Genomic DNA, 270,213 nt, shown 5'->3' with positions numbered 1-270,213 from the left:
CAATATACTTGTATGTAGCAAATGACATCACATTTAATTCTTAAAAGAAAAATAGTAAATTCATGGATAAATATTACTCTTTTAGGTACTTTTTCTCTTTTAGACATAGACAAATCTAACAAGAAAATAAGCACAGAAGAATTTAAAGTGATTTTTCCAAAAGTTAAATATGATATATTTCTTATGATATCTGATAGCGTCTAGAAAGAAATATGTGTAAATATATAACAGTCTTACATAAAATGACCCAATTTGAAAAAATTGGTCATTGTTATGGTATTAAAACATTATAAAATATAGAAAAACAAATATTTAACATATTTTATAGTCAATAATTCAATAAAATGATATTCAATAGATGAAAGTAAATTTATTTAGTAGAGAGAGAGAGAAGAAAATCAAACTTTTGAAAATTTGGACATACATCTAAAAATGAAAAAAAAACAATGAAAAAATTACACCTAAAACTAAATTGTAGCATATGAATTCTAAAGATGAAAGGGAAGATTGAGAAAATAAAAGGGAAAATGAACTGATCATCTAGGAAAACTTTTTTATATGAAAAAAATTAACAAATTTTATTTTAAAGAGAGAAAAATTGAACTTCCAGTACCAAAAATGAGAGGACAATTTTCAAAAATATAGTCAGATAAAAATAAATTTAATAAATTATAAATAATCTACCAAAGGTGAGAGACACAGGATTAGATATTTTAAAAATGGAATTATTTCAAACATGAAAAGAATAATTAAATCCAATATTATATAAACTGTTTTTAAAAGATAGCAAGAGGGGCAGCTAGGTGGTGCAGTGGATAGAGCACTGGCCCTGGAGTCAGGCATACCTGAGTTCAAATATGTCCTCAGCAACTTAATAATTATCTAGCTGTGTGGTCTTGGGTAAGCCATTTAACCCCATTGCTTTGCAAAAAATAAAAAAAAGACAAAAAGAGAAGAGATTCTACCAAATTACTTCTTTGTTCCAAAAATGGTCTTGATGGTTAAACCAGGAAAAGTCAAAGAAGACAAAAAAAAGTCACATTAATGTCACATGAAAAATTTTAAGAGGCTTCACCAACATATAGAACTTGATAGATTTACATCATGAAAGTAGAATTGGTTCAATATTAGGAAGACTATAAACAGAAAGGATCATATTAGTAAGAAATCAGAATCATTTGACTATATCAATTTATTCAGGGGGAAAATAAATTAACAAAACACAATATGCACTTTTGCCAAAAAAACCATAAGAAGCATAGGAATAAATGAACTTTTCTTTGATGTGATAAATAATACCTTTCTAATGCCAAGAGCCAGCATGATAGGTAGGGGAGATAAATGAATCTTTTGCAATAATTGAATCAAGACTGTCCATTATCTAAACTATTATTTGACAGCACCAGAAATGCTTTTCTTAGAAATAATATAAGAAAAAGAAATAGACCTAGATATAAAGAAAATAAAATTATCACCCTTTTTCAGAAGAGATAAAAGGAACTTAAGAACCCCAGAGAGTCAATAAGATTCAGGGATGAACTCTCCCATAAAATGGAAGCAGATGGCAGAATGGATTAAAAACCAGAATCCTACAATATATTGTATATAAGTAACACATTTGAAGCAAAGAGGTACAGAGGGTAAAGGTGAAAGGTTGTAGAAAATTATGCTATGCTTCAGCTGAAGTAAAAAAAAAAATTAGTGGCGGCTAGGTGGCAGAGTGGATAAAGCACCGGCCCTGGAGTCAGGAGTACCTGGGTTCAAATCCAGTCTCAGTCACTTAATAATTACCTAGCTGTGTGGCCTTGGGCCAAGCCACTTAACTCTGTTTGCCTTGCAAAAACCTAAAAAAAAATTAGGGGTAGTGGTCCTGATCTCAAATAAATGAAATGCAAAAATCATTCTACTTAAAATGGATAAAGAAGGAAACTACATCTTCTGAAAAGGCACCGTAGACAATGAAGGCATACCACTATTAAACATGTATGCACCTAGAAGTATAGTATCCAAATTCTTAGAAGAAAAGTGGAGTGAATTACAAGGAGATATAGTCAGCAAAAACATTTAATAATGCGGGATCTCAACCTCCCTCTCTCAGAACTAAATAAATCTAACTACAAAATAAACAAGAATAAAGTTAAGAAAGTGAATAAAATTTAAGAAAACTTAGATATGATGGCTTTCTGCAGAAAACTGAATGGCGATAGAAAAGAATATCCCTTTTTCTCAGCAGTACATGGCACCTATACTAAAACTGACTTTGAACTAGGGCATAAACCCCACAATCAAATACAGAAAGGCAGAAATAATGAATTCATCTTTTCAGATCATGATGCAATAAAAATTACATGTAAAAAAGGCCATGGAAAGATAAATCAAAAATTAATTGGAATACAAATAACTTAGTTTTAAAGAACAAGTAGATCAAACAACAAATTATAGAAATAATCAATAATTTCATCGAAGAAAATGATAACAATGATACATCATATCAAAATTTATGGGATATAGCCAAGGCAATTTTGAGGGGAAATTTAATATCTCTAAATGCTTATATGAAGAAAATAAAGAGGAGATTAATGAATTGCATATGCAATTTAAAAAGCTAGAAAAAGAACAAATTAAAGATTTGAAATTAAATACCAAATTAGAAATTCTGAAAATCAAGGGAGAGATTAATAAAATTGAAATCAAGAAAAACATTGACCTAATAAATAAAACTAAGAATTGATTTTATGAAAAAAAGAACAGAAAAACCTTTGATTTATCTGATTTAAAAAAATGAAGATAATCAAATTACCAGTATCAAATATGAAAAGGGTGATCTAACCACTAATGAGGAGGAAATTAAAGAAACAATTTGGAGCTATTTTACATAACTATATGTCAATAAATTTGATTTCTTGAGAGGAATGAATGAATGAATATTTATAAAAATAAAAAACTGTCCATATTAACAAAAGAGGAAAACGTCTCCAGCTCCAGATAGATTTAAAGTGAATTCTACCAAACATTTAAGGAACAATGCATTCCTGTTCTACACAAACAATTTTTAAAAATAGGAGGTAACTAAGTGGCACAATGGATAGAGCACTGGCCCTGGAGTCAGGAGTACCTGAGTTCAAATCTGGCCTCAGATACTTAATAATTACCTAGCTGTGTGGCCTTGGGCAAGCCACTTAACCCCATTGCCTTGAAAAAACTAAAAAACAAACAAAAAAATAGGAATTCAGCCAAATTGCTTTTAAGAAACCAATATTGTGCTGATACTTAAACCAAGAAGAACCAAAACAAAGGAAATTATTGACCAATCTCCCTAATGAAAATTGATGCAAAAATATTAAATAAAATTTTAACAAAAAGATTACAGTAAGTTAATACTAGGCTAATACATCATGATTAGATAGAGTTTATATCAGTTATATAGGGATAGTTCAATATTAGGAAAACATTCACCATAATTGAACATATCCATTATAAAACCAACAGAAAGTATCTAATTATCTCAAGACATGCTGAAAAAAACCTTTGAACAAACCAGCATCTTTTCCTATTAAAAACACTAGAAGGTATAGGAATAAATGGAGTTTTTCTTAAAATAATAAGCAATATTTATCTAAAACCATCAACAAATATTATATGTAATGGAGATAAACTAGGAGTATTTCCAATAAGATCAGGGGTGAAACAAGGATACCCATTATCATCATTACTATTTAACATGGTATTAGAAATGTTAGTTTTAGCAATGAGAGAAGAAAAAGAATTTGAAGGAATTAGACTTGGTAATGAGGAAGAAAAACTTTCACTCTTTGCAGATATGATGGTATACTTAGAGAATCTAAGAAAATCATCTAAAAATCTACTTAAAATAATTAACAAATTCAACAAATTATCAAGATATAAAACAAATCTACAAAATCATCAGTTTTTCTATATATGAACAAGAAACATAAAGAGTAAGAGAGATAGAAAGTGAAATTCCCTTTAAAGTGACTGTAGCCAACATTAAGTTATTGGGACTCTATCTTCCAAGACATATATACAAAAACTGTATTAAGACAGTTATAAATCACTTCTCACTCAAATAAAGTCTAAACAATCTAAACATAAATAAACAGTTTCTAAGCTGTCAAATGCTCATGGTTAGGTTGGACTAAAATATTAAAAATGACAATTCTATCCAAATTAAATTGCTTATTCAGTACCATACTAGACAAATTACCAAGTGACTATTTTACTGGGCTGAAAAAATAGTAACAAAATTCATCCAGAGCAACAAAAAGTCAAGATTATCAGGGGAACTGATGAAAAAATGTAAAGGAAATGGCCTAAAAGAACTAAAACATTACTATAAAGCATCAGTGATCAAAACTGCCTGGTACTGTTTAAGAAATTGAGTGGATCAGTGGATTAGGATAGAGTCAATCAGAACAGTAGTAAATGACTACAGTAATCTACTGTTTGACAAACGTAAAGACATTAGCTACTGGGATAAGAATTCACTATTTGACAAAATTGTTGGGAAAACTGAAAAATAGTATGGCAAAAACTAGGCATAAACCTGGATCTTACATCCTATAAAGTCAAAATGGGTACAAGAAATAGAATACATTAAAAATTGCAAAATGGATGATTTTGACTATATTAAGTTAAAAAGGTTTTGCACTAATAAAATCAATGCTGCAAAAATTAGAAGGAAAACAGAAAGCCGGGAAACAATTTCACAGCTAGGAGTTCTGAAGAAGGTCTTATTTCTAAAATAAAATAATTTCTAAAACAATTACATCAAATTGATAAGGTTACAAGTCAATCCCCAATTGTTAAACAGTCAAAGAATATGAACAGACAAGAGATGCAAATTAAAACATAATACCACTTCCTACCTATCAGATTGGTTAAGATGCCAAAAAAGTGGGAAGCAATCAATGTTGGAGTCATTGTAGAAGAATTGGGGCATTAATGAATTGTGGTGTTCTGAAATGATCCAACCATTTGGGAGAGCAATATGGAATAATGCCCAAAGAGCAATAAAATTTTCCATACCCTTTGACCCAGCAATTCCAATACCAGGTCCTTATCTAGAAGAAATCACAACAAAGGGGAAAAGTCCCACATGTTCCAAAATATTCATAGCAGCTTTTTCTATAATGGCAAAAAATTGGAAATTGATATCCATCAATTAGAGAATGGTTGAGCAAGTTATGGTATATGAATGTTATAGAGTATTAATGTTTTATAAGAACTCATGAATGGTAGACCTCTAGATAAGCATGAAATGAATTTCAGGATCTGATGCTAAGCAAAGGGAAGAGAACCAAGAGAACATTGTACATATTAATAACAACGTTGTGAGTTGATCAACCTTGTTGGAAGTAGCTCCTCTCAGTAGTCTCAGCAAGCTAGGACAACTCTAGGAAACCTGCTATGGACAATGCTATACACATCCAGAGGAACAAAAAACCAAACAAAACCAAACACAAGAAAAATCATCCAAAATCTGAATTAACAGTACATTCACTTTTTAAAAATTGCTATTATATTTTTCATTTCTATCTAATGGTTTTCTTCCTTTTTCCTTAATCCTAATTCCTCATATCAAAAATGACTAATCTGTAAACATGTTAAAACACAAATATATATGTTCAACATTCACTGACTTATTTGCTGCTGAGAGGAGGCCGGGTGGGAAAGGAGGATTGAAGGAAATTATATAACTTAAAAATATGCACATACATGTGGATGAATGTTGAAAAACTTTCATAACATGTAATTAGAAAATTAAAATAAAATACCAATTGAAAAAAGAAAATAAGACTCACGAAATCTTTGGGGTTAAAAATAAACCCATTCAATTATTATTATTATTATTATTAGCTCTTATTTAAGTAATTTTTAAAAATTCAGAAAAAAATTCCTTTCAAAATAACCTCAGCCTATAAAATATTTGGAGTTCTAATACTATATCATGCATAGAAACTATATGAATACAACTATAAAGTATTAACTGACATTAACATAATTGGATATTCTTATGTTTGAGAACAGACCAAAAAAAGAGGAAATTCAATTAATTCAATTTTCTTATTCAGTGTCATGCCAATGAAACTAACAAAATATAATATTATAGATACTGAACAATAATAACAAAATTCATTTGCAGGAAAATATATCAAGAATTTCAAAGAAGAAATTAAAAAAACAAATCAAATATCAAAATATACTCTAAATGTATAATTCCAAAATATTTGGTTAAGACAATTTATGATTGTAGATCCTTTTGCTCAAATTTTCTTGTACTTCATTTTTACAAAGTGGTTTTGTGTACACAGGAGTTAAATGGCTGAACCATTTATCACCAGTTTTATAGAAAGCAGGACTTAGGTACAGAGGGTTTAAGAAATCCAGACAAAATTGAAAAGGAACATTACTAGGGGAAATATAGGAAGTTTTGGTTCAAATGAACCTTAGCTATCATCTTATCAATTCCTGTGTCTTCATTTTATAGTTGAAGAAACTAAGTCTGATGACTTAAGGCAGTTTGCAAAAGGACATACAGTTAGTAAGTAGCCTATTTAGAATTTGAAGTCAAAGAAAATGGTAGGTAGATGGTATAGTGGATAGAGCACTGAATTCAAAACCAACTCAGACACTTATTAATTATGTAACTATGGTCAAATCATTTAACCCTATTTACCTCAGTTTTCTCATCTGCAAAATGAACTGGAGAAGGAAATGACAAACCACTCCAGAATCTCTGCCAAGGAAATCCTAAATGAAGTCATAAAATGTTATTCAAAATGACTGAATAACAACAAAAAATACTGTATTTCCACCATTTTAAAGATGATTACAATGATAAACACATAGAGTAAGAGATTTTTTCCCCTAAGGCCACACCAATTTAAAGTGGTATAATCAGAACTAGAATATAGGACTACTAGATCCCAGAACAATGTTTACTCCTCTTAACTGAATATACCACAGTTGCTATCCTGTTGAATCCAGTGCCCTTGGTCCAACGGCCTCATGTGATGCCCCCTACCACTTCCCATCAACCTATCCTCATAAAAACAAAACCTTCCCTACATGCCTTTATTGCATCCATTATCCAGTAAATAATGTTTAGTGACTTCTAAAGCCATGATAGTTAAGTGGAGATTTGTTGCAAAGGAGCATCACACATTGTTATAGAACATATCAAAGAAAAAATAATATCCAGGCATCTCAGTATGAGAACACTGTATCCCTCTGTCCTGATTTACATAAGAAGATCCCAGGAGAGATTCTTTGGGCACAAAGTATATGATGTTTCAGAAATACTGAAGTAACAGTACTAACTACTATATCCCAGATATTTTCAACTGATGAGAGATAGAGATCCCTACAGATTATCTCCTAAATCCTAATTTTATAGATAACTAAACTGAAGGCCAGAAAGGCAAGGCATCAAAATTTATGTTAGGGTAACATCTATTTAAGTTAGGTTGTTCTCAAAGAAGGCAGTGTTCCCAATTGTGAATACAACCCTGATTCTCTAAAATATGATTACATATAACAAAACTGTGTTTTAATAGTTAGCCTGATATATTATAAGATTGTGGTCCTCTCTCCAGATAACATTGATACAAACGTTTCCTCTATCTTAATGTTGATTGGTGTCAGCTGATTTGACAGTTTGCAGATCCAAGTAAGCTATCTTGAAGACAGTTAATATGAAGATTGGTTTGCTATAATTTTATTACTTAGTCAATTAAGATTTTTGTACAACATTTTATCTGATTTCATTGGTATTTCTGTCTATATGTATTTGTGTGTGTTTATATATAGATGTAACTACAAATAAACACTATACTTAGAAGTTTATTAAATCTTTTTCAAAGGCCTTTTTATTGATTGGAACTTTATTATGAGAAGCTATATTGACAAGTCTGTAGTAACATAACTAATTGGTAGCTTTTATAAGGAAGATTTCTCAGGATAAATGGAAAAGTAATTACTATTTCCTGCAGGGTGTATTAAGAACTTCACAAACGGATCTTAAAGGCATTAGAACCCTTTGATTTGATTTTCTACCATGACCAGCTATCCAGAGCAGTTAATAAATCTTAATCTAAGAGGGGTTCCTGTCTATATAAAATGACATGGTCAAGAGATTAAGGGAAGCTGGGTAAAAATAATAATCATCTTTTCAACTCTTTTAAAGTGAAAGGAATTCTTAGTGTTCAGTATTGGGCAAAGATTTAAGATAATTAAGTTCTTTAAAATAAAGAAATATAGAAATAAGTTCTTACATAGGACCTAGGGAAAATTGTCATGAATCTGTTGAAGTAAACCCTGTGAAAATAGAATGGAGGAAGAATTTCCCGCTTCAAGTGGTATAAGGTTATTTTATCACAACTATTTCACTTATACTCTTGGAAAACATAAAGGCTATCCATTCTCAAAAAAAATATCCATTCCTGAATGGAATTAATGATGGGTCTCAACTCTATGTGATATCATTCAAAAACAAGCACCATAATGTTCAATAATAATTTTAAATGTGGAAAAATTCAGAATATCTCATCAAGCAACTAGCCACTGTAAAGAGTATTTAGTTGGGCACTGCTGGTTACAATGCCAACAGTTTCTAAAATATATTTTTAAATATCTACTTCTTTCCCAACACAGATCAAGATATTTCTCCTTAGTCCCTAGGTTCTGATAGATGACTTCCATACTATTTCTCAGAACTTGGTCTCCACACTATTTGTCATCCATATTCAGAGTAAGGAAGTTTGAAGTCTTTGCATTCCCTACCCCAACACTTTAAATTCTATCTCCATGTATGTTGTTGTCTTTAAGATATAAAATCCTTGAGGGCAGGATTTTTGTTGTCTTTTTACTTATATTCACAGTGCTTGACATATCATGAACACCAAATAAGTACTTTTTCTCCCTTCATTCATTTATGCCTTCATTCATTTCTTTGTTTTATGTCTTAAGACCTCCAGTAGTTGCAACATAGTTAATACATACAACTCCTCTAAGGGTTAAATGCAACATTCAAAAATACTGAAATAAATAGGAAAAAAAATTCAGATAAACCAGACACCCAAGAGCTGCTGGAATACCTCACAGACATCTCACCTAATTCTTCTTGCTCTTCCCCACTTCCTTCTCTTTTTCTTTTTCATCCTCCAATACTTTCAGTTCTCCTACCAAAAAAAGACCAGTTTAAAATCACTGGATAAGACTAACTTGTCCTTTAAAAGCAAAAGAGAAAAAGACCTGGTCCTTTCATCAGGGTTATTGGCATCAGTTTCTCCCTTCTTGTTCTGCAAAATAATTACTCTGGCTTACTAATTAAGAAGTGGCTAAGTAGTGCAGTGGCACTAAGCAAGAAGTTAGAAAGACCTGAGTTCTGATAATAATGTCAATGCTAAAATATTTTAATTGTAGATAGTCTTAATTTGCAATATTTATTCATCTATCAATGAACTGATATTATTTTGGCAGAATTTAATCTTATTCACAATGACACTCAGCATAAATGAAACCAAGATTTAAGGATGGTAGACCATTAAGAAAATGGATGGTTAGTCATATTAAAATTACATTCTAAAATATTATTATATTAATAGATAAATTAAAAATCTTTGATAACATATTACCTGATGCAAAAAACTGACAAAGCTTAACCATAGCCTTAGTACTTTTAATATATATATATATATATATATATATATATATATATACAGAGAGAGAGAGAGAGCAATCATATGAAATAAAAATCCCTAGAAATTATCCTAAATCAAGAATAAGTAAGTATAGCACCTGTTTCATGTTTTTATTTTAATTAGGAAATAATTCTAGAAACATTAATATAGACACTGAGCAATAGGATGGTGAGCATGACTAATGTAATCACTAATATTTGTTCCTTATTTAACATACTACTGGCTTTTGAGCTCTATGGGTTTTCATGGTAATTACTCTTTGGTCTGGAAACTTATACACATAATATTTTATTCTCATTCTACCTTTTTTTCATTTATTTGCATTTCCATTTATAGATTTACTTTTACCTTTAAGGACCTCACTAGAGATGGCATTGTAGCAAAACCCTTTCAGCATTAGTTCTAGTCATCTCTTTTTTCAACAAAACTTTATCAATTGTCTTCTAACTGCACACAGACGTACACACACCTGTACACATACACAAACTGGGGCTTAACATTATTCATAGAGACAAAATAACATTTTCAAAGGTAAATAGATTTTTAATTAAGGGAAGCTTTGAGTTCCTTTTAGGATTCCTAAAAAGAAAAAAGGGGGTAAGGATGTCTGTGGATGAAGTCAAGATGGTAGAGTAGAGAAGCACTCAGCCACATTATCCTATATTCCTCTCTAAAAAACTTTAAAATAATGCCTCAGATCAAATTCTGATGTGTCAGAATAACAAAAAGAGTAAATGAGACTTTACATTTAATGAAAATCTACTTAGGAAGTCAGAAAAAGAGATCTGTGGTAGTGTGGAGAGGCTAACCCATAGCCCATGTAGATGGAATACTAATGGTGGACTAGGGATAGAAACAGCAAAGATTGAGGAGCTCTCAGGCTAGAGAGCTTTCCATTTGGGAAGCATGAAAAACTTCTAAATTCCTAGAACTAGCTCTGAAAACAATGGTGTGAGATAATATGAGCTCACAAGAGAGTACCATTCCCTTCCTTGCCAAGAATAGATTCCAATATTAACCTAAAATTTCAAAGGAAGAAATAGAATGGAAAAATGACCAATCAATAAAAAAATAACATGAGCATAAAAAATTAATATGGCAACAAGAAAGATAAAGACAAACTCAGAAGAAGAAAATGAAGTTAAAACAGCCAGGAGCAAAGTCTCAAAAGGGGAAAAATGTGAAATGTATATAATCTCAACAGTAATTCATAGAAGGGTTAAAAAATATGTTTTGCAAAATCAAAGTATTAAAGGAACAATCAGGTAAAGAAAATGCAAGCAAAGATAGAAAATTATGAAAAAATAGTAGCTAGATAAAAGAGGCACAAAAATATTGAAAAAATATATTCTTAAAAACAGAACAGATCAAATGGAAAAAGGTATAAAAATTCACTCACATGAAGAATTTTAAAAAAGAATTGGTCAAATGGAAAAATAAGTACAAATGCTTACTAAAGAAAATAATTCCTTAAAAATTTGAATTTAACATGTGGATGCTAATGTCAAGAAATAATTAAATGTCAGTAAAACTGACCATCTAGGTGAAATGGATCAATTTTTGCAAAAGATATAAAACTGGACAAAAATAGAAAACTTAAACCACCCTATCTTAGAAATATGAAATTACATAAGTCAATGAACTCAGAAAGACAATTTTCACCAGATGAACTCACAAGTGAAAACTACTGAATGTTTATGGAACAATTAATATAAATGCTCCTTAAACTATATGGAAAAATGGAAAAGAGGGATCCTACCAAATTCCTTTTATCACATAAATATGGTTTTGAAACCTAAATCCAGGGGAGTCAATATAGAGAACAAAATTACAGATCAATTTTCTCAATGAATATTGATGCAAAAATTTTGAATAAAATGCCAGCAAGGAGAATACAGCAATATATCACAAAGATCACATACTATGATCAAATGGAATTTATATCAGGAATTCAGGGCTGGCTCAATATAAGGAAATAATTCATCTTATTAATAACAGTAACCAAAAATAATTTTATATTGATAGAAGCAGGAAAAGAGTAGAAAACATAGAGATCAATGGAGCCTTTCTTAAAAGAATAAGTAGCATTTACCTACAAATTAGAGTAAGTGTTGTCTTTAATGGAGATAAATTAAACCTTTTCAGTAAGAGCAGGAGTGATGCAAAGAATGTGCCTGATACCATTATTATTAAATATTGTGCTACAAATGCTGGCTATAGTGCCAAGACAAGAAAAAAGAAATTGAAAGATAAGGAAACAACTATCACTCTTTGCAGATGATAGGGTGGTATACTTAAAGAACCATAAGGAATCAACTAAAAAACTGATTGAAACAACTAAGAAATTTAACAAAATTTCAGGATACAAAACAAACTCACATAAATCATCAACATTTTTATATACTGACAATAAAACACAACAAGTAAAGACAGAACAAGAAACTTCATATAAAATAATTGTAAACAGTATTCAATACACGTGAGTCTATTTATCAATATAAATTCAGGAGTTATATGAACACAAATACATGTTACATAAAATAATGACAGATCTAGACAATTGGGGAATTATTATTTGCTTATGGATAGACTAAACTTATAAAATTAAAAATGTCAATTTTGCCTAAGTAATTTTCTTAATTAATTCAATACTAATAAAACACCAAAGAGCCATTTTGCAGTGCTAGAAAAGTAGTAACAAAAGTCTTTTAGAAAACAAAATGGGAAGAATATCAAAGGAATTGATGAAAATGATGTGAAGGAAAGCAGCATATCAATCTGAGAATTCAAATTATATTACCAATAGGTAAAATCAAAATAATTTCATATTGGCTCAGAAGTAGAGTAGCATATGAGTGGAATAGATTAGGTATACATTATACAGTAGCATAAGATCATAGACATTTAAATTTTAATAAATCCCCAAATCCAAGTTTTAGAGTTAAGAATTCATCATTTGACAAAACTTGCTGTGAAAACTGAAAAGCAGTTTGGGAGAAACTAGGCACATACCAACAATTCATATTGTATACTATGCTAAGGTCAAAATGGATAAATTATTTAGAAATAAAAGGGGGTAGCATAAATAAATTGAGAGTTCATAGAAAAATATGCCTGTCAGATCTATGGATGAGGAAAGAGTTTATGATCAAAGAAGTGATAGAGGAGGTTCTGGTAAGTAAAATATATAAAAAACTTTTGCACAGTAAAACTAATGCAGCAAAAAAAATTAGTAGGAAAGAAGTCAACTGGAGGGGGATTTTACAGAAGGTTTCTCCAATAAATCCATTATTTCTGAAATATAAAAGAAGCTAAATTAAATTTATAAAAATTAGAATGATTCTCCAAGTTTATAAATGGGGAAGGATATGAACACATAGTTTTTATAAGAAAAATCAGAGCTAGCAATAGCCACAAAAAATCTCTAAATCCCTTGTGATTAAAGAAATGCTATTAAAAACTGAGATGCTACTCCATACCTACATGTTTGACTAATATGCTAGAATAGGAAAATGACAAATACTAGAGGGGATGAAGAAAAATTAGGACCCTAAATGCATTGTTGATGCAGTTGGGTAGTGGTCCAACTATTCTGGAAAATAATTTGGTACTAAATTCAAAGGGCTGTGAAACTGCTCTTACCCTCCAATCTAGCAATAACACTACTAGGTGTCTATCACAAAGAGATTAAAAAAAAGATAAAAGGACCTATTTGTATGGAATATCCATAAAAGTCCTTTTTAAGACGGCAAAGAACTGGAAATTGAGGTTATTTCCTCAGAAATTAGAGAATGGTTGAACAAGTTGTGCTAGCATAGATTAGGATGGAATACTATTGTGCAATAAGAAATAAAATATAGGACGGTTTCAGAAAAATCTGAGAAGACATATATGAACTCACAAAAAGTGAATTGAGCAGAACAAAGAAAATATTGCACACAAAATGTTTCTAATAGTACTTTTTGTAGTAATAAATAATTATGAATGAAACAGATACCCATTGATTTTGTAATGATAAATTGCAGGATAAGAATATAATAAACCATTGATGTTCTTCCAAAAATGATGGAAATAATGATTCTAGAAATATAAAAGAAAAAAATTTTGCACTGCTGCAAAGATTTATAAGTAGATCAAGACAAGTATAGTAATGAAAATAGAAAGTAAAAGAACAATTAAAAACATAATTACATGAATTTATAATGACCAAACATGTTCATGAACAAGAGAAATAATAACATACCTCAGTTCTTTCTTTGAACAGGTGCAGGACTATGGTCATGAATCTTTGTATATAACATCAGGTTTTTCTTTTTTCTTTTTTCTTCTTAAGTATAGAAGATTACTTTCTTTTAACAGGGTGGTAATATATTGGAAAATAAAGGAAATAAAAATAAATACATTTTAGATAAAACCAGAAGGCACAAATGGTTGCGGTTAAGTGGAGTTACATTACATTAGTTCTTAGAAAGGTAAGAAAGGTGAAAATTATTTCATTTGTTTCAAGAAGCAATCAGAAGTATCATTTCATAGAGCACTTTGGCATCTTGATTTTCAGTGCAGAGTTTGCAATTTACAGTCAACAAAAATAAAACCATGAAAATAATCAGAACTTATGATCTAATAAAATATCCTTTTCAAAGATGTAAACATAGATAAATTTTGTAGATATGACAAGATTAACCAAACTAGATCAACATCTTGACAGTAACTTAAATTCAAAGATATACATAAGTAGGGCAGTAAAAAAATATGTTGAAATAAGTAGTTAAAGATGAATAAATTGAAAAAGCCAAAGGTTTGTACCCTATTCAGAAACTTCATGACTTTACATCATAAGTAGAAAAAATAGGACTGCAAACCACTGGTTATGGGAAGCATGAAGCTAAATTCTCACATATGGAAAATGAAATTGGCTACAGTCTAACAAACAATAAATGGCTTGCTACTGCCCTGGAAAACATTTCAGGATCAGCTGTTTATGTGTAGTTATATCATTCACTGATTAGAGCAATGCTCAAAAACAGTACAAATTTAGAAGAAAGGATAAATTTATGAACAGAATATGTGCAATCACAACCTGTCTTATTAAGCTGCTGACTTCCCCAAATAGGAATGGACATAATTAAAGCATTTTTCTATTCCAATTCTAAAGAAAATAGCTGATATAAAATAATTGCAATGATATTAGACTATTCTAATAACTGCCTCAGTCACCAGATATTTAATTTTCTTGATAATCAGGGAGATCTGAAAGCCAGTGGCAGCACCAGCATTAAGGAAAAGCTCATCGACAAAACAGCATAGAGTGATATGTAAGAAAATTATAAGCCGTACATTTCACAAAATAACAGAGACTGAATGAAAATAGGTCCAGGATAATCACAAGAACCTATGCAGTCAGGAAGAGATCATTTGGGGGAAAGAAGGGCAAGAATATATCAAGAAATGTCCAAAAGTTATTTTGGAAATATGTGCTGAACATTGAGATGAAGCCATAGTTCAACTCAGGAAAGCAATGAAAAAAGTTTGAAATGAAAATATAGAAACCATAGTCAAAGAGTAATACATAAATAAATAAAGAGACTGATACTTAGGCAAGGCCCACTTCACACAGGAAAACTTGCATACTCTTAAAATCTCAGGCAATCCTGTCCAACTCCTTAATCCAGTTCAGGAAGCACCTCTTAAAAATATTTATATGGTTTTAAATTTAAATCATAAAACAAATATTTTCATAAACTAGTATAATAAAAAGGATGATTGCATATGAAACTACAAATCATACCCTAGAGAATAATTTGAATATATTTATGCAAAATGTAAATACTTATGTAAAAAAATATATATAGATATATATAGATATATATAGAGATAGATAGATAGGTAGATAGATAGATAGATAGATAGATAGATAGATAGATATTACAAGGCAATGGGATTAATTGGTTTACCCAAGGCCTACACAGCTAGATAATTATTTGTCTGAGGCTGGATTTGAACTCAGGTACTTCTGACTCCAAGGCCAGTGCCATCTAGCTGTCCCTAGTCTGTTAGTCTGAACATTGTTTCCATGGTATACATTAATCTAAATTGAATGTGATGAGAGAAAAATCATATCCTTAAGGAAAAAAAAATAAAGTGAAAGAGATAGCAAAATTACATAATAAGATAATTTTTTTAAATTAAAGATAATAGTCTTTGGTCTTTGTTCAAACTCCACAGAGTTCTTTCTCTGGATACAGTTGGTATTCTACATCGCAGATAGCCCAAAATTGTGCCTGATTATTGCACTGATGGAATGAGCAAGTCCATTAAGGTTGATTAACACCCCCATGTTGCTGTTAGGGTGTACAATGTTTAACTGGTTCTGCTCATCTAACTCAACATCAGTTCATGCAAGTCCTTCCAAGGCTTCTCTGAATACCCACCCCTCCTGGTTTCTAGTAGAATAATAGTGTTCCATGACGTACATATTGAAGGACATTTACTTGATTTCCAATTCTTTGCCACCACAAACAGGACTGCTATGAATATTTTTGTACAAGTGATATTTTTACACTTTTTCATCATCTCTTCAGGGTATAGACCAAGTAGTGGTATTGCTGGATCAAAGGGAATGCATATTTTTGTTGCTCTTTGGGCATAGTTCCAAATTTCTCTCCAGAAAGGCTGGATGAGTTCACAGCTCCACCAACAATGTAATAGTGTCCCAGATTTCCCACAACCCTTCCAACAATGATCATTAATCCTTCTGATCATATTGGCCAGTCTGAGAGGTATGAGGTGATACCTCAGAGAAAGCTTTAATTTGCATTTCTCTAACAAGGAATAATTCAGAGCAAGTTTTCATATGACTATGGATTGCTTCAATCTTTTCATCTGTAAATTGCCTTTTGCATATACTTTGACTTTTTGTCAACTGGGAAATGGCTTTTTTTAAAATATCACTCAGCTCTCTGTATATTTTAGAAATGAGTCCTTTGTCAGAAACATTAGTTGCAAAGATAATTTGACAGTTTACTACATTTCTTTTGACCTTGGTTACAATGGTTTTATCTGTGCAAAAGCTGTTTAATGTAATTGAAATCATCTAGTTTGTTTTTAGTGATGCTCTCCTTCTCTTCCTTAGTCATGCTTCCCTTTCTACAGATCTGACAGGTAAACTAGGCCTTGATCTTCTAGATTGCTTATAGTATTGTTATTTTATGTGTAAATCCATTTGGATCTTATCTTGATATAGGGTGTGAGGTGCTCGTCTAATCTAAGTTTTTTCCACACTAACTTCCAATTTTCCCAGCAGTTTTTATCAAAGAGAGAATTTTTATCGCAATAACTAGACTCTCTGAGATTACTATAATCGCTTCCTGCTATTGCACATAGTCTATTCCACTGGTCCACCACTCCATTTCTTAGCCAATATGAGACAGTTTGATGACTGATGCTTTATAATATAATTTTAGACCTGGTAGGGCTAAGCTGCCTGCTTTTTCACTTTTTTTTAATTGAATCTCTGGAAATTCATGACTTTTTATTTCTCCATATGAATTTACTTGCAACATTTTGTAATTCAATAAAGTAACTTTTTTGGAATTTTGATTGGTAGGGCACTAAAGAGGTAGTCTAGTTTTGATAGAATTGTCATTTTTATTATTTTAGCTCTACCTATCCATGAGCAGTTGGCCCAGTTATTTAAATCTGATTTAATTTGTGTGAGAAGTATTTTATAATTGTTTTCAAAAAGTTTCTGAGTCTGCCTTGGCAAATAGACTTCCAGGTACTTTATACTGTCTGAGGTTACTTTGAATGGAATTTCTCTTTCTAGTTCTTCCTGCTGCATCTTGCTAGCCATATATAGAAAAGTTAAGGATTTATGAGGGTTTATTTTATATCCTGCCACTTTGCTAAAATTGCTAATTGTTTCCAGAATTTTTTTGGATGATTTCTTGGGATTCTCTAGTTGTACCCTCATGTCATCTGCAAAGAGTGAGAGTTTTGTCTCTTCCTTCCCAATTCTAATTCCTTCAACTACTTTTTCTTCTCTAATTTCTGAAGCTAACATTTTTAATATGATATTGAAAATTAGTGGTAATAATGGGTATACTTATTTCACCCCTGCTCTTATTGGGAATGCCTCTAGCCTCTCCCCATTGAATATAATGCTTGTTGATGGTTTCAAATAGATACTGTTTATTATTCTAAGGAATAGTCCACTTATTCCTATACTCTCTAATGTTTTTAGTAGGCATGGGTGCTGTATTTTGTCAAAAAGCTTTTTCAGCATCTATTGATATGATTATAAAATTTCGGCTAGGTTTGTTGTTGAAATAATTGATTATACCAACAGTTTTCCTATTATTGAACCAACCCGGAATTCCTGGGGTGAATCCTACTTGGTCAAAATGTATTATCCTAGTTATAACTTGTAATTGTTTTGCTAAGATTTTATTTAAGATTTTTGCATCTATTTTCAGCAGGGAGATAGGTCTATAATTTTCTTTCATTGTTTTAACTCTTCGTGGTTTAGGTATCAGAACCATATTGGTTTCATAGAAAGAGTAAGGCAGAGCTCCATCTTCCCCAATTTTTCCAAAGAATTGATATAGATTTGGAATCAATTGTTCCTTAAATGTTTGGTAGAATTCACTTGTGAATCCATGGAGATCTGGAGATTTTTTTCTTAGGGAGTTCAATGATGGTTTCTTGAATTACTTTTTCTGAGCTAGGGAAGTTTAGGTATTTAATCTCCTCTTCATTTAACCTGGGAAACTTATATTTTTGTAAATATTCATCCATTTCACTTAGATTGTCAAATTTATTGATAGAGAGTTGGGCAAAATAATTCCTAATTCTTACTTTAATTTCCTGCTCATTGGTGGTGAGTTCATCTTTTTCATTTACAATGCTAGCAATTTGTTTTTTTATTTCTTTTTTTAAATAAATTGACCAGAGGTTAATCAATTTTATTTTTTTTTCATAAAACCAACTCTAGGTTTTACTTACTAGTTCAATAGTTTTCTTGCTTTTGATTTTATTAATTTCTCCTTTAATTTTTAGAATTTCTAATTTGGTATTTAATTGTGTGTTTTAAATTTTTTCTCTAAATTTTTAGTTGCATATTTAGTTCATTGAGTTTCTCTTTCTCTAATTTATTCCTGTAAGCATTTAAAGATATAATATATCCCCTGACAGCCACCTTGAGTGAATTCCATAGGTTTTTGGTATGTTGTTTCATTATTGTCAGTATCTAGAATGAAATAATTAATTCTTTCTCTAATTTGTTGTTTGATCCACTCATTCTTTAAAATGAGGTTATTCAGTTTCCAATTAGTTCTGGGTCTATATCTCCCTGACCCAATATTGCATATGAGTTTTACTGCATTGTAATCTGAGAAAGCTATATTAACTATTTCTGCCTTTCTGCAGTTGATGATTAGGTTTTTATGCCCTAGTGCATGGTCAAATTTTGTGCCATGTACTGCAGGAAAAAAGTATATTCCTTTCTATCCCCATTCAAATTTCTCCAAAGATCTATCATGTCTATGATTTCTAACATTTTATTTACTTTCTTAACTTCCTTATTGTTTATTTGATGATTAGATTTATCTAAATGTGAGAGTGGGAGGCTGAGGTCTCCCACTAATACAGTTTTACTGTCTATGTCTTCATGTAGTTCTTTCAACTTCTCCTATAAGAATTTGGATCCCATACTATTGGGTGCATGCATATATAGTATTGAAATTGCTTTATTTTCTATGATACATTTTAAGAGGATTTACTCTAAATGTATCTCTCTGCTTCAAATTGATTTCATTTCAGCAGCATATTGTAGGATTCTGGTTTTTAATGCACTCTGCTATTCACTTACATTTTAAGGGAGAGTTCATTCCATTCACATTCAAAGTTATTATTACTAACTCTTTATTGCCCTCCAGTCTATTTTCCCTCTATTTATATTTTCCCTTTTGCCACTCTATTCATATTCCCCAGTATTTTATTTCTGAATACTGTCACCTTCAGTGTGTTTTCCCTCTTATATCAACCTCCTCCCCCTTTTTACACCTTTCCCTTTTCTCCTTCTTCCTTCCCTTTCTTTTGTTAGTTCCCCTTTTTTCTCCCCTCTCCATCCCCCCTTCTCTTTTTCCCTTTTTAATATTTGAAATGTAAGATAAGTTTTATAGCTTAACTGAGTGTATGTAAATTGACTTTAAGCCTAGACTGATGAGAAGAAGATTCAGGTAGTTCTCACCTCCTCCCTTCTTCCCCTCTATTGCAATAGGTCTCTTGTACCCCTTAATGTAATGAGATCTACCCTATTCAATCTCCTCCATCCTCCTGTCTCCTTACTATCCCACATTTTAAGGAGATATTTTTTAAATGATTCTATTTGAGTCACAGAAAAGTCATAAGTGTACAACACTTCTGACTAAGTATATTCTCTCTAATAAAGTTACAATTCTTGTGAGTTATTAGTGTCTTTCTCCCAGGTAGGATATAGCCAGTTTCATCTTACTGGATATCAGTCTCATTGATAAATTATGAGTGTCAATCACTTCTGACTAGGTATATTCTCTCTAATAGAGGTACAGTTCTCAAGTTATATGAATCTTTCTCCCAGGTGGGGATATAGCCAGTTCCATCTTATTGGATAGCAATTTTTTTCTTTACCCTTTTATTTATTTACCTATTTATCGATTTATTTATTTGTTTGTTTGTTTATTTGTTTATTTTATAATTTTTTATGTGTCTCTTGATCCTCCTGTTTGGTATCCAAATTTTCCATTTCACTCTGGTCTTTTCATCAGGAAATGTTCAAAGCCTCCCATTTCATTAAATGTCCATCTTTTACCCTGGAAGAGAAGGCTCAGCCTTTCAGGATAGTGGATTCTTGGCTGTATTCCAAATTCCTTTGCTCTTCAGTATATATCACTCCAGGCCCTTCGATATCTTAGTGTTGATGCAGCTAGGTCCAGTGTAATCCTTACTGTGGTTACTTGGTATTTATATTGTTTCTTTCTGGCTGCCAGCAGGATTTTCTCTTTTATCTGATAGTTCTGGAATTTGGCCACAACATTCCTTGGTGTTTTCATTTTAATATCTCTTTCTTGAGGGGATCAATTTATTCTTTCAATAGCAATTTTGCCCTCTGGTTCTGTGATTTACATCACTAAATCCTGTAATATTAAGACCAGACTTTTTTTCTCTTCAGTGTTTTCATAAAGACCTATGATTCTCAGGTTGTCCCTTCTTGATCTATTCTTGAGGTCAGTGGTTTTGCTGATGAGGTATTTTACATTTTCTTATATTTTTTCAATCTTCTGTTTTTCTTTAATGGAATCTTGTTGTCTCATGAAGTCATTAGTTTCTACAGATTCCATTCTTTTTTTTTAGAGAAGACTTTTCTTCATTTACCTTTTGCAACTCCTTTTCCCATTTGTCAATTCTATTTTTGAATAAGTTTTCTATTTGCCCAAATGTAGTTATGAGAGAAATATTTTCTCTTTGTATTTGCCCAATTGTATTTTCTGAGGATAGTTTTCTTATTGAGAGATATTTTTTTTCTAGGTACATGTTAATTTTCTCTTGAGTTTCTTTTACCAATTTTTCCAATTGATTTTTAAACTCCTTCCTAATTTCTTCCAGGAAGTCTTCCTGAGATGGAGACCAATTCATATTCTCCTCAGAAATTCTAGATCTCTCTGGGTTAGAATCTATTTCTTCTAAGACTTTCTCGATGTATCCCCTTTTGCTGGCCTTTCTTCATTTTCCTAGAATCTTGTGTTGGGGGAGGGGATGGCTCTCAGAGCTTTGCTTTTGATAACCCTAGAGGCTTTGTTCATTTAGTTTATTAATTCCAAAGGTGGCCAGTTGGACGTGCTGGTTGCTTTCTCTGGAGTGTTTCAAGCTCTCTAATCCTGGAGGGAGTAAGGATGGTGGGAGGAGGGGCAGCAGGTCTGAATTGTCCTTAAACAATGGGCTGGGCCCATCTCCCTTTCAGCTGAGTAAACTCTTTTGCCTGTACCTGAGCCTGAGGGGGTGGGGGTGGGGGGCAGCAGTTCATTCTGAGAAGAAGGCTCTGTAAAAAAAAATATGGAGTTTAAGTCCTGTGCCCAGCTGGTCATTTTCCAACGATACTCAGAAAATCTCTGTGCTGGAACTAACCCTCCAGGACAACCGGGGCTCACCAGAATTCTGATTCTGTGGCTAAAGCTGGTCCTCAGACCCACCACTGACCAAAGTCTCTGTGGCTAAGCCAGGTCCTCTGACTTTATCCCGCTGCTATCCCTGTGCTCACTCTAAGCTTTCCTTTGCCAGTTCAACCATGGTCCCCTGAGACAGACCTTGTTGGTAGGTATTCTTCTCTTAGTTTCTTTTTCTGGGTTTTGTTGATCAAATTTCTGTTAAGAGGGTTGATCCATGTTATTTTTGAGGGGAACCAGGAACACTTAACACAGTGCCTGTCTTTTCTGTTCCATCTTTAGCTGGAAGTCTATAAAGATTCTACTCATTTTACTCTTCATTATCTTGTGCAAGTTTATTCATGTCCCCCCCAAAAATCACTGAGCTCTTCATTTCTTATAGCACAGTATTGTTCCATTGCAAGTATCTACCACAACCTATTTAGGCAAGCTTAGATTGACAAACATCTTCACAATTTCCATTATGGAAATTATGGACCATAAAGGTTCTTTTCATTTTTCCCTAATCATCTTTGGAAATAGACCTATTAGTGGCATTTATGGGTCAAAGATATAGGCAGCTTAATAACACATTTTTATTTCAGCTTGTTCTCCAAATCAGTTCACAATTCCACTAGCAACAAATTAGTTCCAATTTTTCCACATTCTGTACAACTTTGTCACTTTCCCTTTCAATGAGTTTAGTCAATCTGACAGGTGCAAAATGATTTATGAAGGCTGTTTTAATTTTCATTTCACTAATCAATAAAGATTTACACCATTTCTTCATAGGGCTACAAATTGTTTTGATTTCTTCATTGAAAAATTAAATATTCATATCCTTTGACCATTTTTCAATCAGGGAATGACTCATATTCTTATAGATTTGAGAGAGTTCTTACTTAATATTTGAGATATGAGGCCATCTGAGAAAGTATACATTTCCCCTTAGTTTTCTACTTTTTTCTGTTCTTGTAGTATTTGTTTTATTTGCAAGACCATTTAAATTTATTGTAATCAACATTTATCATTTTATTCCTCACTCTGCTCTTTATAGCTTGTTTATTCATGAATTATTCACTTATCCATAAGTCTGATATGTACCATGTACTTCAAATTTTCTTATAATATCTCTTTAAATGTAGGTCATGTATCCATTTTGATGTTATCTTGATAAATGATGTGGATAATGATTTATGCTTCTATTTTACATACTGTTTTCCAGTTTTCCCAATATTGTTTTCAAATAATGATTTTTATCCCACTATCTTAAGTCCTTGCACTTTTCCAAAAGCAAGATTACCATATTTATTTGCTGATAAAAACTGTATGTCTTCTCTGTTCCATTGGTCAACCTTTCTATTCTTTACTCAATGCCAGATAATATTAATAATTATTATCTGATAGCATAGTTTATGATTTGATACTTTTAAAACTCCTTTCTTTATATTTTTATTAGTTCTTTGATCTGTTTTTACTTTTTTGCTCTTCCAAAAAATTCAGTTATTATTTTTTCTAATTCAGTAAAACTATTTTCATAATTTCATTGAACATATATATACATTTAATTGTCATTTTATTTTATTCACACTATCTACTCATGAACATCTGTTTCTCTTGATATTTAAATATAATTCTACTTCTATAAAAAATTTTTTTAAATATTTTTTTTCATATAATTCCTGGGATTGTTTTGTCATATGTACTCACGGATATTTTATACTATGTAGAGTTACTTTAAGTGGAATGTCTTTTACTATATCTTCTTGTAGGGTTTGTTTGTGATTTATGGGAATGCTGATGATTTAACTGACTTGACATTATATCCTGTTACTTTGCTAAAGTTTTTAATTCTTCCAATTAACTTTTTAATTGTTCTTGGGATTGTATGGTTCTTTTACTCTTTGGGATTTTCCAAGTATATCATATCATCTCCATAAAGAGAAATATTGTTACATCATTCCATATTCTGATTCATTCTATTTCTTTTCTTCTCATTACCATTGCTAGTATTTCCAATGCAATATTGAATAATATTGATGGCAGTGAGTATCCTAGTTCCACACCTGATTTTTGCATCTGTATTCATAAATTAAATTGTATGAAAATTATCTTTCTCTGTTCTTATTCTTCCATGTTTTCATATTAGTATCATATTTCTTTTGAAAAAGAGTTGGTAGGATTCTTTCTTTGCTTATTATTCAAAGTAATTTATATAATATTGGACTTAGTTGATACATCTGCAACTTGTGTGTTTTTCTTAGAAAATTCATTTATGCAGAAAAAAGAAAATTCATTTATGGCCTGTTTAATTTCTTTTTTTCTAAAATTGTTTTGTTTCTTCTACTTATCTAGTAATTGATGTTTTTGTAAATATTTTCCTATTTTACTTAAATTAAATTTATTGACATATAATTGGGTAAAATAACAACTTATAATTGCTTTAATTTCATCTTCAATTGGCAATATGTTCACCCCTTTCACTTTTAATGCCAGGTTATGTTTTTCTTCTTTTTTAAAAAATTAAATTAGTCAGTGGTTTATCTGTGATCTGTGTTACTGTTTTCATAGAAGTAAATTTATTTTATTTTTAATTCAGTATTTTTATGTTCATTTTTATTAATTTCACCTTACATTTTTAGAATTTTCAATTTAGTGTTCTTTTTCTAGTTTTTTAAATTGAGTATTCAATTCATTGGTCTGCTTTTTCTCTATTTTATTGATGTAAGCGTATAATGATCTAAATTTACCTTTGATTGCTAATTTTGTTGTATACTATACATTTTGATATTTGTCTAATTATTGGAATTCTCTTTAATGAAACTATTGAGTTTTTTATGATTTGTTCTTTTACTCACTCATTTTTAAGGTGGTTTTTCATCTATATTTCTCTGGTCCCTTATTAAATTTACTTTTATTGCATTATGGTCTAAAAAACTTACTTTTCATTTGCCTGCTTTTAAATATTAAAAATTTTATGTCCTAATATATGGTTAATTTTTGTAAAGGTACCATACACTGCTGAGAATAAGGTTTATTCCTTTCTATTTTCATTCCATTTTCTCCAGATATCATCTTATCTAGCTTATATAATATTCTGTTCACTCTTATCAAGTTTTTGGTTAAATTTATTCAGTTCTGAGAGGGGAAAATTAAAGCCCCCCACTATTATAATACTGATCTCTAGCTCCACCTGTAATTCATTTGACTTTTCTTTTAAAAATTTGGATGGTATAATACTTTGTACAGTTAGCTTCAGTATTGATATTGCTTTCTCAGTTATCTTTTTTTCAAAATGTAGGTAACTTTTAATTAAATATGTTATTTATAAACCATAAGTTTTTCTTAGATCATAGTTCCTGTCACTGCCTTTTTTTGCATCAGGTAGAGCATTATAAATTCTATTCCTAATCTCCATTTCAACTCTGTATGAAATCTCATTCTTCATTGTGTTTCCTATAAGCAACATGTGGCTGGATTCTGATTTTTATTTCATCCTTCTATTCCTTTCTGTTCATCTCATTCACAATGACAATTTCTGACTTTCTTTCCATCCTATTGTTAAACACTACTGTCCTCAGTCTTTGTTTTTATCTTTATACTTATTAATTTATCCTCCCCACTCACCCTCCCTCTTATTTTTTATTTTGCCCACAACCTCTCCTATGTCATCACACCTCCAACCTCCTAAATCTTAATTTACAAACCCTTTTAAAAGTTCTTCCCTCATCCTTTCCCCTGGTCCTCTTATTTCTTTATAAGTTTAGAAGATTTTTATACTCATTTAGATGGATATGTTATTCCCTCTTTAATTCAGATATGATGTATAATGTTCCAGCTCTACCAGGCCTCCACTCATACTTGCTTCCTCTGTATCAATTCTTCCTTTTTTATGCCATTTGTATGAGATAATTGCTCTTTTTTACCCTTTCCTTTTCAATCTTTTTAAGAATCACCCCTATCCTACTCAACTTAGCTCCAACATTTCGTTCAAACAATCCTAGAAATAATAAGAATCTTAAGAATGTTGGTAACATTTTACTATATATGAAGAAAGTACTTTGAACTTAATGAGTCCCATATAATTAGTCTTTAATGTTTTCCTCATATTTCTTTTAGATTTTATATATCAACCTTTTCAATTGATTATGATCTTTCAAATATCTGAAATTCTTTCAAGTTGGTAATTTTTGGTATTTTTCACTCATACTCTACTGAGTAAGTTATTTTTAGTCACAATTCTAACTCTTTTGCTCTTGGTAATAAAATGTTCCAAGAAGTACAGTCTTTTAGGGTAGGAGCTTCTAAGTCTTGTTAAGTTCTGATTGCATCTCTGGGGTTTAGATTTAATTTTTTCTTGTTGTTTAAACATTTTCTCATTTTTTTGTATTTTGAAACTTGAATATGACTTAAAATTTTGAAACTTGGCTATAAAAAGAAGTCCTTTTAGATTTTCATCCAGTTACTGGAACAACTCCAGTGATATAAACATCCCTAACATGAAGCAGTTCCATTTTTATGTTGGATAGTTCTAATTATTGGCTGTCCTTTCTCTTATTTAGCTGTAATCTCTCTACAACTTTAAACTATTGAGCTTTATTCTGCCCTCTCAAGCAGAACCAGATCAAGTATAATTCCTCATTCACATGACTGTATATCATATATCTGAAGACATCATCTTAGTTGGATATAGGAGGCTTACACTCTTCTGTACATTCATTTGCCATCAATAGATTCTGATATAAACGGAGTCACATTTGGAAGACTGGCAGCAATCTACCATGAAGTAATGCTTCTGTACACTATCCTCTCTCCAAGGTGCTGAAATATTTCAGAAAAATTCATTGAATTGAGGCACATAGAACAATTATTAGTGATTGAAATACCCCTTAAAATCTTTTAAAATGAACGTGAATTTTCTAGTTTCTGTAGCTACTGTATTCAATGTAAGCATTTTTGCATAAAGTTTCACTTGACACAAGTTCAATTGAAAAAAGCACTCACTCAGCTAGAAGCTCTCACTGAGCTAGATTTGTGTTAACATGCACAACAACTATGTGGCTTATTGTATTATCTATTTCAAGTATTCATGGATCATATTGAGGATGACCTATAATATTCTGAATTTTGTACATTGCAAGAAGAAAGGAATATCTGTATAACCCCATAATCATTTGACAACCTGTCTTCCATATGTATCATCATAATAACAATAATGACAAAAACAATAATTTAAAGCCATAGCATTCCAGTTGCTACACTAAGCATTTGACAATTTTCCCATTTGATCCTGAGAGATACATACTATTATTATCCCATTTTAAAGATTAAAAAACTGATACAAACAGAAGTCAAGAGACTTGATGAGAATCACACAAACAGTAAATATGAGATTACATTTGAACTCTGGTCTTCCTGACTCTAGGTACAATACCCTGTCAATCTCTATGATAGTGACAGATACCTCTGTGAATCGTGTTTTATGACTCAGATGATGTTATTCATCAAAGGTTCATTCCATTCAACTATGTGAGGTTGCATTTATTGTAGAATGCTCCATGATATTAACATTTTTATTAGAGATCTTTTAAGTCTGACATTTTTTCCTCTATGACATCAACCCCCTTTCCTCCAATTAACATCTAATAAGCAGAAAAAAATCTTGTATGTTTTCTTTGTTCCTCATGACACTTTAGAGATGTGATTCATTCAGAGAATGCTGTGCAAATTACTACATATATCCTTTTAAAATATTCAACAAGTATGCCAGTGATAGATGTTCTTGAAAAATATTTTATAAACATTTTTAAGGTGAAAGATAATTGCAGCTCTTGAACTATCACAGTCCTCAAAAATCAGAGATGTGGACATCCCCAAAGGACAATCAGAAGACACATGGTAGCCTTTAACATGAGATCAGATGTCACTCATGAAGGAAAAATGGTGAAATATATACTTGGCAAATGAAGTGGGCTAGTCACATGCCATCTGTTTCAATAGCACACACCAGATTTAATGTTATCTAGAGGAAGAGTCATTTTAAAAGGAGGCATACCTTTTGAGGAATTAAGGAAAGACTTAGAAAAGAATATCAAAGGTCTGAATGGGCTGTGATATACAAGGAATGATGATATAACCTTATCATTAAAGTCACAAATCTACTTTAGTATTTCAACTAAGATTATTATCTTGAGCACTAGGGAAACAGTATGTGTGTGTGTGTAAAATATTTGGCTACTCTAATACCATCATGAAAACAGTTATTTGGTCAGTAAGGATAGTATTATTAGAATCCTTCCACTTTAAGGCCATGTTGATGAACTATCTTGTATTTTGCTTATAGGTCATATTGTCTTATGCTGAGTCCTAAGAGACAATCTGTGTATTGAAAATGTTGAAATTATAAAACATAAATGTTGATGCAAATAATAAGCTCATTAACCTTTTCTTGGAAGTATTTTCATATAAGAACATTTTCTTTTTAATAATATTTGTTGTGATGAAATCATGGGTATTTTTAACCTTACTTTTTAGTTCTTCAGATACATTTTTGCATCTTTTCCCTTATCCTAATACTTTGATTAGGAAAATTCAGGGTCCTGTGGCTTCTGACTGCATGATTTCCCACAGGAATATTTAGAGAACAAAGGATACAGCAATCTTTGACCTTGTAACACAGCAAGTATTGCCAAATCCACTGGCATACTATATAATTAAGGGCAGCATATAGAATCCCATAAGGAAGAATATCCCCTCCTTGCAATGACACATAAGACACATAAACACACAAAACAAAGTCAGTTATGTATTCAAATACTTCAAAGTAGTAATAGTCAGAATGATAAGATCTTGCCTTATTCTGCCTTTAAAGAGCTTACAAAATGTTGTCTTGCTCATTCTCATTAGCTACCTTTCTGTTTTCACAATTTAATTGTTCTACCTCTCTGATCACTATAACTAGCAGTGATTTGTAGCTTTATTTTATAGATTAGGTTTGAGTTATTAATAAGGTAAATGGATTACCCCCAAATCATATAACTAGCTAACAATGAAAACCAAGACCCAGTTATGAATCCTAGCTTAGTTTGCTTTTGTAGACTCTTTTGTTGCTCTGATAATGTCTAATTCTGCTACCATCAGATAGACAAAGTTGAATAGTATTATATTCTTTGTTCATAGATAAGATTCCTGGAAAATTCAAATATTGAAAAATATTCATAAATTGATTTGTATCATGTTCTTATCCTTAAACTTCTGAGTGTGAATTGATTTCATAAAATCCATGCATCTTGCTCAACCTCATTTTATCTTTTAATTTTGTGCAAAATTGGAATCAGTAGGATGTATGCAGAAATAAGGAGTCAAGTACATTAACCATTTATTTTATGATATTATATGTTAATTTGTTTTTCAGTGTTTTATAACACTGGGGTAACAAAAAAGGCAAAAACAGTACTTACTTTCTAGAATTTCACATTCTTATGCTAGAAACATTTGAAAAACTATAGTCAGAGTAAACTGGGGGCAACCTCAGAGGGAAGATATTAGTGCCAAGGAGGGCTGGGAAGGGTAGAAGGTAAGATATTAGCTGTGATTTAGCAGAGGCAAGCAAAGTTGGAAGCTAAAGAGGAAAAGAAAATAAATTCTTAGCATTAGAGACACCATGACAATTCAGAGAATCAGAAAATGGATGTTCATCATTAGATGATTAGAAATTAGAAAGATAGGCAAAGGTTACATTATAAAGGGAGATAAAATTAATAGAAACCAGAAGCTTTTATATTTGCTCCCTTAAAAAATAGGAAGCAATAATTTTATTGACTAAGTGGGGGTTTGGGGAGGAATTGGAATGTGGTGATATAGTCACATTGCTTTAGAAAGATATTTTGGCAAATTACCTAAGTGGGTAAAAACTGGCATATTATAATAGTCCAGGTAATGTTGAGGACCTGGACAGGGGTAGTAGCTAGGTCAGAGGAGAGAAGAGGGCAGGTGTGAAAGATGTGAAGGTAGAATTGATAAGACTGTAACATATTGAATATAGTACTGTAAAAGAGAATGATGATGATGCCTAATCTACAATAATGGTGGTACCCTCAAGAGTAATAGAAATGTTATGAAGAGGGTAGGGGTTGAAGGAGAAAAATGAGTTCAGTTTTGAAGATGTTGGGTTTTAGTTATCCACAAGACATCAAGTTCAAATTTCCTAATAGGCAGCTGAGATGTGAAACTACAGGTCAGGAGAGAGGTTAGATTTTAACACATAGAACTGAGAATACCCTTCAGAGTGGTGATATTTGAATCCATAGGAGCTCAAGGTAACTGATGAGCTCATTAAGTGAGGTAATATAGAGGGACAAGAGGGACCAGAACAGAGACAGTGACATCAATGATTAGAGAACATGAAGATCCTGGATGAAGAAACAACAAAGAAGTCAGGGAAGGATGGTCACAAAGGTAGGAAGAGGAAGGAAATGCTGAAAACCTTTGAAAAATAGACAAACAAAACCCAAACAATCTTGGAGTTATTTGGTATATAGGAAAAATTATAACATCCTGGATTATAACAACATAATATGTGGTATTCAGAAAAATAGCTCTTGAACATTAAGAACTAAACAAATTAGATTTAATACAAAATCAAGAGTAGGAATTAGTCTTAGACATCATCATTTTTATAGCTATCAAAATAAGATAGAGATAAACTTAGGATGGTTCAGCACAAAGATTGATGTATTTGAGGGAAATGGGCTCAAATCCCAATTGTTACTTAGCAATGACTTTGAACAAATTTATCAAATTATTTTGGGCGTCTACTTCCTCAACAGTAAAATGAAATGATTTGACTAGATGGTGTCTAAATGCCCTTCTAAAATATTAATAAAAATATTAATTATTTTCCAAGGCACAAATTTTGTTAGTGGTAGAGATAGTAGTAGTTTTTTTAAATTATCTGTCTCCTATATTTTATGTTTTATTCTAGTGCATCATTGACATACTTTAAGAAAGCAGGGGAATATAAAATATATTTCAGAAAGATTCAAAAAATATTTAACCTAAAGCAATAGTGCTAATATTTAAATTAATAGATTCATTTCTGAATAGGATACAAGCTTCATCTATCAGAAATATTTACTTATGTGCAATAAAGTTGAACATTCACTGACATTTTAAGGCAAATGAAGGAACATCATAAAGGCTCTTGTATAAGGGGGTACTGTGTATGTTTTACACAACCCAGAGTCTTACTGTTATTGTCTCCAAAAGTTGTTAGATGTATATTTAAAAGTTATATTGCTCTTACAGTAATGTTTGTAAATTGATTTAATATGTGCCAATTACTTAATTCAAAATAATTGTATATGTAGTAAAATCTCTCTGTGAATCCAGGGAGAAATGCTGCTTCATCTCCCAACTTTAAACATTTTTCATAAGCTTCCTGGAATTCTCTTTTTTTAAAATTTCTCCCTCATAGCTTCCCTGGTTTCCTTCAGTGCCAGCTAAAATCCAACCTTCTGTAAGAAACCTTCCCTTGGAGATTATTTACAATGTATTCTGCATTTATCTTATTTGTACCTAGTTGTTTGGGGAAACTAGGTGGAATAATGGATAAAGTGCTCAGCTTGAAGTCAGGAAGACTCATCTTCCTAAATCGAAAGTCAAACTCAAAGACTTACTAAATGAGAGATTCTAGGTAAGTCACTTAACCCTATTGATCTCAGTTCCTCATCTGTAATATGAGCTGGAGAAGAAAATGGCAAACCACTACAATTTCTTTGCCAGGAAAATCCCAAATGGTGTTAGAAAGAGTCAAGTAAGACTGAATAACAACTACCCCTTTGTTTACATGTTGACTCTCTCATTATACTGTGAAATCCTTAAGAACAAATAATATTTTTTCACCAGCTCTTTCTTTGCATCATCAGCTCTTACAATAAAACCTTTTACATAATAAGTGTTGAATAAATGCATTCTGACACTTAAAAGTATAAGAGATAGATACATAAACATTTGATGATATAACTTTTAATGAATTTTTAAGGTCATTATGTGATGATAATGTACATATGTTTATGATGACAATGTAAGCTTATTAAAGCCATGGAATCTATCCTCATATCATCCATTATCATTCACCCAAAAATCTCTGATGTTTGTACAATTGCCATTAAGTACTTACCACCACTACCACTCCCCTTCTTTATGCATCAGACAAATCTGCATTATGCAGGTTTAACTTAGGAACTGAACAAACACTCTACATGTTTATATACACCACAGAGGAATGCCTCCAAAATGTTGTGACTCCCTAGAGCCATTGTGTTTGGTGAAACTAGCATGGAAGTTGCTATTTATATCCTTAATAAAGCATTTAGATTAATTTTTCCAGTTCAACATAGTTTCATTTTGAAAAATTCTGTCACATTGGCTTTGACAATCAGACTCTGACCCTGATCTTTAGCAACCATAGTACAGAAGATTTCAGTTTTATTGAACAAACTCTGCCATCGGTTCCCCCCCTCTACCCCCCAGAATATTCTGAATACATTATTTATCATCCTGGCCTTAATGTTTCCAAAAAGACAATTGTCACCACTCAAGGGGATGAGAAAGAGGGAATGAAAGAACAGATTTTAAAGAAAAAATTCTGCATCCAAAAACCTTATCTTTGTTAAAGCTAAAGGCACCTTTATGAGCTACATTTAAGAGGCTAAAAGCTTTCAGCTTGGGAGAAAAACAATTCTAACCCTGTGAAGCCAAAGAGCTCTGGAAGCAATGGATCAGTGCCTTTCCCTGGCAGATCTTATTTCCCTTTCTAATATCCTTGTGTCTACAAGTTGGGATGGACACATGTATCTGCTGTTGGTGTCATTATGGTATTAAATTATTGAACATAGGCTGGATTAGGATATTTAATTTCCTTTACTTAGTGCTTTTTAAAGGTGTGTTTGTATGTTTTATCTTTTCAATCCCAATCCAGGCTTCTCAGAGTCTTTCTTTGTAGTTTTGCCAATACCACCACCTTATTATTATTAGATTCAGTCCAGTGTCTTTTGCACAACTCCCCAGCAATATATATATATATATATATATATATATATATATATATATGCATATATATATATACACAAATAACTTACATGCATTAATCAGTTAAAATATCAATGAAAAATAAACATTTGAAAAAGGCCATTGTTTTAATGTGAGTTCCAATGAGCACCAAATGTAATATATGTGCCGGGATTGTATAGAAATAAAAGAGTAAATAAAATGGGTCATTAGAAACAATAGTTTATCCCAAAACAACAAACTCCAAAATAATCCATTAACTTATTAGAAAACTTCACTGATCCAAGCAGTAAATAAACACTATAAATCTTCCTAGGAATTTCAATTATGCTTTCATATCTAACTTTTGAGTTTTGATGAGGCTGGGTAAGTCCCACCCAGCAAATGATTTGCGAATAATCAACATGATCAAAATGCACCTTGTTTTCTTCCCTTTGGAAATGAAGTCAGACAGGCCTGAGCTCAAATTCTACTGTACACATTTAGTAGTTTTGTATCCTTAGTCAAGTCACTTAACACTTCTTAGTCTCAGTCACCTTATCTGTCACCTTAAGGAGTCTTATCTAGTCTGAAACTTATGATCCCTACCATGATCACTACTTAGCTCAGTGCATGGCAAATAAGTGCTTATTAAATGCTTGTTCCTTCCACATCCTCATTCCTAAATTCCCTGTTTCTATTAAGGTACCATCATTCCTAGGTTCATCTAAGTTTACAATCTGAATTATCCTGATTCTTCCCTTTCCCTTGCTACCCAATCAACTGCCAAGTCTTAGTTCTGCTTCCACAGAATCTACCCTTTCTCTATCCTACTCTCCATCCTTATGCTCACTACCCTATTTCAGATCTTCATCATCCCTTGAAAGCTGTTTTTCAATCATTTCAGTTATATCTGACTTTCTGTGGCTCCATTTGGGATTTTCCTGATAAAGATAAAGGAATGGTTTTCTATTTCCTTCTCTAGTTCATTTTAGAGAGGAGAAACTGAGTCAAATAGGGTTAAGGGACTTGCCCAGGGTCACAGAGCTAGTAAGTATCTGAGGTCAGCTTTGAATTCAGAAAGATGATTTCTTCCAAACTCCAGGTCCAGCTCTCCAGTCACTGCTTTACCATTTGCCTGGTCTTACTGCAGTAAACTATAAGATTTTATTTGGTCTCTCTGTTCTAAATCTCTTCTCTTTACAACTCATCCATCATCTAAATTCCATATTAAGATTCCAAAGATACATATTATCCTTCCATGATCAAAAACATCAGTGGATAGATACTGCTCTTATGATAAAATATAAAATTTTTAGTCTGGTACTTATGCCCTCCCAAATATGACTCTCATCTGAAAGCTATTTCCTTCAATGTATTATATATATATACATATCTTTTTCCCAGGATACAACATTCTAATGATCAAAAAATCACAGATTTAGAACTAGAAGATCTACTTCACAGATCCTTGATTCACCTGTCTTTTTTTATACCACTGAGATGAGTTGATTAAAGTCATAGAGATTGGAAGTAGTTTAGCTAGAATTTGAACTCATGTCATCTGGTTACAAATACTGTATCCTGTACTGTGCCACATTTGATTCTCCCACCTCCGTGCTTTTACTTCCCACCTCTGACTCTTAAAATATTGTGCTTCCATAACACTTTGTTCAACTAATACCTTTTAGAGTAAGCAAACATTTTTCTGACCACCTTAATTGTTAGTGCTCTTAGCCTTCAAAATTTCATGAATTTATTTAAATATTTAGGTTTTATCTTGATAAATTGAATTAGATTTCTTTAGAGTAAGAACTGAGACATTTTAGTTTTGACTTTGTATGCTCAGCTAACCCTGTTCTTACATATAGTAGGGTATTAAATAAATGTTTGCAGAACTTAAATAGATTGAATTGATTTAAATTGTCACACCAAGTTGATCTGAGAATTCTTCCTTCTATTTTCCCTCTTGGGTAAATAATCACTCAATGGTTTCTTTGGGGGAGGGGAGGAGGTTATGTGTTCTTTCATAACATGATTGTTATGAAAATGTTTTGCTTGGCTATACATTTATAATCTATATTGAATTGCAATGAGGGATAATGGAGAAGGAGGAAAGCAGAGAAGTTGTAACTCAAAATTTTAAAAACTAACATTAAAAATTGTTTTTTTTTATGTAACTGAGAAAAACAAAATACTAAAAAAATTAAATAAATACAAAAAGAAACATCCATAAAAAATAATGATCACTCAACAAAAGCAGCTCATTATGTTATATAGGCAAATACAGTCTGGGCATATATCAATGATATTTAGTTAATGACATAAGGAACAGTGACATCCCAGTGCTATTGAGTCTATCCTAGGTTCCAAGAAGCAACACCCCTAGTTTGGGAAGATATTGTTGTTCATTCTTTTTTGAAGAGAACAAATGACATCAAGGCTTATGTCTTTATGTGTGAGTGAATTGGATTTCTTTGAGTAAGTTGTACAAGTCTTCAGCCTCACTATTTCTTTAAGCCATCAACATGTAGTGGGATGACAAAAATCAAGATGACTGGTGATGGCAGGAATTGATCCAGAAATAACTTTGCCAGGTTTACATACCAAAGCATGTTCCTAACTTCACTCTGAGCTGTAGTAGCCTAGGGAAATAAAAACGTGAAGATCAGAAATCAAGGTTACCCAGTGAAAGATCATCAATACCCCAGTATGAATTACTTTTAACTTTCCCTCCACATAGTCAATATGCAATTCATCTCAAGTTTCTAAAACCCTTCTTCCCATCACTTCATGATTGAATCAACATCTGTATTCCTGGAAAATATATTTTCCACCGAAATACCACCTCTAGGAAGGGGGAAGCAGACTACCTTTCTCACCTTTCTCCAACCAACATGGTACAGTATTAATATTATTGAATTTTTGAAGTACAATACCTGGATTTGAATCTGTATTCTATGTGATCTCAGGGAAGTTGCTTCTTTCTGACATTAGGTGTATTCATCAATGAAGTCTACCAATTTACTGAATGCCTTTATCCCATAAAGTTCTTTTCTGCCCTTTTATAGTTTTCATCTTCCATAGTAAAATCTGGGAGAAGTTTCATGTTAGGTGAGTGAATCTGCAGCCAGCAATAATTTATTTTGATTATTTCCCAATAAGTTTTTATCATAGAGTGATAGTCCTAGACAAGTTTCTATTTCCTGATTCAGTTGTGCCAACTATCATCATATCTCAACTTTTAACTGTTTTCTCCATTTACCTGGATCTCTGTCTGTAGTTTTCTTTGTGAGCCATGATGGCAATGCTGATTGCCAACAAAATGAACTTCTAGATATGTGTACAGCTACCTTGCTGCAAGGTGTTGGTATGAAAGTGGGAGCATGGTAAAAGATTTTCAATCATGAGATGCATAACTTTTGGGAATACATGCTGATGCATAACAATGGACAACTGCTAAAAGGACATTTGTATTATTTTAAACTTTTCTACTAATCCTAGAGCTACTAATTGCTCCCTTCCCTTGGTTTCATTAATAAAATTGTGATACAATGTCAGCCTCTTAATTGACTCAAAGGAAAATTTAATTGTGAATAAAATCTCTGAGATCATATTTGGGAGTGCTTTTGTAGATCATCTTTATAAAAATTTAAAGAATTAGTATCATAAATTTACCCAAAAGTCAGGAATTAAATCCTTCATATATCCTGGTTTCAATGACCTAGATATACTTTTTTGAAACACTTGAATTCATAAAATACTATTTGTTCATAACCTTTGGAAACTTTTTTTAATTGGGGCATGTTTTTAGTTTTTATAGATTAGTCTCAGTTCCATATAGATCTTCAATGACAGACAGTTATGTGGGATGGTTGATTCAAAACAATCTTCCTTCTTCCCACCCATGGAATAATTGGAATTTCTGTTGAAGACTCAGATATTTCATCAATAGTTTCATTTTTGCTGTAAAGCACCATATTAGTGTTATCTATTTTAAATTGGAATGATATAACCCAATAGGTCTTCCCTACACTTGAAACAGTGATTAGCCTAATTGACTTTCTCTTTGGTGGTTGATTTTCAGTTTTAAGATATTGGAAATCATCATATAAGAAAGGTTTAAAAGGTCACAGGAGTATATGTATGGACCCTTAGAATCAAGGAAAACCCAGAAACCTCCCCATGCCAGTTCATTCCTGCTAGTTATGAAATGGTAGTTCTATTTATTATAGTCTACCATGGGAATCAGCTTCCTGCACTGAGAGGTATGCTGTGAACTCTGCTGATAACAAAATTGCATAATGATTCCGCCCTATACTGAGCCTGCCCATTATCCTTTGCTGCATCCCCCAACAGCTTCTGAGAGACAAGAAGTATTTCCTAGTATAGTATCACTTGTTGGAATGAGGATTGGACAGTATCCCAGAAGCCCAGAGCTGGGCTGAATGTCCCTGTGCTGACTCCACATGAGGTGCTTTCCAACATCTGCAGCAATCTCTAGGCCAATCATCTCCTTCCCACTGTGCTCTGGATAGCCAGAAGCACATATAAATCAACAAATTTTGCTATTACTAATTAGCTGGATGTGAGCTTTATCTAAGAAAGAGAAACAGTGGGTATTGCATCATTTATCATCCCAAACAGGGGTTTATTGACCATGTCATGGCAGGGTATGGGTGCCAATAAATCTGTCCCATCCTGATACTGTGTATTCTTCCTGAGACAGACTAGAGTCAGGATTTTTTTAAAGGATAGTAATGAAGGGAGTTGAGAGAAATGGTACATGATTTCCTTACTTATAAAAGAGTACTGGTAAGAGTTAAGGGAGTTTGCTTCCCAGTGCATACAAATCTGAACATATGGTAGTAATGAATAATAATGATATACACAAATTTATATAAGGGTATACACACTTCATATTTATATATATATATGTATATATTAATACTTTAAATATTACAACTAAAATTTAATATATGGAGCATATGTCTAACACATACCAATCAATTCTAACAACTGCTATAATGTCTGGTACCTAGATTATGTGAATTGTCCAGAGTGATATAACTAGTAATTGCTTAAAGCTGTATTGGAACTCTGGTCTTTCTGTCTCCATATCTAGCACTTGAGTCACAAGGCTACCCAGGAGTTTCTAATTAAAATCAGTACAAGTTTGGAATATTCTGAGCCAATTCTCAGACTAATGCAATCCTCTACTATTGATAATGGAAGCTTCGGGGTCAGCTTCTTCTCCATGACTAATCTATGGCAGGGAATTCTTTTCCTCATGCAGAAAATCTCACATTCTGTGTTCATCAGACAATGTCCAAGCTGTCTCTGAGGAAACCGAGGCAACCTTTAGCTCCTGATATGACACATCTTTTCATGAGTCACGGAGGTATAAGAATCAAGGAATTTGATATGAGGTTTGGAGTTTAGAAAAACAAAATATACTCTGGAGCCATCTATTATTTAGTGATTGGGAGATTTGAATACCCTTACTATTTAGGTCATCAAAGAGGCCTTTCTTGATCCAATATCCCTCATGGATACATTGTGCTGTACTTTAGAACTTGAAGCCAATGCTAACCTGCATGCTACTGGAGGAGTTCAATACCCATGCCAGTTTGTCCTGATGGAGTGCATCTTTGTAGTAAAAATTCTTCTTCTAGAAAGTATTTTTAATAAAATAATTGGAAGAGCAAGTATATTCATTGACATGATCCAGGGAGGCCCCCTTCCTCTTATCTTACAGAAGATTGTGAATAGACTGCTCAAGATTCTTTATATTCTGAGACACTTAAGTCCAATACTCAGTCACCTTGTTGCTTAAATGAGGGGGAAAAGGACACAATGCTCAGGATTCATCTTATTAAGCACAGTAAATCAACCTTTAAGGAACGCTTCCTTGGGCGCACCACTAGGAAAGGTCTGTTTTAAGTGAAAAGCCCTCTGTTTAGTGATGGACTCAATAAGACTCATTTGAATTAGACTTGGAAAAATGTTGCTTTCTGCAGTAACCAGTCTGCCTGAATCACCTCAAAGAGGGGAAAGAGAGATGACATTTGGGGAGCTTATTAGCAGTTAAAGCTTTGGTCTCCAGAAGACTGTGGGAGATTCATACTTCTATAACTTGCCCTCAGCATCATCTCACTTTCAATTTAGATTCAGGGATACATTTTGTTTGGTCACAAGTGGACATGACCAAAAGCAGAGATATTACAAGAAATTCTATGTTCAAGGACAAAAATGTGAATGTGTACATGTATAGTGTACCTCAGGACATTATGGATAAATAGTCCCCCCAAGTGGCTATATTGCAATCTCACTGGTAATAGAAAATAAAGAGGAACTGGGAAAATGGAAGGGGATTTGTAGAGGTATCATACAGTGCAGGACCAGCAGAGTATTTAAACGATACCAAATGAGATTAAATTATATTTTGTGTGAAAATACCATATAAATATCATCATCATAATCATTAATATCAAATCATGGAAGAAAACATGCACCATATATATTGGCACCCTAGCACAAAGTCCTAGTCATCCTGTCTTGGTAACAACTCTGCACAGAAGTCTTTAATTGGTTTTTCCAAAAGAAGAAAAACAATGAATTTCCCTATAAACTGGAAGGGCTTTCAGTATTCCTGACCTCCTACCTGGATGGATAAGATGCTGATTCAGGGAATTTAAGCCTAGATTGCTAAAGAAAGTTTTCATAAAGTGAGGCTTCTTAGAGAAGTTAGATCTGGATCTGTCTTCTGGGATACCAGAAACTTAATAAGCAGCAGAGAGTGCAGGTAGGTATGTGAACCAGCCACTAATTTGCTTTATTTCCTTCCAAATTCTCCTTCCCAAGAGCTCATGCCACCACCTAGCCCTCCTTTTTGATAGGAAAAACACAGGCACACTCACAAAAGGCTTCCCTAAGTAAACATGTGCTCCACGAGGTCTTTTCATTCTGCATTCTTAACACTGATTTATCTCTATAGCAGCTGCTTAACATTTTGCAGGGTGGTAGTTTTTTTTTTTCATATTCCTTGTTTGAAAGAGAGCTCTGTATTTTAAATATTTTAGACTCAGCAGCAGTAAATGTTTTCAGATGGTCTGGATAACACCACCACTTCTGGGAGAGGCATGGTTTCAAACAGCTGTGATGGCAAGCTACTAGAAAAGAAAAAAAAAGAAATTTTAGAAAAAAAGGAGAGAAAGCATTGTTTTCCTGTCATCAAATATTATCACTCAGAATCTGCCACATTTGGATATGAAATATTCCTAGACTTGAACTGATGGAAAAAAAATAGCCATAGAATTTTTAGGAGAAAAATAACTAATCTTCCTAGTTAAGAGCTAGAAGATTTGAACTGACAATGAAAGTAAAATTGCAGGAACATACCAGGTTGGTAGGTATCAGGTGTTAATAAGATTGTTGTAAGTAAAGAGAGGTACTAAGAATTCCTTGATAAGGAATACTTTTCCTACAGTACAATCAGCTTCCTCAACCCTTTTTCCAGAAGTATCACCATATATCAAAATGGGTCAGCATAAAGCAAGGGGCATTCCAAAGAAGCAGCCTGCCTGCCAATGAGCTATAACTCTCCTTTGTTCCTTTCTCCATCTATAAATTGTAGTGGAAGATGAAGGGCAAGGGCAAGGTTGATCCTGACTCATTTTCATTGTCCCCTCCTCTCAATCTGCAAAGCTCTCAGATTCCTTAGCTCTTGTCCTCTTTGACAATCTATAAACAGAAAAAAAAACTGTGATGGAAGCCATACCTGGTGGGAAATCACTCGAGTTGAACTTGTCTCCCTCTTAATCTACTCCAGGTTGATAGAGTGCTGATTTGTGCATCTAATTACTGAAGTCTAATTATTGCTGCACTGAAATCAACGTGTTCACAATCAAATATGTATCACACTCTCAGAACTGCGACCTGCCTTCCCCCCTAATGACCTTATTTACACTCAGGTCCAGCAGCAAGCTATGTCAAAACTTCAAAGTCAACCCTTAGAGGAAGTTGAAACCTTTGGTACCACACATAAAGAAACTCTCTAGTTGTCCATTGAAATTTATGCTTTAGTCAAGAGAACTAATTCCTTGTGATGAATTAATTTTTTTCTTTTGCTTTTGAGTTTTTCTTCTTCTACCTTGATCTATTATCTTCTTGATGCAGGGAATCTTCCATCCTGGGAACGCCAGCTACTAATACAAATTTTAACTCATCTATAATGTAAAAAAAATTGTATTTTTTGGTAATAAGCAATGATTTTAATATGATTTCATTTTCTGAGAGCAATGGCTATGAGAATGTAGTTTAATTGACTCTAGGCTAACTAGGAACATCTCAATGATTTAATAAATCTAAAATGAACTGCTATCTTCATTTTGTTACTTCTCTTTCAGTCAGGTGTTGTATTTAATTTCATGTACATTTTATTCATTGATCTCTTTTGTCCTGTTTTCCATCACTCAGTTTAAGAATGTATATTACTTCAAAGCAATGTGCAAACATTTTACCTCTTAAAGAGCACACTACAATGACTGTTAGATATACTATAACAACTGTTACTGCGGGAGCATCAAACATTTCATAGATCATTAAATTTCATAATAAAGTCTAAATATTAAAATTAAAATACAAAAGAGAGTGTGATTTAAAAAAGAGAAAAAGCAATTAGAATAACTAACAAGCTATTACTACGAAATAGCCTAATTTGTTTAAAAATTAAGGAATGATGTAAAACCTATATCAGATTGAAGGCTGTCTTAGAGAAGGAGGGAATGGAAGGAGGGGAAAAATTTGGAACTTAAAGGTTCTACAAAAATGAATATTGAAAACTATATTTACATGTAACTGGAAAAACACTACTAGGATAGAAATAAATAAAAAGAAAGGAAAAAAATAAGCAATAATCTTCAAAGTCACCTAACAAGAGGAAGAGTTATTATTTATTCCTCTTTAGTACAACATGGAGCAGCTAAATGGTATGGGGGACAGAATGCTGACTCTGGAATCAAAAAGATTCATCTTCCTGAATTCAAAACTGGCCTCAGATACTTGCTGACTATGTGACCCTGAGTAAATCAAGTGATTTAAACCTCATTGAAACTATGGAGGGAGGGGGCAAGGAGCTCTAAAGGACTTGATGTAGTGGCATTAACCTAAAAAGTCTTTGCTGAATTTTATGTGGAGGTTGGTGAATTGCTTAAGTTTAGGAGTCCTGGGCTACATAGGGCTAGAACTTCTGAATTAAATCTGACACTAGTATTTGACAATTTTAGTATCAGTGGACATTACACTGCCTAAGGAGGGACAAATTCCTTTAGGTCAGAAATGCAACAGCTCAAAATTTCTGTGTCACTACATTTCCAGACCGGGGGAGACAGAAAGACAGAAAGACAACAACAGCAACAAGAACAACAACCATCTTTAAGTTAAAATCAAGGATAGACTTGGAAAAGTGGACCGTTTAAAATGTACATTTAATAGCTAGTATGAAAAATTATGTTTTGTGATAAATAATTAAAAAATAAGTGGATCAGTGCTAAATAATATAAAGCAAGTGTTTCCAGGAAAAGAAGGAAATGCTGAATATTAATTTTAATACAAAAGTAATAAGGTCTATTCTATATTAAGATGCTTAATTATTTTACTGTATCCCCAGCAAGTCATAAAAGACACTCTGATCTCAGAAAATAAGTATTTCATGGTTAAACAACTTATATGTATGTCAGGCAAGATCCTGATCCCAAATCTTTCTGAATACAAATCTTAGCTTTAGCTGCTATATATATACTATACCTCATTGCCTCCAATAAGATGTTCCAAAAGCCTTTGGCAAGTTGTTAACCCCTCAAAAGATTTTTTAAGGAAGTTAGCATATTATTTTGGATGTTGGAGTAGAGATGTGGATAACAAATTAATTTCAAGAGAAGAAATAAATAATTGGAATGTAATAACATAATTTGAAAGGAGAAATGCAAAGATTGGTATCCTTCCATAATTTTAACTAAAACATCTCATTTTTAATAATCTTCAAATAGTCTAGGAAAGGATGCATGGCAAAATATGCATTTTAGGTTAATAATGAAATTTAAACAGATGGAGATAGAGATAGGCTATTAAAAACATCTTTAAAATCAATAAGTTAGGAAGAAAAATGGTAGATGAATTTATATAAGTACAAATCAATGTTTTTTTTGAAACTTCAAAATCCAAACTACATACATAAAATGAAAGTCTATACAGTTACTGGTCATGATGCAGAAAAAAAGACTTGAAACTCATGACAAAGTCTTCATGAAGGATGTTGGTTTATTGTATTGCTAGATCTTATAAGAAGCCATTAAAATACTGTGCAAAACTTTACCATGTATTATAATTAAGAAATAAGTTGAAATATTTCCACCACATTTATGGGACATCTGCTTTTGAAATATGTATATGGTTTTATTCACTACTCATAACAATGAGATAATAGAAATTATATAAATATGTATATATTATATATACATAAATTTATATGTATAGGTACATGAACAAATACATTCAGAGAAGACACAGTAAAATTATGAGGCAGGTGGAGGAGGGTATCAACTGAGTATAAGCTAGATTTCTTAGATTAGGAATAAAGAAAAAACTTCAGTCTTAAAGACAAAAATTTAGAGTTAACATGGAATTTTACAAAAGTAAGAATGGCAAAAACAAGGTAAAACCAGGCTTATTCACCAAGTTTGAAGTTATGAATCATTGCATTACATATATTCATCAAGCTTTTATTAAGAAATCTTTCTGAATGGGACCACTATGATAGGCACTGAGGATGCCCAGATTAAAAAAAAATGAAAATTCCTATTCTCAAGAAGTTTACATTATATTTTCAGGTAGAGAAAATTATAAAACAGAAAGGTAAAGATAAAGTAGTCCTATAATTTATTGTGATAGGAAAGGCATTAAAGATGATGACAATGGGGTGAAAATCATGAGATGTTTGTTCTAGGAAGCATCTAGAGTTTAAAGGGTGCTAGGGATTCTTTGATAAGGATGAGACAAGGAACATTCCAGATGTAGGGGGACAACATGAGTAAAAATACAAAGATTGAAAATGAGTAAATGCCCTTTGAAACTTGAACCAAAAGAATTTTTAGGACAAAGAAAGGAAATGATATTTCAGACAAAGGCTTTGAGATTTATAGGGTTCAACCCCCCCCCCCCCCACCTCCCCACCCATCAAGAGGTGAAATATCAAGATGGGAAAAAGATGTTTCAAAAAGGGGGTATGGAAAAACTTACAAATGACAGAACCATAAACAACTGCTAAGGAAAGATAGTATGCAGCTAATCTTTAAGGGAGGACAACCATGCCCTCTTATGGCATGTTGTTTGGAATTTCTGTTGGCAAAAGAACACTGAGCTGGATAGAATATAGATCTGACCCACCAGGACAGTTCCTAACCTGGAATTTTTCAGCAGCTAACAGCTAAGAATGATGAAACATGCTTCTAATTCCTCCAGTAAATCCACATTGGAACTTTAATGACTTTTTAAATAAACTATTTTGATTTTTTTTTCTTCTTCAACCATACTCAAAGCGTTTTCTGCCTCAATAAAATGGTAAGGAATTAGAAAAAATAAAACAGAAAGATATAAGTAGCTAAATAGGTTTCCTTTTTCCCTGTCCTGGGTAGGAGGATTTAAAGGATGATAAAACATTAAAGCATACTCACCTTCCAGATTTCAACCTAAGGAGGAGAGAATATCAAAGTCAGAAAGTGAATTCAATGGTTCCCATGCCCAGAGAATCTGGGAGTCTCCATGTCGGACCCAGAGTCCTTGTGACCATCCATCTCTTATTTTATTCTTCAGCAGACTCATTAGCTTCATTTCTCACTTTATATCATGAGGAGAGAGGTGAGGATGAGTGACAGAGCTATGGGTAAAGGTAGAGTGGTAGAAGGAAGAAGATGAAAATGCTATTCTCAGCTATAATTGAAGACAGCATAGGACAGAGGATAGAGTTGGGCCTGAAAAATAGGGGCTAACATCTTGCTTTGGACATATCCTGTCTAGATAACCTAAGTATATCATTTATTCTTTTAGTACCTTAGGCAATTCCCTAGCACTATGAATTCCACAAAAAGTTGCTTACCTGTAAAGGGAAAGAATGTTCTCCTTTGGGGAATTAAATCACAGTATCACTCCCTAGCCTACAAGCATAGAGAACTTGAAATGACTTCATCATGAATTTTGTTTTCATAATCTTCCTACAGTATTGTTCAAATGGAAAGTAACTAAATGCATCCTTTAGCCTTGGACTGTTATGCATTTGCTGGTGAGAAAAAGTTGTTTAAAAAAGTTCAAATATATTCCCCTAGAAGGATTTGTTTCAGACTGGAAGAAATTGTATGGAATTAAGCCAGAAGATGAATTTGAGTTGAGAAATGACTTGTGAGTGTTAGTTGTCTTTTCAATAAGACAACAAACACCTAGAAAGCAAGGTATAAATCATATACCTTTTAAAAAACATATTTTATGGGAAATGACATTAAACACAAATTTAAAAACAAAAAACCTGAGTCTTAATTTTCTTCTCTTAATTTCAATGGCCAAAGTGCCACAACACTTTCATCACTTCCTCTAAGCACCCATCAGACTTTTATCTATTTATTCTCATTCATCCTTTCTAATATAATTGTAGTTATTGTGCATTCTATTCTGCTCATCCACAATATTTTGAATAAAATCTCTTCAGATTTCTTTGTATATTTTAAACTAGTTGGTCTTAATGGCAAAATTATAGTAGTCTATTATATTAATATACCACAATTAATCTAACCATTCCACTATAGTTGGACTTTGATTCTTTCAGCTCCCTACTTTTTTTGTCTCTGTCTCTTTCTGGTCCTCTGCCTCTGCCTCTGTCTCTCTCTCTCTGACTTTCTCTCCTCCCTGTCTCTCTCTCTGTTTCTTTCTGTTTCTCTGTTTCTATCTCCGTCTCTGTGTGCCTCTCTCTCCCTCACTCCCTTCCTCTTCTCTTCCTTTCTGTCTCTTTCTCTCACCTCTCTCTATATCTCTTAAATATGCTTGAGAAATGAGTTACTAAATTCTTGTTAAATTAGATACAAATGATGAAGTATGAATTAAAAGGTCATTGTAGTAGGGGAATGGATATATCATAAGGTTGAAAACAAATACAATATTTAAAAAACAAGCTTGTACAATGACCAGTTTTAAGAAAAAGTAAAGAAATTTCAGGCCAAAATGTGATTATATTCTAGACCATTTTTCATCAGATGTACACATTTCCTAATGCATAGTAAATATTTTTACACCCTGATGACAGTAGTTGAGAAATGAGTTATTACATAATAAGTATTAATTTTTTTAAAGCTGCCTCTTGCTGGAATTCATCATTGAACCAAAGAAACAAACAATCCATGAATATTTCATCACAGTAATGTTTAAGAAGTAAATTATATTGACATTTAAAATTCCCCCACCTTGATACATGGAGTCAAACAACGGCAATCATCTCAAATCAACCCTGTGTTCTTCCCTATATGTTGCTTCAAGTTTCTAGAAATCACAAATTAAAAAAAAAACAAAAAACAAAAACGAGGTGGGATTGTGGTTCTGATGTGAAAATTGTCGATAGACTTGGGATCCTAATGAATCCAGAGAGGGTTGGGAGGCTGGAATAGAGGAGGGAACTAGAGGGCAATGGGGGATAGAAAAGGCTGTCATCTTTGCTCATTGGGACTACCAAATCAGAGAAGAGAGAGGATCTCATTGGAGGAAAGCTTTCAGTAGCAACTAATCCTATCATATTGAAAGAAAATTGTAAATGTTCTCTCCAGAAATTGCCTGTCCATTGCAGCTAATCGAACACACATTACCCACAAACACACCACACACTCGAGTTTTCCGAATCCTAGTGTACACACACCCACACCCACACACACACACACACACAGTCGAAGAGGTGGGTTGGATATCTTGGCTTTTGCCATTTCTACTAGGAAATACCCAGGGTCACCCCGAAGGAGTGTCTTCTCCCCCAACTGTCAACTCTGCCTCCTTTGGCTTCTCTGGAAAAGAATGCGTCCCGCCCTCCAGATCGCCTGTACTACTCTCTCTATCATGTTTGCCCCTTCGGATCCATCTCAATGGTGAAAAGCAGGTTGGAAAAACAATCCTCTTTTGTTGTGTTTGTGTGGGTTTGTTTTTTGTTTGTTTGTTTGTTTTTTCCTTTCCAGGTCTCAGGTTCTTGGTGCGGAGGGTGGGGGCCAGTCGACTGAGTGGCCACGGGGTCTAGGTTGGAGCTTTGCGGAGTGCCCTGGCTCTAGATGACGCGTGAGAAGCACCTCTATCTTCTAGCCAGGACTAGGGAGCCTCTAGTCGGAGGCTCTCCCGGGCAGTTGCGGCTGCCCTCCCTCTGCTACATCCCAGCCCTCGTCCGCCGCTGTCGCGGGACTAACTAATCTTTCTCTTTTCTCTCGGAAGATCATGGGAGAGAGACAGCAAGCGGCTGACTCCGGACTCTGAGCATTTTGCTGGGGGACCACATGCCCGGGCTTCCAGTTCGGTGGCCCGCTGCTCCCTGCTCCTCCTCGCCTTGGAGAAGCAAATTGCCTGCACCAGGGAGTGTCTGCAACTTCTGCTAAGCCAACATCAGGTAAGGGACTCCCCGTTTTTCCCCCCAAGCCTTTGCCTTACCGGCCTTGATTTGGGCAGTGAGGGCGTCCTTTTTGCGCACTCCCTTTGGATCTCCTATGGTGTGTGTGTGTGGGTAGGCGTGCTTGTGTGTGTATGTGTGCCTTTGTGTGTGCATATATGCGTGTGTGTGTGTGTGTGTGTGTGTGTGTTGCTGGGGTTTTCTCTAACCTGGGGATTCTCATCAAGAAACTTTGGCTTCCAAGATTGGAGGCTTTGGAGCAAAGATTGGCAAAGCTGTGTGTGTGTGTGTGTGTGTGTGTGTGTGTGTGTGTGTGTGTGTGTGTGTACCCTGAGAAGGAGGAAAGGGCAAACCCAGCCCCTCAAAGGGAAAGAGTGTGACCTAGTCCCGGGTGTATTCCAGGAGGACTTGATAAGGGAAGTGAGCAACAGCCGCCCAGACAATCCCCCATAAGCACACTCCTTCCAGTCCTTCGCCCACCAGCCGCAGGCTGAGATTCAGCCCTGGAGAGACAAGTGGCCATCTGACTCGCTCCTCTCCGGAGTCCTCTTGCCAGAGCGGCTCTGCTCTGGCAGGGCTTCCTGCTCACTGTCCCGAAGCAAGATGGGGAGGGGGGCGTCCACTTTTTCCTTAGCTTTCTGAGGGTCTGTCTGCCTCATTGTCCCGGAAGGGTTGTTGATGGGGGGGTGGGGGGGAGAGAGACCATCTTGCGCCCAGGCTAACTGAGGCTGAGGGCGGCTCCAGATGGCTTGTGCCAAGTGAGAACGGGAGTGGTGAAAGCGGGCAGGGGGCGAGGAAAGGAGAGGTAGCATCCGGATGCTTGAGACCACAGCACTAACGCATACACTCACACACACAAACGCCCACATATATAGAAACACACATACACACACACACACACACACACACAGTCTTGCGCTACCTCCAAAGGCTTCCTTCTCTGCCCCTCCCTGATCTCTTAATCAACCGCAGCGTCAGGGCTTAAGGGGGTACCCACAAGGTTTCAGGGTAGACTCGTCCACCTAAACCTTTTCCTCTCTCCGCACCCTGGGACTGGGGGCTGCAGCCTCCCAGGTGTCCCTCAGTCGAAGCTTTGGGGCCCGTGATCGTGTTTGCTGATGGTAGTCGGTTGACATCCTCGAGATCCTGGTAGTGACCTCTAACTTGTAGCTTAGCTTACAAGTAAGAAGCCGAGATCTCACAAGGATCCTGGCTCAGAGAGACTTACTCGGGAGCCTTTAATTGGGTTTCTTGCTTTCTTCAAGATGGAGCAGGTAGGAGAGGATGGGTAGACCAGGGCAGCCTGCAATGACGGGACCTTCAGTGCCACAGGCTAATGAGAGAGCAGCTCTCAGCCAACACCCGCGTTTCAGCCCGCTCCAGGTTTCTGCTCAACACCTCCAACTCTCTCTTTCTCCATTGCCTTACCCAGGGCTTTCCTCTTCCCTCTACGCTGTCAGGAAGCTACCAGACCCCTGCTAGTCCTTATCCAAAAAAAGGCAATTAACTGAATATACCATGGAGGGAAAAACATGTATGTTTGTGTATGTATGCATGTCTACACATGGGTACATGTTTTGTCTATATGCATATGTGTAGGTGCATGTTGCATGTTTGCATTTTCTCTCTTTCTAAAGAGAGAGAGTCAGTCAAGAGTCATCATTCAGGCTGAACAGGTAAGGGGCAGATGTGAACAAGATCAAGGAAGCGACAAGCCTGTAGACCCATGCTTAATCCCCAGACTCCCTTTCATAGTTACACTAGCTATTCTAACTACATACAGATATTCTTATTTCCCTTGCCTCCCATTAGCAAAGGCAGGTAGATAACATTGTCCTTAAACTCAAGGGGAAGATTGCTTTTATCTTCTGTCCTCTGTCCCTGCTTAGCATTTTCAGTAGACTTCAACTCTCCTCTGGGTACCTATCTCTACCACCTAACATTGGCAGAGAAGACTTTCAGACCTCCCCTACACACACACACACACACACACACACAATCAAAGAGTGAACCATGGCTATCAAAATAGAGGATGCAACCCAGACTGGGTAAGCTGCAGAGGGGACTTAGGTGATAGCAGAAAAGCTCATCTTCCATATTAAGCGAAACACTTACAAGCTGGGTTCAAAATTTTGTCAGGGAATCAAAAACAGACATGGGGGAAACTAGTTTAAAGAAGATACCCAGGATGTGGTGGTAGGGGCAGAGGAGTTGAGTAATTAATTTCCAACCTGAAGCAAAACAGACTGCAGAATTAGAATGCATGTGAAACATAAAGGACCAGCATGAGCAGTAACTGCAGAAACATTCTTCCGTTCTTCATCTTGAACCAGCTCCAAAGTGATGTGACCTAGCTCCATAAGCCTTAGTTGCATCTCCCTCCCTCCCTCCACCACCCTTACACTCACATTCCCTCAGCCTCCTTCTCCTATTCCTTTTCCAAAACTGTCTGTACCTACCTGGGGGATAATGGATGAAGAAAGCAAGGAGGGGAGGTTGTTTCCTTTGGAATACTATATTTGGGGTGATAAATAGTGTCTGCATTTCATGTTTTCTGAATATCCTGGCAGATTCTTATTAATTATTTTATTAATAAGTACATAGTACAGTAGTGGTGGGGGCAATGGTGATTGCTATTATATTGATGATGATATATAGAAAACAACTCTAAAGCCTATGAAGAAAAAGACTTGGGTCCCCAAAACAAATGTAGAACTAGAGGAATGGAGAAGTAACATCAACAATATTTCAGGAAACTAAGTTACTGTTTATACATTTTATGGAACTTGAGAATATAACATGTTTTGACTGCAATTCAAAGGACTGTCCACTAGTTTCCTGCTGCCAGGAGATTCCAGTTCCACCAATATCTCACTGCTATCTATTAGGGATCTGAAACTACCATAAGTTCAATCAATATTTTTAAAAAATTCCAGCAAAACTGTGGAATAATAATTAACTTTTTCTATTCCACCCCCCCCCACCGTGAATAAGTTAAACATGTATGCTGCTTAAGACCAAAGAAAAGAAGAATGTGACCTCTGGTAAAGTATAAAATATAGGTCTTTTAGACAATTAGTTTACTGTGGCTGTGACTTGAGATGGGGATAAGGAAAGGGATTATCTGGCACTTACCTGGCTTAAACCTAGGAGAGAGACTGACAATTCATTTTTAGGCAGTTCTGTAACTATGCTTTCTTCCTGCAGCTCCAGAAGAGGTTTCTCTGTGTGTATGCTTGTGTATGTAGGTATATTTGTTTCTGTATTTTTATTTGGAGGAGGAATGTTGTCTGCATACACATGTATGTCTGCAAATAGGCATGTAAATTTGTTTTTTTGTTGCAAATATAGGATTTTAACTTAAGCAATGAACATCAAAATTGTTATAATCCTTGTTACTTTAAACAAAATAAAACACGAGGATAGAAATGCAAAGTTGTATAACTTAAAAATAAACTCTATGTAAAGCTTTTTAAATTTTTTTTAATTTTTTAAATTTATGAAATAAAAAGCATATATATTTTGAGGGAAAATGTTATATTGTTCCCATTTTGTCCGATTTTAATTATGTGCATCTCAGAGCAAAATGGTATGTAGCCATTGACTTCAGAGACAGAATGTATGAGACAAACAAACAAACAAATGCCTATACAAACTTGCTCTTAAGATTGAATATCTCAGGTAGTCAATATGGTTGGGGCTGAGGTGAGCAATGGCAATGTAAATGTGTATAAATTTTCTTTCCTTAAGTAAATTCTTTCTGATTTTTTTTTGCCTAAACATCCTTCTAAAATCACTTAATTTGGATTTGATTTAGCAATATTTAAGCATGATCATTTCTCATCTTCAAGTCAGTTCTTGGACTCCTTCTAATCCTCATACCAATTCTACCTGACTAGTAAAATGAGTATAGTACAGAGTGTTAGAAAAGTTTATGGTTCAGTAAAATGCTACCAACATTGCCAGAAAATATGAAGGTTCTTAGACTAGGCTTTCTTCAAGATCCAAAGATTTCCCTTATGATGAATGATGATGATGATGATGATGATGATGATGATGATGATTTTTTTTTTTTTACACTATGAGTCAATCATTTCTCTTTTTCACTACTATCAATTCAGAACTGCTTACAGGTAGATAAGGAAAAAGAGAAGTAAACAGATAAAAAGATTTAAAAAAGAAAGAATATAGGGGAAGAAATGAAGGGGCAAAGAAAGAGAGGCTTCACTTTATGTAGATGGGAGTTGAGAAAGAGGCAGAAGAGGCAGAGACAGACACAGACATACTGACAGACACACGCACATACACACACACACACACACACAGAGAGAGAGAGAGAGAGAGAGAGAGAGAGAGAGAGAGAGAGAGAGAGAGAGAAACTGTGATCTTATCATATCTTCAGGCATAACCAAAACCTCCTGTTCTTACCTAAACCATATTCACTTAAATCTTCCAGAAAGGTTTAAACTTTCCATTAATTCTCTAAAAGAAAATATTTTCCTAATTTAATTTTTCTAATGGTAGCTCGTATTTATTTAGAATTCTAAGCTTAATAACTCCACAGGGTGAGTAGGAAAAGTATTTATTTCCATTTTTTCACTATAGCAATGTTCCATGTTTTGTACTGTATCCCTTCCCTGCTCTTCTTTTCTTCCCCTCCTCTCTTGCTTCTCTTTTTTCTAATTCTCTTCCCACCACTTTGATCATTGGTGAAATTCATTACTATATTCCTTAAGAGAATTAGGTTCATTTTTTTTTCTTAAGAGCCCACTAGAAATACAGTGTGGTGTGATGTGTTGTGAATACAAAGAGGATACAATGTCAGACCCTATTTTCAAGGAACACATAGTCTAATTTGAGGGAGAGGATAATTATCTATGATTACTATGAAAGAAAGATGAGTGAAAATGAGAGGATCAGAAAAAAGTGAAATGAAATTTGAGGAAGAATAGATCAGGCTCACCTTCTGGAGGAAAAGGAAGATTAGTGTTTAGAACAGTGTGTGATTTTTTCCAGCCATATTCAACTCTTCATGAACTCATCTAGGCTTTTCTAGCAAAGATATAGAAGAGTTTGTCATTTTCCTCTTGATTTCATGAGGAAAATTAGACAAAGAGGGTTAAATGCGTGACCTGAGATCACACAGCTAATAATGTCTGGGGTTAGATGTAGGGAAATGAAGCTTCCTGAGTCCAAAATCAGCACTATAACACATAGCTGCCCTTCATGTTTGACACCCAATAGGCATTTAATAAAGACTTGCTCACTTAACTAGATTAGGGAGGAGAGATTAATTTTAGAATGTTTGAATAAAGGTTTCAGAGTAGAGAGAGAGGGAAAATAGGATTTAAGGACAGAATTTAGTCCAGAATGAGAGACCTATAATGAAAAGATGAAAACAGAGCATGGTAAAACAATATGCTGGAGTATCTTTAATACACATTTAGTTTTAATTTAATTTGGAAAGCAATGGTAAACCAGTAAAGGATTTTAGTATGACAGTATCAGTGTCATGTGATAGGAAAATGAATTCATGTTATGAAAGATAAATCAAAAAGATATAAACTGAAGGAAAGACCAGTTAGAAGGCTATTATCATAATAAAGGTGAGACTGGATGGATATCTGTATAGAGTGGCTATCAAGGGATTTCAGAGGAAGTAGAGCAACTACAAAAATTATTTCAGAAGTATAATGAAAAGGACTTACTAGATAACTAATCAGATTGTGAGGTGATGAAGATAGAAGAATCAAAAATGCATACTAGGTTATAACACTGAGTGACTAAGAACATGGTAATGCTGTCAACAGAATTAGAGAATTCAAAAATGGAACAGTTTTTGGAGAGAAGATAACTTCAATTTAAAGCATATTATTAGAGATGCCAGTGGCTAAGTGCATAGATATGACAAGTGGAGGGAAATATGATGATAAATCTCTGGAGAGAAGATGATAAATTAATATTTGGAAAATATTTAAAATAGAATTGACAAAATCATGGGGGTAGAAGAAATTATGAGGGAAGGCAGTATAGAAAGAAAAAATGACTAATGATATAATTTAGAGGGGAATCCATACTTAAAGAGGAGGAGGATGTGTGCAATCCAAGAAGACAGAGAAGTATTGGTACCCCACAATGCATACATGCACAAATTAGGCATAGGAATTCATCTGGCTTAAAAAAGAACTTGCTTGGAAAGGGGCTAAGAGATAGAGGGAAGGGGTAATAAGAAGGGTAGACTGAGAAAGCCATTAGTTAACATCAAAACAGGCTCTTAAAGAGGGCACAGGATAAATAATAAAAGGAGAACTAGAAGAAAATAAAATGAATTGCAGTTAGCAACCATGACTGAATATAAATGGATGAACTCACTAGGAAGATAATATATTTAGTAAAACAGCAATATTGTAACAATAATTGAAAGACAACCACTTTGATCAATACAATGGTCTATCACAACCGCAAGGGACTCCTGAAGAGCGGATTGCATAATTTGAAGCATATTTTCCCTTCCTTTATCTTTCCTGCTTTAACCCCCCCCTGGAATATGACTAATATATCCATATGTTGTATATGATCACTCATATGATTATCTTATTACTTTCCTTCTCTTTGTTCTGGGGAATGAATGGAAGAAGGAAGAGAATTTGGAACTGAAAATCCAAATGGAATTTATATGCTTCAGTCAGGGAGGGCAGGGTAATGACCAGAGAGGTAATAAAAAAATCATGAAAGTACTTATGTCATGAAATCCAGGGGAAGAAACTGCCCTTTTGAACATCTCAAACTGGTCTTTTACCCAAGGCATCTCTAATTAAATATGTCTTAAATAAAACTATTTACCACCATTCACCACCCCCAATCTTTCCCTCTTCTGAACTTCCTTCTTATTGTTGAAGATACCACTATTCTTTCAATCACTCAGTCTTCCAACTTCAGCATCATTCCTACCACATATAATCCATGCCCAAATCTCATCATTTCTATCTTTTCCTACATACTTCATATGCGACTGCTTTTTTTCCACTCACACAATCACAATTCTAAATCAGGCCCTCATCATCTATTACCTGACCAATTATAATAATTCTCTGGTCTCCCTGTATCCCACTCCAATCTATTCTTTATTCAATTTTCATATACATTTCCTCCCTAAAATGTTGGGGTGAGCACATCACCTCCTTACTTAATGAGCTTTGGCTGTCCATTCCACCCCCTGCCCCCAGGATTAAATATAATCTCATCTGTTCAACATTTAAAGCTCTTTAGAACCTGGCTTTTTGTTGCCTTTCCTATCTTCTTATACTGACTTCCCTCCATGCATTTTATAATCTGGTAACACTGACCTACTTGCATTTCCTTCAACAAGGCACTCTATCTCCTTGCCTTTGTATTGGCTGATTCCTTTAGCATCCCTGTCTTCCTTCAAGACTCAGCTCAAATCCTATACTTTGTAGGGCACTCCAGTTACTAGTGCTTTCTTCTATCATGTATACATAAATATCTCTCTTTCTCTCTCTCTCTCTCTCTCTCTCTCTCTCTCTCTCTCTATATATATATATATATATATATATATATATACATGTAAATGCACATATAAATACACACATGATATCCATGCAATATGTTTATGTATGCATGTAATGTGCATATGTAGATATATATATTTATGTCTAATGTATGTTTGTGTACATGTGTATATAGTGTCCTGTGCAGTAGGTTGTGTATGCATACATACACACTATGTATATGTATTATGTACCTAGTATTTAATTGTTTATTCCATTAGAATATGATCAAGGGATAGCTATGGATAGAGTGGATGGGGCACTGGTCTTGGGGTCAAGAGGATGAGGATTCGAATCCAGCCTCAGACAACTTGACACTAGCTGTGTGATCCTGGTTCAGTCACTTAAATCCTGATAGCCTCACATCCGGGGCCATCTCCAGTCAAACTGATCATATGTGGTCACTGGAACCAGATAGTTTTAGAGGAGAAAGTGAGCCTGGTGATTTAGAATAGCACCCCTTCACTCAAATTCAATTCATGTGCTTGTCATAGTATTACCTCCCTGACATTATTGTCCTCTTTGACAAAAAAAAAGGACAAAAAAAATCAACCTTTCATTACAATGGTCCTTCAAGGGCAGGGATAGTATTTTGGCCTTTCTTTTGATTCCAGCACCTAGCACAGTGCCTAACCCAAGATAAGAACTTTAAAAAATATATTTATTTTTTATTTTCATCAATATGCATATGTATATTTTTAAGTTACAAAATTTCCTTCCACCCTTCCTTCCCAACCCCCTCCTCTCTACAGGAAACAGTCAGCTTAGCATTGTACATATATATTTTGGATAAACATGTTTACACATTAGTCATTTTTGGTATGAGGAATTAGGATTAAGGGAAAGAGATACATAAGAGATAATTTTTTATGAAATGCTCATCAGATTCTGAAGGGTTGGGTTTTGTTTTGTTTCGTTTTGTTTTGTTTTTCTTCCTCTGGATAGGGATAACATTGTTTATAGTAGGTCTAATACAGTTGTCCTAGCGCAAAATAAGAATTTAACAAATGTTTGTTGTCTGACTAGCTCATTCTGATGGATGTCATTTAATCGTTAGAACACTGGAAGATGCAATGTGGAATCTTGGTCCTTCCTTCTTCTGTCCCTCTCTTCCCCCTTTCCTTCATGGCAAATTAAAGAAGGACATAAAAATGGATAAGAGGAGGGAAAAAAACCAAGGATATAGATAGAGATGATCATTAGTAAAGTTGAAGATCAAATGAAATAATTTATCTATATTAAGCATTTAATAAGGATGCCCAAAACATAGTAGGCATTTAAAGAATGAGTATACCATTCCTTTCTTCCTTGGAGGAGATATTTTCAGAAGAATGATCGGGAGAAAAGCAAAACTTCATGAACTGGGAAGTTAGGAGGTGGTAAGGAAGAGGAGGCACTGGCGATAGGCTATCCATGAAAGAAATTTTGTCCAGAATTAGGATAATCTTTAAGGGAAAACCAAAGTCAAATGAAGAAGTTTGTTGTTATTTCTTTGTTTCTATTGTTTTGTTTTGTTTGCTTTTAGTATAAGGAAGATATGTAATTTTTCTTCAGTTGGAGTCCAGAGAAATTTTGAAGGTATATGAGTAAGTAGGAGAATGGAGGAGCCTTATCAGAAAAGTAAGGAACAAATATTTATTAAATAACAATTAGACAGTGTGCTCTTTCACTAATATTAATTGGAAGAGAGGAATATAGTGATAAGGTTAACTGTTTCAAGGAAGAGTGATATTGCAGCTTTGTGAGGCTTCAAAAAAATAAAGGGAGCTTGATTGAGGTCTAGTGAACCTGAATTTTTTCAGTAAAGTAGTAGGTAAAAATGATGTTAACAGTCACTATATGGAATGCAATGGAGCATCAAAAAGAAAAGAACAAAAAATTATGACCAGGTTCATGGTAGATTATATAAATTTGTGGTTATCCATGTCATTCATCAGCTTTTCCTGATTTATTCTTGCAGTATTCAGCAGTTAAAGAGTGGGAGGGAAGGAAGTAGAGACTAGGAATTATTGAGAGTTATATGCTAGCAAGCTGTGATGGTGTATAATCTATATCAACATTCACATTGTCATTATTATTTCACTGTTCCCATGAACATGTCAAGTACTTTGAATTCTTGCTCAACTAAAGGCAAAACTTGATTGTTCTCTTCCATTCATAAATACATATGACAAAGCAAAGTCATGAAGAGGAAATAGTTTTTTTTTTTTAATATTGATGGCATGGCTCCTAATCCAGTTGCCCAAGATATTGCCTGGTTGCATTGATTTTTACTTTCTTCTCTTTCCCATTTCTAATTGGTATTCCTTATACAGTTGCCTGCATATTCCAAGTATGCCTGTTCATTCTGAGGGATGTCATTTATCCATTAGAACACTGGGAGATGCAATGTGGAATCCTAGAACTTCCTTCTTCCCTCCCTCTCTTCCCTCTTTCCTTCATTCTTCTCTCCTTACCTTGCTTCCTTCTTTCTTCCTATCCTCTTTTCTTTTACCTATGTGCTCAAAGTTCTTGTTTTAAACTATGACCTATATATTCAATCATCTTAACTAATGCTGTTTCCATGGTAATATTGCCTGGAAGATAGGGGGACACACTAATAAATCGGTTTCCTTCATTAGCATAAGAAATTCGTCTTATGACACTCAGAGTACAATTAGGTCAAAAATCAGATTCTAAAGCTGAACGATTTCTTAACTTCCTTCCTTGCTTCTTTCCCCTTTCCCTTTATTTTGCCCTTCCTTTTAATTCATCTTTCATTAATTTTCTTTTCCCTGCCTGCTTCTTTCTTTTCTCCTTTCTTTCTCTCCTCCTTCCTTTCCTTTCCCTTCTTTTCCTTTCTTTTCCAAGATTCTCACAGAACAAAATATTGCCCTCTGTTGCTTATTAAAGGTAAAACCTTTGACTTGGAAAGTGATGCATACTGATTAAAATGTTGAAGCTGAGGATGATATCAACTCGATTTGAAAAATAAGTTGATAAGAGCTATATTTAACTAAAGTCTATTCCTTTGGGCCATGTTAAACAGAAAACATATTGTGTCCAGAGATGTGGGATCATTAGAAACATGCATACGAGAGAGATTTAAAGAAGACATTTGATCTCTTTGCTTCTAAGCAGGCTATTTGATTATGGATTTGCTACATTTTGGGGAGATGCTTCTTAGGAAGATAAGGGTACAACACATGTGCATATGTGTATGTGTGTATGCATACATGTATGAATGTATTGCATGTGTATATGCATATATATACACAAATATGTGTATATGGAAAAATCAAATGTACTTCCTCTCCTCAAAAACTATTGACTGACTGATGGTATTAAGGGTAAATCTTTCCTATTTTAGAAATATTCTCAGTATTTTATCCTCTTTAAGGATAAATTTCTTTAAAGCATCAACTTCAAATATGCTGTATGCAAGTGATGACATACCTGGATAGCAATATTTTATCTCCAATAGATAATTTTAGATGTTAATTTGGGGCAAACACCAAATAAATTTGATAAATAAAAATAGGATTGTCTTTGAGCTAAAGAGGAAACACGAACCTGATTTTCCAAATGGCAGAAATGTCAGTTTGATAAATGTTAGTAATATATTCCCCTTTAATTGGTCAACTTTTCCATCTTACAGTGTAATGTGCAGCTTTTTAAATTTACATAGACATCCCAATTAAATCAAGCTCATAAAACCTCAAACCTGTACACATATGAAACAAGAATTATAGTTATATCTTGTACTCTATTTTTTTTGCAAGGCAAATGGGGTTAAGTGGCTTGCCCAAGGCCACACAGCTAGGTAATTATTAAGTGTCTGAGGCTGGATTTGAACCCAGGTACTCCTGACTCCAGGACTGCTGCTTTATCCACTGCACCACCTAGCTGCCCTTACCTTGTACTCTATTAATGCTATGCATGTCAAAATTAATAATGCATCTTTTCAAGACATGTAAGTAAATATTTTGTCTTGTTCATAAGTTATCAAAAATGGTAAAGGACAAAATTAATGGAAATGTATAATTTTAAGCTATTTTTTCAAGCTTTCCTTTCTATTCAATATCAGTGGTATTCTTCATTACCTTTATTGTTTTAGCCCCCAAACTATTGTGTAGTTCAATGGAGAGAACTGTGAATTTGAAATCATAGAACCTGGGTTCTCTGCTCCTTATTACTTGGAATAATTACTTTATAACTCTGGGTGTCAATGGACTTATTTGGAAATTGAAGGCATTGTACTAAGCACTCTCCCAACAGCCCTTTCAGGGAGGTTCCATTATTACTCCCATTTTACATTTAAGGAAACTAAAGCAAAGAAATATTTAGTGACTTGCTCAGGGTCACAGAGCCAGGAAGTGTATAAGGTTAAATTCAAACTCAGTTCTTTTTAACTTCAGACTTACTATCCATTATCCTACCTCTATCCATTATACTACCTAGGTGTACAAAGAATTATCTGAGTAATATAGACCATTTTGGACATGTCTGATAGCCTATGAATCGTTCCTCTCCTCCAGACAATCAAACATCTGCTTAGAGGAAAGAGACATACATCAAAATGGTTATCCTGAGTAAAGGTTGACCCTTACATTCATTGGGTTTTTCAGTGTCAATTTCCTTTACATTATTGTAGTCATCATTATTTTCCTGTTTCTGCTTATTTAACTCGATATCAGTTTACACATCTTCTCAAGATTCTCTAAATGTTTTATATCCATTATTTTGTTGCATAATAATATTACATTACGTTTATATACCACTTTTTCTGTTCTGGTTGATATTACTAATTTAGAATAGTCTTGTTATTATTTTCCTTTTGTACTTTTGACTCCATTATTATTTTTTCTCCATCCTCCCACTCTTCCTTTGTTTTGTAACCTCCATGGATACTTATAAAGAATTTGAGGGGGGGAGAATAGAAGAACATTACATTGGTATTCTAATTAATTTTACTTTTCATGGATGAAAAACATACTCGAAAAATTTTTACAGCTTCTTCTCACTTTCCCATCCTTGCTAATTTTGTGTCACACCCCACCCCCCCAACAAAGGTGATAGGTGGAGCAGGCGATTGTGAATATAAAATCAGGTTTTGTGTGGGGTTATTGATGATCAGGTTGGGGGAAGAATAGGAACATGTCAGGTCCTTTTCTTTATTCCCTCCTCAAGATCTAGATTTTCTCCATAAGTTGGAATATAGTTTATATAAAATTAGAGTTCATTGATGGATCCAAGAACAGTAATAGACTGTTCTGCAGGGATAGGAGAGTTTTCCTGCCTTTTCTTCTAGAACGCAACTATTCAAATTTTGCGGTCCCTTTCACTGCCACCCCCAAGAAAAATAAAGATCTTGAACACTCCTTCCTGCATCACTTACTCACCAAAAAATAAGCCCAAGTATTAGAATAGGTGGCTAACAAAAAGTATCATAGGAAAAGAAACTTGATGCAATCATTCCTAATATCTACTCCTATGACTTGGACATAGAAACTGTGTACAATGAGTAAAATAAAACTTACATTAAATTTCATATTATTGAACAATATTGAAATTTTAAATGAGTACAATGAGTAAAATAAAACTTCCATTAAATTTCATATGGTTGAACAACATTGAAAATTTTAACATCCTAATGCCTTCCTTAGGACTTTTTCAGATATATAATGTTTCTTCCTTCATTTGCAATATGAAAATAAGTGAAATCATAAAGACTATTTATAATGGGGCTCTTCAATGAAGCCAAGGTCTTCATTTCCTCTCCAGGGAGAATGATTATGAAGTCTCAATATCAAAGCCACTGTTTCAAGCCTGGTCAATGTTTGTACCCTGATGCTCCCATTATTTTTCTATCATTTTTCTACCTCTGTAACCTGCAGTCAAAACCTCATGTGAAAAGCCCAAGAGTATCACAATTTACTTGTCTTTTTTTTTTTTTTTGGTTAGTGCAGATGTCTGTTGCTGCTTTTCAAGGGGTGGAGGCAGGGGGAGGGGAAGATGGTGCAGATTTATGCCTCTGACGTCTTTGGTAGCTTGTTGTCATTCAAAGGGAACCATGTGAGGAGTTTGCTTTTACATTCTCATTACAAGGGAGGGATTGGTGAAGGAAGATTCCCCCCACCCTTGGTTTTGACTGCTGGTGCTAACTTCACAAGGTTGGATGCAAAGGTTTTGACATCCATCACAAGAGAAAATACCACTATAATATTCTATGCATAATTGTGAACCAGTAAGTTAAAAAAAAGAATGACTAGAAAAGCACACAGTTCACCCTTGGATTTTGTGTGTTTAGAGAAAGGAAATGCTTTTCTCTTATACAGACAGCAAATCTGAGGGCTAAGAGACAATCTGGTAATTTTTCAGAGAAAAAGGAACCCTGACCTTAGGAGTTGAGACCTTCATTCTATTCCCTTTTCTTCTACTTAGTAGTCATGTGAACGTGGAAAAATAATTTAATATCTCTGAACCTTTTTTGTTTCATTTTTGTTTATTTTGTTTCAAATGGTAATAATACCTGCCTGATATATTTCAGTGTTATGAAAAGGAAATGAGTTAATGATTTTGAAAGTACTCTGAAGATTGCCTGTCATAGACAAAAAGTAGATGTATGGTTCAAGAGTCACTGGGGTTCTGTCTAACTTTCCATAGACATTTTGAAACACTTTCCTCACCAAGTAGGGAAAAATAGTGGTGTAATAGAAGTCAGGAAGTTTGGAATATAATATTGGTTCTGCCACTAATGAGTTGTGTAATATTGAGCAAGTCATATTCCCTCTCTGGCCTCAGTTTCTTCATCCATAAACCTAGGATATCTAACTAGATAAAAGTCCTTTCCAGGTGTAAAACTCCATAATTGCACTCTCTGATGCTATTCAGAGGCAATGAGCAAGGCCCTTCCATAACTCCAGATTTTCCACCCAGGCAATATGCCTCAAAGGTGAAATGTTCCATAGAGCTAAGTATATATAAGTTTAAAAGCCTTAGAAAGCATATAGGGCTGGCCTTCTACAAAGAGATACATTCTTTAAAAAAAAAACAACCTGCTCCTAAATCACTTTCCCCCTTCTCTTCCATGATTCTTTGGATTTAGGCTATCTTATCTCTCAAAAATTCCTTTAAAATGTAAATTATGTTATTAGAGAGGTATCTCATTAAGCATCACAGTGTCTATTATCATGAAAAGTATAACTTGATATTTCAGATTAGTCTAAATCTTAAGGAAGATAAGGTAACTTTTAAGGTAGGAAGGAGGGAAATCAAACATCTAATGCTCCTAGTCCTGATAAAGAAGTTAGTTTGAATATCTAATAGGAGATCCTAGGCAGAAGCTATTGTAAGTAAAGGGATTATAGTGGTGTTAGACATTTAGTGGGTCTGATATGGAGCAAGAAGAAGGGTAAAGACCATTTTCTGTTATCAGATTACATCCTTCACAATTTTATCTAAGTGAAACTTTGGTGATAACAAATTAATTCAAATAAAGGAACATAATTAGCTTATGTGTAAACACATATAGACCCACAGGTTTTTTAATACAAATGCAAATACACACATATATATACTGAACAGCTTAAATTCACTTTACTGAATTCACCTACCTCTCATTCCATGTCAATCTTTCCTGGCTGCTACTCCCCCATCCTCCATTGGAATGCATACCCTAGTAATATCAGATTCCACTGACTTCTCCCCCTTATTAATACTTTCTTCTTTCTCAGATTTAATTTTATTTATTTTCATTTCTATACTCATGTTATGAGTTATCTATGAAATTACCTTTGAATTTCCCTGGTACCCACCAGTACTATCAGGAAAAATTGAGGAAGGATCCCTAGTGCATTAATTGGGGACCCTGTCCTAACTTTATGAAAAGAGATAGGTCAGAATAACACAGGAATTTCAGCTAAGATGGGTTTCACTCTGTATCCTGGGTGGGTGGGAGTGAGAAAGGGATTTTCGTAGTAATGGCATCACAAAACCATTTTAATACTTAAGAACAAGTTCTATTCCACCTTAATATGAGGGCTGTTGTGGTTGTTTTTCACTATTTGTCTTTTTATTCCCTTACTGGCACAGTTCCCTCCACAGAGTAGGGTCTTTATAAATGTTAATTGAATTCAGTGTTGCTACCATTTTATCGAGATTGACTTTTGCCTTAGATTACACAAAATAAAGACCCTGAGTTGGCTACTATGCATTCCTTGGGTTTTCTATTTATGTTTCTACTGTCAAGGCTAATCATCTGTTTATTTGTAGGAAAACCTCTAGCCTTCATTAGAGTCATTAGTGCCTATCAGTCAATAATCCATGTTAATTTTCACAAGTAATTAAAATTTCACACTCACATTTCAATATCAGTCAATATTTTCCCACAATATTTTCCCACACTGACACTTTTAATCAAGGATTATCTTACACAAGGAAGCTACAACAGGACCCTAATTAGGATGTGGTGGTAATTGTTCTTCATCTTTGCAGTTTGGCTTTTAACTGTGACTCATTGGAAAATATGAGATTTTTTTTCCCATTTCAACATGCACCGAATTGCAAGGACTTAGGTTTTGACTCCTCCCTCTGTAACAATTCACCTGTTTAAAAACCTTATAATTTTCCATTCCTAGCCATAATATGGAATAAACGTCATTTTCCCCAGTAAGTTTCCATATTCAAAGGAAATACAATGACACCTTTCTAACATTGGCATACAAGATTGAATCCCAGGGGTGGTTTCATGGAGAAAAAGAGGTTGTCAACTGTCTCCTCTTTGATTCCAGGCTTCTTCTCCTAGAAACAAAATATCACTGGCTTTTTTTAGCCTCACTAACACAAAGAGAGAGTTCATATGGACCATGCAGTCCACAATTCCCCTTGCGTCAATTCTTCCTCTTATATTCCTAAATTCTTGATGTTGCTTAATTACCTTTTCCTCATAGTAGTTTCTTAGGGTCTCCAATTCTTTTGCTAAGCTTTCCCTTCCCCATTTTTAAGAGGTTAGTTTTGAATGCTATCTGTAATTAGCACCCTGATCTCTTATCCCCTTCCTTTAATATAACCTGATAATATTCTGATTTGCTGGCACCTCAAGGCATAACATAAATTTTCAGAAATAATTGGCAGTAGTTTTACATTTGTCAACTGATTGTCTTAAAAGTTAGAGATTTAAAAATTTAAATTCAGGGGAAATTAAAAATTCTGTTGGTCTGAAATACCTGTGGTCTTTTAATGGCTGCACATTCCAGTCTGAAACTTTTCTATTCATCGATTTAAAAAGCAATTCAAGCAGAATTTGGCTAGCTCTTTTCTATTTCTTAAAGTTTCCATCCTGTGGAGATTTACTTTACATTTGCTGAAGAAACTTGGGATGAATTGTTCACTAATATAGTATCCATCACTGATTTCTCAGCTTCTGTCTATGCAATCACAGATTTTTTTACCTTTGTATCTTGATTGCCATTTTTTAAAGGAAAAAACTCCCTTTATTCTTGAAGTTGAGTTATTGGTGAGTGTGTGTGTGTGTGTGTGTGTGTGTGGTGTGTGTGTGTGTGTGTGTGTGTGTGTGTGTAGCTTTATGTGATGTAGTTTTCATGGAAATTTTTTATAAACATACTTCTTGATAATAGGTTAAGACCTGAAAGGAACGAACTTCCTTAATTGAGACTTCATCAGGTGAAGTGATTTTTCCAATTTCACAAGGATAATAAGAAGCAGAATTGGATTTGAACAGAGGTCCTCTGCTTTATTTATTATACCATGCTATTTTCTTTATCTTCCAATCTTTGACTAAATTCTTATTAAACTACTCAATGTTTTGAGTTTCTACCCCAAACTCATCACATCTCACCATTCTTAATGAAATGTATTGTCCCTTTAATCTGAACATCCTGCTGAATATCCCAACTTCTTTCATTTTTCTTCTAAGGTAGCTGCATTTCTCCAATCTCTTATTATAGGCTTCCTAAGATCTGTATGTAGAGTACTTTTTTAATACAAACTAACAACAATAAAACACCAACAGGAAAAAAACAAACCTCAGCTCCCCTCCTATAGCTTCACTTTATTTTTTTATTAGAAAGTATACTAAAACTGTCCAGTTTCAAAATTTGTGTTGTCCAGGAACAGAGGAAGAGTAGTAGCATTACTGACATTATCCTTTTTGAATTGTATTTATTTTCCTACAATTCTGACAAGAATTTGAAAGGCTGATCAGTGAAGAGAAACCTAAATTTTGATTTGACTGCCAATATTCTTTCCATTCAAGAAACATTTAAGTAGTTTCTTTTTATAGGCAAGGAGCTGGATTTGCAAATTTTTTTTTTAAATGAAATCATTATTATCCTCAAAATGCTTGTATTCTATCTGGGGTAAACAATGCATGTATAAAAAATTAAATATAAAAAATTTAGAAAATAAATTTCAGGGAGAAGGCATAAATATCTTATAAAGAAAGGTTGTTTGTTAGGAATAGGAAGAGTTGCAGTAGGCTTTCCAAAGGTACAATAGAATGTAATTGAAAATTGGGAAAGATAACCAAAAAATCTGTAGACCCAACTGCTTATTTCAGGGTGGGACAAGATTGAATTATTCATCTTCCTTTCTTTGGATAAATCAGCTGAGTCAGAGTTCAGATCATTATAGACAGGTTCAAGTTTTGTAAAAAAAATGACTCTCTGATATTGTCATATATATTCAAATTCACACTATTTGAAGTTAGAACTATGTAAAATATGGAAATTTCTTTGAGTCCAATGGAAATTTGTAGTGCAAAATTGAATAGAAAGAACACTTCAGGGGATCATTATTCATACTAATTAAGACATATCTGTGTGTGTGTGAGTGAATGTGTATGTGTGTATACTTGGGGAGGGGGCAGCACAGAAGGGTTTTTGTTCCTCCACTATATTGTGGCTGGTATGTTTAGGGTAGGGTCTTATTCCTGTCTAATGGTCAAGAAAGGGATTTTTAAGAAGATAATTCTGACTCACCAACAATAAAACATGCACATTATTTCTTTGCTGCTATTTAAAGGCAGGGCCAAAATCAAAATGCACTTCTATTTGTCTTATCGCCATGAATATTTTTTAGTTGAAGCTGAAAGAATGAGTGCTGCTTCCTAGAATAATTTGGCAACACACTGCTTTAATCTTGAGCCTTAAGACTGGACAATAAAGTAATATTCTAATTGAACACTGGTTACACATATATTTAGAATTACAAATCGTTAATTAGCTATAATTATACAGTTAATAGAAATTTATACTTATAATGATAATAATCTCTTACATAGTACTTTAAAGTTTTCAAAACACTTTACATATGATCTCATTTGATCCTCACAACACTCTTGGAGTTACTTATTATTATCCCCATTTTATCGACGAGAAAATTAAGTGAGGCTTAGCCTGGATCATCTAGATAGCAAGTGTCTGAGATAGGATTTAAGCTAACTGCTTCCTAATTTCAAGTGCAGAACATTACGTGCTGTATCATCCAGTTGCCCCATGTAATCACTGTGATGAATAATAGCTATAGCAATAACTTTTAGTAGTTACATAATTAGTTAATAGATAATAAGTTACTGTAACAAATAAGTCCTTAATTTCTTTTACAAGTATAATTTTCAAAAGGAACAGCAATGTAGAGAATGTAGGAAAATAAATTTATGAATACGAACATGAAAAGTGTTATTTGTATTATATTTTCTTTGACCCATAACCTCTCATAATCTATTAGTAGATGTCTATATATTTAATAACTCTAAATAAATATTCCTTTTCTCTGGAGCAACTCTTCTAAGCCCCTGAATTGCTAAATGGCTCTAATCTCCTTCTTTAGTTTTCAGAATGGTCAGTTTGATTTGGGGGTGGGGGACATCTTGAAGCAAACTTTTTTTTTTCCAGAGAAAAGCTGCACTTGGGAAGCGAAATATCACCACTATGGGCTTTTTTTTCTGAAGTAGTTTCTCTTCCCTTGAGATTTTGAGCTAAATCCAGGCAGTTTCTGAGAGCTTCTTAGATACCATGGGTCTGTGGTGATGTTCAGTTGCCTCAGCTGAATCCAATTAACCTTCTCTGGCAGATGCAGAGTGAATGATTGAGCATGTGACATTTTAAAGGCACTAGGCTTATTTTTTTAAATACACAACATATGTTCAAAAATGAATTTAACCCAACAAAGAGCACATACTAGCTAAACAAACAGGTTTTTCCACAGTGGGGATGCATTTATACTATACCATCTGCACCTTCTTATCTGGTTCCATTTGCAAGATGGCTGGCCAGAATCAAGAATGCAGTGTTTTCATGGAGCAGAATGATGTCATTTGCAATTGCAAGCAAGCTTGCAGCCCTCATCTCATTAGTGCTGAATAGAACATCCATTCTTCCATTCATCTATCCATTAAACTAGCTGTGTAGCCACTTATTGATCCATTCATTCAACAAATATGTATTAAACATATCCTTTGATTAAGGTAGCTTGCTAAAGCTCCACCTTCTGAGGTCACTTAACTTTTCTTAGCTCTTTCAAAAAACAATACTTATGTCAAGACAGGAAAGGTATGAAAATTTAGCATTATCTAACCCTAGGACCTGACTTAAGCAATTGAATAGAGTGCTATCTTGATATTTGTTTTATACCTAACTGGTATTTTTAAAAACATATATTAAAAACATTAATATTTCCCAGAACATTGAGTGAATGTTGCTGTTACTCTCCTCTTTTTTTCCCTTGTAGTTAATTAATCTGTACTATTTCCACTTCTTTCTGCCCCATATCATTGAGAGCTTCCCTTGGTCCCAAAGATTACCACAGCTCCTGGATCCAGCTTTCCCTCTTTCCATTCCTGGAGTAGCTTAAAGGCTATTCAGAAGTATGATTGAATGGTTGTACAACCAAAGAAATTTGTGGGTTAAGGACCAACAAAAGGACTCTCACCACTCCACTCCTGAAGCTGGAAGAGAAGTTTTCAGAAATACAGCCTTCATAAATAAGTTGAGTCACAATAAAATTAAAAGGCTCTCATACCATTTATCTAAGTGAAAGGATACTTTAGATAGACCTTCAGCAGGGATGGAGAACCTCTAACTTGCTGACCATTATTGATCTAGTGATGTTAAAGCAACTTAGATGGGACTCAAAATTCAATTAATCTAGTTGCTTTTTAGGGGTGAACTAATTGAATGTTTGATCAAATCCAGCCCACACATGATGTTATCAATATTCAAATAACCCTTGTCAGAAAAAAAAATGGTTCATCACTCCTGCTCTATGAGATACTAAACATCCTGCTAAACATAACCAGAAAATCTCAGTAATTGTACAAATTCTAAAACAATTGTCTGTTTTCCAAATTATGAAGAGCATAGAACCATTTCTACAACCTTCACATAATTCCCTTTACCTCTAGTTATATAGTTAGGGAAGATTTTTCCTCTCACTCTTTCAGCCTCATACTGGGTAAAAAATACTCCTAAGTTGTTATGGCAGTAGCATTGCACATATGCTTCCAAGTTTCCTGTCTTCTAGAGTTCTCCATTGTCCTTTAGCTTCTAACAACTCTTGAACTCCAAATAGGATACTGCTGTGATGGAATATTAGGTAATATCTTCTTTCAAACCTTTAGTAGTCTTACAGTGCATGGTAACTAATGAAGTATATAACCTCCCCAATTACCTTTTCCTTTGATTGGAGATTCATGAAACTTAAATAAAAAACTTATGTTAAGTTTGTACACATTTCAAAGCAAGTAAGATTGCATATATATATATATATATATATATATATATATACACACATATATGCATGTATGGATATAAAGCTTTGTAGAAATTGTCTCTATTATTGCTACATTAGCATATTACAAAATTATGCTAATTTTCTATTTCATAGTTGAGCTTTGTTTTTGATTCTTTCAACTTTTTTTCAATTCCCTGGTGGTTCTTCTTGCTTCTTTGAATCTAGTATTTTCATAGAAATTTTCAGAATCTGAATATCTATTACTGTCCATAATTGTTTAAGACATTCAATTCTTTTCCTCTTTCCATTAAGCATTTTCATGTTTACTTACTATCCAGCTAGGGCCTTTCATCAGGGTGTGGTTCAGTAGCATTAGATTTTTGATCTAATTCTTGGAAGACAAGCTTCAAAAGCATATATCTATCATAAAAATCCTTTATTTCTCTATCTCAAAGTGCTATCTTTGACAAGCTAAGATCAAATTTGTCTTTTTTTTCTTCTTTTTAAGTTTTGTTTCTTGAGGTCAGGGACTATCTTGCTTGACTACATTTCCAAGACTCTCTGGCATAGATAAGCACTTGGCAAATGCTTTGTCATCCATTCATCCATTATTTTTCCAGATTCTATATTTCTTTGGAGATTGAACCCCCTATAATGATAGTATTACTAGTTCATTAACCCTTTAGTCATCCCCCTCAGGTCACAGGAGATACTTTAAAAAGAAATCATGGAAGCTAGAACTATAAAATTTTATATAATTAGAAAAAATGAAAATTCCACAAAGAGAATCAATCAATAAATTCAAGAAACATCATTGCTTTCATTTTCCAGATGTACATACCTTTAAAAGGGAACTAGAAAATATATGATCATGATGATGAAATATTTAAGAACAGAAATCTCAAAACTGGGGCTTTCTTTTGCTTAAGCATTTCTTGAGATCATTGGGGAGGCTGCTTAGCCTTTTGCCAAATTGGCTACCATTGTCCCTGCAGTACCATTAACTTCTGAGACTGAGAAAAATTAGAAACCTGCATTTTGATGTAATTCAGTTCACCTTTTGCTAATCATTAGCACAGTATCTTCTAAATAGTAGACTGAGGCTTGCTATAGTAACAGTGAATAAGACTAGCATAGCTAAAATCATTTTATAATAAAAATATATATTGCTCAGACCTAGGATTGGATAACTCCTTGGCAGAAATGTTGTAAAGGATTTGATTCACAAAATCAAACCCTTTATTTCCCATCTAGGACTGATTTCTGTGAGTCAGCTTCAGGGGACCAGGGTAGATGAGATAGTTGTGGCTAGGCTAAAGAACTAGTGTTCTTGGCTACTTGGGTATTTCAAGGTCCAGAGAATGTTACACAGAGGTGATAGAATGCTCTCTCAGGCCACTGTCACTTATCCTGGGAACGTGATGTTCTCTCAGGGAATATTGGAAAAGCACTTGCATTCTATTTCTGGAGGCAGCAGGGGGGCTGAGAGGGGCAAGAAAGTGAAGGAGAAAATATCAGCAACTTCTTTTCCAAGTTTTCTCTTCTGGGGCTACACAGAAACAAAAGGACAAGAATTGAAAGGCTGGTAAGTCAACACAAGCCTTTACAACGCCCCCTCATGAAGAAGCGCCAACATAAAAGCATTGACTTCAAATTAAATGGAAAATTGTTTTCAAGAGAGTTGTTGTTAGGCAGTTTCTTCTTTAGTGACCTGCCAAGGCCCAAATTTAAGACTGAGCCATTCTACTTGCAAGCAGAAGGGCTTCAGAGAACAGAAAACCCATGTTCACAGAGCAATTTGTTGTTGTAAGATGTCGATATGTTTGAAGGTGGAACAGCTAAATAGTACAATAATGAAAAAAATACTGGATGGCTAGAAAGATGGGGGTAGTTTTCTAAAAATAATTCCGAGCAGCTATATAACAATTGTTTTCAAATGAACAAAAAAGGATTTAAAGAATGTTCTAGGGGCGGCTAGGTGGCGCAGTGGGTAGAGAACTGGCCCTGGAGTCAGGAGTACCTGAGTTCAAATCCAACCTCGGACACTTAATAATAATTACCTAGCTGTGTGGTCTTGGGCAAGCCACTTAACCCCTAAAAAACAAAGAAACAGAAAAAGAATGTTCTATTTCTTCTTCCACCCTTTCCCCGAAGATGCTATTAATTATACCCATTTGGAGATGGTGAAACTTGGTCAGTGTGTATACTTACAAAATAAATGAATATACACCCCCATCAGTTAATTATTGGATGCTTATTCTATAATTGTCTTCTCAATCTTGAGTGTCTCTGATTGTGGTTGTAAGATGTCAATATCGTTGAAAGTTGAACAGTTAAATAATGTAAAGAGTTAAAAATGATGATGATGATGATGATAAATTGAATAGGTAGAAAGTGGGTAGTTTTTTTTTTAAAAAAACTTCCATTTTCAAATAAATAAAAAGAATTTCAAAAATTGCTTTATTTATTCTTCTACTTATTTCCTGGAGATGCTATTATTACCATTTGGAAGATGATAAAGCTTAGCCCTTGTCTATAAACTCACAGAATAAACAAATATAAAGAGCAGAGTAAAAAAGAAAAAAAACCAGTCAAATATAAGAGTATTTAGTCTATACTGGTTTTCTTATTCTTGAGCAGACTATGGCATTGTTATTTCCAAAGGGTAATCCTGGCACTCTGCCACAAAGGGAAAAGGATTCAAGGAAGTAGACAGCTCTCACGGAAACCCATACTTGTCATAGGAGAAACAATTCAAAGTTCATATAATTTTGAACCAGTAGTGCCCTTGTATAGCAACAGCAGCCATTATTGTGATTTAAAACTGGCTGCAATCACCACTGCCCAAAATAACCTTATCTTAATATTCTGCACAGACATTCCTTTCTTCCAGTGAGCTCCCTGTAGCCTTTCTTTATCAAAGCAAATTTCTGATCCTCTCCCTCAAGCCATAGGAGTGCTCTGCTCTTGGTTCCCTTCATCTGCAGTGGCGACATGAAAACTGCTGCAGCCATAGGAATAGGGTGACTGAGCAGGTGTCCCATGGTTGGAAGGAATCAGGGTCACCATCATCATCATTGTACTATGCAAAATTAGCAAGGACATAAGCCTACCCGAGCCTATCTCTGAAGCAAATAACAATGACTCCCCAACTTCTCTAGTTCCTTTCCACTCTTCTAAAGACACACATTTTTCTGCATTAGTCCACAGGACCCAAGGTAGGAGTTTCCTTGGTTACAAGCCCCACCTGTCAATCAGGACAGAGCAAATCTCAGTGAAGCATTAACAAGAAAATCAAAAGTTTGGTAATGTATCCTTTTAGGGTTTCAGAGAAATGATCTTTCATTTCTTTAGTACTTGAAGCTTTCTAGTTGCCCGACAGGCATCATTTGTATAGATGTAATACTACAGTATGTTGAATAAAAAAAAGTTTTAAAAAGTTAATGATTTGGTCTATGCTAGGTATTTACAGTTTAAAGTACACATGCTAATATGCCTTTGTTGTTTGCCCCTTTAAAATGCAAGCTCTTTGCAAATAGGGATTATTTAATTTATCATATTTGTGATCATAGAGTCAGGTAAATAATGGTTGCTTAATAAATTTTTGTTGCTAGGTACTAGAGATGGTGTTTTAGATATTTTTGAAAGTAAGTAGATTAATTGTTTCTACCATATTTCCATCTTAATTACTTGAAATAGCATCTAAACAACCATGCAATGGGATAAAAACTGGCTGGCTCTCAGCCATCTGTCTTGAGAAAATTGGTATTTCTGACTTTGTTTATTTTAATGTCTTATAATAATAAACATTTTCATTTACTCTTCATTGATGTTATTTCTCAATAACACCCCCCATCCAATTTAGAGCCCACCCTTATAACAAAAGTATATTTAATAAAATAATTATTATTAGTTCATATATAAAAGCTGTGCCTTTTTCTGAAACTCATCTCTCTGCTGAAAGGTGGGAAGCATGTTTCCACATCTATCTTATGAAGTCAAGGCTAGCCATTGCATCAATTCTGATGTCTTTGCATCACAGAGGTTACTGTCAAATTTGATTTTCTGGTTCTGATAATGTCAATCAACTTTATTTTGTATAAGTCTTTCAAATTTGTTCTGTGTAGTTCATATTCAACATTTTCCTACAATGCAGTAATATTACCTTGTATCCATTTACCATGATTTGATCCATTAATAATCCCCAATCAATTGACATCTACTTTGCTTATAATTATCTGCTGTATCCATTTTGCAATTTAAAAAAAGAGAGAGAAACAAGGGGAGAATAAAATGACCAAAATCGACTTTTTCTTAACAGAATACAAAAATATTTATCCATTGATTCAATGTTATAAAGGGACCTAATAGACTTAAAAATGGAAGGGACCTCAGATGTCTTCTAATTTAGTCTCTTCCCAATTTACAGATGTCACAACTGAGGTCTAGGGAAGTGACATGACTTGTCCATGGTCACCTAGGCTATAAGTATCAGAACTAGAATTTTAAACTTGGCTAGAATTTTAAACTTGACTTTCTAAGGATGTATTTAATGCTTGTTTCCACTATAATATCCTGAATATGATGAATATACTTCAAGAGTTTATGTATTCTCTTCATCTATAGGGCTTCAAAGGGAGTTGGGATTATATGGAAGGGATAATTTAGAAAGAAATACTGTTTAGGTTTGAAATGGCCTGGATAATTTTAGCATTCCCTTCTAGTTGGGTCATTCTCCATATAATCTTGGAGTTTGAAGGGACTTTTAGAGATGAACTTATCTTGTCCCACCCCCTTCTTTTACAGATGATGAAACCCAGAGAAGAAGTAAAATGAAGGGACAATTGATGTTGGGAAACAATATATAGGTAGTATTGGAAAAGATGACAGTCTTGAATGTCATGATAAAGATCTTTGGTAAGACAAGTACAGATCAGTTTAAGAAAGATTAAGTTATTACATCTGAGATAAATCAATCCATTAACTCTAGGCCTAATATTTTCTTTTTTATGTTTTCTTTTTTTTCATTTAAAAAGTTTTTCAATTAGGAAACATTTAGCTTTTTTTCTTCTACCTTCATGAATTAAAGGAAGACAAAATAAAAACAATAACCTTATAACAAATGTGTGTAGTCAAGCAAAACAAATTCCCATGTTGGCCATGTACAAAAATGTACGTCACACTCTGCAGCTAGCATCTTTGTAAGTTGATGAATAGTCCAGCTTATCATCACTTCTCTAGAATCATGTTTAGTCATTTTATTTATCTGAGACCTTAAATCTTCCAAAATTGTTCATCTTTGTTATGTGAGTAATATTAATGTAAATTATTCTGCTCATTTTACATTATATTAGTTCACATAGGTCTTTATAGGTTTTCTGGGAAAACAAACTTTCATCATTTCTTAAGGCAAATGATATTTAATTACATTCATATTCCAAGAACTTTCAAATCTGTCCCTCTAATCTATAAGTTATTGTATCCAATTCTTTATAACTCCATTTGAGGTTTCTTGGCAAGGATACTAAAGTGATTTGCCCTTTCCTTCTCTAGGTCATTTTACTGATGAGGAGAATGAGACAAGGAGAGTTAATTGGGAATACATAGGATCACATAGTTAGTAAGTATCTGAAAACAATTTTAAACTCAGGAAAATGAGGCTTACTGATTTAAGACATGACACTCTATTCTAGCTGCCCTAACCCATCCTTAAGTTGCTATAAAAAAGAAGGCAGAATCACCAAATCATTGATGCTATGTTATAAAATTCAATTGTTTGATATGTGTGTGACAAAAACATTGAAGGTGATTTCTACTTCTCTAGTGGCTTATGTTGGCTTTAGCTTACTGGTCATAGATTTTTAAATGAGATTCGATCAATATAATAGAGGTGAAGATGCAGAAAGCAGGACAGCAGGTTTAGTGGGTCAGAAGACCAGGTATAACTGAATTCTTGGAATATTGGGGATTGTCTCAGAACTGGGTCAACTAAGATAAGCTATGGACTTATTCCAAGACCATGCAATGAACTGGCACATTTTAAAGAAAACAGACAGAAAGAAGGCTGCTAAGATATACTTGGGTATATGAGATTTGATTTCTACTTTGGTGTAGATCATGTCCTTATATATCTAAGAATAAGATGGGTCAAGAACCTGGTGAAGTTAGTGGTTTTGATAGAATCCAACAGTTGGGGTCCTCCTAATCAAATCATTTATGTGTCATATTTCATATGATTTCTTCATTGCCTTCCCATTAGAAATAGTTTTAGGGAGTCATGGAATCTATAGCTCTCTGATCGTTTAGTCAGCATCCAGGCAGCAGCCATAGATAGGATGATTTGGGGATCATAAGACATAATCAAGATCAAAAAAATACTGCATCTTTGAACATATTTTCTCCAAACTAGTTCCTTCCCATAAGGGGATCACTGGTCTCAAGGGTTCAAAAGTTTGGCATTGACAGTGAACATGAGTTCCCCAAAGTATGCTCTTAAATTTTTCCCCTCAAAATTAGACTTTGTTGGGGTGGCTAGGTGGCATAGTGGATAAAGCAGCAGCCCTGGAGCCAGGGTACCTGGGTTCCAATCCAGTTTCAGACACTTAATAATGACCTAGCTGTGTGGCCTTGGGCAAGCCACTTAACCCCGTTTGCCTTGCAAAAACAAAAAACAAAACAAAAAAAAATTAGACTTTGTTGGTCATGGTTGTACTTGTTTATTTCCCTTCCTGGATATACTCATATCTACACTAAATATACATGTATGGCATATATGTAGCACATTTGATCATCTGTGCATGTGAGTGCATATTGTGTTTGTGTGTTTGTGTATGTATGTGTGTGTGTGTGTGTGTGTGTGTGTGTGTGTTCAGAGAATTTTCTGTAAGAAATCAGCTGAATGTGCTCTTTAGGCACAGATTTCTGTAATGGAAGCTTTTAATTTGGAGTTCTATAGCTGAGAGTTTAGTGAGAGAAACTGTTTTCTTTCTACAAATATTCTCCCAATGCTAGAGTGAATACAACTATGATTATTTTGTGGAAATGAGTCTTTTTTTCTACTTTTGGATAAATGCATTTGGGATGGGGTTGAAGGACAAAGGAGTATGAGCTGGGAAGAATTCTTAGACTATTCCCCAGGAGAAGATCAGGATTCTTTGCAGCTCTGCTCATTCATATTCACAAAGAAAGCAAGAACTGAATTTAGGAGGGTCAAGATGGTCACTCTGGATTGTCCTCAGGGAACTTTCAGCTGATAACTAAGTTCTTAAACCCTCCTAGAAACACTAGTATCTTTTGAAGTCTGTATGTGAGAAAACTTTAAAAAAACCTCAAAATTTTAAAAAAACAAAAACTCTAGGTTTGTGTAAGAATGCCTTGATCTCTTCCCTTATTTAAGGACCTGATTTTAAAAATAATTCAAACAATAAGCATTCAATTTTTGTTCCTCATCATTGAAAAGAAAAAAAATTAAAACTTTGTAATACATATTCATAATTAAGTAAAACGATTTCCTGAATTGTCCTCTTCAGCTCATTCTTTACCTTAAATCTATCACTGCTATGGGATAGGTATTACCATGTTTTGTCACAGGTACTTTGGAACTGAGGTTGGTTATCAAGAATTCAAAGTTATTTTTCTTAAAATGTTTTCATTGTGAAAATTATTCTCCTAGATCTCTCATTTCATCCTGAATCATTGTCCACAAATATTTTCAGATTGTTGGGGTTTTTGAACCATTGTGATATCCTTTGCATCCAGTGACTGTGCCATATCTCCCATACCATCATTTGACAACAGATGAGGAATAATGCAGCAAAAAAGAATGATAGCAAGGGCTGAGGTACAAACCAGAGGAATAAGTTAAAAACCACTCTCTAAAAGTTTGGGGAATATAAATAAGTCATTTTATGAACTACCTAACTCTTCCACTACTCTCTCCTCCCTTTCCCAACATTTAAAACATTTGTGGGAAAATGATTTTACTGTGCAATACCAAAAGATTTCTGTCCCTCACACTGAGTGGGGCTGGAGCCCAAAGAGAATTTTCTTTTTCTTTTTCTTTTCTGGAAACAGGGAACCTACAGTTCCTATTCAACTTTTAATGGAAATCTACCTTGTATTTATACATTGCTTTTCTCTGTCAGAGCACAGACTTATTCTTGTATTTATTTCTTCTTGTGAACTTTCACTTTTTATTTTCTATATGGAGAGGTAACCTTAGGATTTCCTTCATTTTTCCTGTCTCCAGAAAACTGACAGAATGATTCCAGGGTAGGAGCTACCTGTCCTCATGTAAATGGTTTTTGGTCTAGCCCTGGTTGCAATATTACTCCACTCCATCCACTGGAATGATGTTTTTAATTCAGTTGTCTACTGTCAGAATTTAACTTGGGCACCAGAGAATATAATTTTTGTCCAGACCTTCAGAGAACTATGGCAAAATTTAAAACCAACATACAAATAAATATAGATATGTACTTGAAATACATCAAAAATATGTAACAATGCACGTTAACTATTGTACAACTTTTATTTCATCACCAAAGATTTTAATAAAAAAAACCCACTAAACTGAAAATTAAGACAAATATCAATAAATGAATAAACAAATGAAGAATTGAATAAAATCCACAAAGATCTTGCATCAATCCATAATAATTTCCTTTGCTGAGTCTCACTTCCTAATTTATGGATCCATGTGCTACTTCAATCTTTTACTACTACCTTAATGACTGAAATCCCCTTTAAAGAGAAACAAATGTGATTTAAAAAAAAAGCATAACAACCCTCTATAACAACCCTCAACAACCTCTGACACTGCCCTTAGTTGTACACATGCTCAATTGAATTTGATTAGTCACATAATTAGGTACTTACCTGAAAGAAAATAAATTCAGACTTGCTAGGGAGATAATACTCTTTCCATTACATCTGCACCATCCAATAGATGTGGACTAGGAATACATCTTTGTTCTTTATTATTCTTTCAATCCCATGATCATGATGTGTTCCATCTTCTTGATGGAAGAATTAGGTCCAGGCTCTTTTGCCACTTTACCACTGGTTTCTGCTATTGATTTAGGTATTTTCCTCCATGCCATTTAAAAAAAAAGAATTAGATGAAAATAAAATGTGGCATTTTGTATGACTAGAATGTGAAGTCTTAATGAAATTCAGAACAGAGATAATTAAAAAGATACAAATGTATCACTTCAATTATATTAAATTAAGTTTTTACATGAATACTTTTTTATTTATTATTTTTTATTTTTGTACAAGTGATTTTTTATACATTACTAAAATGTTCTTATTTAAGAATAAGCATAATAACCCCTCCCCCCCCAAATATAGACTCACATGAGAAATAAAGTAAAAGAAAGAGAAAAAACGTATTTCAGTCTGTGTTCTGATACTATTAACTCTGTCTCGGGTGGATCACATTCTCTACGATAAGTCCATCACAAAAGTTACTTCCTTATTTTTCCACTGTTGCTATTGCTGATTGTAATTCCCTCCATCTATACCTCCCCACTACTATATATTATATTTTCTCTCTCCTTTCACTCTGTCCCTTTTCTAAAATGTGCTGTAGGGTAGCTGGGTGGTGTAGCAGACTGACCACCGGCCCTGGGGCCAAGAGGCCCCTAGCCCACATACCACCCCTGAGACCCAGCAACCACCTGGTCCCATGGTCCTGGACAGGCCACCCAATTGCAGCCCCTTGCAAGAAGTAAAAAAGAAAATATGTTATATCTGACTAGTCTCTCCTATGATTTACCCTGTCTCTATTACCCACATCTCCCCCTTCCCCCTTTCCCCCTTCTCTCCTTTTTTTTTACTCTAGATGTCTATACCCTATCAAGTGTGTATGCTGTTTCTTCTCTGAGCCATTTCTGATGAGAGTGAAGGTTTCCTCATTCTCCTGCACCTTCTCTCCCTTCTAAATCATTGCAATGTCTCATTGCCAAAAGTATATATACCTTTTATACAAAATATCTTAGACTATTCCACCTCTCTTTTCTCTTATTCCCAGTACATTTCCCTTTTAGCCATTGACTCCATTTTTACAATATATTATATCTCAAATTCAGTTCACTCCTGTGCTTCTTCTATAAAAACTCCTTCTACCTGCTCTATTAAATGAGAAGTTTCATATGAGTATTATTAGTATCATTTTTCTGTGCAGGAATACATGCAGTTCATCATCAAGTCCCTCATATTTTACCCTTCTCCTTTACTCTTTATGCATCACCCAAGTCCTGTGTCTGAAGGTCAAACTTTCTGTTCAGCTCTGGTTGTTTCAATGGGAACATTTGCAATTCCCCTGGTTCATTGAAAGTCCATCTTTTCCCCTAGAAGAGGACGTTTAGTTTTGCTGGGTAGTTGATTCTCGGGTTGCATTCCAAGCTCTTTTGCTTTCTGGAATATTATATTCCAAGTCATACAAACCCCTAATGTAGTTGCTATGTCCTGTGTTATCCTGATATCCTGATATTCCATGATATTTGAATTGTGTCCTTCTGACTGCCTTTAATATTTTCTCTTTGACCTGGGAGTTCAGGAACTTGGCTATAATATTCCTGGGGAGGTTTTTTTGGATCTCTTTTGGGGGGGAAATTGGTGGATTCTCTCAATTTCTATTTTGCCCTCTGCTTCCAGGATATCAGGGCAATTTTACTGTAGGAATTCTTTAAAAATGAGGTCAAGGCTATTTTCCTCATCATGACTTTCAGGTATCCCAATAATTTTTAAATCATCTTTCCTGAATCTGTTTTCCAGATCAGTTGTTTTTTCAGTGAGATGTTTCACATTTTCTTCTAATTTTTCATTCTTTTGGTTTTGAAGTATTGTGTCTTGACTTCTTGTAAAATCATCAACTTCCTTTACCTCTACATCTGAAGGATTTGTTTTCTTCAGAGACCTTTCTTATCTCCTTTTCTTTCTGACCAATCATGCTTTTTAAAGCATTCTTCTCCTCAATAACTTTTTGAATTGTTTTATCCATTTGATTTATGCTGGTTTTTAACATGTAATGTTCTTCAGCATTTTTTTGGATCTCCTTGACTAAGCTACTAACTTTATTTTCATGTTTTTCCTGAATCTCTCTCATTTCTTTTCCCAATTTTTCTTCTCTCTCCCTTACTTGATTTTCAAAATCTTTTTTTGAGCTCTACCATAGCCTGAGCCCAACTTCCATTTTTCTTGCAGTCTTTAGATGTATTTCCTCATCCTCAGATTGAGTATTTTGATCCTTCTTGGGATCATAGACAATGTATTTCTAAATGGTGTTCCTCTTTTTTCTCTGTTTATTCATTTCTCTAGCCTGTACCTGGTTTTGGGGTGTTCTTGAGCTTTTGAGTTTTATTGGGACACCCCACCATGAGGATCTCAGTGTGTGAAACTTTGACTGCTGTTCTGGTCTCTGAATGACCACAAGAGCACCCCTCTGCCACAGGGCTGAGGGTGGGTGGGGGTGTTCTAATGGGGGGGGCTAACTGTGATCAGGATCTGAATGTGTTCAGAGCCCCAGAGTCCTGTTCCAGACCTTGGAAGTCTCCCCTACCTTTTGTGGGCTAAGCATTCATGGTTCAGTTGCCTGGAGTTGCCTGCTTGCAGGCTCCATGCCTGTTTCTGTTTCCTGGATCTGGTCTGCCTTGACCACCATCACTATGCTGAGGGCCCTGAGAGCCTGGGCTTTGTGCTTGCTCTGGCAGAGGTCCCCCACTGATCCTCCAAGTTGTGTTGGGTGCTCCCCAGAGTGCAGGTCAGGAAATTTCTTCTGCTGCCAGAGCATGGCTCCCAGATGCCCTGTGGCTCTTTCTGGGTGGCTGAAGTTTCTTTGCTCTGGCTGGGCCACTGCTCTAACCCTTGGGAGCAGAGTTTTTCCACTATATTCTAGGATACCTTGGTCTGGAGGATTGCCTCACTGGATCTTTCTGTGGGTTCTATCTCTTGAAAATTTAGTTAGAGCCATAACTTTAAGAGTTTTGAAATATTATGGAGAGAACACCTAGAAGAGGCTCTTTTTCTGTTGTCATCTTGGCTCTGTCCCCTACAAGAACAAAATTAATGTAAGTAGGATAAGAAGAGTTGCAGGCAACTTAGAAAATTTTAAGCTGAATATATCTGATAAAGGGTTGGTATAGATAACTAAAAGAACTATTTAGTAATTAGAAAAAAAGGCATTCCCAATGGTCAGATGATCCAGAGTTATGAAGAGATTTATCAACAAAAATTGCAAAGTATTAAGAACTGCATTAATGAATATTCCAAATAACTAATACAAACCAACATGTAAATCAAAACAACTTTAACTTTGAGCTACATAACTTGAAAATTGATATAGATGAAAACAGATGGGAATAATTGAAGATGGAGATGTAGAATAACAGGCACACTAATTTACCTATTCTGAAATGTAAATTGCAAATATGGGATAAAAGTTACCAACATGCCTATACCTTGCTTTTGATACTTAGATTTTACTATAAAGCATATATTATGAGAAGATGTAATAAACAATTAATCAAAAAAACCCCAACCCCCCAAAAAACCCTTATATTCACTAATATATTTTTAGCAACAATCTTATTTTTTTGAGGGGAAGGGAGAAGTACAAAGAAATAGGGAGAAAGTAGGTGTCCATCACTTAGGTGTTGACTAAGCAAATTGTGGTACACAATAATGGAATATTAGTGAATATGATGAATGTACAAATTAATGAAACTTCGATGACTCATTGAAAAGTTAACCAAGAAGAATAAGGTAAACTATATACAATGACTACTATGATGCAAGTGGAATATCTTGCTGTTCAGATGTTTTCAGTCATATCCAAATCTTCATGACTATTTAGGGTATGTTTGTCAAAGATACTGAAGTTGTTCATCAGTTCCCTTTCTCACTCATTGCACAAATGAGGAAATTGAGTGATTTGCCCAGAGCCACTAAACTAATAAGTCATTTAATCAAGATTTGAACTCAGGAAGATGGGTCTTCTCAACTCCAGGTCAGAGCACTCTATTTACTGCTCCACATAGCTACCCAAAAGAAACATCACCACCAATCAAATATATAACATTGAATGCTTTGAAATTGTAATGACCAGACTAGGAATCAATGATATGAATATGAATTTGCAATATGAAGATATACCTTCATAACCTTTTTTCAGATCTAGGGGACTATGACTATAGAACACTACAAAGAATTTCAGGTATTATTGATGTATTGGTTAGATTTAATGAACTATTTTTTTTCTTTTTCATTAATGGATAGTTGTCAGGGAGGGAAAGGATAGAAACACATTGGAAAATGTGGACAATGTCAAAATACTACCATTTTAAAAATCAATGTAAAGCAGATTTTTTAAGTCCCTAGATGTATGATTAATTTGTAAAAAGTAGTTTCTTGATTAATAATTACTTCCTTTCCTAATATTTAAATGGATTATAGAAAATAATTGTGCAAAATTAAAATGTTTGAGGCAATAGGAATAGTATATATTTATGTCATATTTCAAAATGAATATACACGGCAAAATCATTTTTGTCTTTGATGGAGGTCTATTGGTGGCTAATGTTCATCTCAATGGGCAATTTCTTTTTCAAGAATTCTCTTGCTGAGTGTATCATGGAAGTAGACTATTAAGGAATAATGAGATAAGAGCCAAGTAAATGTTTCCTTTCCACCTGGAGTCACTGGCAACAATATGGAGTTCCTCCATGAAAACAAAGCCCCTTTGGCTGTAATCCCTTATTCTAAATTGCACTGACACTAGACCTGAAAAAAATAAGAACTTAACTTCAGGAAGGACAACAGATTCAAGCTGAGAAAGTTATTATTACTTGGCATTAGTGACAGGTTTTTACCTTCTTAGGGGGGCTTTATAGTATATTTGATTATTTCTCAAAAGGTTCATGAGCAAGGTTGTTGTTCCCATTCTGCTTATATCTGCTCCCTTCCAAATTCCCACATCAGAAAATTTTCAAATTAAGAAATTGAGGTATAAAGAGGCCAAGTTACACCCTATGCTCAAAGAAACTTAGAGGAGGACAAATGCCACACAGAAAGAGCCACAGGGCATCTTCTATTTCTTGTGAAAATACTAGTGATCAATAAAGTCAATTTGAACAAAATGTCTATTTCACTCCCTTTCTGTGACTACAGGACCTGTAGCTTTGTCCTTTTAACACAAGGAAATGATGTTGAGAATTGTGAATGTAGCAGGAACAATATCTGTATTCTTAAATGCTATTAAATGTTGTTAAATGGGTGGCGGTTCCCTGCTTTTGAGATGTAAATTGACTCCCATTGTTTCATTGCTTAATGTAAAATTTGTATCCTTATCTTAGTCTTCAACCCTCTACCTGATTCCTGTCACATTAAGGGGAAGGGAATTCCTCTTTTGCCTGCAGTGCCCAGATAAGGGGCAAGGCTATAAAACCTGCTTTGAACCTCTTTTCCAGGCCACAGTCCCACTCTCTCTCTCTCTCTCTCTCTCTCTCTCTCTCTCTCTCTCTCTCTGGCCCAGGCAACTCTGCTTGACTGTTCTTTATCTCTGTCTCTTCTTACCTATCTCCCTCTCTCCATCTCTGCCTCACCTTCTGCCTTCTAGGCCTGTATTACTCATTCTGTTTTAATTGCTTCTGACCTTTCTGGAGGAAGTTTTTTAACCTGTTTGCATTGTTATATGAGCAGTTTTAATATCCCAGAGAGTGTGCCAATTCAGTGGTCCCCAAATTCCTGTGCTTATCTCGTTACTCTGATCCCATCAACAATAATCTGAGTTTAAAAGGAGAACCATGTAGATTTTCTTATTCCCTACACATAATGATGAAATCTAGTCCATCCCTTGTGAACATGAAGAAGAGAGTCTAGCCTTTCTTTTAATGATTAGAAACCAATAATCTACTTCATGCTATATGAGCACAGGGCAGAACTCCCCAAATGTTTCTTCATATACTTGTTTTGGACAAAGGGGCAAATATGAGTATTGTCCTGATTTTAAATCATGCTTAATGATTTTAAATCATGCTTATGATGAATGTTTGCCCGTGGCATTTGCGGCTCTGATAAATGACAGAAAACATTTCAGTTTGTTTCAGGAGATGGAGTACATACATGATCAAGTATCACATTTGCAAGGAATACCAATCAACAATTTTCACACTCCATAAGAGCAGGAATTCTCCAGCAGGGGGCAAATTTGTAGAAAGAATCCATTGGAAAGGGAATAACTTGAAACTTTGTGATTCTATGTTCAAATGATTTCCATGCTACTTTTGCTTCTTTATTCCTTTGTTTTATCTACTGTACAAAATCTTGCCTTAAATTATTTCATGAGACTTTAGAAAGAAATCTGTCAATGATGAAATGTCTTTTTTTCATAAGAAAAATGGTAATGTGAACCCTGCTACTACTTCATTATTGAAGAGGTCTACATCAACCAATCAAATGATTGATAGTGTGAGTTGTTCAATTATGTTTATTATAGTGAGGCTATGCAAGGCATTCTTCTCACTTGCCTTTACCAGAATCATTCCATTTCAATGTCCTGATTTATAGGAAACAGGACTGGAGTCTCTTGACTTTGAATTGGTTTTGCTTCTTCCCATATCTGTGAGGCACCCTGGAGCTTTATCAAAGCCAGGCAAGCACCAGTATGTGCTACCTAGCAATAGAACATGACAACCAGGTACAGCCTAACCTGTCTTTTGATGGACTAATCATAAATTTGAGAAAACTTAATATTGATTCCTCTTTCAGAAGAGGTATTTCTATAATCAGGAAACCATAAACAAAAGGCAAGCTTCATTTGTTTCCCCTCAGAATGAGAGTCAGTGAATACACTAAGGAAAAGGGAAAAACACAGGTTATAGGCTTTACTTTATCTAGATTTATTTAGGATGAGTGACTAGTTATTTATTAGGGGATAGTGATAGGGAATGGAGGACTAAATGAATCTACTGCATGCTTCTTTAGAGCTCTGAGGTATGAGAATGTTACTATAGGTCAGAGTCAGGGTATTAAACAAACATACTGGCATATGATTAAAAGTTCCAAACTGCTTAGGGAGGCATGCAATCAACTAACATGAGAAAATAGTCTGGATTTCTCCCACAAGCACAGAATCTCTATGCTTGAAGGGTTGTGAATAATTATTTTTTTCCATCATATAACCGCATGAGAATTCCCTAAACAATGTCAACAAGTATTCAGATAGCTTCCATTGTTAAATATAGAATTATAGGTTATTATTCCCTCTATAATCAGTAAATTTTTGTCATACTTAATTTTAGGAAACATTTTATTCCATTGGCCTAAATCTATCTCTTGGAAAATCCTGTCTATTACATCTTGCAAAGCTAAGACAAAAAAAATCAAATCTTTCTTATAAAAAAAATCTTTCAATCATGATTTCCCATCAAGCCTTCACTTTTCCATGTTAACCGTTTTTGTTTCCTTCAACTCTTCAACTGTTATCTTTGTATGGTCCTTCCACCATTCTGCCCATTTTTAGATGGATGTGTTCCGGTCTTCTAATATCCTTCCTAAAATGTGTTACCCGAAAGAAAACATAGCACTCCAGAATAATTCCACCTCTTCACATATTTTCCGAGTACTTATCTTATGTACCTTTTCTCACTGGACTATACCCAGGCCACACAACCTATCTGTGAAATTGTTTTCTTTGTTCTTAAAAGCAATATCAGGAAACTTTGCTAGCATTAAAGGTTATTGAAAACGATAAACAAAACCAGAGCTGCAATACTCATAATGTTGAATTCTCTTTCCACTCAAGGTCATGCTCTAGGATTAAAGTTTATAGGATGGACTGTGTGTACCTGGGTCATAGCCTGTAGTGCTCTCTGGGAAAAAAAAAACAACCCTGAAAAACATGTGTTGAAGTGGAAACATGGAACACTGACTTATACTGGCCCTGGTAACACCAACCACCTGAGCCTCAGCTTCCCCTAAGTCATTAGTAAAATAGAGATAGCAATATTCTCAACAACTAATTACCAGGGTTATTGTGAGGAAAAACACTACATAAATCTGAGTTGATCATATAATCAACAGGAAAAAAGGAAAGGAAGAAGTGAATTATAGACAGTAGAAAATTCACTTAAATGGTTACCTCTCACTGGATTAGACTTTGACCTTTTTGGTTCAGAGTCTCTCCTAAAGAAATATAAAAACCAGGACTGCAACTCATTCCTCAAGGACTCCCAACATTTTCTTGGTTTTCAAAACTGGGGCCATGATTAAGAGGGACAAACAAGGGTATTTGTATTGTGCTGCTGGAGTGAAATTCTTGGACTGGTGCAAGATGGACCAGAGCAAAAATGTTTGCCAGAAATGTTTTCATTAATCAGGAACAAAAGTCAAAGGTTGAAAATGATCAGATACCATCATAGTTGCAGCCATAAATGAAGCCAACTGGCAATCTGGAAGCATTATTCCAATGACTGGGCAGTTCTCAGGAAACCAAAGTCTTTGGATTCCAGGGGGTCAGTGTCCCCTGGTTAAGGTTAAGAGGAAAGACCATACTGATTATTAACCATCTAAAGAGAGGATAGTATGTATTGTGTTATTGCATTCTATCCTCTTTGATAGTTCACAAGACCAAGATGGAAGGTCTGAGAGGATAGGTTAGGATATATCAGGTTGTCAAATACTGTTGCCAAATGTCATGTGCTAATGCTTGCTTGGCATTGGTGGAATGAGGTGATACCTCCCTGATACAGAAGAGAGAGGAGTAAGGGGAAAAAAAAAACAAGAAAAGTATGAGAGGAAAGGCAATATTTGATGATTAGTCCATTGAGAGACAGGTTGGGATAAATCAGATTCTCAAATTCTATCACCATTTATCACATACTGGTGCTTGCCTGGAGTCAATGATGTACTGAGATATCTCACTGATTACAGGAGGAATCAAAACCATTTAAAGTCATGAGACTCCTGCAGCATCCAGACCACCTCCAATTGTCTTGTTTCTTTTAATGCAGGCCCTGTGATGGACCAATTCTGATAAGGATGTCTTGTCTAGCATACTCTTACTATAATAAACAATATTATACAAATAATACCTCCAATCTTTTGGTTGATGCCATCCTCTTCTATACTAAAAGACTAGTTGTAGTAAATCCTCAACTTCATAACCACATAAGAGAGAATATTGTTAACTCTGACACACTTAGAGGTTGAAGAGATGTAGTTAGATACTAGGGACTTCCACACTACTCAAAAAGGCAAGACTAGTTGGAAACATTCCATTTCCTTAGATGCTTAAAATAATTATCACAGTCTTAAATGAAAAAAATTAAACATTATAAATAACTTATAGAGTTGACAGATCATCAAAGAGAGGTTTTTGCAAGCATTCACACAAAAGTATACAGAACACAAGGGTGTTCAGCAAATAGAAAAGAGAAGTAACTGAGCTTTAAAACACATAAGAAGTCTATTTAAAAGTCAATTAAACTTTTTTTTTTGTTTGGTTTCGCAAGACAATTGGGTTAAGTGACTTGCCCCAGGTCACATAGCTAGGTAATCATTAAGTGTCAGAGGTTAGACTTGAATTCAGGTCTTCCTGGCTCTAGGACTGCTGCTCTATCCACTATGCCACCTAGCTGCCCAAAAGTCATTTAAAATGAACTAAACTGATAAAAATAAAAACATGATAAAGCAAATGAATGAACTAAAGCTTCAAAGAAAACAAAAATGAGAAAAAAATGTAAAATAACATTAAAAGGTTGCATTTGGGAACATATAAGAAAAATTCAAGGCAATTAATCAAGAATTGACCGTGATTAAAAAAGTAAGGCACAAAACCTTATACAATTGTTGGTTGAAGAAAAGATATGATGAAATCAAATTAGAATTAAAAGACATGTAAAAAATAAATATTGAAAAAAAAGACTAAAATAAACAATGAAAAATAAAACAATCTATTATCTCTGTATGTACAGATACACCTATATATATATATATATATAATATGTATATATACATATGTATGTGAATAAATATATGCTATGAATACACATTAAAAAGTAGGTTATTTCAGTCTAAACAAAGAGAAGAACATGAAAGACATTAGAATTCTGAACAAAGTCATAACCAATATTTCCTGTAAAATAGTGATACTTCCCCCTCAGTAGGACTGTTGTTATTTAGCAAGACAGAAGTTTACAGACGTGGCCAATGTGTTCCATTTATTATTTTTTTTGACCCTAGTTCTTTATTATAAGAGAGAGCTTTATTAGAAAAGGACAGATAAAATAATTTTTTAAAGTTTGATATGATTTTTTATTTTAAAGATAATTAAAACATGTTATATATGTATAATTTAGAATCTTTTATTAAAATATTTTAACAGAAAAAATAAGAATCTTAGCAGAATACTTTTTAAAAAGTCAAATCCATATTTTTATAAGCTTTAAAATAGCCTTTACAGTATAACTTTTTCTTTAAACATATTAAAAATGATAGGCTACTCAAATCCTTCTCTGTGAAAAATATAATTTTTAAAATCTAAAGTAATTGAAGGCAAAGCTAAGGAAGAAAATTATAGGCCATTATCATTAATGGGTATTGATGAAAAACTGTGAAGTAAAATATTACAAATAGCATATGGCAGTCCATCAAAAAAAATGATCCATTCAGACCAAGTAGAATTTATTAAATTTAATTACAGAATAGTTCAAAACCAAAGGGAGAAAAATCAATGCCAAAAAGAAGAAAAAAAAATAAAATTATAAGACCATATTAGTTGTAGAGAATGCCTTCAGTAAAATATAGCATTCATTCATATAAGAATATATTTTGAAGTTCAAGAATAGAAGCATATTTCTATAAAATATAATCATGTGTTTGCTTTACATACATTGGAGAAACAGAAATATTTGAATTATAAATAAGGATCACACCAGAATATATACTCCACCCATTTTTAGCAATAAGGCATGAAAGTGAAATCAAAGGGATACAGAATGAGAAAAACAGAATTAGAATATATCTATATATAATTATATATATAGATGTCATGTTTGCATATCAAAAAATACAAGAAAATCAATTAAAAATAATATAATAAATAATTTGTTGTAAAATAGCAAGATACCAAATAAAGCTAGGAAAATCATTCACATTTCTATATTCCAAAAATTTAGAAAAATGATTGAACTATTACAGCTTTTATAATTACTAGAAAACACATTTCTTATTTGGGCACAGATAACTTCAAAATATGATTTTGACAAATATGATTCCATGTGTTTTATAAATATTTATTTTTAATAGTTGGGAAATTTATAACATAATTTTTAAAGTCTAAATCAAGACAATATAATTTTTATGAAAACAATATATTTTACATATCAGTTTGTTATATACTTTTAACAAGGATATTGCAAACTACATGGAAAAGCTCACAAAGTCGTTGTATCGGGGGGGTCTTAGAATGTCTTAATCCATGAGAAAAGGGGGAAGGATTATGTATCATTACATTTCTCTCTTAAAGGCTGAAATAAATGCAGCCCTTCAAAATAGGAGCTAGAAAATTGGATCTGCTCACTATGGACACAGACACATTTCCTTTCCCATCCATTTCCCTGTGATTATTATGATCTCTCTGTAACAAAGATATATCATTCTAAATCTGGGTTAGGTATCCTGAGACAATAATACCAATGTCAAAATCCCAAAGAGAAAAAAGACTTGTGAACAATATGCAGCTTTAGTAAGAATTTTTTTCACAGATTGAAACTGGCTACAACTTGTCATAAATTGTTTACTTGCAGCAGAATAGTTGCTTTCCCCCCCTTTTCCTACTGTTTTCTGTCTTATTCCTTTTTATATGAAGAGTTATTTCAGGTAATTTTATAGTCAAGGAACTTTAGGGTAAAGGAATAAGAATGAAAGTATTTGGAGACAAATTTGAATATAAACCATTTAATAGCATTTGATCTGAACCAATGTGGTGTCATGGCAAGGATGGTGAATTTGGGATGAGAAGACTTGAATTCAGATATTGGCCCAGCTACTTGCTGGCTAGGGCATCTTTGAATGAAAGAGTTAGTGACTTCAAATCATTGACCATATTTTTTCATTTGTAAAAGTGATGGGTTGGACTAAATGATTCCTACTTTACCTTCCAACTTTAAGCTCTGGGAATAATTTCCTTTTCTATACTGAGGAATTATCCAATATCTGAGATAGATTAAAACATAAGAAGAATATATTCTTCGTATACCTAAACCCACAAAATCATGGAATTGAGAACTAGAAGTCTTAGAGATCAAACAGTCCAACTTCTTAATTATACAAATAAGGAAACTGAAGCCTCAGTGATTTGTTGAAGGTCATAAAGGTAAAAAAAGAGGACAGTCAGAATTTGAATTCTACACCCCTACACCACTGCCTTTTCTACTATACTGCACTTTTTCATCCTCCTATAATACTGAAATAATAGCTTTAGGTAATGATTCACATATGCCTCAGAAATTACTTCCCTCACACCAATCCTTCTAATCAGAGGTAGAATTAGAATTCATAGTCGGATCTTCTGCAACATCATTAATTCCCTTGTACAATGTCACCATCAACATGATCCTTATCATCTGGCTTCCCACATAGAACAAATCAGAAAAACCTGGAAAAATGAACTTAGGTAGTTCTCTTTTTCTCATAAGAAAATAATCTAAATCTCAGCAATTTGCTAAAAGAGAATATTGATACTGGATTGATGAGTAAATATTTGAATTGCTGTTTCCAAAACCCTACCTTCAATATTGTGAGGGATTTCATTAAACTGAGACTAATCCTTGGATGAATGGTGGACACTATCAAGTCTTTACTATCAAGTTTCCCCAATTCAAATGGCATTTAATCTTGAAGGAATAAGAAGTTATTTTTTAAAAACAAGGCAGTTGGGGAAAAGAGCTTATGTACTCATACTGAAAAAAGGGCATGGAAGGAAAAAAAGAACCTTGATCTGGGCATCCATTTGTATAGTACACTCCTAGTATTGTCTTGTAATTCCAGCAGAAAAGTTTTCTGCAATTTCTAGTCCCAGAGAGGTTCCTACAGCACTGTGAGTTTAAGTGACTTTTTCAAGATCACATAGATAGTTTGTACCACAGGCAGAACTTTTGGAATATGCAATTTTTTAAAAAGAAATTTTCTGGAGCAGTTAGTTGCTCAGTGGATAGAGCACCAGCCCTGGAGTTGGGAAGACCTGAGTTCAAATCTGAACTTGGACACTTAATAATTGCCTCGCTGTGTGACCTTAGTTAACTGTTGCCTTAAATATTTTTTTTAAAAGAAATTTTCCTTTTGTTACTGAAAATATTACCATTTGGATAAATATTGCTTCATTTCATTTGGGTAAGGTCATTTATGGCCAATGAATTTGAAACATGCATGTGGAATACACTTCAATCTGATTTTTTTAAAAAGTGCTCAGTAATGAGATATTAGGAAAGAAGGAAAGTAATTTTAATCAATACTTTCTTAAACTGAAGTCTAACAAATGGAGAAAGAGTTCTTCCAAAGGAAGCATAGGAAATGAACCTAGGAAATGAAGATAGTTAAATTTAAAATTCACCAAACATTTATGAAACTCTTTACAATAGGTATGTAGAAGCCTGTGTCAGAAGCTTGGAAAAATGAAATCCTTACCCTCACAGTGCATACATTCTAGTAGTTCATACTCTGCATCAGATTATTGCAAGGAACCTAAATCCTCAGTTTAGGACTTTCAATATAAAAGCTTTCCTCCTATGGATTACTTGTCTATCATAGAGGAACTGCCACCTAATTCCAGAATCTGATGATGATGATGATGATGATGATGATGATGATGATGGTGGTGGTGGTAGTGGTGGTATTTGTCCTTTATTCTCAAAGAAGACCATGACATCAAACAAATGAATTAGATTTGAGTGAGTGGGTGTTTTGCTAAGTCAATAGCCTCACTTTCTCCTCTGGAGAAGATAACTAGAGATGATCTTAGATGTGAGGCAATCAGGCCTAAGTGATTTGCCCAAGGTCATACAGCTATTAAGTATCCAGGGTCTGAGGTCAGATTTGAACTCAACCTTCTTACTCCAGGGCTGTTATATTAGTTGACATGATTAAATATAGTGGCTTTGAGAATGGGCTTACTCTTATGATTTCTCTCTTGGTTGTAGCAATTTCCTTTTTAATAGTAATTACAATTCACATTTGTAATCTTCAGTAGTTTATGAAGATTTTTCTCAACCCCTTAAATAGGTAATATTATTTCCATTTTACAGATTGGTATAGTCTTGTCTGTATTTCAAGTCCTATTAATTCTATCTTCATACTACAGAATGTTCCAAAAGTCTTAATGATGTTTTAAACTTTAATAGCATTAACAGGTTTTTAAAACAGCCTGTATTTTCTTACAGTTATAGTTTATATGATCCTGCGCAAGTCATTTAGCCTCTGTCTGCCTCAGTTTTCTCATCTATAAAATGGGGATAGTGATAGCTCACAGGGTTGTGGTGAGGATCAAATGAGATACTAATTGAAAGCACTTAGCATAATAGTTGACATATAAAAGCATTAAATGAATGTTTATTATTATTGCTATTTTTATTATTATTATTTTTATTATTTTTTTTATTTCTTTCAAATCACATTGCTCCATTCAGTATACCATCATATGTCCTTGAGATTTTTATAATTCACTTCCTACTAGTAATCCTGTCTCCAGATTCCTGCCTCAAAATAACTTTCCTCATGTCCTTGTTTGGTCACGTCATGCCTCTATACATCATCAACCCAAACTGTTAGTTGTTTTCTAATTTCATTTTTTTCCATCTTTCCCCACCATCACATCTTTCTTCAGTGATATTATGAATGATACACAGAAAATACTCCTAAAGAAAAACATGTTGAAACAATTTTCTTCCTTCAGTGTCTACTCATTCCCTATTCCTAACTGAAAAAGTTCTTTTCCTTCTCAGATTTTCTTAAGGTATTTTTTCAGAACCTCTCTTTACTCTTATCACATTCTGCTTTGGATTATACTTAATTAAATTCAACAAACATGTATTAATCATATATTATGTAAAACCTCAGACATAGGATATTTAAAGATGAAAACTAACCTATTCCCTATTCTGAATCTACACAATACTATGGCATATATAGAAACTTTAAAAAGTACTAAACTCAAATTTAGAAATTTGATTTCAACCAGTTCTTCCACTTTTTAGCCCCATGACTCTAGGTGAGTCATTTAAACTTTCTGAATTGATTTTCTTATTTGCGAAGTAGATAATGCAAAGAGATAATGGAATACTGATTTCTTATAGTTTTAATGAAAGAAGAGGGAGAATGTATTTTGTAAATCTTGTAAAGCTATATTAATGTGAATTATTATTTTCATCACTATTATTACAATTATAAAGAAAAATACTTTGGTGGTCTAGAGTAAACTAGAGTAAAAGCTGCATCTTTTACCAAAAAGAATGCAATTTACTTTAATGAAAACCCAAACCACAGGGTGATTTCAGGTCAGGTCATCTGTTTTAGCACTTGAACTCAATAGAGTTTACTCAATTACTAAGAAGGAATCCTAGGGTACAAATTGTCTATTACAGAGAAAAATCATAAATTGTTTCAATAATCAATATGATAAAGATTTAAAACATTTAACCTCCTAGCAGCTCATTGTCTTCTCTTCTTTCTGTTCATTGGTCACTTTCTTAGAATTCCAAACATTTGTGTTGCCATTTCCTCTTACTTGTCCAAAGGTATCCAACTCACTACCCAAATCATATTGAAATGTAATTGAGAAATGTCTAACAGAATAAGTATAAATAAAACATAGATAATATTAATTTATGAGTTTTTTTAAAGTCAAAATGCAGCTCACAGGAAAAAAGGGTTCTATTTGACTTTGACACCAGTGAACTACATCTGTTTCCAGGAAGAGAGTGAACTCTCTTTTCCAGCTCTTCCAGATCCTTAGAGCTGTAAATCATTTCCCAGCCTCAACACCAGAACAAAGCTCCCATTACTAATCATTAATAGAGTTTGTGACTCTCAACTTAATTCAATTTAATTCATTTCATCTCAAGCACTTATTAAAAAGCTAATATGTGGGGGGCAGCTAGGTGGCACTGTGGATAGAGCACTGGCCCTAGAGTCAGAAAGTTCTGAATTCAAATTCATCCTCCTTTTAAACAGCCTACACTTCTAAAGGATATTGTACTAATTAGAATTCAGATTTTTCACATTCTAGCTTGGCAAAATTTCTGCTATCTTGTTCCTCTTCTTTGCATGCTTTCACAAGTAAAGATTTTGTCCGCACCACTCATCATTTGGACAATTGAAATAGGCTTTATAAAGGGTATTCTTTGCCTCTAGCCTCTTGCACTCTCCAGTCCATTCTCTTTTATAGATTGTCAAAACCAAAAACTTCCTAAGGACTTCTCACTATGTACCTCATGCTGAAAAGTTTTCATGGGCTATTTATTACTTACAGGATAAAATCCCAGCTTTGTAGCCTGGCATTAAGATCCTTCACAATTTAACTCCAAACTATCTTTTAGCTTCATTTTAAATTCTTCTCCTGAAACACTATGTTCCATTCAGATTGTAATTACATCTCATGAACCCAATAGGATTTATCCTACCAAAGATGATTTCTCATCCTTGGAATGTATTCTCTCTCTCTCTCTCTCTCTCTCTCTCTCTCTCTCTCTCTCTCTCTCTCTGTCTGTCTTTGTTTCTCTCTCTTTCTACAAGCCTCACCTCAGTCACTAGCTGTGAGATCTAGGTGGCATTTCTGGAATTGTAGTCAAAAGGACCCGAGTTCAAGTTCAATCTAATTTCAGATACTTACTAATTGGATGATCCTAGACAAGTCAGCAAACACTATTTGCTTCAGTTTCCACAACTTTTAAATAGAGATAATAATAATAATAACAATAATAATAATATCTATCTTCCAGGGTTGTTGAGAGGATCAAAAGAGATTTATGAAAAGTCCTTGGTCCAGAATAGGAACTATATAGATGTTTATTCCCTTCCACCTCTTTTTTTAGTTGTTTTATGATCTATCTTCTCCATATGTTGTAATAGCATTCCCTGCTCCTCAAACTTTCCTAAGATATCTTCTTTGTCCACATCCTTACTTTGAGCTATATTTATTATTTACACGATGAATCTACCTTATAGGGTGCAAACTCCTGGAGGCCAGAGAGTAGATCAGTTTACATCTTTCTATCAACTTAATTTAACAAATATTTATCTAGTATTTATTATTTGTAAATATTTATTAAAATGAATTGTAGCAATTTATTCCTGATTTGAAGCATACTTTAAAACACCAACCAGTCATCTAATTCCCTAAAAGGGGAGGAAAGAATTCTTACTCTCTAAGAAGGTTTTGACCATTCTTTTACTAAGTTCCTGTGTCCAACATAATGTTTCCAAACATTGGACACATTACAATTTGTAGAACAATGTCAATGTACCTAGGAATACAATGGGAATACAGAAAGGACTGGAGATACAAGATACTATCCAAGTAAGGAATCTCTAGTCAAAAAACATTTATTGAGCCTACTGAGAACTAGTTATTTTGTTCAGTACTAGTGATACAAATAAGAAGAAAGAAAGACAATTCCTCCTTCAAAGGGACTCATAATAAAATGAAGGAAGACAATATACAAAAGGAAACAAAAAAATGGGGAGGGGAGTGAGGGGGAACGGAGCATCATGGGAGATAATGGTCCATAGCATTCATGGAGTTAAAATCAAGTTGAGCACTTAATGGGAAATATATTATCTGGAAAAAACCTAGGTCCTCTATAAATAGTGATCTTGGGAGGAATTCACTACTCCTTCCTGTAACCCTCCAGTCAAAGTGGAGAGGTAACTAAAGAGGTTAAATCATTCATAATATGCATTTTGTGATGCTAAATGAAACTCCAGTTTTTCCTGAGTATAGGAATACTGCATTACATTGTGTGTCTGTGTGTGTGTGTGCACATGTACCTGAGCATACACACCCTGTGAATTCATATGGAAAGATATTGAATTTGAAGATATGAATTCTAGTTCTGATACTAAAACTCATTTTCTATTCTATTCACTTCAATGCAAAGAGATAGATGGATAGATGGATGGATGGATGGATGGATGGATGGATGGATGGATGGATGGATGGATGGATGGACTGAGAGAGAAATAGAAAGATAGGTAGATATAGATAGATGGATGGAAAGGTGGATGGATAAATAGATATATTAATATAGAGAGATAGAGATTGAAAAATGGATAATAGATAGATGGACAGGTAGATGGATGAATACAGATAGAAAGATGGACAGATAAATAGATGGATATCTATTTGACTTCATAATGCTGAAAGCATTATATATATATCAGCTATTATTTTTATAACTTGTGTATATATGCAAGGATGATTGAAAAAATTTTTTAAAATGGAAAAACTTTTACTTGGAGGACTTGTTCCATCTTTCCTAGGGAAGAACCATAAAATTATCATCAGTTACCATCACTTACCATGCGTGATATTCTGTGATGGATGCAAGAAGAAACTTAGGGATAACTAATATAGGGCAAATCCCTGGCTTTCATGGAGCTTATGACCTAGTAGAGGAGATAAAGCACAAAGAATCAATAATCGATAGGGTTTCATTACCCATGGGCCAAAGTCTTGTTTTATTCATAACTGCTAAAGAAAACTATGAGTAATATTACATAAGATGAAGTAGACATCAATTTTTCATTGTAAGAGCAGGAAAGATTTATAAAGGTACTTGAAAGGATAGCTAATATTTCGATAGGTAGAACAGAGAATGAGGGAATATGATATTCTAGGTACAAGAAATTCTATGCTTAGAGACATAAATGTGAAAAACTGTATCATCATCAATAAAAATATACATGTCTTCAGAATTCCTTTTTAGTATGAACACTAATGATGCCATGAAAATTACTGGAGTAGACCCAATCACATGGTCTCATCTACAAGGACTGATCAAATAATATTCTATTGATCCGTGTTGTCAACCTTAATTAGAAATAGGGTCATTAAACTGTGCATAAGGATCCTTGTAAGCTACACATTTAATTAGAAAAGCCACATATTAAAATTATTTTTATTCTTATGTATTTTACTTAGTATATTATATATTTCTAAATTATATTTTAATTTGATTTCACCATACAAGGCTGCATGTGGGTAAGCAGGTTGTATTTTTTGACACTTCTTTTTTTTTTAAGGTTTTTTGCAAGGCAAATGGGGTTAAGTGGCTTGCCCAAGGCCACACAGCTAGGTAATTATTAAGTGTCTGAGACCGGATTTGAACCCAGGTACTCCTGACTCCAGGGCCGGTGCTTTATCCACTACGCCACCTAGCCGCCCCTTTTTTGACACTTCTGATGTAAGCAATTAAGAATTCCAGTTATTCAAATAACTGTATACTCTGTGTGTATAGCTATATGTGTTTGTGTGTTCCATATGATCACAATCTGACTTAACTGAAGTCTATGTCTAAGGAAGTGAATGACTTCCTTTCTGGTTCCTCAGGGACCAGTTGATATTCAGATAGTTGATATTACTTAAAATTACAAAAGCATCATTTTTTGCCTTTTCTGGACCATTTCATGAACTCCTCAGATATTTCTATAACTTTTGAAATGCTATGTAGTATATTTAGAGCCAGTTAGGGGGTGGCTAGGTGGTACAGTGCATAGAGCACCGGCCCTGGAGTCAGGAGTACATGAGTTCAAATCCACTCTCAGACACTTAATAATAACCTAGCTGTGTGGCCTTGGGCAAGCCACTTAACCCCATTTGCCTTGCAAAGATCTAAAAAAAAGAGAGAGCCAGTTAGATGGAGTAGAAGAGAGAGCACCTTACCTGGAGTGAGGAAGACCTGTATTCAGATCCAGATTCAGACACTTACTAATTGTATAACGCTGGGCAAGTCACTTTATCTTATTTTCTTCAGTCTCCTAATTGTAAAATGAGCTAGACAAGGAAGTGGAAAACTACTCCAGTTATCTTTGCCAAGAAAATTCCAAGTGGATTCATGAAGAGTTGATCACTGAAATGTCTGAACAACAAAGCAGTATGTTTAAAAGCAAACAAAACAACTTATCATATTGTATATTCTTTCTCACTCATTTGCTCTCCCCCAGTGTTTTCCCCTTATCTTTCTGGATTTCATAGGATCATAGATCTCAAGTTAGAAGAGATCATAGAAATTATCTAGCCTAACCCCCTAATTTTACAGATTAGAAAACTAAAGTACAGGGAAGATAAATGACAAACCCAAGGTTACAGTTATTAAATGACAAAGATAGGATTTGAACCCAAGTCCTTTGACTCCAAATCCAGAATTCTTCCTACTACACCATCCTAATCACAAATGAGGTGTGATTATAAGGCAGTAATATTAACATATTGCCTATACTAGAACTTTTATACCTGTGAATTATCTTCCCTTTAAAAAATAATCTTCTTGGAAAGATGGACTTATTACTACTAGATGCTACTTTCTAATAATATTTTGATGCAGTAACAGAATGTCAGATTTTAAATCAAGAGGCCCACCATTTAAATCCCAACTCTTCATATATGTTCAACAATAAAAAGTCTTTTAATCTTTCTTGGTCACTTAAACAATTCTCTATAATAAAGTGGGTTGCAATTTGTGAATATGCAGGAAGTTTCCTTGTTTCTGAAAGCATAGATGATTAACATTTTACTAAAAACATCTCAAATTTATTTATTCAAGTTTCCTTTCAAAAATCACTTTATACTCCACTAGAAAAAAATAGTCTCTGAACTTTACTGTCATATTTCTTTTTTTTGACCCCAGATAGAATGATTCAGCTATATCACCTGCCTTTTTCACCCACCAAGCTGTCATTCTCAATGGATCTTGGCTAATCCCAAAATATATTGTTAACTCTTAAAAATGAAAAATGATATTAATTGAGGATATTCAACAGAATGTATCTGCAGACTCTAAAGGTGATCCCCAACAGGGAGCAACAAGGACATCCTGATTGGAATAAATTGCCCACCCTTCCCAATGTGATTGCTTATGATTGGGACAATGCCAATTTGGTTGTCATTTTTTAAAAATAATCAACCTTATTGCCTAAGTTGTATCTCATAAAATCAAGTTGAATATTACCAATGTGGGCTTTAAACTCATAAGACCGAAATGGAATCCTCATATGAACATATATAGATTCAGGTATATTTGTATTTATTTAAGAGCATATTTATTTTTAACCCTTCATGTTCTTTCCTAATCCACTATTCCTCACCCCCAAAACTTTTAGGAAAGATAATTACTGAGTAAAAAGGAAAAAGAAAAGTCTATTTGCAACCAGGAGCCTTTCAAACTTTACTGCTGTGTTAGATCCATTTTCTTAACCAAATACAATTTATCTTATATTCAATTCTTTGGGATTTTTTTTTATTTCCCCCGGGTACTGTAGGTGTAACTCACAGAATAATTAATCGGTCTTGTTTTGCACCATTGTATTGAGCCTTTTTAATCCATTTTAATGACACTCATGAAAAGTGTAGAAAGGCAATTTCTTTTGTTGTATTTAGCCTGATTTTGGTGAAAGAGGCTAATACATTTTCCCCCATTCTTAAAGTTGCATTTCCCTTTGGGATAAAAACCATCCTTTCATCCTCCTAAATGGTTTTCTTTTTTTTTTCTTCTCTCTCTCTCTCTCTCTCTCTCTCTCTCTCTCTTTCTTTCTTTCTTCTTTTTTCTATTTCTCTATTTTCCATCTAGCTCACCTAATACATGAAAATCTGACATGAATGGTAAATGCATTTAGAATGAAAAATGACTCAGGAGAAAATAATGACTTAGTGCTATGCTCTTGATTTCCAGATTATCAATTCCCTGGTGTTCAGGAAGGACTAGCTCCTCTGTTATAAGGGCTTACTGAACCCTTTACAGGGCTGTTCACTCACCTTCACCAACTATCATCTCTGACTCCAGGAAGCTATGGCATGTACTGCAGCTTCATTCTTGTTTTGGCAGATAGGCTAAACCAAATTCAGGACACCTGAGAAGACCTCAGATCCTTAGATGAGTTAGGGCATGTCTACCAGCAGAACATGCAGAGAACAGTTTGCTCCAATGGTCATAAAAGTGGGTGAAGCAGGAATCATGGAGCAGAGTGCTCAGAAGTTGGTCAGACATCAAAAATCACAAGGTCATCCACTGCCTCCTGAGCTATTGCCAGTCATCCTGACTTTTGTCTTGCAACCAAACTTCCATGACTCTGGAAGAGAGATGAAACTGATGACTGTGCAATTCTGACTCATTTGAATCCAATTCAGGACCTTACCCTACTGATGTCATTTGTTCTCTTCGAAAAACAAACAATGAGTACTAACAACCATTTCCCTCTACTTAACCCAAGAGTTTATATAAGAACACGTTGCTTCTTAAAAGCCCATTGGGTCCATACAGATATCAATAGTGACAGGATTATTGCTTTGAGAAGGCAAAGTAATTAAAAAGCCTTGAGAATATAAATATCAGTTAAGGATGAATATTCTTTTCTAGTATGAAGTACTACAGCAACAGATTAGAAAATGTTGCTCTGATAAAGGGGAAAAAGGAAGTTCTGCTGAACTTTGATAATTTTCAGGTTATGCATGGTAACTAAGGAATATTGCTATATAAGATAATAACTGGGACAGATCATTCTCCAGCTGAATAATCTTTGGAGGAAAGCTCTACCTTCTTTCTATTTGTTATAGGTTGTAGATTGATGCCCATATTTTGCACTCAAGAAACAGATTAATCCATCCCTCTTTCAAACGTGCCCATTTCTGTAGGGTTTCCCATAGGAACACAACTCTTGTATAATTCTCAATTTTTCATTCTTAGTCACCCCATATATAATCAGTTACCTTAGCTTGTTTCATATCCTCTATATCTTAGTCTGGGATTTGTCTTGGGTACTTGCCAGTTCTGTCATTCTGGAAAATCAACTTACCTGTTTCAGCCTCAGTTTTCTCATCTATAAAATAGGAATAATATTAATAGTGATATTAGGACCAATATCACTGAGTTTTTTTGAGGCTCCAGTAAGATAATATATGTAATGTACTTTGCAAACCTTAAAAGTCCTCTAAAACATTGATTATTATTATTAGCTGTTATCTAGTAGTGCCTTTGCCTCAAGTCTCTAGTGCATTCCCTACACACTTGCCAAAGTTGACCAGGGCAGCTAAGTAGTATAGTGGATAGAATACTGGGTCGAGGTTCAAGAAGACTAATTTTTATGAGTTCAAATCTGGTCTCAAACACTTACTATTTGCATGCCTTGATTTCTACATCTTCAAAATGAACTGTAGAAGAAAATAGTAAACTACTTTATTATCTCTGCCCAAAAAACCCCAAATAGAGTCACAAAATAGTTGATGGAATAACTGGAATAACTGAACAAAAACATCCACAAAAACAACAAAAAGGGATCTGAATTTTGGAGGAAATGAAGTAAAAAGGGCCAACCAGGAAGTTCTCATTGTAGTTCAAAGAACTTGCAAGTTAAATATAAATATCTCCAGAGAGTCTATTATCCATATAGCACAGTGTGATAAATGATAAAAAGAATTAACATATTAGCAAAATAAATTAATATTTTGCCATTTTAAGGGTTACAAACCATAATATACATTTTCTCACTGGAGAAAGGCAGTATGGTATAGTAGAGAGAAAGCAGGAAAATATCTATATCTATGCAGTATCTCTGACACTGCCTCAGTGCTACAGGCAATTCTTTAAGACTACATCATCTGGAAATTTCATTTCTCTCTTTTTTTCTTCCTCCTCTCTCCCTACCCCCTCACTCCCAAACCAGCCCCTTTGTTGAGGCAATCAGTACCAAGTGATTTGCCCAAGGTCTCATAACTACTAAGTGTCTGAGATAAAAAATTTGAACTCGGGTTCTCCTGACTCCAGGACCAGTACTCTCTCCATTGTACCACCTAGCTTCTCCACTTTTATTTCTCCAGTAACTATCCTCATCTGAAAGTTGCTTAAAGTAATGAAATAAAAGGTTCAATTCATGTCCCTATTCTTTCTCCAGTCCTTTACCACAATCTCACAAAAACCTATAAGATATCCTGAAACTATAGAAAACCCTTTTAGTGATAAGAAAATTGAGGCTTAGAGTCCTTAAATAATGTGACCAAGATGGCACAACTAATTTATATTTAAGGAAAGATTTGAACCATGTTCTTTACTGCTGTAAAACAAGTATTCTACCATGTTGAATTTCACTAAACCCTTTTTACTGGTCCCTTTCCATAAGCCTGGGAACCAATTAGATAGATTACTAGACTTGGAAGTCTAGAAGACATCAGTCTATATTTTGCCTTTAGACAGTAGTTATAGGATCCTGGGAAAGTCACTTAATTTCTCAGTTTCCTTATCTATAAAATACACTTTATGGTGAAATCAAAAGAGATAATATGCATACACTCACACACACATTTACTTGAAAATCTTTAAGAGCCCTAAAAGTGTCAGTTCTTTGTAAGGAGTTTAAAATCTAGTTCCAGAGAAGAGACTGATACCACACATAAAAAAAAATTTAGGGAACAATAGAAGGCAATAAACCCACAATGAAATGCCCAATTGTAGAATACAGATTGTAAGTATTAGAGTTGGCTGCCTTTATAGTTAATGAGTAAAAAGTGCTATACAAATGAAAAATATTACTGCACTCTTCATCTTTGGAGTCACAGTCCCAAAGAACAGAATGTGATTCCAAGGTTCAATATTTTGATTATGTTCTTAGCAGTCTTACATAGTATGCAATCTGTGAAATGACAATACTAAGCTAGTGGGTGTGGACCATTGCTCTTACAAAATGAAACATTACCTCACATTTTCTCCATTATTCTGGAGTCTCTCAGACAAATGTTGATTCTTTGGATCAGTATTGACCTTCTATAGAATCTCATTGATCCTTTGGTAGACTGAGAAGAAGATTTGGTATCCTTTAATTCTGTATCATGAAAGAACAGACAAATCATTAACTCAAAAGTTTTGCTATTTCATCATAACTCATATGATCCTGGTTTCTTGAAAATGGTGCTTAGTACAGTACAATGTCCATGTAAGAAAGGTTTCAAGGATGACCTTGTGGATAGATTGTGTCAGAGGACTCTTACTAGCTGTGTGACCTTGGGCCAATCACATAACCCTGATTGCCTTGCATCCAGGGCCATCTCCAGTCTTCCAGATTCATATCTGGTTACTGGACTCAGATACCTTTGGAGGAGAAAGTGAGACTGGTGACTTAGCATAGCCACCCCTCCCCGAAATCCAGTTCATCTGCTTGTCAAGGCATCACCTCCCTGATGTCAGTGGTCTTCTTTGAAAATGGAGGACAAACATTGTTATTATGGATAACATTCCATTAAAAATGAAGATTAAAGCAGAACATAGCTATTGAAACTCAGCAACCAATGTTTTTGGATTTGTATGTTAATTCAAGGGTTAATTATATTTATGTACATGATTCTTTTTTCGCTCCAAATGTTAGATTATCATTTAGAAATGTAGTATGTGGTTTGCTCTCTTATTTTTCATCTCCCTGCTCACTCTTCATCCTTATTCAAACATCAACTAAGTTATCTCATCCTAGAATTTTAGTTCCTGTTCCCTTTTCCACACCCAAACTCTCCCCTGTTCCTATGAACTTTTTATTGAAATCCAATTTTGAGGAGGGACCCAGGTCAACGATCCTTCATTTCTCTCCTCACTTTCTGATTCTCTATATTTCATCACTATATGTCCACTTGAGAACTCCCCTCCTCCATCAACAATCACAGATATTTAGCTTTCTTGAGTGTGCTGTCTTCTCCCGTTGAAATAAAAGCTCCTTGAAGACTGGGGCTAATGTTTTTACCTCCCTGACACAGAGTAAACATTTATAAAATGGATGACTGACTTATTTAAATGTTAAGTATGATACTACAAAATAAAGCAGACACTAGACCAGGCAATAACATGTATTACAAGGATATTGCATTGTTATAAATACTGCCTATCTCACAAAGTTGATGTGAGGAAAACATTTCATAAACCTTGAGATAAATTACTAATGTAGATCATTATTCTTCCCCCAACCATGGATTATATATGTATGCCTGATGTTATATTTATTTATAATAGCCCCTAGCATCTTGCACAATGTATTGCACAGAGTAGGCACCTAATAAATTTTGTTTGAATTCGATTTAATTAAATTATAACCAAGACATTTTTTCCAAATCTGAATTTCCTGGGGAAAAAAAACTGACTGTAACATTGAATCAATGTTATTGCTAGTTAGCTAAGAAGAGAACTATGTAAGAGTGGGAGTGGATGTAGGGATATCACTCAACCTTTTTCAAATATCAGCTAATTTCCTAGTTTCTTGAGGACAAGTGCTGTCTTTCATTTGCTTCTGTTTGTTTTCCTGACACTTAGCATGTGTATTGACTTGTTCTGATTTAATATATTGCTCATTCAAGTCAGGTTTTTAAAATCTCTAAATAAAATAAAATTTTCTATCAGAATACATACACATAAAATTTTTTATAACCTCCCTTAATGGGGAAAGGTCACATAAAAATGGAACTGAAAGGGACTAGGGACCTGTGAAAAAAGAGATCTGGAAGGTTAGTATTGGAGGTCAGAGAGGAATGGAATGTATGTGCCTGGTCTTAAATGTACCTTAAAATTAGAGATTCCAGAGGAACTGACTATTAACAAAAAGAGTGAAGGGTGAAGATATATTCTAGTAGGAATAAAAGGCTGTTGGACTATGAGAAAATCAGACAATCAGGTGCAGAACCAAAAGAGGAATGAAAGATTCAACTCCTATCCAAGTTACAGTCATACTTATTTCAACTCAAATTTGGGGAGTAGAAAGTACTGTATATTATGTTCAACAAATTATTATGCAGTATCTACTGCATGTAAAATATGCATTGCAACAATTTCATTAAACCAGATATACACACATAGAGGACGTTTTAGTACAGTATAGGGAGAACCAGAGAGGCAATGCCAACAAGAATGAGAGTTAAGTGTCCTTATGAAACATACTGGCTTGGTGACCTTGAACAAGTCATTTAACTAGTCAATGATGCTGGACAACTTTCTAAAATTATAACTTTCAGTTACTGCTTATTTTAGAGAGTTTCTAAATAATACATATAATTTATATACATATAGATAGATAGACATACAAACACAAACATATGCATACATAGATAAACATGATTATTTATAACCTTCTACTCTTTAACATAGACTGTATAGTTTTTGGAAAATTACATATACATATATGGTTACACATATATCCATTTATATGCATGAATCATCAATTAACAAGAATGGATGAAAATTGTTCTTTAAATAATTCAATAGTCAAATGTATTTCAACAAGCCTTTTTTTCTTTGTCTTTTTTTTCCTTTTTCATCTTCTTTGTAGTACATCTATTGTGGTTTATTTTTTATTTGAAATGAGACACCTATTTTTGAGCCAACAGAAGTATCTTTACAGTTAATTACTGGCGTGATACAAATAGCAGATTATGAGTTGAGGTGACAAGCAAACAGTAGAGATGGGTGAACTCTTTAGCATGAACAGTTTGTTTTCTTGGAAATTAGCAAACTCTCAGAGGAAGATCAAAACTAAAAATTATCTGATCAAGAGGAAGAATATTTTCTAAGAAGGAGTGCATAGTTTTATATTATTGCCATTATTATGTTCCTTTAGTTTCCAGGAGGCACTGCAGACTACTTAAATAAACAATAATAAGCACAGAAACCTGATCAAATGATTTTATTCACATGAATTAGTAGCAGAAAAGAAATCTCACCAGAGAAAATAAAATGTCAGGTTTATTCATGATATTTTATTGTAAGTATTTAACTTATTAAAAAAAAACCCCTGGATTGCTACATCTTAGCTATTCTTTTTTTTTTTAATTTAGGGAGATACAAACTTCATTGTGCACCGGTTCTATCTTCCATCCTTGAAGAGGAAGTTGTAGGGAACAGAATTAAGATTGATGTAAGAGGGTGGGTGGGTGGGAACATTCTTTATCAAAGAGAACTGAATTAAATCCAATGGGATATTGCATGAATTAGTGAGTTCCTACATTCTGTAAGTTTCCATAATCACTTGTTTTGAGGATTCCGAATTCAGATTCACACTAGATAAATGTAGAGATTATAAAATTCTTTCACTAGAATCATAACTGTTTTTTGCATAGCATCTCAGCAACATTTTGAGGTAATAATAAAAATATCAGGTTCCTTATACAGTTGGGGGAACTGAGTTTTCTAAAAAGTAAAGAATTAATTTGGGACTTCTGGGTTAATAACTTTCTGGGCTGGGGTTCAAATCTAGTTCTATGGTTCCCAAGTCCAATGTTCTTTCCAATCCTTGACTGCTTTTTGGTCCAGATTTTCTGACCAAAATGATGGAAAATAAAAATTAAAACAAAAACAAGAAGAAAACAAAGATTAAGACAGTTGACAATTATTCTTTAGATCCTGATACATTTCTTTTGGAACATTATCAACAATTTAAGGATTATATAGATTTGTTTCTGTTTGTGTTTACTTGAAACATAGATTCTTAGAAATTCATTGCAGAAGTATATAGAACAGCACAGATGTCACTTTTACCCTTTTTGTCATTTTTGTCACTACCACTTCATTCACTGGAGCTCATTTATCTAGACTCTCAATCCAGGGCTCTTTCCATTCACATAGAGTTTATTAAATGGCTTAGGACATTAACCATTTGTGAGATGCTTAATAAGTTTCACAGTATTTCTGTGAGAATTGCTAGTTGGTTGAGATGAAGTGGTCCAAATTTTATTCATTATCTTCAGCTTTCCTTTCCTTTGTCTCTGGCATGCTCCTCTCCTCCTCTGAGGACACTAGTGCCTTTATCCCCATCAAAATTTTCTCTGAAACCAAGAAAAAATTGTTTCTCTGTCACATTTTTTAAGAATTTATGTCTGTTTCTTCTTCTGTGGAGGCAATTATCTATTAAACATTATCAATCTGAAAAAAGGGTTTTATCTCCTGTTGAATGAAGACTTTTAAATTAATTAAGAGCAACTTGGGGATTGAAATTAATGCATGACCTCTAAAATTTTGGTGATATATGGAAACACGCATTTTATTTAAAAGCACAATTCATCCTGTGTCTAGTATTCTTTGAAGACTAGAAAATTAGTAGAAGTAAGAGATGAATCATTTGAGAGGATAGAAGCAATGATGTTCTATGGGTGCTCTGAATGAAGAGTTCACAAAAAAAAGTACTACTGGGAATGTCTGGGAGGCAAGAGCAGGCATTCAGACTAAAGTGCACCCAACATTTTGGAATGGATTAGTTCTTTGAACAAACTTCAGATGTATAATATCTAAATGGTAGTGTTTTAATCATCTTAAGTATCTATAATGACAGCAAACTCAAATCAAAAGATGACAACTGTTGTTGCTCTTATTGCTCTATCATTCCAGTCACATCGAACTCGTAATTGCAATTGGGGTTTTCGTGGCAAAGATACTGAAGTGGTTTGCTATTTCCTTTTCCAGATTTCTTTACACCTGAAGAAAATGAAGCAAACAGGATTAAGTGACTGTCCCAGTGTTACATAACTAGTGAGAATCTGAGACTAGATTTGAATTTATGAAGATTGAATTCTCAATCCAGTGCTTTGTCCAATACACTACCTACTTGCCCCAAAGATGGTCTTTATACATGTTTATAGTATGTAGCAAAACTTGCAATTGTACATAATACCCTTTATACCAAATATATGCTTAATTTATTTCACCCTTAACTTGTGGGGTCATGTTGTAGCTGTAATGGGAACTGAACTCTGTGGATAACTTATAGGAAGCAAAGCGGATAGACCTATTAGCTTGGAGTCAGGAAGACCTGAGTTAAAAATATGGTCTCAGACACAGACTAGCTATGTGATCCTAGATCCTAGATAACTATTTTCCTCAGTTTTTTCAACTGTAAAATAGGGAATTTAATAGCATTTAACTTTCAGGGTTGTTTTAAAGATGAAATGAGATAATATATGTAAAAAATGTACTTAGCACATAGTAAGAACTAAAGAAACACTTCTTCCCTTTTCATGATAAGTGCTTTTTGTTGTTGTCTCTTTGACCTTGTTTACTGACCTCTCTTTATAAAGATAATATGGATGACACTAAGGAAGGGACTTAGATAAAGAGATACCCACACCCTCATCTGAGAAGAAACACATAGAGGAAATGTCAACAGAGAAGACAGAAAAAAAAATTTGCTACAACAAGTTAGTCTCTGGATTAGTTAATCAACTGAGGGTGAAGAGGAACTTCTTTAAACTTGGAGAGGACATGTTGGTTTTGTAAGTTCATGGTTCCACACCATGGATCTCCAGGTAGGGCAAGACTAGAAATATACCAGTCTAGAGTATTCCATGCTATTGAGCTGTTCCCTAGCAGCAGACACCAATTTCCTCCATGATCCCCAGGAACAGATCTTCTCTTGGTCCTTATTAACCCTTTCGGTCAAAATGCATTGCCAGGGTGGAGTGTAACATATTATTTTTCAAATTGGGAAAGGAGAAACTACATATTAATGGATCATGAGGAGGAATTGCCTTTATTGGTAAATGGTTAAGACTACCATAACCATGATGCATATTGTAATAAGAGAGCAGCTTCTATGTCATGGTTTAGGAAAAAACTTATCATGAAAGGAAAGCATGATATATAATAACAATGTATTGACCTCATTATTTAATCATATAATACAAATATTTGTATGATGGTAGGAGAGTTCTCAAAATATATGTGCTTTCTTTTACTTTTACTTTGCCATACTGAAGATGTTTTGCTTTCTATTCACTTTCTCTACTACTCCTCACAGATTGTAAACAACGCAAAATCCACTTTTTTCCAATCTAGCTATTTTTACATATAATTATATCCATCAAACCAAGCACTATTTACTTCTCAATTTTGAGGATTTATGTTTCTAGATTAATGTGATTCTATGTTGTTATATATTTTATATTTATCTATACATATGGGTTCATATTATATATGTATGCGTCTGATTGCACCATATCTAAGCATGGATATTGTGAGAATATGTCATGTGGTTCCATGATCCCCAAGCACCCAGATATGGAGCAAAATATTCAGTCAATTATTCAGCTGTTTTATCTATCCAATGTCAAATATATTACAATTTTTGTCTGCTAAATAAGGAACTAAAACAAAGATTAGTATGTTGAATTAATCATGGTAGGAGAAAGTTTCATAAAATTTTTTCCTTTTGAGTTTCTTAATGAGGAAGGTGGTTTTCCATTACTAAAACAGAAAATGAGAAAGAATGAAGAACAAGGAACAAGAAACTTAACTTCCAATAGAATTCAAGTTTGAATAGTATGCAACATAGTCAGAGAAAATATTCTCAATATTATGCTTATTTTAAATATTTTTGATTCCTTCCCCTTATCCAATACTCCTAACACAAAAATATTTTAATGTTTAGAAAGAAAAAAATTTTGAAAAGTTGTGTGATTTAGTACAAACAACTCTGACCTGGGAGCCAAGAGACTTAGAGTCTCTTCCTGCCTGAATATCCTTAAAATGAATCTTAACCTTTCTAAATCTTAGTCGAGTTATTTGCCCAGCTTGAGCAAGATGATATCTAAAAGTCACATCAAACTTGTGATTCTAATCAAATAAGAAATTAATCTGAATATTAAATTAATTTGAAATCTTTGGAGGCTATGACTTTGAAGTCACTTTATGAATTTGTATTTTCAAGGCTGGTATTAATGAGGCTGTTTATTTTCTTCTAGGTATTTGAGCTGCAATTAGAGAAAACTATCACCAGATGGGCAGTTGTACTTTGGCTACATACTCATGGTCAATTTGTATTATGGGAAGCTATCCTTCCCATAGGCATAGTTAATTGAATCAGAGAGGATAAATGGTTTGCCATTTTATCCTTTTCTTTATTTTAAGCAAAAATGGGATAGGGAAAGGAGCTAGAGCTATAATTTCCTTGCATTAGGAAATTCCTAGATGGGGAGGAATGTTGCTCCCAATGCATTTTGGCACCTTTACTTTCATATAAGTTAAGTGACTTGCTCAGAATCACTCAAGGAATCAAAAGTAGACTTAAACTCAGGTTTTCCTGGTCTGTGCCTTCATAAAATTCCTAGTTTTTCAGACTCAAAAACTTGAAGCTCTCTTTATCTTCAAACCCAAAATTACTTGTCAATTCTTGTGTATTCAACTTCTATGAGTATTTGTCCTCTTTCTGGAGTCAAGCAGAATGGGTCTATTTATTTTCAGTTTGTGGTGTAATTTCAACAGCTTGAGTTGCAATATTCTTTATAAATCTTATCATATTCAGGTAAAATATTTCCAGTTCAGTTGGGTTTAGAGGTGAAATGATCCTAAGAATTCATGTAATTCAGTTTCCCAAAGAGTCAAAAGTCTCAAAGAGGCTCCTTGATTTGTCCAACATCACACCAGCACTAAGTGGCAAACCTGCAATTCAAACTCAGTTTTCTGACTTCAAATTCAAAATTTGTTCCACAGAGACACAGTATGAAATAACTTTATTCTCCAACACCCATACTATTTCTTACTTTTTAAAAGGCTTGGTGCTCCCTGTCCTGATTATGCTAGAATTAAATTTTTAGAACACATTTGAATAAGAACACAAAAATTTTTAATGAGAAATTTTACACTGTCATTGTTGTTGCTGTAGTTGTTGCTTTCCACAGAGGAAAACAAGATTCTAAGGGAAGACAATATTGTCTGTATCATATGGAATTGCTTATAATTTGGATATACTACCTCAAATTATTCACATCCTCTTATGCTACCTATTTTTGAAACCATTCAATGCATTGTGATTTGTTGAGACCTAACAGATGAATACACATGTGTTTTCTTTGTCTTTTTTTATTTTAATGGATGTTATAATTGAAATAAACAATGGAAAATTGACTGGTTTCAATTTATAATACATCATGACCCACAATTAGAAAATTATTCAGTATGTCTACAGCCTTCTTGTGTCTGCTCCTCGAGTTTATGAATATAGACCACAAGTCAAATTCTTTTTTATGACCAATCAAAAATTGTAACTATCTGGCTGGAATTAGTTGATAAAACATACACTTACTCCTGATGGGATCCAATGATTAATTAGCTTAGAAGAAAATATAAAAAGAGTCTGAGTTCTAAATTAGCTATTTCCTGGATTTTCAAATTTTAATTCAATTAAATAATACTTCTTACTGAAGCACCAGATTTTCTTACCAAATTTATGTGGAAATTATTTCAGTCTTTGCATAGTGCAGATAATACCACATTGCTTTGTTTGTATCACAAAAGAGATGTTGTTAAGTAGTAAGCAAAGAAGAGGCACAAAGAATATATGCAAAATATAAATAAACACATACAGAAGTGTTTTCCCCATATTCATTAAGGAAAAATGGTAAACTGCTATAAATATATAATATAGTCTTCATTGTATGCACACATACATACATTTATATATGTAGATACACACAGCTACATATTATACATTGCACTTGTATATAGTACTCTGTTGCATTCATTTTTTACATTATTGTTTGTAAGGATCTTTGCTTGATGTTTCTGACATTTTAGTTTTTTAAAGATTTAAGGTGAATTTAACCTTAATCATTAATTTTTCTCTATATATTATAAATAGCAGCAGTAGTTAGCTCAGGCAATATATAGATTAGTGCATGAATGAATACTTAAGTAGATGGGAAAATTGAAGGACTGAATGAGAGGAAAAATGGGCAAATAAAGGGTTGGGCTGGGAAGGGTAGAAATACATATAAGAATATAGAACAATCAGGAGGAATAATGAATGGAGAAATGTTTTGTTTTGCTTTGTTTTGTTTCCTCAATTATTAAGTGCTGTTGATTTGGAGTGATAGTTAACACTTATTACAGTGCCATGACACCATCAGATGCTACATAACCAATATTCATCCACAAAAGTGATACAGCTGCTGAAGTAATATATAGATTTGAAAAAATACACTTGTTGCAGTCAGAAGATTTGAGCTTAAGACTCCATATTCTGCAACTTACAGTATAACCTTGTACAAGTCACTTAACAGATTTGAACCTGTTCTCCCTCATCTATAAAATGGGGGAAATTATAAATTACCTTCTTCACAGTGTCATTGAATGGTAACAGCTATAACAGTTGTAAGACCTAGCATTTGCATAGTAATATTATTATAGTAATATTATCTCATTTGATCCTCACCCTAATAATATGAGGCAGATTAAGTATCTTGTCCAAGGTCATATATTTATTAAATGCCTAAGGCATTTCGATTTCTTGGAGTGCCCATTCAGTGCTCTATCCTCTCTGTTACTTAGATACCTAAAAGTGATGTTTAAAGCATTTATTTTATGTTTAGTGTAATGTAAATATTTATGTGAAATGTTACCTAGACTGTTTAACGCAGAGGCTACATTCTCACTTAAATTTTCTTCAGTCTCTCTATCTGTACCTCACTGTCTCACCTGATTGGTAATGAGTTTCCTTCTAAATTAGTTTCTTTTACTATTGATGTACCTATTATGCAGTGCTTTGTTCTAGAACATTTTGTGTCTGAGTCTTATTTCCCTACTTGATTGCAAAATCCTTGAGGTCAGGGACCATATTTGACATAGATTTTCTATCTATCCTAAATCTAGCTGTGTACATCATAGATTTTTAATACATATGCATAAAATGATTACACAAACATGATACTGGTGCTATTATTTCAGTGAATGGAAACATGAACAAACAAAAATGAATTGGATGTACACTGATAGAAGTCCCCACACAAGCAAGTGCTTGCATCTTAGTAACTAATTATTACATTGATGAAAGTTGCAAAATACAACATTAATCCAAGTCTGCATAACACTGAGGGAAATTTGTTTAAATAGCATTGCTATGGGGACAGATATTGTGCTAAGTACTTTTTAATATTTCATTTGATCCTCTCACAACCCTGAGACATAATTGCTATTATCTCAATTTTATATGTGAGGAAACTATGGCAAATAAAGACTTATCTAAATCTACTTGTCCATAAATAGCTGAGGCTGGATTTAAGTTCAGATCTTCCTGACTCCAGGTCCAGTTCACTATCCATGGAACTACCAGTTGTTTCTTAATTATCATTATAATAAGTCTGGGCTTTTACTTCCCACAAGTATCTTTTATATTGTTTGAATAAGTAGTAAATTCCTGACATGCCATCATTGAATATATTCAGTACTAGCACTGCCACCATCTTTCAAGTGGGTAACTGCTTATCTTCTGATATTCAGAGTATCAAACTCATTTCCATTGCCCTGGGAGTCCATGAAAGGGAAACAGCCTGGAGGAGCTCAAGGTCTTATGACTGGGAATGTGGGCCAACTCTCCTTCTCTTGCTGTCTTTAAAGATTATCCTGTTAAGAACTTGAACCAGAGATTGACCTTATGTTGCTCTTTTTCATGTACTGATTTTCAACCTCTAATTGATCAGATCATAGAATTTAGAATTAGAAGGCACTTTAAGTCATCATACAGGCTAGTCCTCTCATTTAACAGAGGAGAAAATGGAAACTAAAGATTTTAATTAATTTTTCAGCCTCACAGAATATTGGGAAAAGGTCTCAGAGAGGGTCTATTCCAATTCTTGTTTGAATAACAATCTCTTCTACAATAGACCTGACCAAGGATCATTCATCCTTTCCTTGAAGAACTATATATACTTCACTACCTTCAAAGAATGTCCTTGTCATTTTTGGATGAATTTGATTGCTAAGAAGTGTTCTCCTTCCATTAAACCTGACTCTTCCTGTCTACATCTTTCATCCATTTTCTACTGCTTTGGATTTCATGGGCTAAGCAGGACAATCCTAAGTCACTCATTCACAAAGCACTTAGAACACTTGAAGACAGCTATGTCTATTCTTTGTCAACATGTCCAAAGCCACACAGTAAAGAGGAAGCTTAAACTGAATTCATTTTTCTAGCTCCAAATAATTTCTGTTTTCATAATTTTAATCAGATATGACTGATTTCCATTTCCACATTTGAATTAGGTGGTTTATAGCCATCCAAGTATGAGAGATAAAGATGTACTAAGGCAGGGCCAATAAGTATAAACCAACCAAAGGAACACAGGTTGACCACAGAAAGACATAGAAACAATGATACTAAAATATTTTTGTCATTAAAAAAATTCATTAAGGGGCCAATCCTTTGTTTTTTGACTGACAAAAGATTGCTATAACTTTATTATATATCTAAAATGAATAACAAGCTGCATATAATAGATTTGCAATTTCATGTGAAATTATTATTTTTAACCATACTATACTGTAGAAAAGAATTTTTCTTCCATACATAAATTTACAAATACATAAAAAAGACATAAAAACATTTAAAAGATTCCCAGAGTCAAGCAAATTAAATTCAGACTCTGAGTATTACAGTCCCTTAAGTGGCAATGTAGTCTAACCCAGACACAGAAGGTATCATCACTCTAATCTCAATGACACATGGTCTCCAGATTCTTCTTGGAGCCTCCAACAAAGAGGAATTCTCCTTTGAAGTGACCTTATTTTACATTTGAATAGCTCTAAATATCACTATTCCCCCCCCACCCCAGCTTTATTTTGGGCTAAACTGTCTCTGTATGGCTTCCACACATTATTTCCAGCTCTGACTCCTTGGGTCAAACATCACAATCTAATCCCTCCCAAACATGACAACCTTTCACATATCTATCATCTCTTTCTCTATCTCTATCTCTATCTCTATCTCTATCTCTATCTCTCTCTATCTCTATCTCTCTCTATCTCTATCTATCTCTATATCTATATCTCTTTATCTAGATAAATATATGTGTGTACATACACACACACACACACACACACACACACACACACACACACACATATATATATCACTATCTTTAGACAAAATTACTTTCCTATTGTCAATATTGCAGTTATTCTTTAACTCCAATTTGTTTGTAGCTCAGATCACCTGCTTTGAGGTAATGATCACGTGTAATTGTATTAGCTACTTCATATTTTGTCTTGCTCTAAGCCACACAAACCTAGTAATTCATTATATGCTATTTAATGTTTTGAATGAAAGAATCTGACCTCATTTCCAAAGACAATATAAACACAGTACAAATGAAATTTATCCCTTTACCTCTCCTTCCTTCCCTACACAAATCAATTTCCTATTTCAACCATTCAAAAATACCACAACAATAGTTTCTGTCTGGTTCCCTTTTTTTATTTTATTATTATTCCAATTGGTATTTCTAGTTCACCACTACAATCTTTCTCAATTGATTATGCACACACTGAAACAGTAACTTTAGCAGTACCCGCTCTCCAGTTGATTACAAAGGGTGCTGCATACAACATTTAAAGGTCAAATTTTTAGAGGAAATTTCTTTAGTTTTCCTTCATCATTTTATGTTCTATTTTTTATAACTTATAAAGTAATAAGTAAAATATTAATCCCTTGGCCATTTCAAAAGTTCACCAGAATACTGGACCCTAAACTAATATATCTTATGCTATAGTAATTCAAGAAGACTTTCCACAAAGGCATAGAAAACCTATAATTTAAATTAATCATAAAATAATATCCCTGAAATGCTGTAATATGAGGTGGAGTCTGAAACTATGATTTTATTGGTATGGGGAGCACATGAAAGAAGGACATACTTCTACTAATGCAGGTTGACACCTTCTCTACACTTTATAGTCCTGGAGCACTGAGAATTTAAATGACTTTCCTAGGATTATATAGTCATAGGTGGCAGAAGAAGCCCTAGAATCTAACTCTTCTAGGTTCCAAGGCCAGCTTTCTATCCACTATACCAATCACTTGGTAGGTGATGAGGTACTGAATTAGTGGGGTGACTTTATATTTAAATGTGAGAGATATTTTGCTGGCAGAAATGTCATCATGTGTTAACTAATTAGATATGTGAGAAGAGACAATGAAACCTTCAAGGTGTCATCAGGATTGCAAGCCTGGACAACTGGAAGGATGATTTTGCCCTTGTTGAAAGTAATGAGAAAGTTTGAAAGATGATGTAATTATAATGCAGATTACAGCACAACCCTGCCTATTCATTCAGTACTACTCCTCTTTTCCACCAAAATACAAAATGTGTTTGAAGAAATGCACCAAGGTCCTTGCTTCAGTGAAGATACTGAATGAGGAAGGCTGTCTATAATAGACAAGAAGAAATATAGAGGGCAAAGTATGGTAATGTTGGATTATTATATATGTGACACAGTTAAGATTGAAGCATAATGAAGGGCTGAAGTTACCTGTCCAAGATCAGAGGTAGGAGGCATTTGAATGGGGAAGTACCAAGCTATGATGAATAAAGGGTATACTAGGATTGTGTTGGATCCAAGCCCACAGTAGGCTATTACCATGGGAGTGGAATGCAACCTATTTTTCCAAATTCTAATCAACCATATAATGATTTGAATAACTAGGCTTCCCCCACCACCACTTCTAACAGGCTGTCTGATGAAATCCAAGAGCATTGTGTAGTAACCTCAAGGACAAGACATTTTAAGGAGGGGGAGAGGGAGAGGGAGAGGGAGAGAGGGGGGGAGAGAAATGGAGATAAAATGTTTATATAATTTTTCCCATGTGAATCATTTTGCTCTTTAGAAGCTGTCCATCTCTACTAAATAGCAAATTAACCTTCCAAATCTAAGTGTGTCAATCAGTTTTAATTCTAATCTTTGACCCTTTCTTCTTTAGAGGATGTTGAATTTGAGTTGGGGCTAGTAAAATCAATGCACACAGAGTTCAGGAAATAGGAAGCAACAAAACTGTCTAAAGGTATTTATTTCTGAAGAAATCATGTCCATATTGACAATACTCGAATCTCAGAGAATTCATGAAATGGAAGGATAAAAGGAAATTAGTGCAAGGGAAGAAGTTGTATTTTCCAAAGTGGAAACAATTTGAAAAGAAGAAATCAACCTACGACTCTTTAAAACATGAGTCTGTCTACAGAACTCACTGGAGAAAATACACTTTCATATATTATGTGTACCCAGGGAGAATATTTTTGAATAAAGCCATTTCATCTTCCAAATCAAGCATAGATACAGTAGGTCCCCAATATAACATGCTTTTCAACAGTGGGAAAATGCCCTTACATCAAATCGGAAGGGCTATGTTGATATCTGCTCTGCCATTTTTAGCTGTATGATGATGGGCAAATTACCTAATATTTTTGAGCCTTAGTTTTCTTATTTGTAAAATGATAATAAATTGTACTACCTACTTTATGGAATTATTATGAGACCTAAAGAAGGTACAGGGTGCAAAATATTTTACACACTAGAAGAAAGAACTAGAAAATATTTTACACACTAGAAGAAAGCCAGCAATACTATACACACATAAAATCATGATTCCTGAAACGTAACAGCTATAAATAATATAAAAAACTGGTATCTTTATGACATAGTTCTCCTCTGAGAGAACTATCCTGCACATATGAATTTCCATCTATAATGTACATATCCTGCATGTATGAACCTAATTATTACATGTTGTCTTCCCTCTTAAAATTTGATTTCCTCAAGGGTAGAAATGTTTTAATTTCTTTAGAACAAAGTTTTTGTGTTTTTCATTGTCTCTTCTTCCTCTAATATTGGATGAACAGGGTTTTTTTTTTTTCTGGAGAGTGACATATAAGTATAACTCCCTGATATTTTTATGATGAAATATGAAGGATAGAAGAAGCAGGCTGGCTGACTCTGACAGTGTGGGAGGCTGGATACAGCTGGAGAAACAGCTGTTATTAATGGCTCTAGATAAGCTGCCAATTGCATAGTCAGTGAAAATGCATCATGTCTGTATGGTGAGCTGTTTTCTGAATGCAGGATGGTAGTAGAAGAGTTGGCCATTCTCTCCTCTTGTATTTGAATATATAGCTCCTCAAAAACTGTTCACTCATCCATTTTATTGATTTAAGACTTTCATATAGTAACATTTTCTTTTTATTTCTAGCAATATTGGGGAGTGAACATATCTATATAGCTGAATTAAAATTAAAATTAGAGTTGAATAAAATTCAATTCATCTTTTGGTCTTTGACTGTTTCTCTGTCTCTGCTCTCTCACATTTCATTGTATTTGTTTGTATTTCTGGATATGGATATGTGTATACTAAATAGTGTTTCAGGAATATGCAACTTATGTGTAGTAAATCTTGTCATTGACCCAATTAGGATTTTTCCTTGGCAAAGACCCTAAAGTTATTTGCCATTTTCTTCTCCAGCTCATACTACAGGTGAGGAAAATGAGAGAGACAAAGTTAAATGACTTACCTAGAGTCATATGGCTAGTAAGTGTCATTTGAACTCAGAAAAATGAGTATACCTGCCTCCAGGCCCAACACTCTTTCCACTGCACCACCTAGATGTGCAACAGTAAATATACATATTAAAAAACTGAGGTAGTTGAAAAAATGAATGAAGAAGGAAGAAAAGAAGGAAGGAAGGAGTCAGGGGAGGAGAAAAGGAGGAAGGGAGGAAGGAAAGAAGGAAAGAAAATCTCTCAACCAATGAAGACTGTCATCTTCTTTGCAACTTATATTCTTAGAGTTGCCTGGAGAACTGAATAGTTAAGTGATTTGCCCAAAGTCATTTAACAAAATGAGTAAGAGGCTACTCTTCATCCCAGGTGTTCCTCATTCCAAGAAGCTATAGAGTGAATAGAAAACCAAGCTGATATGACATTGATATCATGCTGAACTTCAAACATTTGGGGATAAATTTTAACCATTTTGATGAAAATTTTCCTAAAATAAGGAGTATGACACAGTTCCCTGCCTTCTCAGATAAGACAATAATCTGAACAATGAATATGCTTAACAAATGTTTGCTGAATTAAACCATAATGCTGAACGTAATTTAACTGCTTCTTAATGTCTCAAGGTCAGCATTGTTAGCTTCAGTCATTATTTTGTTCAGATACACTGTAGCAAAAAGACAGGTACTTTGCCACTATCCCAAGTGAACCTAGAATGACATTAATTTTAAAAGTTCTCATGTCAACTTTTTTTAGTGCTTCTTTCTCTTTCCTAATTTTTACTTTCACAACTCTCAATTTACCATCAGCTTGCTAGAATTATATTGAAAAAAGGGAATAAACATACCCTAAGAAGCTCTCCTAAAATGACATGAGTTTGAGATGTTTACTATGGCTAATACAAGACCGATTTTGCTATTTTGAAGATTCTGGCCATTTTCTCCATAGCTTTTACTCCAGATATGGAAATCATGATGATACCACAGAAGAAAAGGCAAGCTGAGGAATTAGTGATCCAGCTCTGACTTGTCTTTCATGGTGTGTCATATTTGATGGATTCTTCTGGAAAATAGATTTTGCTCTAGAAAGTGATGAATTTCAGAGTAGGTGTGACATGTAGACTGTCCTGAAATTGTCTCTCTGCAGAACTTGAAAGTTATGTTATAGATATTCATGAAAAAGTTTTCTGTTATGAAAGAAACTTTACTTTCATCATTGACCCTGGCACAGTTTGCCCAGCTAGGGTGCATACATACCAGTATGCATATACAAGTCCATAAATGGACTAAGGTGTGCTTGAGAAATTCTATTTTATTCTACAATTAAATTTTATTTGATATTTAATCTAAATTATATTTTGTCATAAAATTCTACTTTATTTTTACTTAATCTGCTACATTTTGTTGTAATATTTTACAATTAAAAATACATTTTTTTCCATTCTCTTTATTCAAAGGGAATGACTTAGATTGAGTGATATAATGTCAAATTTTCCTATTCTCTTAGGAAATCCTAGCAGTGCTGTTAAAGGAAAATTATTTCCTATGAGGAGCATAGGTAAATCTTGGGACTTGAATCACTCAACAGTGACAAGGAACTTACTGATTATTTACAATTATAATCAAAACCTGTTTGTATAGTTCCTTATATCTGCTGATGTACCTATCAAATGGTGACTGATTCTTTCTTTTGTTTTGGAGGCCAGCCTATATAAAGCTATTCTAGATGAACAGTTTAATCCTGCAGAATAGGGGGAAAAATCTCCCTTTCTCTACCATGAATGAGGGGCGTTCTAACTAATCACATCTTTAACCATTCAATTCTGAAAGACACTATGGACAAGGAATTGACCTACTCTCAAGATAACTCTAAAACAGCAGTTTACTCATTAACACAATAGTTACTACCTTGTTCCCCTTAAAGTGTCATTTATGCTCTTCTCAAAACATTGTGTGATATGCAGAAGCTACCAAATATCTAGAAGTAAATCCCATTTCTAACCCAGTAGTAATATAGGAGGAATGAAAGAAAGAAGGCATTTTCTTGGGGTGATATATGACTAAGCACATTCTCATATGTGAATGAGAGAATAAGATTCAATACTTTATTTTTATCTTCTTAGCTAGACTTCTTCTTCAATTATTGTTTTCTCCAAATGCCCAGACATATAAGAGTCAAGAATTGGAAGGGTCTTCAAATACCAGCTTATCTAATTTGACCCTGTACAAACCTTTTTGCAAGCAACAGTTGTGAATACTAACTTACCAGTCACTGCTAAACAGCCCATTGAATTTCACATAGCTCTAATTGTATTTTCCCCTTTTCGAAACTTTAGTCTACTTCACTGCAACTCATAAACATTATTATATAGAGAATCAGATCAAATATAAAGCTCCTTCCACATAAGAACCATTAAAACATTGGAAGAAAGCTATTATGTTCCTTGCTCATGTTTATTCAAATCATTTCTTCTCAAAACCTCAAATCTAAATATCCCTAACTTCTTTAGGTATTCATCCTATGGTATGGTTTATACTCCTTCTATCAGACTGATCATGATCCAATACAATGCCTAGAACTGAATATAATAGTCAGGATGTGCTCAGACCAGGCAAAGATAAGCTTACAAAGTTATTTTCAATCTTTATTCTTTCATTTAACTGTTTGTTTTGTTGAAGTTTTAAGCTATATGCACAGTCAAAAAGTATCTTCATTTACTCATTCATCTAAGTTGTAGATAGGAAAAAAATGGCCTAAGTAAAGATTCTTTGTTTCTTTTTTTAAATTTTCTTTTTTGAATTTTTTCTCTCAGTTACATGCAAAAGCAAGTTTCAACATTTATTTCCAAAACCTAGAGTTCCAAATTCTACTCTCCCTTTTTGGAAAGGAAGTTACTTGGAGTAGGTTAAACATGTTAGCCAAGAAAAAAATTACTAGAATAGTCGTGTTATAAATGTAAACATAACCACCACTACTACCCCCCCCACCCCCCACAAGAAGAGTTTGTTCAAGAAAAACAGAGTGAGAAAAAAACAGTATGCTTTTGTCAGTATTCAGGTACCATCAGCTCTGTTTTTGGTATGGATAGCATTCATTTTTACAAGTTCATCAAAGAAATTGCTTCAATTTTTTTCTCACAATTGCTATTGTTAGTTGTATCTCCCTTCACCCTATACTTCTCCATGCTAAAAAGTATGCTGCATCTGACTACCCTCTCTCATGATCTTCCCTCTCTTCTATCACTCACATTCCCACTCCCCCTTTCCTGTGCCCCTTCTCCTCTTCCTTTCCTCTCCTGTTTTCATCTCGGGTAAGATAGATTTCTATATCCAGTTGAGTATGTTTGTATTCCCTCTCTGAGTCACTACCAATGAGAATAAGGCTCACTCACTCCCCCTCACATTCCCCCTCTTCCATTCTACTGCAAAAGGTTTTTTCTTACCTCTTTTATATGAAATACTTACCTCATACTACCTCTCCTTTCCCTTTCTTTCAATACATTCCTTTCTCCCCTACTAACCCCATATTTATAACTTCAAATTCCACGACCTCCTGTGTCATGTCTATTTATGTTTCTTCTAACTCCCCTAATGAATGAGAAGGGTCATATGAATTATCAATATTATCTTCCCATGCGGGAATATAGGCAGTTCAACATTATTAAGTCCCTCATGGTTTTCCCTTGCTGTGTCCACCCTCTCTATACTTCATCTGAATCCTGTACTTGAAGGTAAAACTTTCTGTTCAGCTCTTGTCATTTCATCAAGAAAGTTTGAAACTTCCTTATTTCTTTGAATGGCCATCGTTTCCCCTGAAAGATGATGTTTAGTTCTGCAGGGAAATTGATTCTCAATTATAATCAATATCTTTTGTCTTCTAGCATATCATATTCCAAGTCCTATGAACCCTTAATGTAGAAGTTGCTAAATTATTTCTTTCTGACTGCTGATAATATTTTCTCCTTGGCATGGAAGTACTAAAATTTGGCTGTAATAATCGTGGAAGTTATCATTTTGGGATGTCTCTCAGTGAATTCTTTCAATTTCTTTTTTACCCTCTGCTTTAGGCTATGAGAGCAGTTTTCCTGGAGAATTTCTTGATAAATGACTTCTAAGCTCTTTTTTTTTGGTCATGGCATTCAGGTATTCCATTAACTTTTATATTATCTCTTCTGGACCCATTTTCCATGTCAGTTGCTTTTCCAATGAGATAGTTCACACTTTCTTCTAGTTTTTCATTATTGTAGTTTTATTTTATTGTTTCTTGATTTCATACAAAATCATCAGCTTCCCTTAGTTCCATTCTTCATTTTAAGGAATTTTCTTCAGAGAGCTATTGCATCTCCTTTTCCCTCTGGCCAAATTTTCTTTTTAAGGCATTCTTCTTCTCATTGACCTTTTGGTCTGTGTTTTGCATCTGCCCTGAACTGTTTTTAAGATGTTATTTTCTTCAGTATTTTTTTGGTATCTCCTTCTCCAGGTTGCTGACTTGGTTTTCATGATTTCCCCACATCCTCCCATTATGTCTTGAAATATCTATTTTTTCCTCTATTTCCCTTAATTGATTTTCAAAATCTTTTTTGAACTCTTCTTTAACTTCATACCAATTCATATTTTTCTTTGAATTCAGATATTTTGACTTTTTATGTTCTGAATGTGTATTTTGATCCTCCAAGGATCAAAGTATTTGTCTATGGTCAGATTTTTTTCTTCTCTTGTTTGATCATTGAAGTGGGGCTCTGATAAAGTACCAGCCCTGGAATCAGGAGTACCCGGGTTCAAATCTGGTCTCAGACACTTAATAATTACCTAGCTGTGTGGCCTTGGGCAAGCCACTTAACCCCATTTGCCTTGCAAAAAAAAAAAAAACCTAACAAAAAAAAAGCAGTGGGGCTCTATTTCCAGGGTGGAGGACACACTGTCCCAAGCCAAGTATAGATTCTTAAGACAACCTTGTAGGATCTCCCCTTTAGACTGACATCAATCCATTAATTTCTGCCTTTTAATCCCACTTATTATTTGTTTTTGGGGTTTTTTTTTAGTTTTTGCAAGGCAATGGGATTAAGTGACTTGCCCAAGGCCACACAGCTAGGTAATTATTAAGTGTGTGAGGCCAGATTTGAACTCGGGTCCTCCTGACTCCAGGGCCGGTGCTCTATCCACCACCACCTAGCCACCCTGAATTCCATTTATTCTAATAATTTTTTATACACCTAAATATCAACCCATGGATGTTAAACTCAAGTGGAAAGGGTTGCCACTATGTATATGAAAGAATCCCTGAAGACCACATAGTTATTTAGTTTTCAAATATGTTTTCTATGTTTTATTTTATTTTGCTGAATATTTCCCAAATGAATTTTTATCTGATTTGTTCCTCACTAGAGATTGTTGAGTTTTGCATTCAGTCTGACATCTGTGTATGACTGACACATCTGGTCTAGACTATAGTTTCATCTTATTCACTAAGATATCAAGAGAGTCATTTTAAATGCCTCAATGAAATTCTAGTCTATAGCATTTCCTTCATTCACTCAGGGAGTAATCTAGTTAGAAAAGGAAATATGTTTCATCTGGTATGACCTATATTCAATTAACAGTGGATTTGGATGATCACTGGGTGTTTTTTCAAGATATAAATAAATAAATAACCTTCCCTTTAATAATACATTATATATTCTTGCAAAAATCAAAGTTAAGTTCATAGCCTAATTTAATAAATCAATTCACATTCTCCCATTTAAAAAAGTAAAATTAGAAACACTTTTGCCTATATTTAGATGTGTTGCCTAGTCACTTAAATTTTTCTAATTTACTAGTAGTGACTGAACAGTTGCATCTACCAAGTTTTTCAACAAATGAACACATAGTTCATTCTAATTAGGCAACAATATTCTTGAGAAATTTTCTTTCAATGACTTCATTTACTTGGAGTGTGAACTGTCAGTTACTCACTTATGTTCTGCCCTTTCCTTGTCAAAGAAATACAAAAATACTAGTAGAACACAAATGATTTCTTTATCACACAATAATCAGAAATCATTTATTAAGTATATTCTAAATACCAGTATCTGTGCTAGAAAGTAAAATTACAAAGTATGACCCAATCCTCATTCTCAAGGAACTTATCTTCTAATAGGGGAGACAACAATTACATACATACATACATACATACATATATATATATATATATATATATATAAAAATATATATATATATTTGCTTTCAAAATAAAAGAATAAACAAAAAATACAATGTAGTAAGATTCAAAATAGATTGAGAGAGAGGACATTTGTAGACAGAAAATCAAGAAAATTTTCTTACCGAAAGAGCTATTTGAACTGAATTTTTTTTTGTTTTGTTTTTACAAGGAATTGGGGTTAAGTTTGACCCATGGTCAAACAGCTAGGTAATTATTAAGTGTCTGAGGCCACATTTGAACTCAGGTCCACCTGTCTCCAGGCTGGTGTTTTCTATCACTGTGCCACATAGCTGCTCCAGAACAGAATCCTCTATTAGCATCTTCCCATCTTCCCCTTGCAACAATCTTATCCATTTTCTGATCTTCTTCTCCCCTCTCCTCATTTTGCTTTCTATAGCATTAATTGGCAGTCACAGTTAATACAATTTTAAAAAGAAAAAGTTAAATTCATATTTGCTTTATGAAAACAAAATTAAAGGTATCATGTTTGCCATTAGGTTGGAAAGATGAAAAATATTCAACTATGTCCTCAAGGAGGTTAATAAACTTTTTCTAATAATTGCATTTTTTTGCATTATTATGCAAGTTTTTTATGTCCAAGACTGTGACTTTTCTGTTTTTAGTGACATTTATTATAAGAAAGTATTACAGTCAATGGTATTTGATGATGAGAGTGATGACATGTTATCATAAAGCATAGCAAAATATTCCCTTTTTAAGATACTCTGTTTATATTCCTCCAGGGAGGAGATAAGTAGGACACTTAGTGACTACAATGAGAGATAAAGGTAGAGCCTTAAGAGAAGAGTGAAAGTAGTTGAGTGGAGAATTCTTGTAATCATTCAATTCATCATGTTGCTGTTTCTCCTTTATGTATATGTCCATGGTAATAGATCTCGTGGCCCATTTGAGTCATACTATCCTCCCACAATGCAGGAAAATATATAGCATATAGAGTGTCCAGGGATGAAAAGTGGAAAACAATCAGTTTTTTTCCTAATAGAACTAATCTAAATGATAAGGATCAGAAGCTTGATTTTCTATTTCAAAAAAGAGTGTGTTTGTTAAACAGACCTGGGGCAACCTAACACCATTTGCCTGTTACCTGAAGTAAATGCTAATTTTGGAAAGATTCATCATCACAGAGGTGCCACCATGTCATTCATTTGTTTGTTTATGAGTAACCCTAACTGGATCATCTTCTCAGGTCTTGAATAAAATATATATATATATATATTGATGGAGGAAAAACCTCTACCAGTGAAATTTAAGAATTCTTGGTTTCTTACATACAGTACTTAAAGATAAAGTGAGTTCATTTGCTTTATAGAAGGATCTTTTCATAATTTTCCAAGTTGTTCAACCAAAAAAAAAGACATTTTAAGAAAAAAATCTGTGATAAATTAAATATTTCAGGAATCACTATCCTTCCCATAATTTTGTATCATTGGGATATGATCTTTATAAATAGAATGATCTATCATTACTTGATTTTACTGAGTCATATATCACCATCGTGTATCACTCTCTGCTCCTACAACAAACTTTTGACCATCAGATTCAAATTTAATTTCAGTAAAGATCAGTACTAGGTAATACACTGAGAAAAAATTAAATATATATATAATGTATACATATATGAATATTTATATATCTATAGATATATTAAAGTCAGATCTCAAGAAGAGAAGAAACAGATTTTGTTTCTACAAAGTTGAGTATGACTCACATTTTAAAGTCGTAAGGATGGTCTACTCTCCCTGAGTTTGCTGTGATTTAAAGGCTTTTTCATCCCACAAACCACATGGAACCTGTTGGTAGAGATGGACTGTGGAGTCCTGTTGGGAGAATTAGAAATCACATGAAACACTTCCTAGAAAACACCATCCCAATTTGTACCTTTTGGAAAGAAGAAAGAGCAACAAAATGTGAAGTATCTTCAAGAAGGGTTATAAGAAACTTTTTGGTTCTCAGCTCCTTCAGAAGGTATGTACCTTCCTCCCAACAACCAGAAACTTGTCCTTTCTTATATCCCAATAGTAATTCTGATCATAGTTATGGAACTTTTACCTAATTATTGTCTTTTCACAAAATCTTTGATTTTAAGCTCTTGGGAGTCTGAGGATGCTCGTTTTGTGCAAATTTAACCTTATTATGTTTTGATTTCAGGCTTCTGGGCAACTCTAAATTCCTGATAATTTTCCTGGAATTCATACTTTATTTTGTTTCCATCTTTTACCCCATTTTATAGTTTGTGTGATACTGATGCATTATTTCTTCCTGACTGTATTCTTTTCTGACTTTCTACAATGATTTTAATGCATCTCCAAACTCTGTTCCTGGATGCATATCTCTTCTTGTCAGTAACAAAATACTAGATCAGAAGGACTAATGAATCTGACTCAATATATCAATTTTTCCCCTTTCTAAGCAAATAAAAAATATTTTGACATCTATTTAAGGGCAACTTGACAAATCCAAGAGCCCATTCTAAAAGTTACATATAGGCAGAGACTTTATTTTTAGTAAAAAATTGTAATCATTTCAGATGTTTAGGATAATTAAATTCAAGAAATATGTAAGTGGAGACAACTAGGTGGCACAATGAAGAGAGCACTGACCCTGGAGTCAGGAGGACCTGAATTCAAATCTAGTCTCAGACACTTAATAATTACCTAGCTGTATGACCTTGGGCGAGTCACTTAACCCCATTGCCTTGCAAAAAAAAAAGCAAAAAGAAATATATAATATATAAGTTCTTACTATGTACAATTTGGTGAACTAATTTCAAGGGAAATAGAGTCCTAAGTAGCTAGATGACCCAGTTATAGAACAGAAAATGTTGGTTTTGGAGCCTGAATATCCTGAGATTGAATCCTGCCTCATCCATTAATTAATTTTATGATCTTTGGCAAGTAATTTTACTTGTCTCCTTTAAGTTCCTTTAAGAGAAAAAATGAGAGGATTTCAGTAGTAAGTTAGCCTGTGTAGAGCACTTGGGTCGGAGGTAGCTCTCTCTTTGGTGCCTTTACCTCAGTTTCCCCTTCTCAAGTCTCCATAAGAATCAGGCAAATCCCTTAAAGGTGGAAAGATTGGTAGAAAGAGGGTGAGAAAGAAGAGACTGAGGTGGTTCCCTAGGAATTGCCATCCTGCCAGATGAAGAGCCAGAATGATGGGGAGATGTATCAGGAGAGATGGGCCCCCTTCAGCCCTTCTGGGCCACATTCAAGATGCTTTTGGAGGCCAGGCCTTCTCAGGAGCCCTGCCGAGGGATCCTTGTGACCCCAGTCTTGTGCAGACATTATGTTGGCCTCTGGGACTGTCACCAGTTGAACTAGGCATTCAGTTGGTATTGTAGATGAGTGTGGTAGAAAGAACACTGAATTCAGAGTCAGAAAAGTTGATTTCAAATCTCTTGGAGTCCTTTTAAAATGATTTGTAAGGCTGATTCTGGTTACAATTATTCTGCCTTAACCTGGATGTCATTTAGCTCTGTAAAATTAGGAAGATTTAGACTAAGATGATTCATTTAGTCAACAAATACTTTTCCCTCCATAATAATCATGTTATGAAAGTAAACACATGCCTCCCTGGCCCTCCCCAGAAAAGAAACCTCAAGAAAAATAAAGTAACAGAAAATATGAGTAAAGTTTTTTAAAAAGTACGAATAAAAGAGAAAAATGAGAATAACAATGGCACTTGCCCCACAAAAGTATTATGAAAACTGAGATAAGATATGTAAAATGGTTTGCATACCTTGAAGTATAACACAAATGCTTGCTATTATTGTATTATGATATTATATTAATGATAATTATAATAAATGAAATAGTCCCTGTCCTAAAGGAACTGACACTCTACTAGTGGTGTGTGAGAGGGAAGATAATATAACATATACAGTGATAAGTTAAGAGTATTTACAATTTTGTTCTTAATTATAAGGATAATGAGAAGTATTTTCAAGAAGGATAATACAAAAATGTAATGGGTAATAAGAGGTTGCTAGGAGAGACATCACATAGGAGATGGCACTTGAACTGTACCATAAAGGAAACTTGAGATTTGAAGTGGCAGAGGTAAGGATAAAAGACATTCCAGACTTAGGGGATCACCATGCTTTGTCTACTGAAGATACTTAATAAATAGCTAATGATTTTTTTCTAGCCAGCAATGTAATATTAAAGTAAAAATGAAATGCAGACCTGGAAATGAAAGAAACTGTTTCAATTCTCTTTCAAGATCCCTGGGGTGGACTTCCATGGTCTTGGAAGTGGAAGTGATAAGGTATATTTGCAGGGTTGAGTTGTGACCCAAGTTTCTTTCTAATCTGTTCCACATCCCTCTCCCTTTCCACATGTTCATACTCTGTTGTTAGCATTAAGAAACAAAACATTATGGGTTTTGCGATGCCTCCTGATAGCTCTTCTAATGCAGCTGTCAGATGCACAGAAACATAATTGATGAAATTCTATTTATAAATAAGGATAAACTTAGAAAGCCAAACCATGCTGCCTAAGCACACACATTGAAGTCCCTTATTTCAGCCTCTGTCCATACAAATCACAACATTTGACATTGGTGTTAACATTCACTGCTCACTTTGCAAACATTAATTAGTCGATCATCTCAAGACAAGGTAAGAGCTCAGTTACTGCCGTCTTCCTCACCACCACCAATCTTCACAATAATCTTTATCAGTTAATGTTTATTAATTGGCTACAACTTGACAGAAGACAGAAATGATTCTTTATGCTCCTGAGGAAAGTCTAGACTAAAGGAAAGAAGACAAAAAACCTAAGACATTTAGAAAGTATTGATACCAAAATAGTCAAATTCAGTCAATAGGTATGTTTGTCATCTCATAAAACATGTAGTTTAGTGATAAGATTTTGTTTTTATTTGACTATTTTCCCCTTAATATAGACACGGTCATAGATGATTCTCTCTTGCTTGGTAATCAATTAGATTCTTCTCAACTAAAGAAGCACAAAAATGACTCCATAATTCCATAACAATGTCTACAGTACTATTGCTAAGGCTAAGGAAAAAAGCAGGTCACTTTTGTTGTTCAATCATTTTTCAGTGAAATCTAATTCTTCATAATCTCATTGACAGAGATACTAGAGTGGTTAGCCATTTCCTTCTCCAGTTCATTTTACAGATGAGGAAACTGAGATTAACAAGATTAATTGACTTGCCCAGAATCACACAGCTAGCAAACATCTGAGGCCAGATTTGAATTTAGGAAGGTGACTCTTCCTGACTATAATCCTGGCCCTCTGTCCTCTGTATCATCATTTCCCCTGGGCAAGTCCTGAATATTCTCTAAATAATTTCAATATACCCAAAGAATTTCTTCAGAAGAAAGTTCATTCTTCCCCTATTATCTTAAGGTATAAATAATGGAACTCCAGGTTGTTTTTCCAATATGCTTGGTTACTCATTAATATCATAGAGGACGCACTTTAGAATGACTGACTGAACTCAGATGTTTCTCCTGAACCAATGACTAGTCTCATTTGCACCTGTAATATCAAAGAATCAAGGAATTCCAACAACTTTTTCCCACATTACAAGGATAGCAGTAGAGTGTGCTGGTCATTTACCAGTTGTCTCTTGCTTTTATCACCAGTATATCTTCTCCTTAAATACAATTTCTTAAAAACATCATTTGTTAGCATTCTTCATCAGAATCTATGGTTTATGTGTTGCAATTTGTTCATACCTAACAGGAGCTTACAATGCCCTTTGTTAACTCATCTTTAGTTTATCAGAGACAATTGTATTTCAGATCTTATTGCCAAATAGTAACACTAGAAAACGTTAGCAATAACATGCCTTCCTTTAATGGGTTTAAGGTTAATAAAATAAATGACTTTGTCATTTCTTAAAAACAATCCACTCTTTTCCTTTTCAACTATGACCCCAACTCATTTATACCCTGGGTCCAGTCTACTGCTTTATGGTAAACACACACACAACTCACACACACACACACACACACACACACACACACACACACTCACAAACATACACATAGATGCACATAAATATATATATATATATATATATATATATATATATATATATTGCATTATTGATATCTGGGCTGTAGCCATTCTTCATTCACTTGGACTTTCCTATATGCATGATCAGGACACATTCCTTTGAGTGATTCAGATCTCTTCCAGGAGGCTCTGAAAGTGCCTTGAAATTGGATACAATCAATATGATATCATCTGCAAAGAGGAACATCTTGGAACCCAGAAGAAATCCCTTCTTTAATTGATATTTTATTTTTCCAAGAATGAAAGTTATGAAAGTTTTTCAACATCCTTCTATATGTCTATGGATATTTTTTAGTTCCATAACTTTCTTCCACCCTCTTTTCCCCCTCCCCCTCCCCCTCCCTCTTGGTAAGAGTTAGGTGAACACTGTATATATATATATATATATATATATATATATATATATATATATATTTCTGTTAAATATGTTTACAGATTAGGAATTAGGATTAAGGGAAAAGAAAGAAAACCACAGGATAGGAAAGAAAATCATAAGACAAAATTTTAAAGATGTGAATGTAGTGTTCATCAGATCCTGAAGGGTTTTGTTGTTTTATTTTGTTTTTCTTCCACTGGGGATAAAATTGTCCTAGTTGGTCTAATAGGGTTGTCTTAACTCTGAATTGCTGAGAGGAGTTGCATCCAATAAGACTGAACAATTCACAATGTTGTTATCAATGTGTAGAATGTTCTCTTGGTAGAAATCCCTTCTTGATCTAGATTCTCATAGTTATCTCTTCCATCACAGTAGCAGTTAACTTAGAGCAAATATACATTCCCTTTTCATATGAATAATATGATCATTGAACAGGCTTATTTGTAGTACATTTTTCAAGGAATGCCATAAGGCAAAAATGGTTTTTATATTTTCTACATCTTATAAGCTCCTTAGTTACTCTGATACTAAAATCCCTATAACATGATTCTACTTATCTTGATAAAAAAGAAACATTTGGTTGACTTAAGAAAACAGGCACATAATTCCTATTTCCTTCTTTTTGTTGTCTTCTTTTCATTTTCAGTTTTGAAAGACCTAGGATGACTGCTTAGCTCAATAATTTGTCAAGTTTCCATATTGAAGGAGGATCATTTGTTGATTATTGGAAGGTATACTATAGATTTGACATCAACTCTGCTTGATCAGAGACTTTATGGAGAAAGCAAACTTTCAAGTAGGGAATTGATAAATAGATTTTTTTCACTTATATAAGACTTAAAAAATCACAAAATGATTACATCTTTTGATCTTCACAACAATCCTGAGATATGTGTAATTACCCCAATTTTACCTTGAAGGAAACTGAATCTAAAGTTGGTTAAGTGACCTCTCCAGGGTCATATAGTTAGGAAAGGACTGAGGTGGAATTTGAATTCCATCACTCTTTTTTTTTAATGGAAATCCCTAGGGGAAAAACTTTCCAAGAGATTTTAATTGGATAGAGTATGTAAAATTGTGTACATAGATTCAGAGATTAAACTTTCTGAGAAGACATGGTATGGTTGTGCCAAGTTGCATATTTGCTTCTCTTCACAATGTGGAACATATCCAGCATATATCCAACACTATTCATGGTACAAGATAGGTGTGTTGCATCATTTTGTCAGCATTTGAAAAGGGAGGCTCACAACTCCCTGTTTTTTTTTTTAACTAAAATCAAGTAAATCAAATAAATGGATAGACTGGGACTAGAAAGGATGAAATGACAATTACCTTGATTTTTGTATCTTTGGTGCCTTCTATTTTTCTCTTTTCATGCCTATCCCCAACTCTTTCTTCAGCCTTCTAAGAGCATTCATTTTATCTACTGGTTACACAAGAGTCCCACTAAAGGCATGTTTATCCAACATTCCACAAACATTTTTGGAGCACTTTACTATATGTAAGTTACTATGTATCCTGAAAGACAAAGATAACATGAGGGTCTCTACCCTCAATATGTTTTTATAGTTTAGTTAAGTGCAATAAGTCCAATTTACAAATAACTCCTATACAAAATTGCACATAAGTGTGCCAACTGACAATTTTAAGTTCAAAGAACTTTCCCTACAAAACCACTATATTGCATCCTAGAGTCAATAGTGAACCACCACACAGTGAGGCTATTTAGTCATTGTTCTTTCCATTTTCCAGATTAAAACCCTAAGTCTCAAGAGACCAAGTAATTTGCCCATGGTCACAGAAGAAATACCCAGACTTGAACAGGATCTTCTATCTTCCAATTCAGTGTTCTTTCCACAGCACTAAGAAACTTACACAATACATTATGAAATATTCAAAGCAAATATATCTCATATTCAACCTTCTTTCAAAACTCAAGTCCCTTCATGCTACATATTTTGAAAATGATTTTATTACATTATTACTTTGTGAAATCATATTGGTTTTAGCTCTTATGTCTAATGGTCACTTACTTCAATATTATATTAGAACTTTTCTATCCTTTGTCCTTCTACCTGCTAATCTCTATTATGAAACCCTTTTGGCTCTCATTTACTTTCTCTACTTCTGTTCCTGAATTAATGAGAATGAATAGAGAAAATTAAAGAAAAATACTGCTGTTATTTGCCTTTTTCTCTATCAAGTTAGCTCAACAGCATTTATTAAATACCTGTTGTGAACCAGTCACTGTGCTAAGTTCTAGGGATACAAAGGAAAAGCAAAATATTTCATGTTCAAAGAGCTCACAGTCTCATGAAGAAGGCAGCATGAAAGCAGTCATGTATAAATTAGATATAATCTCAGAGGGAAGGCCCTAACATTAAGGGGGATTACATGATATTGAATGACCTTGGTATGGTTTTGCTTAGCTGGATATCTTGCAAACCTTACATATTTAAGGACAATCATTTGCTGGTTGTTGTAAGATTTACTAGAGACTCATCATCACTTCCACATGATCATAAACATAAAAACTTCATGTAGAAAGTGGAATTTTATTTGTGCCTTAAGAAAAACTAGGAAAACCATGAGGTAAAGAAGAGGGTAGAGAGAATTCTGGGTTTGGGGAACAGCCAGTGAATGCCAAGAGAAAGGAGATGGAGAGTCCTGTGTAGGTAACAGCAAGATGGTGTCACTGGGTTTGAAGAGTACATGGGGGAGAGTAATGTGTAAAAAATATGAAACATTACGAAAGACCAGGTTATGAAGGATTTTAAAAGCTGGACAGATGATTTTCCATTTGACCCTGGAAGCAAAAGGGGACCACCAAAGTTAAATGAATGTAGATGGTATTGGAGTAGGTATTGGAGGGGGAGGTAAGACCTTATCATTAAGGAGGATCCCTTGAGCTCTGTGTTTTAGCTGTTAAGGACTTCAAAATATTGGAAAATAGACTTGGATACACATTTGGGTCCTGGCTTCTCATTCCTAAGGTTCTAACCCAACAGGGGAAGAAGTGACAAAACAGATTATTTAAATTTAAATTGTTCACGCTTTAGTAAGACTGAAAAGCTAACAATTTTCTTTGTCCTCCTCCTGTTCCCTATGACAATACTTCTTTTCCTTAAAAGATTCTCCAAATATTTTATTTACATAAAAATGTTTTTCCATTAATGTGAATGTCTTTTTTTAATTGCCATGTACATTATTATCAATTATACATATTATTAAGTACAGGATAGGTTTAACCAGCTTTAAGTTGGTACTGAATTTGTCACTAAATTTAGTGTATGCAAATTATAATATTTGGAGGGAAATTCTTTCTGAGATTTCCTGACAATGTTGTTTTATGCATTATCCAAAATTTGAGAAATTGGATGAATTCCTGCCCTGAACCTAGATTTCAGTTAGACTACTGTTCTTGACTAAGAGGTCTCCAAACAGAACATCAAGAATTCAAGTAGTAAAATAGAATTTATTGCCCAAGGACTCCTGGTATATCTCTTTGGGAGCTTCCTCAAGGAAAACTCAAACTCAGCTCATATCAATGAATATCCTCAAAAGGGAAATGGAAAACTCATGGGTGCAGACTTTGATAAATGAAAATAACCAAAGTCCTTTGTGGTAGTAAATTGACCCCTACCACTCCAACATCCATTGCTGGCATCCTGTGGGATTTCAGCAACACCTTGAAGCTTGATTGCAAATATCTGAAATCCATTCATGAAAATAATAACTTTGTGCCTGTACTACCTATAGACTAAAAAGAACTGGTCCCTGGACCTTGCTCGTATTGTTATTCCTAATGGCACCAATTATTAGAGTAGCTCCAACCATTCAACTCACTGTTATGATTCCTGCCTATTTCCTGGTGTGAGATGTGCCACTTTCCAGTACCAACCTTCTTTGCAACCACCTTAAACACCAACCATATCTCTGACAAATTTTGCATTATAAAAATTCTAGATTAGTTTTTCCATTAAGTCTGGAGAAATCTAAAGCAACTCCTTTTGCCTGATCTTCACCTTATTTATTCCTCTAACTACAGGAAGAATTTTTCCTCAAACACCACTACCAATTCTATATGAACAAGCAAGGACTTAAAGATGCTTCCATCTGTCTCCTTTGCAGAAATGGGAAGTTAATGGGTGCAGAGCATTAAATACATTTTTTCAGATTTTGTCAATGTATTGATAAGTTTTGCTGGGTGAGGGAAGTTTCCCAGTTTCACTTTTTTCTTCTGTGATAGTGTTTTTGTTATATGGTATAGCTTTCTTATGGAATATAGGGAAAGAATTCTAATTGGTATTTGGATTATGACAGAAACACAATATACCAATAAAAATTTACTTTAAAAGAGGCTAAAATTTGGGAAATTGTGCTAAAATGCAATGAGATAGATGTTGATGGTGTTGATGTTTGTTTCTAAGGGGAAATGTGAAATATCATTTTAGAGCTTTTGGCACTAGAAATTCTGGAAGAAAGAGATTGTGCTTTTATTGTTCTGTATAGATTCCTTCATGGAATGAAAAGCAGAATGGGATGTATCTATTTTCTTGAAGATAGAAAATGTTGATTCCAAAAAAAGTCCAGAAAATAACTAGACTGAATTTGATATGGAGTAACTGTGCCTTGGTGCTCAGTGATGGCCTCCATAGATGAAGATAGGTCCAGCCTTTTTTGTACATGTGATCATGGCATATCTCCTAAATTCTAATTCATCGCTAGTTAAGGTCAGGATTTATTTGAGGCGTCCTTTGCTTTTAATAGGACCATAGATCTGAAAACTGTAGGAATAAATTAATAAACTCTTTTAAAATTTATTAACTTTTTCTCAGATTTTTCTCCCATCCTTACTCCTTTCTTCTCCCTTTTTGTCATTTTCTCTTCTTTCTTTCCTTCTTTCTTTCTTCCAACCCTTCTTTTTTCCTTATTTATTTTCATTGTATGATGTCCTTATGTGCAGTTAAGACACATCTAAAAAGCAATTCAGCACTATATCAACGGGTGATTGACAGATTGGTTAATTCTGCTAATAAGAGTTAGGAGTAGTCATGCAGCAGGAGCAGGAAAGCCAGATGGGTCTTTACTGATAGGAGAACACAGACATATGGGGGGAGGAGTGGCAATTTAGTTGAGTTTTCACTTGAGATGAACCTTAAAGAAAGCAAAAACAGAGAGGGGTTTTCACTCCAGCAGCTGCATGGGTAAGAATAGCTGAAATCTAGGAAAAGATCAGTTTAAAATATAGGAATAGGAATGTTAAAATTGTGATTCCTTAAGTAGTCAGCTTAAAATGAAATTTGAAACCCAAAGTCACAAAGAAGCAAGAACAGCTGGAATCAAACTATAAATGAATGAAATCAAGAATAGGTCTTGTGATGATGTATCGGGGGAAAAGGGGTAAGGTAAACTCCAAAATATAGTTCCTTCAGGTTGCAACAATTGATGCAGAGAAGTCATCATGAAAGACAAAAAGTCATTTTTTCTCATTCTTTATCTTCATTGCTCTATGCTCAGTAGCCAACACATTGAACCTCCCCATCTTTCTTGAGATATTGTATTCCCTTATTTTTTCCCCTTACATTATATTACTATAATTCTTGTATCTTTTCTACCTCACTGGTTTAATTTCCTTTTTTGTCCACTAAATGTTGTTACCCCTTCAAACTCAGTTCTGAGCCTGCTGTTCTTCTCTCTAAATATGCTCTCTATATCTCTTCCTATGACTTAAAACTGGAAGAGAACTAGAGGTTATTTATTCTAAACCTTTAATTTTACAGATAAGTAAACTGGTCTCCCAAATGTCAAGTGAATTATGTAAGGTCATTCATGTTGTTCAGAAAGAGTGGAGATTTTGGCTCAGATACTCAAGATCCAGAACCAGTGCTTCTTCCTCCCACATTTCAATGAATTCATTTCTCTTTTCTAGGTAAATTACTATCAAATATAGTAATTTCTTCTCTAAGTAAATCATCTCTAACTTTGATCTTGCCAACTCTGACATCTTCGAAGTTATAATCTAACGTATCTCAGTGTGTACTTAACATTTCCATTTGGAAGTAGTAGAAACTCAACATGTCTAAAATCTGAAACTTTAAATTCAGAGCCTCTCCCTGAATACATTATTCCATGTACCTACCAATCATATTTTTATTCATCTGGTTTCAAAATTTTACAGTGGGGCTTAATTTGTTATTGTTCAACAAAAAATTCTGAACTTCCTAGGCTGACATCGGTCTGTTCAAGATCTTATATCATCCTAACCTTATCTGACATCTTCTGAAGTTACATTGAGAACCTTTATACTTAGCACCCAAAGTTTAGTCAGTTGATTGTATTTCCTCTCTAAAATTCTATCAAAGATTCTAAAGCTCTTTGCTAGGCTCATTTTTTTTCTAAATGTTTTAGGGTATTCTCATTCTTCAATAACTTTTGCTTTCTTCATAAGAAGGGAATTTCATATCTTCTTACTAGGATCTCTACCTGACTGTTAATGTTCTCTGAGTATCTGACAAGAGGGTTGAGGGCCAAAGTCTTACAAGACCCTTTATGTCATTTAAAATGGAGGACAGGTTTTGTTTTTCATTTGTTACTTTAATTTTTGAAAAAAAAGAAAAGAAAAAGAAAACCAATTATCATTCTTCTTGCCCCACAGAATTAGTGTGTGACAGTTGTTCTACTACTATGATACAATGATTTTCCTTAAATTTCCTAAAAGTTTCTGATACTAAAATCTCTATTTCTTAAAAATCAACTATGAACCTTCAGTATTTTTTCTGGTGTTCTTCAAAAATTGTATTCCCTAGTTCTATAGCTTCCCTCCCTACTCCAACTCTTCCTGTCATCATTGGTGGCTCTAATACCCATCTTTATGAGTCTTGACCCCAGAGTACCTTATTCTTTCACTCCCATGACCACCCACTTTTCTTTAGTTTTGCCACATACTGTAAGGTCCATTCTTCAGATTTTACTATCATTAAAAACTCCTTCACTTTCAAGATCTTGCACTTTAAAATTCCCCTTTGATAAATAGATCATATCACTTCTTCACTTCTTGTTTCCTCTTTCCTACAAATCTATTCTTTAGTATCATCTTGAGTTCTAGCCCTGAAAACTTATTTTTTCCTGTTTTATCAGCCCTGCTCTATTTTAATCGCCTGGCTATTGTCATTAAATTAGCACACACACACACACACACACACACACACATGCACACACACATGCACACATCCATGTCCTTTCCCTGCTGGCCCGTTTCCCTAGGTGTTTTCTTCCTGAAGTATTAGAAAAGTACAAATAAGTGATAAAAAAATGAAATCTTACTGTAGTCTCTCATCATAGATCTTTGTGACAGTATATATTACTATAATGGAAGGACATTAAGCTACAAACCATAGAAGATTTCTCTTCCAAGTACTGGTTTCAAAGTGGAGCCTGTCCTGTCCACTGCACTGCCTATATCAATTTCCTTTTTCACGTTCTCTCTCTCTATTTGTCTTTCCTTGTCTCTCTCCATGTCTCTTTTGTCTCTCTTCATTGCTTTCTTTCTGTCTCTATTTCTCTGTCTTTATATTAATATATATTCTTCTCTGCTTCTTATTTATGTAAATCTATCTCTCTTTTTCTATATGCATCTCTCTTCCCTCTTGTTCTCTGTTCATACAAGCAATCCTTTCCTTCATTTTATTTCCCTGTTATCCCTGCTTTCTTTATTCACTCTGAAATACTAACATAATGCTAATTCTCTCTTAGTGGGCTTTCCTTCATCTCACACAGGCTAGTTACTAACCTCCCAGAATATTGACTTGATTTTTGAGGATGCTTCCTGATACCCTTAAATTGGCTCAGGAAATCTAGGGCAACTTTGTACCACATAGTGTCAGACACACATCTCCTTCCTTATGATTTTCTCCAATACTACATAGATTGTCTTAAGGTCAGATATTTCCCAACGCTTGGAAATATATATATATATATATATATATATATATATATATATGTATATATATGTATATATATAGAGATATTTATATTTAAATATATATCATATATTTTTGTATGTATGCATGTATTATATATTTTTGTATATACAAATATGCATATTATGCATATGTATATATATACATATATCTACCTGTCTAATAATACTTAACATACCAATAAGTTTTTATTAAGTGCCTTACATAGGCCAGGAATCATAATGAGCACTATAAATACAAAGAAAGGATAAACATGGTCTTTATCATTAAGGCTCACATTCTAAAGAAGTAGAAAACATGTAAATAATTGTGTATATACAAGATATAGTGTAAATAGGGAGTAATCTCAGAAAAGGTACTAACAATAAAAAGGACTAGAAAAAGTCATTTATAACTGCTAAAATTTGAGATGAGTCTTGTAGGAATCCAGGAGGTAGAAGTGAGGTATTTTAGACATAGGAAAGAGGGATAAGACATGATTTAGAAAGACAGAATACATATTAGAAGATTAGCAAAAGGGTCTGTTTTAATGTATCCTAGAGTACATGGAAGGAAGAAAAGTATTCTCAGAATGTCATGTCCCTCCTATCTATTCTCCACATACCTTGAAAATGCCTTTGAGGAAAAGTTAATAAAAATTTGAAAATTACCGTATGAAATTACATGAAGAGAATTAGCATTCTTGTATCTGCAGCAGAGTTAGAGTTCATTTATAACAATGATACATTTAGCATTGCCTTCCATATTTACCCCCAAATGTCAACCTATGACTCTCTTTCTTAATGTGGAAGAAAGTTAAGAGAGTTCTAAATAGAAGTATCTGGATATAGTGGAGCTTTTGTGTCTGTGCTCCCTTTTAACCTGCTCTATTTCTGGCAAATGGAGGTCATACATACCTTCAAGTCCCAAGATCAAACTATTTCCATCAAACCTGTGGACATGAATTGAGTTCCTTACTAACACAGTGATTGAAACTAGAATATTTCCCTCAAGTATTGAGAGAATACTAATGCGCTAAAGGTTCTCTATCTGCCAATAAGCCTGAGGAGGGGTTTTCTGTCGTAGGATAAATTTTTTACAGTGGATCTTCTACTAGAAGTTTTTCTCACTGATCTCTGAAATGCATGATCAAAGATGGTGATGACCACATCAGGAAAGATAAAATCCACAGTGTTACTTCAAAAGATAATGTGTTATTAATAGAAATATGAAGCTGTGGGGTTCTTTATAAGAATATTTCATTTACACCCAAGTTCTTTAACTTGGAAGTTGTTGATGCAGTGAATAGCATGTTGAACTTGTTATCAGAACGATTTGAATTCAGCCTCAGATAATAGCTATGTGACTCTCACCCTGTTTGCCTCAATATTCTCAACTATAAAATGGAGATAATAATTTTCCACGATTGTTGTGAGAATCAGATAAGGTAATATTTGTTAAACACATTCAATATAATTCAATATATTCAATGTAAATGCTTATTGCTTTCATCCCAACTTATTTTTCTTATTTTTTTTTGCAAGGCAAATGGGGTTAAGTGGCTTGCCCAAGGCCACATAGCTAGGTAATTATTAAGTGTCTGAGACCGGATTTGAACCCAGGTACTCCTGACTCCAGGGTCGGTGCTTTACCCACTGCACCACCTAGCTGCCCTCACTGAGCCACATAGCCGCCCCATGTCCCAACTTATTTTTCTTCCTTCTTCCTATCCTTTCTCTGGACCATATTATAGAAAGCAACAAATATTGAGTGAGAAAAATTTGAGAATGAATGTCAACTCTGACATGCTAATTCTTTTACTATAGACAATTTATGTCCTCTCTATAAGGCTCAATATCTACCTCTGTAGATTGATCATAATTATACTTACCCTATTAACTATAAAGGATTATTTTAATTAATATGCTTTGTAAATCCTTTAAGCATTATTCATAGTTATAGCTAAAGCTCTAACTCATGTGGTTCTTATGCACTCACTCTTATTTACTCACTTAATTTCTAACTTAAACAGAAATAAGGGAAACTAACCTGTACCTAGGGTTGCCCATAGGAATGAAACATTATCTATGTTTAATTGCAGTTTTATTTATTTGTTACATATTTCCCAATTACATTTTTTTGCAAGGCAAATGGAGTTAGGTGGCTTGCCCAAGGTCACACAGTTAAGTAATTAAGTGTCTGAGGCCAAATTTGAACTCAGGTACTCCTGACTCCAGGGCTGGTGCTCTATCCACTGTGCGACCAAGCTGTGCTCCCCCCCCATTATATTTTAATCTGGATTTAGACACACTTTGGCAGGGATCATGTTTCTGTCACTTCTTTGAAGGTGGTAACTCTCTTCAGTGGAGCAAACTAGCAACTTCTTCACTAAGAGGCTAAGCAATCTGTCAATGACCATATAACTAGTCTAATCCAGAGGCAGGACTTGAAGTCAAAACCTCCTGATTCCAAGGAAGACTTGACATTGTAGTCAATCTCATCCCCTTTCATAGATAAAAACACAATATTAAGAGATGAATAGAGTCATGGGATTTCTAAGTATTGAGCTGGGACACTAGATCTTCTGACTCCAAGTACAGTGCTCTTTCCACTTCACTACCATCCTTAAGTTTAGAAATAGTATCATTTATATGTTAGTTCTCTCTTCCCATTCATACATTGTTTTTAGTAATTTCCTTCTTTTCAATCATGCTACTTCCTTTCTTACAGTATTATAGCTTGCTCAATGCTTGACTGCCCTTATTACTTAACAAGTTTAAAAACAAGAGCTATGGTGGTGGTAATGACATTTGGACTTCATCTCCCAATGTACAGTCTGAGAAGACTGCTTTGACATTTGTGTATGTTAAATACCTCATTGTCAGAAACCAACTGCCTGCCATATCCGTTGGTGTTGAACAGAACATCTGGTTCTGTATAATTAGGTTTTCCAGTAACTTGATGAGCAAATGAGCCTTCTGTACTTATCCACATGGGAAAAGAGTAAAGGATTTTCCTCTTACTGAAGAGAAATTAGTAAGACAAAGTCTTGGAATTGAAGAACTCAAGTCTTGGAAAGTCATGCCAGTGTTGCCAGGAAAAAAAATAGGTTGCATCAATGGGATTAAGTCAAAATTCATAGATACCACTTAATAAATAATGGATGATCACATTTCTTATGTTAAGGGCAAAGGTAAAGGTTGTTCAATATATATGGCCCCACTCCATTACATCTATATCTATCTATATCTATATATCTCCCTCTATCTATATCTATATCCTATATCTATCTATTTATCTATATCTATATTTTCCTAGAAACATAAATCAAATAGGAACAAGTGAAAACTTTTTTGCATCTGAAAAATGGTTTCATGACAATGCAAGTAGGAGCAAGGATATTACCTTGTGTAAGAGTAATATTGAATCATTCTTTTAACACAACCGGATAAGAACCCTTTTTATTGAAACAAATAATCTGAAGTGAGTTTGAACAGGACCTGTACAATCCTTGTAATCAGTCAAAACCATAGTGTGAGAGACTAGCATGTCTTAAGTGATTTGAATAAAAGGAAAACTATCTCTTAACAAAGAGAGATGCTGAACATCTAGATATGAGAAATAGGAGCAAGCAAGGTATTTTCAGAACATCTCTGAGTCTCAAAAGGAGGAGTGAGCTGTAGTGACATCAAGATGATCAGCATCTATGACAGTCTACCAAGTTGAGGAAAAGTCAAATAATAAGTTAGCATTTCTCCACTTTCTTCTTATGTCTATCTTTCCAAGCATTAGCCAGCAGTTAGGTAATATAGTGGATAGAACACTTCATGTGGAGTCAGAAAAAGTGAAATTCAAAACTCATCTGCATCTTATTAGTTCTATGACCATGGGCAAGTCATTTAATTTCTTCTGCCCCTGTTGCTTCATCTAAAAAATGGGAATAAGACTAGTATCTATTTCCTAAAGTGATTGTAAGGATTAAGCAAGATATTTGCTAAAGTTGTTTGCAGAGATTAATGCACTATAGCTATTGTTGTTATCATTATAATTGGGTTTGTTATCCAAATATTTTCAATAAACTAAGATTTACTTTAAAAAGGCCAAGTATTAAACTAGAGATAGATATAATTGAAAGGTTATATACAGAGTCTTCTGCTTTGATGTTGGGAATTTTCCTAACTGGGAACTCAAAGAGATTAGGATTGAACTCAATTATTTTTACCTAAAATTATTTTACAACAGTAAAAGAGAAGGGAATTAAGTGAACCTTAAGTACCATCATATTATCTCCTAAGAGTAAAATGAGTTAATAATTATCACAATTACAAATTGCTAAAGTAGGCTTCTTTTAATTATACTATTACATATAGACCAAACTAAAATAATATCCTTTCTATGGTACAAGATTACTCATTTGTTACCTGGTTTAATTAAAATTATTTCTTTCATAGGGCATGTGCTATAGAGATGATTGGTAGGTCATCTGAATAGAATGGCTACAGGTGAAAAAAATTAAATGAAGTCTTCCTACCTTTTTTCTTAAAAAGTTCAGTAACTTATGAAGGCTCCTAAAAAGATTTATCATCCCCCGGAATATGTGTGTCATTGAGTCTGTAGTTGATAGCACGAGCAAGTATTGAAAGTAAAGAATGACTGAAAAATGAATAATATTTAACAAACAACAATGCCTTAACTCAAATAAATATCTGGGGTACATGATCAGGGGATATAATGACTTAAATCTAGGTTATATTGCTATCGCTCTCCTTTTTCACAACTTGTTTTCATTCATCTCAGAATCCAATCCTTTTTGTCCCAAAGATAATTTTTTCCCCAACAAGAAAGTGTTTTTGAAATTGTATTTTTTTCTTTTTAGTAAAACTCACTTTTATTTGATCCTTTTCTATTGTCTAACATAGGTCAGAGCAATTAACTTCACTCTGCCACATTACTTTTACTTTGTCATAAAAACCATGTGGTTAAAGAATACCTATTATCCAGATAATGGTATGCAACTGAATGGATAGACAAAAGAGTTCATTCATCAATGCATTTATATCTATGATTGACACTGAAAATGGACAATAAACTATAATTGAACAAAAAGAGGGAAAGCAAACTGTTTCCTTTGGAAACTTATGCTGTTCTAGTGACTCCTAGATTTTCTCTGAAGCAAAGGTGCATGTTATTAATATCATCATTACTCCAGTTGTGTTGCATGGCTATGAGTCAGAATATTACAATCTTCAAAGAAATTAAGTTGATATCATCAGAGGACAATGGAGAGGTGCATATCAGATAGGGATATACTGAAATATACTTTACAAATAAGGAATAATTCAGGGGAAAATAGTAAAACTGTAATCAATGACATGAATGAATATGCCTGGATATAAGGGTCGGAGTTGTTTCATAGGGAGAGCAAGCTATAAAACACTGAACAACCTAATGGAATCCATGCAGTATAAAGGATATTTGAGGGAATCCATGAGCTATAGATTTGATAGACTGATTGGTATAAGTTTATGTTAGAACATGAGTGATTATTATCCAAATTGGTCAAGCATGAATGACTTGCTTAAATAGTACAGTATTTATTAAGTGCTTACTAAATGCAAAGCACTGTTCTAAGCAATAGAATATCAAAAAAAAGTATGATTGTCCCCAATCTCAAAGAATTCACATTCCAAGTGGGGAAACTAAACATATCAAAGACTTAGCTTTGTTTAATTCCATACTCCTTAGGGTGCAATAATAGCACAGATGACAATATCTATTCTTTAGTGTCATTTCTACTGATAAAATTATATGAGTTTCTGATATGGGATCATTTGACAATGCTAGGACTTTTGTGGCAAGAGCTTCCTTTTCTAGGTCTTCACTATCCAAGTCAGTAGCAAATATAGGAATAATTACTATTCTTGGCAGGGCTTATTACACAGGATGAAGGCAGTAAGATCTTTGGAAGGATTGAAAAAAGTTTTAAGGGCCTAATAAGTGCTGCCAACCTCAGGACTCCTGTGACTACACGACTGTTAGTAGCTGTTGATTCATAGTTCTTCTTTAGTAGTAATGAAGGAGGTAGATCACCTTTCCACAATCAACAAAATGAATTATAATTTGCATCAGGAATGAAATTCCATGTTAATTATATGACAGATCCTTTGGAGTATGAGTTGAAATATTACTTTTTCTTTCACTAAAATTCTACTCTAATGACTCATCATAGTTTAAAGTTTACACTGGTTACTCAAAATCTGTGCTGATAGAACAAGCTGATCATAGCAACACCTGGTGCCCTTTTACCCTTTACCTAGAATTCAATGATGCATTGAATGTCAATTGTCTTTGGAGAGTTCCAGATACATCTGGAGACATCCATCATTACATCAAGTTGTAAGTTAATGAAAATTTTAGTTTTGGTGATTCTGCTGCTATGTTAGAGCAATTCTATCATAGTATTACCAAATAGCCTTAGTAATGAAATTACAGATTATTGAAGTATTTATGTGGCTCATTATTTATAATAATAATAACATGAAATGGATGCACAATTCATAAACTGCCTTCCTTTGAATAACACTAGTTAGGTAAGGAAAATAATATTATCACCACTTTATGAATGAATGAGATTAGGCTTGGAGAAATGAATTATTTTGTAGAGGAGATTACATTGGTTAGAAAGTGAAAGATCTGGGACTTGACCCCAAGTTTTCTGATCCCATATCTGGTGAGTTCCCCCCCCAAATTAAAACAACAACTACAAAATTTAATTCACCTGCACTTTCACTCATTCTTCATCCTTTGCCCTTCTCTCTTATTGTGGTACTCTTATCTTAAAAGAAATTCAAAAAGCAGCATGCATATAATTGGTTGGAACCAGGAAATGTTTGAGAATCACACTCTCCCACCCTATTTTCCCTTATTAAGCTATCTTTCATCCAAGACCTTAACTATATCTGTCCTTTCACTTCCATGGTTCTGCCTAGATTTTATTCATGTTAGAGTTTGTTTATCAGTCTAGAAAATAAATTCTTACACCAAAATGTATGACTTCAGTTCTTCCAAAGCCCAGACAATAACCAAATGTTTCATTTTTGATGGAAGACAAATGTATTTCCCTTCACTGCATTTTTTCTGATATCTATTACAAAATAGCTTATATTTACATCCTAGTCCATTACCAGTTGTACTAGTTATTTTTGAAAGATTAAGCTTTCAAAACCTAATAAAAGAATCTAAATATTTTATTTAAAAATTATGTCATTCCAATGTCCAGATAATTTTATCAGATATGCCCTTCTGTATTATGGTGGTGCAAGGTTCAATTTTACTCAGAATGAGGGATGAACTTTATGTCGTATTTTGGTATTAGAACCTCATTATATTTTACTTCTAGTAGCTAACAAATATCTAATAGCTTCTATTTTATCCCTGGAGGGAATTAAGTAACCATTTCTGACAGTGCCATTTTAGTATGATATGGTAGGCAATAGAGAGTTATGAAGACAAGATAAGAGATTAGAATTAGAAAGTAGGGTAGAAAATGAAATGTATGTATATGTATGGGAGAGTTATGGATTCAGGAAAGCCAAGAATTGAGTTAGGAATTCAAAGGCAAGACAGCTAAGTGACATAGGAGATAAAATGCTAGATTTGAATTGGAAAGACTTGAACTTGAATCCTGACTAAGGTACTCAACAGTACAAAATTCCATTAAATTTCTCTAAGCCTCAGCTTCCTCATCTGTAAAAATAAAAAAAATAGGTCCCTAAAAGGCATCTAATGTTTCTTTGTGCTTTTAAATTTATGATTCTATGAATCACAGAACTCATCCTCACTGAATATCAAAACAAAGAAGTGGGTCAGGAGTCAAGCAAGTATTTAGGAGACAGGATACACATAAAGACTAGAAATTGAAGGGAATCATTCAGCAGCTAGGAACAAGGGAGGATACAGATATTAGAGGTCAGGGAAAAGTAAGAATAGACATAAATTACACACCAAGGTACCAGAGATGAAATAATCATGAAACTCAGAAAACTTACTTCAAATAGAAAATATGTAATATATCTGCAATATATTTCCTACTCTAACTGAAGTCAATCAAACTCTGGTTCCATTGTTAGAAGCAATATAACCATATTAGAAGATGTTAAATCAACTAAACTAAAGTATGAAAGGAACTGAATGTAAGTAATGTAACTGTAATGTAATCTCTAAACAAGTTTAAAGTCAAGGAAAAAGTATCATAAAATTTTTAAAAAATGACAGGAAATTTTCACTCAAAAAAGTATGTAAACAATAAATCTAATAAATATTTAATGAAAAATTCTAATACAATGAAATCTACTTATTCTATCTATTCTTGTGGGATTCTTACACATAAAATCCCATAAATCCTCCTTTGAGTGTTTACTCAATCTTTTGGGTGTATTTCCTCAACATCTTTTGATGTCATGCACAAGTCAATGCAGGACAGGGAACTGAGATCTCTAATTCTCAATACATAAAAAATTCATCTTTTCTGCATTTTCTTTTTAATCTCGTTTCTCTCCTTATTACTGTGTCATTCCTCATTGGCAATATTCTGTAGCTTACTCACTGTCATCATGAGACTTGCTATTGCCCTAAAGATGATCTACACATTTGATTCTTTGGAGATTAAGATATTCTATGATTTTAGCCACAAAGCATCACTACAATAGTATTTATTTTAAAGAACTGACCTTTATTTTAGTGTGAATCTTGTAAACTTTGAAACAGCATTACGTAGTTTCCAAAGTTATCTCTGCTCCTCCTCCTCCTATTCAGTTCTTGGCTCACTACATTTGCAATATCTGTTCTAGGTCTATGTACTTAGATAATAAAGGGCAAATTTAATTATATTCTCATCCAAGTGTAGTAAGGGGTTACCCATCTCCCTCTGAGTCATAGATTACTGCTACCTCTAAATCAATGGCTTATATTCTGGGAGCACCCACTGGCTCTTCTCCTTTTTTTTCTCTTCTTTTAGAAATAGTACAAAATAATGTCCAGAACCCAGCTCAAGTGAAAAAAGGAAATTGAAAAGCAAGAGAAAAGAGAAGCATATAGGGACAGGAGGAAATGCCATTTAAAATCTGGGGCAAGAAAATAAATTCTCATGAACATATATAAGTCACTTCAGAGTAAGTGGCAGTGATCTATTTGAGAGAACCAGGGAAGAATCTATTCTTCCCCTTATGTTTCTCCTGCCTTGAGTCTTTTTCTTCATCTATCCACATTATTCTTAAAGTAGTAATTTTATTATATTCATTGCTTGGAATCATTACAGGCACTGAACAATTCCCTATTTAGGATAAAATCCTAAATCCTTATTCTAGTATTCCAAATGACCTAAGTTCTGCATGACAAAGCTTGTCTAGCTTTGTCAAATGAAAAATCATTTTAAAAATCAAGCTGTTCTTCAATACTTGAGTTATCTGTTTTACTCATTAGACACCCCCCCCCCAAACACCTTGCACATTCTTATTTTTTACTTTAATTCGTCTTGGCCATCTGCTTACCATGTCCCAACTCTTCTTAGATTAAGCAAATGCAATTGAGAATTACAAATCTAACATAATTTATGTCTCCATGAAACCTCCTTTCCAAATTTACAAATAGTGATCTTTATCTTTTCTGGTATTCCATGATACTGACTACTTCAAATCTTTGGACATTTGCTTGGATCACATACTTTTGTGACTAAAACAATTTTTCATGCAGATACAATGCCATCTCACAAAATTTACTGTGGACTTCTCATTAACAGTTTTTAGCAGTAGGCTACATACAAATTGGCCTTTTGATTTGTGATTCATGAAATATCATCTCTCTTCTCAATGTCTTTTCCTATATGCTTGGAAGGGGTTCCCTGTTTAATTCTGCACCATCTACTACTCTACTTTTAAGACATAGCTTAAGCATATTATTCTCTGTGAAACATTTTCTGAATTTTTCAAGACCACCCTAAAGGTTAATATACTGGATCCAAAAATTATTTTGTATTTAATTACATTGCATATATTTACATTTGTTTTAGTTTTGCTCTCTATATTGACTTATGTTCTTTTTTTTTGTACATTTCCATGAAAAATGGTATTTCCTAAATCCTACTGATTCCTTGATTGGAAAAGAAATCAAAAATATTTTCAGAATGGTGAGTTAATGAATCCAAATGGTACAAGGGAGATCTTTTGATCTATTCTCATGATTTGTGAAATACACCATTAAGACAAAATGTCATTTTCTTATGGACAGAGTCAACTAGGATGCTGTAAGAATCCTTAGGATTATAGGAATTTTGGATTTAGATTTAGAAGGCACCTTAAACTGAGTTGCAGGACTCATTTATTTCAAGTTTCAAGGATAATAAGTGGCATTATTCAAACACAGGTTACTGCTTTCAAATCCCGAAATATTGTGCTGATTTCCACAGATCATGATGTCTCAGAAACCCTGAGTTTGAATCTGTACTCAGGGACTTAATAGTCACAAAATCTGAACCTTAATTTCCATGTTTGAATTAGAATATCAGTGATTCCACTACCTAACTCACAAGGAAACTGAGAAGAAATTAGTTTGTTGGATATAAAGTACTATGTAAACATGAATTATTTTTCATTTTATAGAAACATATTTAATGACTGTATATCACTGACAACTTTAGGTGCCCAAAGACTTTCTCAGAAGAGTGACTCTTTGGTAGTTCCTACCAAATTAAACAAGTTTTTAATAATGGCCCTGGATACTGTCTGTGGACCACATTAGAAAAGTGAAGAAAAGCATTTAAAAATTTTTTTTTAAAATTTGAGACAATGTGGTTAAGTGACATGCCCAAGGTCACCCAGCTAGGCAATTAAGTGTCTGAGGTCAAATTTGAACTCAGTTCCTCCTGACTTCAGGGCCAGTGCTCTATCCACTGTGCCACCTAGCTGCCCCAGAAAACACTTCTTTAAAAAGTCAATTATTAGTTGTTTAGTCATCTTAACTCATAAAATTAGTAATTACCACTATAGAAATATTTGGAGGGTCAATGTGTTAAATGAAAATATACTCATATTCACTCTTCACTCTTCTATCTATACTGCACATTTTTGCCAGATATATATGCAAATACACAAATACACGAGTGTTTAAATGTCTGCATATTTTAGTATGTATAAATGTACATATATGTTATATAAATTAAATGACATTTGGACTGCATTAAATGAAAATGTGCCCACACAAATTCTCCAATCCATCTGGAACATTTCCATTAGATAAATACATGCACATGTGAATCAGAATGTATATATCTATGCACTATGTACAGATAGAAGATTCAGTTTTGGATATCATAATAATGTCACATTTACACATTGTTTTAAGTTTTAAAAGTCTCCTTACTTTAATTGCCTGTTATCACAATAACCCTATGCATAAGGCTATATATTTATTACATGGATATAGAAAGAATCTTTGATTTCATTAGAGTAGAGAACTCACAACTTGAGAACTCCTACCATGACCATTGATGACAACCTGCTTATGACTTAGTAAATCAGCAGCAGTGATTCTCCTGAGACTCATAGTGGTGATGGTATGATGCCCAGGATCACACAAGTAGCCAAAGTTCAGAGGTAGAACGTGAATCCAGGTCCATTCCCCACATCTGTAAGTCATGTAACATTGGGTAAGGAGGAGACTCAGATAAATTATGAAACTTGTCCCAGATCACATAGTAAGTAGTGGAGACACATCTAGAACTACTTCTCCTGATTCCAAGTCCAGTGTTCTTCATTGAATATGCTGTCACAGCTTTTCTCCTCAAAAACATACCTCCCCATTTCATACTGGTCTAAAATTATTTTAGTCAAAATATTTTTCATACAATTTTAAATAAATATATAACTGTAACTTTTATTTTTACATCACCTATATTTCTCAATATATTCTTCCCTAATCTGTTCCACTCAGAGCCACCCATTATAACAAAGAATTTTAAAAGAAGGCAATTTTTCAACAAAACTAACCAATGCTTCAAAAAAGAGAGAGTCATGTGTTATATTCAGTATTCCACCCTCATAAACCTCTACCTCTGCAAAGGAGTTGAGAGATGTACTTAAGATATTCTTTTGATTTGCCTTGATTCATTGCTCCAGCTTTCTTTACCGCCATTCTACAATTTGTAGCCTGTAGTTTGGGTAACTAGATTATTGCAGTCATTTCATTTGAAAAAAGATTTCTTTCTATTAATCTGACACTATTTCTCACTACTGTAAACATTCAAGAAGAATATGCTTGACCATCTTTCAGGGACATGGTAGAAAAAATTCACTCATCGAATGGGAAATCTATGTGCCCATAAGAGTCTCTTCCAATTGCCCAGAAGATTCTGAATAAAATGAAAAAAAAATGATGAATGTTGCCAATACAATGAAATAAAAACTTAGTAAAGTAAGGTCAGGGAATGACTTGAAGGGCAAAGATAAAATTTTGAAAGAGTGAATGAGAAATTCTCTTGTGTGTTGTCTGTAGCAGCCCCAGTGAGTGTTTGCAATCCACCAAAGACTGAGGAAATCAAAGAAGATAAAAAGAGATTGCTGAGAAACTAAATGAGGTCTCTGCATCCCTCTCCACCACAGAGGATGATGAGAAAACTTCCTGCCTTCGGGTTATTCTTCCCCTGTAGGGAAAATAAAGCTCTGTAAAAAGAGGGGCATGTTAAGTAACAGAATGAAGGGACAACTGGAGGTCTTAAATTGCTAAACAGCACAAAGCATGGATGCCATCATTATTGGGTTCTGAAGGAAGAAGAGAACAGAGCCCTGGGGCACTTCACAAAAAAATAGGTTTGATCTTTAAAAATAGTTACTCCACCAGAGGTCTAGAGAATGGTCAAATTTATCATCATATTTTCAAAATTGGACTCAGGCAATAATCCCAAGGGAATGGTTGTCAATATTGTATATAGAGATCATAAATGGGACGGAGATCCTGGGTACTACTTAGGACTAGGTGATTAAAATATAGATCTGTTCTTTTAACAGTAAAAATGTCTCATGAAGAGGGCTTTCTTGTTACATCCTTCTGAGAGTCTTTATAGTTGATACTAACATGTCAAACAGGTTATTTTTGAGGCAAAAAAAGAAGCCCAAAGGAAAAGAATATAGAATTTAAGATTGCAAATACACATGAAGGTCTACATGTTAAGAAGTATTTGTTAAGCATCTACTGTATGCTAGCACTGTACTAAGCACTAAAGATATAAAAAAAAAGACAAAAAAATCAATCCCCATTCTCAAGGAGAGATAATTTACAAACTGTGAATAAATCCAAATTATATAGAAAAAATTAGACCTTAGTAATATAAAATAAAAACATGTCAGAAATCTCATATCAGGTGAACAGAACTCTCTCCTGATTATAAACTAGTCACATGGTATTAATTAGACTTTTACTTCAGGTTCTTATATTTCATACATACATGAAGACTAGTTAAAACTGGGGGTGTCAAACCTAGGGAAGACTTCAGGAGAACACAATTTCAGTCTTCAAGTATTTGAAGATTTGTTGTGATGAAGGATTAGACATATTTTGATCAACCAAGAGAGTAGAACTAGGCTTAATCAGTAGAAATTACAATGAGGTACCTTTCAATTCTATAAAAAGGAAACTTTCTAGCTGAGTCATATGGCAACAGAATAGACTGCTTTTATGTCAATGATTTTCTCACAATTGACAGTTCTCTTTAGTAAGGACTAGTAGACTAATCAAAAATGCAATAGAGAATGCTATTCCTTTAGGTAGGAAATAGGATCAAATGATGTCTAGAGACCTCTTTAACATTAAGATTTTATGATTCTATAATGTAAAATGTAAGCTGATGTTCTTTAACTTCAAAAGGTCGATAAGCAGATATATTTAAACTGAGACTTTTATAAGTCTTCTTGAATGGTTGTGGATAAATATTTCAGTCTTCTGTGAAATAAGCTTCTCAAAGTTTAGCTGGGTTTCTCATTAAGATAAGACTGAATCTATCAATGGATAGGCCCTTAGAATTCCCCCAGTTTCAGAAGACCTACTAAAGCAAAACTTTGCTTCTCAGGAATAGACTTCTAGAGCTTGATGAAACATGATGAAACATCAAGTAAGGACTTAATGGAAAGAAAGATATTTTAATATGTGTAGTAATAACAATTTTCATCTGTTGTCATTATCTTTCATGACATATTGTAAGTAAACTCATTACATGTAACAGATAAATATTCATGATTTTAACTAAATAATTTGAACTTCAAAACAGAAGTTTGGAAACACTATGAAGTATCATTGTATCCAAATTTCAAATATGAAAATATTTTCTAAAATGAAGACATGCAAGATATCACTACATACTTATACTTGTTCCTTATTTTCTAGTCTTCTCTTATATGTCAGGTGCTCATGACTTCAACACAATATCAAAAGATCATTGCCTTAGTATGCAAGGGAATGTCCTCAAAAAAGAAATCCCCAAGATCACAGAATCCTCTGATCCTGAGCACATCATTTTTTTAAAGTCAAGGCTATCACTTTATCTGCAGAAAGAATCGAAACAAAAAAATACATTTGGGCTACACTCTGACTAATTTGACTCATTCTTAGAACAGTAGCAATCTTTGAGAACAAAAATACATATAGAATACATTCAGGAGTTTGATCTCCTTAAAGATAATATAGAGGAATTAAGAAGAATTTTCAAGAGGATAAAAGAATGTAAAAGCTGAATGGAAGCTTAGAATAAAAAAATAATAACTTCTTGACAACTGGTCCTAGCATTTCCTGGTATATAGAAAATGAAAAAAGATGAGAGCAGTATCAGATTTTATATTTTTGAGTTCAAAGATCACTACAAATAGTAATAGTAATAGTAATAGTAATAGTAATAGTAATAGTAATAGTAATAGTAATAGTAATAGTAATAGTAATAGTAATAGTTATGACATTAAAAGATACTTGCTCCTTGGAAGAAAATTTATAGCAAGTCTGAACCACATACTAAAAAGCAGGAGCATCACCTTGCCAACAAAGGACCATATAGTCAAAGCTATGGTTTTTCAAGTATCAATGTAGGGCTATGAGAATTTAAGAGCTGAGCATCAAAGAAATGATGATTTCAAACTGTGATGCTGGAAGACGTTTGAGAGTCCCTTGAGTGCTCAAAGGAAATCAGTAAGGAAAACAGATCAGTCAATTTAAAGAAATTAATTCAGACTATTCATTGAAGGTCAAATTCTGAAGCTAAAGCTAAATATTTTTGCCACATATGAGGAGATGGGACTCATTGGAAAAGACCTTAATGTTCATATAGTCAGAAGGAAAAAAATAAAAGGGAATGGTAGAGGATGAGATGGATAGTGTCATGCAAACCATAAACATGAACTTGGACAGACTTCCAAGATGGTAGTACATAGAGTGATCTGGCAAACTATGGTCCCTAGTCATGAAGAGTTGGGAGCAATTGCATCACTTAACAGCAACAAAATTTCCACTACTTATTGATGGGTAATAATCTTTATAAATGTTTCTTGAATATTAGTGTTACTGAATCATTCCTATATCTTCCTCTATTTATATTCACAAACCTACATGACTAGCTTTTTCCAAGATACACCAATACACCATTTCTACTTGCTTTCAATATTTTGGATAGAGAGAGCCCTGAAAAAAGATGCTAATCTTTTCAGTCCTGCCCTAATTGCTGTAACAAAATGAGAGCTTCCTAGAGCAGTCCCTGAGATTTCTGCCATCCTCATATACCACTGTATTCCTTTCCCCCATAATACTGATATCAGTCACAGAGGATGAATATTCATGTGAATCTTTACAATTGCTTTGTCATTTAGACAAGAACTCACTCAAGGTAGACAGGTTTAGATCATCATACTAATTTCTCTTCTAATTTATATAGTCACCTTTCTATACTTGTTAGTCTGGGTTTCTCCTCATCATATATGAAGTCAATTCAAACCATTATTTTCTCTAGAGTGTGAGGTAGGATTAAATCAGTCAAGTGTTCAATGCTAGCAAATGATGTGGAACACCATAAAAACACCAATTACTGCTCTATTAAACAGTCTTCAGACCTTTGATAAAGTGCTAAGAAATCTGTACTTATTCTTCCAGTGACACAGAGGGAAGTTGACTGTCAGAGAAGGAAATAAAGAGATCCAGGTTTATAATTTCTCATATTTGGAGACTTATGTTTGATATAGGAAAGATATTTACTATGACACATAGAAATAGATTATTGATTTTTTAAGGACTAGGAAAGAACAGGAATAAAGTCACAAAACCTAGAAAGCATAAAATGAAAAAAATAATAAGTATCTGAGGGAGCCATAAATTTATTTTTGAGGTAGACTATAATAATATAGTTTAATGTCAAGAATCAATCAAAAAACTTTTTAAAATATCATTACTATGTTCAAGGTACTTACCAAATGAGACATTTGGAATACAAAGGCCAAAATTAAACTGTTTTTGTCTTCACAGAGATTTTACTTTATTTCATACTTTATCAGAGAAAAGAAGAAATGCATATCTAAGAATACACATATGTCTCTGTGTTTTTATATATGTAGATTATATGTGCCTCTATACATCTATTCACAAGCATTCATACCCATATAAATAAATGACAAAATAAACCCAATTTGGGAGAAAGATACTAGCAGCTAGGAGAATCAACTTGTAGATAATCCAGCATCTTTGACAAGAAAACTCCAAATAGGGTCACAAAGAGACTCACATGACTGAAATGAAAATCAACAAGAACAAGGCAAGTAATACTTGGACTGAGACTGGGAGAAAGCTAAGGATTCTAAGCTAGAGGGAGGAGGAGGGAGAGCATTTCAAGAATAAGCAAAAACCAGGGGGCGGCTAGGTGGAGCAGTAGATAGAGCACTAGCCCTGGAGTCAGGAGTACCTGAGTTCAATCTGGCCTCAGACATTTAATAATTACCTAAGTGTGTGGCCTTGGGCAAGCCACTTAACCCCTTTGCCTTGCAAAAAATCTAATAAAAAGTAAAAAGAATAAGGAAAAACCTGAGCAAAAGTATAATGTGGGGAATGTTATGATGTGTTTGAAAAACAGAAAGGAGGACACATAGACCTGACTAAAAAGGTGAAATGTGAAGGATAGTAATGATAAGGGAAAGGGAGACACCCTCAGTGAAAGAACTTAAAGGTCAGGGTTTGTTTAAGTGACAAATTCATGAACAGATACCAGATATATGAAAAAACTCAGACTTTAATTCATTGGTGATAGTAAACAGTTTACAGATTAATTTTCATCTGTAGAGACAGTAAGTTTCTTGAAGGCAGACTGAATAACCTAAGTTGAGGCAAGAATGTTTGAGGGAAATTAGAAAGAAATAGGAAAACAGCCATAAAAAATGAGTGGGTTTAGATCAGAGTGGGTTCAATCTGGAGTTGGGCTCCTATCATTTTTTTATGGGTCTGGAAAGAAGTTGTAAAGTCAAAAGGAAAGAGAGAAAAGCTTAGATGAACAAAGATCTAATCACATGGAGCTCTAGCCATATTGTTCTAGTTTAAAGAGAGAAAAAGAGCAGCAGTTCAGCCAGGAATTGAGAGTTGAAGAGGCTTTTACCCCAGGGTATCTTTGTTTAAGTATATTTCCATAGTGGACTGGACTAGGATGGTGGTTGAGAAGTGGTTGAGTACCTGGATCCAGGTATTCTCCAATGAATGTACCATAGGGTGATCCCCAAGAAGTGACTAAGAGTACTCATTGTACATGAGTGACTTTCTATATACTAGAACTTTCCTGTCCAAAAGGGTGTGACCTTCAAGTCCAAGGTGGCAAAAAAATACATTATCTCCCTGTGCCCTACTTCAGTAAAATATAATAGTTTAGAAAGGTAGGTTCCAGCTAGATAGGTTTAAAAATTCCAAACTGTAAAACTTGTAATTGAATAAAGTGGTACTAAGAAGTCATTTGAATTTTTATAGAGTTGGGAAAAGGAATGTTCTCCCATACACTCTGGTGAATGTGAAGGATGGATCTAGTGAGGGATGAAACCTGAGGCAAGGAGACTAATTTGCAGTCTATTTAATGGTTCAAATGAGAGCTGATAAGTGTTTGAACTAGATTGGTGGCCATCTGACTAGAAAGAAGGGGGCAGATGCAAGAGATAATCTGTCAGCATACATGACTAGAAAGGACAATTGATTAAATGTGTTGAGTAAACCACTCAGTGAAATGAAGGGCAGCAATATGGCAAAGTAGAATGGGAGCTAGATTCTGAGTTGAGATAGTCTTAAGTCCATAAACCAATCATCTGATCTGGATCATAGATTGAGGACTGGGCAGGACCTCAAAAGCATTTAGTAGAACACTATCATTTTACAATAAAAAACTTAGAAATATTGATCAATCAACAAACATTTATTCAGTGCCTACTGTATGCTAAACTCTAAAGATAGCAAAAAAATCCCTGTCCTCAAGGAGTAGAAGTAGACAACATGGGTAAATCAATGAAAAGGGTAGAAATATGACATAAATAGAAAGTAACCTTAGAGGGATCAACACTAGCAACTGCAAAAAGGTATCTTGGGGAAAGAAATATTTGAGCTAATTAAAGATATGGATTCTGAGAGTCAGAGACTGAGAAGGAAAGAATTCCAGACATGGAGAATTGCCAGGACAAAATAACACAATCAGTGAATGGATTTTCTTATGAAAGGAACAGAAGACCAATATGGCTTTGTCAGAGACTATGTGGAAGTGACTATAATGTTAGCAGAATAGAAAGACTGAAGACTTAATTCTTAAGAGCTCTGAATAACATATAAAGGAATCAAATAGTAAATAGTAAAGTAATAGAGATTACTGAGCAGAGAAAATGGGTATGGGAAGTTGACATTTTCAGTCTTCCATTTTGGACATAACACTTTGGCAACAATGTGAAGAAAGATTTAGACAGAGGGGAGATGAGGTGGGGGACCAATTAGAATTCTTTTGCATTAGTCCAGGTAGTAGGTGATGATGGCATGAATGAGATTTGTGATTATGAAATTAGAAAACTATACAGGGAATGCTAAGTAGAGAAAAATGTATAAGACTTGGTAACTGAATGGAGTTGGGGATGATAATAACCTAGAAAAATCAAAAGTACCCTCAATAGTTATGAGAAATTTCAGAAGAATAGAGGGTTGATAATGAAAAAAAAATAAAGAGTTTTACTTAAGATATGTTCAGTTTGAACTGTATAAAAGTTATATTGTTTAAAATGCCAAATAGTCTATAGATGATGCAGGAATAGAGATTTGGAGAGAGACTTGTTGTTGTTCAGTCATTTCATTCCAACTCTTTGTGACCCTAATTTATGTATTTTTGGCAAAGAGATTGGAATGGTTGTCATTTCCTTCTCTAGCTCATTTTACAGATGGGGAAACTGAGGAAACATGGTTAAGTGACTTGCCCAGGGTCACACAGCTAGTATGTATCTGAGCCAAATTTTATAAGTATTCCTGAGTCCAGGTCTGGCACCATATCCATTGTGCCACATTGCTTTCCCAAGAGAGTGATTAGGACTAAAGAAACAAATCTGGAGATAATATATAAAGAGATAATAATTGAACTTTTAGAAGGTGAAGGGATCTCCATGAGAGACAAGATAAAGGGAGAAGAGAGGTTGGAGTCCAGAATAAATCATTGAGTGATATCCACACGTAGTGGGCATAATATGGATGAAGATATAGCAATCGAGACTGAGAAGGGTCAGGTTAAAGGAATTGCCTTGTTTATAAGCCATAATTACTTTATCTCTTAAGAGGGATAATAATATATGGAAGATTCCTGTATCAGGCTGCAGGATTTGGATGAAATACTTTTGCCTATAAGTATGTTCCATCCATTCAGTATTCATTCATTAATTCATTTACTTATTTTGCAAATTAAAAATATGCATGTGCATAAGGATGAACAATAAATAATTCAATTACTTATTCTGCTATTTAAAAAGCATCTCCTATATGGAATGGGATGTGTTGGGCACTGTTATTGAAACTATGGAGTTGTCATTGGAAAACTTTAATTCTCTAGGAAATAGGGCTCAGAAGTTTTTTAAATAGTATTTTTGATTCATAGAAGTTATTTAACAGGAGTTATATGGATATTTATCAAGGGTTTCTGAGAAATAAATGCAAATTGTGGAAGTGTAGTAGAAATTATGGGACTTCAATACATTAACATGATGTTCCTACTATCAATGCTTTATATTTGTATAGTTATTTACATCTGTAACTATACTTTTACTTTAATGTTTCCCTTTCTCCAAAGATGAATGAGAGACAGAAATAAAACGCTGATGAGAAAAAAGTAATGAATTAGAAAAATATATATTTTGATCATGTAACTATTAGATTTATGTATATGTATATTATGCTAAATATTGTGAACTAAATAACACATCCACTTTTACCTATCTCTAGTTATTAAGAACTGCTCCTTTTATATGCTATTGAAATGTGCAACTCTGAAACTTGTCTCCATTATTCCTAACTCTGCCCTGTGGAACCAAAAACAAGTCTCACTTTTACTTGACTTTTGTAACCATTTAAACAATAAAATTTCTACTCATTTTTGCATCTTTTTACGAAGATTTATTAAAGGACTTTATAAGTACTTTTCCAAACAATTGCCAATACTATTTGTCACTTTATTATCAATATGTAACATATTGATATATATGCATAATATTTACTATTTCTAGTTGTTAAATATGAGAGTGGAATGAGATAAAAAAGGAAAGGAATACTTCCGAGTTTAAGAATTTTAATGTACTACTTGAAATTTAACCTATTTTTCTCTGGGAGTTGGAACAAGAGGAAATATGAAAAAATATTTTGTTTTTGTTTTTTTTATAGGAAGATACTATTGTGTACTATATTTCTCTAACTTGACATATTAATTTATTTACCTATAAGATTTCCATTGGTGTACAGAAATATCTGAACCAAGATTTTATCTTTTTCAGAGAATGATATGGAACATATAATTATTTCCCACCATTCTCTGATTTCATTGAAAGCCCAGATCTAGGTAAAGATAGGTTAAAAAAAAAAGTAGAGAAATTCTCTTCACAAAGCATAAAAATACAAAGAGTTTTCTTGGAATAATGACAAAGAGACTAGGAGAGAGAAAGAATCAAGTGTTTAGACCTCAAAGAGAGCCATAATTAGGAACTAGGAGAAATTAATTTGGGGAATGATGTAGATAGGCAGGGAAATTTCACCACAATCAGGTACACTCATAAATGAAGAGGTTCTTTGTTCCTCAGGCTCTTGGCCTAGCTCTCAAGACATTACCAATCCGACAGTGGCCAAGAGTAAGAGAAGACAGCATCAAAAGGTGGGAGAAAGCAGCCTTGAAGCAACATGTATAGGGACAAACAGAAAACCACTGTGAGAACAGGTGACCACTCATAACAGGAACCTGAACCAAGGACCTAATTATCCTGCCTTGTTTGTACTGGGGATGTAGAGACTGCCATTTTCTCTCCCCTTTATCTGCTCTCACATATATGAATAGGTCCCCTGTCCCTCAGACAAATAGAAATTCCACCATGCAATCTGACAAACAAAAACATATGTATTCATTTATTTTTTTTTCAATCATCAATTCAAGAATCAGGATTTCTATATAAGCATAGGCTTGTCACTTAACTTCTAGGTGTTTAATTTTATTGTCTGTTTTTTTTTTTAAATGTGATTACTAATCCCTACTTTACTCACTGTAGGAGGCTATCTTGAGAACCCAAGAAGATAATATAAGAGAAAGTGTTTTTTAAACTATATAATGATGGGAATATATGAGCTATCAGATTGCTATTATACCTTTATATTAAAATTCATTCACCTATAAACACTTCTCTTATTTCACCCAAGAATACAGACAAAGTCATTTGGTATGCAAAACCCAATAGATATATATTGATATTATCTGACAGTGTTATTGCTTGACTCAGAATTTAAACAACCACAATATTAGACAGGTAAGGGAAGAAATAGTTGGCTTAGTAGTGTACTAGTACCTTAGTAATAGGAAAAGGAATGTGGTAGGGAGAGAGTGGGAAAGGAGGCAGATATGAGACTAGCAATGAGTAGATAAAGGAGAGGGAGTCTTGTTGAAAATGACCACTGGGACCAGGCGGCTCAGCTGTGATAAATCTATTTGCTTAGGTTATAAAATAATTGGTTGAAGCTACAAATGATCTCATGTCATGTTTATCTAGAAAACAAAGGCTATAAAGGGATTTAATATGCAATATTCTTTTAATGGTCACAGCAAACCCAAGCCAAGTATGAGCTTTAATTCTCATGTGACTGACCTTAAACAAACACTTCAGAGAGGTTAAATACACTGCTCACGAATCACATAAGTAGTAAATGGAAAAACCAAAACTCAAATTCAGAGTCTCTAACTTCAAGTCTAATAATTTACTATTATATATATATATATATATATATAGTATGTTTTGTGATAATCTCATTTGAACCTAAAAGCTGATCATAAAAATAAATAGCACACACACAAACACACATATATTTTTGTGCACATAGATGTATATATGCATGTATACATGTATGCATATATATTTGTGCATGTATATAAACACATTTGTACAAATATATGCATATATTCACAGATATAGTAGTCAATATATTATAATTACAGTTTAAATTATATGCAGTATATTGTAGTAAGTGTTCTGCTTTTATATAATTATTTTATATCATCATTTTATGCTTATCTATTATATAGTCTTATATAATGCTTTAAGGTTGTATAGCACTTCATAAATATATAATTTGGGCATATATTATAGTTTTCTAATGTTAATCTAATAGTTATATATATTAGTTATATATAAATCTAATAGTTATATATATGTGTATATATATATATAATAGTTAAAATTAACCTCATGACAATGCTATTTTAGGTATATTTTATTTCATCAACTATTTCCCAATTGTATTTTAAATCAATTTTTAAAAAAAGTTCTAAAATAAAATTTCCTTCCCTCCTTCCCATCTCCAACCCTTGTGAAGGCAAGCAACATGCTATTGATCATATATATATGAATAGATGCTATTATTATTCCTATCTTACAGTTGAGAAACATGAAGTTAGGAGAAGTTATGACTTTCCTAGGATGATGCAGCTAGTAAGTGTCCAAGACAAGTTTTGAACTCAGATCTTCCAAATTCTATATCTAATACTTTATCCTCTATTTACTACCTAACTGCTGCCACCAGCACCACTATAAGAATACCACAGTGGTATTTACTGTCTACTACACTCATGATAATATGTTCAACAGTGGAGATACCAAGGGAAAGATGAAAATATCCCTTGTCCTCAGTATGCATTCTCCTAGATGTGCTCAAATTTCCAGAATATACTCTATACTTTAGTTTTGTCTGCTGAGTCAGTCTTATTCATTTTCAATTTCTCTTTTCAGTACTTTCCCTTCTCAGTGTGTCTATGCTAGAAATACTAAGCTCTTCCCCATTTTGAGTCAAGGACAGCCTTTGGTAGTAAGCATCATAGATGGTGGTTTCCATCATTCCTTTTCCTACAGGGTGTATATTAGATGGACATCACCGAATTTAAGAATTTGTCTGAAGCCAAAAAGAATCTAATGCTAGGGCATAGCTCCTCTCCTTGTCCTCTGTCCACAACAAAAATGGAGCAAAGCATGCCAGACACATCAATTACAAGGGAACCCTGACATTTCTGATGATGCACATTGTTTTCCATAAACTGTCTACTAATAAAAGGCTCCCACGCTTGAGAAACACAGGGATGGATGCAGATTTGATTTGTCACCTTGTGCAAGATGTATGAGAAACATTAAAGAAATAGCATTTGAAGCAGAGAATAATAAAAAAGTGACTGGCTTGGGAAGCAGAGTGGTGAGCCAGCTTTATGAGACTTTATTACTGCAGCACATATCCCTTTTGTTTCAAGGTATTTATAAAACACTTGAAAGATCATTAGGCATTTCTCTCTGATTCTGTATACAGGATGAAGGGAAGAGGGTAGGGACATGTGAATAGGGAAATAAGGATATGTAATGATGATAAAATTGGCATCCAAGAATAGTCTGCAATCAGGGGAATAGGAATACAATGCCTTGTATATGACTCATTTTTAAAAAAAATGTATTTTCAATTGGATCAAATTACATTCCTTTTAACCATCCATTCATTGTTTTAACCTGTTTATTTAAAAAAAATATTATATTATGTGGCAATAACAAGAATACTAGTTTATCTGGCCCTGAGTTTTGTCTCCATTATTTGAGATCTAAGTAATCTTGCAATTTTTCTAAGCCTCTATTTAATTATCTGTAAAATGTTGGCAATATACAGTCTTCCAACCTTGTAGGGTTGTTCTGAGGAAAACCTTGTTGCACAATTTACAGGCCTTATCATCATTATAATCCTCAGTAGTCTGGATGAAATGGTATGATAAGACTGAAATAGGAGGGTATTTTGCTAATGTAATGACACCCTGCGATGTTAATTGGTTCATTTCTTTCCATCTAGTTACCTTGTTCTAAACTTACTGAGATTCTTTTTTCTTTCTTCTTTTTGCTTCACCATCTCACAGGATATAAAAGATAAAATATAAAATCCCCAGGAACTTACATAAAGTATACACCTATGAAGGACTTACTTCTTATCTATCAGCAGACTGAGAATCCCAATGGCTAGTGCCACAAAAAATATAAACAGTTAAACCATATCTCATAATGAAAGAACTCTACATCTGCCTCTGAAATTTGGAATCCTATTTGGAGAGATAAGTAAATGTCTTTCTGGATAAAGTTTGCTCACTTCAAAACTTGATGAATTAAATTGAGTTGAATTTGGTATCCTGATAGGAAACTACAAGTATCAATTTATTCAAGTCCTTAAAGTACTGGGTGACTAGAATAGTCATGAAAACCAACATTCACTCACTTATCAAGAACTTTCTTGCTGTTGTGTTGTTCTGTGATGAAAATCACCTTAACTTCCCTCCAAAGACATTATGGTTGTCAAATCATGATCTCAGTGTCATGATATCTTCATATGTAGTCTGATTGAACCCATCAGCACTATCCCATACCTTAATGTTTTACCATCACATCTTGGTCAGATTTAGAATTGAGTCATGCTTTTCTGGTCCCAAATGTTGTGCAACAAAATAAAATAAAGAGTAGTGATAGTTACTAGGAAAAAAAACAAAAATTCATTGGAGAAGGTTTTAGGATCCAAGAAAAAGTCTCTGTAAGTATTCTGATATATCATTAGACTCTATTTCAATAATTTGGGCAAATTAGTGCCTTCTTTTTATCTGAATTTTAAGTAGAATGAAATAGAATAAAGTAGAGTGAAGACTCATTGAGGTAATCAAAGAGATGGAAAAGAAAATATGTGTATTAATTAAAATATAAAAAAATTGATTATCCTAGAGATGAGAAGGTGGAAGTATAATTTTTCTACATAAAGAAGGCTTTTCTTAGGAAAAGTCTCTATACCTACTAAACCAAATCACAGACTCATAAAGCAGAACTAGAAAAGACGTCAAAGACCATCTACTATTCCTCTTCAGATTACAAACTAAGAAACAAAGGCTATGGCAGTTTAAATAACTTTCCCAATGTCACAAAGGTTGTGACATCTGTAGATGGAATATTGCTAATTCATCAGTATGCTTCCTCCAAGACTTCCCAGCACCTCAATTTCCTCATCTAAAAATAGACATGATTATCTCTTTGGATGTACCTTAAAAGGGTGCTATAAAGTGCAAATTAAATATTTTGAGAAATTTTTTCAAGCATAATTATAAAAATATGGTATATATGTATATAATAGATATATGACAAATATGATATATACATACATATAAATTGATACATGCTTATAAATGCACTCATATATCAGTTAGCAAGGTCACAAAGAGTTCTGAGCCTGGAGTCAGGGGTAACTGAATTCAAATCTAGCCTTAGAACTTACTAGCTCTGTGACCCTGGGTAAGTCTCTTGACTCTACCTCTATTTTCCCAATTTATGTTAAGTAGACTAAATAGACAGTCATTTTTTCCTAGTTTTTTTTAAGAAAACATTTAAGTTTAAGAAGTAATAATCTGAATGGAAAAACAGAAATGATTTTTTTAAATGAACCGTGTTCATTTGTAGTATGAGAAGAGGCCCCTGGACAGCCTGACAAATCATGTAAGTGAGTCTGATCCCAGCATCATAGTGCCATGAAGATGAAGTAAATAAAACAGTGAGCTCTTCATAAATGAAGGAATCTTGACAGTTTGGTGGATTCAAAGATTTAGAACCTGAAGGGTAGTCAGAAAGTAATTTATTCCAGCTTTTCATTTTATAGAAGAGAATACCAAAGACCAGAGAAGGAAGATAATTGCCCTAGGCTAAACAGGTAGCATATAACCAAATCATGTTCAACATAGGCTTATTGAGACATCAATCAATCAATAAGTGAGCATTAAGGACATTCTATGTGTCAGTAGGGATAGAAATGCAAAAATTAAAGAAGTTCAACTCTTAATAAGTTTGCATTTCAGTGTTCTAATTCATAGATACTCTTTTGCTCATAGTCCTTAGGCTTCTCTCACATTACAGATAAAATTGATTTTATGTGATAATTATTTTTTCTTATTCTTAGGCATCAAGTTTAATGAAACTGCATAGAATTTCCTTCTGTCATTGTGATGTGATAGCCAAGCATTTTTCCATTAGAACTTCTTTCCTATGGTTTCTCAATCTCTTTTTCCCATGAATCACTCCTTCATCTTGTCTTGTTAAGTTCTTTCTATCTCCTATTTGAGGCAGAGAAATCTGTGAAGAATAATAAATGTCAAAGGCAGGGATCAGCAGTTCTTGACCACTGCATCATACCTAGGAAATTCTGCTTTCAAGACTCTCCTATCTTGGGTCAGTAGCTTCTTACTGTTCCTTCTCACCAGTCCTATATCTTGGGCCCCTCTCTGCTTCAGATTATTCACATCAGCCACTACAATTCTCTAGGCTACATCCAAGGCCTCTGTTGCTTCCTATTCCACTATTCTGTAGTGATAGGAGTGGTAGCAAGCAGCTTTATTAGCACAGTGACTTGCATATAGTAAGTGTTTAATAACTATTTATACCTGACTCACTAACCTATAGCCATCTGACCCCACCAGCAGCTCCTTCATTCATCCTGCTGATGACATCAGAAATGAGTTAGATGGAATCTCTCCATGGGAAAAAGCTGTGAAATGTTCTGTTAGAAGGGTTGCAAACCCACATTCAGTATTTTTGCCCTATCTCCTGAGGATTCCTTAGGCAGTCTGGCTTTCAATGTCCCATGAACATAATTTTCCTGAGGCTGTCTTCAGGGCCCTTTAGGTTCCCACAGAGATAAAAATATGGCAGATCTTACTATGCAATATAACAGAAGAGAAAGCAGAAATGATACCCAGACAAGGGGCCCTAGTAAAATTTGAAGTAGCATCACTTTAGCTTCAAGTCAGAGGTCACTTCAAGAAGGAGGTGGCACCTGCAATGAACCTTGAAGAAAGAAAGAGTCTGAAAAGTAAAATTATAAAAGTGTGAATTTCAAGCATTATGGATAGCATTTGAAAATGCAAAAAATAGATTATTTTGGCAGAAATATAGTAAATATGAATAGAAGCAATGTGGTATAAGGTTAGAGAGATGCTTTACAAAAGCAAGAAAACATGGGTTCAAGGTCTGCTTTAGATATGTAAACCAGATGTGTGAACCAAAGACAAATTATCTAACCTCTCAATACTCTAGATAAATCTTTAAGTCTATAAATTATGGAGAAGATTCAGATCTGTATTGGTAGAAATTTTCCTTATTCCCAAAGTTCCTATGCTAATGAAAGCAGTGGTCCAAACTCTTATACTTTTAGAATGCAGGAAAGGAAGTAATAGGAAATAAATCTGAGAGCAGTTAGGAGCTAGTTTGTAGAGGACTTAAAAAGCAGGAGATGGATTCATTATGTCTTATCATATGTAGGCAATGTGTGTGTGTGTGTGTGTGTGTGTGTGTAAAGATTTTTTGAGCAAGACAGTAGCAAGGGTCAGATCTGGCCCTTAAGGAAATTATTTTGGAAGTAGTGTAAGAAAGTATTTTGAAACAAACAAACTCAAATGAGACAGCAGAGTCAAATCTTGATAGGGAATATCTTGTTTTTTACATGTTTCCCCTTTGAGTTCAAAGAATCACAGAAAAGCAGGTTTTAATTCGTGACAAATTTTATCTCCTTTCCTCTGGGAAATTGACCTGGAGTCAAGTCTCTTGTATCACATCCTGAGTGGCACACCCAAATACCCTGAGATTTCCCTCATCTATGGTTCCTGTATGCTAATTTCCTTCTGTTCTACTAGTTAGGGAAGTTGGGAGGAGTGGGGTATAGAATAAACCCATATTCTGTTCTGGTGACTTACGTTTTGTCCACTCCATGTTTCTTCCAACCATGTTGCATAAACTATAAAATGTGCTTGACTAGTGGACTGTATCCCATGCCATTAGGAGCTGAATGATTTCCTCAGCAGTTTCAACTACACACAAATCAAATTTGTTGGAAAAAATCCCAATAATTACTCTGCTTTTTACTGTACATGCCTTTTCTCTACATATATAGGTATGTATAATAAATATGGATAATAATATATATTACATATATAAGTATATATAATAAATATATATAATAAACAAGTAATTCTTAAGGACCTTCATGCAGGTGACATATAACAACCAAGTCATAATTTGATCCCAGAAACTCTAATTCTACAGATAAAATATCCAGTACTTTTCTTAATCTATGAAAAATGATATATGCCTATAATATTATATATAACAAACATATGCACATATAAGCAAGTGATATTTTTAGCCAAAAAGATGCTAGTGAATTACTGAAAACATATAAGCTTGTTTAAATTATACTTGTGTTGATGAACTACTGTTGATGAAATTGTTGAATCAAAGGAATGTTTAGGGTTTAGGATGGTATCTTATGAATGAATGAATGAATGAATGAAAATTAATTTTAAGTACCAACTCTGAAAGGTGATGACAAACTCACTTGGAGAGGAAGATTTTTGCCTAAGAATTTGATCACTGTGATAAAGGTCCTGGGTATGTGTTTGTAATTCCTTGGAGAGAGAGGGGAAATGGGTAATATTTAAGTCCAAATGGAAATTCCTGGATATTCTAGAGTGTTGAGATATTGCAGCATAGCATATAGGAGAGACAAGCAATCCTTTTGGGAGGAGTATATTCTAAAATACGGTCTGTGGGCATGATGGAGCTTGAGTAGAAGGAAGCAAATGTTCTAAATGTGTGTTTCAGGAATGACTTGACAAGTCAAAATGACAACAGGTGAAGGCAGATGAGCCCTTATTAGCCTTCTTCCTCCATGAGTATTGCCATATGTGCCTGGTTGCTATTGCTGACTAAGAGTCTAGAAAACCTTGAACATTTAGGGCCATTTATGTAAGTAATGTGGCAGAATTTACCTTTTGGTTTCCATTTCAGAAAGATTTCTGTGGAGGGCAACTTAACAATGAGAAGTATTACATTTTATCAGTTTGAGAGAGTCATTTTCTTTCTACCATAGGATTTCAAAATTGAAAAGATCTTGTTGGACCCAATCCCTTTATTTATCAGATAGTGAAATAAAATCCCAAAGAAGTTAAATGACTGCTTTGAGGTCACATAGAGCTTGAATTTGAACCAAATCCTCTGATCTCAAGTCCAGTGCTCCTTCCTTTAATCTCAATATGAAAAGGCTTTTTCCATTTTCACACATAATCCTTCCCAACATCCCATATTGCTTTTCAGCACAAGCAGGTGGAAAACAATAGTCTTTCTAAATCAGATAAAGGAATATTGTGTATTTTAAATTGAGTTGTGACCCTATTTTAAACAGAGTTGTAGAATTAAGTAGTCATTATATGAAGATAAGCCATAAACATATTTTTCCTTCTCTTTTTTGGCCTTTAAGACAATTTTGAATAATTTCAAAACTACTGATTTTTTAAACTTTTTTAAAATTAGAATAGTAGCAAAGAAAAAAACATACCCCCAAATGCCACTTTCCTCTAATTTGAAGGTTGTAGTATAGCGCAATGAACTCCTCCCAAAATCGTCTTTGATAAAGGACTCAGAACTTTCCAGATGGCTTTCTTTTTCTATCTGTGGCTCTGCTTGGTTTTGACTCCACAAACATCAAGCTCTCACAGCAGGAATCCTCTAGTTTCTCTTTCTCCCTATTGCATTCTTCATTCATTATTATATTTTTTAAATTCCTTAGAGGAATAGATTGTCTTTCTTTTTTTTTTTAAATTGTATTCCTAGAGATTAGCACAGTGATTGGCACAAAGTAGATAATAAATATTTATTATTTTATTTGCATATAATGCATGTATATGTTTGTATAATATACATAAAAACAAACACATACATATATAATATATGCTTTGGTCCATGAAACAAATAATTTGTGTATACAAACATATGGCTCTATTCTGAGTATTTGCTTCTAATGCATTTCTTATTTTCTGATTCAAGTGTTTTTTCTCTCCTTCATGGCATTTGTGTTTCAAAGAATTCCTCCTCCTCAGGACAATTTGCATTTGACTAGTTATTAATTATTTTATTTTATTTTAATTTAATTTAATTTAATTTAATTTTGTTTTATTATTTTTTTTTCTGCAAGGCAAACAGAGTTAAGTGGCTTGCCCAAGACTACACAGCTATGTAATTATTAAGTGTCTGAGGCTGGATTTGAACTCAGGTACTCCTGACTCCAGGGTCAGTGCTCTATCCACTGTGACACCTAGCCACCCCTGGTTATTAATTATTTTCACAGGTACAGTAACCACAGGCAAAACAATATTTTATGATATCTTTTATAGTGTTATAGTTCATGCTTCAATTCAGCTATTAAAAAAAACAAGATTTGGAACATTTGTGATTCCCTTGAAAGATTGGGCATCTTCATTTAAATACAGAAAAAAAAGCATTCGACCTCAAGTCTCAGTGATTGCCGGAATTCTAAAATGCTCAACTTGTGTCTTTCTTCATTAGCTCCCATGTTTGTTATGTTGGTCACATCCATACATTTAATCAATTATGTTCTTATAAGCTGCTTTGGGGATCCAAAAATAAAAATAATAACTGCAGTGAGACAGCATACTTTGATTATTTGTTCTTTCAAGGATTCTCAAATTTGTATTTATTCTCCCGCATCCATCCACCCCTGGAATAGGATTTAGAACTGCAAAGAATCGTAGAGATGATTTGGAACAACCTCATAATTTTATGGATTAGGAAAGTGATGCAGAAATGAAGTGATTTGCCGAAAATCAAGTAGGCAAAAACCATAGAACTTACATATGAATCCCAGTTCTTTGACATCAGGTCCAGAGCTTGTTTTTATAGCCTTCTAATCAGTGTTGAGATTCAAATAAATTAATACCAGTCCACTGAGTTCAACATAAAATTAGGCATCAGTCCTGCTAAACTAGTGGTTAACCAGCTGAATCCCACTCCTGCTTATAATGTTATCTCCAATTTCCAGTCCTTCTTAGCTTTCCATTATTGTTGAGATGACTAAGTGGCATAGTAGATAGATTAAGGAGTTAGGAAGTCTTAAGTTCAAATGTGACCCTCAGATACTCACTAGTTGTGCAACCCAGGGCAGATCACTTAAATTCTCTTAGCCTTGGTTTCCTAGGGATGACAGTAATATACATTATTGTGAGGATAAAATGTAAAAATATTTATAAACTGTCTCATAGATCTCAAAACACTAAATACAAGCAAGTTGTCCTCCTATTATTTCAAAGTAGTGTTGGTCTTCAAGTTGATTATAAATTCCTATGATGAACTTTATCTTCATGGCCAAAGGAATCTACCCTCTCCCACGTAGATACAGACATACAAAAAATATCATCTCTGGGCTATCTTTGGGATCTGAAAATTCAAAAAAAGGAGGATTCTGAGTTGGAGCAAAGGAGAGAGGAGTTGAGTCTGTAAATATTTTGCAATATTTAATCTTAAATTTGCATCAATATATCAATCAGGGATTGAATCTGAGTATTTTACATTGTATGTGTATGTATGTGTTCACATGTATATATATAGCATTATATATGTACATAAATGGATAGATAGATTTCTAACACTAAATGTTATTTCCTTTTCAGAATCCGATAATCAAAATCATATTAAGAATCATCAGAGTCTCTGCTCTGTAATCATTTGCATTCTAATTTGACAAACTAAACATGTGACTCATATAAATCCTTGCCTGGCAATTCATAAATATTACTTGCACTTCCCTAAAGTAGTTTCCTTTTAATTTTATTTTTATATGATTTAATTTGACTTAGGATATTTGAAATTGGCAGTTTTACTTGAGATGTAGTTATTAAGCTTCTGTGTGACTAGGAACTTATTCAGATTTGGGGTGATGAGGGATGGGAAGGATACAAAGGAGAAGGAAATAGAAATTTTAGTCCTAGTTCATTACTTAATACTAATGTGATATCAGTGGGGAAAGGATGATGATTAGTACAAGATGAAGTAACTTAACCATCTCTCCCTGCTACTTCTTTTGTCTCAGCAATTTGCTTATTGTAGATAGAATTTGCAGATTTGATTAGAAGGAATAAGCTGTTTTTTTGAATAAAATATGGGTGTTGCTCCCACAGAACAACAAAAATGTTACTATATCTAGAACAAGATAATATGTCAAAAACATAAATCTAGATCTTTCATTTTTTTCCTCCTGAAATGTCTTTTTAATCCTATGAGTTTATTTTTAATTTTCTCTTTACTCTTTGAAATTCTGCTTCAGGTACTTACTAGCTTTGTAATTCTGGGCAAGTTACTTCACTTAAGTCTGTTTTAGTTTCCTCAAATGAAATGACATGTAAAGAAGTTTCCAAATCGTAAAATACTATTTGAATACTAATCATTGATGTAGTTGTTGTAGCAATAGTAGTTTTCTATCTACTCCTGTACATCCTAAGAATAATCTCCTGCATTAGGTCTATTCTCTTGGGAACTCTAACATCCTCCAAGTAGAAATCATCAGTTCAAATGTCACCACATACATAATGGTCTTTTGGCCATTTCTCATTAGCTCTTCAGCCCCCCAATGAAGAAACCCATTTTGCACTTTTATATTTCATTTTGATGTTGCTTTTGTTTTGTGTTTTCTTTGATTTCATGTTGTTCCTGTAAACGTTTCAAGGACAAAGAACATTTTGGTTTCTTTGTTTTACATTACTAGAAGTTAGCACAGTGACTAACATATATTAGGCACTTAATTTCTTGTCAATTTGATTTGAACTGAGTTGAATTAATTTGAATTAAACTGGTGATTGTGTGGAGATGAGGGTTCCCATAATAGCAGGATATTAATTACATTCAACCAATCTAAAATGAAGTCACTGTAAGGATTTTGTTCTAGGAACCCCTGCGAAGACAAGTTAGGGAAATGTTCCCCTTCCTCTATTTGAGGTCCAAGAGTCCTAATGGAAAATGTGGCATTTTTTGGCCTGAGTTATTGAGTTTGGCCAGCTACAGAAATTAAGTTGCCAAAATGCCACTTCACTTGATGTTGTTCTAGGATAACCAATGAGTCACTTATGGTAAAGGAATAGAAGCCAAGTTTCTTGATGTCCACTTCTGAAGACTGGAAGGTACAGCTCATTGCTTTGCAGAACAAGCTGCTTTGAACTTGTCAGAGTTTCACTTTGTCCTTATAATGGCTCTATTAGATCAAGTGAAGCACCCTTGCCAACTTCCCATCATTTGCAACTTGCAAATGATTCTAGTAGAGGTTTGTGTTCTGAACTGTCACTCTCTCAAGGTTAGAGAAGCGTAAATCTGAAATTCAGATGTCATAGGGACAAAAACAACACTAACTAAAGCAATACAAAGAAAATAGGCATCTTTTCCTTGGTTATAAATTGAGGAAAGTTGTGATAGATATGTATCTGAGAATAAGTGACTTCGTGGGTCTAGTGAGTTTGTAGAGTATTTAAGAATCTTTAACATTGTGCAAATATTGTATCACTCACTATATGACAGATGCATAATGGCAACCTTGAAATTAAATGGGAGGGACTTTCTAGTAGAACACAAGTATGCAAATCCATCCATAAAAGAAGCACAAAATAGGGCAGCTAGGTGGCGTAGTGGATAAAGCACCGGCCCTGGATTCAGGAGTACCTGGGTTCAAATCTGGTCTCAGACACTTAATAATTACCTAGCTATGTGGCCTTGGGCAAGCCACTTAACTCCGTTTGCCTTGCAAAAAAAAGCACAAAACTTTGATGAATGGTAAACCAAAACTGATTATAAAAATTCTGAAATTTAGCTCTGAAATTTATCAATTATATAACTTTGAACAGGTTAACCACTCTGTGCCTCAGCATCCTCACCTATAAAATGAATCACACATGTCACACAACTCACAGAGCTTTGTGAGCATCAAATTAAATAACCAATATAATGATTTTATAATCATAAAGCGCCATGCACATGTAATCTTCTATCTTCAATAATGGAAGGACTCGACCTATTTCAGTGGAACCACAATTCCATTGAAACGATTATGTGTGTATGTGTGGGTTTACATTAAGGCAAAACATGCTGAAATATTATGTCAAAAGAATATAATTGTTGGTAACCATAAAACTGAAATATTTATTAAATTAAAAATATTTCAGACATGTAAAGACATTCTTTATACTCAGGAAACTCGTTGACTCATTAATGATGTTAATTTCTAGGTATGAAAATGCAAATTCTTACTTTAATATCCCAAGACTTTTAAACAAGCACATAAAAATAGAATGTAAGTTTGTTGTGGTCAGGGATGATTTAATTTTTTTTTCTTTGTATGGCCAGTATCCAGTAAAGTATATAATAAGTTTAGGGAATTTTTTACTAGATTGTTTACTAGATTGAATTGGATGTAATATATCTAGGTTATTAAAATATCTTATAAATTAAAGACAAGTAGTAGAACTGACTTTCACATTGTATAGACTAAGCAATGATTGAAATCTAACCTTGTCAGTAATTTTAATGTTACAGAGATATTGCTTTAACTAAAATTGATGGAATAGTGATGGTGGCAAAATTAGTGTCAGAATTTCACAAATTTTGAGTTAAAGTAACCTTGAACATTACTATATCTAACCTCATTTTATAGATTACACAACTAGCACTCAGCTATGTTATCACCAGCACCACAGAGGTAAGAAGTGGTTGAAAGTCTTAGAGAACAGAAGCTTGGTATATTCTTCCACCCTGTGGGAATCTTCCACTGTACGAAAATCTGGAAAATGGAAATGGTGAGAGGGGAACTATCTCAGAAATTTTCCAGATGAGGAAACTGAAGCAAAGAGTGTCGAGTGATTTGCTCAGAGTCACATGTCTAGTAAGTGTCTGAGGTTGGATTTGAACTCAGGTCCTTCTGACTTCAGGTCCAGCACTCTATCCATTGTGCCACCTAACTTCTCTAGTCATATTAAATGATTCAACTATTACCAGTTATTCTTGTGGATCAGGAAGATGTCTCCATTGATGGATAATTATGAGCTAAAGTTGTGGTAAAATTTTTTTTAAGGAAAAACAAGTGAATGATATAAAATGTGATAATTTTTAAAGAATAGAAGTTGTATAGAAGTATAAAAAGTTATAGTGTCTCTACAAAACAAAACACAAAAAAAGCCTCCAAAATAAAAACTGATATAAATTGTGTCATCCATATTCTTAGGAAGAGAATTGAGTCAAACTCAGACTCAAGAAGCTCAGACAAGGAAGTTAAAGAAGAAAAAGAAACAATATTGTCAAGAGGCTACAGGAAGAAAAGAAAATCAAGCTAGAAGACTAGCATAGATTTGGGGAAAATTGGCTAAATGTTGAACCGCTTCCAGAAAAATATGACAAAGGGATGAATCTATAGTCCAATGTGTGAGGATGCAAACATTTGAGGCTGATGTTTAAATATATGCTAATGACTGATTTGAGAGTTAATTAATATTGGAATTTATTGTTCCCTTCTTTAGTAATCAATTTTACAAGTACAAACCAGGAGCTGGGGAAGAGGGAAGGAATTAAACATTTATAGCAAGAGGAATGAGTAAGATTCAGTTGCAATGACAAAGAAAACAATTCTAAATATTATCAGTAAAATCAGAGTAAAAGTTTCTTTGAATTTGGGCTTTATCATTTATAAAATTTCAGGTTATAATATTTTAGTTAACTAATATTTTATGTGACCATTTTATGACAAAGTTCTAGCTACAAATTTATGAATTAGGATAAGTTTGAAAGATTACATATATATGTATATATATATTTATATGTGCCTATAAAGGTATCAATTAAAATGAGTATTCAAAAACATGTATATATGAAAATATATGCATATAATTTTACATATATGTGTATATACATATATATGTATGTATTTTACCCAAGAAAGTTAGAAAATAATGTCAGTAACCATGTTTAAAAACAATTTTATATGGTATTACTTTTTTATTTTTTTTCACAGGAATAATTCTATTCGAAACAATTTAACTGTTGCAAATTAAGATGAGATGGACATTACTTTTAGGCTATTGAATATAATTACAATTAGGGTCATTTTATAATTTGAATCCCTAATATCTATTATCACTAATCTGATTCTATATTTATTGGTAAGATAGAAGGATGTGCCTATATAAGTGTGGCTCATAAAAATATCATATTTCTTGTGAAGATTATATAACTAGCAATTATCGACTGTGAAAGTAAGGATTATAAGTATTTCCACTGAATGATATGGATATTGAAATTTAGAAAGAGACTATAACAGGGATTAGGAGGAGTAAAGTAGCAGAATTTTGAACAAAATTTAAAAAATAGCAATTTGAACTAATTAATTATGTAAGTGTTTCCTCATTTGTATGACTTTTAATCAGTTTTTACCAATTATTTGACTGTTGGTTTTTCATTTCCATGTATTTTCATAAGGTACCTTGATTATTCTCCCCCACCCACACACACACATAGACACACCCCTTTATGTGATGCCAATAGTTCATTGTTTCGCGAATGTGTAGAGTATATTTGTGTATTTTGTGTTCCTAAATGACTAATGAGGCCAATCGGGGATTGAAAGTTAGAACAGATGTTTGCCCATGTGGAAGTTGATTTTTGATTCTCAATTTGATGCTTTCTTCATTTGTTCTGTATCACAACATTACACCAGCATATGTATTTTAGGCCAATCTTGCCCTTATTTGGAGTATTTGTAGACCCTAGCTTCTCATGACATTATATCTAGTGCAAATTCAGTTGTCTCAACTCATATTATGTGTTATGCTTAGCAGCTAGGAAGAAGGGACTCAGTTTATTGGTAATTAGAAAAATAAGAAATGGCAAGAATAGAAGTATAATGGTAATTGTGAAAGAAGTCGGGTAGACATCATAATCAGTGTAACCAGGGGCAGCTAGGTGGAGTAGTGGAGTAGTGGTCCTGGTGTCAGGAGAACCTGAGTTCAAATTCAGCCTTAGACCCTTAATAATTGCTTAGTTGTGTTACCTTGGGCAAGTCACTTAACCCCATTGCCTTAACCCCACAAAAAATCAATATGGCCAGAGGAGGCTATCAATATTTTCTTCCTATCTCCCAGAATGAAAATCAATCCTAAAATGTGGTATAGTTTATACAAACTCACAAATAAGATTAAAAGATACAAAGCAATGGGAGTCATGTGGGAGAATATAGAGAAATAAAATGGATTAGGAGAAAGAGAATTGACTGAAAAGAAGTCAAAATGTTAATATTTCTATTTTGTGGATTTAAAAAGCATTCATTTTTAAAGAGTACTTTCTATGAGCATGAGTCATTTCTTAAACAAAGAATAAAATAATTTAGGAAGCAAATGACTGCATGGATTCACCCAGTATAGTTTCTGGGACCATCAGCATGGAGAATGTAGGAGAGGTAAGACTGAACTTTCCCCTTTCTCACTGATGCATCCAGAAAATAAAGAAATGATTACACCATATTTGCACTGGACTCTGACTCCCTTTCCTTCTAAAACTCTCAGATTATTTATATAAACTTTGGAATGAACCTAAAACAGAAGAGAGAAATCTGGGCTAGATTAGCATAAAGCAACTGGAAAAGGAAATGGCATACCACTCCAACATCTTTGCCAAACAAAATCCAAATAGGGTCACAATGAGGTGGACATGACTGAAAAACAATAACATATGCCTCTTACTTATCCTGTCACATGGAAAATTTCATTTTAGCACTTGATTATTGAGACTCTTTGAAGACAGAAGACCTAATATTCAAATCCCAGTTCATCCAGATATTTTCTGCATGATATTAAGTCAATTTTCTCTAAATATCATTTACAAATTGAAGGGGTTAATGTAAATGTCTTCTGAATTCTCCTTCAGATCTCTATTTGTAGTTCTATTTTTCAACCAGACCCTCCAAATTATGAATAACTAAATGGCAAAAAAATGGATCAATGGTGTTAAATTCAATTTCACTGATTTTTTTTTAATTGGAAAAGACTATTGAGGTCACTTAATCACACTCCTTCAATTGATTGGGAAGGAATTTGCCCAAGAGAAAAAAGTGACTTGTTCAAAGTAATATTGCATATTATAGTAGCTATCAAATCCCCAATACTTCTGACTGGACCAAGAAGGAACCCATATCTCCTAAATGAACTGGCTGAAAATCTCTCATATTCACCAGAAAGTAAAGATTGTCTTTCCTTCCAGAAAGCATCAGGTTGTGGGTGCACTGTAAGAATTTCAAAGGTCAGATTATTTTTTTAAACCACAAAGTACTTTCTGTATTTGCATAAAAAGCAACCATAGTATGAGTCAGAATTCACTCACAAGACAAATAATTTAACACCCTTCAAGTCAACAAGTAAAATGAGGGGGTGGAATGAGATATCTAGAAAGTCCCCTCCAGCTCCAAGCAGTCTGCTTCTAAAGGATTTATTAACTGAAAATAATATCTCAAGATTGTCTGATGTCTCAGGGGAAATCATAGAATCATAGAATCATAGTGTTAGCCCTGAAAAGAAGTCATAATTGTCTAATTGTACCTCCCTCAAGAAAGGAAGAAACTGAGGTCCAGAGGTGATAACCATCATGTTCAAGATCACCCAGGAACTTAGATGATCCAGTCAGAGGTCCTGGGAAGCTCATGGCCATGATAAGAAAGTAAAATGAACACTTGAAGCCATGCAGAAGAAAATAGCATTTGGAATACAAAATATTCATAGGAAAAAAGGATTTATGAACAGAGTAGAGAAAGAAGAACCTAGTAATGGATCAGAGATAAGACTCATAAAAACTAACATCAGAAAATAAAGCAAGTGATATATAGAATCAAGAAACACAAACCATAAGAAAAGAATCCTAGAAAAACACCAACAAAAGAAAAATTAGCTGAAAATGTTAAATAGCAAGAAACATTTTAAATACCTACACACTCTCTTTTTGCTCATTTATTTATGTATAATATATGATATATAAAATATAATAACAATTATATATTTATAATAAATATGTATATAAATAAGTGCATATGTTTATATGTATATTTTAATTTGAAATTTTATTTAAAACCTGATAAAAGAATGCTGAATTTATTGTCAGAGGACTGTTAAAATCTCCAATTACTACCTGTGTGACATTGCACATTTACTGCATGTATAATCTTTTCGAGCCTTAGTTTCCTCTTACATAAAAAAGAATTAGAAAAGATGACCCTTTTTGTCCATTCTAGCTTTTAACTTAGGATACAGTGATCCTAAGGTCTTTACTGTTAAGTTCTTCATTCCAGAGAGATTGACCTGCTGCATTTCTTGCCTATAGAGTCTATACTAACTCAACCCTGGGAATGATTCATCCTCCAGCAGACACCAATAAGTATCTTGATTACCATGACAGAGTTTTAATTCTGGAACTCTCACTGTTTTTGGTACTTTATCTGGTACTCAGACTGCTACTCCCACTGGGAATTATCTCCTTAGTTGTTATATGACCTCTAGTGCTTTTCCCTCTAAACCTCCCTTGCATATCTATCTATCTATCTATCTATCTATCTATCTATCTATCTATCTATCTATCTATCTATCTATCTTCTGAAACCATCCCTTTAATCATATCACTCCCTTGCTTAAAAAAAAAAACAAAAAACAAAACTCTAATGATCAGAGACGTAATTACAAAATAGAATCTAAACTCCATAACTTTCTCCAATGTCTTGTCCCTCTTGTCTCTCTTGTCTCTTGTCCCTCACTATTTCCTTAAATGAATCCTCTTTTTCAGACAAATTATTTTATTTATACATTATTAGATCCTATCGTTCTAACCAATTTCCTTTCCTGTATAGCCAAATTCTCCCCATTCTTCAGTACTCTGTTCAAATCTCTCTTCCTCCATAGAGACCTCGCTAATCATGATCTGTGTCATTTAATAATTTTTGTGACACCTCATCTACCATTCTGAAATGTTATTTAAATCTCATCTTGTTATTCCAGAAGCAACATGGGGATGAACCTGGAATTACTTGGGGAAACAAGTCTGAACCAATAGTAAAATTGAATTAACATTAATAAATGTCATGTGATCATGTTCCTCCCCCCCTTTCCAATGCCAGAACATTCAAAGTGTCATTTCTTATTGAATTATATTTGTTTTTAATTATGCATCAGTTATTTTCACTTCCTACAACCTCTGTCCCACCCTTATACTCATTCTACTCTGAAAAGTATTGCATTTCTCTGTTCACTTTTGATTTAATATATGTTTTCCCTTTCATCTGATTTTGTTAACTTCTCACTGAAGTTTTACTTCAACACTTAAATGTAGATGTTCTGACTTCTAAACCTAAAAGACAGAACCATAGGAAAGCCAGTAGATAATCAACTATTTAGAAATGAATCATTCTACAGATGCAGGAATGCTTAAATCTCATAAGCTTACTCACAGGATTCCTTCACAATTTCTGGAATATTACCCAGAGCAAATTTGTTGCATAAAGACAATAAGAAATCCACCTTTTTAATGCTAGAAGAGAGCCCTGGGTAGACTGGTAAATGTTTAACAGTACAGTCAGAGGTGGCAGGGGGTAGAGTATGTGTGACACACTTTTAAGTTTAATTTTCATTAATAGTTTATTACTTCTTTTTTCCCTTCTTTATTATATTGTGGTTTTTTCCCCAAAAAATACATGCAGAGGTCATTTTCAATATTCAACCATTTGCAAGTTTATGAGTTCTGAATTTTTCCTACCACTCTCCCTTTCCTCCCCTCTCCCATGACCAGCAAACAATCTGATAATGGTTGTACATGTACAATCTTGTTTAGCATATTTCCATTTTAGTCATGTTGTGGAAGACGAATTAGAACTGGGGGGGAACCATGAGAAGGAAAGAAAGGAACATAAAAGAAATTTTTAAAAGTGAACAAAGTATATTTTACTCTGTATTCAGAGCCCATAGTTTTTTCCTCTGTATGTGGGTGACATTTTCCATAATAGGTCTCTCAGGATGTTTATCAATTGTTAAGTCCAAAGAATCGATGAAACAATAAATCAAGTTCAAATTTGTAGGATTTATGAAAGTCTAAGGTAAAAATGCTCACACTGAAAATGTAATAATTGATTTTCAAGTGCTGGTCCAAGCTGGCTTCAGCACACCATTCCAGCTCTTCTTAAAAACATGATAATGGAGTTTAAAAAAATCATGCTTAATAATCCTAAGGGATTCTGAAGGATAGAAAATTCAAATTTGAATTTTTTGTGATAAGACAGTGATAGGATATTCTCCCTAGATTTTTTAAAAACATATCATATAATGCTCAATCATATCAGAATCAAGACTATGTTAATAGAGAGGAAATAGAGAAGAATTTGAAAAGTGATCACTTCCCTCTTTCACAAAACCCCATGTTAAATGATTTGATCTCCAATTTTCATATTATTTTTCCTCTTCATAATAATAGAAAGAATAAGAGGTAATGGATTGCATGTGTGGGAAAATAGGACTGTGGTTTTCATTCAGGATTTTCCCCAAAGAATAATTTATATATGTTTTTATATTTATATCAGAAAAAGTTTTCCATTATATCCTTTATCAAAGCAAAACATTATGATACCAAAACTGGCATGATGTACAATATTCTGTACTTGTAGTTCTCCATCTTTCTACCACAAGAAGGAAAGGATGTGTTTGATTCATTTCTCTGGGATAAAGACACTTCATTGAAATTAATCTGAATTAGATAGCATTTCTGAGTGTTTTTCTTTTGTAATAACTGCATGCATTGTTCTCTCATTTCTACATTCTTCACTCTGAATATATTCATGCAAATATAACACCACGGAGCACTTCTACTGGAAGAGATCTAATATCAAAGGATTTTTTTTAACATATGGGGGAACTGAGGACCAGAGAGATTAAGTGATTTATCCATTGTTACATAAATAATAACTAGAAGAGCCAGGAAATTTTTGGAAAACAGAAGATACAACGACCTAAGTAGCACCTGCTACAATATTCAACCTAAGATCGTGCTTCATCTTGTTTGCATCATTGTTTGCATGAACAATTTAGCTGACTTAAAGTTATAAAGTCCTCTTAAATATCCATCAATTATTGACTGGTAATCAGTTCCTTTTCAAAATCATTTTTTGGACTAATTTTAAATAATTGCTAAAATTAACTAAATGATTCACTGCATCTAAGAACTCTGATTTTTTTTTCTTTCAACCCGCTCTGCCATCCTCAAGATCTTTTGAGAGACTCAGTCATTTACCTTGCCTGTTTTAATGCCAGATTCCAGAAACTGTATTTCTGAGGATACAAAAAATAGTTTAAAATAGTGTCTCCTCTCAAGGAGTTCACAGGCAAATGAGGGAGATAAAGTTTAAATAAGCAGTTACAAAGAAGACAAATACATAATAATCAGGATACTTTCAGAGAGAAGTTAATAAGATTAAAAAGAACTAAAAATGACCTCAGGCAAAATGAGACTTTATTTAGAATTGAAAGAATTCAGGGTAGCTGGAAGTAAAGATGGAAATAGAGAACATTCTAGGGATGTGGAACAGTCAGTGAAACACTTGGAATCAGGAAAATGAATATGGTGTACAAAGTAAAAAGAAGAAAAATGCTAGTATATCAGTGTGTGAAGGGGAATAATTTGTAAGAAACCTGAAAGGTCAGAAGGAACTAGGTTAGCTAGGACTTTAAAAGTCAGAGTATTTTATATTTGATCCTATGGAATTATTGAATAGGGCAGTGATATGATTAGACCTCCATTTCAGAAAACTAATTTGACACATAAGTGGAGAATGCATTAGAGTGGGACATGACTCAAGTAAGGAATACCAATCTGCAGGCTATTGTAACAGTTCATGAAATAACTGAAAAGAAAGCCACAGCAACAAAACCAGATGGAGTCATACTAATTAATGGCCCTCATCCTCAATCTTTTGTTCCAAATCTTGACCTTTTTTTTTACAAATATGAGGCACACAACAAGTGATTCAGATTTTGACATACCCTATAAATTTGTTTCTTTGTGTTTCTGAATTTCTCAAAATCTTCATGTTTATGGCACAAAAATATTTTATTACATCGATTCATAATTTGTGGGCTCATTCTTTAGTCACTGAACACCCACTTTGGTATTAAGTTCTTTGTGTCCACATAGAGGTCCACTATGAAGAGTGTGTTTTATATAGAAACTTTCTTTGTGTTATTGACTTACTCATAGTATACACTCAGGAGCAGTATGGTTGAATCAAAGGATAGGAATAGTTTAGTGAAATAAAATCCATTTGTTTTCTAGAATGGTCTTTCCAATTACAACTTTACTATTCTAGTATCTCCAGGAGAGATCTATCTTATAAAATGTTGCAGCATCTGAACCCTTCCTAATCTGATGAATGCTTTATAAAGTGTTTTATATATATATATATATATATATATATATATATATATATATCCCTTAATCCTAATTCCTCGTGCCAAAAATTACTAATTTATAAATATTTTTAGCAAAACATGTATGTAAAATATTAATCTTACTGTTCCCTGATGAGGGGAGGGGAGTGGGAAGAGAGGGTGGAGGGAAGTTTTGTAACTTGGAAATATGAAAGTATAAATGAAATGGATGAAAATAAATGAATAAATTCAAAAAAATGTTGTAGCATCTGAAATTGTCTAAATATAATGGGATAGAAGTTAAGCAGAACATACAGAAAAAAGTTATTGCTTTGTTTTGGCTTTTGCTTTGCTTTTTGGGGGGTTGTTCCTATAGTTCTGTTGATATAAACCACTCCTAGTCAGGAAATTTTCTCTTTTTATGGTTAGTAATTATTCTTCGACTGATAATCTTAGTGAGTTGCTGAGATAGCTAAGAAGTTATTGCTCAAATGGTATCAAAAGAACTACTTGCTGTCAAAATCATTTATAAACTATCCAAATTTTCCAGAAAATATGCATTTATGACCTATTCTAAAGAAATTTAATAGAATCTAGAGAAAGAATTAAGGCCAACAAAAATCATTGAAGTTTATGGGAGTGAGAGAGGAGGGAAAATAGCAGGGAGAAAGTAAAGTCAAAAGGGAATGGTAATAATGATTTAAGTTAAGAAATTTATAATGAACAGCACAAAATTCTCAAATAAATTAAACAATGGAACTTCAGATTACAGAGTAACAAAATACTAACTAGTATTCACATAAAACTTGAGGATTTATATAATTTCCCCAAAACAACATTTTTGAATGGATATTGCAAATAATATTATCTCAATTTTACAGATGATGCGATTGAGAGACCTAGTAACTTAGCTGGAATCCCAGAACTAATAAAACCAAGATTAAGAATTCCAAGTCTTTGATTAAAAAACCACTACTGTTTCCATCATACAATATTGCCTCTCAATATCAAATGAAATTGAAAACCCTTTCCAAACCAAGAATTTTAGAATTCTACACCTGTAGCTATAATCAGCTGTTTTTTTCTGGTAAGCTTGGTAGGGTTCCTGACTTGACCAGGTTTCAGAACTGAATGATGCAAGCTTTGACTGTGTCAGAACAAGCAATTGAAAAATGGAGTCTAAGTCAACCTCCTTGCTGGTTAGGTTTATGGGCTGTCAAAAGGGGCAAAGTATCTTATGTGATTGACTAATGGAGCTAATGCTTAGGGTATCTTGAAGGCATGGGGGGAAAGGCCATTTCAGGGACTGGACAAATCTGGTTGTGTCTTGTCTGACTGGTTTTTACAAATGCCACTCACAGAATTTTCAAGGGAGATCGGCTAAATCTGTATTAAAATAAAACTCAAAAGTTTATTTAATTTTAAGGGGCAGCATCAGATCATTATCTCATTTTTCAACACCTCCAACCTAGAGGGAAGTTCTCATACCTTTTTAAATTTTAAGTCAAGCTCATCCATTCCCTTGTTTTGTAATATGGCTTTCTTCTGTCCAAGTTGGAGGATAACAATGTCTATTACTTCATGTATCTTGTTTCTAGAAATAATAGCCTATGGCATGCACATTATTTATTCTCTCCCTTCTGTTCCATGACACAACAATCTGCTTTTTGCCAAGAACTACTTTTCCAGGCCAGTGATTTTATTCCCTATAGCACTTTCTTCAGATTAATTCCTGGTAAAAGAAAAAAAAAGAGAAAAGAAAAGAAAATGTGGTTCATAGTTATCCAAGTGGGAAACACTATGTTGTATGAGCAGATTTGATTTTGGGGGATTGGTTATGAACAACAAAAATTACAACAATAATATACTTAAATTAGCAAGCAATTAAAGAACTGAAAGACAGGGAGGATCACTTGTCTTCATACAATACTTATCCACCATATCTATCCAGCATATCTACCAAAATCACTCAATGGTTTGTATAGTCATTGAGAATAAGAATTTGGTTTTATGTTTGAATATTCATTCTATTCTTAGTTCAAGGGAAATGCTCAATGAATATTTGTTGAATAAAGAAAATAAATGAATCAATCAATTAATTGAACTTTACAATCTTTAACTAAACTAAAAGAACTAAAAAAATAAATGGGATGCTGAGGCAAGTAAATAATTTGTACTGTGCAACTTCTCTAGTATCCAGAAAAGCCAGTATATGTCTAAAAGAAAACAGTCATATTTTGATGATTCCAATTATACTTTGAGTCACTTTGATCGACTTTAACCTTGCCTTGGTAGTAACACTATTATAGAACTTTAGAATTGAAAGAGATGCCAAAAGTCACTGGATCACACTAGGTACCAAATAGGAATATCTTCTATAAGATTTTTGGAATATTGTTATCCATCCTCCTCTTGAATAAATTAAGTGGCTGAGAACTCACTTTCTAGAAGTCCATTTCACTTTTGGACAACTCTATTTGTAACTTTACATAAAATGACCTTAGACCTGGCTTTCTATAGTTTTCATCCATTTTTCTTAATTTTTAAAATTTTAATTTAATTAAATTAATTTATTTAATTTCTTATTTTGTGACTAAGAAAAACAAGTGTCATCTCTCTTCTACATGATAACTCCAACAAATATACAAAGACAATTCAGTCTAAATGAATTTCTCTGTGTGGGAGCAAATTCCCCTTTTCCTGTCATATGGACTCTTTTTTTTTCTTTTAGTTTTTGCAAGGTAAAGGGGTTAAGTGGCTTGCCCAAGGTCACACAGCTAGGTGATTATTACATGTCTGAGGCTGGATTTGTACTCAGGTCCTCCTGATTCCAGGGCCTGTGCTCTATCCACTGTGCCATCTAGCCAGTCCCATATGGACTCTTAAGAAATTAATAGTTCACTTGAGCACAGCAATTTCTAAAAACACTAGCCTCTTTCCTAACAATTACCTTGTAAAGTGAGAAGTACTTTGTGAGGCATGATATTGAGTTGAAGTGGTTAGGTCTGTTTGGACCAAATCACATTCCCATGTTTAATTTCATGATTTCTGCTTCATAATGTATTGTATGTAATGTATTCCACTTAAAGTTGGGTCATAGCGTTTTCTCTAAATCCAAGATTATAGCATAGATTTTTTTTTTAATTAAGGTAAAGCTTTTAGAATCTCATCCAATGCATTGTTTCATTGGAAATATTTACTTCATGATATAGTTAAAGGATCATTGTCTTTGAACTTGGGAATGAACATTTACACTTTTTAAATCAACATTCTTCTAATTTAAATAGTCCATTTTTAACTGCTTTATCAATATATGTATCTATAAGTATATTCAGAAGGCAAGGCAACAGGAAACAAGCATTTATGAAACACTTGTTCATTATGTGTCCATATTAGGAAAAGTGTTAGGTATACAAATACAAGCAAAAATTCCCATAAACTCCAAAAACTTAAATTATAATCGGAGAAGGCAATGCATAAAGGCACTTTGAAAAGAGAGAAAATAGGGGGCAAATGATGAAGTTTTAGATTCAGAAACTCAACTGGAAGGGGAATGAAGCAGAACTATCCTGGTCTCATCCTAAAAATGGAGGAACCTTGAGGAAATTACCAACAGGAAAAGGGAATTAGCAAGACTGAAAGATGTTCCAAAATAAAGAAGGTTGCAGGCACTGAAGAGGATTCCAAACTGAGAAGACCACTGAATTATAGTAACAGAGTCCTATAGTCAGAAGCAAAATTGGGAAAGGAGTGAAAAAATATTCAAAGGATAAACAAAAAATAAATACAGGATAGCCAGTGAAGGACAAAGTAGCTTACAGAGGGTGGTAAAATAAACCCTAGGGTACTTTACATCTCACAATTTTATAATATCATCTAGTGATACAGTTTCACAAATAACATAGCCTCAAGCATAGTCTCTGAGAAAATATTTCAGTGGGACACTTGAAAGTATATGCCAAACCAATAGATCCTCTTCCATGAAGGATCTTGGGGAAAGCAAGTCTTAATAATCCTTTTAAAAATGTATTATTTCATTGAAGGAGGTTCTACCTTTCTCCAATTAAAGTTGATAGATTCATAATATGCATTGTTTTTAAAGCATCAATAAAATAAGCAAACTAGTTTCCCTCATTGTCTCTAAAGCATCAATAAAATAAACAACGTGGCTTCCCTAAATATTGAATATACCTTAGAAAGTCATCAAAGTAATACAATATCTACTTCAATTCAACCAGTACATATTAAGAACATCCTTTATAAAAAGCACTATCTTAGGTCTTGAAGGGATGCAGAAAGCTGAGACAGAGTAGCATTCTTTACAAGATGCTTCTATAGTTTATTAGTGGCAGTTGAAGATTCCAGTTATTATTAAACCAACTATTAAATAGTAACTTCATAAAAGAGGAAAAGTGAAGGTGTTATATGACATTCAAAGGTGGGAAAGTTGGGCAAGTTTTGTAGAGATGGTAACATTTGTATTCAATACTTGGCACATTGACTGGAAGATGGTAAACATTTCATAAAATCTTGTGTATTGATTGATTTATGTTTTAAAGGAAAGGTTGTCATAAAAAAGGCAATGAGGGGGCATTGCTTTTCAGGTAAAGAGTGAGGATGGATAAAATAAGTGTCAGAGATAGGGAAGTACATCATAATAATAAATAGTGAAGATTGTGTGAAAGGAAGAGTGAATGATCAACCCATTAGGCAATAGGCTTTCAGTATTCATTCAGTACTGTGCAAGATATTAGAATAAACATATATTTTTGTCCCAGAGAATATTTTATATTGCATCAGAGGGAAAGGAGCATGTATGTACTCAGATGCACTATATAATAATAAATGTGTACTATAAATAAATATGAACTATATAATAATAAATCTAAAGTAATTAGGTGGAGGGGAAGAAGACCCTAGCAGCTTATGGGAAAAAGGGAAGGCTACAGATAAAAAGGGGACTTACATTAGTATTAAAGATAACCTTGGATGCTAAAAGAATGAAATAAGGAAAGGTATTTAGGATAACTGTGTGGAATATGAATTGGAATATGAGATTGAGTCAATGAACTACACTAAGAGGAAGTGAAAGAACATGGCAGAAACATTGGGAAGTAGAGTATCAAAAGAACTGTTGAAGATGAGGATGATGATAGGTATTCATCCAGTATTTCAGGTTTGCAGAGCAGTTTTCTCACACCAACACTTTCAGAGAAGTAATAAAAATAATGAACCTGATGCAGAAAGAGGTAATAATAAATCAGTCAATAAAAATCAAAGTTTGTATTCAAACCCAGATTGTCTGGTTCAAAGTACAGCATGTGCTACATTATATTACCCTAATGTTCAATATATTGAATTTTACTTTGTATATTTGAAGTGAAATAATAAAGTTTTAGAAGAGTAACAAGATAAGATCTATTCAGGAAGATGATAAGTCTTGCAGCAGTGTGAAATTTGGAAGCAAAAAAAGTATAGCGATGAGAGCAAAGCTGCACTGGTGAATGTTTAACTGCCACCTCCCAAAAATATATGCATAGTATCTCTAAATTTAATTTGATATATTAACATTTTCTGTATCACTTTCTTATTTTAGATGCCATTTCTTATCTCTTATTGTAGTTGCCAATGGTTGAAGTATATAGGTTCACTTTGAAAATACATCAGTGGGGCGGCTAGGTGGCATAGTGAATAAAGCACCGGCCTTGGAGTCAGGAGTACCTGGGTTCAAATCCGGTCTCAGACACTTAATAATTACCTAGGTGTGTGGCCTTGGGCAAGCCACTTAACCCCATTTGCCTTGCAAAAATCTAAAACAAAAAGAAAAAAAAAGAAAATATATCAGTGCTTACTTAGGCAGCACACATACTAAAATTGGAACGAATACAGAGAATATTAGCATGAACCCTGTGTAAAGATGACATGAAAATAAATCAGTAACTTTCAGGAGGTTGTGAGTCAACTCTGGCATAACTCCGGGTTTGGAGAATTTGGGGCTGGCTTGTAATATTCTAGTAAAGAATGAGGGCTTTTGGAGAAGCTAAGTGGTGCAGTGGATAGAGCAATGGCCCTAGAGTCAGGTGGACCTGAGTTCAAATCTTGTCTCAGACACTTAATAATTGTCTAGCTGTGTGACCTTGGGCAAGGAACTAAACTTAGACAAGTCACTTAACCCCATTGCCTTAAGTAAATTAAAATAAGAATGAGGGCTTGTACTAGATTAGTAACAGTGGGATGAGAAAGTAGGTGACATATGATACACTAGAGATAGAAAAACTTGGATTTAGGTAACAGTACAAATAAGAGAGTCAAGAAAAAGACAACTTCAAAATTTCAAATATGGGAGATTGAGTGGTACTGCTGCTAAGTGAGGAGAAAAGATTATAGGCTTGGTATTTGGCACATTGAATAGGAGAATGCACATGTGATTACTACAGGGAGACTTCCTATAGTTGGTTGAATATATGAATGTGAAGCTCAAGATAAAGGACAAGTTTAAAGTCAAGGCCTTGGAAATCATTTTCATAGATATGACAGACAATGTGAAAGCAGAGAGTGTAGAAAGAAAAGACAGCAGAGATTAGATGCTTATTAATAGGTCAGAAAAAGATAAGGGTCTTATAAAAAGAGAAAATATGTCTATAGTCGCTGTAGACAAGAGAGAGTGAGTAGAAGAAGGTGGTCAACAGTTTAAATGATGGGAAAAGACAAGGGGAGATGAGTTCCGAGAAGGGTTTATTGAATTCAGTAGATTAAATGTGATTGGTGGCATTCAAAATAAATGGCTTGGTATAATTGCAGGGGTTCAAACTAGATTATAGGGAGTTGATAAGAGTGAATATAGATAAAACAGAAGCATCAGGCTATAAGTTTCCTTTATTTTTTCTATTTTTTTAGGTTGTTTTTTTTTTTGCAAGGCAATGGAGTTAAGTGGCTTGCCCAAAGCCACCTAGCTAGGTAATTAGAAAGTGTCTGAGACTGGATTTGAAGTCAGGTACTCCTGACTCCAGGGCCAGTGCTCTATCCACTGTGCCACCTAGCTGCCCCATAAGTTTCCTTTAAAGGAAGTTTGTCAGTGAAGGGATAGAGAAAAACATGAGAAGGCTTCTGGACAGGTTAAGGATCATTTGAAGACTTTGTAGTCCTGAATATATTTTTAGACAGATGAGAAAGGAGGAATGGAAAGGACAGAAGTTTGTGAAATAGGGGATTATTGCTAGAGCAATGTCCTGAAGGAGATAATTGATTATGTAATTAAGACTATGACTATATGGGATAACTTTAGCAAGAGAGGAAGCTAAGAAGAAAGAAGGCATGATGATGTTGGGCAATTTGAGGGAGCTACCACATGATGGCTTAAATCTTCTGAATAAAGTAGATGATTAGCTCAGCTGTTTCAAATGGAGGGACTTTTATGGTTAAAATTTTAAGGAAATAGGTTAACTAATAATATATGGTTACTTAGGCTTTCAAAACTAATACCTACTAATTTTTCTCTTTTCTTAGAATAGAAAGTTACTTTAATGGATTGTTTGTTTTTTAATTTAAAGTGAGGAAGATATCATTATAAACAACAGCAACAGCAAATGCTCATTAAATACTTGGTATTTTTATTACTGTTAACTAACCTTCTTGCTTTGCTTATTCCAATGATATCTGTAGCACTAACCACTGCTGATGGAACACCATCATATGTATATTTGCACTGAATAAATTAGTTTTACCTTTAAAATTCATTTTTTCAAAAAATCATTTTTTTCTGAAAATTTGCCTGAAATAATAAAAAATAGCAGAATACTTCATTGGCTGTGTCAGCATTAATTTAATTAGGATATTTGATATTAGTTTTTTTAAAGAACAATTGAATGACTACATTTTTTAATGAAGTGGTTTCTCAATAAATTATAACAGCCATCTGAAAATTGAAAATATTTGAAGAATTCAGTTCCTCTGTCATTTGATCATCAATCAATAAGCATTTATTAAATGTCTGCTATATGTGAGGCACTGATATAGGAGAATAAAAAATGAATTACATGAATTAGGAGGGGCAGGAGAATTATAGACATTGATTATTTTCTGGAGGGGACAGAGTTCAGAATTCAGGTGGTAAAATGAAAAAGAGAGGTTGTTTTTGGCTCTTAAGGAACTAAACATTCACTTTATTATTCAGGGCACTGGATAATGATTCATTGAAAGGTGAAAATTCAGGAGGGAAAAAAAGTCAGACTTGATTAATTATGGTAGACTTTCAGGTTTTACAACATGTGATTTTCCATAAGAACTGTATGGGGCTTATAGTATTCCTGTTTCCAAAATTTGTGTTTTGTTTCCTATTTCCAAAACAGCAAACAAAGAAAATCTCTCTATTCTTGATAATATAGTTTTACTCCTTGACACCACAAAGGCAAGGACTCTGGATTACACAAGATAACTTCCAAGGACACACAGAAACATTTGTCTATTTTAAAAAAAAATGACTATTTGGGGTCAGGCAGGGTATATGAACATATCTAAATTTCATTTAGTTGGTGTTTTTAAGCAACCTTCAGGCTTTTTTTCTTTTTCAGTTCCAACTTAAAAGCCTCTCTTCAAAGTTGACAAAGATTTCATAATTACCCAAACAGATGGCCCTTTTCCAGGCCCTTCCTTTTTTAGCCTCTGCTGCTTGTGACACTTCTAACCATTTCTACCTCTTAGGAAGTTTTTCTTTTCTTGGTTTTCATGATATTGGTATGTCCTGATTCTTCTACTACCTGTCTTACCGTCTTACCACTCCCTCTCTCAGTGTTCTTTGCAGGCTATTTCATACCCCTTAAATATGGGTGCAACACAGACTTTGTCCTCATCCTTCTTCTGTTCTCTCACAGTTTTCTCAACAGATCCTGAGATTCATTTTTATTTCTTTTTCATTTCTAAGTGGGCAGCTAGATGGCACAGTGTAGGGAGCACTGACCTTGGAGTCAGAAGGACAGGAGTTTGAATCCAGTCTCAGACACTTACTAGCTGTGTGACCTTGGACAAGTCACTTAACCCTGATTACCTCCCATCCAGAGCCATTTCCAATCGTTCTTATTCATATCTGGCCACTAGGCCACTAGACTCATATGTCTCTGGAGGAGAAGGTAAGGCTGGTGAGTTAACATAGACCCCCCCCACTCAAATCTAATTCATGTGCTTGTCATGGCATCACCTCCCTGATGTCTTTAGGAATGAAAGAGAAGCATTAATACCATGTAAATTGTTGGTGATAGGCAGATCAGTTTATAGATTGATCTATAGCTCAGTCTTTGGTAGATGATGGATAGATAGCTGCATTTATAATTCACATTTACATGTATATGTAGATTCATAAATATATAGATATAACTGTAGTTTTTTCTTAAGTTTCAGGATTATAACACCAGCTGCAATTTGGATATTTCATAAAAAGGAACAAAATTCAATATATCTAAAATAGGAACTATTTTCCAACTCTTCCATATCTACCTATGTCTATAAAAACACTCATTCATCCAATCTCCTAGGTTTGCAACTTCAGTACTATCACCACGTAATTTCTGCTTGTACAACAGGTCTCAAGTCAACCCATAAGTCAGGTTCTAATCACTTCTTGTCTAGATTATTATTATTTTTTGCAAGGCAATGGGGTTAAGTGACTGTCCCAAGATCACACAGCTAGGTAATTATTAAATGTCTGAGACCATATTTGAACTCAGGTCCTCCTTACTCTAGGACAGGATCTCTATCCACTGTGCCACCTAGCTGCCCCTTGCCTAGATTATTTCAGTGTTTTCCTAATTATCTCACTGCCTCAGGTCTGCTTATTCCAAGATATTTTCTGCAATTCTACTATAGTTATTTTCATTGAAAATATATTTGACCATGTTACTATCCTACTCAATAAACTCCAAAGTCTCTCTGCTTTCTTTAGCATAAAATATAAATTATTCCTCCTCCTAAATATGACAATTTAGATAAACTTTCCTTCACACTGTCCTTGAAATGTGGCATGACATTTTCTATATCTGCTTTGTGGGAACTGTGCCCTGTCTGAAATGCACTCTCTCCTTAATAAGTACTTCACTATTGATTTACTGATTGATTGAATTTTTCTTTAAGTCCTAATTCAAACACCTTTTACATATAGCCTTTTCTGATTTCCTCAACTCCTAGTGCCCTACCACCCTAAGTTATAATTAACACTTTGTATTTATTTGTATTTATTCTATGCATCTATATTTTATATACTTATAAAAACTAGTTAATGTTTTCTTCATTAGAATGTAAACTCCTAGAGAACAGAAATCCCTTGAATTTGTATCTTCAGCTCCTGGCATATAGTAATCAGTTTGCATCTTGTCCATTCATGCCATGTATTAATGATATGATTTCACCTGTCTGGACCTCAGTGAAATCAAATAATACCGTAAGTGTTTGCCATTTTAGACTATGCTTCTTCCAGAGTTGCGATTCTGTCAAGAATAGAACATAAAAACTTGCTATGTTGTTCTGATATTTATTGCATCCCAAGACAGTCTGGAGTTTTGAGATTAATTAGAGGAATGAGGAAGCACATTGTGGAGATAGCTATACATGTTTTTGCTGATGGGGCAAAAAATAATGTCTTGAAAGTTCTAGGGGCATTTAGGTGGTGCAGTGATAGAGCACTGGCTTTGGAATCATAAGGAGCCGAGTTGGAATCCATTCACAGACACTTGACACTTACTAGCTGTGTAATCTTGGGCAAGTCATTTAACCCTGATTCCCTCACATCCAGGGTCATCTTCAGTCATCTTGATTCATATCTGGCCACTGGACTCAAAATGCTCTGGAGTAGAAAGTGAGGCTGGTGACTTAGCATAGCTCTGTTCCACTCAAATTCAATCCATGTGCTTGTCATGGCATCACCTCCTTGATGTAATGGTCTTCTTGTAGAATGAAGCATGAACATTCTTAATATGAAAGCTCTAATTATCTGGCTAGAAATTGAACTGAATCTTTACTTTTTTTTCAATTACATTCTTTAATCTGACAAGTGGTCATCTACTCTTTACATAAAGAGCCCCCAGTGAGGGAGAACTTATTAAATCAAGGGATAGCCCATTCCATTTTTGAATAGGTCACATTATTAAAGAGGTTTTTTTACATTAACCTTAAATATGCCTCTGCAACTTCCATTTTTTGCTCTTTACCCTACCCTATGGAACCAAATAGAAAGCTTTGTTCTTTTTTTCATATAACACACATTTAAGAAGTTGGAGACAATTGTCATGTCTCTCCATAGTCTTCTCTTCTCAAGCCCAAAAAGTCCTCATTCTTTTAACTAATCCTCATGTGATATATTCTTCAATCTTCTCCCCATTCCAGTGCCCCTCTTCTGCATATGCCCCTCTTAGTATGTCTGTTTCCTAAGAACTGAACAATAGACTGCAAAGGTGGCCTGACAGAGAGTCTAGAGAATTATTAATTTTATTGTTTTAGACACTGCCTCTTTTAATATATATCTGCCAAAATATATTGATTTTAGAGGAATGGGGTTTTCTAGATCTAGAGGAATGACAGAGGTCATCTAGTCCATGCTTTCATTTTTACAATGGGGAAATTGAGACCAAAAAGAGTAATTGAATTGTTCAAGATAATGCAGGTTCTTGGCTGCCATGATGGAAGCTGATTGGTATTGATTTGCAATCTACTGAAACCCTAGATTTTTTTCTTACTAATGACTCTCAAATCATGGCTTCATCATTCTTTAATTTAGAAATCCTGCATATTAACTAATCTAAAGTAATATAACTTAGTTTCCATTTCCTAATATGTGTGTAAATTTAAAAATTTGTTTGCCTTTATTTAAAAGAAAAAGCAAATGTAAATTGAGAGGTTAAAGGGTGTTTTCATTGACTTTCCACCAGCATTAGATTACTTTTAAATTTTCATTCATAATCTTTTTTCTTTCTGAAAATGCTACAGTCCACTGACTATATTAATAACATAGCTGTTGTATCTATGAAAATGTATGAAATTTCTGCTGCACCCTGTGCCAGCTATTGTTGACTCCTTGTAAAATCTGTTCAGCAAAAAGTCCATCCACAGAGTGGGAGGAAGCACATCTGTTTGCTTTGGGGTCCAAGAGATGTTCTCCACATGGTTTCTTTCTGGGAGCAACTGGGAACCTGATCATTCCAAGAGTTTGTCCTCATGAGTCAAAGTTTAATGTCATCTGGGACTGATTCTCCATTTGAATAGCTTCAAGAGAGTGAGGAACAAGTCCACAGAACAGGGATGGAATCATAGCAACCCTATAATATCATTATTCTTCCTCATTTCACAAATCTTCCCTCAGAGGTCCTTATGTCACCTTCCAGAGCAGATAGTCCTTTAATATCTTTTAATGTCTTTAATATAGACATATACAGACCTGATAAATAGACCTTAGGTTTTTGTTATTTTGTGAAACTTATAATTCTATTTTTTAAAACCTGGAAGTTCCAAGGTAGTTTGAGTTGGAGCTCAAAGTTTATAAATCAGAGACCAATTAACCATGTTTTATTTGAATATAATGGTTTTCATCATAGGCCTGCTATTGAACTATATGTGTGTCTATTGTCTGGGGACCAGCCTGGATAAACTGAAAGAACTAAATTTTGAAAGGCAGTCAACTCCAGTTTAGTTACAGGAGAGTGAATGTAATTGGGGAAGAGATGAAAATATCCAAAATTTTTAAGGTTATATGCCAAATTATAAAGTATTCAGTATCTATACCTGTGGAAGAAGCACCTGCATCAATTAAAGGGGAAAGGGAATAAGCACTTAAGTGCCTACTAATATGTGAAGTATTAGGCTAAACACTTAATTTTACATTGAAGAAAATGGGGCAGGCTGATATTAAGTGACTTGCCAAGAGTTGCAAGGAGAATCCATTTCTGAGACTAGATTTGAACTCAAGTCTTCCTGACTCCGGGTCCAGCTAGATAACAACCTTAAAGATAATTGGAGAATTGAAATAAATTTAATAATGAAACCAATTGCCTCAATTTAACTAACTCCCTGAATAGGGCTTCCATTCCAAAGGAGGGACTATTTTATTAAGCATTTGAATCAAGTTATTGAAAAAAACAAGATGGATACCTTCTTTTGGGTATCATTTGGAAGTATCCTCTTGGAGCACCTTTTTAAATTAAAACCTCTTTGAGGTTGACTTGACATTTTTATTTCATTTGAAACAATACATAATCCATCCCACAGCTTATTCCACTCCACTCTTATAATCAAAACTCAAATTATTGCATCATTCCTCCCCACCAAACTCCATTCTCCACATATATCTAAGTAATTTGTCTACATTGAATCCAGATGTCTGAATTCTGTTCTCTTGCCTCAATCTGAATTTCAAGACCTGGCTAAGATGAAACTGTAAATAAGAACTGAATGCACAAAATTCAGATAACAGGTGAGCTAAATTCATTGTAAACTGCTTCAACTGTTTACCAGAAAATGGCCTGACACAATTGCATTTTCAAGCCATTTACCGAAAAGTGTAAGGCCAACTTGGAACTACTATTTTTTCCCTTTAGTATGTTGTCTAATCATAAATGTGACAGTATTTATCATTTAAGTAATTTGACCCAAGTTCCTTTCCCTTGTTCTGTTTCTTCCCCTCTCTGTATTTCTCTCTGTCTTTGATTCTGTCTCTAGCTCTATGTCTCTCTCTCTCTCTCTCTCTCTCTCTCTCTCTCTCTCTCTCTCTCTCTCTTTCTCTCTCAAACACAGACACACACACACACACATCTACATCTACACTCAACTCTATCCCTTTCTTTCTCTCTCTTTGATGTTTCCTTGGTTGGTCCATCAAATGAGAAATCAAAACACTTCTTTGTATTCTTGTACCAGAGGCCAGCACATCAGGAAGATTAGAACAAGTTTTGAGCAGATCCAGGACACATTACAAAAAAAAACTAATCCTGGAAATTATGATGTTTCAAGGGGTAGGAGGTTGAGGAGAAGAATTATATTTGCTATAATAAAATATCAAGTTCACCCCAGATTCAACCCAGAATGGACTCAAATCTTCAGATCAACCTCAGAAGATACATGATTCACATCCAATGATGAGCAGTGGTCCATATTAAGAAGACATTCCTGAATTCCTATACTACCAAGAAACAAATTACCCCAAATCACCTGCAATGACATGTTTTGACACTCTGTTCTCCAATTCTTTCTTGTTTCCTTTCATTGATCCATTTTCTCTCCTTTCCTGATAACCATCCCTCTTTCTCCTCCTCATCTTTTTTTCTCACTCCATTGTTATAATCCCCTTTGTCTAGGCATCTCATTATCAGAGGAAGTATTAGAGCTTTTTGTGGTCACTTGAAGGTAAAGAATTTTCTTTGTTCTGAAACTGATCAGTCTAGGCAATGTCCTTCAACTTCTTCCCAAGTCACAACTTCTATCCAAAATAATTTTGTTGTTGTCTTTTTGACTTCTCTTCCAGTATATTTGCCCTAGACTACAACAGCTATAAAAAAAAACTTTGAAAATCCTTGAGTGTTGTGTAGGTAGAAATTGGACATTTCAACTTGAGGATTCTGAAGATCAGGATCCTGTCAGTAATGTGAATGAGGGCCCTTTGCTGGAGAACAACCTTCCAGTGTCATATTTGATTTCTTTTTGCCCCTATCAATTCCTATCCATTCAGATGATCACATTTTCCACCATACAGATACATCCAGGTAAGGACTCTTTCATGGTGGGTATGCACATATTCAAGAATGTTGTGAATATTCAAATATTGGTTGTAATTAACAGCAACAGAGGCAGAATGACATAGGGGATAGAAAGTTGGTCTTCAAGCCTGGTGGCACAGTAGATGAAGGGCTGGGATTATCTAAATTCAAAAAATCCAAGTCTCTTTCTAGTCTTATGATCTTGGACAAGTCAGTTAATTTACTTATGTCAGTTTCTTCAACTCTAACATAAGTATAATAATAGGTCCTAGTTTTCAGAGTGGTCATGAGGATAAATATAATGTTTTTTAAACCTGGAAAGTGGTTAGTGATGCATAAATGCAAGTGATGCTGATGCTGATGATACTGATGGTGCTGGTGATACTGGTGTTAATGATGGCAATGATGCTGATGATAATGATAATAACTTCAGACTATATCTTACCTCTGACATGTTTACTATGTGACTGAGCAAATCATTAAACATCTTAGAATACTAATAACTCTCTAAGATCAGAGGTGTCAAGTGTGTGGTCTGCTGACAAGACACAACCTGCAACACTCCAGAGTGTTATCTAAACCACATTAAAATGTACTGGGGAATATTAATTAGTATTATAAAATAACAAAGAAATAAAATGCATTTAAGAAGTATTCTAAATCAATATGTGGTACAAATGATCTTTACCCTTCCCTTTTGTCTCATTTTTATTTGAGGTATGTCATTGTTCTAAGACTATAAGTATTACAATGGGTGCCAAGCATACATTGGAATTATAGGTCTATTCCCTATCCCTATCATTTCATATTTTTCAAACCTGAAGAGTGATCCTTTGAAATTTGGTTCCATAGACCATAGCCAAACCAATTATGTACCCACCGATATCACATATTTTAAAAGAAAATGAGATGCAGTAAGATTTTTTTTCTTACCTCTGAATCTAAATAGAGTATTCTTTTCAGTACACTAACAAAAGAGCAAAAATATTTGCCAATTGAATGACATTATTAATATATAAATATGTTGATAATAAAAGCTCCATAAGGTATATTAATTAATAAATGCTGTTTTATATTTCTTGTTTGTTTAAGCTGAATGAATATTTAAATGTTTCTAGGATAGAAAGAGCATTATTATTGTAAGTAGCCTATGCATACATACATACACACACATGCATATCTTAGAGTGATGCACATATTCACATTAAATACTGACTAACTCCTAGGCACATATGCCCAGAACCAGGTAGATACATTCATTTAAAAAAATTCTCAATAAAATGAATAAAAGGATAGATTTATTGATTGATAAGTTAGAAACCTTAACTAAACCTTAACTAAAAAGGACAGTCCACAAAAATGAGTAGAGATGATGAAAGTAGAGACTCATACTACATATAATTCCACAAAATCATGAATTTACTAAATAAATAGTTCTTCTTTTGTCACTTATTCAGTTTTTTTCTGAGAGCTACTGATTTTTTGAGCAAGTCATCAGAGTAAATATTGAGAGGAAACTAAAAATGAACACATTTGATGGGGAGGAAGCATGTTAGGGTTGGCTTTTAAGGACTCCATCCATTTTATTGGCATTAGTTTATATTATCCCTTGTACAGAATTCTTTTTTTATGTTTTATTTTTCCAATCACATGTTATGAAAGTTTTTCCAACATTCTTCCACTTACATATATGTGTGTGTGTGTTTGTATTCACACATATATATGTTACACATTTTTCTATCACCCTCCTATTAATGATAATCTGATAAAAGTTGTATGTGTGCATTTGTGTTTAATATGCTTTCAAAGTGGTCATTTTGTGTGTGAGGAATTAGGACTAAGGGAAAAAAGAACAATGGGAGAGGAAGGAAAAACATAAGAGAAGTTTTAAAAAAGCAATATAATATCCATTCAGATTCTATGTTTTTCCCCCCTGGATGTTAGTGGTGTTGTCCATAATCGGTCTTCCAGGTTTGTCTTGGACTGAATTCTTAGGGAACTTTATTAATTAATTTATGATATGGGATATGTTGGCATCTTCTAGCCTAAACAATTGCTTGCATTCTACAAATCATCACCTCTACCTTTGTGATCCTTTTGTCTTTATTTAAACATAGACCTGTTTTGGGTTCTATCCATTTCCAAACACCATCATCTATCTATTTAACTCCAAAGACTAAGTGGTTCAAAGAAGAAAAAATAAAATAAAATGGTCAAGGTCCAGGTGCTTGAACCTAGGGCTGTGTCTATAATGTAAAAAAATGCATAATATGGTCTTTGTTCACACCTTCAGAGGATTTTCAGGATGGTCATTGGCTGCTTATTCTAATAGAATCAGGTGATCACAGAAGTTCATAGCATAGAAGATACTAACACTGAAGTCCACATTCATTATGTGGTGAACTTGGTATAGACCTGAAATATTGAATGATCTCTTCAAGACACTTCCTGTTGCCAATCTAGCCCTCAGTACTCAGGCCCCCATGCCTTATATCACTGTTGGGTTTTTTTTTAAATCCACCCTACATATGTCTAGTACTTAGCCAAATTACAAATTAATCTAATTTAAATCTCTGAAAAAGTAAAAGTGTTTCTTGTCTAAATCTTACATGTAGCTTCACTGGACTTCAGGATGAAGTTTCAGATAAGGTTAATAAGATCAAATAAGGATAGTATGATCAAATAAGTATCAAATGAGAAAAGACCTTTATATTTAAATTGTCACTATTGTTATTAGTTGCTTGCTCCTTGACAACAGCAGTTCTTTTGATCCAACATGGATGGCTATTTTTCTTTGCAAGAGTCAACATTTCTCTTTCTTAAATATACTTTGGCATGTGGATGAAGGCCTCTATAAATCCACAGGAAATCTCAGGCAATTAATTTCCCTGAATGGAACCACCCATTCATTTCTATGAGTACATCTATATTTCAATTCTCTCTAGCTCTGCTCTTCCTGTTTTCTCTTTATATCCTCTTGCTCTTGTTCCTCACGCTAACCCTCAGAACTATGAAGAATAGGAAGTGATAGTTTTTCCTGTATTAAAAATAGTAAACATTTCCCATCATTGTGAAATTTAAGTAGCCACTGATTTCTATTAGAATACTTAAGATACTTTAGATTCCACATTTATGTTTTAATATAGCAGTTCTCAAATGTTTTGGTCTTTAGGACCTTTAAAATATTAATTATATTGTTGAATTTTTGTTAATATATATTTTATCTATTGCTTTTTAAATATTAGCAATGATAACACCTTAGAATTATTATGAAAATAATTTTGATCTTATGCATTTCCTTAATGAGATTCAGGGAATCTGAGAAGACTTTGTACATTTCTATGAGAATAGCTGTTTTAGTATTTAATTTTTATTCCTTAGAGCTCTTTAGTGTATCCCATCAGAAGATAGATTGTTTTAGATGTCTTCCTCCAAGAGCATTTGAGGTACAAATTATTAAAGATTATGCAAGCCCAAATATTCAATTAATTTGTCCCCATAATATATATATATATATATATATAATTATATATAAATATATAATTTTATATATATATATCCAAGAAACCCTAATACTTCCCTATCCATGGATTATGTGTTTCCCTGATACTTCCTCTGAAAATATAGTGTTATATTGCAAGGCAAGGGGGATTATATCCAGGGAAGCAAGAAAGATGATTAAAAAAAGATGGGGCATTATGAAAGGAGATTGAGGAGAATAGAATGCATTATACTAAAAAGTTTTATAATAAACTATATTTGTGATTTTTTAAAAAAATTATTGTGACTGTTTCCAATTCTATGTACATGGCATATTTAAATGAGAATGACTAATTGGTTCTAACTTCCTGGGTCCCCATCTAGAGTTATAAAAATATTGTCTTTGTCTTCATTATTCTATCTTGCTTAACATACCAAGCCATAATTCAGACTAAGTCAATGCACTCTCATTTTTAAATTTCCTGGAGATATAATATATAGGGATTTTTGAGAAAGTGGATGAATTTCAAGAAATCAATCTTTTGGGGTCAAAGTAAACTCCTGGTATTAATTTTTGAAAGGTTACTGATGGCTGACATTAGCAATGAAATGAAACTGTCTTTTGTCACTGTCCTTAGCAAATGAATACATACATTGTCCCAGCTGAACATGATCTTGCGGAGACAACCCAGAACAGTTCTGGTCATCAGTCTTCTGATATCCCTAAAACTGCCTGTCCTAGACTTAACATTTTCCAGGAATAAGATTCATAATTTCTGTCAATGAACTATTCCAACATTTACAGCCTTTTGACTTTTGACATTTATCCTTATGTCTAGCCTAAATATCTCTTCCTATAAATAAATAACCTCATGACCTGATTCCATGAAGATGACAATGGTTCTATTCCATGCCAAAATAAAAAAATGCTCCAAATAGAAGTCACATACCTCTTAAATTTATTCACAATGCCAGACACATCATGAAAATTTTAAACAAACCTGGGAAGACCCAACCCAAGGATGACATTTGCTTCTCTTCTTGGAGGTTTTTCAATAGTGCCTATGCTAAATAAAGTGGAAGTATCAACCCTACTTCCAAATATCCAAGTAAAATTTTGTTTTTAAATGACTTTTAAAAATATCAGTTTTTTATTTTGTCTTGCTATCATTTCTTTTTATACAAGTTTCATTTTCTGAAAATCAGTACCAATACCACTGCAGAATTTATCATGCAACCTTTCTACCTGATAACTAACAAAAAAGAACAGTTAAAGAAAAGTGGTCATCTCAATGGTCTCATCTAACAGCATATGCATACAATTTGCACCTAGAATCCTTCACCATTCCTATGAGAACAACAAAGGAATGTTTCATCCTTCTAGAAATAAAACTAGTTATTACATTAACTTGAACTCAGTTGCCTTTTGGACTTGTTTTCATGTACATTTCTTGTTATTTAACTGCATTATTCTGGGTCAACTTTTTTCACCCCATTTCATACAAATTTTCCTGTTTCTCTATGAATTCCTTACATTCATTATTTCTTATCCCACAATTATATTCTATTAATTCATATGCTAACATTTGGTAAGCTCTCCCTCATTCAGTGGTCTCTTATTTGTTTCCTTTTTATTGCTGCATCAAAAAAGGCTGCTGTGAATATTTGAGAATCTTTCAACCTTTAACAGCTATGTATCATATGCCAAATATTCCTGGGTCAAAAAATAATCAGTACAGTAATATTTGTCACATGATTCCAAATGGTTTTCCAAGATGGTTGAACTAATTCAGAGCTACCCTAATGGTATAATATTGTACCTTAGGTTCATTGACTTTTTTTCAGTCTTTTATAATCTTTGGAAATTTCCTGGGTGTAAGAAAAAACCTTAGAGTTGTTTTGATTTGCATTTTTCGTAAAGTACAGTAGAAAGAGGACTAGCTCTGGAGTCAGATGCACTGGTTTCAAAATCTGCCTATGATGCTTATTGCAACCATTTGACTTCTCTTAAGCACCTCCCTCTACCCAGTAACCCAGAAGTATCTAATTAATGCTCCCCTCCCTTTTAATTTGACTATCCTGGAACTCTCACCTTTTATGGTATAACTCTTTAGAGTTTGATACTACTGCTCAAACCTCTTGGGACAGGTTTTCCAATCTAACCTTTTGTGAGAAATAACCCTGACATGAACTTCACAGACTTCCACTGACTTTTTAGCTTCTAACACTGAACCCTATCTGCTTTCATCAAATTATTTGTTGTCAATGTACAGTGTCTGGAATGAATGTACTTTGTGACCAATCCTACTTTTCAGAATTGGTATTTTCCTCCAAGGTTCTCATTTAGGATCTGCCTCCTATTCTGAGATATTTTTGTGATCCTTCTTACTCTTTAGACCTGCTTTTGGTGCTGCCTCCTTCCTTAATTGTTCCTGTACTATATATTGTTGTAGCAATTGCATGCCAACAGAAGAACATAGGTAACTGTAGAACAGGGAGTTATTTAATTTCTGCCTTTTCATTTTTGTCATGTGTCTAGTACATAGTAGACATCAAACAAAACCTTTGACAAGTGAGGTATACAGATAACCATAATTCCTCACAGGAAAACCAGGGAATCAGAGAGAAGAAATACTTCGAAGGGAAATTCTTTCAAGTAGAGACAGGTTAGGGAAGCAGTGTGGGGCAGGGGGAAGATCTATTATATACAGAGTCAGAGCATCTTTGTTTGAATCTTACTTTGTCACTGAATTGCCCTATGATCCTAGATTTTCATTTTTCTACCTGTAAAATGGGGGCATTGAACTAGGTAATCTCTAAGATCTCTTGAAACCCAAATTCAATTAAAATATGCTGCTTCTAGAGCAAGAGACATTAAGGGGAAAATGGAAAAAGAGAAGAGTTTGTCTCAGTTATGTCCTTGTTCTAAACACATGGTAAAAGCACAAACTTGACTTTAGAAAAGTGGGGACAATTTTTGAGGTTGGCAGTAATGCTGTAAGAAATATAGAGAATAAAACATTAACTCATAAAAATAGGTAAAGAGACATGAGCAAGGAGGATGTGAAAGGGACCTCAGTGGCCATAAAGTCCTTCCAAATGACTCCTTTTGTAGAAGAGGATACTAAGATTCAAGGAAATTAAATGACTTTACCAAGGACAGACCAGTAAGTATTTAAGATATGATTTGAATCCAGATCCCCATTTACATTTTCAGGGCTCTTTCCATTGTGTTCCCGCCCTATTATGGGATATTGTTTCATGAACACCTTTAAATAGAAAGGCAGCAAATGAATCTTAAGCCAAGCATAATTTTAAACTCTGAGAAAGTCCATTCTATTTATAAAGAGAGACATCTCATTATAACATTCATTAATTTTAGTGTTCATCTCCATCTGTTGGTTCTATAATTTATATAGTAAACCTCTCAGGACAACAGCACTTCAGTGGGGATCACTGTCTCTACTGCTTGATATATTCTGGGAATTTATGCATATCTCTCTTTCACTGTCTCTGTCTTGGTCTCTCTCTCTTTATTTGAGTCTCTGTCTCTTTCTAGCTCTGCCTCTGTCTCTGTCTTTGTGTGTGTGTGTGTGTGGTTGTGTGTGTGTCTGTCTGTCTGTCTTCACAAACACATATACTCAGAGATATATGAGCATACCTTTATCTCCAAATGAAGAAGCAAATAGAATTTAATCATGAACTGCTACATTAAAACCAGGAGATTCAATATACATTATGACATTAATAGAAAAGAATACTTTAATATAATTAACACCTTTATAAAGCAAAACTTTCTTTTTAAAAAAAGTTACACAAAACTGAACTGAATGAGACAGATTTTTTTAAATCTTGAATTCAGTTGAGCAGTGGACTGTCTCTGCCTAAATTACCCCCTGAACTTTTTTTGAACTTTAGTTCTGTTGATGTTCTGTGGATGCAGACTAAGACTTCTTGTCATCAATACAAGTGAAGCAGAATGAAGATTGTGATTCTCTGACTAATCTGATCAAGGCAGGCAGTCAAAATGGATACTTTAGTTGCTGAATTTTTAACATTTTTCATTCTAAAGTTGGACCTTCCATCTTGATAAAATACTTGACAAAATGCCATTGAATTATGCCCTGTGTGGATATGGCCCCAGTGATGTGATCATGTGCTGAGCAGGAGCCTGCTCTCTGAATTACTCAAAGAAAGAATTCATCCTTGTCTCTCTGGGCCTCCACTAGCCTCCATTCCTTCTACACAGGAGCATACATGTACACACAAACATACACTGGTAATACTTGTAATGACATGCTACTGGAATGTAGAGTAGCCTCTAAGCAGTCCACTTCTGAGAATTGTCCTTACAGGTGAAGGACAGTCTTACAAACATACTTATTTGTGTGGCTTTGACCATTCTGTCAAAGCAGCCAAGTGCAGCTCAGTAATGCTCCAGTTGTCTTAAGAACTGATTCAATCCAGGATAAGAGCAATGTAGGGAATAGGTGGCAGATTTTGCATCCTCATGCTAAAATGAGGGAAAGAACTCTATTAATTATGTAAAGGAAACTTAGACTGTGCATAATTTACAGAATGCTTATTAAATAGTTCCATGATCTCATCCAAAAAAGGAAAATAACATGAGGTGGAAGTGAAAATATCCAAATACTGCCACCATTTTTTTTAATTTCTGAAAGAATTTCCCCAAAGATGTGCCTGTATAAAACTACAACAGCAACCTGAAGCATGAGGGGAAAAAATCAAGAAACTCTACTTTCATATCTTTCTCTACACTATTTGCTTACCTCACCTCATCCCTCATCCTTCTTTTCATCTTCAAACCCACCCTGCCCAAAATTGGATATAGTCTCTCCTTTCTGTATTTTCACATGAACCTCTTCTGGATATTTACTGCCTTATTTGTGTTGCAGTTATTTGTATATACGTGATCTATTAGATTGTAAATTCTGTAGAGGCAGGGTCAATGCAAGTTTTCATCCTTGTGCCAAAGAACCTATCACAGTGCCCCCTACTAGGTTAAATGGATCCATTCTCATTGTGCCAAATAGCAGAAGAAGAATTATGTTACCGAATGGATAACTGATCTTTTTTTCAAGTGAATTCACTGAAGTCCTTCTTTATAGCCAAGAGATGTTTAGTAAATATTAAGAGGGAAAAGAGAACTAATTAAATTGTTCACTACTCAATCCATTTCTGGGATGACATATAGACACAGACAAAGAAGAGTTAATGAAAGGTTGATACCAGGACCTTGCCTGTCCAAATGCTCTCACTGCTTCTCTCAGTGTGTACCTCTTTCCCATTCTCTCGCCTCTTTCTTGACCTCCCCATCACAAAGCTGACAGGCCTTAGGGAAGATGAGGGAAGAATTTAATACAAAAATAAACCTGTCATCTTTATAGACAAAAGTGTCAGAGCTCAAATATTAGTGGTTTTTCAAAAGAGGAGGTAATGTATTTGTCTTTATGCTAGTTGAACTGTTGTAGTTATTCAAAATGAAAAGTCTCTTCATATTGACAGATTACAATTGGATAACAAAATTCACAGGTTCAGGGAATATAGATGCAGATGTTCATGCATTATATTATTTTGAGCACTCAAATGTACATATATAAATATATGAATATGTATAATTATATAAACCACATATGTGTTTAAATGTGTAAATAAATGTGTATTTCTGAATACTTATTCATCTAGAGGTAGAAGGACACAGTTTATAGAATACCATTCTTGACATCAGAAAGATCTATATTCAATTTTTACCTTTAATCTATACTAGAACTAGCTGTCTAAACAAGAACAATGATGAAAAGAGTGAAATGTATCCTATTATCACACAAATTCACTTCCATCTGCACCCCCACCCAACCCTTTAAGATGTTTCAAGTAAACTTCTCATTTATATCAGTGAAGGAAATTTCCATACAAGGATTTTCCTTGAGAGACAAAATTGGTTCCAGATTATTGAAAAGGGGGTGTGGGTGGGCAACCTATGCATTGAAGGAGAGAGAGAGAGAGAAAGAGAGAGAAAGTCTATATACTCAACTAAAGATCAACATAAATGATTGATGTGCCTTTCTATCTTTATGTATTTATAATTTTTTTTAAAAAAATTACTTGAAGGGTGATTTCTTTCCACCAAAGATATTTCAGAATTAGTCTTTTTACTCAAATAATCCCAGGTAGAGAAACACTTTCATTTCATCCCCTTCCTTTCACACACAAGATATTTTGCCATGCTTATATGGTGTCATAAACAAGAATATCAGAGATGGCCAGGGCCTCAGATATTATCAATCCAACTTCTTTTTACATATAGAGAATCTAATGAATTCATGGAACAGCTGGGATAAGAGCTGATATCTTTGTACTTTTCATAAATTCATAAATTCAACAAAGATACCAACATTTATAAAAAAGATTACATAAAGGGAAATTTGTTTCTTTCCACCAAAGACATTTCAGAATTAGTCTTTTTACTCATAAAATCTTTGTACTTTTCACTATACTTTTTAGAGCCTATGCACTTTTTACATTTCTGTTCCATTTGAGTACAAGATGAAGCCCATGATAAAAAAAGATGAAAGTTAATTGAAGAATGGGATCTGACAACAGAAGGAGCTCAGTCTAGGATAGAAAGAATCCTTATCCCAAGGACAAGTTCCTGTCATGGTAACAAGAAAAAGCATGAACACCAACTAGCAAAGTAAATTGCTTTCTCTCTATAATATATGATCTCTTGCTCCAGTGCTAAAGTCACTTTTTAATGAGTTGGTAGGTAAATATGGAACTAGACAGGGAGAATTAGTTCATGCTTGTGAAGTTTCCAATACTGAGAGTGAAATGAAGATACAGATAGCAATTTGAATCTAATTTTCAAGCTTGCATGGATGAAGGGTCACAGAGGGAAGCTGAGGCTTACCAGGATATTGGGGGTGAGGAGAATGAGAGTGAGAAAGGGAGGGGAAGTGAAATACTCTAAGAGAAGGCAAGTATTTCAGGCTCAAAAGACAAGGACAAGCAGGATGTAAATAAATAAGGCATTTAAACAAGGTAAATATAAGCAGAGGGATTCAAATAGAACAAATGGAAAGGTTGGAAACAATTCCCACTCAGTAGGTGAGGGAACAAGTGTGGCATTATATGCAATATTTAGGAAAATAAGACCAGTGACAATGATGCTGTTAGCTTATGACAGAAATACCAATTGCTTCTAATCCTCTAACCATGATTACAATAGCCTCTTTTCAATTTAATTGTCAAACAGTTAGAAGCAATACTAAAATCATAGACTAAAAAAATCCAAAGAAAGGAAGCATATTGTTTTGAAAAGAGTTGTATCTTGAGTCAGGGAGACTGTTCAAATTTTACTTCCTTTGATAGTTATCATGTGACACAGGATAAGTCATTTCACTTCTTTGGGTCTCAGTTTTCTTAAATAAGGGAATTGGATTCAGTGATTTCTAAGCTATCTTAAGATTCTTAACCTTTGATCCTTTCATTCTTAGATTCATCTACTCCAACATTGTAAGCAAATAATAAGAATATTTAATTCTAGCCAGGTGATGTGATTCTTTCCAAATAATGAAAAATAATAATATAGCCTGGACTACTGCAGCTTGGATCAATTTCTTTGATTAACTAATTCAAGAGTTCTTAATGCTTTTGGAACTTCATGGCCATGAACACCTTTAGCAGACTGGTGAAGCCTATGAGACTCTTTACCAGAATAGTGCTAAATAATCAAAGAAAATGCTAAATTTCTATTAGAGGTTAGTGAAAAATATGATGCAATTTCTCCAAATAAATTCATAAACCTCAGAAATTATCTCCAGGGCTATAGTCTCAAATTCTTCTCTTGTACTCCTTGCTGTGCTTATTAGGTTTATGAGGAAATACATGATTTTATTAGTGAGTACATCAACAATGATAAAATACTATTTTTGAACTATTGAAACCTTAAACAACAACAAAAACAGACTAAACAAAGACTACAACAAAGTGAAGGATTCTAAGGAGGAGGCAGAAATCAGCCAATTTTCTATAGGGCAAGGAGATTCAATTAATTAGATGGTTTGCATGGGTATTAAGATGGAAACAAATAGTATTCAGTTAACATCAGCGACTTAATCTGAATATAAACAAACCACTAGAATTGGAACTTCAACAGGAATTTATGAAGAACCTATTATATGCCAATCACTATACTATGTCCTGGGGAATACAAAGAGATGAAAATAGATCCTACCCTCCAGGACCTTATAATTCAGTGACAGACACAATATCCAATGATTTTGTACAAACGAGATTTTAAATTGTGTGTATTTATATATTAAGTACTATATAGTATAAACATTACACACACACAGAGATAAATTGGTAGATGAATAGATAGATAATTAGATAGATAAATAGATAGATAGATAGATAGATAGATAGATAGATAGATAGATAGATGGATGGATGGATGGATGATGGATATATACATAGACATAGATAGATAGACTGACAGACAGATAGACAGATGGTGGATATATACATACATAGATATAGATAAATAGATAGAGAGAGAGAGAGAGAGAGAGAGAGAGAGAGAGAGAGAGAGAGAGAGAGAGAGAGAGAGAGATGATAGATGGATGGGTGGATGGATAGATAAAATAGAGGCTAATATCATATGCTATATTCATCCAATTTGGTCATTAAAATACCCCATGCCTAATAATCTGACCTTATTTCATTTTTACTTATTTGTCATTTAGATCTTGTTATCAATAGAGCTTAAAATATGAAATTACTCTGAATCATCATTCTGGCAGTTGTTTACTATTTTTTAAGCTTCCAGATCATTAGTAACTAAACATAATGTGTCATGATGCACATGACCTCTTTCTACTCTATGAGAATGAATATTCTGATGTAGTTTGCCCCTCAGACATATCCCTCATATTAGCTAGATAATTCTGAGCTGCCACTAGCATATAAACAATCATATATCTATAACTGCTCTAGCAAATAAAGCTCTTTACTAATTGGCACTAGTCTAACTTTCTAGTCATAATGCATATGATGCACTTCATATGTGACATATTCTAACCAAATTACTTATCCTTATACATAACATTTCCCCTTACATTATTATTGACCTCATTGGTCTTTTTATCATATATATATATATATATATATATATATAATTGTTATTATTATGTCATTTATATTGCATTTTAATATTTGCAAAGCACTTGATGAATATTAGTTTATTTGATACAACACCGAGAGGGAGGTTCTATTATTATTCCTGTTTCATAGATGATGAAACCAAAATTGAAGTGAAATGATTTGCTGAGAGTCAAACAGATAGCACCTGTCTGAAGACAGATAATGATTAAGTCTTAGCAATTACAGTGCCAGTGCTTTATCTACTCTCTTGAGGATAAGGAATACTTATATTTTTCTTTGTAATCCCAATATATAACATAGCATAAATATTAATTGATGTTTAGTGAGTGAATAAGAGATAAACCATTAAAGTAAATGGTCAGGTGAGAACTAGGGTATTTGAGAAATTATGAAAGGGGGTTATATCTATATCTATATCTATATCTATATCTATATCTATATCTATATCTATATCTATATCTATATCTATATCTATATCTATATCTATATCTATATCTATCTATCTATATATAGAGAGAGAGAGAGAGATATATATAGAGAGAGAGAGAGAGAGAGAGAGAGAGAGAGAGAGAAAGTTTAGGGTGGCTAGGTGGCATAGTGGATAAAGCACTGGCCTTGGAGTCCGGAGTACCTGGGTTCAAATCCAGCCTGAGACAGTTAATAATTACCTAGCTGTGTGGCCTTGGGCAAGCCACTTAGCCCCATTTGCCTTGCAAAAACCTAAAAAGAAAAAAGAAAAAAAAAGAGTGAAGTTTAAACAGTAAAGTTTGTAATGGGTAAGAAATGGAAATCCTCAAGATAGGGCTTGATGAAATAGGAAGGCACAAGACATTAGGGTGAATAGTAAGTTGCTTTGGAATGTAGGGAGATTGGCAGATCAAAATGACAGAACCTGGAGGTGCTTGAGAAATTATCTATTGCAAATCCCCCAAAAGATTCAGCAAAGTGATTTGTCCAAGGTGGCAAAGCTAGTTATGAGCAAGAGTTGGGACTTGAATCCAAATCTGAAATGTCAATCTTAATGTTGCTCTACAATATGTTGCCTCTAATTTCACCACAAGAAACCATCTTAAAAACCTAATTGGAATGGATTTGCCCAAGTTCTTTCTGGTATGAATTACCTAGCTCTTTGGAGAAGGTGATGGGAAGGGGTGGATGCATAATATACTTTTATGTTGATTCTGAACCATTAACATTTCCTCCATGACTTTCCTGAAGAACGGCTAAAACAATCAATAAAACAATTAATTGAGTCATGATTTGTAGTATTTTTTAATTTTTAAAATCACACTGAAAATTAAGCTTGACAGCTAGAGTTTGGTCCCAGCACACCCTTTAGTCAGGCCCACGAAAAGAAAAATGAAAACAAAGTAAAGTATTTCAAAGTTTTCAATCATCAGAAGTAAACTTGTTAGGGCCTCTGGAAAATAAAAATTAACAATTTTCCCCTTGCTCCTCAAAACTTCAACTGAAAATGTTATGTTCCATTTTAATAAAGCTACATTTGATCAGTCTGAGTCCTTGGCTCATTCTTTGCAGGGTTATTTACATAGAAACATCACTCATATCTTTCTATTCATTTATATATAATTTACCAAAATATTGTTTTGTAAGAGGTATTTGATGCCAAGAAGTATTCTGAGTGATTTTAAATAAAGCTTTAAAATGCCCACACTGAAATGATAATAATAATGATGATGATGATGATAATAATACTGAATAAACAACTATGTGTTATAAAAGAACAATAATATAACCAATAGCCAATAGTCTGTCTCCTATGATTATTTTAAATACCTCGTAGAGATAAAATATGTTTATTTATTAAATTCTTTGAATTACCAATAGATTCTTTTTAAGTATTTATTTCTTTTATCAGAATGTTTTGCCTCAGAATAGCCATTTAATTTCATATTTTTAAAGTTTTATTGATGTCTTTTTTTTCATTACAGCAGTTTTTCATTATGTTCCTCTTCTTTTCCATTGAAGCCTTTGTCACAATGAAAAGCAACATCCAACTTCATCTGACAGCACATGCAACATTCTGTACCAATAACCTCCTTCCTTATCCTCTCAGAGGTAGAAGGAAACTATGTTTTAGCACTGATTCTCTGGAGCTGGGATTAGTCATTAAAAGCAATCTGAACTAGGTTTCTTTTTATCTTTATTTTCATTTACATTATCATAATCATGTTACAGATTGTACTCCTAGTGCTGTTTCCTTTGTTCTGTATAGTCCATAAAAGTCTTTCTGTGTTTCTTTATATTTCATTTTTCATTTTTAGGTCATAATAATATCTAGATGTATATTTTAGCTATTATTCAGTAAAGGTCATTTTGTGCAACCATTCATTCCCTATTATCAAAATAAAAAATAAATAGCCATGCAGGTCAACACTTCAGCTCTTCAAACTTTACCATCAGCTTTAAAAGCAATTGAACACAAAGGAGGAGCTAGAGGCAAATGTTGTATTTGTAGATATAAACAGTCACAGGAGTCAGAGTTATTATACAATATAAAGAGGCTACCTTATGATATCACATTTATATAACCCTTTAAGTATGGGGGTTTTTTGAAACTCCTTTAATAAATAATAAAACTACATAGTATTTATAGAATATTTTAAAGTTTTTGAAGTACCTTACAAAAAGTATCTCACTTTAACGTTACAACTTAAGTAGTAAATGAAATTATCATCTTTATTTTTCATATGACAAAACTGAGATAGATAGTTACACAGAGGCTTACACCACATTTTAATTCAGGTCTTTCTGAGTCTGAGTCCAATATTTAATTCCCTATGCCACTTAGCTCCTTAAAATAAGGGAATTCATCATGAAAATTAATGGGAAAGCAAATAAAAGTGAAATGTCTGAGATCACTGAGTGGGCCTCCATCATAAACTGAAGAATCTCATTTATAAAAATGATCATTTTTCCTGGGATATGTATACAGTTTTTGTTGTTTCTCCCTGCCACCAGCCTACTGGGCACTTTGTGAGCTGTGATGTCTCGTGCAATCTTAGGAGTATGGAATATTAAGATTTAGATCACACAGTATGCTGTAATGACTCTAAAGAAGCTTATTGCAGCCACTCTTGCCAGAATGAATGAGTAAATTCCTTAATTGTTCCTATTTAAAAGATCAGAGAATTATTGCCATTGTATATCTCTCAATATCATAATAACCATAAATTAAAAATCAGAATGCACTAACATCTTTAAGGTAAATGTCAACTTATCTTTCTCTGTTGTACCTACATACCAATTACATTAATATATATATATATATATACATATATATATATATAAAATCATTCAGAACACTTCTTGGCATAATATAATACATGATCAACACATATATGTGTGTATCTCAAGTGGATTCATGACTTAGTGGATGGAAAACAGAGTAATAAATATGTACATAAAAAGAGTATAAAAAAAGAGGATGCAAATGCAGTGTAGGAGTGAGAGGAGGTAGGTGACAAATAGAGCAATAAAGCTTGTCACCACAGCCTGCTAATGCTTATGAAACTGGATATATTGAGAGATCTAAATACCTGCTGGGTCTAAAGGTGTGCAAACCAGCTAAATGAGATCTTAGAAAATTTAATTCCTTTAAAGACATGGCATTCACAGCTCCACTGAAATAGTATAACATAATTTCATTTTAGGGATATTCATAGAAAAACTATGTGGCTGTAAGTACTCACAAAAGTGACATATAGTGGAATCTTGCTATTTTTATATTTGTCAACAACAAAATTCACTTCTAGCTCTGCTGTTTTTTTCTAAATTTGCCCAAAGGCAGAAATTTGCTTCAGAAAAGAAAAAAAAAGCCTTCTGCAAAAAAAAAGGAAATTATATTCTTTCTCATTGATTTATAAGTTTGGTATCTCTCTCTCTCTCTCTCTCTTTAACATTTCTATCTGTCTATCTTCCTATCTCTTTATAGAGAGATAGGTATAGATATAAATATCTATCTATCTATCTATCTATCTATCTATCTATCTATCTATGTATATACATATATTTCTGGTGTAAGGTAATTTTTTTTCTGCTGTAAGCCTAAGGTAAAAATTTTCAACATAAATTCAGAAGACGCTTACCTTTTGGTTTGATTGAGTTCTTATTAACTACTGGATTAATAGAAGCAAAATACAGTAGGAATCAGATTGCACAGTGAAATGAAGACTACTTAATGGAAGGCTGTGACCAATAACTAAAAATAGAAAATAAATGTGTCTGAATTCTAATTATGTAGAAGCTTTTTCAAACTTTTATTTCTGGGGTTAGTTGGCTGTTGTTCATTTGCTCAAAGAGGACCAAAATAAGATCACTGTGGCTAGGTCAAGGTACAGTGTGTCCAACCATTGTTGATTAGATCAATAAGAGTTTGAAGTTTCTACCCCAGGCCAGGTACAAATAGTCCAAACAAATATTTCACATTTTTTGAGCTACTGCAATTCAACTTTGTTCATAAGGCACAGCATCTTCTTTCATGTGGACATGCAATTCTGAGTGGTCTTCCATCTCTAACAATTGATTCTATATTTCTTCAGAGAATCCTTTTTTAACCATTTCTTCTCACTTCCATATGAATTCTTGCCTTGTATGAATTTTCCATAAAATTTTCTTTTCATAAAACATATATTTGACATTCAAACAACATGGACAAGTCATTGGAGTTATACTTACTATATTAGATGGAGATACTTAGCAGTACTGGGATAGACAATATATCCAGAACATGTTATACTATGTGTTTCTCTGTGATATCCACTTAGGCTTGTATTTTTGCTATAACTAATTAATGACATTATTTTGGAAATAGTTAATGTAGAGGACAGTTGACCAATCTCCATGATTCCATATTAAAACAAAACAAACAAAAAATATCCAGGGTTGAGCAACAACTATTATTCTCCCCTCTTCAGAATAGGAAAATTCCTAATCTAAATGGTCAGTAATACACTGGGGAAGTCCAGTTCTTATGCTAAGATTCTGTGAATCTCCTATTTTATTTCTTTTTGAAATATTTTATTAGATAGATAATTATTGGTAGAATTTCCTTTGCAATAAATAGCACTGAAAAATCCAATTCTATATAAGGAGGTTATTTCTGTTTCCCAAGGGACAGTCTTTGCAGCCTAGGATTGCATTAGCTTTTCTGGCATTCACATCACCCAGCTTTGCTGCTGTGGCTACAATGAATTTTGTTTGAAGGAAAAAATCCTGTATAACAGATTATATTTTTCGACCCCAGTTATTTGGCAGTCAATTTATTAAAAGATGATCTTGTCTTGGTGGCGCAATATTTATATACAGAACTGATACTTGAATATCAGTATTATGCAAAATATTCTTGATTAAATTGATTATTCTTTGAAAGAAACATCATATTGATGATAAAGAGGATGGTTAAAGTTATCTTTTTTGTTAAAAAATATTACTCATTTAAGAAACCAAATGGTTGTTGCTTGTGATAAATTTCTTCTCCTTAGAACCATATTCAGGTCATAGATTACCTAGCCCCATATGTTTAGGGAATAAGGTAATGGTTATAGATTGATAGTTCAGTAAATTTCAGAGTACATGTGGCAAAGGCAGTGGGGGAATTCAGGACTGAAGTAGTGAAAGGGAATTACAATGAGTGTCAACAGAAAATATAGGCAATTCCAGGTCACATGGGAAAAAGAAAAAGAAACGGGTTGAATCAGCACAGGTAGACAAGTGTTTAATTTCTTTGTTAATCACTTCTATCCCAAACAAGTAACTTCATATCATTAAATTGAATTTAGCCCAAAATTAAGCAGCCTGCTATGCTAGGATATGTGGATGAAAAGATAATAAGAAAAACAGACCAAAACTTCAAGGAGGTTTCATTTTGTTGGATAATAGACATAATATAGAAACATTATAGTTATTTTGTCTACCCCAGACATAAGAGTAGCAAAGCTTCAGGATAATTTGAAATTTACTCACTTCACATCTTAACAGAAGTCAAATAATTTGACAACAGGAATGGGACAATATCATTGATGGAAATCTAATAGATGGTACCTAAACTGAACTGAACTTTGGATAAAGATAAGAATTATAAGAAGTTGGAGTGGAGACCATAACACCTCTTACTCATGGCTCATCTTAGAACCTCCCTTGGCACCTTGGACGTAACTCACTTTGAAACAGACTATCAAAACTGAGGTCTAGATACCCTGGACATTCCTCCACATGGTCCACTTCCCTTCTTTCATTGGTGAGGTTCTCTTGGAGACTCAGTTTTGTGACTAGAAAACTCGTGATGACCTCAATATAAATATGAAAGAGTCCTTGGATGATTATCCCTTTATGGCAGGACAGAATTACCATTTCAGAACTTATCAATTAATCAATTTTTGATATTTTCCACATTTTTCTGAAGTGCTTTCTCAAATCCAAGTTTTAAGACATTTTTTATCTTTATTTTATATTATTTATTTTTTAGGAGAAGAAATCCTAGAACACAAAAGTTCACAGGGAATGACCTTGTGGCACTGCCTAGCATCATTGAGTTTGGGGGAGGAGAGCAGAAACCTTTGGATACCCCAAGGCTGCTATTGGTGAAGTCTTTGGAAGGGATGAGTTCATCTGAGATATGGCCACTGGAGATGAGGAACAGGAAGCTTCCTCTTTTAAGTAATTATTCTTACTAGCTTAATATTGATTAAACAATTGTTTTCACGATGATAAAATTATAGTCTGCAGGTTTCTAACTACATATTTCACAAAATCATAGACCAAGAAAAATCTCAAGGGATTATCAAGGTGCTTGCCTTTGCATAGATGAAGGATTATTCTTCACTTGGAGATGAGTGCTTTGCTAAACTTATTAAACGTTTATAAACTGATCTCCATCATTACACTTGTAAACTGGGAATCAGAGTTGGAGTGGGATTAGTTAGTCCATAGGTATCAAAATCCCCAGTGCAGCCCAAATCAGACTCCAGATTAAAATGTAACTAGGAAATGTTTCACAAAAATAACCAAAACTACAAAACAACATAAATAACATTAATTCATAGTTTTCTAAGTCAATATTTGTCTGGCAGGGATCTCTTTCTGAGTCTCACTACTGAACTTGACCAACCTCACAAATCAAGAAACCATTCCCATTATCACATCCCTGACAAGTAGCCATCCAGAATCTTGTTGAATAATTCCAATGATGTAGAGCTCATTAAGACTCAGGGCAGACTATTACATGCCTGGAAATTTCTAAGTGTTAGAATTTTTTTTCTTTTCACTGAAGCAAAATCTTCCTATCTATAATTCCCATTCATTTCCCCCTTAACTCTTCTATCTAGAGAAAAATCCCTCTTCTACATAATTTTCCGTCAAATTTTTAAGGCTAATTATTGCCTCTTCCAGTAAGCTTTTCTTTCATGCTAAACATTTCTTAATGTTTCAACTATTCTATATATATAACATAATTTTCATATCCTTCCCTATCCTATTTACCCTCCTATGATATATTTTTCTTGTTCAAGATACCATATTTCTATTAATTCAATCTATGATTCCACTGGATTTTTAATAGTTTAGCTTATTCATATTAATGATGCAATAGACTTTTTGTGATCCTCCACAAGCAGACTTGGACAATATGATATTTTACATTTGCTAATTGTCAGTTAAAGCCACTGCTCCTTGATCACTGCAACCTTTTTTTTGCTTTCCACCATATATTTCTTGCTGTACTAGATATATCCTAAGATGCATATGAAAAATATGCATGAAACTGTGGGAAGAACACTGGGTTTGGAATAAAAGAACCTGAGTTTAAATTCTTTCTCTGCCATTCACTCCCTGTGTAACCTTGTAATAGTCACTCCAAAACTGAGGACTTCTGTTTCTCCCACTGTAAATGACAGAGTTGTATTGGATAAACTCTAAAGTTATTATCAACATTCAGTCTTTGATCCTGTGATGCTCTATTTGAATTTTCATGGTTAAACTTGTCATTGCATCATTTGACAAAGGACTTCAGTTGAAATGACTGTCGTGGCATTATAAGCGGCTTTATTTTTATCTTTAATGATAGACTGGAACTACCATGTTGGCATGAAAGTTTCAAAGCACTTATATTTCTATATATTATACCTGCCCACAAGATTATAAGCTCCATGATGCTGTTTCATTCTATGTCTTCTCTAACGTCTGAAACAATGTTTTGTGCATTTTATGTACTTACCAAACATTTGCTAAAATGCATTAAACTAAATTGGCTAGATTCTGGAGTTGACTAGAGAAACACTGAAGGATAGAGAACACAGAGATGATCTTAGAGGCAGAAGAATCAGGTCCAATACACACATCTAACACATAATTGCAGTGTGATCATAGACAAGTCCATTAATCTCTCAGTGTACTTGGAAATTCCCTAAGATTATAAATTGCAGAGAAAAAGTCAACCTCTATTGGCAGAGTTTCCTTCCTTCAAATTTCATAAACTGTTCATAAACTGTTCATAAACTGACCAGTGTGAGGGTATAACAGCATTGTTATATTAGTTTGATATTGTAAGAGTAAATTAAAGGCATTATTGAATGTTCTGCTGATTCAGTGACTCATTGTTCTGAATTCTCCTTGGAAATTCATATTGTGGGAACCATCATCCAGTCTGCAGGTTTTTTATTACCTGCTATCCAGGTTACCTCCTACCTGTTAAACAGCACATATAGGCAATTGGGAGTAGCTGAGATGCATTAACCCAACCCCTTTTACTGACATGGACTTATCCAAATTGCATTTATCTCATTTCAAAAGTTCTCAGTAAATTTTGGCTTCATCTTGAAGTCCTGCCAATCTATGTCTTGTTAACTTGATGTATTTGAAATAGATGTTTAATTCTCTTTTTCCAGAAATTTGCTTTTGTTTATCGGGGTGAAAGCACAAAGAATTTTCCTTTTAATTACACCATTGTAATTATATAAGTATGTTAACTTATGATTGCATTATTATGTGAACACCGAGCACTGATCAGAATTTGTCTACAATTCAGACTTATTGAGAATTACCCAGATTGTAAAGTTAAGTGTCTTGACCATGATCACTCAGATAGCAAATATCAGAGGCAGAATTTGAACCCAGTTCTTCCTGACGCCAAGTCCATTATATCATAGTATCTACTAGGATCATATTTTGCACATTTTAATGGCATCTATAAATGGTTTGAGATTTACATTTTTTTAGAACTGCAATAACTTTCATAATCTTTTGATGATTAAAATTATTGGTGCTAATTATTTTCTATTTACTCATTATTATTATTATTTTATTTTTACAGCATAGAAAAATCTGCTATGAATTCATATCTATATAGACCTGTAACAATTTTCTGATAATGAAAAGAATAAAAAGTATTAGAATAGTACTACAAAAATGTTACCTTATTCTAGGTATTATGCTAGTACACAGATAAATGAAAGCTCCTCATTAGTAAATTGACCCATGTGATTGATTGTGTGTGTGTGTGTGTGTGTGTGTGTGTGTGTGTGTGTTGTGCTTGTAGGAGTGTGTGTAGGAGGATTGGTGAGGTATATATATGAGGGTAGGTATGAATGTGGACATGGCTGGATGGATACCTGTGTGTGTATGTGCACTTGCATAAGGTAGGAAAGAAATAGGAGGAAGAACCAGTCTTTTTTTTTTTTTTTTTAGATTTTTCAAGGCAATGGGGTTAAGTGGCTTGCACAAGGCCACAAGACTAGGTAATTATTAAGTGTCTGAGGTCGGATATGAACCCAGGTACTCCTGACTCCAAGGCTGATGCTCTATCCACTGAACTACATAGCCACCCCTAGGAAGAGACAGTCTTGAAGAAGGTGAGAGAAATGTCTATCTTCAAGAGGCATCTAGGTTTCAGTGAGTGCCAAATAATGGAAAAAGACAAAGAAAAATATCTAAAATGAAGGTATGTTTAAACTATAAAGTATCACAATAAAAAAGGTACCTTAAAGGAAGATAGGAACAAAGAAGACTGAGGATCAGATTAATAAGGGGTCAAAGCCAGAGCATCATTCTTTTAAAGCTAGGGGGGGAGCTATTTATTATTTTCTTATCTTCAGAGTGACTTGAGAAACATTTTATAGTCCTTGTTCATATTTGTTCTAGCCATTTCTTGATTTAAGTTCAGATGATAAGTATCATTAATTTCTCTCTGTTATCCTGTATTCAATTGGTCACTGCACTTATTTTTGTCAAAACTGTGATTGACCTGTCATCCAAGCACCAAAATTCTCTCCATCCCATGACTCTGAACTCATTTACTCCTATTCATTCACTTAAAACCCTTCCATCTTTGGGAATGGTTTCTCCCTTTTACAACTACTTTTTTAAAAGAATTCAATTAGATATTCTCCCTTTAAACACACACACACACACACACAAGTACAGTCAAAAATGTATGCATATATGTATAGACATGTGTGGACATATCTGGATATACAGATATATGCATGTATAACATGCTGATAAACATGTTTGTGACTATGGGCTAGTCATTTAACCATTCATTGTTCTAGGCAACTAAGTTGAACATTATAAAGGAAATATAGTTCTATACCTGGAAAGGAACCTCCTCCATTTTTGGAGTTCAGTAAATTTTGAGATTTTTTTGTACATAGGTCACTACCTAACACCATTCTTCATCCCCCACCAAAAGATAAAGAATTAGAGATTAGATAAGGGTATGTTGCTTGGTGATGCCTATTTATAAATCACCAATATGCATTTTTAAGCATCTAGTGTTTATAGGGAACGTAGGAGAATTCCTTTCCCATATGACTTGGTCTAAGTATCTTCTGAGATTCCTTCCATTTCTCAAAATCAGTGATTCTATAAATTCTTTGAAATATCTCAATGAATTTTATCAAATGTCTAAGATAATGAAAGGACCAACTGCAGTTGCAGAGCACTGAGTTGGAATCAGGAAAACTTATCTTCATAAGTTCAAATCCAATCTCTAATACTTGGCAAGTCACTTCATCCTATTTGTCTCAATTCCTCATATATACAATGAGCTGGAGAAAAAAAAGGAAAATTACTCTAGTATCTTTGACAAGAAAATCTCAAAATGGGGGCATGAAACAAACTGAACAGCAACATGTACTTTACCTGTCATAAATGCTAAGGAAAACAAAGAAAATGTGAAAAGAATATCTACTTTCAAGGTTATTAAAATGATTTATTAATAATAAAAAACAATGCTCTTCTTAATGTCTGATAATCATCTCCAAGTTGATATTTTGTTGAGTGGTTTAACATATTGTTATAAGGGGAAAAAATCAAAAAAGTTTAGATATTCTACTCCCATCAACTATATTGGAGAAAAGTCAGCATAAAAAGAATGGGGTAGTGAAAGATGGAGCAACTATTTTCGGGTGGTCAGGAAGTTAGAATTTGGAAATGGCACTTTTTTTTAAAACATAAGAAAGGGAAGGAAAACTTTCACTGCTATAGTCAACTATATGAAATTAAAGTGCTATAAGCATTACCTATAACTTTGAAAAGCAAAGAACCAGGGTTTAAGAAGATATTGTGTATTCTGTCTGGTTCTCTGTATCTGGCACTTTCTCATGCATAGGTTTTTCCTTCAGATTTACCCATAGTTAAGTTTCCATAGATGTATTCCTTCCTTTCTCCCTCCCTCCCTCCCTCCCTTCCTTTGTTCCTTCCTTCCTTCCTTCCTTCCTTCCTTCCTTCCTTCCTTCCTTCCTTCCTTCCTTCCTTCCCTCCTTCCTTTCCCCTCCTTCTCCTCCTGCTCCTCCTTCTCCTCCTCCTTCTCCTCCTCCTCCTCCTCCTCCTCCTCCTTCTCCTCCTCCTCCTCCTCCTCCTCCTCCTCCTCCTCCTCCTTCTTCTTCTTCTTCTTCTTCTTCTTCTTCTTCTTCTTCTTCTTCTTCTTCTTCTTCTCTCCCTCTACTTTTCTTTTTCTCTCCTCCCTCAACTTGTTTAATAGATTGTAGAAATTCCAAAGAGCAAAGTATAGCTTGATGTTAAAAAGAAAAATTAGATAATTATAACTATCCTGGAATAGAATGCATTGTCTCAGGAGAGCTCAGTTTCCTTTCATTGGAAGTTTTCAAGTAATTGCTATGTTACCATCTATAGAACATGTAGGAAAATTTCTTTCCTGTTTGACTTGGTCTAAGTATCTTCTGAGGTTCCTTCCATTTCTCAATGTCAATGATTCTATAAATACTTTGAAATATCTCAATAAATTTTCTCAAATGTCTAAGTTAATGAAAGGACTAAACATTATAGGACCTACTTTAAGGAATCTCTATTGATCTCCAGGTTTGTGATTTTAATTGACTTTCAGAGATCCTGAATTAGTTTTTCTAGTAGACATCTGAAACTCAACAAGTCCAAAATTGAACTCTATCTCTTTTCCCTTAACTCAGCTTTATTTCTAACTTCCCTATTAATAATAAAGGCAATACCATCCTCCCTGAGGCCTGTCAGCCTCTCTGCTCATTAAATTTGTGTGGCTTCCAATTTCCTCTAGAGTCAAATAAAAAAATCCTCAGTTCAGCCCTCAAAGTCCTTCAAAATGTAGCCCCTAGATCTAGCAACACTGGACTATTGGCTATTCACAAACACTACAACCTCCCCCCTCCATCTCTAGAAACTGATTTCCCTGGCTTCCTTTAATTCCCAACTAAAAATCTTATCTTCTACATAATACCTTTTCTAATCCCTCTTAATTGCAGTGCCTTCCCCTTCTTATTTCCTATTTATATTGTTTAACATTATATTTATTTGATTGTTTCATGTGTCCCCCCCCAATTAGATTTTAAGTTCCTTGAGGACTGGGTATATTCTTTGGCCTCCTTTTTGTATCCCCAGCACTTAGCACAAATATAGCACAGAAGTAGGCACTTTAAAATGTTTGTTGATTGATTTTGCTGTCATTCTTGTTCTTCTCTTTGTTTAGGCATGTTGAACTGTTTGTTTACCCCAGTTGAAATTTTCTTGGCAAAGATACTAGAATGGTTTGCCATTTACTTCTCCATTGTTGACTGCTCCATTCATTAAATAATTGATACCAATGAAAAGTAAGTGAATGGCCTATTTCCTTTAACCTGCATATGCTGTATTTGCAATATGTATCAGAAATTAGAGGACAGAGTAATGTGAAGTAGTAACAGGAAAGATTAGTGAAGATGAGGCTACTGGATTGATTGCTATTCCCTTACCCTCCTATCTCCTCCTTTTATCAAAAAAGTCTTCCCAGAGGATGGAGTATTTGAGTTCCATTTTGAAGAAAAAGACAAAGAGATAGGTAAATTGGCAGATGTGGAGAGTGGGAGGTTGTTCCCATGTCAGTGAGAAGCATTATTTTTGGCAGACTGGCAAATGTGTGTATTTTGCGTGTTTACATATTAATAAAGACTAGGAAAATCTTTGTGTTTTTCACATTCTAAGAAATGATGGAGCTTTTTGACTTATACATTTGTACTTATTTGAAATCAGATTCAAGAATGCTGCCTTAGCCATTTCTGCCTCTGTCTTCCACATCAATTGGACCCTGCCATCAGGCACATGTGGTCTGATTATCCCTTTCTTCTTTACCAATTTCTAAACAATACACTGCGCTGTTCAGACAGCTTACAATATTATGCTCCGGTTCCCTGGGTGAAAAATTTTTGCTAATCTTGATTTTTTTTCACTTCCTTCAAAAACTGATTTAAAATTAAGTATTGGGATAGAATTGTCTAGTGTTTTTTTCTCTTTCTCTCTTTTCTTTCTTTTTTTCTTTCATTGCTTTCTTCTCTATTTTCTGCTTTTCTTCTTTTTTCTTTCCTTCTTTTTTCTCTTTTACTTTCTCTCATTTCCTTCTTTCACTTTCTTTCCTTCTTTCTTCCTCCCTCTCTCTCTACCTTCCTTCCTTCCTTTCTTGCTTCTTTTTTCTCCAGAAAATTTTAATAATCTCTTTTTTCTAACCTGATCAGATTCAACTATCTTTAGGGTTCTTAAGTGGGTTATCAAGCAATAGTCAGTCGTCCACTCCCAGGGCTCTATCATATTCATATCCAACTTTTTTTTAGGTTTTTGCAAGTCAGATGGGTTTAAGTGAATTGCCCAAGGCCACACAGCTAGGTAATTATTAAGGTCTGAGTCTGGATTTTAACTCAGGTACTCCTGACTCCAGGATTGGTGCTTTATCCACTGTGCCACCTAGCCATCCCCAGTGATGTCAGACTTAAAGAAGACTTTAGACTTACAGCAGCTCTTCACTCAGTGCTCATGAGATCCATCAGTTTCAGTCTCAAACACGGGTTGGGATTATACACATGTACCACCACACCTGGCATTAATTTCTGACTTTATGCCTCCCTTTAGACTTTCAGATGGAAAAGATTGTATTGTATAGAAAGTGTGCTGAATTTTAGAAACAAAAAAGACCCAGAACTGAAATTTAATGGCATCAAATTGAGCTCAGGGTTGTGTGTTGCATTGGTAGAAGTGCTCACTTGGATAAATTCACAGATTGTGGAAATATTTAGACTTCTTAACTAGATTAAAAGCTCCTTGAGGGTTGGAAATATACTTTCTATTTCCTTTTTATTTCCCTTTCTTCCTTTCTCACTTCTTTCTTGCTTAGTACTCCTCTCTTTCAGTGCTTAATATAGAGTTTAGTATATAGTAAATGTTACTGAAAGCCTAGGTGTGCACCTTGGAGGAAGATGAATCCCTACAATCATAGCAGGGCTAATGAAAAATTCAGCAGTCACCTATACCTCTACTGTAGATACTCTTTTTAGGTGCTTAGGGACAAGTTAAAAAATTTTTAAATGATCCCTCAAAACTTAACCATTAATGTCTTTCTATAAGGCTGTAGCTAGGAGTTCTTAGACATTGCTCAAAATCAATTGACTGGTTAGTCTGGAATGGTAAAGGGATTCATGAAATGAAGGGTCCAGTATTAGTGCATCCGTGTCAGAACCAGATGATCCATCCTCCAAAGAGTTAGGCTGTTTCTCTAAATGGTAGTTGTGGGGTTCCAAGTTCCTAATCCAAAGGAGGAAGGGTGCTGAGAAAGCAAGTCACAAAAGAAGATGGGATGGCAAACAAGAGCCGAGTGAATGAGAAAGGAAAACTATAAGGCACTGCAGATCATAGGAGTGCTGTGAAGAGAAAGGCTACCTTAGCAAATATTGTCACCCAAGAGGAGAAGCCCAATCAAATGACCCTAATCATAATTTTTGTTCTTCCCCATTTAGTGAATTTGATCATGATCTTAAGGAAGAAAAGGATGCAAAAACCAGTCAGGATTTGTTTAAACCCTAGAGAACCAGCAGCTGGGTTTATAATGTTCAAAGTTTGTAGTGAAATCAATTTCAGCTATCAGAGCTAGACCATCTCTTTGGTCCCAGTCAGAAACTCTTTGTCCAGGCCACTAAATGTCATAAAATGAGTCAAAACATAATTAGTGATTTGTGGCGTCTGTGCTAATGTAAGCAAGCAGTGTTATTAAGATGATAATAATAATATCATTTTATATGAAACCTTTCTTCTAAGGATATCAGAGTCCTTTTGTAGACATTCATTTTTCTTTATCGTCTCCCTATGAAGTATTTCAGCAACGATTATTAAATTCCTGTTAGAGAAACAGGAACAAGGAATTACTTTGTGTTTGTGTGTGTGTGTGTGTGTGTGTGTGTGTGTGTGTGTGTGTGTGTGAGAGAGAGAGAGAGAGAGAGAGAGAGAGAGAGAGAGAGAGAGAGAGAGAGAGAGAAAAGAGACAGAGAGGAGTGGGAGGGGGAATTTAGTTCCTCTCCATCTCCCATAAAACAGCAGTAATGACCAAGTGACATCAGCTCCTCAAATTAGGAATAATCTCTTAGCCACTGAAATATAAGCACTCATAATGTTTCCAGGCAAATAGGAAAACTAAAATTGATATAAAGACAAATTAAAATATTAGATCTATTAAAGATAAAATAGATTATATAATTAGTCATCAATATTTTCTCCTTCAAGAAAGCTCTTGTTTCAATATTGAATTGAAAGTCAATTTATTCCATTTTGATTCTCACTTTCTACAGATATCAAGGTACAATTATTATTCTATTTTTAAGGCTTGATTAAAATGTGAATAATCATTATCAACAATAAATAACTTATTAAGCTTTAAAAATAAGAGGTCCAACTGTTACATGGCACCTTTACCCCTCCACTTTCAACCAGCACCAGAAAAAAAATAGAATTACATAAATTCAAAAAGGATAAACAAAAAAACACAGTATTTTCATTCTTCATCCCCTTCAAGGACTGTCTGACGCTCCATTAATTTTGGTTTTGTTTTTTCAGCATATTTCATTTTCTTTCTTTTTTACCTTTATAATCAATGTGCATGCATTTCTTGTTCTCATTTCTCTTTGTCTCACTTCATAGAAATATTTCCACATTTTCTTACATGCTTCCTATTTATCATTTTTATGGTACCATCATATTCTATTACATTACTATATCATAATTTACTGAGTCTTCTCCAATGGTTGGGCAGATAGGTTGTTTCTAAATTTTGTTATTAAAAATGGAATAACTATATTTTACCAGAGACAGGACCAGAGTCTTCCTTTATATAATGTTTAGAGGATGAAATCCTAGCAATAATGTCATTATACAATCCATCCTTCAAGAACTAAAAATATTTCAATCTTATTCTGTCTCTGCTATTACTATTTTGAATTTCTCCTAGAAGATCAAGTTCTTTAGGAGCTTTGCTATTTTCTTCAGTCCTCAGTTCTTATTACCTCAGTAGAACATATTGTAAATGTTTCATAATGTTATTATTAAATTTAATTGAATACCCATATTTTCTTTTCTTGTGCAAAATGCAAAAGACTTCCTTTACTGAATAGTTATTTTTAGCATCACAGGTCATCTAATCTAATTATTAGGTTACCTAATCAAAACATCAAATATTTTACTAGAGATTAGAACTAGAAAACCAATAGTTCTATGGAAGTAGATTATCCTTTCTTCCCTAGGCACAAAATCTGTAATTTATGTAGCAACCCTAGGTAAATAGCAAAGCATATTGATTGAATGAGTCTCATGAATATGTTCTTACTCTTCCATGGATCCTAAAATACATCAAATAAAATACACCTCCACATTTAATTGTTTTCTTGTAATGCAGCATGTTCATATGAAAATTGTTGAGAAACCTATAAACTCAAAAATATCAGAGCATGATTTAAAGACTATCATGTTCTATATGATGAACATTCTTATCTTTTTTTTTTTCATTGAAAATAGTTAGATTGAACTCCTAGGTACTAAAAATGACCAAACAGGAATGAGTATTATATAATTGTCAATAGAAGAAATTTCAAGTCAACTTCATTTCTAAGTTGGCTCCTTGACCTCACTTTAGGCAGAATTGTTCACTGAAATATTTTGTCTTTAGTGTGTTTCTCCTTTGGAGCTTTTCTTCCCTTTGTGGTTCCTTCCCTTCATTAAGTACTTCATCATTCTTAAGACACTCTTCTCTAGTTTCCATTTTTTCCAATGAATTTGCTCTTTCTTTGCATTGTCCTATTGTTGTTCAGTTATTTCAGATTTATCTAACTCTCTGTGACCCCAATTTGATGTGTGTGTGTGTGTGTGTGTGTTTTGTTTGAGTTTTTGTGGGGGTCTTTTTGGTTGGTTAGTTGGTTGTTTTTGGTTTTCTTTCATTTATTTTTTTGCAGAGATATCAGAGTAGTTTTACATTTCCTTATCCATCTCATTTTGTATAGGAGGAACTGAAGCAAAGTTAAGTGACTTGCCCAAAGTGACTGAAGCTCGATTTGAACTCATGAAGTTGAGTCTTTCTGGCTTCAGGTCCATTACTCTATCCACTCTGTCATCTAGCTTCCCTGTCTTGTTTCTAAAATTTCTAGAATGAAAATGTCAGAGTTTAGTTGATATTCTTAAATATGTTAAAGAATTGCTGCCAGATAGCATGTGAATTTAAATTAGTACTTTCTTTAGACAATGTTTGTAGATATCTTCTCTTTACAATCAAATCTCCATCTAGGATTTCACCAATACTGAGGAGGGGACATTAATTCTAAATAGTTATTTTCCAGAATCAGTTCTGGAAAAGATAAATGACTGCTATAACAAACCAAGGTTGGCAATAGCTACTTCAAGACTCATAGTCAAAGAGATTTTATACACTAACATGAAATCAACCCAGTGAGATGCGAATCTGCAGATTTCTTTTATGGAATGATGGTGTCTATGAAATGTCACATATTTTCATCTTCACAAACTTATTCTTTCTCTGTGACTTCCTCTGAAGATAACACTGTACCTACTTTTTTCCTCTGTAAATCACACAACTGATTTTGGTCAAAAGCAATAAATTGTGACCTAGAGACAATGTCCTTTCCTTTGTTGTCTAACCTAGGGGAAATAATTCTAAACATCAGAATTTCAAGCTCAATAGGAAAGGAACTGAGTCGTGAATAGTCAGATGGGAGATATTTGGGGACAGGAAGTAACTTACAGTTAAAGTAGTGTCTGTATAAAAAGGACAAGAAGAGCCTTAAATTATATTCTAGTTAGATGGAAAGCAATGAAGGACATCAATGGAATATAATGGATAAAGTCTTGGGTTCCATTCCTACTCCTTTTCCTAACAAAATTATATGACCTTTGCTAAAGAATTTCATTCCCCAGGAATCATTTAATTATTTGTGAAATAGAGACAACAATAACTTTCTCCTATATACCTCAGAAGGTTATTATGAGAATAAAATGAGATAAAATAGATAAAAACCATATTGTTTCCACAAGGTCCAAATAAATTTGTGAAATGGAGCAGTTGACACATTTTTGGGGAAAGAAAAAATACTGCAATAGGAGCAGACTACCAAGACTCTTATCTTATTTCTGCTCTATGCTAGCTCAGGCACAGGGAACATCCAGCTTGGGGTCATATAAGGCATGAGAAGTCATTTTCTCTGGTGCTACCAAGGCAACTGCAGGCAGGATTCAAAACTCAATGCATCAAAATTCAATAAATTCAATACATTTAGGGGAAAATTAATTAAATTTTTGACCAAATATAGCAAACATATTTAAGCTGATAATTCTATAGGACCTATGAATTATTTTATGAATATCCAAAAGGTCATTGTCAGGAAAAAGGATCCCTACCCCATGCTAGCTGATGCACCTAGGTGGCACAGATGATACAGTAGTTGTCCTGGAGTTAGGAAGTTCTGAATTCAAATCCAGTCTCAGAAAGTGACAGGCTGTATAACTCAGTGCAAGTCACATAACCTCCATTTGCCTCAGTTTTCTCAACTGTAAAATAGGGGATAATTATAACATGTATCTCTCAGGGCTGTTATGAAGATGAAATGAGATATTTATAAAACACAATCCCTGACCAAAAGTAGGTCCTTTTTAGATGTTTATCCCCTTCCTTTTCCCAAGATGAAGTCTCAGCATAATGTTTTCCCTCCATGGGCATAAGTATTTTTAGGAATAGAAGTAGGAAGTCAGGGCCCATGATCTATATTAAAGAAGGAAGAAATCTTGGAATAGTAACTGGAACTGGCTCCAGAGTATATTGGTCATAGAAAAAAATGGGGAGTCTCTTAATTGAATTATTTATGGATTATAATATTACTATGATTATTTCAATCAATTTTACAAACTATGAAATCCCTTTTATACTTCATTATGTTTTATATTGGAGAAACAAAGGCAAAAAAAAAGCAGTTCCTGCCCCTACCAGGAAGTTTGGAGTTTGGTGGGAGAATGCAACAGGTGAACAAATAAGGAAATATATGCAAAGTAACTTCAAGAAAAAGAGAAAATTAGGGGCGGCTAGGTGGCACAGTGAACAGAGCACCAGGCTTGGAGTCAGGAGTACCTGGGTTCAAATCTGACCTCAGACATTTGAAAATTACCTAGCCGTGTGGCCTTGGGCAAGCCACTTAACCCCCATTGCCTTGTAAAATCTAAAAAAAAAAAAAAAGAGAGAGAAAAAACTAATATCAAGACCAAGAATTCTTATCCTTTTCTTTTGGTTTCATGTATCTTTTGGTAATTTGGTGAAATCTATGTACCTCTTTTCAGAATAATGTTTTAAAAGCATAAAATCGAATATATAAAATTATGAGAAAATCAAAGGTTAATAAAAATTGAGATGTATTTTTTCCATCCAAGTTCACAGTGCCTCTGAAATAAGAGCCATATACCCTCTGTTGACATTAAACTAATAACTCATGCTCTAGATGAATCTTAAAAAGCTTTGCATAAAAGATATTCATTGACCTATGCTTCTAAAGAAATTAGGAATGATACAAGGCAGGGGTAAAGGGGAATGCTTTGAAGATTCAAGGGCCAGAGTCTGGGCAAAGAGAGATGAGATAACCATGTACAAGAAGTAGCTGGAAATTGAAAGACAGGTGAAGATGGAACCTGTGTAATCAAACTAAAGAAAATGATAGAGTCATAACAAAGAAAATTATCAATGACAGTAAGGATTTTCTATTTAATTCTAGAAACAATAAGGACTTGCTGAAGATGTTTCATTATGGTTCCATGGTTAAATCTACATATAAGAACATTTTAAGATAATTGTTCTAATACAACGGTGGGCATTGAACTTTAAAAACATGCTGGTAAAAATTCTCAAAGGGCACTTTGAGAAAGGTTATTTCACTGTCCATATTTAACATATGCAAAGTATAACAGGGTTGCCAATCAGTTTCTGAAAGAATTCACTGTATCCTAAAGTTATAGAATGTTTGAGCCAGAACAGACTCTAGAAATCATCTTATCGAAGACATTCCTTTTACAGGTAAAGAAACAAAGCTGCAGATAGATAGGTCAAGGTACTTGCCAGCAACTATGTTAGCTATTATATTAGGTGGCAATGGAATATACTATCAGTGTTTCTTCTATCTTTGGGAACAGTAGGAATTAACTTACATTCAATCTGGGGGAAAAGAATTTTATGAAAACAATTTCTATTTCTATAGTGATTTAATAGTTACTGAATTGATCAAAGGAGACAGAAGAAAAGACAAGGTAAATATTTAAGTTCCATCTGTCAAACTATCACCTGGGCCCTAGGTGTGTTTACAAGGAATGTAACAAATTTGTTTAATGGGGAACTCTATCCCTCCTGACTAAAAAATTAGAATAAAGATTATTTAACTATTCCCTGTTGCCTACCTATCTCATGGTCTCAGTACAGAAAGGTTCTGATAAAAGTCAGCATCTCTTCTTATGGTGGTGGTTGATAAATTTTTAATGTACCTTCCAGTACTAAACTGGACATTGTCATAATGACTCTATATGGACATTTATCTGACTTCCATAAAATTCCTAAATTAAAGGAGAGGTAGTCAATCTCTCTGTTTGCTCAGGACAGTCAGATGAACATATAGATTGGTAGGTAGATAGAGAGAGAGAAAGATAAATTAATAGACATACAGATAGAAATAGATAGATGATAAATAGACAGATAGAAAGATAACTAAATGGAGACAGAGATGTAAATGGAATTCATTTACTATAACAGAACTAGGACAAGCAATTGAGAAACTTTTGCATGGAGAAACAAGTCAGAAAAATCCCAAATTTGTTTTAGCAGAGTGGAGATTGCAACACTATTTAAAGATAGAGCTGAAGATGTGCTGATTAGACTGAGCAATAACATGTTCCAAAATGGTATTAAGAAGGCTATAAAGGAGTAAGGAATAGTGGAAGAATGGGAAACAGTGGAGAATAGTAGAAGAGGACAGTTTCAGAAGATGGCAGCTAAGGCAATAGATTAATAGATTAGTGATTCCAGTTATGGACTTTGAAAAGCATTAAATTTTATATGGAATATTTAATATACCTACAGATGATCTATTCCATTTATCTTTCTATTTATCTATCATCTATTTATTTATGAGATTGTACAGAATTACAAGTTTGCTTGGATTACCCTAAACCCCAACTGCCATCTCATTTTCTACTTTCCCAGTTCCTCTTAGTTCTCTCTGTTAATTATTCTCTATTTATCCTCTCTATAATTTGTATGTGTGCTTTTTTATTGTCTCCTCCATTCAATTATAAATGCCTTAAGGGCAGGGACTGTCTTTTTGCCTTTTTATATGCCCCAGAGGGCTTACCACAATATCTGGAATATCTTAGATGCTTAATAAGTATTTATTGATTGAACAGACTATTCATATATATGTGTGTGTATGCGTATAATAAAAATAAAAGTTGATTGCTAAAGATAAGTACATGAATGATTTTTGTAGAATAATTCATACATGAGCAAGAGGAATTGAAAGCTAGTTATTGTTTTAAGGTGGAATCCAAGGGAAAAAAATTGCCACTCAAAATTCCAGTTAAATATTTATTTATAACCTTTGACCATGGTAAGGGTACCATCAATTCTACCCTATCCTAAATATATCACTTAAGTCTCCTGATTTTAAAAGCATAAAAATATGTAAAGTATGTTTACCATACTCATGGAGAACTTTACTTACAATAGTCTTCTAATATAAATAATGCAAATAAGTAACAAACTTTGAAGTAAAAGGAAGCCACGGTTCAGAGAAATACAGTTTACTGATCCATGATAACACACATACACAGCTCATTATTAGAACCAGGATGCTGAACCAGAACTCATTCCACTATACCATGCTACCTCTTGGTTATTTTCTGTTCCAAAATATATTATTTCTTATTGGCTTGACTGAATGTTTAACATGCCACCATTTTGGTCATTATTTTTTTTTTATTAAAACACTTTCTTCATGTGATCCCTCTTAAAACAGAATAATTAGATTAAGAGAAAGCTAAATAACTTATGTGGTTCTTTTCCAATGTGATATTCAAATTCTACCAGAGAGAATAGTTTATAACAATTCCTTGATTGAATTATCCAGACAACACCTACTTAGAAAATAAATAAATCATTGATACAATGTGATAAAGGGCTATTCCAGAGAGAGGGATGAGGCCAGAAAACTGAGTACTACCAAAAGTAGGTTAGCAGAGTTCTGGTATCTATAGAAACAACAGAGTGCAAGGGGCAGTGGATAGAGTACTAGCCCTGGAATCAGGAGGACCTGAGTTCAAATTCCGCCTTACACTTAATAATTACCTATCTGTGTGACCTAGGACAAGTCACTTAACCCCAATGCCTTGAAAAAACAAACATGGGGGGAGGGAGAAAATTTTAGTGGCATGGAAAGAAAGAAAATGGAGAACCACTAGCAAAAGGAAAAAAGCCTTACACTTGGAATCATTAGAGAGAGAAGTTGAAATCCTATTTACATTCATTATGAGCTACAGGAGATGAAGCAAACCATATAATTTCAATCTCAGTTTATTTTTACAAGCAATGAGAGTAATAATACTTGTATTATCTGATTCACAAGATTGTTGTAAAATATAAGGTAAACTAGTATTGTGCCAAAGAATATATAAAATTTACCAAAAAAACTTCACCTATATTAAAATTTAGTCTATGATAGTAGCTCTGCTCTAAATTCTAAATTATAACAAAAATAAATAACAACGGCATTGGTCAGTTTCTTATTCATTCATTGAGGAAGCAAAGTGCCAAATGAATAGACATCTATAAAATAATAGGATAATAGATTCTTAGGAGTTTGTTCCACTTTGTCTTCAGATCAATTAAATCTCATTAATGATGTTGCCATCTTTCTCTCATTCACTGAATAGTAAATTAATCACTTAGGAAGTGATAACCATTCCTAATACATAAATAAGGTGGAGGGAAATTTGAAAAAGGAAAGTCATTTGTTTAATTCCAAGAGAAGAGGTATATTCTTAAAATAATAGACTGTTTATTGCTTTCATCTCACATGAAGCCAAAAAAAACCCATAACATTCAGATATTAGTATTTGTTTTGAAAAGAAATTTTTCACTGTTTTCTGCACAGCATTAATATTTCTAAGCAAGTATTTTTATATAACAATCCATTGAAAAATTAAACTGACCAATGATTAAATGATTACATAAATCTACTACACATTTTCTTAACATAGTTCCTTCCAGAGGAATCCCTTCTAGCTTCCTCTTATTTTATCTCATTATCAACTAGCTTCCCAATATTGGCATATACTCACTTTTAGACTAATTAAAATCCTTCAAAGAAACAGATGCAGCATGGTGAAGGAGAGAGAACATTGGCAAGTCAAAAAGTCACGGGATCTGGTCCTGGCTCTGTGTTTTACTAAGTGTGACTTTGTTAATTAACATTCCTAAGCCTCAACTTCTAAACTTACTGAAAAAAGAGGATAAGAATAGCAGCTCTTCCTACCTTCCAAGGTAACTTTGAGGATCAAATGTGATAATTGATGTAAAAGAGCTTTGAAAATTGTAAAGCATATTAACTATGTTTTTCTTTGTGCCTCCAACTCCTCTCCTGTAAAATGAGATGTTTGGACTGGATAATCTCCAAGGACCCACTAGCATTAGAATTCTATGATTCTAAGTTTAATTACAGCTTATGCATTAATGCCCCCCCCAAATTCCCAAAACAAAAGCTTTTAGATTAAAGGTAATCATGTTATTCAAAGAAAGTTTATGGTGATTAAATTTCCATAGCTCAGCAGGGTATTCAGTCCATGGATCATCTTTTAAGAACATTTCACTATAGATGACAATTTTCAGATGAAAGCCAACTGAAACTGAGTTATTATTACAACCAAAAGGTGCTATGGACCAATTCAAGCAAAGCTTTTTAAATAATGCTAAGAATACTACCATTATACTGCCTCATCTTTTTTTTTTTTTTAGGTGTTTTTGCAGGGCAAATGGGGTTAAGTGGCTTGCCCAAGGCCACACAGCTAAGTAATTATTAAGTGTCTGAGGTCAGATTTGAACTCAGGTACTCTTGACTCCAGGGCCAGTGCTCTATCCACTGCACCACTCAGCTGCCCCATACTTCCTCACCCTTTATTAGTCATCATATTTCAATTATTTTTTCATTCTGTACATCTTTAGATATTTAAGAAAATTTTTCTCCCAGCATTTGTTCCATGAATTTTCTCAGGTAAACTGGTGAGCAAGTTAATGAAATGATCACAATGACCTTACTTTATTGAACTTCTCCAAAAGCTATATACCCATTTGATTTTTTCAGTCTTTTACTTGTTCTCAATGATTTGGATCATTATTTATTTAACTAAACATATATTCAGTTTCCGCACATAAGCTAATAATTCATAGCCCTCAATGAAACTTGGCTGTAGATGTTTATTTCCCTCTAGCCAGGCATTTAATGACTTTCTCATTCTGCCTTTCATAATCTCACCTTTCAGTCATATAAGACTTATGACACTTCCTCCATAATTTTCCCTTGTAGTTGTACTTGCCATTTAGATGTTGTTGTTCAACAAAACATTTCATCTCCTTCCTTTTTGTCTTTACTCAAGAGGCACCCTCCCATGCCCCTTGCTCATCTTTAACTCAATTTTCCTACCTTGACCAAAAGATTAAAACAGTCTCTACATCCTACATAAGGCCCTTCCTCCATAAGTACTTTCTCTTTCTCGAAATACATAACATTAATTTGTAATTACTTATGTATGAATTATATGCCCCACTCCAACCTCCATGAAGTAGAATATAAGATAAGGGTTTTCTTATTTGAATTCTCAGTACCCAACACCATTTCTTATACATATTAGGTCCCAGCTAAATAATAATTGTGCTGAATTGATAAATTGATTGTTTCCTAACTTAAAGTCTTTTCTCATCCTTTTATTTCATTTTACAATAGATGTTGGGGAGGTTTGAGGAGGGGCAAAGATGGGGAAAGGGAAATGGAAGCTTTTCTCCATAAAAATTAAAGATTCTTCCTCATAATCTCCATTCTTTTCCCCTCATTTTTCCTACAGGTTTAAATGGTCAACTAGGCACTTGGCTACTGATCAGAGATATCCAAAATGAATAACTCAACAAGCCCAAATGCCACAAATGAAGGAATTATTCTTGCAAGTCCATATAAAACAGTAGAAGTTATATTCATTGTACTGGTAGCAGGATCACTCAGTTTGGTCACCACCATCGGAAATATCCTGGTCATGGTCTCCATCAAAGTAAATCGCCACCTCCAGACTGTCAACAACTACTTTTTGTTCAGCTTGGCATGTGCTGATCTCATCATAGGCGCATTCTCCATGAACTTATATACTCTCTACACTGTGATTGGCTACTGGCCCTTGGGGCCTGTGGTATGTGACCTTTGGCTAGCCTTGGACTATGTTGTCAGCAATGCCTCTGTTATGAACCTACTCATCATCAGCTTTGACAGATACTTTTGTGTCACCAAACCACTAACCTATCCAGTCAAGAGAACCACCAAAATGGCAGGCATGATGATTGCAGCTGCCTGGGTTCTCTCCTTTGTATTGTGGGCACCTGCCATTCTCTTCTGGCAGTTCATTGTAGGGGTAAGGACTGTGAAGGAAGGAGAATGCTACATTCAGTTTTTCTCCAATGCTGCTGTAACCTTTGGCACAGCCATTGCCGCCTTCTACTTGCCTGTGATCATCATGTCAGTCTTATACTGGCAGATATCCCGAGCCAGCAAGAGCAGGATAAAAAAGGACAAAAAAGAAGCTGTGGCAAACCAGGATCCAGTCTCTCCCAGTCTTGTCCAGGGAAGAATTGTGAAACCAAACAACAATAATATCGCCACCAGTGATGATGGGCTGGAGCATAACAAAATCCAGAATGGCAAAGCCACCAGAGATGCAGTGACTGAAAATTGTATTCAAGGGGAAGAGAAAGAGAGTTCCAATGATTCCACCTCTGTCAGTGCTGTGGCTTCTAACATTAAAGAAGATGAAATAACCAGAGAGGAAAACACAGTTTCCACCTCCCAGGGTCATTCCAAAGAAGAGAATTCCAAGCTTACATGTATCAAAATTGTCACCAAGACCCAGAAAGGTGATTGCTGTGCTCCCACCAATACCACTGTAGAGATTGTTGGTCCTTCAGGACAGAATGGAGATGATAAACAGAATATTGTTGCCCGTAAGATTGTGAAGATGACTAAACAGCCTGCAAAAAAGAAACCTCCTCCTTCCAGAGAAAAGAAAGTGACCCGGACTATCTTGGCTATCCTTTTGGCTTTCATCGTCACCTGGACCCCATACAATGTCATGGTGCTTATAAACACCTTCTGTGCAACCTGTGTTCCCAATACAGTATGGACAATTGGTTACTGGCTATGTTACATCAACAGCACCATCAATCCTGCTTGCTATGCGCTGTGCAATGCCACCTTCAAGAAAACTTTCAAACACCTTCTCATGTGTAATTACAAGAACATAGGAGCCACAAGATAAAAAGGATAAAAAATGAGACGGAAAACCAAGAAAATAGTCAAAATGTTAGAAGGGGAAACCAGTTCCCAATTTTTAAAACTATGTTATAGCACTTTAAATGGTTAGCATGAAATGTGCAATTAAGGAAAGCAATGAAGACACTAATGATGGGACCTCTGCTCCCCCCTGGAGAATTGCACTTTCTAAAATCTTTGCAATCCACGAGCAATGAGGAAAGGAAAGGAGCCAACCAAAAAAACTTGGATTTAAGTTAATGTTCCCTGTTTCCTGACAGTGTCACACAGAAGGGCTTTCATGTCTACAGTTTTGTCTGTTCCTGTTTAACAGCAATCAAATCACACTATTTTTAAAATTTAATTGGGATTATTTGTTCCTGTGTGTCTGAGAATAATATACAACATATTAGTGACTTTTATTGAAAAATTAGACACTAATTATATAAACAATATATTAAGAAATAGAAAAGAAAGACACTAGAAAGTGATGTTATGTTGTGCAGATAATCCTTGAAGCATCAAGCTGATACAGCTTTGACAGGGTCTTATATGAAAATTTGTAATGTAATATATGTGCATTTATCCATCCCTACATCTTTTACTTCTCCAAAAAGAATCTTAAAAAGGGAGGAGACCAAGGTCTTCTTTATTTTGTTGTCATCAGAGTACTGTGTTGCTCTGTTCTCCCTTTGATTGCATCCCTATTTCAATAGGGATGCCACTACTGAGTTTTCATTGAGCTTAGCTACACAGGCAGGGGCATGAATATGAGGACTCCTTGCTGCTCATTGTACCTTTGGGACTCTCATGAGGGGAGAGTCAAAAGATCTTTAATATTTTGAGCTCTTATATATAATATCTCCTACTGAATTTCATCTCAATTAGCTTCTAATTTTGTTTTTGATTTATTTTTTTAAACCTGTCCAAGGCAGGATGGAGAATCAAAGCCATCTGCAAAATGAAAGGTTTCATCAAATTAGTCACCAGGCAGTTGAATTGGAAATCCCAAAAAGAGATCAGATCATTTTAGAAATGAGAAAATAGGGAAAATTGAGGATAGAGCAAGATAAGATTATTTCCAATATATAAAAACATCCTGTTTAAGATCTGCCCAACATGAGGATCTTAATCTATAAAAATATGAGGTTTTCTGTTAGTATCAATCATGAAGAAAATTCCATTTCTTCATAAACTGGATTAACATGGACACCTCAAATTTCTCCTTGTTCTAATCCAAGAATAAAACATTTCTGAAGTCATTCTTGTCTGCCAGTGCCTGACAGCACACTAAATCAAGTTAAATTAAAACACAGAATGAATTAGATTTTTTGATTCAGTTCATCAGAATTGAAAGGCAAATTCCATTTTGGTCCTCCTAGTAGCATTTGATTAAACATGTTCTAAACCATCAATTCCCTCTACATTAGCTCAGGTACCCAACCCTGCTATCCAAACAATAATTCTCATCTTTGTGTGGACAATATACATTATAATCAAACTAAGGATAGGGTGAAACTCAGAAAAATCTAATAAATAAATATACATGGGTTTCCACTTTTCATGTTGATACTATACCCATACCCCTGACAAAAACAAATTTTCAGGATGTTAATACAACTATATTTATCTTTGGGTTGACTGTCATTAGCATAATATGAACTTAAGCCTCAATTTTTTTCTCAACGATGGCTTTTTTAAACCGAATTTTGAAAGTATAGTCTTTTAGATTGCAGAAGTGTTTTCATCTTAAGATATATATTTCGTGTTGAAGTTTGCTAAGTTTCACATTCTTGAAGTATTTCAAACACTAACCATAACTCCTAATGGATTGATGGTGAATCATTCATAGATAGTAAAATACTCCCAGGCAAAATACAAAGATTTATCTTTAAGACTCTTGATGAACTCTAATCAGTTTAACTGTTTATATATCTATCTATATATAATATATGTATTTATACATATATATGTATACACACACACATACAAACACACACACACATATATATATATAAAACAAAAAGAAAATAATCTCATTGCTTAAGTATATTGAACTTTCCAAAGTAACTACTTGTTTAACTGATATCAACTTCTTTTTAAAAAACATTTATTTTATGTGCATAGGTGCACACACTTAATTAATATAGACCCAATCACCATGATGTTTTAAAGTCAAATTTCCATTCTGTTTCAGTTTATTCAAGGCACATCTATGAATAACTGATAGATGAAATTTAAAAAAATGAATGAACCAAATGGTTGACCTTTGCAAACAAAGCAAGAGTTTGGTTGATTGAGTAACAAAATAATAGAAAAATTCTGCATTCAGAGATTGAGGATTAAAGGTTTTGAATATCTCTTGAATATGTTGAAAACTCATCATAGACTCAGATGCTTCCTTATACTCCTGCTGTGTATTTCAACAAATTTTAATTAAATAACATTACTACTTAATAATCAATGACATTCCTAACACACTTAAATTATAATATCTCATTTTGTTTTTTAACAGCCCTTAAGGTATGCATTATAGGTATTATCACGCTCATTTTGTAGCTGAGGAAAGTAAGGGTCAAACGAGAGAGTCAGGATCTGAAGCCAAGTCTTCCTGGCTTTAAGTTCATTGCTCTATTCACTATCCCACAATACCTCTCTATAGCTACCAGTTTGATGAACTTGGAAAAATCACTTAATGTAACTGATCGACTATTTCCTCATTTATAAAATGATGATGTTGGACTAGATAAAGGCTCAAGTCTCACATAATTCAAAATTTATAATCTTGAGATGCCTTCCATTGGTGTTGTATTTACTTACTCTTTCTTGAGCTCAGGTAAAAGGTCTTGTTAACAGGGAGATTAGCTGGTGTTTCATGAAAGACTTAGTGACAAATTGAGACTTTTCTCCAAGTAGAGCCAGAAAAAAAATGTGAAAATTGGATTGAAACCATGAAACACAGAGAACTTTGGAGAGAAATATGAATAACTTATCAAATATTTTGTCCACTATTCATCTTTGCAGAGATCTCTAAAACTTGGAAGTAAGAAAAAAATCTAACTTTTTTTAAACCACAATGAAAATCTCTCAACTCATTGAACATATTCAACTATAATCTATTGTAGCTACTACTCTCCATTTGATCCAGTGTATTCATGAGAAATTAACATGTTCGAAATCAGACTAAACCAGGCAAGGAAGATTCTTTCTGATTTTTTCAGCCTCTCTGAATTTCTGTGGAATGCACTAAGCTGATTAGTTCTAAAAAATAGAATATGATCTCCAACTTGGTAAACATGAAGAAATGGTTCCGAGATATGAAGGAATCAGAATTTGTGCCCATATAACCCTACCATTTTGTAGTATAATGTGACTTAAAAAACATAATGAAGCCAATACATTAAAATACTTAGAAATTGGTACTGAGTCATGGTCACAGGTAATATTTGTCAATAGATGCGTTGTTTTCTATCACAATTATAGCTTTTACAGCTTTATTTTTCCTCTATATGAAATATACAGCCTATATTGATGGCAGTTGTCTCTTATCTACAAAATAGAATTTTCTTTTAAATTTATTTGTCCTAGCCTTATAGCAATAATCTAATGTGCAAAAGTGGATTTTGTATTGGAGCACATGAAGTGGGTGGTTTAAAGAGGGAGTATTCCCCCTTTAATCCCCATCTCACCCATATCCTTGGTTAAATCCCAGTTTTAAAGAGTTAAGCCATAGCCTATAATTTGGCAAACACTGAGAATAGAAGTGGAATTAGCTTTGGGTTTTGTACATTCTTGTTGTTGGTTTTATTTAAAATTTTTTGTCTTTTTGTCAACCAAAATGGATTACTGATATAATGTTGAAACACAGAGATAAGTGTTCAAATTGATGGTCATATGTGTTAGACCATAAATAAGGCTCCTCCAGAGAGGAACTAATAGTCTGCCTTCATTTTAATTCATTCGATTCAATTAATCCTTTTCCTCTGCTTTAATAATCTTCCTCTCCACAAGCATAGCGCTAAAGTTACAAATAGAGCAGGAAAGCACACAATGCTGGGTGAACTTGTGCAAAGTGTATTTTCAGCATGTATATACAATAATGGGCCTCTTAAATAAGCTTATCTTAAAAGGGTGCACGCTATAGCATGAATTGTGTGCATAATTACTGTATCCTACTGGAATATACTGTATGCATACCATACATAATCTCTACATGAAATTAAAAAAATGTACAATAGATATACATATTTCTGTATTCATATGACTACAATGGGTACACACAATTTTAATATGTAATATTGTCTATATTGCATAAAGAGATGTGTTGATCTGCTTTTTAAGTAGCTGGAGTAGATTTTGATGTATCCATTATTAAAAAGAAATAGTATTTGTTTTTAAAGAAAGACAGTTCATTGAATAAAGCCAAAATTCTACCTATATTAAAACTGTTTTATAATCAGAGATAGCATGGCATTGATTTTAAATATCTCTTAGAAGAAAAATACAATAAACCTTTACTGATCTAGATAAATATAATATTGCTTTGTTTTTGTATGTCTTTGACAACCATGATGATCACTTGTGTGATCAATACTGTTCACCATCTACTGCATTAATTGATCTCACATCTGATTATACAATAAGAAAGCAAAACAAAACATTCACAATCATTTTGGCTATCCTCCAAACAAAACATTCACAATCATTTTAGCTATCCTCCAAACAAGGGGAACCAACCTATGAACCCCAAAAGGAAAATGATTCAATAAGGAATGGAAAACCCAGAATCCCCCCACCCACTGGAGAGAAAGAGAGAGAGTAGGGGGAGAGAGAGAAAGAGACAGAGACAGAGACAGAGACAGAGACAGAGACAGAGACAGAGACAGAGACAGAGACAGAGACAGAGAGGAAACAAATATGAAGGTAAAAGACAAAACAATTAAATAAGCCTGCTTCTCCAAACTGGGCTAAGTGAAATGAGCTAGGTACTAGTGTCAGGTCTAATTTTGGATTTTTTTGACATTAGAATTGACTGTTTGCAAAATTATGACACAGGTGACAATTTTCTTGGTACCCTCCACTTCACCTTCACTAGTTGTCTTTTCAATCTCTTATTATCCCAAACTCACTTATTCTTGAACCATTGTCACTGAACTTTCCTATAGTTATTTTTATTTAGAATTATTCAAATAATTCTCACTAAGGGATTAGCCAATAAAGAGTATAAAATGTTACACAGACTCAGGTTCTACTTATACTTTAATGGAAGAAATACAAAAAGAACAAAATTATTATCAAGAATTAAAGGATTTACTTTCTATTTATTTATTTATCTATCCATTTATTTATTTCAATTTTACAATTTTCCCCCAACCTCATTTCCCTTCCCCCACCCCGCACAGAAAGAATTTGAATTCTAATGGGAATGGCAGTGGGAAAAACTAATTTCATCAAAATATCCTGCTACAAACCATCAGACCCAACTAATTGGATGGCCTATAAATCCATCTAACTCTAAAGTTAGTCTGATATTCCACAAGAAATATGTTCAAAGTCATCTTGAATTCATAGATTCTCTACCCCAGAAAGACTAAGTTGTCAGTTGAACAACATAATAAAATAGGGAAGTCAAAGCTTCACCAGCCTGTATGATACTGGTTGATAGGCTAGTAAATTAATCATGCTAATGGGGGGGAATAATAGAGTATATAATTGCTGTCATTTTTATGTTTTCATAATTACATATGTATAATAGTATAAAAGTAAAGAAGAATAAAAATAGGAAAAAAAGAATAAAAGAAAGGAAGGAAGGAAGGAAGCAGGGAGGGATGGAAGGAAAAGAATGAACAAATGGATGAAAATTCCTGCATTTGGTTCTGTAGTCTATTGTGGCACATTAACTGAGAGGCATCATTTGATTCTGAGTCAGGTGGCCTAGATGTCTCCCACTTATTAGCACTATGACTTGGAGAAAACCATTTAATACACCTTGATATCAATTTCCTTTTTTAATATAAAAATGGACAATGCAACTTTTAATAGTCATTATATACTGTTGTTGCAGGGGAGATGATTTGTAAACTGCAAATCTCTATGTACAGGTGAGCTATACACATTATTGGCATAATGATATCTGACAACCAATTGATAACATCATTTATATGTGAAATTCAAGGTTAATGGTATATGATAATTTCCATTGACTTGTTATGCTTTTCTCATTGAAATGTATCTATTATTTAAATGTTCTACCTCAGCAAGCAATGGTATCTATGGAGTGAACAAACAAGGCAAGTGGCTACTGCTGAAGAAGAACTAAATCTCTACAGGATGTACTTAATTGTGTGTTCTCTCCTGCTTCATGGTTTGGTGACATGATCAGTTTTACAGTTGAGCATGCAAGAAATATCATTGAGAAAGTATGACTTGTGCATTTATTGTCAAATATATTTTACAATGACTAACCTTTAGACACCCTATCATCTATCTAAGCAAATTCACAAACACAAAAGAGCAAGTCAGGAAGTCAAAAAAGATTCAGAGGTTCTCAGAGATATTAATTATGCATATTTACAAATATTTATAAATATATATGTAATACATATTTATGTATACATATATAAATATATATGTATATAATATATACATATGTATATTTAATTCACATATTATTTCAGCTCTAAAGACATTTTGCATGAAAGATATGGAAAATGTGAAATAAAACTCCATGTCATATTCCATGCATAAGTTTCTCACAGATATTAAACCATTCTCAAGAAAATTCTCTAAGGGCTAATGTTTGAAGTCTGGTAAACATCATGGTCTTAGTATTTTTGATTCCTGATGAAGTTTATAGACCTCACAAAAGCAATTTAAAATGAGCTTATTTCTAAAGTTTATCACTACACAAGAACATTCTCTTATTTAGAGATTTTTAGGTACCCCCAAAGAAAATTATCCATACCATTGTTTATATTCATGTGCCCCATAATTATTTTTATGATCTCTTCAATACAATGCCTATAAGTGAAGAGGAAACAAATAATATCTTACATATCTTCAAACTAAGGAGAACAACCATGTAGAATGGATAAATATCTATACTTGCTGCTATGAAAATTATCTGTGATGTTTTATAGAATTATCAAAACAATTTCAAAATTAATCTAACTACCTGAATAATAATTTTCCATTTCAAGGTACTCAACTGTTGGTTTTTTAATGATTTTCCTTGAAAAACATTCAGAGAAAATCATTCCATTTTGGATAAGATCTAACTTGGTAGGAAAATTTTCCTGACATATGATAATCTATTTTCCTTAAGCATGTATGCTTCATTTTGATTTCTTCTTTTTTTAAATAACATAACATTCCTTTTTTTCCCAAATTTTCAATACCATTTTTATTCTATAGGATAATTAGATATTACTAAGAGTGTCTTAGGATTCATCTCTAACATTTTTTTCCAATAAATGAAAATGCAATCCATCTGGTGCAGGTGATCTGAACTCAACAAGAGTTCATCAACTCATAAATATAACCATGTGGTCATATAAATGCCTCTCTTGTATATAAAATCATTATTATACCAATTAAAGAGCAAATATAAAAACCTAAAGTAAAATAGATAATTTTATGTAACACATATAATTCACTTATCCCGTTTTTATAAACATGCCATCAATTATTACAGGGAGTAATTGACAGTATGTAATCAATACAAGAAAAACCTTTACCAGCATAAGGTGAGAAATATAGAAAACTCATGCTCCATACTCTATGTGTAGCCAGTGAAATTTTGTTTTGCATAAAATATGACATTATTTTTATCAACCTGAATAGACAAGAAAAAGATGGGAGAAAAGGATGATGATTTATCAGAACATTATTTTAAGTCATCTCTGAAATACTTTAGGGCTTTAAGTCATATGACTGCATGGCAGAAGACAGATGAGTTACTAGTGGTATTTGCTGCTGAGTGCTTAACCTAGACCTTAACCAAGTAGAATGCCATGTAGACTATACTATAGCAAACATGAAAATCAATCAAGTTTCTCCTTTCATTAAAAGAAATGTGTATTTGTGAATCAATTAAAATGTGTTTGTCTTTCTTAGAAGCTCATCATTGCTTATTGAATCAAAACAAGAAACTGAAAGGTAATCATATAAAGACCAGGAAGAAAAGGGAGTACAGAAAATGAATTTATTGCCCATTAACAATTATGATAAAAGTTACATTTTGCAAAGTCAGTTCTGAGTGTGTGTTGGTGTCCTTGATGTGTATAGACTTGCCATCAAATGTTTACATTACAAGGGGAAAATACTCAGGAGGAAAAAATATATCAGCATTATAATAATTTGGGAATTTTTTAAAATGAAGCAATGAAAAATAAAGTAAACTTTTTTCAGTGAGGCAAAACAACCAATCTCTCCTCATGCTAGCAAAAATGAAAAAACAATCAGGAATCTATCTTACTTCTCTCTTGCTCAAATCATTGTAGCCTACAACTTTCTTTCATTGCTTTCTAATACCTTCTGAAAAAGATACAACAGTAATATTGTTCTCAAGGTAAGTTTTAAATCCAATTACTTTGGAAGTTAATAGTTCCAAAACTTCTGGGTATTTGGATTTTATTTTCCTATTACAGTTGACATTACTAATTAGTACAAAACAACAGATGGTATGGAAACATATGGTTTAAATATCAATGGAAAAACACGATGTAGAGATTTGAGAGAGAAAAAAACATGAATGTGTCTTTCAAAGGAAAGATCTATTTTTTATTCTATATATGAAATACTTATTCTTTAAACAGAATATACATTTTAAAGGAAATACCAACAGTTTTCTCTTGTAATGTATTTTATATTATAGAGAATACTTATGATTAGCCTGGATACTGTTTATATATTTTATCAATATCCCATTGCACAGGCAACTTATGCAGAGCTCAGCTGTATGTATCAAAATGATGCATTTTAGAGAAGAAATTATGCTATCAGTCAAAATTATATTTACGTAGCATCAAGGCAATTCATTCATTTGTTCACATATTAGTGATTGACCTCTGTTATGCTGTGCTTTACAAATTTATTCTCTTTTTTCTCTTTTCATCTCTGTTTTCTGATTCATTCAAGAACATTTTATAGTTTCACTAGGAAACTTCAATAGATACAGAAGGGAATTCTTTCTGTTAGTACCTTTCTTTTCCAATAACATTTTAAAAATCATGCAATTCAATATATTGGGATGAATATTCAACTAATAGTGTCCAAAGGGGTTCCTTTATCTATATAAACAGGCAAGACACTTTGAAAATACCAGCTAAGTAGTATTGAAAGAGACTTGGAAATATCTAACAACAGGTGATTTCAGTATTTTTTCCCTATATAAAATGACTTCCAATACTTGTTATATTAAGTTATTATATAGAGGCAAATCACTCCTTTAGTTTTCCAAAGTTTAAAAAAGATTATCTTCCAAATCATTATAGTTAGTTTAGAAGCTGAAAGTATTCTTATCCAGTGGTAGCAGCACAGATGACCTCCAAATAGTATCAAATGGAGTAAAAGATCAAGTGTGAGTTCCCAGTTAAAAATTGGATGCAGGATACTGTGTACAAGGAAAAAATTAAAACTAATAAGCAATAACCATAAAATAATAACAACTAACACACATAGTTTTACAGAACACTTTACAAATATAATTTCATTTTTATCCTCACAAAAGTTCCTTGTATTGCCATTAATATTATCCCCATTTCACAGATAAGGAAATGGAGGCAGAGGAAGTTTAAGTGAGTTGTCTCAGAGTCACATACCTAGGAAGTATCTGAGACATAATTTTCTCAACTCTAGTCTTTCTGCTTCGACATTCCACATTCTATTCACTATTGTCCCTATCTGCCTCTAAACAATAATTAAATATTACTTTCATTTTTCCTTATGTTTCAAATGGAAACATATTAGTAGGAATATTTTAAATAATCTATATGATATAAGTGAATAATCAGAGTTAGGAAATTCAAAAATACTTGTGAAATGTATTTTCAGTTGAAGTATAAGCAGCAAGGGTAATTCAATTCAATTTCAGTTGAAGTATAAGAAGTAAGGATAATTCATTAATTTGATAACTGGTCTTTTATGTTATGGTCTAGAGGCCACTGTCTTTTTTTCTTCTTTTTAATATTTTAACATCAATATTAGCCAAAAACTCCAGTTGTTCCAATTGACAACAGTTCTTTTGCAGGTTCCATTGAAGGAAAGGGGCCTTGATAATACTGCCTTTTTGCATCATTGTTTATGGGGTGATTTAAATGAATTGGTCCAAATTGGGTGATTGAAGCTACTGTTTTCCTCTCATTTCCACTCATACCTAAAAAAAAGTATTGAAAAGATCACAGAGATCAAAATCATTGCTCATTATTTTTCATTCCACAAACTGGATTTAGGTAGGGTTAGAAGATCACAGATTTAGGTCTGGAAAGTACTTTAGAGTCCATGTGGTCCAGGGTCATTTTATAGTTGAGAATCTTAAGTCCAGATATGTGAAGTGATATTATCAAGATCACACAGGTAATGGAGGCAGAGATGAAATTTGCACACCAGATTTTTGACTTCAAAATCACTTCCTTTCCACTCTTTCACTCTGTGCCTTAAATTGGCATGGAGAGGCTGGCTGCTCATGGTCATACAGCTCACAAGCATCTAAATCCAGATATTAGCCTAAACTTGCTTGATTAAAGTCCCCACAGTCTATTGATGGAACCAGAGGGCAGAACGACCCGCCAAATCACTTCTCGAACTGAATCAATCTTATGTAAAGCTGGAATAGGAATAAAATATTATAGGAATTTGATCTGCAAAAGACCTTAGGTCATTTAATCCAAATCTCTCATTTTATAGTTGAGGAAAACAAAATTAAAAGCCTTTTTAGAATCAAGAATCATCACTTAGGACCTTTTCTGTACCATTCTCACACACCACTGAGCCAATCATGATAGAATCTTCTGAGTACCTGCCATGTTTCACAGAGGATGACTGGGAAACAAGATATACAAAATGTTTATTTACATGTTTCTTTGTATCTAAGGGAGTTTGAGGTAGGTATCTGGGCATATTCTAAGTAGTAAAGAAAGAAAGAAAACTAAGAGAGAATCAAAGGTTAACACGGGAATCTCATTCAAAATACGAAAGATTTCTTCATTATGCTTTTGATCAGCAAGCATATTGGTCTATCAACTTATAATTTTATGAAAGATAAGATAGTGAGGAGATATGTTTGACATTTAAATAAGGTACTTAATTTCAAACTACTAAAATACAAGATTTAAAATGAGTCAAAGTTTCAAATAATCCATCAATTTGATTTAGGAGTCTTCATTTAGAATGTGGAACAAGTATTGAGGATAGTCATACATTCATTAAGATATGCCTGAAAGTCTTCCCTGAGATCATTGATTAAACATGTTTTATTTAATTATTTATTTGTTTATTCATTTATTTATTTACACATTAATACAATAGTCATGTTGTAAAAGGTAAACATATCCCCCCACACACACAAAGATAGAAAAATCTAGCAAAAAATAAAGTGAGAGAAAAAGAAAAATTCTTACTTCAGTCTGTGTTCAGACACCATAAGGTGGGATGGATCATATTCTTTATCATAAGTCCATTAGAGAAAATGCTTCAGTATTTTGTCCTACAGTTGCTTTTACTAAATGTATCTCTCCTCATCTATTCCTCCCCATTCACATTTATTCTATTTTCTCTCTCCTTTTACTTTATCCCTCCTCAAAAACATATTGTGAGATACCTCTGGAGCCAGGAGGACATAAGCCCAAATCTGTTCCCAGACATCCAAAAACTGCCCAGCCTTTTGATCCTAACAAAGTTACTCAGCTTCACCATCTTGTAGAAAAAAGTGTGCTGTATCTGATTACCCTCTCCCATAATCTTCTCTCTCCTCCTATACCCCCCTCTCCTCCCCCATCCCCTTTTTCTCATCCCCTTCTCTTTTTTTTTCCTCTAGGGTAAGATAGATTTATTTTTTCTTTGCTTGTTTTTCCATAAGGCAATTGGCTTAAGTTACTTGCCCAAGGTTAAAAGCTAGGAATGATTAAGTGTCTGAGGCTGGATTTGAACTCAGATCCTCCTGATTCCAGGGCCAGAGCTCTATCCATTGTGTCATCTAGCTTCCCCAATAGATTTCTATACCCTATTGAGTATGTATGTTGTTTCCTTTTTGAGTCAGTTTTGATGAGCATGAAAGTTCACTCAGTATCTTTCACCTTCCCTCCTACTCCATTGCAAAAGTTTTTTCTTGACTCTTTCATGTGAACTATCTTAGCCCATTCTATCTCTCCTTTCCCTTTCCCCCAGTACATTTATTTTTAACACATTAACTCCATTTTTACAATACATTATGCCTTTATGTTCATCTCCCTCCTGTACTTTGTCTATATTTGCTCCTTCAAACTGCTCTAATAAATAAGAAGATTCATATGAGTTATCAGTGTCATCTTTCCATGCAGAAATAAAATCAGTTCAAGATCCTTCCAATCTACCCTCTCTATGCTTTTTCTGAGTCCTGTACTTGGAGATCAAACTTTCTGTTCAGTTTTGGTCATTTCATCAGGGAAGTTTGAAAGTTCTCTATTTTACTAAATGTCCTTCTTTTCCCCTGCTTAGTTTTTCTGGGTAGTTGAGTCTCAGTTGCACTCCAAGCTCTTTTGCCATTTGGAATATTATATTCCAGATCCTATGAGCCCTTAATGCAGATGCTGCTAAAATCTGTGTAATCCTGACTGCAGAGCCACAATATTTGAATTGTTTATTTCTGGCTAATTGTAAAATTTTCTCTTTGACTTCATAGTTATGAAAGTTAGCTACAATATTCCTGGTTTGGGGGGGTTGGGAATCTCAGGTGATGGGTGGATTCCTTCAATTTCTATTTTACCCACTGCTTCTAGGATATCACGGCAAATTTCCTGTAGAAATTCTTTAAAAAAGAAGTCAAAGCTTTTTTTATGGCCATGACTTTGAGGTAGTGAAATAATTTTTAAATTAGCTCTTCTGGACCTGTTTTCCAAGTTAGTTGTTTTGTCAGTGAGATATTTCACATTTTGTTCTAGTTTTTCATTCTTTTGGTTTTGTTTTATTGTTCCTTTATTTCTCACAAAGTCATCAGCTTCCCTTGGCTCCATTCTACATTTGAAGGAGTTTATTTCCTCAGAGTTTTCTTATCTCCTTTTCCATCTGGCTAATATTGCCTTTTTAAGCCATTCTTCTCCTCATTGACCTTTTGGACTGCTTTTTAAATTTGTCCTAAATGATTTTTAACATATTGCTTTCTTCACCATTTTTTGGTATCTCTATAAAGCAGATGACTTGATTTTCATGGTTTTCTTGCATCATTCTCATTTCTCTTCCCAATTTTTCCTCTACCTCTCTGTTTTTCAAAAGTTTTTTTGTGCACTTCCATAGCCTAAGACTAATTCTTATTTTTCTTGGAGGCCTAGGCTTTGGATACAGAAACTTGGACTTTGTCATCTTCTGAATATGTGTTTTCATCCTCTAATTGGACCAAAGTAATTGTCTATGATCAGATTCCTTTTTTTCTGTTTATTTCCCCAGCCTGTGACTGGTTTTGAGGTGCTTCCCAAGCTTTTGAGTGCTATTGTGTCACCCCTCCAAGAACCTCAATTTCTTTAAGGTCTTAGGAGAGTCTCTGCTCTCCTGCCTGTGCTCTAGTCTGTGGATGACCACAGGAACCCCTACCCTACCCTGGCTTTATGAGGAGGGTCTCTGTTCTATGGCAATAGGGGGCCCCAGATTGTGACCAGAGTCTGAATATGAACAAAGCACTAGAGTCCTATCCTGGGGCTAGAAGAGAGAGCTTGACAGTCTCCTCCCACCCCCTTACCATCCTTGGACTGAGTGGTCTGGAAGCACCTGACAGAAGGCTCCCTGCTGGGTGACTCTGCAGTTCTTCTGCTTCCAGGATAAGCTGAGGGCCATGCTGGCCTGACCTCTGTGCTTACTCTGACAGACTTTTCCTGCTGTCCTTAGAGATCCCTGTGTTGAGAGATCTGGAAATTGCTCCTGCTGCCATGAACCCAAGTGCCCCCAGGGACCCAGGTGCCCCTGGACTGTTCCTGGAAGGCTGGAGCTCTTTCTCTCCAGTGCAGTATGGCTGTGGCTGCACTGTGGCCCCTTCCAACCCCAGCAGAAGTGTCTTCCCATGGATCTTCCAAGTTATCTTGAGCTGGAGAAATGTTTTACTCAATCTTTCTTTGGGTTCTGCCTCTCTAAAATTTAGTAAGACTCATAATTTTAATATATTTTGAATACATTCTAGAAGAAAATGCTGGCCATCTTGATTGTGTTAAATATATTTTAAAATTCTTTTGAGACTGAATGTAGTAGATAACAGTTACCTTGTAATAGGCAGTCATAGAAGAGCAAAAGTCAATCAGGTATTCAAACTAAGCTTGGAACAATATGATGAACCCCTAGAAGGGAGAAGGTGGGGAAAGAGGGTAAGAAAGAGAAAATCAGCCCAGTTTGGAAATAGATCCTTTCAAAATCTATGCTAATCCATATTTGGATTGAGCTAATGATGGCTGTTGCACTTCCAAGCATTCTTTAAAAAAAAATTAACCTGAACTTCTGATATTTCTTTGGTATGTTAGAGGCCCATATTAGTTGCATACATCTCTATAAAATATTTTATTTAAACAAGAATAATAGCATATTATTACTATGCGTAAATATAACACATTTTTGTAAAATATACAACTTGGAATTATAATATTATTTCTCTTTAAATACCATTTATAAGCAAGAGACCTTCAATATGTTAACTGGTTTTCCATAATTTCAGTTTTTTAACATAAGAAAAAAATATGCATTCAGTGGGATAGGGGTTCAAGAGAGGAACCTATAATGACACTATTAAAAAAAGAAAGTGAAATTCTTTAAGTGTAATGAAAGAATAATGCAAATTAATGACTCTAAAGTCTGAAGATATTATTGAAAATAATATACACTTGATCTCATTTAACAAGTTTCATAAGGGACTACATGAAAACAATTCACATTTATACACATGGCAAACAATATATTAAACATTACAATATATGTTACATGATTGTCTTCATTACATGAACTTATTTGTAAGGGAAAAGTACCACTGATGAATTACTCTGGAAACTCAAAGAAAATATATGAGTGATGAGAAGAAAGATATATATCACTGATTACTATTCTGTGCACAAGGTACACAGTACAAGGTACTGTGTTCAATGTATGTAAAGGTTCGAGGCATGCAGAAGGAAAAGTCACAGTATTCAAGATCAAAGAAGGACTGAGAAATTTGAGGAGTCAAATATTGGCAATAATTGAAAATTATATTAAAAATGTATATTCTTTCACCAAACTGTATTCCTAGCTGTATTCTATCATATCAAGGAGCAATAATACACTAATAGGAGCAATCTTTACAATAATAAATATTATATGTCATATGGTATCTCTCTATTTTTTCCTCCTGATAGGGGTATTTGTGGCATCAACAAGAAAGTCAAGTTGACTTAGCAATATTTAAGGAATGATGAGAGCATATGACAACCTTTCACTTGGAAACACACCAAAATGCAATTAGAAGAACTTCCATTTCTTCTTCTGGAAGCTTTCATTACACTCTCACACTTCTGAACAGGTGCAAATAACTCCAGAGCATCCCTTTCATGCTGCCCAACTTTTCCTCCCTAAACTCCTAAGTGTCAGACTGGCATGTTAAACACTGGACAGGGTGAAAATGGGAAGGGTTATATAAGAATGATTGCAGATGATAAAAAGAAGGGAATCATTCTCAATCAACACCACTCCACACATGCAACCCTACATTTGAAGAGAGAAAAACAAAAAGATCCTCCTTCTAGAAGAGAAAAGGAGGGTCAGAGGCAATAAGCCAATTTAATTATAAACAGAATTTATGAATAAAAGAAGCACAATGGACTTGGAGTCAGGAAACCTGGATTTGATTCCAGTTCTGCCTCTATGAGATGCTGGACAAGTTATTTAAATCTTTAGGCTTAGTTAGCTATTTTCAAAGTAGTGATATTAATATACTTCCTTAAAGGGAGGTTAAAAAGATTAAATATAATAATGTTTGTAAAGTTACTTGATAAACTTTAAAGCACATATACAGAGACATATCTGTCACTATTATCATTATCACCATCACCATCATCATAGCACACATCCCAAAGATTTATCTAAATAAATGTGACTCAAGTACTTCTTCAGAAATTTGAAAGATTATTATTAAATATTTAAATTAAATTTCATTCCCAAATAGTAGGAAAACAGTTTTTTGTGACTAAGCAGTTTCTACCCAACCTAGTAAAACTATGATCCACTAAAATAATCCTTAATAACTTAATCACATTCCAGTCAAAATGAATGATCAGAATATAAAATAAGATATATTTAAAGTTCCTTTCTTTGACTATACATGTTCCATGGTGGGGCAAGGGTAGGGTAGGGTAGGAAGGTTAGTTTCACAAAAAGGCTCTGGGACAGAACATTTCTATGAATATAGAATCATGTAAATTCAGATTTAGAAGGAATTTCAAGAGCCTTGCAGTCTAACTTCCCCTCTAAGATAGCAATCCTTTCTAAATCATCCCTGTAGATACTCATTCTGTGCTGAAACATGTGCAATGAAAGGAGTACAAACACATCATTCACATGATATGTAAACCACACCAGAGCATCCTTTCAATGATGCCCAACTTTTCTCTCTCAAACTTCTAAGCTAAAATTTTGACTTGTTCTTATATTCAAAGATTCCACCTTATATTATGTTTCAAATACTTACACTTATTGGTCCTCATTCTTCCCTCTAGAACAAAACAGGGAAGTTCTAGTCCCTCTTCTGTATACAAGACCTTTCAGTTTTTCAAAACATAACAAAAGTATAGGACTAGGGATGTAGATTATTTCAGAATCCATCTAATCCAAACCTTTTATTTTATCATTTAGAAATACAAAGTTCAGAATATCTAAATCATCTGGTGAAGGTACAAAATAAACTAATGTCCACGATAAGACCCAAGGTCCCCAACACCTAATCCATCGCTTTATATCTTCATCATAGTCCCTTTTATTAACCCTTCAGGCTGAACACCTCCAATTCCTTGCATAATATCAATTAAAAACACTTCCTCATACTAATTAATACACAGTTAGGGGTACTTTTTCAATGGCCACAGTTATACATGCAAACCCAGGAAGTCACAGGGTGATTGTTTAGTCAGTTAAGAGAAAAGTCTTATTTTTTTTATAAGTATCAGCAAGGGAATCTTTAAAAGAAACTTAAAAAAGAAGAAGCCTTTTCTCTTTTCCACACTTGATAAGAGCAAAAGCTTTAGAAACTTTCTTAGGTTGACCTTAGAGATAAATTGGACAAACATCTAGTTGTTTCAGTGACTGTAGTTAGATGACACAGTAGATACAGCACTGGCCTTGGAGTCAGGAAGACAGGGGTTTGAATCCCGACTAAGACACTTGACACTAGCTCTGTGACCTTGATCAAGTCAATCAACCCTGATTTATGTCCAGAGCCATCTCCTGGCATCCTGATTCATATCTGGCCACTGGACCCAGATGTCTTTGAAGGAAAAAAAATGAGGCTGATGACTTACCACATTACCACCTCACTCAAATCCAATTCAAATTCTTGTCATGGCATCACCTCCCTGATGTCATGGTCTTCTTCGAGAACAAAGGACAAACATCATCATCATCATCATCACCATCATCACATTTTCAGGAACCCAGGATCCATTTCCATCTTTACGTCTTTCCCCAGGCTAAACATCTTTCTCTCAAACTCCCACTAATAGTAACACATTCCTTCCTATAAATAAGCTAATCTCTTTTAAACTCCAAATATCCCAGGTACTGTTAATATATAAGCAGTCTATCAATCATTCATACTTTGGTGGAAATTAATTTAATCAGATGCTTTATTCTTAACACTCATTTGAGAGCAATGGAGACAATGGAGAGAGAGAGAGAGAGAGAGAGAGAGAGAGAGAGAGAGAGAGAGAATTTAAATGAATGAATAGGAGTTTTATCAACTAGAAAGCAGACCTGAATGGATTTCCACAGTCAAGAATTCTGAATATTCTGAAAGAGAAATAGCATAGTACAATGTAAGGAGTATAAGACTTGGATACATAAGGTCTACTTTCAGATCTTAACTCCTCAACTTACCAGCATTAAATTACCTGATCCTCAAATAGTTTGGGTGAGTCTTCAGCTCCTCCAATGAAGTCTATATTATCCATCAATATATCATCCAAATTTGGCAAGCCTTTCTTCTTCTGTTAGCTCATGCAACTCTCTCACCTGCTCTTTCACCAGCAATTTGTGGAGGAGAGGGTTCTTACAGATTAGGGGAGAAGATATATTTGCCCATAGCAATTTGGCTTTTATTGACCATCCCTCAAGGGCTCAGAATTATAAACTTCTACTACTCACCACTGTAGCTCCTGAATCCTCTTTATAAAAAAAAGCAGGCAACATGATACTATTAACCTCAAACATAAAGCATTTGCTAAACAATAAAAAATAAGCAGTAATAATCATAATATATACCCCATAGAATGCAAAATAATAATAGAAATGATCCAGTCATAAACCTTGGTCATGATGTCTCACTAATGTATATAAAACGTTTTTGGTGGAAAGTGAGAAAATGCAGACACTTGACATAAAGGAACTTAAAAGTAGAAACTCGGGTGACCAAGGCAACTCACAATAATGCATTATAGAACTTGATGTTCTTAGTTCTTTCATGTACAATATGTACTCTACAAGGTCACTTCTTTGCTAGCTATTTATCTTCTAGTCCTAGCCACTCTCATGCTAAGCAAAAAGATCTTTTATTTTCAAGGCAGTAAAGCAGTGCCAAGCTACTTTTAGTTCACAACCATGCTCAACAGGATGCTTAGAAAATATTGCTACACACACACACACACACACACACACACACACAAACACACACACAAACACACAAAATGCATTTGTTTATTGACAAGTAATTTAAGTGAGCTATCTGCAAAATGTAGACAAATTCAGCTAGATCTTCATTCAATAGGAGTCACCATTGTCCAAGCAGCTCTAAGCAAGTCAAAACTCTTCTTATATCAAAGCAAGCGTAAAATCTGTTTTTCCTCTTTATTTCTTCCACTCAAAATATGATGCCAATAGAAAGCAATCAAGGGTCCCTAAGAAGACTCTCCATTCCTAGACTATAAATAGTGCTGGAGAATAATAATTTCAGAAAATTCAAAAATTTAGATGGAGGAAAATTCACAATTAATAATATAACTTTGAATGTGAATAGGATAAATACCTGTAAAACAGAAATACCTAGCAAAATAGATTAAAATTAGAATCCAAAAATATGTTGCTTACAAGAACCACTTAAGAATGAGAACACACAGCATTAAAATGGAAGCTTGGAGTAGAGTGTATTATATTTTAGTTGATGCAAAAAAAAGTAAAGCAATCATGATCTCAGATTAAGTTAAAGCTAAAATAGATTTAATTAAAAAGATAAACAGGGTAACTATATTTCGATAAAAGATCACATACACAATGAAGCAATATCAATACTATACCTATATGCACCAAATAATAAAGCCTCTAGCTTTTTAAAAGAAAAGCTAAATTACTTAAAGGTGGAGATAGATAGCAATACTATAAGAATGGGGAACTTTAATCTTGTCAGAACTAGATAAAACTAACAACAACAAAAAAGATAGAAACAAGTCAAAGAAGTGAATGGAATTCCAGATGAGTTAGATATGATAGATATATGGAGAGAGAATTGAATGGGAATAGAAAGGAATATGCCTTTATTTCTAAAAAGTTCATGGTACTTTTATGCAGATTGATTGTAAATTAGGATTTACAAATTTTATAGTTAAAAGTAGAAATATTAATAGTGCTATTTTCAAATCATAATGTGAAAAATTCTATTTAATAAGGGATCACAGAAACAGATTAAAATTGTTTAGAATTTAAACAACATAATCTAAAAGAATTAGTTGGTTAAAGAACAAATTATATATACAATCAATAATTTCATTTAAAAGAATGACAATAATGAGTTAACATAGCAAAATGGGATACTGCAAAAGCAGTAAACAGAGAAAAATATTTATTTTAATAACATAGAGAAAGAACAGACCTATGAATTCGGTGTACAATTAGCAAGAGAACAAACTAAAAATCCCCAATTAAATGTTAAATTGGAAATACTAAAAATAAAACATTAGAATAAAAAAGGAATGTTAAAAATCAATTGAAATAATGAGTAAAATTGAGTGACTCTATGAGAAAAAAATGATAAAATTGTTCAACCACTGGTTAATTTGCATCAGAAAAAAGAAAACCAAATTACAAATATTTAAATTGATGAGTGAATGTAACACCAACAGTGATGAAATGAAAGCAATTACAATGAGTTATTTTGCCAAATTATATGTCACTAAATATAACAATTTGAGTCAAATGAAAGAATGTTTACAAAAACATGTATTGTCCAAATTAGCAGAAGGGAAAATAAGATATCTAAATGACCTTATTTTAGAAAAAGACATTGAGTAGGTCATAAATGAGCAGCTTAAGGAAAAAGCAAGAGAATCATACAGAATTAAAAGTGAGCTTTATCAAACCTTTATCAAACATTTAAAAAACTAATTCTAGTATTAAATAAATTATTCTGAATAATAGGCAAAGAATGGGTTGCATCAAAATCTTTTTTATAAAACAAATATGATACTGATACACATACCAGGAATAATAAAAGAAAGAAAATTATAGATCAACTTCATTAATTAATAAGAATGCCAAAATTATTTTTTAATTAATCAAATGTAAATTTTTAGATTTCCCCCAACTACATGCCATAAAAAATTTTAACATTGACTTCTAAATTCTTGAGTTCCAAATTCTCTCCCTTCCACCCACCTCACTACCCCTCATTGAGAAAGCAAACTACTTAGTGTAGGTTAAAAATGTGCAATCATGAAAAACATTATTATAATAGTCATGTTGTAAAAAGTAAACAAAACCACCACACACACACACACACACACACACACACACACACACACACACACACAAATAAATAGCTCAAGAAAAATAAAGTGAAAAAAATATATTTCAGTCTGCATTCAGACACAATCACCTTTGTCTTTGGGATGGAAAGCATTCTTTATCATAAGTCTTTCAGACTTCTCCTGGGTTACAGTATTGCTGAGAAAATAGTAGGTCATTCATACATGATCATCCTGAAATATTACTGTCATTTCCCATTGCATCTGCTCATGTAAGTTTTTTAATGAGAGCATCCTGTTCATCATTTCCCATAACAGAAAAGTATTTTATTTCAAACACATACCACCAAATGTTCAACCATTCTTTAAACGCTGGGCATACCCTCAATCTCCAGTTCCTTACCACCACAAGAGAGCTGTTATAAATATTTCTGTTCAAATAGATTCTTTTCTTCCCATATTTCATCTCTTCTGGAATATAGACCTAGCAGTGGCACCACTTGGCCAAAGGGTAGGTATAATTTTCAGCCCTTTGGGCATAGTTACAAATTGCTCTACAGAATTGTTGAATCATTTTACAACTCCTCCCACAGTGTATCAATATATCAGTTGCCCTACATCCCTTCCAACATTTGTAATTTTCTCCTATTAGCCAATCCAATAGGTATAAAGATATAGCTCGCAATTGTTCCAGCCTGTATTTCTCTTATCATTGTTGAGGTAGGATAGTTAAAAAAATTAAATTATCTGCATTGATATATCTTGGTCATTTATCAGTTAGGGAATGCCTTTTATTTTTTATAAATTTGACTCCATTTTTTATGTTTGTGAAATAAAGACTTTATCAGAGAAACTTGATTCAATATTTTTGCCCAACAGTTGTCATTGCTAGCTGTATTTCTCTCCATTCTATTTGCCCCACCCCCATTTATTCTATACCCTCTCTCCTTTCACCCTGTACTTCTTCAAAAGTGTGTTGCATCTGACTACTCTCTCCACTATGTTCCCTCCCTTTTATCACCTATACCTCTACACCCATCACCTTTCTCTTATCTATTTCCTTCCCTATTTTCCTCTAGAGTAAGATATATTTCTATACCAAATAAAGTGTGTATGTTATTCCCTCTCTGAGACAATTTCGATGATAGTAATGCTCACTCACCCCACTTCACATTATCCCTCTTCCACTCCACTGCAAAAGCTTTTTCGTGCCTCTTTAATGTGAGATAGATCACCCCTTTCTACCTCTCCTTTCCTTTTCTCTCTGTACATTCCTTTCTTCCCCATTAACTTCAACTTTTTAATATAGAGTAACTTCAAATTTAATTCCCTCCTGTGCCTTGTCTATAATTGATCCTTCTTAATTGTCCTAACAAATGAGAAGGTTCTTATGAGTTATCAGTATCATTTTCCAATGCAGAAATACAAACAGTTCAAAACTATTAAGTCCCTCATGATTTGTCCTTCCATTTACCGTGTCTATTCTTCACCTGAGTCCTTGTAGATCAAACTTTCTGGTTAGTGCTATTAATGTCATCTGGAAAGTTTGAAAGTCTCCTATTTCATTGAATTTCCATCTTTTCCCTTTAAAGAGAATGTTCAGTGTTGCTGGGTAGGTGATTCTTGGCTGTAATTCAATTTCTTTTGCCTTTCAGAATATAATATTCCAAGACATACAAACCCCTAATGTAGAAGCTGCTAAATCTTGTGTTATCCTGATTGTAGTTACAAGATTTTTGAATTTTTCCTTTCTGATTGCTTGCAACAACTTCTCCTTGACTTGGGAGTTCTGAAATTTGGCTGTAATATTTCTGGTAGTTTTCATCTTTGGATTATTTTCAAGAGATAATTGGTGGATTCTTTCAATTTCTATTTTACTCTCTGCTTCTAGAATATCAGGGCAGTATTCCTGAAGAATTTCTTGAAAAAAATAAAGTCTAGGCTCTTATTCATCTCTTCTGTAATATAGACCTAGCAGTGGCACCACTTGCAAAATGGTAGGCATGGTTTTTCAAGTAGTCCAATAATTTTTAAATTATCTCTCCTGGTTCTATTTTCCAAATCAGTTGCTTTTCCAGTGAGATATTTCACATTTTCTTCTAGTTTTTAATTCTTTTGGTTTTGTTTTATTATTTCTTGATTTGTCACAAAATCATCTGCTTCCCTTAGTTACATGCTGCATTTGAAGGGATTATTTTCTTCAAAGAATTTTTGTATCTTCTATTGAATCTGGCCAAATCTGTTTTTAAGGTATTCTTCTTCTCATTGAACTTTTTGAAGTGTTTTTTACCTTTGATCCAAACTGGGTTTTAAGACATTCTTTTCTTCAGTATTTTTTTGTATCTCCACCAAACTGCTGACTTGATTTTTCTGATTACTGCTGACTTGATTTTTCTGATTTTCCTGCATTACTCTCATTTCTCTTCCCATTTTTTTCCTCTACCTTCCTTACTTGATTCTCAAAATCTACTTTGAGTTCTTACATGGCCTAAGATCAATTTATATTTTTCTCAGAGGCTTTGTATGTAGAAGCTTTGAATTTTCTATCTTCTGAGTGTATATTTTTATCCTTCATAGGTCCAAAGTAATTGTCTATGGCTGATTTTTTTTCTTCTGTTGTTTGCTCATCTATAACTTAATTTTAACTTTTTGTTAAGGTGGACTCTATTTCCAGTGTGGATGATGCACTCCCAAGGACCTGCAAGTTCTCAGTTCCTTCAAGGTCTTATAAGAGTCTATGACTGCTCTCCTCATCTGTCCTCTGGTCAACATGCCCGAAAACTGTGAGGAGAGTCCCTGCTCTGCTGCAGGTGGTGAGCTCTGTTGTGTTTCTGCTCCTTTTCCTGAGACTGGGGTCCCAAAGTGCAACCCAGATCTTGGTATATACAAAGCAACAGAGTCCTGCCTCAGGCATAGCAAAGAGACCACTGCAATCTCCCCAGACCCCTTTATTGTCAATGAGCTGAGAGCTCTGGAAGCACTGCCAGCTGGCTCTATGCCAAGTGGCTCCCTGGATCTGCTCCTGGTCTCCTGGAGTGAGGTCTGTGATGAGGGCTAAGCTGGTCCAGTTTTCCTGTTGACTTTCCCAATTATCTTTGGCAATTCCTGGGCTTGGAGATCAGGAAACCACCATTGCTGCTACAGACCCAGGAGCCCCTAGGAACCCAGGTGCCAAGTGTCTGTTCCTGAAGGGCTAGAACTGGTTTGCTTTCTAACCCTGGGATAAGAGATCCTTCCTTCAGATTCTCCAACTTATCTTGGACTGGAAAATAGTTTTATTCAATATTTTTGTGGGTTCTTACACTCTAGAATTTGGTTGAAATCATTATTTAAAGGTATTTGAAATAGTTTGGGGGGAGAATTCCATAGAGTCCCTACCTTTACTCAGGATGCCTGGATACTAAAATTCTAAATAAAAGGCTAGGTAGGGTCAGCTAGGTGGTGCAAAGGATAGAGCATGGACCCTTGAGTCCAAATCCAGCACCAGACTCTTAATACTTAGTTAGATGTATGACCTTAGGCATGTCATTTAACCCCACTGTGATGCAAAAAAATAAATAATATATATAATGACATAGTTGGATTCATACCAGGAATTCAGGATAATTTAAATTGAGGAATATAATTAAAACAATCAATTTCATTAATAATGAAAGTTAAAATTCAGGAAAAATCACAAAATCATTATATCAATTTTTGAAGAAAAAACTTATGATAAGGTTCAACATTAGTTTTCATTTTAAAAATATTGAAGGATTTGGTAAGGCTTCCCACCAAGATGGTAGAGAGAAGACAGGCACAGTTCTAAAATCTCCTGATCTTTCCCCATATTTGAAATGAAACAAACCTCTTAACAGAAATCTGATCAACAAAACCTAGAAAGAAAAGCCAGGAGAAAGAATATCTACTTCAGGTTCTGTCTTCTTAAATCGTGTGTGAGTCTGGGTGCAGAAGGCAAACTCTGCTGGGAGCACGAACCAAGGCAAGCCTGGGAGCCTGGATTAGCCACAGATTAACCTGATTAGCAGCAGGGCTGGAGCCTTGGGAACCTGAGGGTCCAAGAACCAGACTTGCTTGATCAGCAATGTGGCTGGAGCCTGATAGAACACAGGGGCTTGGGTCAATTAGGGAGCAGAGGCATTGTGTTGGCATTGAACCTCAGGAGCTTTCCAACAGGTCTAGAGGGAGAGTTCTGGTGTGGGAGAGCTACAGACATCTATCCCTGAGCCCCACTGGTCAGGAGGAACTCAGAGTCCACACCTCCATTTCAGCTGAAACCTCTTCCCACAATTACAAACCTGCGCAGGCACAGGTATGTGAGCAGCAGAAACACCTCATTTGACAATAGGGAGAGTGATGACCTCACCCCAGGGTATGGCCCACTGTTGATCAAAGGCAAAAGTATTTAACATATTCAATCACTCCCGCCTCAATCAAGGTCACAGACATGCCAGAGAAAACAACCTGGAAACTTACTGGCCAGCTGGAGATATTACATTCAGTAACCAAAACCTCTAGTACCCCCTACTAGCCAACTGGAGATATTCCACCCAGTGAGTAAAGCCTCTAGGAATTCCAACACCAAACCTCTGTGAACCAGCCCCTCCCCAACTCAAGGTCTTAGTAAAATGAAGAAAGGCCAGCAAGAGGAAGGGTCCATAGAAAAATTCTTGGAAGGAAAATACCCTAACTTCAAGAGACCTAGAATCTCTGAGGAGAATATGATCTGGTCTCCAGCACAAAAAGACTTTCTTGAAGAAATAAGGAAGGAATTTGAAAATCAATTGGAAAATTTGAGAAAAGAAACCCAAGAGAAGATTAACACCTTGCAACAAGAAAACAAATCATTAGGAAATATAATTGGACAAACACAAAATGAGAATAATGTTCCCAGATCCTCGATTGGGAAAATAAAAAGTGAGAACAATTCTCTCAGATCCTCAAATGGGAAAATGAAAAAAAAGAAAATAATTCTCTTAAACCCTTAATTGGTCAAATGGAAAGCTCTTTCAAAAATAGAATTAATCAATTGGAAAGTGAGTTGCAAAAGGTAAATGAAGAAAACTCTTCTCTAAAATAAAGAATGGAGTCTGTGGAAACTAATGACTTCATGAGACAGCAAGAGCCTGTTTCACAAAATCAAAAAATATAAAAACAAATAGAAGAAAATGTAAAATACCTCATCAGCAAAAACACTGATCTCGAGAATAGATCAAGAAGAGACAACCTGAGAATTATAGGTCTTCCTGTAAACCTTGAAGAGGAAAAAAAAGCCTAGACCTAATATTACAGGATTTAGTGATAAAAAAATTGCCCTGATGTCATGGAACCAGAGGGCAAAATAGTTATTGAAAGACATCTCACCCCTCTGGAAAGAGATCCCGATATGAAAACACCGAGGAATGTTGTGGTCAAATGCCAGAACTATCAAATAAAAGAGAAAATCCTGCAGGCAGCAAGAAAGAAGAAATTTAGATACCAAGGAACCAGAGTAAGGATTACACAGAACCTAACTGCATCAACATTAAGGGATCAAAGAGCCTGGAACAAGATATTCTGAAGAGCAAGGGAGCTTGGAATGCAGCCAATAATCCACTATCCAGCAAAGCTGAGCCTTCTATTTCAGGGAAATGATGGACATTTAATGAAATGGAAGATTTCCAACAATTCCTGATAAAGAAAAACAATAGCTACATAGAAAATTTGGACATCAAACAGGAGACTCAAGAGACACATGAAAAAGTTAAAAAAAAGGGGGTATAAAGAAAAAAAAATGTTATCCAATAAGATGAAACTGGCTATATCCCAGCATGGGAAAAAGAGTCTCAGAACTCTAAGGAATTGTAACTCTATCAGAGAGAATATACTTAGCCAGAAAGGATGGACACTCAGGACTTATCCATGAGACTGCTACCCAATGGGATGAAACTCCCTATATCACTACTTGGGAGAAAGACTCTAATATCTCTCAAGAATTGTAACTCTATTAGGGAAAATATACTTAGCCAGAAGCAATGGATACTCAGAATTGTCCATGACTCAGAATGATTTAAAAACACTTCCTCTTTAAAAAGGGGGACAGGAAGAAGACAGGAGGAGGAAGGGATTTGAATGGGGTAAAACTCATTGCATTAAGAGGTACAAAAGACCTATGGTAATAGAGGGGAAGAAGGGAGGAGATGAGAAATACCTAAAAATAACTCTCATCAGATCTGGCTTAAAGTTAACTTACACACACACACTCAGTTAACTTAAAAAAATCTTACGTTTCAAGTATTAAAAGGGGAAAAGGGCAGGTGGGGAACAGATACAGGGAGGGGGAGAAAAGGGGGGAGCTAACAAAGGAAGGGAAGGGGAAAGGAAAAATGAGAAAGGGGAACAAAAGGGGAGGGGATGGATATAGGAGGGCAAATACATTGAAGGGGTGGTATTCAGAAACAAATTACTGGGGAATATAAATAAAGGTAAAAGGGGGGAAAATACAAACAGAGGGAAGATAGCATGGAGGGCATTAAAGAGTTAGTAATTATGACTTTGAATGTGAATGGGATGAACTCTCCCTTAAAATATAAGCAAATAGTAGACTGGATTAAAAACCAAAACCCTACAATATGCTGATTACAATAAACTCATTTGAAGCAGAGGTACATATAGAGAAAAGGTAAAAGGTTGGAGTAAAATGTATTTTGTTTCAGCTGAAGTTAAAAAAGCAGGGGTAGAAATCCTTATCTCAGACAAAGCAGCTGCAAAAATATAGGGTTAAAAAAGATAAGGAAGGAAACTATATCCTCCTAAAAGGTACCATAGACAATAAAGTGATTTCAATACTGAATATGTATGCACCCAATGGTATAGCATCCAAATTCTTAGAGGAGAAGCTGAAAGAAATACAGGAAGACATAGACAGCAAAACTCTACTAGTGGGAGAATTCAACCTCCTGCTCTCAGATATAGATAAATCAAATCATAAAATAAACAAGAAATAATTTAAATAGGTAGATTGTTAGAAAACCCACATATGATAAATTTATGGAGGAAATTGAATGGGGATAGAAAGGAATATACCTTTTTTTCTACAGTACATGGCACTTAAACAAAAATTGACCATTTACTGGGGCATAAAAATCTAATAATAAATTGCAGAAGGGCAGAAATAGTGAATATATCTTTCTCAGATCACAATGCAATAAAAGTCATATTCCATATTGGGCCAGGGAGATATAGACTCAGAACTAAGTGGAAACTGAATAACCTCATTTTAAAGAATAAGTCGATAAAATAACAAATTATACAAGGAATTAAATATTTTATCCTAGATAATGACAATAATGAAACAACATACCAAAACCTATGGGATTCACTCAAAGCAGCTGTCATGGGATATATTATATCATTAAATGCTTACATGAATAAATTAGAGAAAGAGGAAAATCAATGAACTAAATATGCAACTAAAAAATTAGAGATAGAACAAATTAAAACTCCTCAATTAAATACCAAATTAGAAATTATAAAAATTAAGGGAGAAATTAATAAAAACAAAATCAAAACAAATATTGAATTAATAAATGAAACTGAGTTGGTTTTATGAAAAAAAATTTTAAAAAATTGATAAATCCCTGGTCAATTTGATTAAAAAAAAGAAAGATGAAAACCAAATTGCTATTATCACAAATCAAAAAGGTGAACTCACCACCAATGAGGAGGAAATTAGAATAATAATTCAAAATTATTTTGCTCAACTCTATGCCAATAAATTTGTCAATCTAAGTGGAATGGATGAATATTTACAAAAATATAAGTTGCCTGGGTTAAATGAAGAGGAGATTATATAGCTAAAGAACCCTATTTCAGAAAAAAAAATTCAACAAGCCATCATTGAACTCTCTAAGAAAAAACTCCAGGGCCTGATGGATTCAAAAGTGAATTTTACCAAACATTTAAGGAACAATTGATTCCAATTCTATATAAATTCTTTGAAATATAGGTGAAGACAGAACTCTGCCTAACTCATTCTATGACACCAATATGGTGCTGATATGTAAACCAGGAAGAGTTAAAAGAGAAAAAGAAAATTATAGATCTATCTTACGGATGAATATAAATGCAAAAATCTTAAATAAAATCTTAGCAAAATGATTACAAGTTATCACTAGAATAATACATTTTGACCAAGTAGGATTTATCCCAGGAATACAGGGTTTGTTCAATATTAGGAAAACTGTTAGTATAATTACATATATCCACAACAAACCTATCTAAAATTATATGATTATATCAATAGATGCTGAAAAAGCTTTTGACAAAATACAGCACCCATTGCTACTAAAAACACTAGAGAGTGTAGGCATAAATGGACTGTTCTTTAGAATAATAAGCAATATCTATCTGAAACCATCAATAAGCATTATATTCAATGGGTAGAGGCAAGAAGCATTCCCAATAAGATCAGGGGTGAAACAAGGATGCCTATTATCACCACTACTATTCAATATCATATTAAAAATGTTAGCTTCAGCAATAAGAGAAGAAAAAGCAATTAAATGAATTATAATTGGGAAGAAAGAGAAAAAACTCTCTCTCTCTTTGCAGATGGCATGATGGTGTACCTAGAGAATCCCAAGAAATCATCCAAAAAATTATTGGAGGGAGCCAAGTTGGCAGCATGAAGGCAGCATTTCCCTGGGAACTCCTACCCCCCAAACTCCAAAAAAAAAAACAAATGAGGGCTCTAACCAAAATTTAGAGGGGCAGAACCCACGGAAAGACTGACACATTGATACATTTTCCCAGTCCAAAATAACTTAGAAGTCCTGTGGGAAAGGTATGTTTCACCAGGATCAGGGGTTGGGGAAAAAAGCTGTAACCACAGAACAGCCCAGAGTAGCCCAGCCCAGCCCAACCCAGCCCAGCCCAATACAGCCCAGCCCAGAGGTCACCAGCAACACTTTGAAGGGACAGTGAGAGAACTCTGTTCCAACAGAATGAGTGTGGAGTGAGGAGCACCACCCATAGAATCTGCAGCAAGAATCTGGAGAAAGCAGCCTGAAACCCCAGAGACAGTAAGGGAAGTCAGCAGCAATTTCTCTGCTCTCCCTGGGGTAGGATTCTGTTGTTTGCCTACACTCAAATATTGCAATTTGGGCTTCCATACTAAATATCCAAGCTGGATCCCTCCATATAGCCCCAGGGAAGAGGGAAGTACTGCATCCATTTAACATAACAAAGTACAGGCTAGAGAGCATAAGACCTTGGAGGAATAAAGGTCCCAGTGAGGTGTCCCTCCCCCCCAAAAAAAAAACAACCCCAAAGCCATGCAAGTGCTGTAACTTAGTCTTGGGAAGAGGAAATGAGTAAGCAACAGAAAAAGAAGAATCTGACCATAGAGAATTACTTTAGTCCCATGGAAGATCAAAACACATACTCAGATGATGACAAAATTGACGTTTCCATATCCAAAACCTCCAAGAGATATAGAAAATGGGCTCAGACTATGGATGAGCTCAAAAAAGACTGTGACAAGAAATTAAGGGAGGTGGAGGGAAAAATGGGAGTAGAAATGAGAGTGATGCAGAAAAATCATGAAAACCAAATCAAAAGCTTGGTGAAAGATATACAAAATATACTGAAGAAAATAATATGTTTAAAACCAGTTTAGACCTAATGGAAAAAGCAAAACAAAAGACTGATGCAAAGAATGCCTTATAAAGCAGAATTGGTCAGCTGGAAAAAGAGATAAAAAAGCTCTCTGAAGAAAATAACTCCTTGAATTGCAGAATGGAACTAAAGGAAGCTGATGACTTTGCAAGAAATCAGGAAGAAATAAATCTCTTCAAAAAAAAAAACAACAATTAGAAGAAAATGTGAAATATGTCATTGGAAAAACAACCCGACCTTGAAAACAGATCTAGAAGAAATAATTTAAAAATTATTGGACTATCTGAAAGCCACAACGAGGACAAGAGCCTAGACTTCATTTTTCAAGAAATAATACAGCAAAATTGCCCTGAGAACCTAGAAGCTGAGGGTAAAATAGAAATCAAGAGAATTCACCAGTCACCCCCTGAAAGAGATCCCAAAAGAAAAACTTCCAGGAATATTATAGCCAAATTCCAAAACTCCCAAATCAGAGAAAATTCTAAAAGCTGCCAGAAGCAAACAATTCAACTACCAAGGCCCCATAGTCAGGATTACACAGGATCTGGCAGCACCTACTTTAAGCATTCATAGGGATTGGAATATGATATTCCAGAAGATAAAAGATCTGGGTTTACAATCAAGAATCAACTACCCAGCAAAACTGAGCATCCTCTTTCAGGGGAAAAGATGGATTTTCAATGAAACAGGGGACTTTCAAACTTTCCTATTGAGATAACCAGAGCTGAACAGAAAGTTTGATGTTCACATACAGGACTCTGGTGAACCATAGAGGGAGTGGAAGAGATGGACTAACTATGAGGAACTTGATGATGTTGAACTGTTTGTATTCCCGCACAGGAAGAAGATATTGATAACTCATATGAAATTTCCCATTTATAAGAGTTGTTACAAGGAATATATATATATATATATATATATATATATATATATATATATATATATATATATACAGGACATAGGAAGGAGCAGAATATAAGGGAATGATATGGTAAAGGGATGGAGTCAATGGGTGACGGGGAAAGTACTTGGAGGAAGGAAAAGGAGATGAAGAAGTAGCTGAAAGATTTCACAAAATAGACAAGAAAAAGCTTTTGCAATGGAGTAGGGGGGAGGTAAGGGGGAAAGAGTGAGCCTTCATCCTTAGTGGAAATGATCTACACACTTAATAGGATGAGGAAATCTATCTTACCCTAGAGAAAAATAAAAACAAGGGGATGGGATAAGGGGCAATGGGGGAAGGGAAGGGGGGAATAGGTGATAGAAGAGAGGGAAGATCAAGGGAGAGGGTACTCAGATTCAACACATTTTTTGGACAGGGCCAGAATGAAAGGAGAGAGAGAATAGAATAAATTAGAGTAGGGAGAAATAGTGTGGAAGTACAGCTAGTAATACCAACTGTGGGAAAAAATATTGAAGCAACATCTCTGGTGGACTTAT

General features: G+C 34.0%; 1 protein-coding gene, 1 long non-coding RNA gene and 1 pseudogene across 5 annotated transcripts; 2 read left to right on the top strand and 1 right to left on the bottom strand.

The window, feature by feature from the left end:
• Positions 1 to 35,218: 35,218 nt before the first annotated feature.
• Positions 35,219 to 46,643, bottom strand: LOC141493793 (uncharacterized). 2 transcript variants are annotated; one of them, XR_012470316.1, is made up of 4 exons: positions 46,456 to 46,643; positions 44,683 to 44,885; positions 39,871 to 40,122; positions 35,219 to 35,595 (listed from the first exon to the last, which is right to left on the bottom strand). It is a non-coding gene; the product is annotated as an uncharacterized LOC141493793 (long non-coding RNA). The 2 variants fall into 2 exon arrangements; XR_012470315.1 differs by lacking the exon at positions 35,219 to 35,595 and having other exon boundaries at positions 38,029 to 40,122.
• A 139-nt stretch (positions 46,644 to 46,782) lies between these two features.
• On the top strand, positions 46,783 to 245,381 carry CHRM2 (cholinergic receptor muscarinic 2). 3 transcript variants are annotated; one of them, XM_074193604.1, is made up of 4 exons: positions 46,783 to 47,135; positions 47,459 to 47,630; positions 74,483 to 74,549; positions 236,526 to 245,381. In XM_074193604.1, the coding sequence occupies exon 4, from the start codon at positions 236,574 to 236,576 to the stop codon at positions 237,978 to 237,980; it is 1,407 nt and encodes a 468-aa protein (XP_074049705.1). In that variant the 5' UTR covers positions 46,783 to 47,135; positions 47,459 to 47,630; positions 74,483 to 74,549; positions 236,526 to 236,573; the 3' UTR covers positions 237,981 to 245,381. The 3 variants fall into 3 exon arrangements, with proteins under 3 accessions (XP_074049705.1, XP_074049707.1, XP_074049708.1); XM_074193606.1 differs by lacking the exon at positions 74,483 to 74,549; XM_074193607.1 differs by lacking the exons at positions 46,783 to 47,135; positions 47,459 to 47,630; positions 74,483 to 74,549 and adding an exon at positions 223,589 to 223,681.
• Positions 189,034 to 189,134, top strand: LOC141494572 (U6 spliceosomal RNA; annotated as a pseudogene).
• Positions 245,382 to 270,213: the final 24,832 nt, after the last annotated feature.

Source organism: Macrotis lagotis, chromosome 7, assembly GCF_037893015.1.
Source record: "Macrotis lagotis isolate mMagLag1 chromosome 7, bilby.v1.9.chrom.fasta, whole genome shotgun sequence".
NCBI lineage: Eukaryota > Metazoa > Chordata > Mammalia > Peramelemorphia > Peramelidae > Macrotis > Macrotis lagotis.
The sequence above is the reverse complement of the archived record's forward strand: the minus strand, read 5'-3'. Positions and strand labels throughout refer to the sequence as shown.

Excerpts from the sequence above, each read along its gene's own strand:
- CHRM2 (XM_074193606.1), top strand. The coding sequence starts at position 236,574 with ATGAATAACTCAACAAGCCCAAATGCCACAAATGAAGGAATTATTCTT.